Source organism: Lithobates pipiens, unplaced genomic scaffold (genome assembly GCF_037356315.1).
Source record: "Lithobates pipiens isolate NorthernLeopardFrog02 unplaced genomic scaffold, aLitPip1_a1.2 Scaffold_8, whole genome shotgun sequence".
In the NCBI taxonomy this organism is placed as follows: domain Eukaryota; kingdom Metazoa; phylum Chordata; class Amphibia; order Anura; family Ranidae; genus Lithobates; species Lithobates pipiens.
The window spans coordinates 200,360,466-200,648,823 of NW_027507903.1; the positions used below are offsets into that span (position 1 = coordinate 200,360,466).

At 42.9% G+C, this 288,358-nt stretch overlaps 1 protein-coding gene across 3 annotated transcripts; it reads left to right on the forward strand.

Moving 5' to 3' along the window:
* The first annotated feature begins 14,496 nt into the window (after positions 1–14,496).
* SLC13A1 (solute carrier family 13 member 1) lies at positions 14,497–182,707 on the forward strand. Of its 3 annotated transcripts, none has more exons than XM_077473472.1 (17): positions 14,497–14,654; positions 81,270–81,397; positions 108,113–108,241; positions 109,958–110,094; positions 110,905–111,092; positions 122,450–122,501; positions 122,587–122,632; positions 128,662–128,724; positions 159,514–159,668; positions 162,622–162,741; positions 163,843–163,941; positions 164,022–164,123; positions 169,494–169,597; positions 171,037–171,146; positions 172,955–173,116; positions 176,719–176,856; positions 180,099–182,707. In XM_077473472.1, the coding sequence occupies exons 1-17, from the start codon at positions 14,636–14,638 to the stop codon at positions 180,267–180,269; spliced, it is 1,923 nt and encodes a 640-aa protein (XP_077329598.1). In that variant the 5' UTR covers positions 14,497–14,635; the 3' UTR covers positions 180,270–182,707. The 3 variants fall into 3 exon arrangements, with proteins under 3 accessions (XP_077329598.1, XP_077329599.1, XP_077329600.1); XM_077473473.1 differs by lacking the exon at positions 14,497–14,654 and adding an exon at positions 19,404–19,457; XM_077473474.1 differs by lacking the exon at positions 14,497–14,654 and adding an exon at positions 36,687–36,705.
* Positions 182,708–288,358: the final 105,651 nt, after the last annotated feature.

Here is a 288,358-nt window from a genome sequence, read left to right on the forward strand (position 1 = left end):
ATAAGAAAAATATCATGATTTTACATTGTAAACTGCACAGTTAGGCTACTTTCACACTGGGGTGGTGTGTGGGGGGGGTGGTATGGGGGCTTTAGCGGTAAAGCTTTTCAGCCACTAGCAGGGTGTTTTTAACCCCTGCTATCAGCCGAATAAAGGGATAAAACCGCCCCCTGCAAATCACCACTGCCGAATCGCTTTGCAGGCGCTTGGGCAGTGGTGCCCATTGATTTCAATGGCAGGGGTGGTGTATACAACGCTCCCGCACCGCTCGAAAGATGCTGCTTGTAGAACTTTTTCTAATGTTCTGTAATCGCACCACCCCAGTGTGAAAGCACTCAGGCTTTCACACAGGCTGAAGGGGAGGCATTTTTCAGTCGCTATTTTTAGCCCAAAAGCCTGAAAAAATGCCCCAGTTTGAAAGGGCTCTAACACTTTACTAGAATGGAATGCTTTTAAATTCTGAGCACAAAAGTCACTCAAAAGTATATCAATCTTGTTCATAATTTACATTCTTTAGACCATTCTTTTGTCCCTGGCCTGGCATTGCCCAGTGGTCCATGCACAGATACTTGCAAATAGCTATCCAAATCCACAATGTTAAATAAATAAAAAGAACACAATACAATTCTTTTAATCTAACCAAATGTGCTGCCTGTTTTCGGATACATTAACCTTAAATTGTAAAACAATTCTAAATAAATGTTCTAGTGGCTTACCCAGTGAGCACATGTATTATTGCCTTTTTCTTTACATCAGTCTATGGGTTTAATTTGTCTACTTAATGTACACATTAACCACTTCCTGCCTGATCTAATAATACAGCCAGGCAGGTGATCTTTTATTTCTGGTAAACATCAAATGACAGCCTCCTGTTCACATGCCTTGCTGCACTCTGGTGCGTGCAGAAGCGCACACTGCTACTGCTGTCTCCAGTGGACACAGTGGATCATGGTGCTCGGTACTGGACTGTTGTGATTAGCCCAGGTACCGTGTGATCACTGTGACCAATCACAGCGATTACATGATCACATAGAAGCAACTGTCATGAATGGCTTTCATTCATGATAGCATTGCTTACTATTGTGATCTCTGTGATTGGTCACTGTGATTATATGGTATATGTGCCAATCACAGCGGCCATGTACCATGTGATAGCTGTAGCCAATCACAGCACTCACAAGAGTAAACAATGAGTCACAAATAAAAGCCATTCGTACAGTGTCAGTATGGTTACACTGCACTATTCTGCTGACAGTATGCAAAGAAAAATTGTAAATATATATATATATATATATATATATATATATGTATATTTTACATACTGTCATGAGTCAGTGTCCCTAATCACTACCACCCACTCACAGTGTCCCTAATCACTGTAACACCAGTCATATTATCCCTAATCACTGCCACACCAGTTATTACAGTGTCTTTGATCACACCAGTAAAATTGTCTCTAATCGCCAGGGCTGGACTGGGACAAAAATTTGGCCCTGGACTTCATTATGACTGGCCCACTTTCATTTTGAGTGTCCCCAACAGCGTTCCCCTTACATCAGTGTGTTCCCAGCAGCCTCCCCCTTAGATCAGAGAGTGCCAATCAGCAGCCCCTTCACATCAGAGTCCCCAGCAGCAGCCCCTTCACATCAGAGCCCCCACAAGACAGCCCCTTCACATCAGAGCCCCCACCAGAAGCCCCCTTCACATCAGAGTCCCCACCAGTAGCCCATTCACATCAGAGTCCCCACCAGAAGCGCCCTTCACATCAGATTCCCTAACAGCACCCTTCACATCAGAGTGCCCATCAGCAGCCCACTTCACATCAGAGTCCCCATCAGCAGCCCCCTTCACATCAGAGTCCCCATCAGCAGCCCCCTTCACATCAGAGTCCCCCCAACAGCCCACTTCACATCAGAGTCCCCATCAGAAGCCCCCTTCACATCAGATTCCCCATCAGCAGCCCACTTCACATCAGAGTCCCCATCAGCAGCCCCCTTCACATCAGAGTCCCCATCAGCAGCCTCCTTCACATCAGAGTCCCCCCCAACAGCCTACTTCACATCAGAGTCCCCATCAGAAGCCCCCTTAACATCAGATTCCCCACCAACAGCCCCATTCACATCAGATTCCGCACCAGCAGCCCCCTTCACATCAGATTCCCCACCAACAGTCCCCTTCACATGAGAGACCACATCAGCAGCCCCTTCACATCAGAGTCCCCACCAGAAGCCCCCTTCACCTCAGAGTGTCCCCCTCTCCTCCCCCTCCCACATGTACTCACAGTTTTGAAGGCAGCTTTTCGTTCCTATCTCCAGTCATGTGATAACAAGTGATAAGGGGAAAGAGGAAGGAAAGTCTGCTGGCTGTCTATCTCCCCCTGCAGGCTGGAGGGAGCATAATGCCTAATGCTCTCTCCAGCAAGTGACAGAAGCAGCTGCTCCTGACAGGAGTGAAATCGCGATCACTCACTGTCAGAGAGGAGCAGCTCCAGGACTGCACCTGTCTGGCCCATTTAGCCATTCGGCCCACCAGGAAACCTTGTAGTTCCGATGGCCAGACCATGCCTGCTAATCGCTGCTACAGTTACAGTGTCCCTGATCACCATCACAGCAGTTACAGTGTCCCTGAGAACCATAATAGCAGTGATTGTGTCCCCATAGGGACTTGTTCATATGTGTGATGCTCTGTGAAGCACCGCCCAATTCATATCGCTCTCCAGAGAGCATTTGACAGTTATATTGTCTCCTCACCATGTGCTTTAACCCCTTGGACCCCATACAAGAAATTCCATTCACTTGAATGGTTCTTGATCAGTGGGCGTACACGGGGTATAATTCCTTCCACCGCTACAAAGCATTGCAGCCACAGCAGGTGTACAACCCCAGCCACTGCCTCTGCAGCAAAAGAAGGTAGCGGTGGAGGGATGATAAAACAGCAGCTGCACGATTTAACCACCCCCCGAAACTCACATGGGAATGAGCCCTAATAATGCAGCCAGTCAGAGTTTTCTGATCACCAGCACATCAGCCACAGTGTTGCCAGACCAGTGTAATTAGAATCAGTGTTCCTGCTTTGCCTGTTTGTTGATCATGTTCTGGTCTGTTATCTGGACTGATTTTTTGCCTATATGCTGACCATCTCTGCCTGCACCTGAACTGACCCCCCTACACATCCGATTGACTATGTTTCTCCAAGACACCAGTCCCATGTATCCCCTGCAGACAATTGCACTCCTAGGACCACATGAACTGTTTTTGTTCTTTCTTTCTTAGCCTCCTGTACTTCCTGGCCAGTAAATGTGGCATTCCTGGGGGAAGCCATGTACCAGTAGGCTAGGCTTGCTTGATTTATAGGAACATGGACTAAATGACACTACACTGAGCTATATTCCCTGACCAATCATACAGAGGCAACCATTACAATACATTGGCTTTAATACAATTGGTTGATTTAAATGATGCCCAAGATACCTTGTCTGATATAGAATCAGTCTAGACACTGAAAAAGTCACACATGTGGTATTGCCATACTTAAAAAGAGAAGAAAAAATTGTTTTGATTGTAATTGTAAGTATTTTCACTCTGTATGTGAGAAATATGTCATTAAACTGGCAACTTTGTGTAAAAAAAGTTTTCATTTTCATTCCTCATTTTCCAAAAACTTGTGGCAAAAAAATGAAGTCTTCGAAAGACATACCATGCCTCTAAGTTAATACCTTGGGGGGTTTGTTATAGGTAGTCAGGAAATTAGAGGCATCATTTATGCCCCTTGAAAGCCTGAAGGTGCTCCTTGGAATTTGGGCTCCTATGTGTGGCTATGCTGTGAAAAGTCTCCCACATTTGGTATCCCCATACTCAGGAGGAGTAGCAGAATGTGATTTGAGGTTTTATTCTAAGTATGCAAATGATGTGTGTTAGAAATATCCTATTAATTGACAACGTTATGTAAAACCAAATACATTTTTATTTTCTTCCCTGCATTTTCCAAAAACTTGTGGCAAAAAATGACAATTTTAAAAGACTCATTATGCCTCTTGAAAATACCTCAAGGTATTCTCTTTCCAAAATTGGGTGATTTTGTGGGGGTTTCTACTATCCCAGTTCTCCAGGATCTTCAAAAATGTGATAGATATTCAAGAAATTAGATGTGTAATTTACATTTAATTTATGCTCCTTGAAAGCCCAAATGTGCTGCTTGGATTTTGGGCCCCTCTATGCATCTAGGCTGTGCAGCAATATTACACGTGATATCCACATATTCGGGATGCATAGCAGAATGTGTTTTGGGGTGTAATTATAACCTATAGTTGTGTGTGAGACATAACTTGTTAGATAACAACTCTGTGCGAAAAAAATGATTTCATTTTCAAAAATATTGTGACAAAAAATTACAAGTTCAAAAAACTCACCATGCATCTTACTAAATACTTTTATAATAAATAAAGGATGGTGCTAATTTAAAATTATAAACATATGTGAGCCCAACAAACATACAGTATATTAAATGCATAATTCAATAATAAACAATCTTGGAAGAAAAGAGTGCAGAAAATAAAAAATGTGTAATAGATGATCCTAATTGTCCATGCTCCACCAACACTCGTGTGAGAAGAAATGCACTCACCAAATAGCTAGATGGAGAAGGAAACTTGCATAAGATACAGATCCTTGGAAAGATAAGCCAAGTCAAACGGGAATGATCATTGACTTATTTAGCATCAGCTGAAACTTCGTAGCGCAAAAAAGCAGAGTACATGACATAGCGCAATAAAGCTTGTACAAGATAAACCATAAGTGGCTAAATTGTGCACTTACATTCGTTGGTGCTATAGGCTAGCGCTGGAATATATAGCAGAAACAGCTCTAAATATGGAAAGATGCCATTCCACTAACTCTCGGCATGCATTCCAACACTCCAGAGACTGGAACCAGGCGTACCAGAAGTGACGTCAGTGCCGAGGAGCGCGCAGCCTCACTCAGCCTGCATTGAGGCTGCGCGCTCTCCCACACTGACGTCCCTTCCGGGAACACCTAGTTCCAGTCTGTGGAGTGTTGGAACGCATATATACATATTTGTGGACTCCTGCTCCTTTGGGAAGATTTTAGTTCACTTTGTGATGAGACCGAACTGACATGAAATCTCTCCAGCGGGGGCCTCTTGCAAAAATATATATATATATATTTTTTTAGCAAATTGCTAAAGGTGAGAACTTATTATTACTATTACTGTTTCTTTAGCTCTCCTGGTGACAACTGCTTGTGTTTCTTTTATTGCTTTCACAGGCTCAGGAAGTGAGATGAATGTTGTCAAAGACAGCAGAAATATTTACTATTCCCAAAAATCTGTTCTACATATAAAAAAAGTTTTGATTAGAGATGAGCAATAAAGCATTGAAACAGAGCCAAACATTTTCAGAAGCACATTTCAGAAGCACAATTTAAACCTTCTTATGAGAACATAGTCAGATACAAAGGCTTCAGATCATTTCTATTCTTGTTATAATTAGCCATGAGCATACAGCTTGTGTTCTGTATTCCATTCCATACAATCACAGGGCATCAGTAATTTAAATCTTACATTTAACAGTGCCTTGTGAACTGGAATGCTTTCACACTCTTTCTCTTTATAAACTTTTTTAAAGATACTCTGTCACACTCTTTTTCACTATAAGTTTATAACGACAAACTGAAAAGTTTACATGAAAGCAACCAATTTGTTTAAAGGATACTTTCAGTTTGTCCCCTTCCGATGACCTAACCTAACCCACCCAACCCCTTCATAGATGCATATTTACCTCAAATCATTGACTGCACTTTGGCTATTTGTTTTCATCCAGCACTGCAAATCTTCACTGTCCCAGTCAAGCATGTGCAGTGCAACCCCTATGGGACCATCTCCGATCATCTCCAGCCTCAAAAAACAGCCACATAGAAGTCTATAGGGCACTAATGCACAGGCATGGCCAGGTATTGAAGACTTGCATCGCTGGATGTAAACAAACAGCAGAACTGTGGCTGTTAGATCAAAGTAAGTATGTCTTTTTGGAGGGGGGGGAGCAAAAAAGGCTAACAATGCATAAAGACTTAAAGCCCAATTCCAGGAAACTTGAAAACTATCCCATGCAGTAGGGCTGCACCCACACTACAAGGTATACTTGCTCGCTTAGGTCTAGGGGACTTGTTAAAGAAGATTTACTTACCTGATCCTCTGCTCATCCAAATTTCTAGACCCACCCCCACAGATTCTTATGCTCCAGCAGCCTAAGGTCCTGACCGCATCAAGACCATAGCCCTGCATTGAATGCAATGAAACCGAGGGACAGACCACCACTAAAGCATAGGGGAGCATCATCTTCCAAAGGCGTGGGGGATCAGGTAAGTAAAAGCACTTCTCCTCTCTAACAAAACTAAATGAGTAACTAATTCTTTCAGTGTGGGTGCAGCCCCACTGCTTAGAATCATTTTTATGTTTCCTGGATTCAGGATTATAGTTGACACCTTGCACAGTTTGTTGAAAAAATCTCTAGAGCCCAATTCAAATTGGTGACCTACATTTTTTTAGCGGCAAAACAGACTATCGCTAAAGCCTGGAAAAAACAATTTGTTTCCTTTGAGGAACTTTGTCTCTGGATCGACAGGTTCTTTATCAATGAGAAACTGACCAGCATCCTGCTAGACACGCACAAACAAATTCTCAAACAAATATGAACCCCGTGGATACAATATGCCCATCCATCAGTGTTCATGGAGAGCTATAACTCATTATAGTAATTGAGAATTGGGGTCCTGGCTTTGAGCACTCCCAATGCTCACTCCCCCTTACTCAACTCTATTGCCTTGTTGCAGACAATGTTGTTTATTCAGACTTGATTTCTTGATCTGCTTATTGTTTTGTGGCCTGCAGAAAAATTACCTGGCTCATTGATACCTACTCTAACTTACAGGCAACTAGGTTTGTTTATTAATATGCTATTTATACTGTTGGATGTTTCTACGTTCTTGGCAGCTACATTCTAGCTGTCTACTATCTTCTTGGCAATTTCAAAAAGTTCTCGTATATCATGTTTTGTACCTTTAATTTTTGTCAATAAAAAAACAATTGTAAGTGAAATAATCTCTAGATTCAAAAAAATAGTGTTATGCAACAGCCTAAAGAAGAATATGTTTATTTGTTTAATTTGTTCTGACGCTTCAGATGTAGGCTACTTACAAACAAAGGTGATAAAACATAGATTCCTAACCTTTGTACAATTTCAGACCCCCAATGCATTACACTCACTGGCTTCACCAGACTGTCTAAATCATAATCTCCAGTCCTACTGGGTACCAGTATAACTTCAAAAAATGTCATTAGCTTGGTTTTACTTCACATATGCAAATCTAGAAACAGAACAGCTGAAAAAAATCTTAAGGATTTTAGAATTTCTATGTATGCTATATATAAATCTCAAATCACAAATACACAAGTTAACTAGGACTAGTGAGATTTTTGCTGTTTTTGTGCAATCAAAACATGGAATTGAGGTATAGTTACTAACCATATTACAAGCATATCTGACACATGGAGACTGACTTAGTAATGAATTTGGAGATATGCACTGCAATTATCCTATGACATGCAGATTAAATAAGTAAGCAGGGTTTTTTTTCCCATATTATTGGATAATTAAAGTGAATATTCACTAAGTTTATTGTGTGAACATTTCTATTCATTTTCATATAATTTGGGGGGATTTCACACAGGTGGCAAATGAGAGAAAAACACAGGCGGTTGATTTGCCCAACACCCACCAAAATTCTAACACAGCAGCTGGACAGGGTAATACACATGACATGGCTACAATGGTTGGCTTCCTGGCAAATTTAACTTAGCTTGCAGTGATTTACTGACCTGGAGCAAGCTAGTAAGAAAGAAGTTTAGCCACACATACAGGAAGTGTGCTTGTTGGAACACCCTGTATCGAAAATGCAGAGGCACGCGTGGGGAGGCAAAATCAGGCAGGCAGGCCGGCAGAAGAAGATAGGACAGAAACAGGTGAGGTTGGAGTTGTACTTTAAAGTGGAACTAAAGTCTGCAATACTTACCTTTTATTTAACAGTCTAAAGGGCCTCATCAGCACTGGCATCTTCTACCTGGCTTCTTCTGGCTGCTGGGCTGTGGGCATTTTCATTGGCCACGTAGGATGGTGTCACATCTTTGCATCCCCAGGAGTTCAGTTATCTTGGCACACTGGACCTGTGCCTGAATGTAACAGCTTTCCGTACATTCCAAGGAAGACTGCAAGCCAGCAGGTAGATTTATTTATTGCAGAAGAGACATTGCATGACTCTTCTGCAATTAACAGCCTGCCTGCTCCCAGTCTTTAAAATTAAGACTTCAGTTCTGATTTGAAGTATGCATCTGATGGTACCAAAAAAGGTTAGGCCAATGATCACAATAATGCAATATTTCTAAGGATTACTATAAGATGATGTCAATTTGATGAGACTAAATAAACAGTAAACATTCCCATTAGTAATAGTTTCTTGTTTAATAAGTATAGTTTCAAAGCAGATCAATGTCTGTCTACAATGTGTTTTTGTAATTGTAGAGGGTCCAGTTTAGTACCATTATGCATGTCACAGCCTATTAGCTCTATGTAAGACAGGTCCAGGACAAGGACATCGGTTAAGGAAGAAAATAAGACAAATTAATTTCCTCAAAAACCAGTGAAATGCTGAATGGATTCTGACACGGTGCTGAAATAATCACACTACCAGAAACACCCTTGTATCTCTTTTTCCCCTCACATGTTGTCAATTACACTGTCTGGGGGGTTTTCTGTCTAAGCCATCCCAAAGCAATGTCATTAATCACAGTTTTTATATTGACTGTTGAATTGTTTTATAAGTGAGTAATTGCATATTTAATGAATTCACCTCATTCACCACTCAAAATGACATAAACTGGCTGAAGCATTCCTTTAACTACCGGTATATATTTCCAAACGTGCTTGAGACATCACTGATGTATGAAAAGCAATTTGTTCCTGTTGCAGATGATCCAGGAGCTCACGAAAATTGTTAATGTCATATCATACATAAGAGAAGTGTCTGCCAGATACAATTTGTTTTGACAGCGCAGGTAACTAGTACCTTGTCTGTAAAAGTTGGAGAAAGAAAAGTAATTTGTCCTGCATATTATTATATTTGGATGAGACAATTAATCTATTAGGCATGACAAGTTATATGCAGCCCAAGCTATCTACATTTTCATTAAAATGTTTTGTCTATCATAGCTTGCTTAGACACTGAAAGTATTTGACATCATTAAAAAAGGTACAACGTCATTTTACATGTTCTTAACAGCAATGGAAGTATTTAGATCATAGCGTTTCTGTAAGCATTATTCATCTGAATTTTAAAAGTAATGGTGTAAAAACACAGATGTATTATGGATTCTCTAATGTTTGTCCTTGAACAGTGTTGATTGTGTTTTGATTGTACATATTTCTTCTTTTATGTAATCTGTGATTTTCCTCTGTTAAAATAAATACAAAAAGAGATTAGACATAAAACGTACAGTATAAAAACAATTATTGTGTCATTTTGTGTTTTGTAGAGATGGTCGAGGAGTAAGGGCCAAATGGTTTTGGTTATTTTGTTCTAGGGGGTAAACATTACCATGGGTGTTCACTGCCAGGTAGGCAGATGTTATGTAAGTGGTGCCAATGAAGCACCAAACAGGAGATAAAACCATGAGTTAATGAGTGTTTTTTTTTTGGATATTTTATGTGCTCTTTGCACTTCTGACATTCCAAACAAGTTGTTTTGCTTCTATTGGACAAATTACACTTTGACATTTTCTTTGATGGCACTAACTACTGCTGACAATGTAAGTTGCCGTGGAAACTAGTAGCATGTCCTTATCTATTGCCATTACCAAGCAAACTAAGTCCATCATCACAAAGAGATGAGAAAAAAATACATAAAACATACATTATAGGGCTGATTCACTAAAGGAATGTGTGACCATCCTCTCAGCAAAGCGGTTAAGCTCTGTTCATGCACATGATAATCAATCATGTGCAAGGAAAAAACAACATCATTGTGAATTCAATGTGAATACAATATTTACTAAGCTCTGTGAACAGCCACTTTACTAAGTGAAAAGGTTCTACTCCTTTAAAAAAACGATATGTGCAGAGGAAAGAGGCTTTCACAGCTTAGGTGTCATCTTGCTAAAGCCGGGAGAAACAGCTATCACACCTTATCGAACACTTATCGTATATTCAGACATCTCAAGTCCCCCGTGAGGTGCGGGAGACTCCCACATATCTGCCGCGGCTCTCACACACCCGCTAGTGCCTCCTGATCTCCTGGGAATGATCAGGGCGACGGGGAACAGCTGTGATCACCAATCTCCTTTGTATCGATTTTTAGCTTCTCCTTCTCTCCCTCCCATGGCTGACGGCTAAAAAGTTATACAGGGAGATCGGTGATCACAGCTGTACCTCCTGCTGCACATCGATCATTCCCAGCTGCTCTTTCTGCTCCTCCCCCAGGCCCAACCGTGTCTTTCTCCACCCCCCGCTCTCCGCTGGCCCCCTCCATGTCCTTCTCCGTCCCCCCCCATACCCTGCAGCCGGCTCCCCTCCTCTACTCTCCCACCGGCTGCGGGGGGAACTGTCAGTAATTGAACAAAGTGAGCGAGATCGCTCCTGTGTCCTATGATTAGTAAGCAGAGTAAACTTGTTTACTCTGCTCAGTTTATGAATGAACAGGAGTCTCTGTCTCATTTATCTTTAGTGCTGAGAAAGGAACTGGGGAATGTGTCCTCAGTCACTTTGTCTGTCTCAAAGGGGAGATGTCAAGGGTCTAAACTGTTTAGAGCTATGACATCTCACCAAAGCCCCCAAAAATATAAAAAATTCTAAAAAAATCTAAAAAAAGGAAAAAGTGTGAAAAAATAAAAAAACTACTGACACCACTCTCCCATGCCAACACTGTCCACTGCCCCAACCCCCTTCCCCCAAAAAGCATTGTGAAAAAAACAAATTAAATTGTAAAAAAATCAATAAAAATCAAATATTGAAAAAGTGATTTAAAAAATATTTTGCCACGAGGGTGGGGGCGTTTGTGGGCGCATAGCGCCACCTCCATGAAATGAGTTTGCCACCTCCCTGAAATGAGTTTCTGCCGGTTGGGATGTCTGTATATTACACTTTTGTACCTTGTTGGCAAACTGTTGTTTCTTTATGTTCCTCTTTATAATCGACTGTAGAAACTAGTTGTTTTTGGCTATTGCAATGTGCTACATGGTTACTGCCCTGGTGCTGCTATGCTGCAGTGTCTCAAGGGACTTGCTTTAAATAGGAACAATTTTGCCAGATATAAAAAAATAACACCAGCATGACTGACTATAAAACATCATAGTAACAAATGCAAACTCCCCTTTTTGCCCATTCAACTTCCAGAAACCTAAATCTTGAGGATTACTTTCTTTGCACAGCAGCAATGCTAGTTGAAATGTGATCAGTTACTGTAAAGGTGGCACAGAGAGTTGCCATTTCACACACTTTGATGTGGTCTGAACTTTGATAGCTATATATTATGACATTATTTACGTTATAAAATTACTGTATATCTAAACCCAAAAGCAAAAAAAATATATGTTGCAGGGCTGCCTAAGCTCTTGTTTGGGCTTCTTTTTCTTTATTTTCACTTGACCATCCTGCCAATAACAAAGGTTCTTTCCTAGGGTGCCAACGCTCGCTCACAGTACTGTTTCTATAGAGGAACAGCATTGTCACCCTAGACCTAGTTTTGGGTTTGGACCACAGAACACCTACCCTTCTGCTCATCTCCCTTAAATAGGAGAAGTTGTCTGTTAGTCAACAGAGAGAACTAGACAAGACTGAAAACACGGCTTAGGATTTCAGTACAGCACAGGCAGAGACCATACGAAGTTAGGAGCACACTTGGTTTCTGGCTGGATCAACAGATTTATTTTTTATTTTTTGCATCTATTGAATAGATAAAACACTTTCAATGGTTTATATGTAGCGCTCACCACTGGAAGGGCTTGTTGATTTGCCACAGGTTCCTCTTCCACTAGTGCAGCAGCAGCCAGGTACACAACAATCACTCTTCTGGCTTATAGAATAGTCCAGGTATTACCTTTTCCTTGTATTTATTGCTGAACTTGGATAGGGCACAGGGAACTGTAAGATAATCCAGATCACTGAACAGTAATAGGAGGACACTCTTCACCCTGTATCTACTTCTTAGGACAGTCCCTTCAGTAATAGCTCAGGAAATGGAGAGCACTGGGACACCATGAGCAATGTTTCAGGCCAGGCAAGCCTGTGTAAAGTGCACAAGGGTTCACAACAGCAACAGTCACCCAGATCCTGCACTCAGGTCTGTACTCACAAGGCCCCTGAAAATTGGATGCCTTCTTCCAGTATCAGACAGATGGTTCCTCAGTGAACTCTCCAGACTGGGCTCTAGGTGAAATCTTTCTTAGCAAGCAGCCCCCCAGTTTCAGCATAACTAGAGCCTTGATGAACCCAGGTAAATTTTAGCTGGGGTTCAATAAACAGAAGTAAAAAACAAACTTCACTCTGGGAAATTCTCCCCCTGCACAAGACACAGACTGCTCCAGACCTCAGACTATTTATCCACCTTACCGCCACCTATTGGGCTCACCTCCCCAGGGATTGGCTGAGGCCCCATAAATATTAAGAGTGAAGCAATTAAGCCTACAGCCTGTGAGAGCCTGATCAGTCCAAAACAATCAGTCACTGCTCCACTGATTACAGAAGAGCCAAAAAATACAAAAGAAAAATTTTATTTACCTATCAGTCTAGCACCTAACTAGGAGGTTGCTTCATCAATCAACAGATTTAAAAAAAAATATATATATTTTGCATCTGTTGAACAGGTAGAAAACTCTTTCTATGGTGTATATGTAATGAAAAAAAAAAAAAAATAACAGGAGAAGTTTATTGTTAGGGTTTACATACACTTTTTCTCCAAGAAAAACAAAAATCTAGCCTTGTAGCGACGCTACCCCTGCACCGCAAAGGTTACAGGCTTGTCTATATCTAGAGTACCTGAAAAAGCAGTTTTACTTACCTGATCTTCTGCTGCTTAGGCAGTTTAAATTCTCCTCTACTTTCCTATGTTCTGGTTTCTGGACTGTCCCTTTGCATCCTCATGTCCAATGAGGGCTAAAGGCCCGGCATTGTACTTGATAATGCCAGAAGGCATGAGACCATTGGATACAGGAGTTTTATAATGGGGTAAGTTAAAAGTGCTTTTTTAGGTACCCTAGACATAAATGAGCATTCCAATCAAGGGAGGATTTTTGTTTATCCTGGTGTGCATGTATATTTACGTTGGCACGGCTGTGCAAATGGCCATACAGATATGTCCCTTTGAATTTGCCGCCATGTGGTCATGTGTGCTGGCGGCGCGTGCATGACCCTGCCGCAAGCTCTGTGAGCAGGATCGTGGGTCCCTTGGACTCGATTTCCGCTGGGATACCCGCGATCGCCTCATGTAGCTGAAGAAAGGGGAGATGCTAATGTAAACAAGCCTCTCCCCGTTCTGCCTAGTGACACTGTCAATGATCATAGCTACCTGTGATCAGGAGCTATGATAAGTGATGTGTCACACACAGCCCCTCCCCTAACAGTTAGAGTCACTCCCCAGGACACACTTAAACCCTTCCTAACCAGCTAGTGGTTAACCCTTTCACTGCTGGTGTCATTTTTACAGAAATCAGTGCAATTTTATAGCACTGATCGCTGTAAAAATAGCAATCGTCCCAAAAATGTGTCAAAATTGTCCGACATTTGTGCCATAATGTCACAGTCCCGATAAAAATCGCAGATTGCCGCCATTACTAGTAAAAAAATAATAATAAAAATGCCGTAAAACGAACCCCTATTTTGTAGACGCTATAACTTTTGCGCAAATCAAACAATAGACATTTATTGCGATTTTTTTTTTACCAAAAATATGTAGAAGAATACATATCGGCCTAAACGGAGGAAAAAAACGTTTTTTTATATATTTTTGGGGGATATTTATTATAGAAAAAAGTAAAAAATAATGTGTTTTTTTTCAAAATTGTCGCTCTATTTTTGTTTATAGCACAAAAAATAAAAACCGCAGAGGTGATCAAATACCACCAAAAGACAGCTCTATTTGTGGGAAAAAAGGACGTCAATTTTGTCTGGGAGCCACGTTGTCTGGCGACCGCGCAATTGTCAGTTAAAGCGACGCAGTGCCGAATCGCAAAATGTGCTCTGGTCTTTGGGCAGCAAAATGGTCCGGGGCTTGAGTGGTTAAATAAAAGATTTATGGGAAGTATAGATTGCCTATATTTGGTCATAATTACAGAGAAATAATAGTTAAAATTTACATAAGATCATTTTTTTTTTCTGCAGAATTACTCCAGTATAAAATGATTGCATTATATGCTATCTTTCATAATTGGAATATTTAGCAGCATGAAAGCTTTCATTGTTAAAAGATTATAGGGAGGGAACCTGAGGCTTAATTCACATTCAAAGTACTTAAGAATAAACTTATGACATGTTAGTCTTTGCAAAGAAAGAAAGCCGCTGAATTCCCAAATATACTGTATGTGTCTGATGGCTTCAGGTAAGTAACCTTCAGTAAGCAAGATTGCTGCATTATTTCCAGCAAAACAAACTCCATTATGGCATCACGCTGTTCTGCCTCACCAAGGACTAAAATATCTTTTGTTTGATGGTAAAATGTATTTTTTTGCAAAATTACTCCAGTAAAAATATGCTGCATTATATTCGATCGTATATATGCTATCTTCTGCAATCAGTATATTTAGCAGCATGAAAGCTTTCATTGTTGTAAAATTATAGGGATAGAACCAGAGTCTTAATTTGCATCCAAGGTAGTTAAGAATAAACTTATGCCATGTTTATTCTTTGCAAAGAATAATGCCGAATTTCCAAATAGGTGCCTGAAGACTGCAGGTAAGTACACTTCAGTAAGAAAGTTTTTTGCATTGTTTCAAGCAAAACTGACCCCCTATGGCAACAAGCTCTTTTGTTTCATGGGGTCTAAAATGCTGTAATCTTTTATTTGATGGTAAAGTATATTCAGTTTAGAAGTAACTGCTTTGCAAATGACTGCGACTTGCATTTAGCTTACTATACCAGATTGTGTTTATTTAGTAGTTGTCACAGTCATTATTGGATATTTTTTGAATACGGTTGTGCCAAAAGTAGTAACAATGTCCAAAGTGCAGTAACCCATAACCAATCTGATTCCAGTTTTGCTTAAGAAAATATTAATTCTTTTTTTTAATAGATTCTTTATTTAATGTAGACACAAGGAAGTATACAAATCGTAGCATCAAAATGGTGACCTAGTCATGTTACAACAACACAGTCTCAGTAGAAACTCACCATAGAGTGATATCCATTAACAGAATATTCAATGGTATGGGATAAATATCTAAACCATAAATAATGAGCAGGTTTGTTTGTTTGTCTGTATCCCTGATCAGTATCAAGCAAACTTCCATGACAGTGTCATAGTTGATTGTATGAAGTGTAAGAGAAAAAACTATTTAAATATATGCATAAGCAGAAACACTTCTGTAAATCTATAAAAGCTAAGTTTACATGTGGATTTGTATAAAAAGGGAAAACACTGCGCTATAATTTATAAAAAAATGGCCACAACGGCCACAACAGCAGCCAACACCAAAAACAAACAAAGTTCAGCAGATAGAATAAAAAATAGTGTAGCGCTTCAATACTAAGTGTAATCAACACAAATTCTGTGACGATAATAATAGCAAAACAGAGATCACACAGAACCAAATGCCTAGAAATCAAAGTCCAACATAAAACAATCATTCAACTGTGTTGATGGCGTAGAAGTGACCAATCCGTCACCTGGAAGGACAATGATGTACTGGACGAATGAGTTCATGCGGGTAAACTTGATTGTAAGCATCAAAATGAAAAGTGAATAAATACTTCTTACCGGAACGGTTGGACTCACACAGTCATATGACGGTTGAGTCTAGAAGGCTTGGGGTCACACTCTGGGACCAAAGACTGTAAGGAGAGAGGTCAGTTGGGCTGGTGGAGAAACTCCTGACGGCTGTAGGCTCGAAGGTGGATCCTTTCAAATGAAAGCCTCAAGGTTCAGGTGGTCCGGCCCAGACGCAGCTCTTTGTACCAATACTCCTGCCTCCCCCGAATGGGGAGGGGGGTGTTTGTAAAATTTTACACCAAAGCAATGAAAAGGAGAAAAAAGAAAAAAAGGCTCCACATGGTGCGGGTCAAACAATATAAAAAGTTGATTTATTAAAGTCAAAAAGATAATAAATTGACTTAGTGATCACATAAAAAGCAAAATAAACTAAAAGCAATGTGGGGTGCCAACAGCTCGCCCGACGCGTTTCGACAAATGTGTCTTCAACTGGGGCATGATGAACATGCCCCAGTTGAAGACACATTTGTCGAAACGCGTCGGGAGAGCTGTTGGCACCCCACATTGCTTTTAGTTTATTTTGCTTTTTATGTGATCACTAAGTCAATTTATTATCTTTTTGACTTTAATAAATCAACTTTTTATATTGTTTGACCCGCACCATGTGGAGCCTTTTTTTCTTTTTTCTCCTTTTCATTGCTTTGGTGTAAAATTTTACAAACACCCCCCTCCCCATTCGGGGGAGGCAGGAGTATTGGTACAAAGAGCTGCGTCTGGGCCGGACCACCTGAACCTTGAGGCTTTCATTTGAAAGGATCCACCTTCGAGCCTACAGCCGTCAGGAGTTTCTCCACCAGCCCAACTGACCTCTCTCCTTACAGTCTTTGGTCCCAGAGTGTGACCCCAAGCCTTCTAGACTCAACCGTCATATGACTGTGTGAGTCCAACCGTTCCGGTAAGAAGTATTTATTCACTTTTCATTTTGATGCTTACAATCAAGTTTACCCGCATGAACTCATTCGTCCAGTACATCATTGTCCTTCCAGGTGACGGATTGGTCACTTCTACGCCATCAACACAGTTGAATGATTGTTTTATGTTGGACTTTGATTTCTAGGCATTTGGTTCTGTGTGATCTCTGTTTTGCTATTATTATCGTCACAGAATTTGTGTTGATTACACTTAGTATTGAAGCGCTACACTATTTTTTATTCTACATGTGGATTTGAACTAGAAGTGTATAAGAAAGTAAAGGTAATGTTAATCAAGAGGGATCATGGTAGGGAGACTGGGGAGAAATGGAAGTATCAGGGAGGGCATGAGGGAAATGAGAAACCTGAGGAGGGGGAGAACAGACACGATTAACAAAGCATTGGGATATGAAGGGACTTAAAAGAGGAAAATAGGCAACCAGAAGAGTTAAAGCCTGGTCTTATCATGCCCCAATGTGATCCAAGGTCCAATCTTCAGGGGAATAATTCAGGGTTAGTCAAACGTTTCTTATTTACCTGAGGTCAGAACATCACTGTACTCTGCTGTGAATATATAGGCATTCCAATAAAACCACGTCCAATGAAAAACTTCTTCAGTGCCCTTAACAGTGGAAGAGAGGTCCACCATACTTTTAAAGTGGTTCTAAAGGCTATACGTATGTTTACCTTCATGTATTCCCTGCATTAAGGTAAAAAACCTTTTACACACAGCCCCCTAATGCCTGCTCCCTAAATACTTACAGGAGCCTCATATGCAACACCATTACAAGTAAGTATAAAGCAAGTAAGTATAACATATTTGTTATTTTAAAAGGCAAAAAACCTTTACAATCACTTCAACTTTGTGCATAAACTACTCTGACAGACTGGGGGGTTCTTGCCTATGTATAATTAGAACTGAGAATAAAAAACCTGTCTCGGCTCAACCAGCCCAAAAGCATAACAATAGAAATAGCCCACTGCTTGTATCAAAGATAGCAAACCATTTTATTAGATAAACCACAAATGATGAACAGACACAAATAAACACTAATAAAAACAAGCCAAGTCCAACTCTTGCAGACCCATGAATAAGACCAAGATAACAGCTGCATGTGGCAATTGTGCAATAATAAATCTAGTGTTGAGGGTTATACCCTTCAGTCCACAAAACCTCCTAAGAAAGAATAGATTGTGCACCTATGGAGGCCAAGATGTATAAACGGTCAATGCTCATGGAGTAAAATGTGCATATCCCCAATGACAGTCTGCTGCATAGTTGGATCCAATAGTGACAAGGGTTACTGCCCACATATACACAAATTGTGCTGACAATGTCCTGATGGTGTTTGGACAACCCAAGAAGGGGAAAACTTTTCCAATGGTCTAGAGGAGGTATGTCAAACAGGTTGTGTACACACAATGTAGAGCCCCTAAAGACACTCAGTGGCATATCCACTCCTGCATGGCCTCCCTCACATTGTAGCATATGGCTGCAAAAAGCAAACTGATAGTCCCAATCCCCTAGGGACCATTTGTTATCCAATGGTTGTATATAAAATATTGCGTAGTTCCCAAGTTCTTGGGGTGTAAGGTATACTTATCAGATCCAGAAATGTGGCCAACTCCTTGATGGTGCAGCAATCAGTATTCCATTGCAGGGTTCATTCAAAATCACTGACAAGTGGGTGCCATCACAAGGTCAATAGGGTCATGAGGATAAGACTGTGGCAAGGCTTACACGTGTCATGCTTATGTCATCACTTAGTGCCTGAAAAACCTGCGTATAATGGACAATGTGAGTCAATACATGTAATGATACCAAATCTCCACAAGAGGGAGACATAAAGCACCAAAAGCCAACTAGTCCAGAAAAATGACATGTCTTGCCTATGCCAAAGAGATAGGATACATGCTTTGGCGGTATTCACCAAAGTACTTACAATACAGTTCTTGTCTTCTGAAATAGCATGTTGTGGTGGAGAAGGAAGAAGGCAGGCTCATCAGGAATATGGAAAGATGAATTCAGGCAACAGTGATAGATTAGTTATCAATACTTAATTTACTCTGCAGTTCTTATTTAATACGTTTCAGTTATGTTATCTAACTTTACATCCACATATAAGAGGTAAATTACTCTATTAGGCCAGCACATCTGCATTTGCTTCAGTCTGATTAGATGTCTGTTAGAAAAACATAAAATCTTATTGCAGAGCCATTGAGGCATTGCAAAGAGCTTAAATAACTGTCCAACATGTGGTGGGTCTCAACCCACTTTTATCTGTTCTGATAATTCTCCTATATCCATCAATTTATTGGCGTACACCCAAGACTCCATGTGCAGAGGCCACTCTATCACATACACAAACACAACTTTTTAAGAAAACTATTCACTGTCTGACACACCCATTGGGTGGGAGATGCCAGGTTCCTGGTACTTAATTTACAATGTGTTGGTTACAGTAAGTATGTATTACTTTCCTTGAGGCTAGCACACCTTAATCAAGTAAGTAAAAAGCCTTACACAAAGGTTCCTATAAAAAAGCTTTCACTATATGCAGGAATGTAAAATATGTATATGAATTATCTGTTATATTTGTATTTCTTTCACAAAACTTACCTTGTGTAGTCTGCATGTTCAGCGACTATCCTTGCAATTGGAAACCTTGCATTTTTTGCACAGCATTATCTGTAATTATATATGGAAAAAGAGACTTTACAATGAGTGTTCATATATATGTTCTGGATCTTATATGATACTTACTTTTTTTTTAAATTCACAATAACTATTTCCATATGTCTCATATTTGATATGCACAGTAAATACAAGATTATTCCTTAGTGGGGCATTACCTGTAACAAATATGGGCAATTAGGACTAACAATATAATAAAGAAATGAAAAGCAAAGGTTACTTGTGTTAAAAAGTGCACGTCATTACAATTAGTAGATCTAGATATAGAGACAAAAGTTAAGGGCTATTTCTATCTCCAAAATATTCCTTATTGGACTGCGAGGTCCTACACTAAATGAAAAAAGATATATAAAATAAAAGTCAACACTTGCATATAACTGGCATGTGGCTTTCATAATCTATTAAATTGTAAGCTCTCATAAGCAGGACCTAACCCTCTTGTATTTAATCGTATTACAACTGTACTGTCTTTCTTTACTTTTCATTAAAAGTAGCATTTGCTTTATTATATGCTATTTCAATTATCCAGGTTTGTGACAAGTTTTGAATTAAAATAGGGGCAATTGATTTACAAAAATTCTGTACACTTACGTTTACATAAAACTGTTCTTGGTGTAAGAAGACAATTTACATTTTCCTATCATGTTCTTGAAAACCTGTTTAAAGTGAACTTGAATTCTCAGGTCTAAAGATTAACATACATTGCAAGCAGAAATTCAGAATTGTAGAGATCACAGCTATTATGTCCCAAAGTTATTGGCATCACTCACTGTCACTTATAGAGGGTCAGTGTTAAAGTGTAAATATAGCCAAATTAAAATGACATATATATATATATATATATATATATATATATATATATATATATATATATATTTATGGCTGGAGCCCTATGGCCGATACGTATCTGAACAAAACAAGCTTATCATGAGACACCTTTTATGAAATGGACCTGAAAGTGTGCCCTGGTCTAATGGACGGTATACCAAAATAAGGGGGCATACCCAGTAATTAGAATGAATATGATTGAAGAGAAATGTTTTTGATAAATGCCCTAAAAAGGGGATGGGAGGGAGGGTATTGCGCACCGGAAACCGACAACCACCACAGGCGAACGGGCTGGTTAAATACCCCCCGGGCTCCTCCCATAAATTCAGGCCACCATACTGGCCTTCTTACTTATGGCTGGAGCCCTATGGCCGATACGTATCTGAACAAAACAAGCTTATCATGAGACACCTTTTATGAAATGGACCTGAAAGTGTGCCCTGGTCTAATGGACGGTATACCAAAATAAGGGGGCAAAACAGTCAGGTAGGGATAAGAGAGTTTTATTGTTTCCTGGTTAATTTTATTGAGCCAGTTGAGTGAATGCTCGAGACATCTCCACCTGTGGGTTAGGGATGTACCGAGTGAAGCAGGCCGACTTCCACCTGCCCAACCTTTTGATGACGTGGTCCGGGACCCCATGCCGGGATGCGGATGAAGCTGCTCCAATGCGGAAGGAGTGGCCGGAATACTCACTAGGATTGAGGAGCAGGTTGCGGAGGAGAATCCTGATATGCTTAATAAATTGTTGGTTAGTTAGTGGTTTCACCGGGAAGGGCAAAAGTGGGCTAGAGTCCGGGAGCTCGGGCAGCCGAGCGAGAAACTGTGTAAGCATCGTGACCGGGCACCAGGCATTGTTGGTTTTGTAGAGGTGGATGTCTACGCCGGTGCCTGTCTGCTGGGTCTTGGTTACCGGGAGGTGGAGGATGAAATGGTCCTGGTGACGGAGCAGATGACGTCTGCGGAGGACTGGGCCGTGTAGGCTGTTGTGAGTGAACTCACCGGGCCGAAGGAAGCCATAGAAGGCTAGGTAAATGGCTGCCTGTATGACCAGACTGGGGAGAACACCAAAGGGGTAGCTGTTGAGTATGGTGGACATGTCCCTGAAGATGGCACTGGTGATGGGGAGCCGCTTGACTTTTACTGGCGGCTGTTGCTTTTGGATGCCGCGTAATATGGCTCGGACAGCGTGGGACGAGAAAACAGAGGGTTTGGTAGGATCCTGGATTGAAAGGAAGTGCTGAACACCAGCTAAGTATAAGCGAGTGGTGTTAAAAGACAAGGCCAGTTGGTTGTGGCAGTACGAGATGAAGGCTAGAATGTGTCTAGTATCTGTGGGGGTGCCTACTGAGGAGGTGACCAGAAATGCGTTGAAGGTTCTCCAGGCTACCTGGTAGGCTTTGAGAGTATTGTCCGATAACGAACGGTTGATGAGCTGCGTGGCTCCTAGTAAATGCGGCTCTAGTCCAGGGTCAACTGCGACCAATGCGGGATAGGCGCTGATGCGGCATCTGCACTGGGAACCTGTAGAAAGAAGGACCGGAAATTAAAGCGGGAGAGGGCGTCAGCTGCCCGGTTATATTTCCCTGGGATAAACATGCAGATGACGTTAAATTGGTGCTGTAGTGACAGCTGCACCAGCCTGCGTAGGAAGGACATCACGGAGGGGGATTTAGACCTGCCTTTATTGACAATTTCGGCTGTGGCCTGATTGTCGGTGGTGAAGCCTACCGTTTGTCCGGACCAGGTAGGGCCCCAGAGCTGGGCGGCTGCAACCATGGGGTAGAGCTCGAAGAGTGAAGAGGATTGACTAAAGCCCGGGATGCTAAGTATCTGAGAAGGCCAGGGTCCGGCGAACCAATGGTGGCCAAAAATTGCTGCAAACCCTGTAGAGGCCGCGGCGTCTGTGACTACCTGTGGTGAGCGAGGTGAAATGCACGGGATGAAAAGGGAGATGCCATTCCAGTTGGACAGGAACTCGTCCCACATTGCCAGGTCTGCTAAAGCTGCGGTGTCTAGGCAAAGGATATGATCCGGGTCTTGAGCCTGAGACAGGTAGACCAACAGTCGTGAGATAAAGGAACGGCCTTGTGGGATAATGCGCATGGCATAATTGAGCATGCCCAACAGTGACTGCAGCTGTCTCCTAGTACATCCCCTGGTCCGAGTGAACTCGTGAAGTGCCGCCCTGATGCGGGTTAGTTTGTCAAGGGGCAGGCTGGCTTTCATGGAGCCGGCGTCTAAAATAACACCAAGGAAGGTGATTGAATGTGCGGGTCCGTCCACCTTATGTTCAGCGATGGGAACATTGAGGTTCCCGAAAACGGTCCTTAACTTGTCGAGATCTCTGGGAGGTGCGCCTGGCCGTTCTATCAATAAAAAATCATCTAAGTAGTGGATAACTTGCTGACAGCCGACCTTGTGTAAGAGAATCCACTCGAGAGATTGGGCAAATATGTCGAACAGCCACGGGCTGCTTTTGGAGCCGAACGTCAACTTCGTGGCGAAGTAGTATTGATCCTTCCACTTAATCCCGTGCCAGCACCAGAGGGACGGGTGGATAGGTAACAGTTTAAAGGCGTCGGATATGTCCGCTTTCGCCAGCCATGCGCCTGTGCCTACTTTAAGGATGGCCTGGATTGCCATGTCCACTGAGGAATATTTTAAGGAGAATTCTTCAGAAGGGATCAATGAGTTTAAGCTAGGGATGTGAGAAGAATGAGGCGCAGACAGGTCATACACTAAACGACTTTTATTGGAAAACTTGCCCTTGACAAGCCCAATAGGGCTAACTCTCCACATATTGAAGGGGGGCTGAGTGAAGGGGCCTATAACGAAGCCTCGATCCACCTCGTTCTGCAGCAGTAGGTCGATGGCCTGTTCGTCAGAGGCTGCTGAGCGGAGGTTTCTGCACTCGTGGGTTTGGTGAGGTAGGGAGATGAGGCCGGTGTGAAAACCTGCGGTGAAGCCGCCTATGAGGAAGGTGGTTAGTGAAGGAGTGGGGTGCGTGTTGAGGTAGAAGCCCAGGCAAAGTATGTCTATACGGCTCAGTCATGAACCTTTGTGCGCTTTGACCTCGCACAAATTCCTGGGGTGCGCCCTGTGGCATATAACGCAGATATGCAGTAGACGGCACTGGCTGTAATTACAAGAACCGTAGTTGAAGTTATTGCAGATGGCCGCACCCCCAATGGTTTGGACCGTGCGTCCAAATTTGTCCACCTGGTTTTTTGGTGCCGAGCCTGATGAGCCTGGGGCTGCGGCAGAGGTGGAGGGAAATTCTACCGGGCGAGTAGCCGGTATGTTGGCGCACCAGGGAGCGGTATGGGTGGAGGACTGGCAGACGGCACACAGGGGTGAACGAAGGCCGGCAAAATGCCGGCAGAATAGTTCCGTGTCCATCAGGCTCCAGTCTGTGAGAGACTGGAACTGTGCCAGTTTGGCGGCTGCTTTCGCTGAGAAGGAACGATGGTAGTCGTAGAATGCAAAGCCACCATATTTGTACCCCAGGTCCACCACCGTGTGGAGATACAAATCTAGTTCAACCCTCCTGGCAGGAGAGGCTGAGCAAACGACATCTCTGAGCATGCCGAAGGCTAGGGTAAACTCGGGGATGGATAGCTTCCGGTTTAGCCTGGGGTCCTTAGCTTTGAGAACTACGGATACATCCCCCCAGGTGTAAGCCTTGTTCTCTGCCAGGTCATGCACCGAAATGAGCAAGGAGGCAAGGTTAACATCCTTGCCGTCCAAGATGTCCTTCCTAATGCTGGCCGGCACAAGATGTGCTGGACAGACCACGGGACATGTGCCTTCGGTACCTGTTGGTAGAGGAGACGGGACTGCATCCGGAACAGTGGTGGCTGTAGCTGGAGGTGTTTCTAAGAGGGTCACTCTGGTTTGAACATCCGTGACCGAGCTGGCCAGAGACGACACCATGGTATGCAGTTGACCTATGGCCGAAGAGATGGACTGCAGCGTAGCCTGAGGCGGGGTACTAGGCCCGGCGGTAGCTGGGGGGGCAGAGAGGAGCCTAAACAGCTCTGCCTTCCTAGCTGTGGCTGGGAAGGGAATGCCCCTGCGTCTGAGCTCCGCTGACAGCCTAGGGATAGTCCAGCCCCTGAAAGACTGAATGCTGTCGCCCACTGAAGGCGGGCGAGGTGACAGGGGGGCAGTAAGGTCTTCACTGCTGGTCTGGGACATGGTTCCTGATGGATCGAGCCCCGGGAGTGATGTCCTATCTCTTTTGGGGAAGATAGATGGACGACCGGAACCTGGGAGATGACGTCCAAGCTGGTGCAGGGTGGACCTACTAAGCTTTGACTGACCTGGAGAGAGAAACAACAGATGACATTTGTTTGAAGGAGCCTAACAAGGAAAACTGGCATGTGACGTGAGTAGTTGGCTAACACAACTGAAGTGCACCGGTGAGTAGATATTTCTGCGCCATGATTCCTAAACCATCACGCCGTTATCCCCTCATTGTTTCTGTTATCCTTTTGAGATTTCCGTTTTTTTTTTTTTTTTTTTTTTTTTTTTTTTTTGGCCCAGCGCCAGACAACCTGTGGAAAAAATAAATGAAATGTGGCTGTTCCCTCTGGGGCACGCCGAACCGTATCGATGCATCATAGATGCTACTGGATTCGGATCGGAGCGCTATAAGTGACCATGAAATGAAGCACGATTTGCCGTGACAGAGGCACAAACTGGTCGTGTCGTTAGTACAACTGACAGCAGAACGGACTCTGGAGCACGTACTGAAATGAGGGCAACAACCTGGGGGGCGAACCGGAACGAATCGGTGCATCCGATCGTGCGACTGGATTCGAACCGGAGCGTGGAATGTGACAGTGAAATGAATGAAGGACTACTGTCATGACAGAGGCCTGGGATGGCCGGCCCCAAACTGAGGCTGGAACCAACCCGGATTTCTGGAGCATGCACTGAAATGAGGCCGAAAAAGCTACAAAATGTGGGACCGTCCGGGCGAATCGATGCAAACGAAATGCGACCGGATTCGACCCGGGCAAACTAGATGAGGATGAAATGTTTTCCCATGGTAGAGCTGCGACTCGGAGAGGACGCGACTCGCAACCGTCAACGAACGGGCTCTAGCGCATGTACTGAAATGAGGCCAACGACAACTGGGACACGTCGACCAAACCTGTGCGTTTTATTTTTTTTTTTTATTTTTTTTTTTTTTTTTTTTAAAAACGACTGGTATTGATTCGAACGTAGTGGTGACGTGAAATGAATCCCATGACAGGGCCCGGGTTGAAATGGTAACGCACGGGCTCTGGAGCATGTACCGAAATGAGGCCAAGCTATTTGGGACACGTTTAATCGAACCTGTGCGTTTTTTTTTTTTTTTTTGGCAAACGACTGGTATCGATTCGAACGTAGTAGGTGACGTGAAATGAACCCATGACAGAGACCTGGACGGTTGGAACGCGCGGACTCTGGAGCATGTACCGAAATGAGGCCGAATACCTAGGGGCACCCCGGGACGAATCGGCGCATTTAGGTGATGCAACTGGATTCGAATCGGAGCGTAGTAAGTGACAGGTGAAATGAAGAAATGGCCTACGTGAGCCAGTTTGTGGCAGAGGCATGGGTCGTTGTGCCGCAAGATACGACTGACAACGATATGACTGCGGAACATGACGAACAAGATTATGCAACCGGTAGCTAACAAGGTATCACAAACAACCTACCGAACGACGCCCGTGAAATGAAGGGCGTGTGCGGGCAAGTGCGACATGAGTGATAACAACCCGGTATCATCCCGAACGATGTGACATTTTTTAGGGTTTACGACACTTCAAATAAAATAGAAATGAATAGAAATGAAGGTCAATCGAGACCCCTACCTGCGGCAGTCGAGCCGGCGAGATTTGTACAAAGAGATTTGTACAAAACCGGACGGAACACGAAAACTACGAGACTTCCAAGAAGGGAGACGTTTGTCTGAATGGTAATCAAATGGTGATCAACACGAGCTGTCGGCCTAGTGACGTGGTATTGCGCACCGGAAACCGACAACCACCACAGGCGAACGGGCTGGTTAAATACCCCCCGGGCTCCTCCCATAAATTCAGGCCACCATACTGGCCTTCTTACATATATATATATATATACACACACACACACACACACACACACAATCTGTCATTAGCATTATTATAGCAATCTTTGTTTTTCTGAGTCCCCTGTAAAGTTGTATTTTTTACCTGGTAACAGACCAAGTTGTCTGTCAAAAATGGCAACTAGAGTGTTGAGACAAATTATTTACCACGGACATGGTTGCTTACAAAATATTTTTCGTTTTTGTGATGGCAGAAAAAAGAACAAGTGGTCCACTTTGTCTGCCCAATTTTAATTTTAAATATTTTAGGTTTTACATGTTTATACATGTTTTTTATTTTTATTGTGTTAACTTTTTTTGTCTGAGTAGAGATCTATGTTTGTCCCAAGCATGTTTGAATTTATTCACTGTTGACTGACTCACTACCTCTGTTGGAAGCCTAGCATCAACTACTCTTTTGGTTAAATAATTCTTTCTAAGATTAGTTTTTATCTTTCCTGCCAATTTTAGGTCATGTCCCGGAGTTTTTGAGCTTGGCTTCATATTGAAAATACTGCTTTAACCCTAGCCTAGATTCTTTATCTTGTGCACAGTAATGCTGAAGCCCAGGTTCCTCCAGCCTTGTGTACCCAAACAGGAATCCCTAGTGATTCCACCTGTACAAAGCCTTGGCATATATTCAATGAGATTTTATTAAATAAATTAATAAACTGTCCAAACTGAAGTTGAGGCATTTAAGCATTACCAGCGAATAGCAGAACCTGAAACCTTTGATTAGCGGAAGTCAAGGGAATTACTTGAATATCAGCTTTGTACATTAATAGAAACATGCAATAACTTCTCTGTAAGTTATACTGAAAATTGCACAGAAATCCTGTCATTTTTCACTTCTGTGCAACAACAGATTATTATCTTCTTTACTCAGCCAAAAATAAAACCTGCGCTTAGTATGCATACAGGGGTCACAGTTTACCCCAGTTCTTCAATTTTCAATCCAGGTATTAATGCAATGTAGTCAGTTCTGCTATCTTTTGACAATAATCAGGTAATTGTGTAAAAAAAAACTGCCTGCCTGTAATTGCCACCTCTCACATACAGTAAACTCAATGTAAGCAAATAAGTATTAAGATGTTCTTCATAGCCACCAACTAAATTTAACCTGTTTGAAAATTTCAATGCAATTGGTGGGACAGACAGTACAGAAATAGCAACGGCAGCGAAGACACAGAGTCCGGTTGCAATAAACTGCACTTATATTGCAAAGAAAGTTTAATGATACAAACAGCCCAGTGGGAAGGTACCCAGCTGGTAACACTCACAGTATATCTGGCCAAAGTAGATGGAGCAGTTCTTGAGTGTGCCAATAGCATCTGTCCCAGAGGGCAGAATGCAGCCTGGTCAGTCTACACCCAAGCAAGAGGATTCCAAGAAGTATGGTGTATCCCTAGCCTGTCCCTACTCATCAGGAACCTTCCCCACTGCTAGCCACTTTCCCTGACAGACAGGAAATCCGTCCCTAATTTGTCTACTCACAAAAATGCATGCTAAATCCAGGAGCCACGGTCCTAAAAAAGACTCTGCCAGATCTAAGATGGCCACCAGAGTCAAATGGGCAGCCAGCAACCAACCGGGTCATTGCCCCAGTGACCCAGGAACCACAGAGAAACTGTGTTTCTCTTGGTTTCCTCTACCTCTGCGATGCTGCTGCGGTTGAGCACCACCTGGATTGGAGAAAAGAGACTGCACTTGTCTACAGGCCTAAGGAAGTAGACTCTGCCCTTTTACTTCTCATGTGAAATGATATGGGCTGTCTGCAGTGGATTACAGATAACTTGGATTTAGGTAAATCTGCAGTGTTCTGGAATGTGTTAGTACCTTACTAAATTGTTTTACTTGTTGCTGAAATTACTGTTTAAAACTGTATAAAGCTGAACTCTATACAAACAGGTAAAAAGGGGAGGTGAAAAAGGCAACATCTTCCTCACCTAGGCAACGATTGAAGAAGTTGGAGTGGGTACTGCCAAAAAAGGTACTCCCCCCACCCTACCAAAAATAGTGACAATTTACTTACAGGCTGGACGGTGGGAGTGAATGAGTGTTACTTCACTTTTTGGGTGAATTTCCCCTTTAATTGAAATCTTTTATATCAACTTTAAGTTAATCGTTTTTTTTTCAGGTAATGTCAAATACGATGTCTGTAGAGAGAAATGTAGTCTGTGGCAGTCAGAATTTATTTTCACATTATCTTTTTAAAGAGTTTATACCTTAACAGCTAGCCCTTGTACACACAGTCGGACATTCCGACCACAAAATCCGTCGGATAAATTCCGACGGATTTAGTCAGGAAGTGGTGTTGCATACACACGGTCAGACAAAGTTGTCGGAATTTCCGGTCGACAAGAACGCGGTGACGTAAACCGCGTACGACGGACTAGAAAAGCAAAGTTCAGCACCACGTGCGGCACGCTTTGGGCTCCTCCTGCTGATCTCGTGTTTATCGTGTTAGTAGAAGTTTGGTTAGAGGCGATTCGCGCTTTTCAGATTTGTGCTTCAGATCGTTACTGCTCTTCAGTTTGTACTTGTCGGTGCGTATCTGATTATCAGTGCGTGTAGTCAGTTCGCATTTGTTGGTCATTGTGGGCTATATCTTGGTATAGTACACTTTGATTTGCAGTGCTTATTGTCCGCTCGTTTCTGGTTTTCAGTTTGTTCTTTCAGGTCTTGCTGTTTATCGGTGCTTTCTCTTAGTCCGTTCTGACCACGCGACCGTTCTGAAGCCATGTTTCGTGTACGTACTCGTCGTAGAGTTTGTGCTTTACAGGGGCTTGGTGTTGGGCTTTTAGCTCAAGCCCAGTCCATGAACAGGGCGAGGAGTAGTTCGTAGATCAAGAATTGGTTGCTCCAGCATGACCAATTCTTGCACATGACTTTGCTTTGTGAGATCCGGGAGAATTATCCTGATGATTTCAGGAATTATCTCCGGATGACGGACCCCGTTTTTCACTGTCTGCTGGCTTTGTTGTCCCCTTATATCAGCAGGCAGGATACCTGCATGCAGCAAGCCATCACTCTGGAGCACATCGCCATGTTGTGGTACTTGGCGACAGGGAGAAGTCTTCAGGACCTCAATTTCTCGACAGGCACCTCCCCACAGGCTCTGGGAATCATTATTCCAGAGACTTGTTCTGCCATCATACAGGTCCTGTAGAAGGACTATATTAAGGTAAGTTTTCTCCTTTAACATCACATTCTATGTATTTAATGTTTGCTAATGTATTGTATTTCTTTCCTTGTTCCCTAAGTACCATGATTGCAATTTGCTGTAATTGATATGCTGTGCCCCTTTGTCCTCATGAATGCTGGAAGCTTTTAAAGTTCCTTTTTTGTTCTTCATGCATATTTGCCTTCACTAACTTCCCAGCATGCTCTTCTGGGCCCATAAACCTATAGCCTAGTCACTTAGCAATGTATTTTGTCAGCTCCATAGTATTGCTTTCCCCTAAACACCTCCTAAAATGTGTACAAATGTTATGTGTGTGCTTAAATTCATGCAGAGTGCCAGAGTTTTTTTTTTGGTGGGCCAAACTCATTAGGAACCCCCCTCCCCCCAACTGCTAGGTCAGCTGATAGCAATCCTCTATCTGCTGACTTTGCCAAACCCAGTACACACTATACCTACCTATTTTGTGGTCAGATTTATGGATGAATTCACCAAAGCATGTAGTCCAAGGGCCTGCCTTAATACTTTCAAATGCTACAGTTTCAAGGTTTTTTTCTCCTATTATTATCTTGATAGGTAATAGCATAATGTAAAAATGTGCTTCAATTTGTTCCTTTTTTTGTATTATGACACTTGTTACCTGTCCGGTGGGCTGCCAATAGTGTAAGTAAGGAGGGGCTGGCCAAAGTATCACACATTATTTATGTATTCAGCTCTCGATGTAGTGGAGAGGGTTACCTGTCCAAAACATCCCCCCTAATTTTTTACAATGGGCCATCAGATGGGGGGTGAGGAATCTGATAAGGGGACCTTATACTTTTGGCTTTAAATACTAATTTCTAAAAATGTTATACTGATCTTGGCCAAAAATGTTTGTGTCTAATCTGTTTCCTTCAACGCCACAGGAATGGCAGACTGTGGCCTTCCACTTTGCCAGCCGTTGGGACTTTCCCAATTGTGGAGGTGCAATTGATGGGAAACACGTCCGCATCATCCCACCCCCCAACTTGGGGTCCTACTATTATAATTACAAGGGGTATAATAGTATTGTGATTTTTACGGTGGTGTCAGCGACATATGACTTCCTGTATGTGGATGTGGGGACAAATTTGCTCTGGCAAACCATCTGATGTGGCCTTTCCCGATGAGGACCCTCACCCCGGACCAGAGGATCTTTAATTTGCAGCTGGCCAGAGCCATAAGAGTAGTGGAGAACACTTTCGGGATAATGGCCAGCCGGTTACACCTATTTTTCACTCCAATGCACATGGCGGAATATAAACTCAATCATATTGTGCTTTCAGTTGCTTCTGCACAATTTTTAGCCTTACACAAAGGTTCCTATAAAAAAGCTTTCAGTATATGCAGGAATGTAAAATCTGTATATGAATTTCTTTCACAAAACTTACCTGGTGTAGTCTGCATGTTCAGCGAATATCCTTGCAATTGGAAACTGTAACAAATCTGGGCAATTAGGACTAACCATATAATAAAGAAATGAAAAGCAAAGGTTACTTGTGTTAAAAAGTGCACGTCATTACAATTAGTAGATTGAAGCTGGTCATCCTGGCTTGCCCCCCCAAAGCGCCGGCAAGGTCAGAACGAGATATGTGGAGTACTTTGTGGGTAGGGGGGCCATTGATATGCCAGGCAATGCCTGAGAGGCATTTTTTAAATACATTTTTCTTTCAAACTCCAATAATCTTTGTTTTCATTTACTGCTTGGCTTTGCTTTAGGTGTCTCCTAGGTTTTTTTTGTGTTTTTTTGGGCCTTTTTCTACAACAGTGCAAACCCAATTTCAGAGCGAGATGAGGTGACAGACTCTTCTTCAGATAATCTTATTATAATCTTATAATCTTATTATGTTGTGGGTCTGCTACATACACACCTTGTTTTTGTTGTTAATGTATGTAGTGCATTACTGACAAAAATATTGTTCATTTTCAGCACCATAGCAGAAATATGTCGGGTCATGAAAATGGCGTGATTGTGGAAATGTAAAAATCACTGTGGGTGTTATTTACTAAAGGCAAATCCACGATGCACTACAAGTGCACTGCAAAAGTGCACCTGAAACTGCACTTGGAGTACAAAGTGGACTTGCCTTTAACCACTTCCCGACCGCCGCACGACGATGTACGTCGACAGAATGGCACGGCAGGCATAAGGGCTTACATGTACGTCCTTGCCTTCCCGCGGGTCGGGGGCCCGATCGGCCCCCGCCCGGTGCCTGCGGCGGTCGGTATTCGTTCAGGAGCGATCCCGGATGAGGGGACGGCCATTCATTCATGGCCACCCCCTCGCGATCGCTCCCGACGAATGAAAATCCTCCGTCACATCACTTCCTCTCCTGTAATGTAAACACAGGAGAGGAAGTGATGTAATCTCTCCTCCGTGTCGGTATTTTTCGTTCCGACACCGAGGAGAGAGGATCGGTGAGTTGCACCAACACGACAATACACAGTAGAACATGCCAGGCACACTCACACCCCCCCGATCACCCCCCCCCCCCAATTACCCCTGCCCCCCAGTCACAGTGACACCAATGTCATTTTTTTTTTTTTTTGCATTGGTGTCATTTGTGACTGTAATAACTGTTAGGGCAGTTAGGGTTAGCCCCCTTTAGTTCTAATGTACCCCCCTAACCCCCCCAATAAAGGTTTAACCCCGTGATCACCCCCCGTCGCCAGTGTCACTAAGGCTGGGTTCACATTGCAGCGGTTTATGAGAACGAATGTGATTCGCACCGCACTGCAGTGCAAATCACATCCGATCTCTGTGCGATTCGAGTTCAGCCATACAGATAGTATGGCTGAATTCGCATCGCACCCGCCGCACCCGCCGCAAATTCGCACGGGACCCTTTTTTTGGCCCGCAGCAGAATCGGATCGCATGGGTGTTCACACCATGCGATCCGAGTTTGCAGATCGCATTGCGATATGCGAACTGTTCTGGGGGTGTCATTAACATTTCACTGACACTCCCAGCAGTTCGCATAGGGCAGTGTGAACTGCCGCCGGGAGGCATGTGATGCGGGAACCCGCCGCGGATTCGTGGCGTTCCTGCATCGCTCCAGTGTGAACCCAGCCTAATAAGCGATCGTTTTTCTGATCGCTGTATTAGTGTCACAGGTGACGCTAGTTAGGCAGGTAGGTATTTAGGTTCGCCGCAGCTTTTTATAGCGCCAGGGACCCCCATATACTACCGCATAAAGCCCCCTGATTGCCCCCTAGTTAACCCTTTCACCAGTGATCACCATATAACTGTTACAGGTGACGCTGGTTGGTTAGTTATTTTTTTATAGTCTCACTAGTGTACCCCTAAATTTAGGGGTGTCTACTTTCCAAAATGGGGTCATTTGGGGGGGGTTTGTGCCATCTTGGCATTTTATGGCCTTCAAAACTGTAACGCCCTTAGAAAGCCTGAAGGCGGTGCTTGGTTTTCGGGGCCCCGTACGCAGCTAGGCTCCCAAAAAGTCCCACATATGTGGTATCCGCATACTCAGGAAAAGCAGCAGAATTTATTTTGGGGTGTCATTTCACATATGCCCATGGCATGCGTGAGCAATATATCATTTAGTGACAACTTTGTGTAAAAAAAATAAATAAATTTTTTTGGGCATTATTCAATCGCTTGAGGCAAAAAAATAAAATATTCAATGGGCTCAACATGCCACTTATCAATTTCCTTAGGGGGTCTACTTTCCAAAATGGGGTCATTTGGGGGGGTTTTGTACTGCCCTGCCATTTTAGCACCTCAAGAAATGAGATAGGCAGTCGTAAACTAATAGCTGCGTAAATTCCAGAAAACGTACCTTAGTTTGTAGATGTGACAACTTTTGCGCAAACCAATAAATATACAATTATTGACTTTTTTTTTAACCAAAGACATGTGGCTGAATACATTTTGGCCTAAATGTATGACTAAAATTGAGTTTATTGGATTTTTCTAATAACAAAAAGTAGAAAATATCATTTTTTTTCAAAATTTGCGGTCTTTTTACGTTTATATCGCAAAAAATAAAAATCGCAGAGGCAATCAAATACCATCAAAAGAAAGCTCTATTTGTGGGAAGAAAAGGACGCAAATTTTGTTTGGGTACAACATTGCATGACCGCGCAATTACCAGTTAAAGCAGCGCAGTGCCAAATTGTAAAAAGACCTCTGGTCATTTACCAGCAAAATGGTCCGGTCTGAAAGTGGTTAATAAATAACACCCACTGTCACAGAAAACAACAACTTTACTACAAATACTGCTTTTGCGCATTGAAAAAGGAAGCCACACATTGTTGATAATTTAACTTTTTACTCAACGCACATTCACATGTGCGTTTAGAAAAGGGTTTTACAACAAACCAACATATTTGGTGTATATAAAACATTATTTTTGGTAACATTTTTCTAACTTGGTGTTTTTGTGTAAACAGGCATGTACCAAAGCATAACATACAGAACACAGGAACTTACAAAGTTCAACTTTGAAAATTGAAGACATGTACAAACTGTGCTGATATTGCCTTCATCAGATGGGGTGGAAAAGCCAAATTTGGAAGATGCACACAAATTGTGAATCAAAAAGTGGCAATTTTCCTCCTGATCCCATGCCTAATGTCAACATGTGCTATCTCCCATCATGGGGTATCAATGTACGTGTTTTGGGGGTGCAACCCATTCATCTCAGCCACTTTAGTAGCAAGGAAGGGGTTGCACCCACAAAACATTGATCCCCCATGATGGGAGATAGTACATGTTGACACACTGTGTGCATCTTCTAAATTTGGCTTTTCTAAAAATATAAAAGTGTTTTTGAATTATTAAAATGGACGCTAGCTAGTTTTGGGTGTTTCAGACTCTCCATAAAACATCAACGATGTTCTTCATTTTTTGCTGAACATCATTGATGTTTTTCTGGATATTCTCTAAATCGCGATTGCACCTCATTATCTCCCCAATGAGGATCTAGGCACTTTCACTGGTAAAATGCGATTCTTCTTCCACAACATCCACATCACCTAAAAATAAACCAAAAAAAAAACACAGTGTATTATAAATATGCAGGCATACATTGATTAGCTTACCAGAAGCTGTGGTCTCAGACACTCACGTTTTGTGGTGCCAATTTTGCCAATCTCTACAATCTCTCCTTCCTCCTCCTCCTCTGCTTCTGGTGTTGGTATTTCCCCTTCTTTGGGAGGTGTGGAGTCCCTGGTGTCCTCAGACGTCCCGAGTCTTCTCTCCCCTATGAGAATGTAAAAAAGGAATACTTCAGATATTTCAGGGCAGAAATAGGAATATGAAACATTGCTTGGAAGTGTCATACAATTGTGTTTTTTGGCAGAGTTCAAAGGTGAAAACATTATTTTTGACACTTTCTAAAGCTGGAATACTTACCTGTTGTGTGAACGAATGTAGTCAAGTGCAACTTGGCAAAACATCGTCTTTGGAGTTGGCTAAAGAACGATGTTTATTACGAACGATTGAACCCATGAACATGAAAGTGGCCATTTTAAACTGTACAACATTAAATCAAAGCACATGGAGCAGTATGCAAGCAATAATAATAATATGAACACACAACAACTACTTACTTTTTTGAAGAACTCGCTTGATCCTTCTGTACTGATCGTGCTCCCTAAGTTTTAGGTCTGACCAGCGTTTCTCATTTGATCCTTGGATCGTCGTACCCCAAAATTCTTCTGAAGACTCTTCACAACTTTAGTCATGATCTTGGCCTTTCTAATATTTGGGTTTGGGTAAGGTCCATACTTCCCATCATAGTTGTCCTCCTCCTCGTTTGTAGAATTATCATGCCCCTGCTGTGTTTCCGCCATGTGCTCTCCCCACTGCGCTGAAAGAGAAGGGGCGGGGAATAGACTAGAAAGAATGTCAGGGGCGGGCGGAGTTTCACGCATGCATACTGTATATAAAATGCAACACGCGTGTGTCATACGTATGATCTGTGAGCAGAGGGAAAAGCTGACACGCCAATCGTTCAAACGAAGGTACAATTTTAACTTGGTACATCACTAGCCTATACTGCTTCTAGATTGAGGCCTATATTGGGACAAGATTAGGAGAGTTTAGCCTGACATTAGGGTTTGTCTTGTGTTGTGTCTTGCAGATAAAATAATATGGATGGGTTTAACGATCATAGCTTTCTCCCCCTGTTCATCGACAAGTACAGGGAGCTGCCCTGTCTGTGGCAAGCTACCCATCCCCACTACAGCAACAAATTAAAGAGGCAGGCAGAGATGGAGAAACTGCTGGAGTTTGTAAAGCCGGTGGTCCCCAGGGCAGACATCCCCTATTTAAAAAATAAAATTGGTGGCCTGAGGAGTACATATCTGAGGGAGCACAAGAAGGTGCTGAAGTCCATGCAAACTGGAGCAGCAACAGATGAAGTTTATGTCCCCAAGCTGTGGTACTATGAGAGGATACATTTTCTGTCAGGCCAGGCTGAGGTCAGGGAATCCCTCTCTACTCTTCCTTCCACAATTCCTTCTACGCTTCATTCCACCCCTGCTGAGGCTTCCGACGCCTAACCTGGACCTTCCAGACAGGAAGAACTGGAGGACCCCAGCTTGAGCCAGGTATATTATTGTTCTACATATTTTTGGAGTAAAAATGAATGATGTTAACTTGATTTTTGCTCACTAATTGCTGATTTTAGAAAGTGTTTCACATATCAATAGACAGTAGTGGCCAAAACATTTGGGCCAAGAATGAAAAATGCTGGGCACAGAATGATAGTCTTTTCTATTTGTTAACAATTTGCAACAGTCAAGAGCTGAAAATTGTGTGTGTTTGATGAACCAAAAACTAAACGTATGTTCCTTTTTCATACACAGGAAGACCTTAGCCAGGAGGAGGGTGTGGAATGCAGGAGCCAGAAGGTGGCTGTGGAACGTGGCAGCCAGGAAGAGGCGGGGTAAGTGGCAGCCAAGAGGTGGGCAGGCCTTAGAGCCTGACTCAATCACAGGTCCTTCCCCTCCGCCTTCCACCCAAAAGGGCCAGAAAGGGGAGGGGGAATGTGGAGTCGGCTCTCAAGCTAATTGGGGAGGCTTCAGTGGCCCTCAAAGCCACCCCCACATATCAAGGGGCCTTTGCCGCCTTGGCTGCCTGCAAACTCCAGCAAATGGAGGAGGGGCAACACCTCATGTGTGAGGAGCTAATTATACAAACTCTGAATAAGGGGTTGATGGGCCAAGTCACACAAACAACACACTTGTGTGATTTGGACCATGCTCCTCTACCTCCTTCTGCCACACCTCCAGAACCACAACCACAACCTGGAAGGAAGCATGGAAGGAAGACCAGAGAGTGATGACCTGGGTTCAGTCTGGTCTGACAGAAGATGCAGGCTCTTGTATGACCACAAAGAACAGGGAGAAGGTGCACCAGACTAAATGCAGTATAAAAGATAAAGTATTTATTAAAATAAAAAACATGGCCAAATGGCTACTCACAAAGGTCAGAGTGATTTAGGCATGTAAATTAAATAGGGATGTATCCATGTCTCAATCCGGTCCACAGGGTTTGCAGAGCTGATGAAGTATAAAAGCAGACAGGGGGGACGACAATAGGCTTGCCTCTGTGTTCCAAAAGCTGATTTGGAGCAGCACCTCTGTATTTCCAATGGATTTCATCGGTTTCCAGCTTTGTTAAGTGTCCGGATGGTTGGATGGCCGGAACCGGAAGTGCGTTCCAGCGTGAAACGCAAGCTCTGGGATCCGGAAGTGACGCGTGAGCCAATCAGAAGACGCGTTTCACAACTTCAGTTGTTTCCTCAGTTCTCACTGCTCTATGGCTTACTCAGCCCGATTGAGAGTGGAAGTTGGAGGAAAGATTATGTATTTTAGTACATCGGAGCAAGCTCATAAATGGATTCGGACATTTAAACCTGCACCTAAATAATGGATAGGGAGGAGCTGAGAGATATCCTATGATAAGGACGCCGTTGGGAGGATTTATTGGGAACATACTGGGAGAGAACATTTATCTTTTTTTTTTTTCTTTTTTTTTTTAGTTTTGTGGTTTTTTTTGTGTTATTTTAAAGTAATTTTGAAGGCAAAGGGGGTGGAGTGAAGGTAGGGGAAGTAGACATATGTATGAAAAATGATGTTTTCTTTTTCGTACATCATGGGACACAGAGGCACAGTATTTACTGAATGAGTTATATAGGCACCTTTGGACACTGGCACACCCTAGACAGGAAGTTTAGCTCCCTATATATCCCTTCCCCTTCACTTTGTGTACCTCAGTTTTTTCGCTAGTGTCTAAGGTTTGGTGTTTTGCAGTTGATGCAATCAGAGATTCTATCCTTCAGACCTCTCTCCTTATGCTTGGGTTGGTGCGTATGCGTAGAATCTTATGGTTGAAAAATTGGTCAGCCGAAGCACCATGCAAAAAGCTCCTGGCTGGTTTTCCCTTTTGCGGTGTAAGGCTGTTTGGGGAAGATTTGGACAAATATATCCAAAAGATTTCAAGTGGGAAAAGTACCCTTTTGCCAGTTAAGAAAAGAAGTAAACGTCCCTCATTTAATGTCCCTCGTTTCCTCAGATCAAATGTTTCCAAAGACCCAGAGAAAAAGAAGTCTCTCCTTCAAGCATTGGAGTGACTTTTGTCGCAAAAAGTAATCATGGTGGTTCCCATGGAAGAACGGGGGTTGGGGTTTTATTCAAACCCTTTCACGGTGCCAAAACCAAATGGAGATGTCAGACCCATTCTAGATCTCAAACATCTAAACCTGTTCCTAAAAATTTTATCTTTTTTGCATGGAATCATTCCAATCAGTAGTCTCCATCCAACAAGGAGGAGACCTTCTAGCTTCAATTGACATCAAGGATGCATACCTACATGTACCTATTTTCCCCGCTCATCAGAAATATCTGCGTTTCAAAGTGGAAAAACATCATTTTCAGTTTGTAACGGTCTAGCTACTGCACCTCGGGTGTTTACAAAGGTCCTGGTCTCTCCTCTGGACAGATTAAGGGCCCAGGGTATAACGATTATAGCTTACCTGGAAGGCCTACTCTTAATAGACTGGTCGGTAGCCCGCTTAGACCAAAGCTTGGTCACCACAGTGAACTACCTGGAATACCTAGGTTGGATCCTCAACCTAGAGAAGTCTTCTTTAAAACCAGTAAAGCCCCATACACACTATCAGATTTTCTGCTGATTTTTTCCTTCAGATTTACCAAAACCATATAATATGAGGTCAAACCTTAGGAGTTTCAGTTTGTATGCACTGCATGGTTTTGTTAAATCTGAAGGAAAAAATCTGCAGAAGTCTGATAGTGTGTATGGGGCTTAAGAAGACTAGAGTACTTGAGTTTGGTTATAAATACAACCCAGAAGAGGTTGTTTTTACGCGAGGCAAAAATCAGCACCATAAAGGAGCTGGTTCAGGTAGTCAGGGCTAAGAAGGGTCTTTCTATTCAGCTTTGTATGAGGTTGTTGGGAAAGATGGTGGCTTCATTTGAAGCGGTTCCCTATGCTCAGTTTCATTCAAGACTGCTGCAAAACAGTATCCTGTCTACCTGTAACAAGCAAGTCCAGGCTCTAGATTTTCCCATGCGTTTTATCGCCAATAGTGCATCAGAGCCTCAGTTGGTGGTTGATACCTGAGAATCTGCGGAAAGATAAATCCTTCTTACCAGTTACCTGGAAAGTGGTAACAACAGATGGTAGCCTTTTGGGTTGAGGAGCAGTTCTGGAATAGACAACTGTCCAAGGGAAATGGTCCAGAACCAAGAGGACCTTACCCATTAACATTCTAGAGATTTGGGCAGCTTACCTAGCCCTAAAGGCCTGGAAATTCAGGTTGCAGGGTTTTCCTGTCAGAATCCAATCCAACAATGCCACAGCAGTGGCTTATATCAATCACCAAGGGGGCACCAGAAGTCATGCAGCCCAGGGTGAGGTAAACCAGATCCTAACTTGGGCAGAAAAGCATGTGCCATGCATATCAGCAATTTTCATTCCAGGAATAGAGAACTGGCAGGTGGACTACTTAAGTCGCCAGTAGTTGTTCCCAGGGGAATGGTCTCTTCATCCCGACATCTTCTTAGTTATATGCCAAAGATGGGGGATCCCGGACATAGACCTGTTTGCGTCCAGGTTCAACAACATAATGGACAACATTGTGTCAGGAACAAGGGATCCACTTGCCCGCGGGACAGATGCGTTAGTGACCACGTGGGATCAGTTCTCACTGATTTATGCATTCTCTCCTATTCTGCTGCTACCACGACTTCTTTGCAGGATCAAGTAGGAAAAGAAGTCGGTGTTTCTGGTAGCCCCAGTGTGGCCCAGAAGATCTTGGTATGCAGAAATAGTAAAGATGGCGGTAGGGCCCCCATGGACCCTACCACCACGTCCAGACCTGCTATCACAGGGACTTGTGTTCCATCCTACCTTACAAACGCTAAATTTAATGGTTTGACTATTGAAACCCACATTCTGAAGAATCGCTGGCTTTTAGGCTCAGTGATATCTACCTTGATTAATGCAAGGAAACCAGCTTCCAGAGTCATTTATTATAAAGTCTGGAAGTCATATGTTTCCTGGTGTGAATCCAGGGGTTGGAATCCCACAAAGTATGTCATAGATAGAATCCTTGCTTTTCTGCAAATGGGGTTAGAGATGAAGCTGGCCTTGAGTACTATCAAAGGCCAGATATTGGACTTATCAGTATTGTTTCAATGTCCGCTTTGGTCCAAAGATTTATACAGGGAGTAACGCAGCTTAATCCACTGGTTAGAGCACTATCAAGGGCCAGGTATTATGAGTACTATCAAGGGCCAGGTATCGGACTTATCAGTATTGTTTCAATGTTCGCTTTGGTCCGAAGATTTATACAGGGGGTAACTCAGTTTAATCCACTGGTTAGAGCACCCCTGAACCCTTGGGACTTGAATTTAGCACTGTCGGCATTACAGAAACAGCCTTTTTAACCAATACAACATATTCCCTTGGTCCTTTTGACAAGGAAGCTAGTTTTTCTGGTAGCTATTTCCTCTGCAAGAAGGGTATCAGAATTAGAGGCTCTTTCTTATAAAGATACATATTTAATCATGTACAAGGATAGAGTAGTATTGCATCCTCATCCTAGATTTTACTGAAGGTGGTTTCAGGTTTTCATCTAAACCAGGATATTATTCTGCCTTAATTTTTTCCAGAACCCTGCTCTATGGAAGAAAAGTCACTACATTCTCTGGATGTAGTGAGAGCGGTCAAAATCTATTTGGAGGCGACTGCTCGTGTTCGGAAAATGAATGTTTTATTTGTTTTGCCTGAAGGTCCTAGAAAAGGAGAGGCAGCGTTGAAATCTACTATTGCTAAGTGGATTAGGCAAGTAATTATTCAAGCTTATGGTTTGAAGAAGAAAGTTCCACCTTTTCAAATCAAAGTGCACTCCACTAGGGCTGTTAGTGCTTCATGGGTATTGCATCCCCAGGCCTCCATGGCTCAAATCTGCAAGGCCACAACTTGATATTCAGTCCATACATTCACCAGATTCTATCAGGTGGATGTGAGAAGGCATTAGGATATCGCCTTTGGGTGCAGTGTGCTGCAGGCAGCAGTATAGGTCCTCAGGTCTGATTGCACCCTACTTTGGTTTGTGTCTCACTCCCCTCAGATAGCATTGCTCTGGGACATCCCATTCAGTAAATACTGTGGCTATGTATCCCGTGATATACGAAAAAGAAAATACATTTTTTTATAACAGCTTACCTGTAAAACCCTTTTCTTTGTGTACATCACTGGATACAGAGGTCCCTCCCCTCTTCTAATACACGTATATTGCTTTTCTACAAATCTGAGTTACTTCCAGTAAGGGGAGGGGTTATATAGGGAGCTAGATTTCCTGTCTAGGGTGTTCCAGTGTCCATCACCTAAAGGTGCCTACATATATATCCCATTCAGTAAATACTGTGGCTCTGTGTCCCCTAATGTACTCAAAGAAAAGGATGTTACAGGTAAGCTGTTATAAAAATCATATTATTGTTGTTGACCGTATTTTTTTTTTTTTTCAAGTTGGGAAGAGCACAGTGATAGTTAATGGAGAAGAGTTTGAGTTTAAGACGGAGAAGGAACGTTGATGTTGATTATGACGGTGGCACATAGACACAGAGAAATACACATAATATTAAAGATAAAGGCTATTGATAAGGGAGGATTGAAAGGAAAAGTAAATAGAAAGGGAGAGGGAGGGGGGAAGAAAGGGGAAAGGGAATAAGGGAAGGAGGCACATAGCTAGGGAGACACATAGATAGTAAGTCTGGGTTAACACAATAGGTGAAGCGCGGAATTGATACACAGTAAAGTGATACACTGTATAAGTGCAAGAGAGGTGGAACACATAAATACACAGATGGAAGGGAGAGGGGGAGGGGGGAGGAAGAGGAAGGAGTCAGAAAGAAAGGGGGGAGATAGGGAAAAGGAAGGGGTAAGAACACATACATGTGTGGGGTTTTTTTTTATAATTTTTTTTTCCCCAGGATAATAAGATTACCTACTTACTACCTACTTTACATACTTGGTATAGAAGTGGGATGAATGGATGAGTGGGGCAAAGATGAGAGTAGTAGGGGAAAGTAAGCAGGGGGGAGAGAGGTCACTATTAATAGGGGGAATGTCAGGTTTTGTGGAAAGATGGTAGAGATGATTATTCAGTGCACTTTTCTGTCATGAAATGTGAGAGGCATGGGTATAGCATTGAAGCGTACACAGGTTTTTACAGAGATTCGTAAAGCACAAGAAAAAAAAAATAGTTATTCAAGAAACACATATGGTTAAAGACAGACTTGATTATCTTAAAAGATCTGGATTTAGTGGTCTTGCCACTCTTGCCATACAACTTATTCAAGGGAGGTTTCCCTGATGGTGCATAAGACAGTGACATGGGATTGTATTAGGGTAAAGAGGGACCTGAAGGGAGATATGTTTTTGTCATTGCCACAATATACTCAATGCCATTTGTCATCATGGATATATAATCCCTCTCCAGCTACATTAGGAGTATTGAAGGGAGAAATGTTATTCATGAGAGTACCCAGAGGCACATATTATATGTATGGGGGATTTCAATATGTGATTGAACCCAAAGATGGATAGATATGGGAAAAAGCCCCAGAAAGGAATGATGGGATTTAATGTTTTAGAGAAATTTATAAAAGAGGCAGGATGGATCGACATATGGAGAATTTAAAACCGAGATGTTAGATCCTACTCGTGGTGTGCACCAGGAAGAGGAGGAATGTCTCAAATAGATATGGCTCTGGGCAATGAGAAGATACTTCCTCTGGTGCATTCAGTGACATATATGCCCAGGGGGGTGTTTGACATTTAATTTAACAATATGTCCAAGGGGAAGGCGTTTATGATGTAGGATTCAGCCCTATTGGTTAACTCAGATTGGGTTAAATGATCGAATATGGGAACAGATGGAAATATTTCTGGAAGCCTATGGGGATAGAAAAATATATGGTATATTTTGGGACACCTTTCAGGCGTATTTAAGGGGGCATTGAAATCCACAATATCATATATAAAACGTACCAATAGACAGGAAGAAGAGGAATTAGTAGAACTATGTGCGCAGGCAGAAGCAGATTTTATAAAAGATACCTCAAATAAAAAACAAATAAGATGGGAGGGATTAATGCGTCAATAAAAGAATCAATCAATAGTTAATGCTAAGCGTAAGAGGTTCTTTTTAAAACAAAAAAATTTTGAGCAAGGACACTGAAAGGGTTAATCCTGTGTCTAGGGTGGTCCCTTCAACCTCTCAGACCTTAGATCCAATGTATTGTATAAATTCAGAGTACTCTGGAATCAATTCTCAAAGGACAAATAAAACCACACACACACCATGGCATCCTTCGAGAACTAATTGTATTGAGTTATTATAAAGCGGTTGATATAGTATATTTCACGTCATACAGAATAAAACATGCGCAGTAGACATCAAGACGATTACAGCTGGTCAAGACAAAAACGCTATTGTTCTTTGTTCTAAGCTAGCTGAATTAATATAAGAAAAGATACATAATTCCTTCTGTAGCTAAAAGATGCTGAGAAACAGTGTGAAGGTTATAGATAAGTGTGTGAGAACACATGAGTTAGAAGAATCTCATATTGAGACAGTTATCTGAGAAGTTAAAGGGGTGTTCAAACCGTACATATTCTAAAATGGAAGTTTGTGAATATTAAGATGGCTGACAGAAACAAGATGGATGCTTAACATAACCTTTCAACCCCCTCTTAAGTCATGGAATGACTTCTACAGATCCGCAGCCTCCTGAAATCTACGGTTCTTGCTACGTTTGTTATATTCATTTACATAAAGCTGCAGATATTGTGTATATGCGTGAGAAGGTTGGTCTGGTGTAGTACACTTGCTAATACAACGTAGAATAAGCTTGAAAATCAGGTAGCCTATCAATCCTAACAATAGTATTATGATAATCATAATCACTATGTCCTTTAACCATGAAAACATTCCACCTAAACCCAAACTAGAAAAGGGGTTCCATCCATAATTACCTATGTCCCTTGCTTGTTTCATTAATTCATTTACCTGTGTTCGGTGTTGATTGATAACATCATAGTAGTCTGGGATTTCCAGGCTGGTATTGTGAAACCATGTACAACATTCATAATCTTGGGTCATTTCGCATAAACCTGTCAGAGCTGCACTCATGCTTTCAATAGCCAATTTGTGTAACTCTAGTTGTCTTCTAATTGCTTTGAGCTCGACATTGAGTAGTCCTATATCTTGAGAGTTTTTTTCCATAACATCATTTATTAAACTAGTGTAGTTATTTAATTTGTCCATCATGGTTATGCCCCATCCTGTCCAGGATGGAAACCATGTCCATGACTTATCTGAAGTAGAAAACATAGGTGGGGTTTCTCTCTTGTATTTATAAGTTAACCTATGTACTGGACTTGAAGTAACTTTTATGTGATGTTCCTGATTCTGGCCTAGGGCTGACATGACTAGTACCAACTGTGCTAAATAACACGATCCTTTCACTCCTGCGGGGATCCATGGGTAACAAATTTTAGCACAGCATACGTATGTATTGTTTCCCAATGAAAAACTTCTTAGCGAACTACGTTGGGGCTCAGTTCCAGCCTCAAATGCAGCACTAACAAGTTTACTCACAAGTATCCCAGAGGTTGTGTTCCTATATGTAGTAAGTTCACTAATGGTGTTGTTAAGATTTTTGTAACTACACATATGACCTATGATAATGTTACTGGTGTGGAAGGGAATACCCTTTCAAATGTTAAATACAGACTTGGAACACATACCTATTCCGTTGGATGTATTGCCTAACTGAACACAGTTCAGGTTCATGTGTCTTTCCTAAAGTGTAAAACATAATACTCTGATTGCGGTACCCTTCCGAGACATTCTTAATACTTAAGACTAGAGTATTTTCCAATAATGACTTGAGGTTCAGAGGGACAGCTAAGAGTGGGATTTTAGCAGTTTCTGGGTGCAACTTACTACAAATCCAACATTTTTCATATCCTGACTTTCTAGCGTAAGCATATTTAAATTTTAACAGTAACATTTTTCCAGAAAAACTTGTTTCTTTGATCAATTCATTAGAGACATCTCTTTTACTGCGATTTCTGAGGTGAAAGTCAGTATGGTTGGTGTGTATTTCGCTTTTACCACATATGAGTTTCAAGGCACCTAAGTCTTCAGGATGAAAGATACAGTTAGTTATTATCCACACTGGGACAAAGATCAGAAGTAGAAACATCACCAGAAGGCAAAAGGCCTTCCCAGAAGTCTGTGGTGAAATGAGTGACATCACTGTCCTTTATGTCTGTGCTTGTCTTTTGAGGACTTAAAACACCTGCTTCACCTCTTTTCAGCCTTTCTTGAATTCCTGGGCTTAGATCAACCTTCTTTACTCTGCTGGCATGGATCCAAGTAGGACTTTCCTCTGTAAGGATGGCGGTCCTGGTGACGGCTACCACTTTGGTCACTGGTCCGAATGGAACCTCTAGCGGCTTTCGACCTTTCTGAAGCCTCTGGACCACAACTTGATCACCGACCTGGAACGGGTGGGTTGGTACCTGTGAAGAAGAAGGAGAGGTGCGAGCAACTCTTCTTTCAACAATATCAAGAGTTTCAATCAGTTTTTTTACATATTCCTCCTGTATTTGTTCCAAATCACCTTTCTCTACCACCAAGGGATGATTAGCCCACGGTGTGGGGAATGGCCTACCCATGAGTACCTCAAAGGGGGAATAACCCGTCACACTGTGAGGGGTCATTCTGATTTCAGCTAATACAGCTGGAAGAACTTTTTTCCACTTGCCAAAATTCCCACCCGTAGCTTTCCTTATCCTGTCTTTAATTGTTCTATTCATTCTTTCTACAATTCCTGAACTCTGTGGATGGTAGGGGAGGTGAAATTTCCAGTCTATTTTTAGTACTTTTACAAGATCTTGGCAAATTTTAGCTGTGAAAGCTGGGCCATTGTCTGAATTTATTTGCAATGGACATCCCCATCTAGGAATAATTTCCTGTGTGAGGATCTTCACTACAGTTTGTGCGTTTTCATTATTGGTGACAAAAATTTCTGGCCAGCGTGACATCATGATCACTATGACCAAAAGATATTGTTGTTTCTTTCCTTCTTTTGGCATATGTGTAAAGTCTATCTGTAAATGGGTAAACGGTGTTGTTGGGTACTCAAGATGTTCATGCTTTGATTTCTTTGGGTTTGTTGGATTGTTCCTAATGCAAGTGACACATCCCCTTACAAAAGCTTTGACTAGATTAGGTAATCCTGCAATGAAAAAATCTGCATCTAGAAGTTCACATGTGGCCTGCCATCCCTTGTGACCCAGTCCATGGTATTGTGCAATGAACAGGGGGGCGCTAGCAACAGGAATACACGGCTTCCCCTCTTTGCAGATTAATCCTGTTTTAGGATCCTTTTGTACCATCCCATCACAGTTCCACTGCGCAATATCATCAGGGGTGGCAAAAGCCTGTAGTTCCGTGAGCCAATGTGTCTCTTTCAGGGAACATGGTTGAGGTGTTAGCATGGGCATTTGAATGTTTGCCTTTTGTGTAGATGCAGCTTCTTTAGCTATTCTGTCAGCTAGTGCATTACCTTTGGCTATATCAGTCATTTGGCCTGTATGTGCCTTACAGTGCATGATAGCTAGTTTTGAAGGCAACTGAATTGCATCTAGTAATGCTGTGACTAGGTCAGAGTGTGAGATGCTCTTTCCATCCGCTGCCACATATCCTCTGCAAAGCCATATTACACCATGGTCCCAAACCACACCATGAGCATACCTGGAATCAGTGTAAATGTTCACCTCTTTTCCTACGAACAGCTGGCATGCACGGGTTAATGCTATCAATTCAGCAGCTTGTGCAGACTGATAGGGTATTGGATTGGCCTCGAGGACAGTATCCGGCAGTTGGACAACAGCATATCCTGCATGATAGACATTATCACTTGGTCTGCTGCAAGAGCCATCAACAAAAACTGTTTGTGCAGTAGGAATTGGTACTGAAAGCATATCTGCTCTAGGTGAAGTGTCCTGATGTATTGATTGTGTACAGTCATGAGGTGGTGGTAAGTCATCCTGTCCTCCTTTAAGACCTAATAAGGCATTCAAAATTGGAGCTGGGCCAGAGTTTGTTTGAACTTTTTATTTTCAGGTTTGGATTGGACAGGAGGATGACTTCATACCCACTCAATCTTTGTGCTGACATATGCTGAGTATGTAAAGTTTTGAGGAGTGTGGTAACATTGTGTGAGGTGTGTAAAGTAGTGTTATGGCCCAAGGTAAATGGTGCTGCCAACTCTACAACCATAGAAGAAGAAGCCAACGTTCTGAGACAAGCAGGCATGCCTTGCACCTGTACTGGAACCACCTTTGAGAAAAAAGCTACAGGGCGCAGTCTCCCACCATGTTCCTGGGCCAGTACTCCTGCCATGGTTCTGCAATTTTCCCTAGCAAACAAGTGAAACATTTTGCCAAAATCAGGGAGGCCGAGGCTCGGGCTGGTAACCATTGCACTTTTCAACATGGTAAAAGCATTTAACATTTCATCAGACCATTTTACAATGTCAGACATTTCAGAGAGGGTTGCTTGTCTCAATACATTGTCATAGAAAGAACAGTCAGGTATCCATTGGCGGCAGTAACCAATCATTCCAAGAAAGGTTAGCAGGTCTTTCTTGGTAAGTGGGCGGGGCAGACCCACTATAGCAACAGTTCTTTTGTGACTGACTTTCCTAACTACCGGAGACAGCAACAACCCTAGGTACTCAACCTCCTGTTTACACCATTGTAATTTTTTCTTAGACACTTTGTGACCACACATATGTAACCATTTCAATAAGGATAGGCTATCAGCTCGGCAGTCCTCCTCTGAAGAACTACAAATCAAAAGATCATCAACATATTGCAGCAGTACAGAACCATGAGGGGCAGTCCAAGGCCTGAGGGTGGCTTGGAGTACTATAGAATAGACCACAGGTGAGTCTATATATCCCTGGGGCATTCTACACCAGGTAAACTGGCGATTGTGTTGGTCAATCGACACAGTAAAAGCAAAGAGTGGCCTTGTCTCCTTGTCTACAAGGACAGAGAAAAAAACATTCTTTAAATCAATCACAGTAAAACATTTGGCTGTTGCTGGAATGGAGGACAGTAGTGATGGAACATCAGGTACAATGGGTGCTATTGGGACTATGAGGACATTTATGGCCCTCAAGTCCTGTACAAATCTGAAGGAGCCATCCGGCTTCTTTACAGGGTTAACAGGTGTGTTGTATGGAGAAATAATTTCTTCCAGGATTCCATCCTGCAGAAACTTTTTCACCATTGGCACTATGCCATCCATCTTTTCTTTAGAGAGTGGATACTGTTTGTGATAGATAGGAAATGCACCTTCTTTAAGAGTGGCCTTGTATGGTGTGCATGAAACAAGTCCTACATCCAGATCTGATGTAGACCAGACCTGGGGGTCTATATCCTCAAAATCTTCTTCACTATTTTGTTGTGACAGCATCAATAAACCTGGTTTGCATGCTACTATAGTGATTTTATCTGAGGAAATGTCTAGACCTCCTTCTGAGTTGGTTCTAATTGTGATTCCTAGTGGCCCAAACAAGTCTCTTCCCAACAAATTTACAGGACACCTTGGTATTATCCTGAAAGAATGTGTGCATATAGTGTACCCTTCATCATCTTCTATTGGTAGGGGTGGAGTCCTATATGTTTTTGTCAGTATCCCATTAATTCCCAAAGAGGGTTCCGCTGGTTCCCATTTGCCTCTGAAATGATCTTCACAAATAGTACTCCTAGTGGCCCCGCTATCAACGAAATAGGGGAGGGGTCTCCCATTTATTGAAATAGCAACCATTGGACTATCAGTGAAATCATCTGAGACAAAAGGAAAAGCTGAGACATTACCCTCCGGGCCCCATCATTGTTGTTGATTTCCCCATTTGATTGGAAACGTTGGACCTTGTTGGATGGATGCCTGTGGTTGTTGTGTCTGGTTAGGGACAGAGCTGGAATCGGGAGTCTGAGAAGGGGTGGGGTGAGGACACTGACTCACCCAGTGATCCTCAGCACCGCAATTGAAACATCCATTGTTTCTAGAGCGACTCATCCCTCTTCCATTTCTGCCTTTAAATCTGCCTCTAAAATTTCCTCTGCCTCTAAAGTTCCCCTTCGTATTCCCTTGGAAATTTTGTGTGGAGACAGGAGACGGCTTTGGTATATCAAAACAGCCCGCTGCATCTTTCTGTGAAAGAGCTTTACCAAAGTCAGTTCTAGAAAGTGTTGACCATTCAGTAATCATTTGTTTGACTGGGACCACTAAATGGGGTTTGAGATTACCCAGGAAGGTCTGGATCAATAATGGATCCATAGTTGGCACAACACCCAAACTGGCTTTCTGTCCATCCTGCCATATGATCCACCCAAGGGTTAACTAGGTATTGCTCCATTTAATTTTCCTATGGAAACAAAACAATGTATCATGCTTGACTGCCCCCTAGCGGTGCAGACAATCAGACAACGGTGTGAATCAGACAATTAGACAATACCTCAACCTAGATTCCTTTACCAAAAAGAAATCAGTACTGTCCGTGATACTTTTTTTATACTAATACAGCTACAATCACTTTAAGTCTGTAACAGAATAAATTTGGAACAAGTTCAAGAGTATTTCAGATACAATAAACGCACAATCTTGCTCATGGAGCTGCTGTTTTGTTTCAGACAAATTTAAATCACAGATGAATTTCACTTTGCAATGTACATTAATCTGTTTACCTTTCACAAAATAGCTTTACCCAAATTGTAACTTTATAATCTCCAGGAATACTACTCACCAAGTATGCCTTTTGGTTCTGGAAACAAAATAGCAGTCCACATATACACACACTCAGCGCAATTCATTCAGCGTGATACATTTAAAGCAAAAGCAGTTATACAATCATACACAAAGTTTACACAATACATTGATCATCAGTCACCAGTTCTGTCCCGAACAGAACTAAAACTCTAGAGTACTCTGTAAATTTTTCTAGGTCCCCAAAACCTATTCTTCTAAGGTTACCAAAACCTTTTCTAGTGTCCCCAAAACACTATATGACCCCTAAGGTCATGACCGGTCAACTTATCTATACTTATGAGAGGTTCTATAACCCAACAGCAATCTCTGTGGGAATGAAGCCAAGTCACACACCTGACACCCAGACCCCGGCAAGTCAATTTCACTCAATAAGAATAGAATTCACTTACCGAGCCGTTAAACCGTTAAGGGTAAATAAACATCCATCCCAGGACAAGCCCCCAGTGCTGAAAGGGTTAATCCTGTGTCTAGGGTGGTCCCTTCAACCTCTCAGACCTTAGATCCAATGTATTGTATAAATTCAGAGTACTCTGGAATCAATTCTCAAAGGACAAATAAAACCACACACACACCATGGCGTCCTTCGAGAACTAATTGTATTGAGTTATTACAAAGCGGTTGATATAGTATATTTCACGTCATACAGAATAAAAAATGCGCAGTAGACATCAAGACGATTACAGCTGGTCAAGACAAAAACGCTATTGTTCTTTGTTCTAAGCTAGCTGAATTAATATAAGAAAAGATACATAATTCCTTCTGTAGCTAAAAGATGCTGAGAAACAGTGTGAAGGTTATAGATAAGTGTGTGAGAACACATGAGTTAGAAGAATCTCATATTGAGACAGTTATCTGAGAAGTTAAAGGGGTGTTCAAACCGTACATATTCTAAAATGGAAATTTGTGAATATTAAGATGGCTGACAGAAACAAGATGGATGCTTAACATGAGAGTAGTAGGGGAAAGTAAGCAGGGGGGAGAGAGGTCACTATTAATAGGGGGAATGTCAGGTTTTGTGGAAAGATGGTAGAGATGATTATTCAGTGCACTTTTCTGTCATGAAATGTGAGAGGCATGGGTATAGCATTGAAGCGTACACAGGTTTTTACAGAGATTCGTAAAGCACAAGAAAAAAAAAATAGTTATTCAAGAAACACATATGGTTAAAGACAGACTTGATTATCTTAAAAGATCTGGATTTAGTGGTCTTGCCACTCTTGCCATACAACTTATTCAAGGGAGGTTTCCCTGATGGTGCATAAGACAGTGACATGGGATTGTATTAGGGTAAAGAGGGACCTGAAGGGAGATATGTTTTTGTCATTGCCACAATATACTCAATGCCATTTGTCATCATGGATATATAATCCCTCTCCAGCTACATTAGGAGTATTGAAGGGAGAAATGTTATTCATGAGAGTACCCAGAGGCACATATTATATGTATGGGGGATTTCAATATGTGATTGAACCCAAAGATGGATAGATATGGGAAAAAGCCCCAGAAAGGAATGATGGGATTTAATGTTTTAGAGAAATTTATAAAAGAGGCAGGATGGATCGACATATGGAGAATTTAAAACCGAGATGTTAGATCCTACTCGTGGTGTGCACCAGGAAGAGGAGGAATGTCTCAAATAGATATGGCTCTGGGCAATGAGAAGATACTTCCTCTGGTGCATTCAGTGACATATATGCCCAGGGGGGTGTTTGACATTTAATTTAACAATATGTCCAAGGGGAAGGCGTTTATGATGTAGGATTCAGCCCTATTGGTTAACTCAGATTGGGTTAAATGATCGAATATGGGAACAGATGGAAATATTTCTGGAAGCCTATGGGGATAGAAAAATATATGGTATATTTTGGGACACCTTTCAGGCGTATTTAAGGGGGCATTGAAATCCACAATATCATATATAAAACGTACCAATAGACAGGAAGAAGAGGAATTAGTAGAACTATGTGCGCAGGCAGAAGCAGATTTTATAAAAGATACCTCAAATAAAAAACAAATAAGATGGGAGGGATTAATGCGTCAATAAAAGAATCAATCAATAGTTAATGCTAAGCGTAAGAGGTTCTTTTTAAAACAAAAAAATTTTGAGCAAGGACACCAGGCTAATAAGATGGTTAATTTCTTGATAAAACAACACTCATCATCACTAGCGATATCAAAGGTGAGAAACGAGAAAGGGGAGGTTGTTGTGCAATAGACGACATACTCACAAGTTTTCATAAATATTATGTTACTATGTACACATCAACACTGATATGCACAGTAGAAGAGATAGAGAAATGTCTGGAGGATTTAGAATTTCTTAAATTAACGTAGAAACAAAAGGAGATGATGGAGAAAGAGATGTTTCGCCCAGCCGTACCATTCTGTCACAGTACAACTGCGGCAGCTGATCGACATGTGGTTAACCATTTCCGGACCTCTGCACGCCGATATACATCCTAACTTTGAAGAGGAATATCGTTGTGGCAGCAGCTAGCTGCCATAATCCCATTATCCTCTTTTTCAGCCAGTGATCCGTTTTTCGATAATAGTGGTGCCTGCAGCGGATTTGCCGCAAGATCACTTTTATCGGCGGGAGCAGTTACACAGTGGCGGAGGCGATCAGATCCTCTCACATCAGTGGCATGGAGATGGCCTCTACCCGTCTCCATACCATATTAGGGTGGAAGCGACATCAAAACGTCACTTCCGCCCATAGCTCTTAAAGGGCCATTTTTTTTTAAAAGGCAATTTTTTTATTTTTTTATTGCATTTTAGTGTAAATATGAATTCTGATGTTTTTTTTACCCCAGATCTCATATTTAAGAGGTCCTGTCATGCTTTTTTTTCTATTACAAGGGATGTTTACATTCCTTGTAATAGGAATAAAAGTGACACAATTTTTTTTCAAAAGAAGTTTTATATGCGCCCCGTCCCGCCGAGCTCACGTGCAGAAGCGAATGCATCCCGCATATGAAAACAGTGTTCAAATCACACATGTGAGGTATTGCAGTGATTGGTAGAGTGAACAAAATAATTCTAGCCCTAGACCTCCTCTGTAACTCAAAACATGCAACCTGTAGAATTTTTTAAATGTCGCCTATGGAAATTTTTAAGGGTAAAAGTTTGTCGCCATTCCACGAGCGGGTGCAATTTTGAAGCGTGACATGTTGGGTATCAATTTACTTGACGTAACATTATCTTTTACAATATAAAAACAAATGGGATAACTTTACCGTTGTCTTACTTTTTAATTCAAAAAAGTGTATTTTTTCCAAAAAAAGCTTGTAAGACAGCCTGTAAGACGGCTGCGCAAATACGGTGTGACAGAAAGTATTGCAACAACCACCATTTTATTCTCTAGGGTGTTAGAAAAAAAATGTATAATGTTTGGGGTTCTAACTAAGCAACAAATCTCAAAAAGCGGCTCAGTCCCTAAGTGGTTAACTGGTAATTGCTTGGTCACGTAACACTGTACACAAATGAAATATATTTTTTTCATACAAATAGAGCTTTCTTTGGAATTGGTGGTAGTTAATTACCACTGTTATAAACTGTGCCAAGAAGCCAGGAAAAACAATGGGTTGTGTCCAGGATGGGAAATATATTTGTCCCCAGGTTTGTGCAGTATACATACAAGTAAAAGGCACAACACACTAGTACTTCAACAGTGACCATATAATAAAATCCATAAAAGTCCAGAAATGGGTATATGATTATGATGGATAATGGGTATGAGAGTCAGGGCTGCCACCAAGATAGCCCAGAAGCCAAAAATCCAGTAGAGCTGAGAAAAACAAGGAGAAGGGTGCCTCTGAATAGATAGTAAACACTTTAATTAAAAAAAGCAATATCAACTCACATGAGAGAAAGCAATGTTGCACATAGGTGAGCTGGATACCATCCAGGAGCAGGGTCAGAGTGGATGATCAGGTCACGGTGAGGTCCACTTTCACTAGTATAGTGGAGTCCTGCTGGGACATCAGATATCCAGGGGAGGGTGTGGAGGTGGTGAACTGTCAAAGCCAGGGCGTTCAGCGCTGCTGTTCCTTGCTTGTCCTCAGTAATCACCACTTGCAAGATGGAAGATGGCCATGCGATGTCAGATCTCATACAGAGCGAGGCTTGGAAGGCACATGGCGATGCAGCATGGGACTGTGACGTCACTAACATGCGACGTGCTTCCGAGCTTTCGTGCAGCGAGTGGTGTGGCGGCCACAATCCTTTTTCAAGCATAAAGGATGGAATAAGGGATCAGTCTTAAATAGTGGGACAAGGGACGGAGTCAGTGGGTACATACAATGATTGATGAAGACATACAGTGCATCACATACGATATGGGGAACACATAAAAATGTATTTAAAAATCTCACAATATTACTGAACACAGAAAAAAGGAAGGGGAGAGGCTCATGATAAAAATACAGTGCAATACTAACAAATCAATAAATAGATTCATAAAAAAAAAAAATAATAATAATTAATAATTAAGTTAATCAGTAGATTAAAGAATTATTACATGATTAATTATATTCTTAAATATATTATAGAAAGCTAATTGGAAGGTGACTATTCTTAATATAATGACATACAGTATACACATGTATATATAATCATGTACACACATATATCCAAGCAGGATTACATGTACACACATGTATGCATAACATACACAAGCATGTATGTATACAAAAGCAGACCAGTCCAATTAACAAAGTAAACAGTGTATTGTCCAGAGGATGGGTTTTCAAGTTGTTATCATAGAGTTCTATACTGCATGAGGCCGCGTACACACGGGCGGACTGTTCGCCCAACTGTGTCCGCTGAACAGTGTTTGGGCGGACAGTCCGCTCGTGTGTGGGCTTTCAGCGGACAGTTTCAGCGGACAGTTGGACGGACAAGGTTTTTCGGAATTTCCGAAAAACTGTCCGCTGAAACCTTGTTTCAGCGAACAGCCCGCTCGTGTGTAGGCTTGTTCGTCAAACAAAGTTGCGCGCATGCTCAGAAAGGATTTTCACGCCGAAAGCTATAATGCAGTGTATAGGACGTCGTATTTTTCGTCCCGTCGTACGTGCCGTTCACGTCATCGCGCACGGTTTCAGCAAACTGTTCGTTCGTCGTGTGTGGCCATGTCCGTCCATGCTAATTTTGAGCGGACTGTTTGCCGAAACTGTTGGACGGACAAAGTTGGGCGAACAGTCCGCCCGTGTGTACGCGGCCTGAGAGATATTTTTAACTGTGGGATGAATCCATAAGTGAGATGTCAGATCTAATGACTAGAAAGAGTACTCAATTATTTGTTTAATTGAATATATATGGAGGGAGGGGGGACAGAAAGGGAGAAAGGGTGACAAGAAAGGGGGGCAGGGAAGAAGGGGAAAAAAATATAATAATAAACAAAACAATAAAAACCATAAGGAAAAATGAGGGAGGGGGAAGAAAAAATAAAAAGTGAGAGAAAGAGTGGGGAAGTGGGGGAGAGGGAAGAGAGGGAAAAGCAGTATACAAACTGTTTTCCCTTTTGTGCTGTGTTGTGAGCTTGCTTGGCTCACTGAGGGGTTAATGGGCTCAGCTGAAGCAGGTTGAGTATCCTGGGCTCTAAAAAACTCCCATGCTGCTTAGGGAGGTAGCTGCTGCTCCTGGTTCCACCCTTGAACCAAATTTCTGTGTAGGACAGACTGGGGAGCAGCAACTTCTGTGTGTGGTGAGACTCAAGCCTCGTACACACGATTGGATCGAATTGTGTGATGACAGACTGGTGTGACAGAGGCCCTTTCTACCTCCATCAGAGCCATACAATCATGAGAAAAACTCTCAGGTTCTACATCAGTATCATTTGTTGCATCCTGCTCATAAATTATAGGAAGAAGAGTAGCCAGATTTAAAGTAACACATCGTTTGATTGTTAAACTCGATGGAGCAAAAAGAGCAGACTGGTACTTATCAAATCTACTGGCAGACACATGTCTGGTATTTACTTGATTCATGATTTCCTGTACTGCATGTGGCACATACAGGATCAGAGTAGAATCTAGTACAAACTCCGTTACTTTGTCTAGCAGCAAAATGCAGGCTGCTATGCCTCACATACAACTGGGGGAGCCTTTGATGACAGGGTCTAATGAGGCTGATACATCCATGACAGGCCTCTGTTTGTCTTCATGTAGCTGGGTGAGTACACCTGCAGCAAATCCATTGACTTCATAACAGAACGATGAGAAAGCCTTAGTATAGTCAGGAAGTCCAATGGCGGGAGCTTCAGACAAAATTTTAGTAAGCTCCTTCATTTGCAATTCATTGTCTCATGTGAGTTTGAAAGGGTTTCTAGTGGTAGCCTCATATAGAGGAGCCATAATTTCTGATGAATTTGGAATCCAGTCCCAAACTCACTAACCCCAGGAAGGCATGTAGTTGCTACACCTTTCTTGGCTTTTCAATGTTTTGTAGAGTTTCAACGCAAACTGGGGTTAGATGACAGACTCCATGTGAAATGTAGTGACCCAGGAAGATCACTTTCTCTTGGCAGTATTGTAGCTTATCTTTGCTAACTTTGTTGTTACTGTTATAGAGAAACATGAGAAGGCTTACTGTTTCTCCGCTACAAATGTCCTTTGTATAAGAACAAAATAAGCAAATCACCTATGTACTGAAGCAAAACTGTGTTTGGGTGTGAGGGGGACCATTGGTCCAATACGTGCTTTAAGCCCTTGTACACACGGTTGGACATTCCGACGGAAAATATCCGATCGGACCGTGTTGTCGGATAATCCAACTGTGTGTGGGCTTCATCTGACTTTTTCCGTCGGAATGTCCGACCAACAAAGTTTGAGAGCTGGATATAAAAATTTTCCGACAACATGATCCGATCGGACTTTGATTGTTTTTTAAGATAATTCCGTTCGGACAAAGTGCCACGCATGCTCAGATCAAATTCCTAGACCAAAGCTATTGGCCACTAGCCTGAACGTAGTCCTGTCATAACTAAATAACATCATCACGTTACGAACCATCAGATTTTCTGACAACTTTGTCCGACCGTGTGTATGCAACACCAGTTTCAGACAAAATCAGTCAAAAAAAATAAGACGGAATTTGTGGTCGGAATTTCCGGCCATGTGTACAAGGGCTAACGCAGTATTATATTCAGAGGGGCTGCTCACACAGCCTTGGGGCAATCTTGTCCATGCTAACTTTTGAGCATCATGGGCAAATGAAAAAAGGTACCAGCAATCTGGGTGCAGGGGCACCGAAAATAATGCGTTTGCAAGATCAATCACTGTAAAGCAGGTGCTGGAGGCAGGTATTCCACTTAGTAAAGTGTGGGAGTTGGGCAAGAGCGGGGTATCTGTCTCAATTATATTGTTAATGGCTCTCAAATCATGCACCATGTGGTATGTCACGTGCTCACCCTTCTTGTCTGGCTTCTTTGCAATTAAGAACAGGGGTGTATTGACTTGGGATTTAATCGGTACAACAACTCGTGCTGCTTTCAGTTGAGTGATTTGATCCTTTATCCCCTCAGTCTGAGCAATACTCAGTGGGTGCTGTTTAATCTGTGGGAGATGAGCTCCTGGTTTAATTCCTATCATGACATGCAATCCAGCAGACCTACATCTTATTTGCTGGTGGCCTATAATTCAGCGGGAATCACTTTCAATTCTGGTAGAAATGCCGGAGTGGAGTCTTGGATTAAAAATACTCCAGAGGCAGAATTTAAAACTTCTCCTGACAGACCACTGGACTCCTGTAGGAGTGTAGCCTATGTTTGCTAAAATTTGGTTCAAAATGGTTCAAAATGTCAGCTCCCAAATGATTGGTAGGAACGGTGTCTGAAACTAACACTTTAGTGACAATTTCTGTTTGCTGTCCTAGCCTGAGTTTAAGTGGCTTGGACTCCTGAAGGTAAGTTCTCTATATTAAAAACACTGTGGCTTGCACCAGTATCAATTAAACAGGTCTGTTTCTCCTCCAGTATAGGGGAGTTCTTGTAAAAATACTTTGGCCTCTGGACCATTGTCTCCCCTATTTAACATGATTGATACTGGCATTCCATTTTCCTTTACCTGATCCACTGCTTTTGGCAGAGAACTGGGATCAGCATGAGCTCTTTTTCAGTCTACGGTCAGGAAGATGGCAGAATTTGGCTATGTGTCCTTCCCCATTACAATTGTAGCATATAATTGGGCCCTGATTGCCATAATTTCTGTAATTGCCTTTGCCTCTTCCTCTTCCTCTCTGCTTCCCCATGTACATAACCTTGGGTTTACTGTCTTTTTGATTAATCCTGTTTTCTATGGATAACAGGATAGGCAGGACATCTCAAAAAGACATATTGCCTGCCTCACAGCAACTTTTCTTTCAACTGGGGTATTATACCATCAAGAAACCTTTGTTTCACCAGTTGTGTAGATGGACTTGCAGTTTCTCCCACCTTCTCGTCTTCTATTTTAATGCCTGCTTCCTCAGCCATATCACTTAACCACCTCCAATAAGCCCCTGCTGCTTCCTCTTTCCCTTGCTTAGCATTCATAAATTCAGCATGTCTGGTTTGTCCATATATTTGGGGCAATGTTTCCTTCAATTTCTCACAAACCTCCCATCCACTAACCATCATACCTAGATTTTTGACGTCTACACCACATTCTTTAAGTATGTAGACAGACATGTTGCTTCCCACTGCTTTAATAATAAGCTAATGAATGCCAGTAGCAGAAGTATCATATGCTTCCTGTGCAGCACTAAGTTTGTTTGCAAACCCAATTGGAATCTTTCTAGGACCTCCCAATCCCTCTAAAAGGTACATGCCATTTAATTTGAAACTTACTGTAAACAGCATTACCGTCAAAAACAAATTCTGACAGGATAAACTGCAACAGATTACTCTGTGCCAAGGGCAGAAAGGGTGGCGTCTCCCTTCCTTCTCTCTTCATCTTTCCGCCACAATTTGGAAATTATGTTTTTCTCCGGAAGTTCAGACTCTATCTCTCTTTCTCTGGCCAAAGCCTTAAGTTCAGAGAGATCTAGTTTTGCATATATATGCCTTTTGATTTATGTCAATCGTCTGTTTCTAGGATACAAGCCAAAACACTCTTTGTAGGTTGATATGGGGCTGTTAAACCTCTGCTCTCTACAATATGCATAGCTCATCTTTTGTGTATTCCATATAATCTAATTCTTTTGCTTTTGTGCGTGCACCCCTTAAAGCCAAACTGGCAGCCACCTAAGGTGGGGGGTCCTCCTTTACAGAGTCTTCAGACCAAACGTAGTAAATTTGGGCAATACTTTTATTAAACATCTCTGTCAAGCCAGTTTGATTTGCTACTTTAGCTTCTGTCTCCCATGTGCAAGCTATTATCCACATTCCTTCACTGCAAAGTAGTGGGCCATAATTGTGCATAAAAGTTTACCATACTTGTAAATCAAAAGTCCCTTCAGATTTTAAAGGTTTAGCTTTTCCTTTGTCCATTCTACCCATTTATCTAGGGGCTCAGTATAGGCGGAACAGTACCTTTGGTTCACATATTCTCTAGCGCTCATCTTGCGCTTGGCAGTTTCTGAAGGCCTCTCACCCTTCATTGCCTTCATTAATTTAATGCCCATAATGACTGGCCACTCTTCTCTACTTGTGCCTATACCCTCTTGCCTCTAAAACAAATAGTACAACAAATCTGCAGATTTACAAGAATAGTCTCCACTTATCTACGTGAATAGTAGGTGGTTTATGAGAATAGGCAAAACACTCATTAAGAGACCCCGGTCGTCTCTTCTCTGTGAGTTTTATCTGACCCTACCATGAGGCTCTGACCCAGGTAACCTACAAGGAGTCAACGCAGGGAACTACAGAGGATTCTCCTTATCCACACACAGTCCAACCCGTGAAAGGGGACACAAACACATTCACACACACGCGTTACCCAACCAGAAAGGTCCGAGAGTGGTCTGGTTTCCTTGAGAACCGACAGAAAGGATACATAGGAAAGGCAGAAATATAGAAAGCTTAAGGACAGCTTACCTAGCCAGCATTTAGAGGTCTGCATTCCCGATGATCCTGATCAAAGTGCGGTTCCTTCTGGAAACTATGCCAAACTCCTGGCTGGCTCGCCAAAACTGTTATGACTAATTTCTGTTTGGGACTCTAAAACAAAAGTTAATACTGCAGCTGAAGGAACAGATTCACAGGACTCAATCAGCGTGTTTAAAATTTCAGTTCCATGTCAAAATGTATTATTACATTTTATTTATACATAGATAAGAAAGGGGTGGTGTGAGATGTTATTAAAAACTAACAAATAGAAATATGTTATTAAAAGCTAACAAATAGAAATATATTATTAAAAGCTAGCGAATAGAACAATTGTAAAAGTAAAACCTTGAGAGGGGAGGGGGGAGTTGAGAGCTTTTAGCAGAAGATGTGTCTGTGTGTTAGGTGAAGGTTACAGAACACATTTCAACAGCGAGAACAAAACTTGTGCATAAATGAGCAGTACAGTGAATGATCATATATATATATATATATATATATATATATATATATATATATATATATATATATATATAGTATCTCACAAAAGTGAGTACACACCTCACATTTTTGTAAATAATGTATTATATCTTTTCATGTGATAACACTGAAGAAATGACACTTTGCTACAATGTAAAGTAGTGAGTCTAAAGCTTGTATAACAGTGTAAATTTGCTCTCCCCTCAAAATAACTGAACACACAGCCATTAATGTCTAAACTGCTGGCAACAAAAGTACAGCCCTAAGTGAAAATGATCAAATTGGGTCCAATTAGCCATTTTCCCTCCCAGGTGTCATGCGACTCATTAGTGTTACAAGGTCTCAGGTGTGAATGGGGAACAGGTGTGTTAAATTTGGTGTTATCGCTCTCACTTTCTCATACTGGTCACTGGAAGTTCAACATGGCACCTCATGGTAAAGAACTCTCTGAGGATCTAAAAAAAAGAATTGTTGCTCTACATAAAGATGGCCTAGGCCATTGATGTCGTACCTATGGCACGTGTGCCACAGCTGGCACACCAAGGCCTCTCTGTCTGCACGCCAGGGGAAAGTAGGTCAGTGTATGTTGCACAGTGTATCCTGAGCACAATACATTCCTGAACCCCCCATTCTGAGCAAATCTGTCAGAATCTGACATTTGTGGACCCTTAGAGCTCATTCAGAGGGATGATCAGTCCCATCCTCTGTACAGAGCTGCTGGTAGGCTTAATTCTGTGTTGGTGCTTTGAAAAAAATAAGTTGGTTTTGAATCGCAGTTTGGGTACTCTGGCTCAAAAGGGTTTGCCATCACTGGCCTAGGCTATAAGAAGATTGCCAAGACCCTGAAACTGAGCTGCAGCATGGTGGTCAAGACCGTACAGTGGTTTAACAAGTCATGTTGCACTCAAAACAAAGAAGTTGAGTGCACGTGCTCAGTGCCATATCCAGAGGTCATCTTTGGGAAATAGACATATAAGTGCTGCCAGCATTGCTGCAGAGGTTGAAGGGGTGTCGGTGTCAGCCTGTCAGTGTTTAGAACATATGCTGCATGCTGCATCAACTTGATCTGCATGGCTGTCGTCCCAGAAGGAAGCCTCTTCTAAAGATGAAGACAAGCAGACTACAAACATGGATTACTGGAACCATGTCAGGTGGTCTCATGAGACCAAGATAAACTTATTTGGTTCAGATAGTGTCAAACGTGTATGGTGGCAACCAGGTGAGGAGTACAAAGACAAGTGTGTCTTGCCTACAGTCAAGCATGGTGGTGGGAGTGTCATGGTCTGGGGCTGCATGAGTGATGCCAACACTGGGGAGCTACAGTTCATTGAGGGAACCATAAATGTCAGCATGTACTGTGACATACTGAAGCAGAGCATGATCCACTCTTCGGAGACTGAGCTGAAGGGCAGTATTTCAACATAACTACCCCAAGTACACCTCCAAGACGACCACTGCCTTGCTAAAGAAGCTGAGGGTAAAGGACTGGCCAAGCATGTCTCCAGACCTAAACCCTATTGAGCATCTGTGGGGCATCCTCAAATGGAAGGTGGAGGAGCACAATGTCTCTAACATCTACCAGCTCCGTGATGCCGTCATAGAGGAGTGGAAGAGGACTCCAGTGGCAACCTGTGAAACTCAAGAGGGTTAAGACAGTGCTGGAAAATAATGGTGGCCACACAAAATATTGACACTTTTGGCCAATTTGGACATTTTCACTTAGGGGTTTACTCACTTTTGTTGCCAGTGGTTTAGACATTAATGGCTGTGTGTTGAGTTATTTTGAGGAGACAGCAAATGTACCCTGTTATACAAGCTTTACACTCACTACTTTACATTGTAGCAAAGTGTAATTTCTTCAGTGTTGTCACATGAAAAGTTATAAAAAAAATTTACAAAAATGTGAGGGGTGTACTCACTTTTGTGAGCTACTGTATATTGTATATATACTTGAGTTTACGCAGCTTTTACTTTCTGACTGCCTATAATAAAATGCCAAGACAGTACAAACACCACCCTAAATGACTCCTTTTTTGGAAAGTAGACATCCCAAGATATTTGCCGAGAGATATGTTGAGTCAACACATGCACTGAATTACACCCCAAAATACATTCTACTGCTTATTAGGAGTATGGGGATACCGCACGTGAAATACTTTTTGATGTGGATGAAGAATGAAGCCAGAAAAAAGTGAAAAAGTATATTCCAAAGCATAGCTGCTACTGCATGCTGACCACTCCACACTCCTAATACTGGGCAGTGGGCATAGATGTGTGAAAAAAAACAGAGTCCTCTATTCACATCAATCAATGTTAATGAAGAAATCTTTGCCAGAAAATAGTATATTTCGAGGGAACATATAAGCTACTGCTTGCTGACCACTCCATGCTTCTAAAGCTGGGCATGTGAAAAAACTAAAAGATAACTCCATTGAAATCAATTAATGCGGATGAAAAAAATGTCAGTCAGAACAATTTGAAAAAAGTGTATGTCAAGCATAGGAGCTACCGCTCACTGACCACCCCATGCCCCTAATGATGGCCATACACGTGCTTTTTTTTTTAAACTATGGGTGGAGAAATTTCCTCATGCACTGCTGCAGGCCAACATTGGTGTTCTTGCAAAGCAAACCACAATGATTAACAATATTACCCAGGTACAATATAACATTAACTCCATAGGGTATTAATGAGCCCAGTTTTTTAAAATATATATTTTTTTTCTTATCCCCTGAGAAATCCTGAGCGCCTCTCACTGATAAGCTTGGGCATAATGCTAGCTGTTGCTGAGGCATGTTCCAAAGCCCATTGGGAAGTTTACAGTGCGCCACGCCAATAACAGACACCAAGTAATTTCCACTGCTGCAGAGCTCTCAGTAACTCAGTGCCTGTGATTGGCGGTTGTGATTGGCGGCAATGATTGGCTGCGGCACTGCACACTGTCAGCATCCTAGTGGGCTCGGGCACATCGACTTGTGAACACGCCGAGGTCATCCTTGTGAGTGTCAGTGAGAGGCGCTCAGGTATTTCTCAGGGGATAAGATAAGTGCCGTTATAATGAGAATATATAAATATATATAATATTTAAAAAAAATCTAGCTCATCCTTGTGGGGGCCAGAGAGAAATATAAAAAAACAGCTCATCACAACCTACCCTACCCCCCCTTCTCTATTCTTCTCTCTCTCTTTCTTCCCCCCTATTAGGAGTACTCATACTACATAACTAACTTTACGAGTTAAACGGTTTGGTTACTAACTACTTGAGTAATTTTATAAATAGCCTGACACAAGCAGTTAAGAACTTGGTTTCCAGATAGAGAGTAACTCAGCACTCAGGGCATATTACAACCGTGTAGGTTAAGAAAATAAGCTTTTAATGTATAAATTGAACAAGCATTCCACTTGAAATGTATCTGGAATAATACTAAATAAAAATTGTTATTGATAAAAAAAAACAGCTCATCTTTGTGGGGGCCAGAGAAAAATAAAATTCACAGCTCTTCTTCGTGGGGGCCAGAGAGAAATATAAAAAAACACAGTTCATTCTTGCCCTGATCGGAGTCTGGGGGCCACAGAAGTGACAAAGGGCAGAATTCTCAGGGAATAAAGAAGAGGAAATACATACCGTATTTTCCGGCGTATAAGACAACCTTTTACAGTAAAAAAAAGGGCAAAAAGCGTGGGGTCGTCTTATACACCGGGTATAAAGCTGGGGTTATCATATGCCAGCCACCCGCTGGATGTTAAGCCCCCCGGATACTCGCAAGTGTGCGGTGATACTGTATACATATAGTATACACCACTGAGCCAATCCCGGCTAGCGATGTATTCTATTAATGAATACAGCGCCTGCTCGGATTGGAGTAACAACCTCTGCCAATCCGAGCAGGCTACATTTAGTAACCTACTCAGATTGGCTGTGAGAGTCAGAGGCGCGGGCTGATGATGTTACAGCCTCTGCCAAGCCGAGCAGGCATTGTATTCAATAATAGAATGCATAGCTCGCCGTGATTGGCTCAGGGCGGTATACTATATGTATACTGTGAGACAGCATGTTACCCGGCGCCAACTTAGTTTCTGAACATACCTATTACCGCACAAGGGGGTCGTCTTATACAGTGAGTACAGCACGTTTTAAATCGAAAAGTAGGGGATCGTCTTATATGCCCAGCCGCCTTATACGCCGGCAAATATAGTATTTAGCAAAAACCGAGCTCATCCTTACCCTGAGCGGAGCACATTTTTCAGCGTTGCAGGAAATAATGAACATTTTTCCACAGGACAATATCAGTGCGCAAATGAGAAGGTATACAGCAGACATCACATCTCTGGCTGCAGAGTTTAAACTGTGCTTTCAGGATTTTGCAGCTATTGAAAAGGAGATCAGCCTCTTCTCCTCTCCATTTTCTGTTGACAGCGAGTTACACAGTCGTCACCAACAGCTCTCTCTTGTGAACTTTTACCACCAACTGGATAAGAGCCAGTTTCAAGAGATTCGAACATTAGCTTGTTTGGCTCAACAAATAAGTGTGAGAAGACATTCTCTGCTATGAACTTTAAGAACCGTGTGAGGACAAGACTAAGTGACTCTCACCTGCGTGACATTTTGCACATCAAAACCATTGCCTTTGACCCAGACCTAGCCTATATACTGCAGTCCAGATCTCAGTTTCACCCTTCACATTAGTGCAGGCAAGTTTTTTTTTCAATTGAGATGACTATATTATAAAATCTCAGTTAATGTCAGTTGGTCTAAATCAGTTATGAATATATTTGGACACAAGATGTATACTTAGTGTTATGTTCCTGTTCATTTTTTTTTAACTTAAAAGTTGACAACCTTTATTATAATATGTAATGTACTTTACGATGTTCCTGACATATATTTCAGCTTCCTGGATTTTTCTTCATCTGGCTTTCAGATATGAAAGGCAGAGTGATTTAACACCTGTTTAGATTCGTCATCCACGGAATGAAAAGTACGCCATTTGCAATAAACTTTGCATAAAATATTTAATTTGCATTTCATTGTAATGGTTCAAAAAAAGTCAGGCAAAATGGTCGGTCCTCACGCATGTTCACTTGAAATCTGACCCTCTTTGAAAAAAGTTTGGCATAGAACAACAATCTTTTTTTTTACTTTTTACATTTTTTTAAATATTTTTAAACTTTTTTGTCAGTTTAACATTTCTGAACAATAACCTTTCCAGCCTTTGATTTTCTGTGATAGACAGTTTCCTGACTGTGGTACCGATGGAAGCAGTCCTAGAGAGTGACACATCTCAGGAAGTTTGATTCCTGAAATTTTGGGCAGGATCCAGTTAATTGCAAGCCTGCCAGTAAAATATAAAAGGGGCTCGTCTATGCAGATGTTTTGGTGGGACATATACACATCTGCAAATGTTTGGGAAAGGTGATTTACGAGGGGCCAAAGTTTGTGGAGTTGATCATGGTAAGGGTCTTCCCAAAGACAACAGAGGGTATTGTTATTAAAATGCATAAAATTAATTATTGTTTCATATCTTCTTCTTGTCTGTGGATGAGTATGACTACAATTAATTTATTTAGTAATGTCCATGTTAAGGGTTAGGCACTTAAACATTTTTAAAAGTTTTAAATTCAGAAACCGTGATTGGTTTTCACTTGAATGGCCTGGCAAGGTATGCATTTTGGTTGTATTGTTGGGCATTGAGATTACTTTGGCCACCCATCAGTTTACAGAAATCTTTGGAAAAACATTAAAAAAAAATCAAGGGGTGTTGTTAAGTTCTCTCTTTCCTCTTGAACCTCAGACTGGGCTGTGAATGGGGGACAACGGTGCTGCTAAATCTGGGGGCAGCCAATTCGGTTTTCTAAGCACTTTGTGGAAGGCAACTGTGGGCTCTGTGCATTGCTTCTCGGTTCTTTTAAACTAATGGTGTGCTGCTGTTCACATATGTACACAGAGCGGCTAGTTGTAGATAGGGACAGCTGTATCCAGGCTTGGACACCTGTCCCAAACTGCAGTTAACCAATCTGTATGTGGCTACATGTGAACAACAGCGAACCCCTGTCAGCCCCACATTTGTTTAAATGGACTAAGTGGCCGGTCACATAACCCGGTCATTCAGCAACAAGAATACACAGACTCTTGCAGCAGGAATCTGGCAATCACACCAACCCAGCAATGTGAAAGGGGCCCTACATTGTCCCTGATCACTTAGACACCAGTTACACTGTCCCTGATCATAGTCACATCAGTTACACTGTCCCTGATCACTGCCACAGCAGTCAGAGTGTCACCATAAGGGCTCGTATACATGTGCAATGCTCTCTGAAGAGCCATCCACATTGAGATCGCTCTTCAGAGAGCATTTGTCAAGCAGTGAGGAGTCATTGTATTGCCTCCTATCCACCTGCATTAAAGTGATTGTAAATTATTTTTTTCTGCAAAAATAACAAACATGTTTTACTTATCTGCCCTGTTTAGTGGCTTTGCACAGAGCAGTCCAGATCCTCCTCTTCTTGGGTTCCTTGTTGGCTCTTCTGGCCCCTCCCTCCTGTCAAATGCCCCCACAGCAAGCGGCTCCTTGTATCCATTCAGACACAAAGCCCTGATTCAGCCCGCCCACTCTCTCCTGATTGGCTGACTTTGATTGTCTCAGCCAATCAGGAGGAATGTCCTGGACAGCCGAGGAACACGTGGATATCCCTGGAGAGAGATGGGACTTAGGTAAGTATTAGGGGGTGCTGGGGTGGCTGCTGCACACAGAAGATTTTTTATCTTAATGCATAGAATACATTAAGATAAAAAAAAAACTTCTGACTTTACAAACACTTAACCCCTTGCAACCCAAGCAACCCCATTCACTTGAATGTGCCACGATCAGTGGGAGTTCAGGGGGTATGATTCCTGCCACAGCTGCAAAGCAGAGTATTGCAGCCACGGCAACTACTAACCCTGGTCCGTTTATTGAGCATTTTTCTGTCTGTTGCTTGGACTGATCCTTTGCCTATTTTCTGACCATGTCTCTGCCTGTTCCTAAACTGCCCCAATGATCTGCACATTCCACTGGCTACATTTCTTCGTGACACCAGTCCCAGTGATTCCCTGTGGACAACTGCACTTCTGGGACCTCAGGAATTCTTTTTCTTTCTTTAGCCCCTTGTACTTCCTGGCCAGTGAATATGGAATTTCTGGGGGCTGTCATGTACCAGTAGGCTAGGCTTGCTTAGCTTATAGGAACAAGGATTGCTATAGGTGATGCTACAATAAGCTACATTCCCTGACAACTTGTATGGAGGTGGCCATTCAAGTACATTGGTTTTGATACAATTGGTTGATTTTCATGAAACACAAGATACAATGCCCTTTATATAATTAGCCCAAACACTGAAAAAGTCTCACACATGTGGTATCGCCATACTCAGAAGGAGTAGCAGATGTGTTTTGGGGTGTAATTCTATGTGTGTCCATACTGCATGTGAGAAATATCTAATTAAATTGACAACTTTAGAATTGACAACTTTGTGTCAATTCGATTGACAACTATCTGCAAAACAAAATAATTTTCATTTTCATCCTGCATTTTCAAAAAACTTGTGTATATAAAAAGTAGCTCTGCAAAAGACACACTATGCCGCATAGAAATTCCTTGTGGTATTTGCTTTCCAAAATGTGGTCATTTTATGGGTGTTTCCAATGTCTTGGTGCTCCAGGGCCTCCAAAAATGCGATAGCTAGTTAAGAAATCAGATGCATAATTTATGCCTGTAGAAACCCTGAAGATGCTCCTTGGATTTTGGACCCCTCTGTGAGTCTCACACATGCAGCATCTTCATAATTGGGAGGAGTAGTGTTTTGTGGTATAATTCTAATGCCCCGTACACACGAGCGGACTTTTCGACATCCAAACTCCGACGGACTGAGTCCGGCGGACTATCCGCTCGTGTGTGGGCTGCAACGGACTTTAGCTTCGCAAAAGTCTGACGGACTTTAGAAATGAAGCATGCTTCAAATTTTCCCGACGGAACTCCGCCGGACCCAGGTCCGATGTAGAAGTCCGCTCGTCTGTATGCTGTTCCGACAGTCCTAAAACGACGCATGCTCTGAAGCAAGTACGAGACGGAAGTGCTCGGTCTTGTAAAACTCCAGTTCGTATTGGAAGTAGCACATTCGTCATGCTGCAAATTCTGTGCTCGTTTAAATGTATAGCGCATCTTCTTTATAATGCTAGAAGAACGAAGCCTTTTTATTTATAATGCTAGAAGAACGAAGTTGCTTTGCTGCTCATATTCACTCACAGAGTTCTCACCAAACACATTTCTGTTTTATTTCTCCTCATCTCATGAATGATCTTGTTTTTATTTTAAAGCCCCATCTCAATATTTTTTATTTTTATTTTTTTTTTAATAATTTTTTTTACTCCATATTCTTGGTACAATTCTTTACCATGTTTTTCTTGTGATCTCCATATTTAATTATTCTGTCAATTAAAACCAAAAAAAAAAAAAAAAAGTTGTTAACTTGACCGAATAATTAAATATGGAGATCACAAGAATAAAAATGTTCATGATTTCACCCAAAAATATTGATGAAAAAATTACTCCAAAAAAATAAAAAAAAACAAGAAAAAATGTTGGTGACTAATTTTTGGCCTACATATTTTTGGTACAATTCTTTACCATTTTTTTTTTATTGTGATCTCCATATTTAATTGTTCCGTCAAGTTAAAACCAAAAACTTTATTTTATTTTATTTTTTTTTCATTACCACAATAACCTTTTTATTTTTATTCTGCTGACAAGTTACCACAATAACATTTTTATTTTGTTTATAACCTCAAGGAGGTTAGTGTCCCTTGTTAATTTCACATTGTCTTTTCTAGAAAGGTATTTGACCAAAAAACACATAGGCAATTATATTTTCAAACAAAAATATCCATTTATTCTGGTTCTACAAACATAAAAATGAAGGCAACACTGGAGAAAATTGTGACATTTGTGTAGCCTTTTGGCCCCAGGGCAAACGTGAAACTATGTGGACAAGAAAATTCAAATATTACAAAATCCAATATGGTCCCAGAATCCCAGACATCAAGAGCAGCATCAGATGGTATATATGTCCCCAGGCTGTGGTTGGTCGGACCAGAGTGAAGCCAGGTCATCACCTTCTTCTCTTCGCTCCACCCTTCACTGCACCCTTCCCTGCAGACTTCCCTGTAGCCTTCCTGGGAGGCTGTGTCTCCGGTGGTGGACTCGTGGCAGGAGGAGGAGGAGGAGGAGGAACAGGAGGAACTTGCTCCACAATATTACTGTTGGCAGATAATTCTCCACTGAACCCCTTCTGTAACGCCAGGAAAATGAGCCTTTCACAGTGTAGACGTTGGCCCATCTCTAGTTGCTGGAGCCGGCTGGCGATGTAGCAGCCATAGGCCTCTTCTGCGTCAGGGGGGCTGTTTAAAACATTAGTAGCCTCTCTAATTAGTCGCAGGGATTCCTCTTGGGCCTGCGTATTTTTTTTGGCCCTTTTGGATGGAAGACGGAGGGGAGGCACTTGAGATGTTGTCATGCTTCTACTAGGCCCGGCCACCTCCTGCCTGACAGAGGGCATGGACTCCTCCTGGCTGAGAGTGGGCATAGCCTCCTCCTGCCTGCCACTTTCCCCACCTTCCTCCTGGCTGAGCTCCTCCTGTGTATAAAAAAGGGACATTGTTTTAGTTTTTTGTTCATCAATCCTAAACATTTTTCAGCTCCTGACTTCAAAATTCTGTTAATACATATAAAAGAGTATCATTATGACACCACTATTTCTTGTTTCTGCTGGTGACAAACATTTGTGGCCACTACTGTAAATTGATATGTCCAAATTTTAACTATTTTTTAACATCAATAATAGCGTACAAATTCGAATAACATCTAGTTAACATCATTAATATTCTGAATATCACTATTTTTAGTAAAAAAATACCTGGCTCCAGCTGGGTGCATCCGCTTCTTCCAGGATGGAAGGCTCATCAGCCTCTGCTGAGGTGGAGGGAATGCTGCAGGGAAGGGTGGAGGGAAGGGTGGAGGGAAGAGTAGAAAGCGACTCCCTGGGTCTACACCGGTCGTCCAGGAACCGTAGCTTTTCAAAGTACCACAGCCTGGGTACATATACATCACCTGGTGCTGCTCCTGATGTTTGGGATTGAGCGATTTTCCTCTTTTCCTTTCGGAACATATTTTGCAATATTTGAATTTTCTTATCCACAAAGTCCACGTCTGCCTCTGGGATCCAAGTCTGCACAAATGTCACAAATCTCTCCAGTGTTGCCCTCCTTACTTGTTTATTAAAATAATCCTTGTGCTTGGTATGCCACAGATTTGACATCTCTTTATACTTGTCGATAAACAGACTTAAAAATTCTGGATCCCTGAATTTTTTATTCATTTTTCTGCAAGACAATACACAAGCCAAAAAACATAATGTTAGCTCAGACTCTCCTAATCTTAGCCCAAGATAGACTCCAGGATCTGCCACTTATTTGGGGAAATGGTTTAAACTTACCTTCGTTTTTCTTGCTCCCAACTTCTGTTCCTATTTTCGCAAACGAACATACGACATGTGATTTTTGTCGTTATATACAGTGCGTACGCGTAGAACTACGCCTGCGTTGCCCGCCCCTGACGTTCTTTTAGTCAAGTTCATGTTTTCCCGCCCCTTTCTGCGCACTTAACGTACGTACGACATGTGCATTTTGGCTTAAGATCCAGTGCGTACGCGTAGAACTACGCCTGCGTTGCCCGCCCCTGACGTTCTTTTAGTCAAGTTCATGTTTTCCCGCCCCTTTCTGCGCACTTAACGTACGTACGACATGTGCATTTTGGCTTAAGATCCAGTGCGTACGCGTAGAACTACGCCTGCGTTGCCCGCCCCTGACGTTCTTTTAGTCAAGTTCATGGTTTCCCGCCCTTTCTGCGCACTTAACGTACGTACGACGTGTGATTTTGTCGTAAGATCCAGTGCGTACGCGTAGAACTACGCCTGCGTTGCCCGCCCCTGACGTTCTTTTAGTCAAGTTCATGGTTTCCCGCCCTTTCTGCGCACTTAACGTACGTACGACGTGTGATTTTGGCGTAAGATCCAGTGCGTACGCGTAGAACTACGCCTGCTTTGCCCGCCCCTGACGTTCTTTTAGTCAAGTTCATGGTTTCCCGCCCTTTCTGCGCACTTAACGTACGTACGACGTGTGATTTTGTCGTAAGATCCAGTGCGTACGCGTAGAACTACGCCTGCGTTGCCCGCCCCTGACGTTCTTTTAGTCAAGTTCATGGTTTCCCGCCCTTTCTGCGCACTTAACGTACGTACGACGTGTGATTTTGGCGTAAGATCCAGTGCGTACGCGTAGAACTACGCCTGCTTTGCCCGCCCATGACGTTCTTTTACAAGAATATTTCCCGCCCCCTTTTCTCTATGGTGCGCAGTAGGAGAAACATGGCGGAAACACAACAGGTGCTTGATATGAACGACTCCAGTAGTCAGGAATCCCCGGAGCCACAAACGTCCCGATCCGGAAAGAGGAGATTTAAGGCCTCAAATATGGCATTTCAAGAGATGGTGGAGATGGTGGGAATCTTGCGAAGTAAGGATTATGATGGCAAGCATGGACCATACACCCATCCGAACTTGCGCAAGGCCAGAATCATGGCCAAAGTAGTTAAGACCCTGCATAATCGTTTTGGGGTACGACGGTCAAAAGACCAATTGAGGAAACGGTGGTCCGACCTGAAATTGAGGGAGCCGGATCAATACAGAAGGATCAAGAAAGTTCTGAAAAAAAGTAAGTACTTGTCGTGTGTTCCTATTTTATGATTATTGCATACAGATCCATATGCTTTACCTTTGTACAATGTAAAAAATTGCTGCTTTCATGTTGTATACAGTAAAAGAATCGTATCGTTTTTTTTTAAACCCTCGTAAATTGTTCGTGGCAAACCTCGTTTATGATACAGGGTTTGAACAGCATTTTTTGGGTGTGTAATTTTTAGGACACAACAAATGATTAGGACATTGTGGTTTAGATGTGTTTCAAAATACAATGACTAGAAAAGAACATTCAGTGTAATTGAAGGAGAGGACACTTGGCAGCTGGGTAAAAACACATCTGCACTCATGAGCAAAGGTGTGGGACACCAGAGAACATTTATTAGGGTAAACCACACGCCACACGGGGTTCCCTGGTATACTTGGGGGGGGGGGGTTGGGCATGTGTGAACCTTCGCACAAAAAGCAAATTATTTGCTTTTTTGTCAAAGTGAATTGATTTCTCATGTCTTCACATTTTGCATCTCTTCATAAACCGACAATTGTACAACACTTCTAATCAAGGTTTCATCTTCCTAGTTCTGGCCTTAAATATCTGTGTGCTAAAGTATACCTTTTTGTTTGTTAATTTCTCATAGGGGAGAAAAGCCTCACAAAGCAGGATCCCAGGGACCGCCACCCTTGCCAGCAGGAATGTGAGGTTAGCCCCATCCCCCCCGTGGATGTGCATGTGGAGGAAGGAGAGGTGGAAGAAGGAGAGGAGATGGGCACCCCACCAGGTGAGTGTCTGACACCACAGCTTCAGGTAATCGATGTATACCTGCATATTTCCAAACACATTTTTTTACATCTATTTTAGGTGATGTTGTGGTTGTGGAAAGCGACACATTTCCAAGCACCAGTGCCCCCCCCGAGGATGTCGAGGAAGGAGAGGTTGAGGAAGGAGAGGTGGAGGAAGTAGGGGAGCTGGGCACCCCACCAGGTGAGTGTCTGACACCCCAGCTTGTTGAAATCCATGTATGACTGCATAATTTTTGACCCAATTTTTCCCATCTATTGTAGGTGATGTTCTGTTTGTGGAAAGGGCCCCATTTTCCAGTGACAGCGCACAAAGGCTGATTGGCCAGATAATGGGCTGGAATGGGGAACTAGATGACATGCGAACTAGCCTGGATCTCATGAAGACTCAGATTGACAATATGCAGCTGGAAATGAAGAACATGATTGATATTTTGGGGAGAATATAATCCGTTTCTCCATAATATCGATCATGTTCTTCATTTCCCTTGTTTTTATTTCAAAGATTGTTACTTCACCAATTTTTACGATTGTGGCTGATTGTTGTTTTATACATTTTTCATATTTTTTATAGAAAAATAAAAAGCACAAAAAAAAAAAAAAAAGTTTTTAAAAAATTGAAAAAAAAGCAAACCAAAAAATGTTTGGCAAAGAAAGTTAAATAAACCCAAAAAAAAAATTTAGATCACTAAATATTCAATGGCACATGTGAATGTGGCCAAATTAAAATTTTGAATAATCAACAATGTGTGGCGTATTCTTTCAATGCTTAATACCAGTTTGGGAAAAGGGATTTTGTGTATCCAGTGACAATGGGCCTTATTGAATTTAATGAAAATACACTTGGCACTACAAGTGCACTAGGATAACATAGGAGACAGCACAAACCAAAAGCAAGCAAGAAAACACATTTCAGATTTGAGGTTATTTTATTATTTTCCTCTTTTTAAAAATTAAATATTGGGTGGCATTGCAATGGCCCCCCTACCGTTAAAATAAGTCACATATCTTTCGCGCACTTCACGTGCACTTTGGGGGGCCAAGCCAGTACGGCCAGTATCCAGGCCTGTCATGGATTCTGGACCAACTCCAGCCTCCGGCATTATTCCTGATAAGTAAGTATTGGAGTATTTGTGCAAAAAGTTGTGCAAAATGCAGCACGTAAGGATGACATAGTTCAGTTTGTATTCCGCTAGGTTTAGAGCCGTCAGAAATACACGGAACCGGCTGGCCATTATTCCAAAAGCATTTTCCACCACTCTTCTCGCTCTGGCCAGCCGGTAGTTGAAAACCCTCCTCTCCGGGGTGAGGGCTCTTTGGGGGAATGGCCGCATTATGTGGTTGTCAAGAGCAAAAGCCTCATCCGCGATGAATACGAAGGGTAGTTCCTCCACATTCTCCGAATCAGGTGGCAAGCCCAGGCCACCTGTCTGTAGACGGCGGTAGAACTCCGTCTGGGCGAAGACTCCTCCATCCGACATGCGGCCATTCTTCCCCACGTCCACATAGAGAAATTCATACTGTGCCGACACCACCGCCATTAACACAATACTGTGAAACCCCTTGTAATTAAAAAAGTATGACCCCGAATGGGGTGGTGGCACAATGTGGACGTGCTTTCCATCTATGGCACCACCGCAGTTAGGAAAGTCCCACCGGGTGGCAAAATGGGATGCCACAGTCTGCCATTCCTGTGGCGATGAAGGAAACTGGGGAGGCAAAAAGAAGAAAAAAAACAAAATAAGTACTTTTGCACATTAAACATTGTACATTACAACACAAACTTTATTTCACGCTTCTGCCTAGTCACATGACACCGATCGTCTGCTCCCTGTCATTGGGAGCAGTGATCAGGGTCATGTCACTGCTAGCCCATCCCCCAGACAGTTAAGAAAAACACTCACCCAGAACACACTTTAAACCATTCCTTGGCCCCCTTGTGCTTAATAAAACACCTTCACTGCATGTGACATTTTTACAGTAATCAAGACAATTTTTGACAGCATTGATCACTGTATTAATGACAATGGTCACAAAAATGTTTGGAAATTGGCCAATGTGTCCGCCATAATGTGGCAGTCACCAGAAAAACAAAAAACAAAAAAAAAAAAAAAAACGGTTAGCAACGCCATTACTATTTTCAAAAATGGCAAGATTTTACAAATGCCAGCAAAATAGACCATATTTACGAAACGATTGAACTTTTAACCAAAACAATCAAGAAACGCTTAAATTGTGATTCATTTTAACACATTTTTGTTTACTAAAAGACTACGTATCAGCATCAAATGATGTCCCAAAAAATCATGGTGATATATTTTTGTGCCTATCTTTCTTTAGAGCGAAAAGAGAGAAAAAAATGCATATTTAGAAAAATGCATTTTGGGTTTGTTGGTGGTTAATCACCAAAACTAAAAAAGCAGAGGTGATCAAAGACAACCAAATACAAAATCGCTTTGTGCTAATAAAATGAAGATAATTTACTAGGAGGAGCCATGTTACAAGGACGCACAATTGTCAATTCAAACAACGCACTGCCAAATCACCCAAAAAAGTGATGAAGGTCAGGAATGGGGGAAAATCATTCCAGGGTTGAAGTGTGTTAAAAATACAATATATAATTCAACATTAATTTAAGGACACACAGACTCGTTGGAATTATATTAAGTGTGTGTGGGGGGGGGGGGGGGGATCCAGTTAAAGGACACACAGACCATTTGGGATACTATTAAGGGGGGGGGGGGATTCAGTTAAGGGGACACAGACCATTTGGAATAAGCTTTAAAATGTTTGGTTTTAGGATAAAGCAATAGAATGGAGCTGACAAAAGACATTTTAAGTGACTAGACTAGGTGGATATGGGCCTACCATAGCATGTTGGTGAGGTTTAATGAAGGCAAATATGCATGAAAAACAAAAAAGGAGCATTAAAAGATTGCAGCATGCATGAGGACAAAGGGGACATTCACAGCATATTGCAATCATGGTAATTAGAGATTGAGGAAAGAAATACAAGGCATTAGCAAACATTAAAGACAATAAAATGTGATGTTAAATGCTAAATCTTACCTTAATATAGTCCTCCTGCAGGACCTGTATAATGGCAGAACAGGTCTCTGGGATAATGATCCCCAGAGCCTGGGGGGAGATGCCTGTCGAGAACTTCAAGTCCTGAAGGCTTCTCCCTGTCGCCAAGTAGCGCAACGTGGCGACGAGCCTCTGCTCCGGAGTGATGGCTTGCCGCATGCAGGTATCCTGCCTGCTGATATAAGGGGTCAGCAAAGCCAGCAGACGGTGAAAAACGGGGTCCGTCATCCGGAGATAATTCCTGAAATCATCAGGATTATTCTCCCGGATCTCACGAAGCAAAGGCATGTGCGAGAACTGGTCACGCTGGAGCAACCAATTCTTCGTCCATGAACTCCTCAACACCCCGTCCAAGGACTGTTCTTGGGTTGCAGAATGAACTACAACACCAAGCGCAAGCAAAGCACGAACTCGACGACGAGTACGTACACGCAACATGGCTTCAAAACGGTCGGATTGTCAGAGCGGACTTAACAGATGTCACTGAAGAACAGCAAGGCCTGTGAAGAGCGAGCTGAAAGTCAGCGAGCGCAGTTAGATCGCACTGCAAAATACAGACACGAACTGACTACACGCACTAAAAAACAGATACAAACCTCACAAGCACAAACTGAAAAGCAGTGAAAAACGGTCTGAAAAATACGAGTCTGAAAAACGCGAATCGTCTCTCACCAAACTTCTACTAACACGAGATAAACACGAAATTAGCAGAAGGAGCCCAAAGGGTGGCGCACTTGGTATTGAACTTCCGTTTTATAGTCTCGTCGGACCTGGTGTACGTCACAGCGGACCAGACGGGCGGACTTTAGTGGGATCGTGTGTAGGCAAGTCCGTTGCGTCGGAACTCTGTCGGAACTCCGGCGGAACTCCGGCGGAACTCCGGCGGAACTCCGGCGGAAACTCCTTCGGATTTAAGTCCGCTCGTGTGTACGGGGCATAAGCATGCCTATGATGTGTGTTGGAAATATATTATTAATTGAGAACTTTGTGTTAAAAAAAACACTTTGTGTTTCTTTCCTTCGTTTTCCAAAAACTTGTGGCAAAAAAATTTAATTTTCAAAAAATGTATTATGCCTCTTAGAAAATACATTGGGGGGTTTATTTTCAAAATGCGGTCATTTTGTGGGTGTTTCCACTTCCCTGGTGCTCCAGGGCCTCCACAAAGGTGATAGATAGTCAGATAATTAGATGCATAATTTATATTCCTTGGATTTTGCTCCTTTCTATGCATCTAGGCTGTGCAAAAGTCTATAGCAACCGCTATATGTGCTGTCCATGGCAGGTGAATATCCAGCTCTCTTGTGTGGCTTTGGCACAATCAGGTAGTCCCAAATAGCCTCACCATACCATTCCTCTCATTTGGCTTCTATTTCCTACATATTTCCATTGAGGGACATATGGGTATTGCAGTCCATACTACTGGGCTTCTTTCTTGTTAAGAATTCTCTGCAAACTGTGAAACTTTGAAAGCATCTTTTAGTCCACTACCAGACAGGACACAGTGGTTAAGAGACTTCTGTACAAGAGTTTATTTTGACTTAGCACTATTAGTCTTTGGCAAGGACTCCCTTGTATCCCCAATCTCTCGGCACTAACAGGTGTCTTTGGATCCCGGTCTGTCAGTCAGTATGTTGTTGGACAATGACTGGCTAGTTATTAAACCCAGAGTAGGCATTTTGCTACTGACAACAGCTGAAACCAGTAGACATCTAGCCATTCTTTAAGCTCTCTCTCTAGCGCAGACACCGTGTATACCCTTTCCCTCAGCGACAGACACGCAGTGTGGCTTCCTCTTGTGGCAATAACTGAGTAGTTCACCCCACTTCTCTCTGGAGCACATAGAACAGATTCTCCATCTTTCCCTGAAGTCAGTAGTTCCCAGATGCAGTGACAAACTCTGGGAAGCTCTCGCTTGGCACAAACTTTGGGTACATCACTACAGTCACTACAGTCTCTGAGGCTTTACATGATGTCCCATTGCACAATCCCTGAAGTGCCATGATGAAATACTGAAATACTGAGTTGCAGTTGGTTGCTAGGGGCAACACCATCACATATTTCCTCACAATACATATGGCCCCATGTTGGGTGCCAAAATGTTTCACCCTGTTGACCCCCGGAGGTGGTTGAGGAATCCTCAATGGTGGGTTGGTCCATAGTTAAAAATGGAGAACTAAGAAAACATTGGGCAGCATTAATTTTAATGTTTTTAAAAGGTTTTATTACTCATCAAACAAGAAGAAAGGGATAAGACTGCAGATACCCCAAGCAATGCTTACAGACTTGCCTCCAGCTTGTACAGTGTAAAGAGCCCTTAGGCTGACACTAGCAACATGGCTAGTAGCAACTTTGACTGGTTAGCAGACTCCTCTTGGTACTCGTTTCTATGCCACTTTGTATCATTTTAGAACTCTATACATCCTCCCAAGAAGGTAATCAGGCCCTGGAGAGAAAACCAGCCTCTTCCAGGTTCCTTCCCCAAGCAAGGTCCTCCTTCTGGGTCTCAATCATGGTTTCACTTTCTCCTTAACCAGGCAGGACCACTTCTGGCCTCACTCTTAGCACAGAACACATGCAAGGCCTCACACAGCCTACAGGCATAGCAATTCAGATCAATTTGCAGCTCGAGGAAAGAGAGAACTCACAAGGTCCACCTGACATAATCATGCTCTCCCTCAGCATGCACCAGTGGCAATGCAACTCCTACTGGTTGGCTAGAGGAAACATAAATATTCATAACTCAGCATCACTGTAGCATCTCAAGTTAACGCCAGAGGTAGCAGTGATGCCTACTGGCAGCAGAGAGAAACAACAGCAACATTGAAACAATGAGCTTGGGCTGACTACTGCCCAACATGCTTAATGCAGGGTGGTTTTATATAATATGTATATATATATATATATATATATATATATATATATATATATATATATATATATATATATATACATATACAATATCTCATAAAAGTGAGTACACCCCTCACATTTTTGTAAATATTTTATTATACCTTTTCATGTGACAACACTGAAGAAATTATGCTTTGCTACAATGTAAAGTAGTGAGTGTACAGCTTGTATAACAGTGAAAATTTGCTGCACCCTCAAAATAGCTCAACTCACAGCGATTAATGTCTAAACCGCTGAAAACAAAAGTGAGTACGCTCCTAAGTGAAAATGTCCAAATTGGGTCCAAAGTGTCAATATTTTGTGTAGCCACCATTATTTTCCAGCACTGCCTAAACCCTCTTGGGCATGGAGTTCACCAGAGCTTCGTAGGTTGCCATTGGAGTCCTCTTCCACTCCTCTATGACAACATCACGGAGCTGGTGAATGTTAAAGACCTTGCGCTCCTCCACCCTCCGTTTGAGGAAGGTGGAGGTCTGGAAACATATTTGGCCAGTTCATCACCTTTACCCTCAGCTTCTTTAGCAAGGCAGTGGTCCTCTTGGAGGTGTGTTTGGGGTTGTTATCATGTTGGAATATTGCCCTGCGTCCCAGTCTCCGAAGGGAGGGGATCATGCTTTGCTTCAGTATGTCACAGTACATGTTGGCATTCATGGTTCCCTCAATGAACTGTAGCTCCCCAGTTCCTACGGCACTCATGCAGCCCCAGACCATGACACTCCCACCACCAAGCTTGACTGTAGGCAAGACACACTTGTATTTGTATTCCTCACCTGGTTGCCACCACACACGCTTGACATCATCGGAACCAAATAAGTTTATCTTGGTCTCATCAGACCACGGGACATGGTTCCAGTAATCCATGTACTTAGTCTGCTTGTCTTCAGCAAACTGTTTGCGGACTTTCTGTGCATCATCTTCAGAAGAGGCTACCTGTGATGACAGCCATGCAGACAAATTTGATGTAGTGTACGGCATATGGTCTGAGCACTGACAGGCTGACCCCCCACCCCTTTAACATTTTCATCAATTCTGGCAGCACTCATATGTCTATTTACCAAAGACAACCTCTGGATATGACTCTGAGCACGTGCACCCAACCTCTTTGGTCGATGATGGAGAGGACTGTTCTGAGTGGAACCTGTAATGTTAAACCGCTGTATGGTCTTGACCACCATGCTGCAAGTCAGTTTCAGGGTCTTGGCAACCTTCTTATAGTCTAATCCATCTTTATGTAGAGCAACAATTATTTTTTTCAGATCCTCAGAGAGTTCTTTGCCATGAGGTGCCATGTTGAACTTTCACTGACCAGTATGAGAGAGTGAGAGCGATAACATCAAAGTTAACACACCTGCTACCCATTCACACCTGAGACCTTGTAACACTAACAAGTCACATGACACCAGGGAGGGAATAGGGCTAATTGGGCACAATTTGCACATTTTCACTTAGGGGTGTACTCACTTTTGTTGCCAGTGGTTTAGACGTTAATAGCTGTGAGTTAAGCTATTTTGAGGGGGCAGCCAATTTACACTGTTATATAAGCTGTACACTCACTACTTTACATTGTAGCAAAGATTAATTTCTTCAGTGTTGTCACATGAAAAGGTATAATAAAATATTTAAATATTGAGGGGTGTACTCACTTTTGTGAGATACTATATATATGTGCAGCTTTTTTTATCCCACTCCTGAACAATAAGCCAATGACTACATTTTCAACGAGGAAGTTGTTGGGCACTAAGTGTGAAATTAACTTTCTCTGCAGATAATCTCCATGTTTTTGCCTACGTTTAGTTTTGTTATTTACAGTTTTTTTTTTTTTTTTAATCAATACTAAAGTTCCTATTGTAAAACTATAAAACTTTATTGTTAACTAGGTCTGGAAAGGAGCTAATGAGCGGTTAAAGGTGATTGTGTAGAGAAACATTAATCAAGGTTGTCTATTTAAGGGTTGTCTTATTTTTTTTTTTTTGATCTCTTACAGGTGAGAGGAACTTGCTCTCTGTGAGAATGCGGGTTTTTCTCAGTTACATATGGATGTACCGTAGACTTCTATTGATTGTACTAACTCCACTGCTTCTACTACCAGTTCCACTAATCATCAAAACCAAGGTAAGTAATGTATTTCAACTCTGAATTTTTTTTACATCGGAGCCAAAATTAATTTTAATTACATAACTAGTTTAGCATGAAGTGTTCTTTTAATATATTGTGCATCTAGTAAACCAAAAAAAAAAAAAAAAACATGACATCTGCTTGGTTCTGTAATACACACATCGCAGTACACTTAACACTATGGTGGAAATCTACTTTGCACTGCAAGTGCACTTGAAAGTGCACTGAAAGTGTACTTGAAAGTGCAATCGCTCTAAATCTAAGGGGTAAATCTGAAATTAGTGGAAGCTCTGCTGATTTTATCATCCAATCATGTGCAAGCTAAAATGCTGTTTTTTTTATTTTCCTTGCATGTCCCCCTCGCATCTACAGTGACTCTACTTTCAAGTGCACTTGCAGTGCAAAGTGGATTTTCCTTTAGTAAATAACCCCCCATGGAACCTACACTATAATGTCAAAACATGCACATGGACTTTAATGGCATCCCAGTCTTAGTCCGTAGGATTTAATATTGAGTTAGCCCACCCTTTGCCGCTATAATAGCTTCAACTCTTCTGGGAAGGCTGTCCGCAAGGTTTAGAAGTGCGTCTAAGGGAATGTTTGACCATCGTTCCAGAAGCACTTTTGTGAGGTCAGGCACTGATGTTGGACAAGAAGGCCTGGCTCGCAGTCCCTGCTCTAATTCATCCCAAAGGTGTTCTATCGGGTTGAGGCCAGGACTCTGTGCAGGCCAGTCCTATTCCTCCACTCCAAACTCACCCAGCCATGTCTTTATGGACCTTGCTTTGTGCAATGATCCAAATCATTTATGGGGGGGTTATGGTGTGTTGTTTTTTTCAGGGGTTGGGTTTTTCACCTTTGTTCCAGTAAAGGGAACTCTAAAGGCATCAGCATACAAAGACATTTTGGACAATTTCATGCTCCCAACTTTGTAGGAACAGTTTGGGGATGGCCCCTTCCTGTTCCAACATAAGCTGTTATAGCTGGAAAGGGTGGGCATATTCAATATTGAACCCTACGGACTAAGACTGGGATGCCATTAAAGTTCATGTGCGTGTAGAGGCAGGCATCCAATTACTTTTGACAATATAGTTAATATGAAACGGAACATCATAGTTGGTTTTCTTTCAGACACTTTCATACATGAGGGCAAATGCATATCTGTTAGAAATTTATTTTATTTACCTATGGGGTCTAATATAACAGTAAGAGTGTAAGTCTTCCTTATAAATAACAAAACCATCAGTCATAGTTAGTAATCTCGTGATATGGTGCTCAAACAATGCCTTTTTGGTTCTGGTCATCTGACCTATAATATGGCCTGTGATCCACATTTTTTTTCTAAATGGTAATGTGGTCCTTTGAATAAGGATGATGATGGTCCATGAATACCGGGCTGCTTGCCCCAAAGTAGCCCCTACTACATAGCCCCTACTACATAGGATTATTTCATCATTTTAAATCCAATTATCTGTTGTCTGTCTCTCTATCTAGCTATACATTCATATTTATTTTCTTTTTGCAACACATTAGGCAACAGTGATACTGGGTAATTGACATTATCCCTATGATGTTGATTTACTAAATGCGTAGAGGCTATTAACCAAGTAAAGTGAATGTTCATTTTACAAACTGTTTACTTTGTGAAGTGAATTAAAAGCAAATAGGGTGAAGTTGTGTTCACTTTGGATATGCAATCATGGGCTAGAAAAAACTTTTTTTTTGTATTTCTTGCACATGATTGGGTGTTCAAAGTGAACACAGTTTCATATCATTCACAAGCAATCATATTACAAAGTGCACATATGCTTTAGAAAGCGAATAATCATGTTACTAAGGGGCTCAACCTCCTGGTGTTGAATGGTGTAATTAAGGCCCCTTACACACATGCGGACATTATGTCCGTATTTCATCCATCCGTTTGCGGATGAAATACGGACATACATGCATTCTAATGGGATAGCAGGTGTCTGCGGATAAACATCCGCAGACACCCGCTATCGTCTGCCTCCGCTATTGTCCGATTCTGCAGACGGAGGAAAATCCTATTTTTCTATCTGTCTGAAGAGCGGATTGGATGATCACAGACAGACGGTCCGTGCTCTTCCGATCCCCCATAGAGGAGAGCGGAGAGCTGACAGGGTGGTCCCTGCACAGTGTGCAGAGACCGCCCTGTCCGCCACCGGCTCAGCGGGGGCAACGGAGTGATCCCCGCTGAGCAAGCGGATCGTCACGGGGCAGATCATTACTGATCCGTCCCGTGTGAGAGTCTTATAGTTAAGAAATGTTTTGTCTTTATACCCATATGTTTATTACTTTATGTAAGAAAGTCTTGCATTTATACTCATTTCAAGCAAACCTTAAGCAGCATAAAAATAATAATAAATATATATAACGTGGTTATTTTTCCATAATTAGTAAACAATGTCAGAAAGTAAAAATGTAATAATACAAAAAATGTAAACTGCCCCAAAAGTATTGTAAAGTTACAATTGACTAATCCCAAACCCTTTATTTTAAATGTTCCCCCCTTCCCTGAACCGAGTCAGGCAACTTCAGTGTGGCGGGGGGGGGGGGGGGGTTAATTTTCCAGGGAGGACTCTGCTGCCAAAGTACCCTGCCCCCGTGTTGATGAGGTCAAGGACCATTTCCCCACAACCCTGGCCCAATGGTTGTGAGCTACTTCAACTAGGGGCTTTTAACAATAAGGGTGCACCCATATACCTCACCTCCTTATTCACAAAAAAGTAACTAGTAACAAAAAAAAAAAAAGCACAGTTCCTGATTTTTATTAAGAAAAAAACAAAAAACAAATCTCATGTCATACACAGTACATCCATCATCAATCTGGTAGTCCATTGATGCAGATTCACATCAATCACAATGAATGATGCCCATCAACCCACTGAAAAAAAATCCACAAACATAATCCAATCCTGACGACTGCTTGCCCATGAATGATAGGTCTCCCTGGTGACCAATCATTAACCAAAAACGGTCATGTCCATTTTTGGTCAATGACGTCATGGGAGACCCTTATCTCTTCTTTTTTTAAATACATAACTGTCATCCTCCAGAGTTTATGCATTCATAGGCAAGCAGTCATTAGTATCAGAGCATGCAGTTTTTTTTTTTTTTTCAGTGAGTTGGCAGGTGTTGTTCATCATGATTGACCTGTATTGCTGGATGATGCAATTGATGACAGATGTACATTATGGGACTTTTTTTTTTTTTCAATAAATGACTTGTCAGAAAAAGTGTTTACTTTTTTGAATGAGTAGGGATACTTATTAGTAAAGAGGGCTTCCAGATTCTGATAAGCCTCCTGCCCGCAGACCCTCACAACCATCAAGCCAGAGTTGTGGAAGGATGACATTGTCCTCATTAACATGGAGACAAGGTGCTTTGCCAAAGAGGTCTCCCTGGAAAGGTACCTCCCATTGCTGAGGGTATGTAGTCTAGTACAGGTGAGGGGTCGACACTTTCCTGGCTTTCCAGAATTCATACTTGGATAAGGCTCTAGTATGGGGTAGGGGTCTGGCATAGATGCAGGAAATTCCCAGCCTCTTTGTTTACAAACAAAAGTAAAGCAGTTAAAATTGGCAATTGAAATGGCATTTTTTGTAAATACCAGTTTTGCTATAGTAGTTTGTATACATGTTATAGATGTGGCACTTCACATACAGGGCACCTCCAAGTATGTTATATAAAACATGTTCCATCAGCTTAGAAGGAGCATATAGCTATCTGCACCACTGTATTAAGTAAGCATTACTGTAATAATATCTTAAGAAATGACATGCACCAAGAGCAAACAGCAGACTGAAAACATAGTGCAAAGGTTATGTTTTATTTATTTTAGCTTGGGGTTTATAGACTTAAAAAGTATATGTCCATTGATTTAATTAATGGTCAAAGGTTTATTTTCAGATCTTGGCAAACACTAGTGACATTAACATAAGTGAAAAAGTATAACATGGAACATTCTTTGTTATAAAGCAAGTAGGAGCAAGTGTTAAAGCCAAACTTTGGAAACAAATAAATAAATCCACAAATGTAGTAAATTGCTCAAATTTGGTTAACATCCTACTGTTTTTGATGGCTCCTTCTCCATTCTTCAGCAATCCTTATGAAAAAGTATATCCAAAGCTGGGTAAAGCCTGTACTTCCTGTTCAGAGAACCTCTGTACGGTCCATTTTCGGATCTACGGGGGATCTAGGGTAGGCTGCACCTCCCAGCTTTCAGTTGGTCCTTTCCAAATCCCACCACCCCCTCCCCCCTCCACCTAGGATGCTCTGCTCACAGAGAGAATGATGGGGGCAGTAGGAGGCAATTACAGAAACACCCCCTTGTATGGCTCTCTGTGGAGTATCTGAAAGCCAGTAGGAGGTAGAGGAGGAGAAGCTCACTTTTAGCTGCTGCAGAGAGAGACAGCCATGCAGGGGATCAGTTCTGTAATTGGCCCCTGCTGCCCCCATCATCCTCCCTGTCCATCATCCTCTTCTCCCTGCCTCCCCCCAAAGCACTTACGGCTTGTCTCCTCTCCCGCCGGCTGCAGTGGGGGATGTTTCAAGGTGGTGAGCGGGAAAAGGGGGTGGTAAATATGTCATTTTCTAGGTCCTTCCTTTTCTTAATGAACACAGTGAGTAATCATACATGACAGAAGCATAGTAAATGCTTCAGTTCATGAATAAACAGGAAGCCGCTCAGCACAGAGCACTTCCCATTCATTCACTAACCAGTGCAGTTGAGGCTGCAGAGAAAAGGACTGAGGAATCTCGGTCCTCAGTCCCTTTCTCTGTCTCAAAAGTCAGACATCAGGGGTCTGTTTATATCCCTGATATTTCACCAATGCCCCACCTTCCTCCAACAGAATAATGTAAAAAAAATTGTAAAAAAAATAATATTAAAATTGTAAAAAAAATATAAAAATTAAAAAATGTATTTTAAAAAATCTCTGGCCCATACAATGTGAATAAGCAGGTTATCTATGTGGTGGCAGCCACGTTATTCTATGAGGATACAGCAACTATACGAACACGGCCACATGTTCTAATTTGACAGTTGTGCAGGTATTGGTGAGCGGCCCTGAATGCACACTGTCTATGTTTGTGGCAGTACACAGGAACCCACACACCTGTCAAATCAGAACCTTCAGCTGTGTTCCTATGCATCCCCATAGCATACCATAGGCTGCCTGCACACAGCTCCAGCCACAATAAAAAAAACATGGATTCACACTGTACAGACCATAACACTCATGTGAATGAGCGCCAAAACCTCAGTTACATATGGAGCTTTGTTGGTTAACGCAATACACGCATTTTGTTATGTTATATTTGTGTCCTATAATAGCAAAAATATATTATTTTGATACATTGGGGGGCCACTGTCCTCTGCCCTACTGACCCCTATTGTCACTTCTGCTGACCCCCTTTACACTGCCCCGCTGACCTCCCATCCTCTGCCCATCTGCCATTTTTTTACCCCCACATCAGACAGGCTTATTTTCAGCAAACAAAGAACACAAATTAATCCATATTTTGTAGTTTTGGAGTTTCCCACTGGCTTCAGGGGTCCCAAAGAGGAGGTTTTTACAGCTTAGCCACTGTGGCTCAATCCTAAACTCAGTTTAACCAGTTCACACAGGTTACCAGCTCACTCTCTTCCTGCCAGCAGCTGACTGTTTCCTCTTACTTTTCAAGACTCTAAGGCACTTGGGTTAACCCCTACAAAACCTTATTTCCACCCAAAATTCTGGGTCTCTAAAGAGAACGTAGCAATCCAGAGTACTTAAAAACAATTCTCTCCTCTTTAGCCAGACTACCCCAAAACTCCTTAACCAGCATAGGGGGGGAATATACCTGCTGCCCACGACACATTTCCGGTGTCCTGTACACAACACACAGGGCTTATTTAAACTCTTGGCTGCTTTCATTAGCTGCAAATAGTTCCTTTTAGACATAACTGTAAATCTACAAAGTTTAAAGTTTAACTTCTATACACAGTACAGGGAAGGTGCCAGCGGATGGAGTAGGAGCTGCAGGAGGAAACTGCAATGAAGAAAGTCACAGATTTTAAACTTTAAACTTTGAAGATCAGGTACTGTTTAAAAATGATTTAAATCCTAATGAAGAATGGAGGAGTTCTGAAGTAAATGGGTCCTGCTAACTGCGTGTGTAAATGTTGCTGGTCTCCATCATCTAGACAGTCACCCAGGCTGGTCAGTAGTATCTGAACTGGAAGAGAGCTAACTGCATTGACAGGGGAGTTCTCTTTTCTCTTGTCACCAACCACACAGCTTTGCAATGTCTATTTCTGTCCCCCTTAGTTTGCTCTCTAAACAAACCAGCTTCTGATTGCCAAGGATCTGAGGACGCTAACACAGTTGTGCCCACCCCTACACTGATGTCTGATCTGCGAGGCATGCCTTTGTCACATTTTATAGGGAGTCCCTGCAAATCTTTTAGTCTCTGGGGATATTGGCAAGCTTCAAAAAAATTATAGTGAAATCTTCTGTATGGTGAGGGGGAGGGGTAGGTTTGGATGTAAAAATGTGTCTAGAGATAAGCAACAAAACGTATTTACATTATGACATTACATAAAATATATGGAAAGGTAAAACTTTTTTTGTTTTGTTTTGGATAGAGTAGGGAATGATTAAGGACCCTTGTCGGGTGTTTATTACTGACTGTGTCCTATTGGGGACATTTCCTTTTATGTCTTTTACCAGGAGGAAATAAGAGGAAGCTCTGCCCAAAGTGAAAGGATACCCCTTTTTACTTTAGCTGTCACCAGAAGAAGTGCATTCATTGGATGATTTCCCTTCACCTTCTCTTCCTGTCACAACTATAACCACTTGCCGACCACAATATGTATATTTACAGTATGTTGCGATTTGCAAGTCGTTAACCGGGATTATGGTTGAAGATATCAACCATAACCCTGGTATCGTTTTTTTGCAGCCAGCGGCCAGCTTTCTAATGAAACTGGTCAGAGTGGCTCATGAGCCAGTGAAAGGGTTTCCAAAGCGTAGGACATCCCGTTTTTCGGGCTTACCATTTCCACCGGTTCGCCCAAGAGATGATCCGATGGTGTGGCTGGCTGCTCTCATGGGCAATCAAAGTGTTAATAGACTTTGTTCGACTCTATGGCCTGGATGGACCAGAACTACACTTACGGTCCAGACTAGGAGTAAATTATTTTTTATTTTATTTTAAAGCGAAATATCAAAAAAACAATTTTTTTATCTTTTGCTTTTAAAAGGTAAAGAAGAGAGTTGGGGTCTATTTGACTCCATAGCTTTCAATAAAGAGGACCTGTCATCCTTACTTCTATTACAAGGGATGTTTACATTCCTTGTAATAGGAATAAAAGTGACAAAAAATAAAAAAAAATAAAGGGACAGTGTAAAAATAAAAAGTAAAAAGTAAAATATATATATATATTTTTTAAAGCGCTTCTGTGCTTGCGTGCAGAAACGAACACATACGTAAGTTACACATGCATATGTAAATGTTATTCACACCACACATGTGAGGTATCGCCATGAGCGAGAGTGAGAGCAATAATACTAGTGCTAGACCTTCTCTGTAACTCTAAACAGGTGACATGTTAGGTATCTATTTACTCAGCGTAACATCATATTCCACATTATACAAAACTTTTGGGGTAAATATTGTGTTTTGTTGTTTTTTTAATTAATTAAAGTGTATTTTTTTAAAAATGATTGCATTTGCTAAACCACTGCGCCAATGTCGTGTGACCCAAAAAATTGCAACAATCATATTTTATTCCCTATGGTCTGGGGGTTATAAGTCATTTTCTAGCAAAAAATACTGATTTAAACAAAAAGTGCCAGAAAAAGCCTGGTTGGCAAGTGGAAAAAATATTTCCCATCACTTTTGGTATTAGAGACCATGGTCACCAGGGCCAATAGTGAAGTTTAATCGCCATAGCAGGGACAGGGACAGCAATAAAAATCTGACAGAGGTTATTTTACTTCTACATTCTACCTAAAAGTAAAAGAAAAAGTTTAGGCTTTACAAACATTTTTAAGAAAATCTATACTGATCAGCATATGGAAGGTGCGATTACTAATGCCGCGTACACACGATCAAACAAGCAGGTGGAAAAGTCCGGCAAACTGAAGTCCACCAGACAATCCCCCCGTGTGTAGCCTCCGGCATACTTTTTTGACCCGAAAGTACGGCGGACTTAGAAAGTAGTTTTGCACTGCAATCTTCCCGCCGGACTCGCATTTCGGAGGACAATCCGGTCGTGTGTGTGCCAGTCCGCCGTACTTTTGAAATTAATGGACTTTTCCCGCCTGGAGAAAAGTTCGCTCATTTCTAACGGGTCTCCAGGTAGGCGGGGCCCGCGAAGGAGACGCCGCTGGCCCCGCCACCTGGTATGGACTTAAAGGGGAACCCCAACACCGAAAAAAATCGGCGTGTGGGTTCCCCCCAAGTCCACAACAGACCCTTGTCCGAGCACGCTACCTGGCCGGCCAGGAAAGGAGGGGCGAGCGAGCGCCCCCCCCTTCTGAGCCGTACCAGGCCGCGTGCCCTCAACATGGGGGGTGCCTTGGGGAAGGGGGGGCTGCGTGGCCCCCCCACCCCAAAGCACCTTGTCCCCATGTTGATGAGGACAAGGGCCTCTTCCTGACAACCCTGGCCGTTGGTTGTCGGGGTCTGCGGGCGGGGGGCTTATCGGAATCCGGGAGCCCCCTTTAATAAGGGGGCCCCCGGATACCGGCCCCCCCACCCTATGTGAATGAGTATGGGGTACAATGTACCCCTACCCATTCACCTGTAAAATAAAGTACAAAAAAAAACACAACACACAAGATAAAATAGTTTATTGCACAAGGTCTTCCGTCTTCGGGGGTCTTCTCGCCGGACTCCTCCGCTATCTTCTTCTAGCTCTTTTGCTAGCGGAGGAGCCCGGCATTGTTCTCCGTCGCCGCGGCCTCTTCTTCCGACTTCGGGGGTCTTGTCCCCCTCTTCGGTCTTCTGTTGCCGCCGCCGCCTTCCGTTCTTCTTCTTCTTCTCCTTCTCCTGGAGGTGTTGACTTGAAGCTCTCTCCGGACGCAATGCCAGGGACGCGCTGCGCGGTGACTTATATAGGGACAAGGGGCGGGGTCATCAGTTGATGTCACAGGGGTTGATGTCACATGGGTTGATGTCACATGGTGACAGTCCCAGGATCCTCCGGGACTGTGACATCGTAAGGGGGACGGGGTCACCATGTGACATCAACCCATGTGACATCAACCGCGTCCCTGGCATTGCGGCCGGAGAGAGCTTTGAGTCAACATCTCCAGGAGAAGGAGAAGAAGAAGAAGAACGGAAGGCGGCGGCGGCGGTGGTGGCGGCAGCGACAGAAGACCGGGCCACCGCCTGTAAAAGAGCTATAAGAAGGCGCAGTGGCCCGGCAGAAGAACCGAAGAGGGGGACAAGACCCCTGAAGTCAGAAGGAGAGGCCGCGGCGACTAAGAAGAATGCCGGGCTCCTCTGCTAGCAAAAGAGCTAAAAGAAGATAGCGGAGGAGTCCGGCGAGAAGACCCCCGAAGACGGAAGACCCCCGGAGCTGTGCAATAAACTATTTTATCTTGTGTGTTGTGTTTTTTTTGTACTTTATTTTACAGGTGAATGGGTAGGGGTACATTGTACCCCATACTCATTCACATAGGGTGGGGGGCCGGTATCCGGGGGCCCCTTTATTAAAGGGGCTCCCGGATTCCGATAAGCCCCCCGCCCGCAGACCCTGACAACCAACGGCCAGGGTTGTCGGGAAGTGGCCCTTGTCCTCATCAACATGGGGACAAGGTGCTTTGGGGTGGGGGGGCCACGTGGCCCCCCTTCCCCAAGGCACCCCCCATGTTGAGTGCACGTGGCCTGGTACGACTCAGGAGGGGGGCGCTCGCTCGCCCCTCCTTTCCTGGCCGGCCGGGTAGCGTGCTCGGACAAGGGTCTGTTGTGGACTTGGGGGGGCCCCCACGCCGATTTTTTTCAGCGTTGGGGTTCCCCTTTAAGTCCATACCAGGTGGCGGGGCCAGCGGTGTCTCCTTTGCGGGCCCCGCCTACCTGGAGACGCGCTCGAAATGAGCAGACTTTCCTCCGCGTGTGTGGGCGAGTCCGTTCATTTCAAAAGTAGGGCGGTATTAGTCCACTGAAAAAGTGCCGTGTGTGGGCAAGTAGCCCGTTCGGAAAGTCCGACAGACAGTCTGGCGGGAAGTCCGCCAGTCTCAGTCCGTCAGAGAGTCGGCTACGTGTGTACGCGGCATAACTTTTACTAACCTCTCCTCCTGAAATGCTAGTTATTTGGCTGCCACACAGCACCAATAGCTTTAAAACTTTCTAAGTTACCAACTTGGAAAGATTCAGAAGTTCTGACTTCTCTCTGACTTTCTATTATCCATGCCTGTTTAGAATATTAAGCTGTCATCAAGACAGAAATAGAATAAAAATCATACATTAAGGCTTCGTTCACACAGGCATACTAAAGCATACTGCACGTGAGGGCTGTGTTTGCCCACATGGGATAGTACTAGACTTGTGCACAACGGAAAATTTAGTTTAGTTTAAGTTCGTTGTCATTTCTAAAATACATAATATCGTTCTGTTATATTCGTTATGTTACGCTAATATGTTTTCGGATCATTTGTTATTTCTGTAGAGTGTCGATATTCGTTATACTGAATCTCGAATCATGTTGAATTCATTCATTATACGTGCTATAATTTCGTTCATATTTTGTTGAAATTCGATATTTATGTATGTATATATATTCGTCATAATGATTCATAGTTGGGAAAGTCGTTTGTTGAATCTTTTAACACACACAATGACAATATCTCTTCTGCTCTGCTGAAATACAATACAACACCCTTCTCGCTCAGTTCTCAGGAATGCCAGTAATCCAACCTCCAGCACAAAATGAATAAGCTGATTGGACTGTAAGATTTACTTTGAGTTGACCTTTGTTTCATTAGATCTTTATCGGATTACCGAATCATGTTGAATTCGAATGTCCAAAAGATGCAAAATTCGGCCGAAATTTGATTCGTAACAAAATGAATTGCGCAAGCCTAGATAACACTAAGGAGTTAAAAAGCAAATAACACACAGAACACAGTAGTAAATTAAACGTACACACTTCATTGGAATTATTTTGGCCACAGTGCTTTTTATGGGGTAACCTTAATTAAAACAATCAATAAACAGATTCATGTATCCATTATATAGCCATCTTTGGCTAAATTTCAGGGATCTCCAAACTACGACCCTCCAGCTGTTGCGAAACTACTCGCCCCATGAGTCGTTGTAAAACTCTGACATTCACAGACATGGCATGACGGGAATTGTAGTCCCTGAACAACTGGAGGGCCATAGTTTGGAGATCCGTGGGTTAAGCCATCAACAACAAACAAAACTAGTTGCAAAGTCCGTCCAGATAAAGTGGACGACTAATCCCTCAATAAATAGGCTCCATGACGAAATTCAAATAATAAGATGAGAGGGAGGCTGGGAGCCACGGTCCAGTCCTTCTGAGGTGGCGGCTTTTAAGAGAGCAGGAAGCACGGGCTGCAACTGCCCGTCAAATTCAGCCAATCTACCTCCTGTTGCCATGCAGACCCTCCGCTGGGATTGTCAATAGTAACCTGCAAAAGAGGTGGGAAGGAGAAAATGATACCCAGCACTTTGTGCCATCCCATGGGGGTCCCACTGAGGGCTAGGGACTCAGTCAGGGGATGCTCAGGTGTTCCATGCTTTCACTTGCTGGCTGTCCTATTCTTTTCAATTGGATGCGGCAGCTGCACAGACATACAGTGGTTGCTGCTCCCACTTTGATATCCATGTTGGCGTGAGTGCGTGTCGACGACCTTACACTGTTTGCCTTCAGGGACACACACCAGTACCCACACAGATATCAAATTAGCCCTGTCACCTATTTAATACTAGTTTATTTGCAGTGGATATTCTGTAAACATTTCCTACATTTTGGAGGTGACTTAAGGATAGGCAATTTAGATAATAATGACTTGAAGCACTTTTCTAGCACTAACAATTTGCTGTCATTTTATAAGACACCTAAGTTCTGATCCCACACATTTATATTTTAGGTCACAAGAAAAGTTAACCTATTATTTAAACAGAAATATAAAAAAAATGTATTCTCTTCAGCTGTACTCGCTGTACAAGTGGTGGCTTTAATAAGAGTTTTTTTGTTGCCTAGCAACCAGATGCACTATAATACTAGTGCAACTTCCATCAGAGTCAACCCTGGTGTCTCACAGGAAGTTATTTACAAAGCAGGACATTGAAATATCTGTAATACTTCAGCCTTTCCTAACATCATAAATACTTAAGAAAGATTAGCCAGCTAATGAAAAGAGTCAAGCTCTTAATCCTCAAATAAATATCTTATTTAATACAAAGTTGACCTTAATAGCCAGATGATCATAACTTGTTCCAAACATTTAGTATACTACACAATCCATAATGTAACACATGTTTAAGCAAATTAAATATTGAGGCTTATTTATTAAAATATTGAGGCCATGGAGCTTCACATGATTTTTATCTATTTCACCTGCACGTGACTGGATACTTGCAGTGAATACCAACACAATTTATTATGTGAAGACTCTCTACTCTTTTAGTAAAACAGTCCATTTATATTAGATTCATATTATTAGTTATATTGGCCAACAGCAACACAACTAAAGACGTACTCCATGCAAATATAAAAACACAGTGATAAAGCAGATCCTCCTACACAAGTTGTACCTGTTTACCTGCTGTCATTTTTTCTCAACAGCCTTCTAAAACACACAGATCAAAGGATATATCTCCACTCAAGCAGACATGGAGGGAGAATCTAATGTCATACACAGCAAAGCATAGTGAGAAAAGCTGAGTGTAATCGTAGATCTGAGTTGAGGAAATGAACACGCCCCCCTACACAGTTTTATAGTTAAACATGCACAACTGAGGCTGTCAATCACCTTCGATATGCTGGGAGGGTGGGGTCATCTCCTGAGATTATGTTGGTATTACCTGTCAGAAGTGAGTCATGCAGATATCGGAATGACAGAGGAGATAGAAACACTAGGTGCTTTGGATTAAGGCAAGTACATGCTATAGAGGGATATACTCTATTCATTTTTAATTTCAGAGACTTGCAACCACTTTAAGGGCTTTCAAAGGTAATACGTTTATTTAGTCACAGTGATGGCTAAAAAAAAAATTTGAATGAGTTTTCATTCTTTTTGTACAAACGTTCAAACAAAAACCTAACCATGTATGGCCGGCTCAAAAGTTCTGCTAAAAGCATCTATCACAGTAAGCTTGCAATTATTAATGTTAGCAACAAGCATATTGTATGTCTCTCTTTTATGTTTTCAATCTGTTATTAAAGTGGATATAAACCTGATTCATGAAACTGAACTTAAGCACATATATCTGTAGTGTTTTCTTATCTCTCTCCAAAGGCCTAAGTCCCGTGTCTTTCTGCTATTTCGTTCCCCTGTTATCAGCATGATAACTTCTGACAAAAGCAGCCTGAAATTTGTGCTGACGTGGGTACTTTAAATAGATTAGCAGAGAGCTAAAAGTATGTGGAGGGGGGTTGTGGGCCTTTCCTCCAATCAGCTGTCTCCCAGTGTAAGCCAAAAATCCACCCCTACTGCTGAATGAGGAAGTGAAAATTCTAGCACGATGTTAGAATTCTAAAGAATATAGCAAGCTGAAGACAGAAGATATACAGTACATGTAAAACATATGTAGGGAGATTTGTTTCATCTGTTTGTATCATCTGAGGCTGTTCACTTCACTGGATGTAGAAGAAGGTTTACATCCACTTTAAGGCCTTGTTTACACTTGTAGCCCGGGGGCATTAAAAACAAGCAGTTCATATGCATTTTTACTGCCCCCTCAGCTATCCTGCCTAACCTAACATGGGGGCCAGAGGGAGTGGTGCATATGCCAGGGTAAAAATTATACCAAAGGCCATGTTCGGAGGGTAACATATGCTGGTGGCAAAAATTATACAAAAAGTCATGTTCGGAGGGTAGCACCAATTCTTTTTCAAATGCAATCATTTTGGTGGTTAGAGCAGCGCTGCAACTACCCTGCAACTAAGGGTAATTCTTGCAGTTGAAGCATGCTGCTGAAGCCTTTCAAGGGTTTAAACAGACATCCCAGAGGCAACATTAGCCTTCCAAGACAACTGTCAAATGTCTCTGAAAAGCGATTCAATGTTGATCGTTTTTAGAGGTGCAGCAATGACAGCTGCAAGTGTAAACCTACCCACCATCCCACTATCCAACAGAAACACAGGGGTTCTTATTACTGGAAAAGAGTCTGTTGCTGTTTTAAGACTTTTAATCATGTCTTTTAAAGTGCTATAAAAAGGAAATTATATTAATTAGGACACTGCTTGTCTAAATGTCTCAGCTAGTGCATTACATGAGAAAATTTAATAATACATTTTTTTATAAAAGTGGGTACTCACAAAATGCAACTGACAAAAAGCCATAAACACAGTGCATGTACATGCACAGAACATAGGGTACCGCTAACACTTTTCGGGGGTGCACCGTCTTCCTCAGAGCTAGATAGCATGCACACCCTGCGCAGACATATATGTTGAAATTAATGAATTTTTAAAACACAAAGAGTATCTTAAATTTTTCACATATTTTTCCATTGTTAGAAATTTGACTAGAGTGTTCAGTATTTTTGTCAAGTATGGTTATTATTACATACCACTTTCATATTATATTGTTTATTGATGTATTTATTTAGTTTATTGAATGCTGATATTTTAGTCTCTGTGTGGAATGTAAGTAGTAAGTTTTGGAAGCTATGAGGTATATTTTAAAAAGTTGCCTATCACCACAATGTTGGGTTGTACAGTGTAACTGGCTGTAGTTCTAAAACACAGATGCCACCCTGTTTGCCACAGTCTCACCATATCAAAGTAACATTCGCCATATTTTTAATATGGGAAATTATACAATCTCCCAGCCCAAGTTGTGTAGCAGCCCAAGCAGTGTAACGGCATAATATTACAGAAACTGGCCTAAATAAGGTGTAATGTTCTAATGATTTATTTAAAGGGAAAAAAAATGTTGTCTGCATAACACTGTTTGAAGTGACCACATCAGCTCCTGCACTTTTATACCCGTAATGTCCCATACACAAGGTCGGAAATTCCGACGGAAAAGGTCCGATCGGATTATATTGTCAGAAAATCCTAATGGTGTGTGGGCTCTATCGGATTTTTTCCGTCGGAAACTCAGATAGAAAAAATTTGAGAGCAGGATCTCAAATTTTCGACAACAAAATCCGATCAGACTTTTTCCAATCGTTTGTAGAGAATTTCAATCGGACAAAGTGCCACGCATGCTCAGATCAAATTACGAGACCAAAGTTATTGGCTACTAGCCTGAACGTAATCCCGTCATAACAAACAAACGTTTCCACATTAAATTTTGTCCAACAGTGTGTATGCAACACCAGTTTCAGACAAAATCCGTCTGAAAAAATCCAACGGATTTTGTGGTCGGAATGTCCGACCGTGTGTACGGGGCATTAGAGACTAAGCAGTTTTAGTTGCTATATTGTTTTTTGTTTTGTTTTTTGGGACAAATTAGCATTTTTTTTAGGAAACATTGCCTTGAGAGAATTATTTTATTATCTATGCAGGTTTAGATCTGCAGCCTCCAAACTGCGGCCCAGGGACCAGATACGGCCCTTTGTTTGCCTTTATCTGGCCTTTAGGGACACTATTCCTCCCACTGGCACCAGTGGTGGGACACTATTCCTCCCACTGACATCAATGATGGGACATCATTCCTCCTACTGACACCAATGATGTGGCACTATTCTTCCCACTGACACCAACGATGGGACACTATTCCTCCCACTGACACCAATGATGGGACACTATTCCTCCCACTGACACCAACAATGGGACGCTATTCCTCCCACTGACATCAATGATGGGACACCATTACTCCTACTGACACCAATGATGTGGCACTATTCCTTCCACTGACACCAATGATGGGACACTATTCCTCCCACTGACACCAACGATGGGACACTATTCCTCCCACTGACATCAATGATGGGACACTGTTCCTCCCACTGACACCAATGATGGGGCACCTTTCCTCCTACTGACACCAATGATGTTGCACTATTAATCCCACTGACACCAATGATGGGAGAATATTCATCCCACTGACACCAATGATTGGACACTATTCCTCCCACTGACACCAATGATGGGACACTATTCCTCCCACTGACACCAACAATGAGACACTATTCCTCCTACTGACACCAATGATGGGGATTGTTACCAATACCAGAAAACTTTCTACTCTCACTGACCACAGTCTGGCCCCTCTGGAGTCTGGAGGATATTAAACTGGCCCTTTGTTTAGAATGTTTGGAGATCCTTGTTAAATGAAAAGATGTAATAAAACAAAGCTGCACTTCTTTCTATTTCTATTTTGACAAGTATTACTATTAAAACAGATAGTGTTAATGTAGACAAAAATAGTATGTTATTCTATAATTGGTCTCATTTACAATTACCCATTGACTACTTACCGACCACCTGCCGCAGATGTACTGCAGCAAGGTGGCTCAGCTGCGCAAATCGCTGTACCGGTACAGTGATTCGTGCACTAGCGCTTGTAGGTGCGTGCCCTGATTGAGCAGTGGGGGAGCCAATCAGCGGCTCCGGTGGATTTGATGTCCGCCGGCCGCCCATGAATGTTCCCCGTAGAGACAGAAGGAGGACCTGCCGAAGTAAACAAGGCAGATCTCCATTCTATCAGGGGATGAAACTGAGATCTGCCTACCTGTTAAGCAAGAAGATTGATCTGTGTGTTTCCCTAGTCACACAGTCCCCCATACAGTTAGTAATCACAAACAGGGATTACTATAGCTGCTCCATGTGCATTTATTTCCATGTGCATATGTTTCCATAATTATACACACAAATAAGGTTTTTAGACCATCGCAACTTATAGAAAAAAGTATTTGTATTAATCAGTTCACATTCACACAGGTGTTAGCATTGGTAATCACAGCTGTACTCTCCTGGTGTAGCTTGGAATGTGCGATCAGTTAACAAATGAATATGTGAAGAATTACCATATTCATTATGAATAATTTCCAGGTCAACACATTTTCTAAAATTGTAAATTAGCAATATTTTGTAAACTGTACAAACATGGCATTTGTCCCAGAGTGCCTTCTCTTTAAAAAAAAGTGTTATTTCAATACTATATTGGGTAAAATGTATTGATTAAAATGGTACTAAACTTTCTCAAAAGAAAGCTTAGTTCTGAAGAGCTCTGTAATGAAAGAAGGTTTGCCTTATTTTTTGCTGCAAAAATTGTTTACTCCTTACTACCTTTATTTAACCTTGCATTGCAACGCTGACTTTGCCACGCCACACCGATTCCCAAAAGTAGTTCCTATACTACTTTTGGTGACTTCGGGGACAATTTAAAAACACCTGTGCAGCAAATGGCACAGATGTCTGTCAAATTGCCACTGAAGTTGGACTGCATTGCTGGGTTGAAATTGTGCGAGTTCAACTGAACTCGCGTGATTTCTAACCCGCAGTGAGTGTGATCCTAGGCTAAAACTTAGAAGCTGATTGGTTACTCTGCACAACTGCACCAGATTCTGTGTGCACCGGTTTTAGTAAATCTCCCCTTGAGTGTTTTGATTTGTCAGGGCTGCTTGTAGTCAAATTCAGAAGTGCGCAGGAAAGAGTGATAAAAACTGAAGATTGTAACCTTAGGAAATAAAATGTATGTGGATATACCTTGTCCATATGTTTTGAACAAAAGCAGAACAGATTGGAAAAAAAAAAAAAATGTTCTGACTTTACAAAAAGTTGCGCAACAATATGTTTGGTTCACCTGTTTGAGTTTAGGTACTATTTAAGATAAGATAATTACTTTATTGTCATTGCAACAAAGCACAATAAAATTTCTTCATATAAAACACTCACATTATAAAAAGTAAAACACAAACAGCAATTGCCAAGCACACCTTATTAGTCCCCATACCGCTGTTGTCACAGCAGATAGCTAGTCATCACTACCGTCTATATATTTATGTTAAAGAACCTCATCCATTGACCTAATGGCTCTTGGGAAAAAAACCTTCCCTGAAACGGTTTGTCCTCACCCTAATATTGCTAGGTGCCAGATGGCAGCAGTTCAAAAAGATGATGTGCAGTGTGGGACAAATCGCACATTATCCTTTCTGCCCTGCCAACACAGCGGGACTGACAAATTTGGTCAATAGAGACAAACTTACAGCCCACAACTCTTTGTGCAATGTTTATGGCAAGCGGCCTTTTGTACTAACATACAGTTAGCCCTTGTACACACGGTCGGCCAATCCAATGGACAATGTCCGATAGGACCGTGTTGTCGGATAATCTGACAGTGTGTGGGCTCCATCGGACTGTTTCCGTCGGAGTATCTGACGGACCAAGTTTTCCAGATGGGCTATAAAATTTTCCGACAACATGATCCGATCGGACTTTGTCCGATCATGTGTAGAGAATTCCAATCGGACAAAATGCCACGCATGCTCAAATCAAATTCCTAGACCAAATCTATTGGCTACTAGCCTGAACGTAGTCCCGTCCTAATGAAATAACGTCATCACATTAAGTACGCCTTAAGTACACCTTTATCCGACTGTGTGTATGCAACAGTTTCGGACAAAATCCGTCGGACAAAATCCGTCGGACAAAATCCAACGGATTTGGTTGTCGGAATGTCCAACCGTGTGTACAAGGGCTAAGAGTACCAGGCCAAATTACAATACGTCAGCACACTTTCAATAGATGACCGGTAAAAGGACTCTAGTATATTTTTACCTAAACCATGTTTCCTAAGGAGTCACAGAAAATATAACCATCGCTGACACTTTTTAATAACTGCTCTCACATTCGCTGACCAAGTTAAATTCTCTGTGATCTGAACACCTAAAAACTTAAAAGCAGGGACTCGCTCCACTAATTCCCCTTTAATATAGAGTGGTGACAAGTCAGATTTTTTCCTCCTAAAATCTAATATCACTTCCTTTGTTTTCCCTGTGTTTAGAAACAGGTTGTTGTCCTCACACCATTCTACAATTCTTTCAACCTCTTTCCTGTAATACTCTTCGTCCCCACTCTGAATTCGACCAACTATAGTAATGTCATCTGCAAATTTGATGACACTATTTGTTGGAAAGTAGGGAGCACAGTCATGAGTCTATAACGAGTAGAGAAGAGGACTCAGTACATAACCCTGTGGCACTCCTGTCCTGGTAATGCACTCAGAGGAGACATATTTACCTAGTCAGACCACTTGTGGGCTTTTCACCAGAAAGTCCCTTGTCCACAACCAAAGGGACCCTGGTAACTTCAACTTCAGCATTTTAGCAACTAGTAAATCCAAAATAACGGTATTAAATGCCAAACTGTGATCAATAAACAGCATTCTTACATAGTTTTCAGGGGACTCACGATGACTTACAGCCCCATGCAATGCAAGGGCAATGGCATCCTCTATGCATCTGTTTGCCCTGTAAGCAAACTGATGAGGATCGAGGTTGTCTGGTAAGGCTATTTTAATACGCCCTAGCACCACTCTCTCAAAGCATTTGATATCTACCGAGGTTAACGCAGTCTTTTAAAACTATCTACATTCATAGTTTTGGGGATTGGAGTAATAATAGTTGATTTTAAGCAGGTTGGAAATACAGCTAATGATAATGATTGATTTAGTATCTTAGTAAAGACATCTGCTAGTTGATCTGCATATGTTTTAATGACCCTCCCTGGGATACCATTAGGCCCTCTGCTTTCCTATTATTTACAGACTTGAATGCCTGTCGCACCTCATGTTCTTGCACAAGAGACGCAATGTCATCCAAAATCGACTCTGAATAATATGTTTCCTGAGAATCTATGACCTCAAAATGTGCAAAGAAACTGTTTATATAAGAGATGAACCATAAAGGAAAGCATCAAACTTTCCAATATCATTGCTGCCAACATCCCAAAACGTGTAAATAGAAAGATCCCCTGACAAGGAGATCACAGTAATGCCACGTACACACGTAGCCGACTAATCAACGGACTTAGTCTGGCGGACTTCCTACCAGACTGTCCGTCGGACTTTCCGAACGAGCTACTTGCCCACACACGGCACTTTTTCAGCGGACTAATACGGCGTACTAAGTCCACCGTACTATCCGCCGTACTTTTGAAATGAACGGACTCGCCCACACACGCGGAGGAAAGTCCGCTCATTTCGAGCGCGTCTCCAGGTAGACGGGGCCCGCGAAGGAGACATCGCTGGCCCCGCCACCTGGTATGGACTTAAAGGGGAACCCCAACGCCGAAAAAAAACGGCGTGGGGGTCCCCCCAGGTCCACATCAGACCCTTGTCCGAGCACACTACCCGGCCGGCCAGGAAAGGTGGGGACGAGCGAGCGCCCCCCCTCCTGAGCCATACCAGGCCATGTGCCCTCAACATGGGGGGTGCCTTGGGGAAGGGGGCCGCGTGGCCCCCCCACCCCAAAGCACATTGTCCCCATGTTGATGAGGACAAAGGCCTCTCCCCGACAACCCTGGCCGTTGGTTGTCGGGTTCTGCGGGCGAGGGGCTTATCGGAATCCGGGAGCCCCCTTTAATAAGGGGGCCCCGGATACTGGCCCCCCACCCTATGTGAATAAGTATGGGGTACAATGTACCCCTACCCATTCACCTGTAAAATAAAGTACAAAAAACACAACACACAAGATAAAATATTTTATTGCACAGCTCTGGGGGTCTTCCGTCTTCGGGGGTTTTCTCGCCGGACTCCTCCGCTATCTTCTTGTAGCTCTTTTACTAGCGGAGGAGCCCGGCTTTCTTCCTCGCCGCCGCCCTCTTCTTCCGACTTCGGGGGTCTTGTCCCCCTCTTCGGTTCTTCTGTCGGGCCACCGCACCTTCTTATAGCTCTTTTACAGGCGGTGGCCCGGTCTTCTGTCGCCGCTGTCACCGCCGCCGCCGCCGCCGCCTTCTGTTCTTCTCTTCTTCTTCTTCTTCAGATGTTGCCTCCTCGAGTTCTCCGCTCACAATAACGGGGACCGGGCACGCGGCGACTTACATAGGGACATCGCCGGATGATGTCCCCGCCCATTATGGTGTCACAGACCCAGAGGATGCTGGGACTGCGACATCATAATAGGCGGGGACATCATCCAGTGATGTCCCTATATAAGTCACCGCGTGCCCGTTCCCCGTCATTGTGAGCGGAGAACTCGACGAGGCAACATACCCCCTTCCCCAAGGCACCCCCCCATGTTGAGGGCACGCAGCCTTGTACGGCTCAGGGGGGGCGCTCGCTCGTCCCCCCTTTCCTGGCCGGCCGGGTAGCGTGCTCGGACAAGGGTCTGATGTGGACCTGGGGGGACCTCCACGCCGATTTTTTTCGGCGTTGGGGGTTCCCCTTTAAGTCCATACCAGGTGGCGGGGCTAGCGACGTCTCCTTCGCGGACCCCGCCTACCTGGAGACCCGCTCGAAATGAGCGGACTTTTCTCCGGGCGGGAAAAGTCTGCTCATTTCAAAAGTACAGCGGACTGGCACACACACGGCCGGATTGTCCGCCGAAATGCGAGTCCGGCGGGAAGATTGGAGTGCAAAACTACTTTCTAAGTCCGCCGTGCTTTCGGGTCAAAAAAGTATGCCAGAGGCTACACACGGGGGGATTGTCCGGCGGACTTCAGTTTGCCGAACTTTTCCACCCGATTGTTTGATCGTGTGTACGCGGCATAAGGCAGACCAAAATATGAGTAAAAAATATATTACAAATTTATTCACAAAAATAATACACAAAATCGTTTTACAGGACAGTATAAAAATCCATACATATATCAATGCGTGGAATCATACATGTAAATATATAGTCTGCACAACATCAAAGGTTTCATATATGATTTTATAATGTGAACTCCAAAACGCCAGACACGTTTCAGGAAAACATTCCCTTCTTCAGAGGCATATCTAAGGAGAACAAATAGCTGTAATCCTTTATTTGTAAATGAGCAAAACTACTGAGAATATATCTCATATCAAGAGTAAATAGTTGTGTGTGAATATATATATAAATGCATATCAAAAATGTTATCTGCCAGAATTATTGATAGATCACCCCACGGAGATGCACAGCCAGAAAGTGCTAGGGCCCCATAGGTGGCCCGCATCAAACCAGCACATAGGTCTTATATTGTGCTGCTGGGGGAACAGACTATCTCCATGTGTGGTGTCTAGGCAGTTGAACAGCTGTGGCACCTTCACAATATTATGAGCTATGTCAATAGGAATATCTTGTCCATTAAACAAACCAGCTTTTTAATGTAAATAAATTCAATATCTCAATATGTAACGAAAGGTTTTCTTTAATAATAACCTAAAAGATTGCTATGAAAAGACATGCTTACTAAAATAAAATACATTTATTTTAAGCTGCTCGATTCTGCTCTTTTGATTTCAGCAAAGCTAGGCATGTCAAACTACGTAATTACACCCTGTCAATAAGCATGATGTCAGCAAGTTTTTCTGCAGATTTCAGAAGAATGCCAGCAAAGGTCAAAAAGCAACTCTTGGGAGCAAGAGTACTACAGGGAAAGAATAGGTGCACACATTTCCTTTGGCTGGGAAATTGTCAGAAAACATTTTAAATGTAATGGAAGGAAAGGTTCTTCTATGCAAGCTATGAATATTACAATGTTTGCACATATTAAATAAATAGTAAATGAGTTTTAAAACTCTCACTAATTTATATAGATGCTGTGGAACAATTCATTCTCAAGTTCACATCTGAAGTACTGCAGTAATTCTTTTCCTTCCCAGACCTCCTGTTCTGGGTTTATATTACAGATACTGACAGAATGACTTTAATAATTTCTGCTCTTCTCAAGCTCTCTCGTCTCCTCTTCCCATGCTTGTGTCCAGGATTTCTCCAGAGCCTCTCCCATCCTCTGGAACTCACTACCTCCACCTGTCCGGCTATCCCTTACTCTTGCTACCTTCAGGCGATCCCTGAAAACTCATCTCTTCAAGAAAGCCTATCATGTCTCCAACTAATCTTCTACCACTTCCATCAGCTCATTCCCCACAGTTGCCCTTTTGTACCACCTGCCCCTTCTGAGCAGGGCTCTCTTAATCCTCCTGTATTTTATTGTATTATAACTGTATTGTCTCCTTTTTATATTGTAAAGTGCTGCGTATACTGTCAGCACTATATAAATCATGTATAATAATAATATAATAATAATAATAATAATAATTTCAGTGCTATTGTTGTGAACTTCAAGGATAAATTGTTCCACATTAGCTGTAAATGCATAGGTCAGTAAGGGCTTAATTTAAAGCTCACTTACTGCTCGTGAAGAATGTGTAAATATTTTAATATATATAGCCTAACGATATGTTCAGTTTCAATTTTGGTTTTGCTTTTGAACACAAATATGGATTACATGATACATTTATTGTATTACTTTACGGGGTATATTTATAAAGTTGTGAAAGTTGATCCAGAGAATATCCGATTGTCTCTTGAGGGATCAGGAAGGAATTTTTTACCCCACTGGAGAAAATTGGTTTATGCTTTGCTGGGTTTTTTTCCTTCCTCTGGATCAACTGCAGGTATGAGATTGTGTGTATATAGGATTGTAAAAAACAGGGGGGTGTTCGGCTCATCCCTAGAGTAGAACATTTTCACTTTGCCTAGTGAATTAAATGAAGCTGCATTCACTTTAATCACTTTATCATATTAAGCAAAAACTATCTATCTATCTATCTATCTATCTATCTATCTATCTATCTATCTATCTATCTATCTATCTATCTATCTATCTATCTATCTATCTATCTATCTATTTATCTATCTATCTATTTAATATATATATTGTGTACTGTATATATACTGTATATGTATACATACTGTAGCTCCCAACTGTCTTTGGGACTGTCCCTGATTTGGAAAATTGTCCCTCTTGCCCTTTTTCCTCCTCATTTGTCCCTCATTTTGGTCTGATCTATATAGTTGTATACAAAATGCACTATTTATCTTTCAAAACGTGTTTTACGGTGCTAAACCATTCACCTTATTTTTAAATTGCTACATTTGTAAAATTCCAAAGCTAGTATAAAGGAATAGTAGTGGTAAAAAAGCACTTGTGGGTTTAACTAATAATTTGAATTCTCCTTTAATCCTTTAATTCTCCTTTAATCCTCCTACGCCCACATACTTTTGCTAATCGGTGTCCCTCGTTCCCATCTCAAAAAGTTGGGAGGAATGTGTATATATACACTGTATATGTATACATATAGGCGTTGATTTACTACAACTGGAGAGTGCAAAATCTGGTGCAGCTGTGTGGGGTAGCCAATTAAAGTCTAACTTCAGCTTGTTCAAGTAAGCTTGGCAATAAAACCTGGAAGCTAATTGGTTTCTATGCAAAGCTACACCAGATTTTGCATGCTCCAGTAAGTCAACCCACAGAGTATATGTATATATATATATGTGTATATATATATATATATATATATATATATATATATATATATATATATATATATATATATATATACAGGTATATATAAAACCTGGCCTAATATTTACTGGGGATGCCCAAGCAATGATAGAGAAAACAGAGGAAGCCATTGGTTCCCACTGCTGTCGATCAAATTAAATGACGTGGGCGCCGGGGGGCAGGGCAGAGTCTGGCTTTCTGTGTCTATGGATGCAAAAGCTGGACTCGGGAGCCCGCCCGCATGGTAATCCCCAGGGAGAGCGCGTCTCCTAGGTGGTTTCCGGGGGACCCCAGAAAAGGAAGATCATGGCCACTCTGTGCAAAACAAACTACACAGTGGAGGTAAGTATGACTTGTTTTTTATTTAAAAACAAAACACAGGTTTAGTAACCCTTTAACCCTTTAATTGTATTCATAAACATATTCATTTTCTTCAAATTGTTTTGTTTTTTTCCTTATATAGATGGCTTTATTGAGATCCACAGGAGTTAATATTGCCACTTTTTCTTCAAGCCAAACCTGAACACTTTAGCAGCTTACAGTACATTTTTTTTGTTGAGGTATACACTATAGGATTTAACAGACCTGGGACACCTTTGGGCACTCCAAAGAGAATAATAATGCCTGTGCACATAGTGCCACCTCACCCTCCTCTCAAGGCCTTTTCCGAGCCATATTCCTGTCTGAACAATGTGTCTGGGTTTCAGGTGGACTGAAACCCAGACACATGATTCATAACCCAGACTGTCCAGGTGAATCCCGGACAGGTGGCAACCCTAACATGAGCTCCTTCATACTTTCTCTAAAGGCTATTATAAGAGTATCTTATATACAATTAGCTACAACTGCTGTACACTCTACCTTTCCTGTAAACTTTATGTAGAAACTATATATTCATTCCATATAACTGTCTTCTGACTTAACTAGTATTTATTTTTCATTACTATCTTGCTGGTATGATCAGAAACATGATGCATATTCTATTTCCCTTCTACTCTTCCAAATTGCTCTGCTACTTTTATCTCTTCATTTTACCTTATAAACTAAATTTCACAGTCACCAAAAAACACCCAAATAACCAATTTGTTTCACTGCTGGTTTGGGACTTGGTTGGTTACTGTCAGTGGTAATATTTGTGCCAACAATGTGTCAAAAATGGCAGTACCTTAGTATAAACACAAAATAAAGATATACGTGATTTATGCAAGTAGGAAGATAATTTATGCAAATGGCCAGTCAGGTGTTTCTATCACACTTTAATAAACTAGTTGTTTGCATTGCATTCACTGGCTGTTTCTCATTGTACTGTGATGGGAAGTGGAGAACAGCATCTCCACTCCTCATCACAGTTGCATAAACCTCTGCACAGTAGAGATAAGCCATGATAGTCACTATTGTGGCTTATCCCGTTTTTATGAAAAGACTCCAGAGTTGCTACTGTGGAGTTAGAATACTATACCTGCGTCTGGGTTTTTTTCCACCAGAGCCTAATCATTCAGGTGTTTTAAAGGAGAAGTATTGTCAAAGCTTTTTTGGCTATACTTCTTCTGTGGGTCACAGGAGTGCAGTTCATTCTTCACTCCTGTGACTCATTTTCAGGCGACATCGTGTTAGAGCCAGCTGTTGGGTGATGTCACACAGCGGGCCCAGGCTCTGATAAGGTCCCCATGATATGGCCAGGATCCACCCAGAAGCTTGAGACAGGAGCTGGCTCAGCCTCTCAGCATGCTGCTGAGAGGCTGAGCCAGCCGCTCCGGCCCCCTCCACAGCCCAGCTCTCCAGTAAGTGCTGGAGGGGCAGAGCAGAGAAACGGTGAGTGACAATCAGCAGCTTTCTGCAGGCTGAAGACTGAGAGCTGAGTGATCAGCTGTGTTTGATCGCTAAGTTCTCTGTCTTAGAGGAGACAGAGAACAGATGTAGATTGGATCAGTGCTGCAACCAACTAGGTGAGTATGATTTCTTTGTTTTTCTGATTTCCATACGTCTCTTTTAATTTGTGTCTGAATCCCTTTATAAGAAAAGAGAAAAAAACACCTTCACGGAGGATTCCATGTAACCCTGATCTTGTGCTTCTCTTGTTACAGGAGGCAGAATGTGCATATGTACTGTTCGTAGTGGCTATCTTCTGGCTGTCGGAAGCTTTGCCTCTGTCTGTGACAGCTTTTATCCCAGCCCTAATGTTTCCATTGTTTGGGATTCTACCATCTAAATCTGTAAGTGCAGTGCTCCTCCTTTTTATAGTGGTATTAAACAGTTAACATTAACAGTATTAAAGCAAACATTTGTTATATTGCAGCTTCTTAGATGTGATGGTTGCATTCATTTTCTTTTTTTAGGGCTTTCTTTCTTATATTTTCATCTTGTGATCAAGCCAGTAAGTCTGTTGTTTTTTTTAAAAAGACAAACCATTTAACACTAATAGATATGCTAAAAAAATCTTCAGCTTTTTAATTTTATTTATGTAGAACCTTTATCCCTAAAGGAAAAAAAAAATGTTTGTTGCGACAGCTTATAAGGTATGAGCTGGAATTTGGTTTCAATTTGTTAGTATATCTAAATCTGCTAGTACCTCTAACACTCCACTTCCCCCAGACTGACAATGCTGCTATCCAAAGGGAGGGTTCTCCTTCATCCAGAGTGTAAGCACTCTAGTACAGGAGGTGTGTTACTGGCCAGATCACCAAGTGTTAACAGAGGAAATGGCCTAAAAAAAACTGATGCAGCCACCACATCTAATGGTTTTTAACCACATCAATAGAGGGCATTTTCACTTTCTTCCTGCCCAGGCTAATTTTCAGTTTTCAGCGCTGTAACATTTTGAATAACAATTGTGCGATCATGCAAAATTGTACCCAAATGAATAGAGCTTTCTTTTGGTGGTATTTGATCACCTCTGAGTTTTTTATTTTTTGCACTATAACCAAAAAAAGAGTGACAAGTTTAAGAAAAACAGAATGGGGTTGATTTACTAAAGGCAAATCCACTCTGCACTACAAGTGCACTGGAAGTGCACTTGGAAGTGCAGTCGCTGTAGATCTAAAGGGAAGATCTGCTGATTTTATCATCCAGTCACATGAAAGCTAAAATGCTGTTTTTTATTTTCCTTGCATGTCCCCCTTGGATCTACAGCGATTGCACGTTCAGTGCACTTTCAAGTGCACTTGTAGTGCAAAGTGGATTTCCCTTTCGTAAATATCCCCCAATGTTTTTTACTTTTGGCTATAATAAATATCCCAAATTTAAAAATAAATAAATAAATGTTTTCCTCAGTTTAGACCAATAGGTATTCTTCTACATATATTTGGTTAAAAAAAAAATCACAATAAGTGTATATTGATTGATTTGCGCAAAAGTTATAGCACCTACAAAATAGGGGATATATTTATGGCATTTTTATTATTATTTTTTTTTTACTAGTAATGGCGGTGATCTGCGATTTTTATCACGACTGTGACATTGCGGCAGACAAATCGGACACTTTTCACACTATTTTGGGACCATTGACATTTATACAGTGATCAGTGCTATAAATAAGCACTTATTACTGTAGAAATGTCACTGGCAGGGAAGGAGTTAATACTAGAGAGCTGGGGACACTTGGGAAACAAGTGTCAAATGGGGGAAGGTGTGTTTAACCACCCAATAGTACTATAGCGCTGGGGACACTTTGGAGCTAGGGGGCAATCAAGGGGTTAAACGTGTTACCTAGGGAGTGATTCTAACTGTGGGTGGTGGAACTGACTAGGGGAGGAGACTGATCGGTGTTCCTATGTACTAGGAACACACAATCTGTCTCCTCTCCCCTGACAGGATGTGGATCTGTGTGTTTAAAAATGTTTGATGTGTTTTCATTTTAAGTACAAATAACTGTAGGAAAAGTTGTTTTTGATGGAAATTCTAGCACTCTAAAATATTACATTGTTTCTCAGATTGCATCCACGTATTTCAAAGACTTCCATTTGTTGCTGACGGGGGTCATTTGTTTAGCAACCTCAATAGAAAAATGGAACTTGCACAAAAGAATAGCCTTAAGAATGGTGATGTTGGTGGGCGTCAATCCTGGCTGGTAAGTTTTTACATGTCACAAGCAGACATATTCATATCATCTGAACAATGTAAATTACCAAGTCTATCACAAAATCAAAAGTAAGTAGACATCAGGGTATGAATACAAATTGCCATGTGTTTCCATAGGTTCTAATGTGTGTAGGGGTCTTCCTAAGGTATGTAACATTAGGGGCATTTTAAGAGAGTTCAAGAGCACTAACCTGTAGCAACTTATCAGAAATCAGCTTTAATTAGCCTGGATGCACTTAATTGCTGAAATATTAGTTCATATAAGTTCAGAACTGTATGCACACTTTATTGCTGTATGTTTAAAAGTTAATGAACCTCAGTCTCACACAACACACTGGAGGCTGTCAAATCTATTAAATCCCCTCCTCACGTCCCCTTGTCAAGGCCTTTAAAGCTGTACGTGATTGTTCTGTAAACTTGTTGAAAAAAATAATATTTCTATGTGAGATGTTTGTAGGAAAGGATGCAAGGTAGCCCATTTCATCTTTTCTAATCTTTACTTCCTACGCTCCATTGGGTGTTGGGTCAGATAGGTCACAAAGGAGACATGTACTTCTTCAAGGCCATTTTGAAGTAGGTCATGAAGTCAAGGGCAGAAAGCACTAGTTGTAAGGTGTAAAACATTGATACCCGATAAACCTGGTAAAACACTAATTAGGTGTCTTTAATTTGTAGAGACTTTTGTCCACAACCATAGTCCTGGAAATATAATACTTTGTTTAAAGCATATATATCTTTTCAGAGAACACATGTATGCATTGGTTGTTAGCTTGCTAATTCTAGTGTGCACACTTTGCAGGCTTATGCTGGGATTTATGTTCAGCACTGGCTTTCTGTCCATGTGGCTCAGCAACACTTCTACTGCTGCCATGGTGATGCCAATCGTAGAAGCAGTAGCACAGCAAATCATTAATGCTGAGGCAGAAGTTGATGCCATGCAAATTAATTCCTCAGACGGCATTTACAATGAGGTGTTTGAACTTGAAGGTACATATGATTTCCCATTTAACTAAAACCAGCGTGCATTGCTAGCCATCAAACTGTATGTTAATCAGTCTATGTCTATGCCTATATCTTCATCTTTGCTAAAGGAATCTTCACATCTTCTCCATCTTGCACATTTCAATATAGAGACAATGATACTCATGTACGAAAAGTGAAATAACCACAACCTTTTTATTGCCAATAGCAAGCCATTTTGATATAAATTAAAGCTGGAAACTGACTGACTGCTATGGAAAAACAAGGGATTTTTCCTAAAGCTTTCTTTTTATATAGCAACACCAAATGAGGCAAAGCTGTAACAGCTTAGTTGACAATTTAGTTGCAATTTATTATTGAACTTTTTATTTAGAATTTAGTTACAATTGATTATTGAACTTTAGAACACACATGGGTCTGATCTTCCCACATAAGCAGTACAGCCATAAAGAATTGTTGCTGTACACTTGTAATGTGTTTCAACAAAAAATATTCATCATTTACCCACCATACAAAACACCAGGAAACATAGAAAATGGAAAGCAAGTCTGAAATTACCCTGGTATGTTCCTTACAGCATAGAATTGAAGGGCTTACATTTCTGCCTTGTGGCGATTGATACAGCTGAAGCTCCTAGAGCTGGGGGAAATTAGTAAAATTATGAAACTAAAACACGTGGCAGGCAGAAGATCTAGAGTCAGAAGAAAGAGTCAACTGAACCAGGGTTTAGAGTTAGAGGAATAAAAATAATTTGAATATGACAGAAACATACAAGGGATTTTAAGAGTTAGCATCTATTTGTAGGTAAAAGAAGGGGTTCCAAAGTCTCAGTGCCCTCTTGCTTCCAGCATTTGCTGAAATTTAGTATGTACGTAATTGCCTCAGGTCTTATGGCACAGTGAATCCCCTCCTACATCCTGCCATGAAGTGCCAATATCCAAACAGAAAAGGATAATTGGAACTGGAGTACAGGACACATAAGAGATGACAGAACTCCGATACTCTACAGGAAACAATGGGTAAAGACAACCAGGGTATAAAGGTGAAAGTGCATGGTATAGCATTGGAATGGCTACAATTGTGAAAAAAATGTGAAGACAGTGTACAGCATGAAATAAAATCTACAGACAAAGGTATTAAGGATAGAGACATGAAATAACTACACAAGATCAGAATGCAAAGGATACTGAACATACGACACAAAACGTAAGAACATACCAACTTGAAGTCCAGATGTAGGACAGACCGGACAGGATTTAGGATGTTGAAAAGAGATCAGACTTATTAAGACATAGGAATGTAAAGGCAAGGTGCAGGGACAACAGGCAGACATACAGGAAAGACAAATTCTATGGTGCAAGTACATTATCGCAGCAACCTTCTGTAGCAAGTGGTTGCAGAGATGAATTCCGCCAACACAAGTAATTTAACAGACTAGTGGTTAACACGCAAGCATAAAGATAGCCATACATATAAAATAATATCTCGTGTCTATGCTAGCAGTAGAAAACCCTGCATAAGACAGGTTCAAAAGCCATGTTCATATTTTGTCTACTTGAGCATGTAGGTAAGGGGCTAATAACATGTCTACAGATATTACACTCATGGTACCTGGAGCTGACTTTTAAAGTGGAAATAAGCCCTCCTATCGTTTTCAGCCAAGGAAGCTGCCATCTTGGCCTCTGTTTAACCACTTCAGCCCTGGAGGATTTGGCTGCTCAATGACCATAGCATTTTTTACAATTTGGCACTGCGCTGTTTTAACTGGTAATTGTGCGGTCATATAATGTTGTACCCAAAAGAAATATACGTCCTTTTTTTCCCACAAATAGAGCTTTCTTTTGATGGTATTTGATTGTCTCTGCAATTTTTATTTTTTGCAATATAGACAGAAAAATACTTTTTGTTAAATTTTAACTCAATTTTAGTCATACATTTAGGCCAAAATGTATTCAGCCACATGTCTTTGGTAAACAAAATGGCAATAAGCGTATATTTATTGGTTTGCACAAAGGTTATAGTGTCTACAAACATTGGGAGGAAACCAGAGTACCCAGAGGAAACCCACGCAGGCACAGGGAGAACATGCAAACTCCAGACAGGTAGTCCTCATGGTTGGGATTCGAACCAGTGACCCTTCTTGCTGTTAGGTGAGAGGGTTAACCACTACACCACTATGACTGCCTATCTCATTTCTTGAGGTGCTAAAATGGCAGGGCAGTACAACCCCCCCCCCCAAATTGGAAAGTAGACACCCCAAGAAAATTGCATGTTGAACTCATTGAATTTTTTTTTTATTACAAGTGATTGAAAAATGACAAAAAAAAATTACACAAAGTTGTCACTAAATGATATATTACTCACACATGCCATGGTTATACCCCAAAATACATTCTGCTGCTTCTCCTGAGTACGGGGATACCTCATGTGTGAGACTTTTTAGGAGCCTAGCCATGTACAGGCCCCCTAAAACCAAGCACCGCCTTCAGGATTTCTAAGGGCGTAAATATTTGACTTCACTCCTCACTACCTATCACAGTTTCGAAGGCCATGAAATGGCAAGATAGCACAAACTCCCCCCCCCCAAATGACCCCATTTTGGAAAGTAGACACCCCAAGCTATTTGCTGATAGGAATGTTAAGTCCATGGAATATCTTATATTTTGCCACAAGTTGTGGGAAAATGACTATTTATTTTTTTTGCACAAAGTTGTCAAGTGAAATTACACCCAAAATACATTCTGCTGCTTCTCCTGAGTACAGGGATACCACATGTGTGAGATTTTTTGGGAGCCTAGTCGTGTGCAGGACCCCGAAACTAATTATCACTTTCAGGCTTTCTAAGGGGCGTAAAATGGTGATTTCACTTCCTTGCTACCTATCACAGTTTCGGAGGCCATGAAATAACAAGATAGCACAACCCCCCCCCCCCAAATGACCTCATTTTGGAAAGAAGACACTTAAAGCTATTTGCTAAGAGGCATGTTGAGTCCATGGAATATTTTATATTTTGCACAAGTTTCGGGAATATTACCCCAAAATACATTGTGCTGCTTCTCCTCAGTACAGGGATACCACATGTGTGGAACTTTTTGGCAGTCTAACCGCGTACAGAACCCCAAAAACCAATCACCGCCTTCAGGCTTTCTAAGGGCATACATTTTTTTTTAACTCCTCACTGCCTATCACAGTTTTGGAGGGCATGAAATGCCCAAATAGAACAACACCCCCCCCCCCTAAATTACCCCATTTTGGAAAATAGACACCCAAAGCTATCTGCTGAGAGGCATGTTGAGTATTTTGCAGATCTCACTTTTTGTCACAAAGTTTTGAAAATTGAAAAAAGAAAAAATATATATTTTTCTTTACTTTCTTCATTTTCCAAAATAAATGAGATCTGCAAAATACTCACCATGCCTCTTAGAAAATACCTTGGGGTGTCTGCTTTCCAAAATGGGGTCATTTGGGGGGGTTGTGTTATCGTGCCATGCCATGTTTGAACAATATATCATTTAGTGACAGCATTGCGCAAAAAAAAAAGGGATCATGGGGGGGGGGGGGGGTTGAACTGTCCTAGCATTTTATGCACAACATTTAGAAGCTTATGTCACACATCACCCACTTGAAGAATAAGCCCTTTCTGGCACTTTTTGTTTACATGAAAAAATATTTTTTTTTTCAAGAAAATTACTTTGAACCCCCTAACATTATATATTTATTTAAAGCAAAGGTCCTATTGATTAAAATGGCGGGTGTTGCAATTTTTTTTTCACACAGTATTTGCGCAGAGATTTTTCAAACGCTTTTTTTTTTTTTTTAATGGAATGTACTTAAACACACTATATTGCCCAAATGTTTGATGAAATAAAAAAGATGATCTAATGCCGAGTATATGGATACCAAACATGACATGCTTTAAAATTGTGCACAAATGTGCAGCAGCAGCACACTAGTCATGAAATGCGCGTAGCTTTCAGTTTTTTAGACCATAGAGAGCAAACGCTGTTGCTGTCAAGATAAACAAAACCATGCTGCAGCTGAATGGTGTACCTGATAAGCAAATTATGGTTAACAATAAAACAAAGTAACATTAAAGTATACCAGTAAGACTTACCATACCTGCAAAGCAAATACAATAAAATAAAACATTGCAATTTGTGCCTAAAAAAATATATGCCTAAGCACAGGGGCAATCTGTCCCTAATGTTAGGAGCAAATCGCTCCTCCACCCCTGCCCCATGCTTTGGCATAAATGCTCTTTTTTTTAACTGTGGTGGTGAAATCACCTCCGACAGCGCCGGAGTCACGGCTTTATGTATCATGGGAGCAAATGCTGTTGCTGTCAAGATAAATAAATCCGTGCTGCAGCTGAATGGTGTACCTGCTGAGCAAATTATGGTTAACAATAAAACAAATATTACAGTATAACATGGCATATCTGCAAAGCAAATAGTGAGCGAACAGTAGAGTAGACAGTAGAGAGTCAACATACGAGAGAGAACAATAGAGAGAGAGAGAAGAAAAATACAACCACAACTATTTTTGGATTTTTTATTTTATATATTTTTTGTGTGTTTTTTTGTTAGTTTTTTTCACTTTTATAAAAACTGTAAAAAAAAAACTGTAAACTGAACTTTGCAGATTAGGGTCTCTTAAAATGTGATGGCCATCACATCTTTCGAGATCCTGTGTACATGTGCCTAGGACTGTGTGGTGCTGTACCCTACGCTAATACTCAAATAGTGTGGTAGCATTTGAAACAGTCACTGATGCAGAGACCAGGTTGGTCAGGACAGGAGGGACAATAAAAGCGAGTGTCATGCCTAAATCCGCATTTACTGCAGACACAACATCTTCTTTGGGGAGGACAAAAGGAAAATGCCTCTCATGCAGCCGGCTCACTGCATTTGGATTGGGAAGTTGGGCCAAAGCACTGTCTGGAAACAGAAGGGCTGTGATGATCTCTTCCTAGAATTTAAGGAAGGATCCAGTCCACCCTGAAGCTTTGTATAGCACAAAAGCGTTCAGCAGAGCCAATTGAAATAAATATACAGACACTTTTTTTGTACTAGCATCTGGCCTTACGGGCAATTAGGTATGGCGCCAAAAACTGGTCGTTGAGGTCCACCCCTCCCATATTAAGGTTGTATTCGTGGACAGAGAGGGGTTTCTCCACAACACCAGTCGCCGTAGGAATTTGGACAGTCGTATCTGCGTGAAGCAAGGACAGAACGAAAACATTCTGTGAATCTCTCCACTTCACTGCTAACAAATTATTACACTTCAAGCAGGCTCTCTCCCTGTCTAAGTCAGGATTCTACAAGCTGTTGGGGGAAGCCCCGGCGATTAGATCACACGCTGCCACATTAATTCCATAATCAAAAAGGTGACTAAAAAGTGTCACGTTCATGTAATGATTGTTCGCATACAAGTGGTACCCCTTTCCCAATAAGGGTGATACCAAGTCCCACACAAGCTTACCAGCGCTCCCTATGTAGTCTGGGCAGTTCTCCACCTCTATGTGACTATTTTTTCCCTTGCAAACCATAAAACTATATGTATAGACTGTTGCCCTGTCACAGAGCTTATACATCTTGACTCCGTATCTGGCACGCTTGGTGGGAAGATACTGTTTGATAGACAAGCGGCCAGAAAACTTAATCAGAGACTCAAATTTGGGCAATATAGTGTGTTTTAGTGCATTCAAATTTTTTTAAAAAATGCGTTTGATAGACAAGCGGCTAGAAAACTTAATCAGGTACTCATCAATGCAGACAACTTGATCGAGAGTAAACAAGACTGCAAACGGTTGGTTGAAGTGCTTTACAAGGGGCCGAATTTTGTAGAGCCGATCAAATCCAGGGTCACCCCGAAGACGACAGAGTTCACTGTCGCTGAAGTGCATGAACCACAATGGGCTCAACGGGCCTGTCTTTGTCTTCTTCTTGGTGGCACTGGCACACTACTCTTGCCACCTCACCAGCTTGAACTGCACTTATGGGACTCACCACGTCACCAAGTGTTACTGCAGTTCTGGATGTATGACCAGGATGTACTAGGCCGCTGGTGCTTGCCATTTCACCAGAAGGATGAGCGGCACTAGTACTGGCTCTCTGCTCCATACGAGAGACCTGCAGTTCTTGCACCTCAACGTCAGCAAAAAAACGGGTCTGGTATGCCTGACCTTGGCAGGGACCACAACTCCATTGTCAGAGCTATCTGTCAGGGTGCCGCTGCTGTCTACAGGTTCATATTCTGAGCCTGAATCTGACAGATGAGTGAATTCCTCTTCACTATCTGTCATGCTTAGAAACATGTAGGCCTCTTCACTGTGTATATATAATTTGACATTTTGGTCTCTAAATTTACTGGTACACTAGTGAGACTCACAAGAAAAAAAGAACCTGACTGTCAGTGACTGCTTCAAATGCTGCAACAAAAAAACTGTTAGCATTCACAGAGATCAGGCCTGACTCTGCAAACTTTGCAGTTATGTGTTTTGTGTTTTCGTAAGTGACAGTGATCGATTGATATTGCACTTGGGTGGGCTGGGCTGGGCTGGGCTAGGCGGAGGGGCTAAACACTGGTGCTAGCAGGTATCTGGGCTGATCCAGCTAACGCTGCATTTTTGGGAACCCTAAACTGCTGGGGACGCTAGTATAGATCTGATCAGATCAGATATCGATCCGTTCAGACACTATAATACTAAAGGGAGGTGTATGGTGCATGCATGGGTGTTAGCGCTACTGGCACTAATCTGACGCTGCCTGGGGTGACGCAGACCCTATCTGATGCTAAAACCTAACTTTCAGGGGGTTAAACCTATATTGGGTAATATATGACGGGTGCCCTGACGCTATAAAAAAATAAACAAGCTAAACTGTGTCACCCATTACACTTATACTGTGATCACTGGTGACGGGGTGATCAAGGGGTTAAACCATTATTAGGGGGGTTAGGGGGGTCCTTGACCTATCTGGGCCTACGACTTATTACCGGAACACAGCTCCTAAGGAAGAAACAGCTCCTATGGAACAGTTCATAACGGTCTTAACATGTTGTACTTCCCAAAATGTGCCACTTTGCCACTAAGTGACATACCACCATCATTCTTCAGTGACAGCTTTCATGTCACCATTCTGTGTCTTCTCCTTTCCGGTATCTTCATGACGGGGTGCAGTACAGGCAAGGGGTGTCCATTCACTCACCATTCACCAGCACACACTCAGAACAACGTATTAACCAGCTTCCAGATACAGAGTCTCGAGGAGGTCCTTACTCACCCATATTACTAACCTAAAATACAAATATGTCACACTATACCATGACATAAATCAACCCATTACCATAATATATGCATATATATGTGACCCATCAAATTACGCATCCTGCTCCCAACCTCCTATAACTCTTTACTATAAATACGGGTCGGGTTTAGGCAGGCTTACTCATAATGGCCTTTCCTACCACAATTTTGGCACGTCAGTGGTATTTCAGGTCTCTGAATTGGCAGCAAAGCCTCTAACTTGTACGAAGAGACCATACTGTCAATTCGGCCCTCAACTTGCATAGATAAATGGGAGACCCCTCTATATAAATGCCCCTGAAACCCTGAAACAATGACAAACCACAAAATTTCATCCCTATGCCTGGATTTCAGAGGCCATGAGCAGGGTATACCATGCACCTCTATCTACTGTTAGGTTCAAGGAACACCCTAGTTCCATGACTAACGTTACATCATTATCCTTTATAACATGAAACAAACTTCTCTATGTCCCAAATAATACCCAATTGCTTCCTTCCCAGCAATGAACTCTGCATCCAGAACCCAGAGTGAAATATCCCAATTTCTCGTTCACCACAGTGTATTGACCTGGCGCACAAACGACATCATGGTCATGCCTCCGACAGAAGGAAATATCAACCTGCCTCCAGATTCCATCCTCTCTGATCACATGTGGGCAATTTAGACTCAGATGCAACAAGGTAGAATCCCCAGTCATCAAGCCCATCAATACCACCGAAAACACAGACTGAGTCTGCACTTCTGTATATGGGATCAATGAGGAAGCATTACATCTATCATAATCCAAACTAGCATAGCCCATCCAGGCATTCGGCCACCACCTTGGATTAGTGTAAGAGATGTGTCTTGGCAAAATCTTACTGAGCTGTGATGCTAACACATAAGGCCACTGCCCATCATACAGAGACTGTACAATCAGTTTGAAGTTGGTTGATACCTCCACCTGCCCCTGTGTGCACATCAGAGCCCATGACATATTTCTGTCCTATACCATCACACTCTCTACCAACCTTCAACATGGTGGACAGTAACAAAGCCACGCTTACTGTCTGAAGCTATGGCTAAGAGTTTGTTCCTCAAAAGACCGATGTCCACTCCACTAACAACACCCATCCCAGCTCCTATTCCCCCCAATATAGTGCTGAATACATCTCTCCTCTTTCGGATACTCCTCAGAAATAAGCATCCTGAATGAATCTCATTCTGTATCTGCACATCTCTGGGAGTAAGCCACTGGTACAATGACTGCACTCGATTTAGTGTATATTCAGCACATATAGGGTAATAGGTCTTTATCAATCATTGCGAGATGTTGAAGCGCCATACTGTATCCTGGTAGCCAGTGTTTCTTCCCTTTATCTAATGGAGCATGCTCCTGTGTGTAGTCACTGGTATTACCTGTGCAAGGTTCCAGGTGAGACATCAACCAGGCGTATCTCCCCTATATCCAGCTCTGGTGTCCCACATGTCCAGTACCCGAGAACCTCTCTGTTGGACTGCTAAGATTGAGACACCACCCCTACAAGGAAATTTTCATACCACATTGATGTGTTGATGTGTCACCTGGCCAACAGACATCCTACTTATGCGTAAGTGCCAGTCTCCAGGGTACCTGCACCATATTAATTCAGTTAAGTCAATATATGTCACATATTAAAACCCTTTCCTTCTTTCAATTTCTCCCTCCATAAAAAAAACAAAAACATGTTTTACATTTCTTGTTCTGACGGATTGGATAGGTTATATTCCTTCCCCAACCTCCAACCCATTGCGATTGTATTCACAGCACGTTTGCATTACTAAATGACAGGAGAGACTCCGGCAAAATGTTTCACAAGTCCCGTTGCTGGGCACAGTTTTTCAGATTCAGCATTAGTGCTAAATCCTCCATAAGAAAAATAAACATTGTATTGCAAGTAATCTGAATCTTTCGTTTATCCCTTCTCTCCTGAATGTTTATCAGAACAAATTTGCAGTGTGGTGTGGCACAGACGAACTGCCAACCAGATGAACATCTTTCATTTATGTTCCAGAAACCTCTCCAGTCTCGCTCCGCCAGGACTCTGGAAGTGAAAAACAGGAGCAAATTAAAATTCTTATCCACAATATTTACTCGCTTGCTATGTTTACTTATAGTTCCCTCTTTGGAACCCAGGAACTTAGTATTCCTGGCTTCTGTACCTCTGAACAAATTATCAATACAACCATGATTTCTTTAGGATGAACCCACTCTAAATTGGATCCCCATGGTATGAGCAAACACAAAAAAGCTAAAAAAATAAAACAATGCATTTATCTATACCTTAAGACCTATGCACTAACTCCCCTTTCAGGTGGACGAAGACTAATACTTGTGGAACTTTTTCCACCGGAATGAAAATAGAAACAAAGAAAAAAAAAACTCCAGTGGCTGGAATGGCTTCCTACCAACTCTTGTCTTAGGGTCCTTTCACAAGGGGCGGATCAGTTCTGATCCGCCCCGTGGATATCCGTTTGCTCAGCGGGGATCACTCCGTCGATCCCCGCTGAGCAGGGAGATGACAGTTCCGTCTCTGCACACTGCGCAGGGACGGACCTGTCACAGCGCCGCTCTCCCCTATGGGAGATCGGATGACGACGGACCGCAGTGCCCGTCGTCACCCGATCCGATCCGCAGACGGATGGAAAAATAGCTTTTTCCTCCGTTACACTTTTTCCGATCGGAGCGGGTCGGATGTCAGCGGACATGTCACCGCTGACATCCGACGCTCCATAGAGCTCTATGGAGCACCCGTTCAGGTCCGCCTGAAAAACTGACAGGTGGGCCTGAACGGGACGTCAGTGTGAAAGAGGCCTTAAACAAAATGTATTCAGCTGCTAATTGAGGGGAAAGCCAATGACCCCTCTTTCAGCTGCCAATTGAAATAAAATTGCTAATTGAAATAAATTCTGAAATTGTTTCAAATTTCTCTTTATTTATATTATAAAACATACATTCAAAATTTTCCATTCAAATTTCACATCATTATAAAACATTTCCCATACATAAAATAAATTCTGAAATTGAACTTCTAAACTATATTATATTTAATATATTTATATAATATTATCAGAGAGTGGTTACAAATTCCCTCTATTTATTCCATATATGTATTCATTTGTCTATTCCTATTGTTAGCTAGTATATTAAAACTCTGATAGTTACTGTAGCGCAATAATATAAGGTTAGCTATGAAAACAAACACACTACTTAATAAAACATCTTCTTATTTATTTCCCAAGAAAATAGGAAAATGCTAACATGAAAATACTAAAGAAAGATATTACAAAGCATATAACAACAAGAAACATCAAATATACTTATCGCAAAGCTGTCCTATAGATACAGTATCATCAGCTGGGCTCGAGATGGTAACAGAGAGAGCCATGCGGCTCAGAGAGCCATCAAGAGCGAAAAGGGACAACTTTCCTCCTGTATGCACTTTTTAAACTCTATCCATACACCGTCCAGACCCAACCCCATTGCCAGCCCACTTTTCTAACGTTTCTAACGAATGAAAGTAGTTACGGGGCAGTCCTTCTCAATATATTATATTTCTGTTCATCGTGCTGTATTGGTCTCTAGGGGCAGCATTGTCCATGTCCTGGGTCAATCTTTAATGCCTTTGCTCCTTTGATCATTGTAACCACCTTCATCAATTATCCTCACCGCCATTGCCCGGTACATGAAGTTTGCTTGCATAGCATTATCACATCAGACAGTCCGGAGCCAAGCTTTTGTTCAGCCTTGCTTCTTCAGGTGAATGATCTGATATGATACAAAGCTTTGATGTGCAACTTGTTGCATTCCATGGGCCACCTGTCTGCCTCAACCAGGAAGTGAAACTCCAGAAATATGATATTAAACCATGTTGCCGTCTAACAGTATTTCTTCGAAAATTGCAGTTTTGTAAAGGTGGACAGAGACAAAATGTATTTTCCACACAGCTTGAATTTCAACTGCCATTCTTTGGTATGACAGGCAGCACATCATAGAATCATTCACAATGCCATGCTTTGTGCTAATACCTTACAGAAAACACAGATGAAATAACTACAAAAAGTGATCCAGAAAAACATGAGAATTGGTAAGGGCAGAATTTTACAAACTTTAGTATACTTTTTCACAGCCACCTAAAATAATTTAAATTCATTGCTGTGTTTGTTTTGCAGGTATACTAATGGAACAGTAACAACATGGAATGATGAAAAAGGCAGAGTATGTTTATATTTTATGATATTTTATGTTTGAATACCTTGAAATCAGTCAGTAGCAAGCTTGTTTGAAATATAGAAAGCAGATCATCACCTATTCTAGCTCTGCTACTGGGAGATTTAACTGTTTGTTGACTCATAGCATCACAATGATTTCCGTGCTGTAAAAATTTCAAATTGGATTACTGCCAATAAGTGGTAAAATCTCATTCTAGCAAAAAGATTGTATCAATCATGTAGCCCCAGCTTAAGTCATGTGATATCATGTCAATGGTTATGTTAACAGTTCCTCAAGTGAGCAATTTTGTGTCCACTTCAAAAAAACCTTAGTTCGTGGAAAGACATTTTCTTTGTATCTTTTTCATGCTCCTATTATGTTAAATTTTCTGCAAAATTGTAAGTAAATATAGGTTCACTGAAACTATATAATGGAATCAGTTTCCTAAACTGGATTTTTTCCTTTATATATGCCCATGAATCCTGTAAATATTTGGTTAATTTATGAATTGCAGGCATCAACAGCACCTGTCTGACACAGACCATGCATACTATGCGCTTATGGTTGTAAAGGTGTAAGAGCTTTGCCACATAGGAGATTTATTTTTATTACCTTGGTAAATTGGTAATGAGAATAACACTTTACTGTTATATCTGCTTTATTTGCAAAATATTAAATTCAAATAAAAAAATTAAAGATTGACAATATCACATTACAAAGACATTTTAATTCCCTTATTTAGACGAGTTGTAATAAGTTTTGTAAAATAATGGCTCAATTATTGATAAGGAATATGGTTTGCATCGGTTTCAGGAATGCAAACTAACAGGTGGTTGCACATTTAATTATGCCTGGAATTTGTACAACTCTAGCTACAGCAATATGTGCCTAACAACGGGAGACTATAGTATTCTGTGTATCCTTATCTCTTCACATTATATGTCACTATTCAACTTGTATTGCAGTTAAAGCGGGAGTCCACCGGGACTCCGTGTTTTTTTTTTTTTTTAAAAGCCAGCAGCTACAAATACTGCAGCTGCTGACTTTTAAAATAGTGACACTTACCTGTCCAGTGCGCCCGCGATGTCGGCACCCGAAGCCGATCTCTAGATCGACACTCGAGTGCTGCCGCCGCCATCTTGGGTATGGGAATCAGGAAATGGAGCCTTTCGGCTTCATTTCCCGGTTCCCTACTGCGCATGCGCGAGCCGCGCTGCGCAATGAGGACGGTCCCCGCTGCCTCTGGGATCTGTGTGTTTCCCAGCAGGCAGCGGGGCACTTGCGGGAAGGGGCGGGCACTTGCGGAAAGGGGCGCAAGTTACGCCCCTTTCCGCAGAGAGCTATCCCGGAAGTGGGTGCAGTTACCTGGATTATCCAGGTAACTGCACCCCCCTCCCCCCTGAAAGGTGCCGATTGTGGCACCGGAGGGGGGGAGGGTTCCGATGAGCGGAAGGTCCACTTTAGGGTGGACCTCCGCTTTAAGTCAATAGAAATAATGTTGTTGAATGGTTACTTTGCTGTGTGTGTAGGTATGCAAAATATGTTAGGGATTAAAGTGTCTTGGGAAAACGAAAATAAACAAATTAAAATCTAACCTGTCAATTTTTGGAAAGGATAGATTCATGTATAGTCTGTAAAGGGTACTTAGGGTACTGCAATGAGGGAAATATTAAGCTTGCAAACAATGGGTGCAATCTGAAGGGCCTGGCGGTCACTTGGACAGCTCAGTCTGTTTTGTGTTGACAGAGTGGTGCTGTATGAATGAAGAGGTGTAATGACACAGTCTCCTGTATGAATAAAGCTGTAAACAGGGGTTATATTATTGATTACATTATTGTTACCATGTATTTTGGTTTAGTACGTCACAGAGTTCCTTAGACTTTCAGTGTTATCGGAGCAGTAGACAATAATAGGCAAGACAAATGCTAGAGAGATGTAAATTCTTAAAAAGGAATTTCACTTCAATTGCCCATTTCATTTTTTAAACCTCCCATTTACCTGCTGGGTTGTCTTTCATTCAGATATTCACCAACCCAATGGATCCAGTGTTTTCCTGCTGTAATCTGCTGCACTGCCACCTCTCCAGTCCCACAATGCCATCTTCCTCCATGATTTCATCAGGAAGAGGCTGTTTCTCATGGGTTTAGGTAGCTGCCTCCTGCTAATGCACCTTCAGGCCCACCCTTCTGTTTCCTTTATGAATAGGAGTCAATGCTTTCTGGAATATGTGATGTGCATATCACAGATGGCTCTGGGTGGGGTGCCAGCATGTCACTTTTGGCATAAACCGGCTCATCTAAGTCAGAGTATGGACAATAGAAAAAACAGGGAACAGCAAAAAAGAAAAAGGGGGAGGGAGGGTCATTTTGTATAGCTGAAGGGGGAGGAGGATTCTCTTTAAAGAGAGTTTCTCTTTAAACAAATATTTGGATCAAACAGCAGGCAGTAGCAGAGTCAGCAGATTGACAACCATGGCATGCACATACAAATAGAGTCCAGATTCCAGACTGATAGACAGAGTACATAGTACCAAGAACAGAAGGAAAGCAGCCCATAGATGATTCATTCATGATTCAAAAGACTTGATTCCCCTATTGACAAATTTGAGGTGAATGGGGGAATCCTCCCACTGTGCCTTTGTATTCTGATAGCGGGGAGACTATCCTGCTGTCATAATACAGTGACCAGCTATGCTAAATATAGCCGGCAGTGCTGATAAACAGAAAAGTTCTCTGATGAGAAAAGTTTTTAGGGATCGTCTAAAAGTGGAAAGAGTTGGAAATAGTTGGACAGATTGGGGTAGGGTATTCCAAAGAATGGGAGAGGGTCAGGAGAAGTCCTGGAGGTTAGCATGGGAGCAGATGATGGGGAAGCTAGAGAGCAGTAGGTCTTGGGAGGAACGAAGAGGGTGATTAGTATTTTGAGACTAGGTTAGTGATGTAGCTGGGTGCCAAGTTGTGAATACTAACAAGTTATTGTTAGTATTTAAATTCCATTAATTGGGTGAGTGTCAGCCAATGGAGGGATTGGCACAGTGGGGTTGCAGACACTGAGCAGTTTGTAAGGTGGATGAGTCTGGCAGCAACATTCATGATGGACTGAGTAGGGGATAAACTATTTGAAAATAATCCAATGAGGAGGGAGTTGCAGTAGTCAAGGTGAGAAATAACCAGGGAGTGAACTAGGAGCTTTGTGGTTTCATTGGTTAGGAAGGGGCTTATTTTGTAGATGTTGCAGAGGTTAAGGTGGCAGGCTTTGGGAACTGATTGGATCTGGGGCTCAAAGGTGTGCTCAGAGTTCAGGATAACACAAAGCACCCAGGCATGCAGGGATGAGTTGATGTTTGTGCCATTTCTCTTGAGAGAGAGGTCAGGGGAAGGGGCACGTGGGGGAGGAAATATTGAGATCAGTTTTGGGCAGGTTGAGTTTGAGGAAGTGGTGTGACATCCAGACAGATATGTCTGTTAGTAAATTAGTGATACGTGAGGAGACTGATGGAGTGAGCTGGGGGGTGGAGAGCTATATTTCGGTGTAGGCTATCAGCTAACCCAGGGAGGATATGAAGACTAAGAATAGGAGAGGTCCAAGAGGTCTATTTTGTTTAGCTTGTCTTTGTTGCGCTAATGTATCAAAGTCCATATTTTGTTTTAAATAACTTCACCGTGCTCGGAAGGATAATTTCGGTGCCTTCGATAATTTCGGTGCCTTCCTAAAACTGATCAAACTGCATAAAGCTTTATTATTCAGTTAGTTGTTTTTAGTGAGTGCAAATCTTTTTTTTCTTCTTTTCTTTTTCTTGTAAGTACAAATCTAGTCTAAAATCACTTCAGTTCACTTCTCTTCACTGCCCTTCACACTTAAGGCTGCATTCACACCTGAGCATATAGTTTTCAGATGTTTTTTAGGGCCTTTTTACTGGTGTTTTTAGGGCAATTTGTCTGGTGTTTTTTCAAGCGTTGTCCCGTTTTTGTACAGGTTGAAAGGTCACCAATGTAAAAAGCAGAAAAACGCCTGTAATCTGCCTAAAAAGAAGCTCATGTATTTTTTTAAGCTTCAGGCATTTTGGTTCAGGCAACAGAACGCTCAGATGTGAATTTAAATGAATGGGATTTTGCTTGTTGGGCTTTTTGGAACCTACGAGATGAGCGTTTTACGAGGTGTGCATGGGCCCTTAATAAGTCTGACCCTCATCTCTTCCAATTTGGTAATCAGGTTTCAAACTACATAAAAACCTGAGTTTATTTTAACTACTTGCTTTGGAACTATAGCCTTTTTACTTTCTAGATTATTGCCGTTTTTAGGGTTATTTGTATTCCTAAAACAAAGCAAATTAGTTTACAGAAAACGGAAACGTGCATCTAGGGAATTTCAATGAAGAGGCAATGTCATTTGTCACGTCAACAGTGCAAGATTCTATTATAAAGACATTGACTGGGGTGATTTAGGTCAAGCGCATATTGTGGGATCATTACCTATATTTCTTACGTGGATTTTTTTATACCCCCTTGAGTCATAAACATGTGACAAAGCATATGATAAATGCTTACTTATTTGAATGCAAAAGAGAGTGAAGCTTTGTATTATGCACAAGCAATGCATTCAAAAACATGATCCATTTAGAAAGCCTTCCTGAAAGACTATAGCAGAAACCATTGTGATGCATTTACTATTTGAAGATTAACTCAGAATTCCACCTGTAATGAGGCTTATACCTCCATTATTGGCAGACCTGCCTTGTGCTATATAATATATTTTAAACATGTGGCAGCACAGCGGCTTAGTGGTTAGCAATACTGTCTTGCAGCATTAGGGCCCATGGCATGAATTTCAATCAGGACACTACCTTCATGGAGAGTGCGTGTTCTCCTTGTGCTCGTGTGAGTTTCCTCCAATACGCCAAAGACATGCTGGTAGGTTAATTGGCCCTAATATGTGTATGTGTTCATATGGGATAGGTTAGATTGTAAACTGCTTGTATGAAGGGACTGATGTGAATGCACAATATGTGAAGCACTGTGCTAAATTGTTGGTGCTATATAAATGCCTATAATAAAAAATAACTAGATTGTATTTGTGTAACAATAACAAATTTTAGCTGCTTGTTAACAGTCTTATTAAATGCATATACATGGATCACCAATTTGGATAGGATCAATTTATGACAGTAATATAATGAGGAGGATTTACTAAGGGAGTTAAAGCCTAGTACACACTGCTAATTTTTTTATTTATTTAACCCAGTGCGCTGAACGAAAAAAAAACTGACAGCTCAGTTTGAAGCCATTGTACTAACAATCCGATCTTACTACAGTGATCTCCCCTCCTGTTCTATTGTGTTCTGACAGGGGACAGCCCCCCCGCCAGAACACTCTGGTCAGCAGACCGAGTGCCAGGTCATGGTCATGGTCATGCCTCTTCGACAGAAGCCAGCCGAATGGTTGAAGTACATATGCCCCCCAAAATTCAGCCTATGTGTATAAGGCTTTAGGCATTTAATTAAGGAATGTGTAAATATTCACTTCAGTTATCCAATCATGTAAAAACAAATACCTGTTGCCTTTGTATATCTTATCATGTTCAGATGTTTTTCACATCCTTGGATAATTAAAGTGAATATTTACACAATTTTTCAGTTAGAAATTCTCAGCTTCTTTGGTAAATCAGCCGTTATGTATGGGTAGCATAAGCTTCCACTTATTGATCTAGAGTGAAAAATGCTACAGGCTGAGTTGGATGTTTGTGGCCAAGTGTTGCTGTTCTTGTGATAAGGCAACTGTTAAGAGTGTCTTCTAAGTGCTTAGATATATGAACATGCAAATATATGCATTTATCCTATCTGGATTGTGGAGTTACATGCAAACAACCTCTACTATGCAAGGTCAGGTTAGGAGTGTCATAGGAAATAAATGCACTTATTTTGTCATTTACTGTACATTTTACTGGGCAATAAGGTAGAGATGACAAATAAAACAAGTATTTGTGTTAAATCATATGTAAAATAAATGTTTACTTGCATACTTTTCATCTCCAATCAGACTGATGAAGACCATAAGAAAGAAGCCGATGATCAACATAAAAAACAGGAAAAATCTAAAGCGGTAAGATCAAGTACTGTTATAGAAGACTTTGTACATCCTGCTTAGACAGTACTTAGAGCACATAGTTAACTAATAGTAATTCTATAGTTCAAATTATTGCACGTGTCTATAAATATTTTAAAAAGCATTGATATACTGTATCATGCTATGGAATTTTGCATTAATGCTATGCATTTAAAGAAATACATTTATTGTATTAACTTTATCTCACTGATTATATACATTTTATGATTTGCATTGAGAACATTAATCTTAGCTTTTTGGCAGAAGACCTACTCATAATAATAATCATTGCCTTATGGATACATCTCTAAATGCACACATCCAACTTTTTCTGCAGTATTTTGTACTTTTTTCTTAAAGTTCCTGACAGTTGAATAGCAACTTATTAAAATGTTTCTCACTGCACGGGGATCTAACATCAAACAAAACTCCCAGATGTTTCTTCCCCCTACCTCTGTCAGCAGAAATTGTCATTATTAAAGAGGAAGTAAACCCTGATGAGTTTACTTCCTCTTTCATTCCCTGCAAAGGTAAAGCATAATGGACTACTATGCATTGCATAGTAGTCCATTATGTGTCACTTACCTGACACAGGAGCCAGCGATGTCACCGCTGCCCCCTGTAGTCCGGCACATCCATCTTCTCGGTGGGTCTCACTGCTCAGCCGCTGTCATTCGGCGAAGCCGCGATGGTGTCACTCTTGCGCATGCGCACGGGAGCCGCCACGCGCGGCATATCGCCGTTGACGGGTGCTGCGCTCAACGTGCCTAAGCTCCCTGTCTTTCGGCAAATATCTCCTAAACCATGTAGGTTTAGGAGATATTTCTTGGACCTACAGGTAAGCCTTAATCTAGGCTTACCTGTAGGTCAAAGTGTGTTGTAAGGGTTTACAACCACTTTAAGGAGCATAGTTATGTAGTTGTTTTGGTTCGTTGTTTCACATGCTTACATAGGTAAATGGTATTCACCAACAATGAATGTAGCAGACATAAGTTACAATATCAGTGACTTTGGTCACTTGAGTATAAAAAGGGACTTTTGTATTAGGGTTATTCGGCAATGATGAATTTTATATAGAAAATTAAAAAGTGACTTAAAGTGTTACTAAACCCAGAACAGTAAAATCAGTCTGTATATGCAGCATAACATGCTTGTTATACTCACTGTGGAACTTAAGGGGATTAATCTGCTGCATTGTGTAAAAAGGCTGTTTTATCCCGTATGCATAGATAATCCCCCTCCAGCACTGTCTGGGGAAGGCCAGCTAACATAGGCAGGGTAGCCGACCTGCATATGCTCTGTTGTGTCTTTTATGCTGCAGAGAACATTTACTTGTTCTCAGAGCTAGCCAGGTCATATATTGACATCACACATGTGGGCGTGTATACAGGCTGTAGTGGAAATCTCCTCCTACCTGAACTCTCAGCACTGGAGAAATTGTGCAGTTTATCGTGTAACCATATACAGATGATCCAAAAGGGTATATAGTAGCAGTATTTTAATGTACAATGAAGATTTATAAGCTGTGGGCACTGGGGGGGGGGGGGGTGTCTAAAGCTTATCTTTTTCCCCTCATTGACTTACCATGCATTGTCCTATGCTGTGTCTTTGTGTGGTCAAAGTAATTTTGGTAAAAGCAAGGCTTTACTTCTTCATGTTGAAGTTGGGCCCTGATGACCATCAGAAGAGGGCATAAATCATAGAACTGCTGAGGGAAAGAATCAGACGCAGGGAGATCCTTGTATTGCAGGTCCTTAGTTACAGCTTTCTCTGTAGGGGAACTTTAAGCAGCACAGTAGTGACATAACCTAATAATAAGACAAGCAGTCAGAGGCACAGTGTCTTAGATCAGTAGACATCAACCCTGTCCTCAGGGCCCACTAACAGGCCAGGTTTGCAAGATAACTGAAATTAATCACAGGTGATATCAGTGATTGCAGTATTTTAGTGTGCATCTTTCCAAGGTAATACATAAAACCTGGCCTGTTAGTGGGCCCTGAGGACAGGGTTGATGACCACTGTCTTAGATTATATTACACTGTAGATACACAGCTAAGAAGCTGTAGCCATATGGGTGCCTAGGCACAGTCACATATCAGGAGACGATGATAAATGCATATGACAGGACATATGAGGTTGTTAATAATATTACAGTTTTATCAACAGATAAAAAACAATATGCAGTCATATTCAGTATATGTTAAAAGGTGAAAAAAGTTGTCTCCATAGCTCCAGGATTAGACAAGAACCAGTCCCAGTACAGGTATTCAGATGATGATTTGTTAAATCCACAGCTATTACTGGCACTCTGGATCCTGCACTGTCAATGGGGATAATGTGTGCAGACATGGAATGCACATGTGAAGAACGTGGGCTAGTAAGGTGATGCGTTTCAGAGCTAACTGCTCCTTCTCTAGATTGTTAGCAAGTTTGAAAGTACTGGGCCAGGAGGACTACAAGGGCCAGGGTGGTGCAACGTAAAACTTAAAGAAAACACACAAAAGAGAACCCTATCCTTAGATAAAGAGAAATGTTCATACATACAAACTGGTTAAAATAGTATTAAAAAAAACGCTATACAGAAGATAAAAATTATTGAAAAACAGATCTGTGGTAGAGGTGCTGACAATGAAAAATACCACAATAAACATTACGGTCCATTATGTTAGAGACCTTGCGCTCCTCCACCTTCTGTATGAGGATGACCCACAGATGCTCAATAGGTTTTAGGCCTGGAGATATGCTTGGCCAGTCCATCCCCTTTACCCTCAGCTTCTATAGCAAGGCAGTGGTTGTCTTGGAGGCGTGTTTGGGCTCGTTCTCATTTTGGAATACTGCTCTGCGGACCAGTCTCCGAAGGGAGGGGATCATGCTCTGCTTCAGTATGTCACAGTACATGTTGGCATTCATGGTTCCCTCAATGAACTGTAGCTCCCCATTGTTGGCAGCATTTATGCAGCCCCAGACAATGACACTTCCACCACCATGCTTGACTGTAGGCAAGACACACTTGTCTTTGTACTCCTCAACTGGTTGCCACCACACACACACTTGACACCATCTGAACCAAATAAGTTTATCTTGGTCTCATCAGACCACAGGACATGGTTCCAGTAATCCATGTCCTTAATCTGCTTGTCTACAACTAGCGGTTTGCGGGCTTCCTTGTACATCATCTTTAGAAGAAGCTTCCTTCTGGGATGACAGCCATGCAGACCAATTTAATGCAGTGTGCGGTGTATGGTCTGAGCACTGACAGGCTGACCCCCCCCACCCCTTCAACCTCTGCAGCAATGCTGGCAGCACTCAGACAACCTCTGGATATGACGCTGAGCATGTGCACTCAACTTCTTTGGTGGACTATGGCGAGGCCTGTTTTTAGTGGAACCTGTCCTGTTAAACCACTGTATGGTCGTGGCCACCATGCTGCAGCTCAGTTTCAGGGTCTTGGCAATCTTCTTATAGTCTAGGCCATCTTTATGTAGAGCAACAATTCTTTTTTTCAGATCCTCAGAGAGTTCTTTGCCATGAGATGCCATGCTGAACTTCCATTGACCAGTATGAGAGAGTGAGAGCGATAACACCAAATTTAACACATCTGCTCCTCATTCACACCTGAGACCTTGTAACACTCATGAGTCACATGACACCGGGGAGGGAAAATGGCTAATTGGGCCCAATTTGGATATTTTCACTTAGAGGTGTACTCACTTTTGTTGCCAGCGGTTTATACATTAATGGCTGTGTGTTGAGTTATTTTGAGGGGGACAGCAAATTTACACTGTTTTACAAGCTGTACACTCACTACTTCACATTGTAACAAAGTGTCATTTCTTCAGTGTTGCCACATGAAAAGATAGAATAAAATATTTACAAAAATGTGAGGGGTGTACTCACTTTTGTGAGATACTGTAAGTCATAATGAAAAAATTCTGCATCTGGCAAGGAGTTTACGTAAAAATAGGATATCCATCAAAAAAAGAATACAACCAAAATGTGCTGTTCAATGCACATCCGATGTTGCCAATAAAAGGCATGGGTGTGACACAACTTACCGTAGGACAGTGAGCCACAAAAAAAAAATAAGTGAATACTGTAATGTGCTGAAATGTGCATCACCTTGCTCTTTTATAGCGGCACTGACAGCTACCTGCACTCCAAAAAGGAGCATTAAGCACACGGGCCGCGTGAACGAGTCCTCTTTTACCATAAACTAGCCTTGCTATCAGTCATGTGCTGTGTGGGAGAAGCCAGTTCCTAAGCAGTTTGGAAAAAACATAAAAGCAACTGAAGTAAATAAGGTTAGGAAACATGCAAGTCCATAAACACGGTAAACACATACATAGTCTATATCCACCATTTAGTGTGTATGACCTTTTAATGGTCCATGAAAGTAAAGTGACTGATATTAAAACAGAGCAATAATTATAAAGAATGATTAACACGCAGCTCCAATCATTTAGTATGTTGCAATTGCAATTCAGAATTTATGACAGCTATGGCAAAGTTGGAAAGTACACTAGTTTTAGCTTGATTAGGCTCTTATATTATTTTCCAATTGCCAGATTAGATCAGGAAGCCCTGTGACTGCAGCCAATCCTTCTATTCTTCATAAACTCTTCCCCGAAAAGCACTTTTTTTTAGATGTCATTCTATCTGCACACTGGCATTGGGTGAAGCAGTGACATGAGTAATACCTTCCTGAATGGTTAAGGATGTACACAATTAGATTGCAATGAGGGTTTGATAACCGGAGCTGAGAATGCTTTGGCTTCAGAATCAATGGTTAGGAAAAAGGTTTTCTGAAGGCTATTAACACTATAAAGATTCCATTGTGATCAATTTTCTACTAACATAGGGGAGAGAATAAAAGAAACCTACATACTGTAATCATCAGCTGAATATTTAAGCTTCCTGGCGGTATTACCTAGTGTGGCTCGGGGGTTAAATTTCAGTACCATTAGCGGCAACCCCAAGCCACACTCGGGATTGCATTGCAGAATCCTGGTGCAGCATACTTACCTTGTCACCAGGATCCTGCAATGTCGTCCCCCCCCCCCCATTTTGTCCTCCACCTGTGTTCGGGGCTCTGTCCTCTGCCCGGTTGTAAATTCAAAAAGTACAAAAACATATTACATACAGTACATTGTAATCTTACAGATTACATTACTGTATCAAATCATTTCGCACCCATTTTGTCTCTAGTGCTTTGTCCAGTGCCATGCCTGCACTTTTATATTATATATACTGTTCTTTTTGCCTGGAAACTTGAGATTGTCCATGGCAACCAAAAAGTGTCCATTTACGTCAAATGTGGTTTTAGACAAGCTAGAAAACAGTCATAGTAAATAAGAACACTTGCAGAATTGAGCGATAATGATTCCTGGGGAAATTAATTTTATTATTATTATTATATTATTTTTTATAATTATTTACAATTATTTATTATATTAAAAATGTATGATTTTGTGTTTCAAACTTTATCATACCCGGGATGTCTACTAGACTTTTGTTTGGACAGATTTAAGTGAGTTATTGATAAGAATTGCAGCCCTACAATATAAAATGCCAAATTTCTATGCAAAACAATGTACTGCTTTGAGATTAAAAAATCTGGCATAATCATACCGCCAGGGAGGCTACAGAAAAGAACTCAAGAATGACCATATTAATAATCAGCATCTCCACTTTTATTCTGTATATATCAGAACTATCTTTACAAATAACTCCTGTTATGGCCAATACGAACTTTTGGAAAATGTAATGTATTGGAACTTACCAACACCACAGATTTCTTTTGATGGTAATGTTTAGGGGTTAGCATAAATTGTGATTTCGTTTCTAGATATGTTTTTATTTTTTTGTTGTTGCTTCTTTTCTGCCTAGTGACAGCAAAATGTTTTTTTTAAGTAAACCAGTTTTGCTGACAAGATCATACTCTATCATAGGTTGTTATTGATCATTTATATTTTCTATTGTAATTTGTGTTTGCAAGTTATCTAAAAAGGAGGAAGGAAAATATGTTTTAGTACTGTGCTATTTTTCTTTCTATAAAAATAACAAACATGTTATACTTACCTGCTCTGTGCAGTGCTTTTGTACAGAGCAGGCCAGATCCTCCTATTCTCGGGTCCCTCTTCGGTGCTCCTGGCCCCTCCCTCCTGTTGAGTGCCCTCACAGCAAGCAGCTTGCTATGGGGGCACCTGAGCTGAGCCACAGCTCTGTGTGTCCATTCAGACATGCAGCCATGGTTAAGACCAGCTTCCTCTCTCTCCTCATTGGCTAACTAACATTGATTGACAGCTTTGGGAGCCAATGATTCCGCTGCTGTGTCACAGCCAATCAGGAGGGAGAGTCCCAGAAGGCCGAAGCACTCATGGACATCGCTGGATCCAGATGGGGCTCGGGTAAATATTAGGGGGGGCTGCTGCACAGAGAAGGCTTTTCATCTTAATGCATAGACGGCATTAAGATAAAAAATCTTCTTCCTTAACAACCACTTTAATCTGTCTGAAATTTGTTTAAAGTTGTTGTAAACCTAGTTACACCACTTGTACCCACAGGAAAGCCTATAATAAGGCTTTCCTGTAGGTTTAGGAGATATTTATCATACACGCTTTTGCCAATGTCATTGGCGCATGCATTGTGAAGAAATGGCCCTCCATGACGTTTTTTTCACTAGCAAGTGCCGTAACTGAAAAAAGAGGAAGTAAAACCCATCAGGGTTTTACTTCCTCTTTAATTGCAGTACATTGGCATGTCATTTAGTTGAGCATAATGCATACTTGATAGGATTGGTTTAATCACATGGCACAACATTTAAAAGAGAAGTATGCCCAAAAGCTCTTTTGGCTATAATTCTCCTGTATAGTTCTCACAGAAGCGCACTAAGTTCTGCACTCCTGTGATGCAGATTCAGCCGACAGTGTCCGCTGTTGGCTGATGTCACAGAGCCGGTCCAGGCTCTGCAGGGATCCCGACTACAATGTCAAGATCCACCCAGATGCCTGTCTGGCAGCTGGTTCAGCCTCTCAATGAGCCAATAAGAGCCTGAGCCAGAAGCTCCCGCCCTCTCCACAGTCTGGTGTGCCAGTGAGTGCTGAGTGATGAGCAGTGTTTGAGCCGGCGGTGGATAGCTGCAGCATCAGGATGATGCTGCAGTCATCTAGGTGAGTATGTGTGTTTATTTTTTTACAATACCATACTTCTCTTTTAATAGTGATTGCATCTTGGTTGATAAATTCTGTATATACTGTACATGAATAACATTTATGCTAGGTTTGCATCAATACCAATACTAGTATTGGTATCGTTGCCGATACCGAGCATTTGCACGAGTACTTGTACTGCTCCAATGCCAAATCTGTTAATTGGGCAGCCTCAGGGATGATCGGTATGGCGGTGGGGGGAGTTACAAGCACTATATCCCTCCCTATATAGCTTTTCTGACAGCCGCTTCTCCTCCTCTCCCTCCAGTGGCTGTCAGGGAGATTGGTGCTGGTAACTGTCCCCCACCGCTGTACCAATCACCCCCAGCTGTCCCCCTCTGTGCTCCCTGTGTTCTACTCTGGGTCCAGATCCGTTTTGTCCTCCGGGTCCCCCTCTGTGTCCTCCTCCGGGTCCCCCTGCTTCCCCCAAGGCTCTCTGTGTCTTCCTCTGGGTCCCCCTGTGTCCTCCCCGGCTCTCGGTGTCCTCCTCTGGGTCCTGATCCATTTTGTCCTCTGGGTCCCCCTCTGTGTCATTCTCGGGGTCCCCCTCCATCTGCCTCCCCAGCTCTTCATGCCTGTCATTTACCAGCTCCTTCCTTTTCCGAATACACAGTCAGTGACAGTGATCACTGGCTCTGTCTATTCATAACTGAGCATCATAAACTGTGTTTACAATGCTTCATTTTCTTAATGTAGAGGAGCCTCTGTCTCCTGTCCATTCACCTTCAGTGCAGCTAAGGCTGCAGAGAAAGGGACTGGGGCATCTGTGTCCCTTTTCCTATCTCAAAGGGGATACCTATGATATCTCACAAAAGCCCCCCCACCCCAAAAGGGCTGATAAAATAAATTAATAATAATAATAAAGAACAAATTGTATTAAATATTTCAAAGTTAAATTGTAAAAAACAAAACAAAAACACTGACATCGTCCACTCCAAAATGCCCCCCCCCCCAAAAAGGAAGCATTGTAAAAAAAATAATCAAAAAAATTGTGAAATTGTAAAAAATAATTAAAAAAAAAAAAAAAAAAAAATCAAATGTAATAAAAATAAAATTAAAATAAAAAAATACTGACACAGTCCACGCCTCATCAATGCCCATCAGTGCCACCTATCAGTGACATCAGTGCTGCATATTAATGCCACTGTCACATGACATTAAAAAAGTATTGGTTTTTAGTACTTGAGTACTTGAAAAAAGTATTAGTACTTGTCCTCGGTCCTAAAAAAGTGGTATCGGTGCAATCCTAGTTTATGTTCTCAGACAAGTTACTCTGCTAGCATTGCATTTCTTTTACTTATTGAATGTAATATAGCACTCATATACCAGGTTAAGGTAAATGTGCTTTCTTAAAAAAAAATTACTGTTGGCTAGTGAAATATTGGTTGAAATATTATGTATTTAAAATATTACTTCTGTGAAGCTTTTTTATGTAATTAGAATGCAGTCTCATCCACCAGCATTTAGAATCATCATCTTTAGGCTCTAAATAGCTTAAGAATGCCAGGTACAAAGGGTGAATGTTTGTGTATGCATATCAGGATTTTAAGATAAAATACTCATTTGCAGGATGTCAAATGAGTAAGCAGGATTGAGTTGATTGTGGTGGGTGTCCCATAAGAAGTGATAAATTATTGAAAAAAACAATAATTAACTTATACTGCATACTAAATTTTCCATTGATGGGTTAGATATCCATTGTTAGATATCCATTTGTACAGTGAGTGGGGGCAAAAACCTTGATCTGGTGAGTAAATGGGTCAATAAAATGGCCAGCTAACTGAATAACTAGAGTAAAAGGTCAAAAGGGCTGTTGGTGAACTTTTTTATTCTTTGCTTCACAAATATATTCTAAATTAAATTATAAATAGTTTTTTTTTTTTAAAGATTTTATAGTTATGGACAATCACCTTAAAAGTATGTATTCCTAACTCAAAAAGTTCCTTCTATTGCTCTCAGTCTCCTCCAAATTTCCAAATTCCTAATTTTAGCTGCTGCAATCTGACTTTCTGTTAGAGGGTGGCTACATTAGTTCTCCATGGTCCCACTGTATTTAGGGTTGTAGCCACCCTCTCTTGTTCACTCCTGAGATGGACTAAGTAGTACTATGAACTACAGGATTTGTAGTGTGCATAGAAAGGTGCACATGGCTGAAAAATAGATTACAGGGCCATTAAGTAGTACATGTACCTGTACAAGGATTATTTTTGGAGAATAAGGATATTGTTTAGTGTCACTTTAAACGTCATGATCCACAGGTCATTAACCTCAACTAAACTAAGCTTCCTTGAACCCAAGGAAGTTCAATGGCAATGTCTTTGACACTTAGGACTAGTGATGGCCGAACGGTTCGCCCGGCGGTCGTTTCGCGGCGAATTTCCGACTTTCGCCGTCCGCGGGTTCGAACGCCTTTTTCCGTCGTTCGCCCCGGCGGACTTACGTGTTTAATGTATACAAGAACTTTAACCTTTCGTGACACGTTTATCATGTGTTACAGGACAACCAATTGAGACATGACAGCTCATGGACACTTGGACATTCCCCCTAACCTATAAATACACCCGATCCGGTGGCCATTTTACATTCTTTCTTCTGTCACTGTAGGGAAAGGATCCTGTGTGGAGTAGGGACAGAGAAAACGCTAGCTATTTGGTACACAAAAGTTCTTTTCAGGACTGGTATAGGTGTTAGGTCAGCAGCCTGAGTTTCTTTTGTCAGTTTAGATAAAGGGACAGAGCGCTGTATGCTGCTATTTTAGGGACAGCTCAGCCAGATTAGTCTTTCTTCATCATCATCATCATCATCATCATTAGCTGTTACTATCAGGTCCACAAAAGAGCTGTTCCAGCTAATCGTTCCAGCCTACTCTTTTTTGCCAATTTGTATAGGGACAGGCAGGAAGCAGTGTGTCAGGCAGTGAGGATAATTTTAAAGACTTGCTGTTACTATTAGTTCCACAAAGGTTCTTTTCAGGACTGGTATCAGTGGTACGGTAATAGGCTTGTACACGTATAATATTCTTTCTTCCAAATATAGAAAGAATATTATACTTGACTGCTGCCCTTCTGCTGCAGTCTGCTAATCATTCACAACTCACTTGTTCCACAAAGCTCTTTATCAGGACTGGTAACTTGGTCTGTCTAGGGTGCTACGGTACATAGGCTTGGGTGCGGTACAGTCTGCTGTTCTGTAAGGACCGCTATCGGTCCACAATACATAGGGTTGCCGTGCACTACTGCTGACCGCTGCCCTATACTGCAGCAGTCCTTCAGCGGTATAGGGACTGACGCACAGTCTGCTAAACACTAATACACAACCTGCTTGGTCCACAAAAGTTCTTATAAGGACTGGTAACTTGGTATAGGGTGCTACGGTACATAGGCCTGAGTGCAGTACAGTCTGCTGTTCTGTAAGGACCGCTATCGGTCCACAATACATAGGGTTGCCGTGCACTACTGCTGACCGCTGCCCTATACTGCAGCAGTCCTTCATTGGTATAGGGACTGACGTACAGTCTGCTAATCACTAACACACAACCTGCTTGGTCCACAAAAGTTCTTATAAGGACTGGTAACTTGGTATAGGGTGCTACGGTACATAGGCCTGAGTGCAGTACAGTCTGCTGTTCTGTAAGGACCGCTATCGGTCCACAATACATAGGGTTGCCGTGCACTACTGCTGACCGCTGCCCTATACTGCAGCAGTCCTTCATTGGTATAGGGACTGACGTACAGTCTGCTAATCACTAACACACAACCTGCTTGGTCCACAAAAGTTCTTATAAGGACTGGTAACTTGGTATAGGGTGCTACGGTACATAGGCCTGAGTGCGTTACAGTCTGCTGTTCTGTAAGGACCGCTATCGGTCCACAATACATAGGGTTGACGTGCACCACTGCTGACCGCTCACCTATACTGCAGCAGTCCTTCAGCGGTATAGGGACTGACGTACAGTCTGCTAATCACTAACACACAACCTGCTTGTTCCACAAAAGTTCTTATAAGGACTGGTAACTTGGTATAGGGTGCTACGGTACATAGGCCTGAGTGCGTTACAGTCTGCTGTTCTGTAAGGACCGCTATCGGTCCACAATACATAGGGTTGCCGTGCACTACTGCTGACCGCTGCCCTATACTGCAGCAGTCCTTCAGCGGTATAGGGACTGACGCACAGTCTGCTAAACACTAACACACAACCTGCTTGGTCCACAAAAGTTTTTATAAGGACTGGTAACTTGGTATAGGGTGCTACGGTACATAGGCCTGAGTGCAGTACAGTCTGCTGTTCTGTAAGGACCGCTATCGGTCCACAATACATAGGGTTGCCGTGCACTACTGCTGACCGCTGCCCTATACTGCAGCAGTCCTTCAGCGGTATAGGGACTGACGTACAGTCTGCTAAACACTAATACACAACCTGCTTGGTCCACAAAAGTTCTTATAAGGACTGGTAACTTGGTATAGGGTGCTACGGTACATAGGCTTGAGTGCGGTACAGTCTGCTGTTCTGTAAGGACCGCTATCGGTCCACAATAGATAGGGTTGACGTGCACCACTGCTGACCGCTCACCTATACTGCAGCAGTCCTTCAGCGGTATAGGGACTGACGTACAGTCTGCTAATCACTAACACACAACCTGCTTGTTCCACAAAAGTTCTTATAAGGACTGGTAACTTGGTATAGGGTGCTACGGTACATAGGCCTGAGTGCGTTACAGTCTGCTGTTCTGTAAGGACCGCTATCGGTCCACAATACATAGGGTTGCCGTGCACTACTGCTGACCGCTGCCCTATACTGCAGCAGTCTTTCAGCGGTATAGGGACTGACGCACAGTCTGCTAAACACTAACACACAACCTGCTTGGTCCACAAAAGTTTTTATAAGGACTGGTAACTTGGTATAGGGTGCTACGGTACATAGGCCTGAGTGCAGTACAGTCTGCTGTTCTGTAAGGACCGCTATCGGTCCACAATACATAGGGTTGCCGTGCACTACTGCTGACCGCTGCCCTATACTGCAGCAGTCCTTCAGCGGTATAGGGACTGACGTACAGTCTGCTAAACACTAATACACAACCTGCTTGGTCCACAAAAGTTCTTATAAGGACTGGTAACTTGGTATAGGGTGCTACGGTACATAGGCTTGAGTGCGGTACAGTCTGCTGTTCTGTAAGGACCGCTATCGGTCCACAATAGATAGGGTTGACGTGCACCACTGCTGACCGCTCACCTATACTGCAGCAGTCCTTCAGCGGTATAGGGACTGACGTACAGTCTGCTAATCACTAACACACAACCTGCTTGTTCCACAAAAGTTCTTATAAGGACTGGTAACTTGGTATAGGGTGCTACGGTACATAGGCCTGAGTGCGTTACAGTCTGCTGTTCTGTAAGGACCGCTATCGGTCCACAATACATAGGGTTGCCGTGCACTACTGCTGACCGCTGCCCTATACTGCAGCAGTCCTTCATTGGTATAGGGACTGACGTACAGTCTGCTAATCACTAACACACAACCTGCTTGGTCCACAAAAGTTCTTATAAGGACTGGTAACTTGGTATAGGGTGCTACGGTACATAGGCCTGAGTGCGTTACAGTCTGCTGTTCTGTAAGGACCGCTATCGGTCCACAATACATAGGGTTGCCGTGCACTACTGCTGACCGCTGCCCTATACTGCAGCAGTCCTTCAGCGGTATAGGGACTGACGTACAGTCTGCTAAACACTAATACACAACCTGCTTGGTCCACAAAAGTTCTTATAAGGACTGGTAACTTGGTATAGGGTGCTACGGTACATAGGCTTGAGTGCGGTACAGTCTGCTGTTCTGTAAGGACCGCTATCGGTCCACAATAGATAGGGTTGACGTGCACCACTGCTGACCGCTCACCTATACTGCAGCAGTCCTTCAGCGGTATAGGGACTGACGTACAGTCTGCTAATCACTAACACACAACCTGCTTGTTCCACAAAAGTTCTTATAAGGACTGGTAACTTGGTATAGGGTGCTACGGTACATAGGCCTGAGTGCGTTACAGTCTGCTGTTCTGTAAGGACCGCTATCGGTCCACAATACATAGGGTTGCCGTGCACTACTGCTGACCGCTGCCCTATACTGCAGCAGTCCTTCAGCGGTATAGGGACTGACGCACAGTCTGCTAAACACTAACACACAACCTGCTTGGTCCACAAAAGTTTTTATAAGGACTGGTAACTTGGTATAGGGTGCTACGGTACATAGGCCTGAGTGCAGTACAGTCTGCTGTTCTGTAAGGACCGCTATCGGTCCACAATACATAGGGTTGCCGTGCACTACTGCTGACCGCTGCCCTATACTGCAGCAGTCCTTCATTGGTATAGGGACTGACGTACAGTCTGCTAATCACTAACACACAACCTGCTTGGTCCACAAAAGTTCTTATAAGGACTGGTAACTTGGTATAGGGTGCTACGGTACATAGGCCTGAGTGCGTTACAGTCTGCTGTTCTGTAAGGACCGCTATCGGTCCACAATACATAGGGTTGCCGTGCACTACTGCTGACCGCTGCCCTATACTGCAGCAGTCCTTCATTGGTATAGGGACTGACGTACAGTCTGCTAATCACTAACACACAACCTGCTTGGTCCACAAAAGTTCTTATAAGGACTGGTAACTTGGTATAGGGTGCTACGGTACATAGGCCTGAGTGCGTTACAGTCTGCTGTTCTGTAAGGACCGCTATCGGTCCACAATACATAGGGTTGCCGTGCACTACTGCTGACCGCTGCCCTATACTGCAGCAGTCCTTCAGCGGTATAGGGACTGACGTACAGTCTGCTAAACACTAATACACAACCTGCTTGGTCCACAAAAGTTCTTATAAGGACTGGTAACTTGGTATAGGGTGCTACGGTACATAGGCTTGAGTGCGGTACAGTCTGCTGTTCTGTAAGGACCGCTATCGGTCCACAATAGATAGGGTTGACGTGCACCACTGCTGACCGCTCACCTATACTGCAGCAGTCCTTCAGCGGTATAGGGACTGACGTACAGTCTGCTAATCACTAACACACAACCTGCTTGTTCCACAAAAGTTCTTATAAGGACTGGTAACTTGGTATAGGGTGCTACGGTACATAGGCCTGAGTGCGTTACAGTCTGCTGTTCTGTAAGGACCGCTATCGGTCCACAATACATAGGGTTGCCGTGCACTACTGCTGACCGCTGCCCTATACTGCAGCAGTCCTTCAGCGGTATAGGGACTGACGCACAGTCTGCTAAACACTAACACACAACCTGCTTGGTCCACAAAAGTTTTTATAAGGACTGGTAACTTGGTATAGGGTGCTACAGTACATAGGCCTGAGTGCAGTACAGTCTGCTGTTCTGTAAGGACCGCTATCGGTCCACAATACATAGGGTTGCCGTGCACTACTGCTGACCGCTGCCCTATACTGCAGCAGTCCTTCAGCGGTATAGGGACTGACGTACAGTCTGCTAAACACTAATACACAACCTGCTTGGTCCACAAAAGTTCTTATAAGGACTGGTAACTTGGTATAGGGTGCTACGGTACATAGGCTTGAGTGCGGTACAGTCTGCTGTTCTGTAAGGACCGCTATCGGTCCACAATAGATAGGGTTGACGTGCACCACTGCTGACCGCTCACCTATACTGCAGCAGTCCTTCAGCGGTATAGGGACTGACGTACAGTCTGCTAATCACTAACACACAACCTGCTTGTTCCACAAAAGTTCTTATAAGGACTGGTAACTTGGTATAGGGTGCTACGGTACATAGGCCTGAGTGCGTTACAGTCTGCTGTTCTGTAAGGACCGCTATCGGTCCACAATACATAGGGTTGCCGTGCACTACTGCTGACCGCTGCCCTATACTGCAGCAGTCCTTCATTGGTATAGGGACTGACGTACAGTCTGCTAATCACTAACACACAACCTGCTTGGTCCACAAAAGTTCTTATAAGGACTGGTAACTTGGTATAGGGTGCTACGGTACATAGGCTTGAGTGCGGTACAGTCTGCTGTTCTGTAAGGACCGCTATCGGTCCACAATAGATAGGGTTGACGTGCACCACTGCTGACCGCTCACCTATACTGCAGCAGTCCTTCAGCGGTATAGGGACTAAGAGTTTTGTCACAGGGTCATTTAAAAAATGACATGCAGAGGAAGAGGCAGGCCCTTCCGCAGGGGTGGTAGGGGTAGGGCAGGAGCAACAGGCTTGAGCCAAAGTGGGAAGTTGCAGAAGGTGCGTTCAATTACTTTAAAGGATGCACCAGACTTGGTTGAGTGGCTCGCTCAGCCTTACTCTTCTGCACCCTCCTCATCCTCTCGATCTGCACCCTCTTCTTCACTCTCTGCTATGTGCACCCCCAAAGACACTACCACCAACAACACGACCACCACCACCACCACCACCACATACCTTCCGCTTGAGTCACTGGAATTATTTTCCGATCCATATCAAGAGGACATTTCTGATGCGCAGCCACTCTTGGTATTGGATCAGGAAGAGGAGGTAGCAACAAGCGCTACTCAGCAGTCTGACGCCAGTACCCAGATCAGCCCAAGGAGGAGGTTGGTCCCCGGTGTTGCTGCCTACTCTACTTATAGCGGTGGGGAAGGTGACGTTGATGATGACGTGTCTAGTGATGTCACGTGGGTGCCCACAAGAGAGGAAGAGGAGGGGAGTTCAGAGGGAGATATGGACCAGCAGATAGGGAGGAGAAGCAGCAATGACTTACATTGCACAGCAGGGACAAAGCAGACTGCAAATGTATCAGGAGCGAGTCATCGACCATGTACGGTCACATCTGGCGCTCCCAGGACACCGGCACATGGCTCCGCAGTGTGGGCTTTTTTTAACGTGTCCGCTGCTGACAATAGCGTTGCCATCTGCAATCTTTGCAGTCAACGCGTTAGTCGCGGTAAGCCCAATACTCACCTAGGGACGACCGCCTTAAGAAGGCACATGAGCAGCCATCACCGAGCCCAGTGGGAGCAACGGAACACACAAAGCCACACTGCAGGCTCTCACCGTCCAGCCTCGTCTTCTACTTCTCCTTCTCCTCTCTCCTCACAATTGTCCTCCACTCCACCTTCCATCACGCCAAGCTCACATTTTTCTGCAAAAAGGCAGGCTTCCGTGGGCCTAATGTTTGAGCGTAAAAAAATGATGACGCCGGATAACCCTCTTGCCCAACGGTTGGCGGCTGGCTTGTCAGAACTCATAGCCCGCCAACTACTGCCATATAAACTGGTGGACTCGGAGGCCTTTCGCAAATTTGTGGCCATTGGAACACCACAATGGAAGGTCCCAGGAAGGAAGTATTTCTCAGAGAAGGGCATCCCAGAGCTATATGGCCATGTTCAGCGGCAAGTGAATGTATCTCTGGCACACAGTGTCGGTGCCAAGATACATCTGACCACAGACACGTGGTCTAGCAAACACGGGCAGGGAAGGTATATCAGTTTTACTGCCCACTGGGTGAACCTTCTGACGGCCGTCAAGCATGTAACCCGTGGCACCCGTGTAGATTTGGTTTTACCGCCACGGATTGCATGCAGGCCTGACTCTTCTTCTCCTCCTCCTACTCCATCCTCCTCCCTCTCCTCCTCAGCTGCCTCCTCCTTTTCCGCTGCTAGCGTCTCTTCCACTGCACCGCCCAAGCTCCCCAGAACCTATTCCACATGCCAGGTGAGACGTTGCCATGCCGTGCTGCGTCTGTTGTGCCTGGAAGCAAAGAGCCACACTGGCCCGGCACTCCTTTCAGCTTTGCGTTCACAGGCAGATGAGTGGCTAACACCGCTCAATTTGACAGTTGGTAAAGTGGTGTGTGACAACGGTGCCAATCTGCTTAGCGCATTGAAACAGGGCAAAATCACGCACGTGCCGTGCATGGCACACGTCTTAAACTTGGTCGTGCAGCGATTCCTTGTCAAATACCCTGGGGTCCAGGACATCTTGCGGCAGGCAAGGAAAATCTCGGCCCATTTCAGAAGATCTTACACGGCCATGGCTCGCCTTGCTGACATTCAGCGGCGACACCATCTGCCGGTCAGACGTCTTATTTGCGATTGCCCGACGCGATGGAACTCAACCTTCTATATGCTTGATAGGCTGCTCCAGCAGAAACGTGCAGTTAACGTCTACCTGTATGAACTCTGCGAAAGAAACGGTTCTGGGGAGCTGGGTTTTTTTTCACCGCGCCAGTGGCTGCTCATGCGCGACACATGCAGACTTCTGCGGCCATTTGAGGAGATCACCAAACTGGTCAGTCGCAGCCATGGCGCCATCAGTGACATGGTACCTTATGCCTTCTTTCTGGAGCGTGCATTGCGTCGTGTCATTGATCAGGCTGTGGAGGAGCAGGAGCGGGAAGATGAGGAAGTCGCAATGCTGGATGAATTCCCAGGGGGGGCTACTCTATCTGAGACAAGTCAACAACAGGAGTCTGATGAGGAGTCAGAGGAGGATGGTGCCGGGGCGGATGAGCAGGAGCAAGAAGAGCATGCTTTAAACCTTTCTGGGATCCCTGTTGTGCGAGGATGGGGAGAGGAGAATGAAGAGGACGACATTATCCTGGATGATGAGCAGGAGCCAGGCCACCACACCGCTTCCACTTTAGTGCAAATGGGGGCCTTCATGCTCCAGTGTTTTAATAGGGACCCCCGTATAAAAAGCATGAGGGTCAAGGACCAGTACTGGGTGGCAACGTACTTAGACCCCCGGTACAAACACAAAATGGCGGAAATGTTACCGCCGTCGCAGAGGGCTGTCAGAATGCAGCACTTCCAGGCCTTGCTTCGAGAAATGCTGCATTCTGCTTTTGCGTGCGCTGGCAGAGGAGCAATTCCCACTCCCAGAGAAGGATTTGCGGGTACCAATCCAACAGCGCCTGCAAGAAGAGGCCGGTTTGAAGATGTGTTGGTGACTTCGGATATGAGGTCATTCTTTCAGCCGACCCATCGACAGGTGTCATCCGGATCCAGCATCAGGGAACGCCTAGACCGTCAGGTGTCCGACTACATTGGGTTAACGGCCGATGTGGACGCTCTGAGGAGTGATGAACCCCTAGACTACTGGGTGGGCAGGCTTGACCTCTGGCCAGAGCTTGCCCAATTTGCAATCGAACTGTTGGCTTGCCCCTCATCCAGTGTCCTGTCCGAAAGGACGTTCAGCGCAGCAGGGGGGATTGTGACCGATAAGCGTACTCGCCTAGCTCACCACAGTGTTAACTACCTCACATTTCTAAAAATGAATGAGGCATGGATCTCGGAGGAATTCAACACATGTGATCAGTAGACCATGTATATGTCTATAAACAATTTTTGGAATCAAGCACACAGACCTTCTTAATTCATTTGGCTCACTTCCCTGACCCAAAAAAGCACACCGTACTATATGCCCCTACCCTCCTCTTTGAAGAGGTTGAGCGGTGTCATATTTCTACTGGGGCTGCTTATTATGAGGGGTTCCCACCATCCCTGTGCTGTGCTGACTTCCTCCTGGGTGTTCTTATTATGAGGGGCTCCCACCATCCCTGTGCTGTGCTGACTTCCTCCTGGGGGTTCTTATTATGAGGGGATCACACCATCCCTGTGCTGTGCTGACTTCCTCCTGGGGCTGCTTACGGTGCTGCTGTCAGCGCTGTATGTCACGGAGCTGCTGTCAGCGCTGTATGTCACGGAGCTGCTGTCAGCGCTGTATGTCACGGAGCTGCTGTCAGCGCTGTATGTCACGGAGCTGCTGTCAGCGCTGTATGTCACGGAGCTGCTGTCAGCGCTGTATGTCACGGAGCTGCTGTCAGCGCTGTATGTCACGGAGCTGCTGTCAGCGCTGTATGTCACGGAGCTGCTGTCAGCGCTGTATGTCACGGAGCTGCTGTCAGCGCTGTATGTCACGGAGCTGCTGTCAGCGCTGTATGTCACGGAGCTGCTGTCAGCGCTGTATGTCACGGAGCTGCTGTCAGCGCTGTATGTCACGGAGCTGCTGTCAGCGCTGTATGTCACGGTGCTGCTGTCAGCGCTGTATGTCACGGAGCTGCTGTCAGCGCTGTATGTCACGGAGCTGCTGTCAGCGCTGTATGTCACGGAGCTGCTGTCAGCGCTGTATGTCACGGAGCTGCTGTCAGCGCTGTATGTCACGGAGCTGCTGTCAGCGCTGTATGTCACGGTGCTGCTGTCAGCGCTGTATGTCACGGAGCTGCTGTCAGCACTGTATGTCACGGAGCTGCTGTCAGCGCTGTATGTCACGGAGCTGCTGTCAGCGCTGTATGTCACGGAGCTGCTGTCAGCGCTGTATGTCACGGAGCTGCTGTCAGCGCTGTATGTCACGGTGCTGATGTCAGTGCTCTGTATTACGGTGCTGCTGTCAGTGCTCTGTATCTCCTGCACCCTCTTGTTTGCCTACCCTGGTCCCTGACCTTCCCTCTCCTCCATTGCCTTCATTAGCTCCATAGTCCTGAATTGTCAGAACAATTTCCCAAATAAAAAAAAAATGCTTGTAGTTATCGATCCCAAATTCACCTCATACATGTATTATGCTATTGTCCAGGTGGTGGGACTACGTGCTACCCCCTAATAATTACCCCGTGGCCGCAAATTCGACCTAAAGGTTTGCGAAATTCGCCTCCCATTGAAGTCAATGGAGCCCGCGGCGAACGGTCGTTTTCGCGAACGTTTGTGTCCGTTCGCGTTTCGCGTTCGCGAAACGTCCCGTCGGAAGTTCGTCCATCACTACTTAGGACAAAACAATACAGAAACCAGAAACATGATAGAACTAAACAAGCTGATTTCATCCAGAGGAACTGCCCTCATTTACAGCTGTTACATGATTTTTATATTGCACTTATCTACTGATAAACTAGATCTAACAACTATTTGAGTTCCCTCTTAGATGTGATCTGGAGCAAGGTACTCTGGAAAAAAATTAATTGTCCTAATTTTTCTGTGCTACATAAGATAATATTTTCTAGCTGGTGTCTATTAATGTATTTAGTTAAACAGCATATAATCTGATTAAAAGGAGTCTGTAGGTTATTTTAACAGTTTATCATAAATTGTTTCATTAATGTGTGCTAATGTTTTAAGCATTTTGCTCCATATCCTTTTGTAATGAAATATGTATATGGGAAGGAAACAGTTTTGCATATTAAACAGGCAGGCTGACTCCTTGCTTGTTGGTTTTGCACAGTGTCTGTGGACCAATGCAATACTATATAATCTAAAAGTAGTTTATTGTATCATCTAATCAGTCTCTCCTTGAGTTGTTTTTTTTTTTTATTGTTTATTTCTTTATTTGACATATTTCAATATAGCAGATCAAGTTATAACAGACCAAGCTACAGCATCAGTATATATTTTACAATTTTGTTCCCTTATACCGCTAGTACGTCCTATCCTCATTTTCCTATTTATTTTGATTGATCCGTGCAAAACATCTTTTTATATTTTTCTCTTTTTCTTACTTTCCACTATCATATATACTTCCTAACCATCCTTTAGACACAAGTAGTTACAAACATATACACACAGACATACACAAAAAAAAACACGCACTCTCCTTGAGTTTGGTAAATGCAAGGTGTAATATATAATCAGCAGCTAGAGCGAGAATCCACCGACCTTTAAGATAAAACATGGGTTAGGAATAAAAAGTGTGTGTTGTATGCTATTTTTTTTGCTCATACAATAGAATTTATGAAACCAAAAAAATAAAAAAGCGTGACGCAAGTCATAAAAAAAGCAAGTCATAAAAAATGATTTCAGGTAAACTATACATTCCGAATGTGTACTCAAATAGGGGTATAAGGTATAAGGTATTCTTGTCACATCTACCCCAACGCAGGTAGTCAGACACTATAGCTGGCTACTGTGTTTCTTCACCTATAGCAGCCTCCTTTTCCATAAGGCAAGCACGCCTAACGTTACTCAGTTGCCCCCAGGACTTATACACATTGCTATAGTGCCTGGCCACCATGCCAGGGCAGAGGCAAACTGAACAAAGCAAATAGATACTTAGCAGATAGGTTCTATGACATTCCAGGTAAAAGGCAAGCTGAGTTCAAGGAATAGTCCAATAATCCGGTCAAAAGTCATACAAAGGGAAATCCAAACTAGCAAAGCAGGGCAGACAGACAGGGAGTTTAATCAGGAACAACACCCATATCACTATTTATCACTAGCACCCAAATAATAGGCTTGGTTTTCACCCAGAGAGGAACAGGAGTACTAAGTGCCGTTGAGATCCTGAGCTAGCTACTCTCACATCCTCACCCCCTACACAGCCCACTTCTACAGTGAGCACTGGAGGGGCAGAGCAGAGAGCCGTTGGCTCACAGCCACCAGCTCTCTGCAGCCTAAAGATTGACAACTGAGCAATCGGTAGTGTTTGGTCACTCAATTCTTGGTCTGGAGCCATCGGGGGGCTTAACAAATCCCATACTACTCTTTTACAGACTGTGGATTTAAACCACTATAGAACATATATAATCAGAGCCTACTATTCACACTCTGGAAAATAATGCAGATTTGTCACTTCCTTACCTCCCTACCTACACCCCCAACCAAAAGGCAACCAATACACCCTTTGAAGCCATGTGCCTAGAAACCAACCCCCACAAACATACCCCATCCTTTTCAAAAGTCAAGTAAAATTGTCCCCCCCCCCCCACAGAATATTAATCCCCATCCTACTTGCAAAGATAAGAAAGAGACCCAGGATCACAGTTCACCCCAGAACAAAGAGAATGTGTTCTCCTTTTTGCACACAAAGCTTCCTTCTTTTCCAGTTAAATTTCAGGAGTTAGGTTTCATAATTCCTATCAGGATTATGCGGAGTTCTGAAATCCTAGACAAAATCTTATTTGCAGAGTGTAAATGTTCAGCAAATGTATGCAGAAAGCAAGATTGACTGTGTTTGGTCTTTAATTGTAAGCAGTTGTGAATCATCCATAACATTAATAATTCACTTTGACAGTGACAAATGTTTAAAACCGAGCAGGACCAGTGTGACAGTTATTTTGGGTCCTGCTGAGGCTTAAAAAAAATTAAGCCTCATCAGGATTGTCCAAATTTACAGCTCACACTGCAATCTGCAAACCGATCTGGGGGTGTCATTAACATTGTATTGATAACTGTAACGGTTTTGCATAGGGCAGTATGAACCGCTAGCAATTTAGGTGCGATAGGGGTACCTGCACTGGATTTGCAGGGTTTCCCGCATTGCACCAGTGTGAACCGAGCCTAAATGTCACTGTTACTGTTTGGAACATGATCCACGGTTCATTAACCCCAACTAACCTTAGCTACCTTGAACCCAAGCAAGTTCATTAAAACAATGTCACTAGGAATATACTAGACACTTAACTATACAGAGATAAGGAACATTGTAAAGCCAAACAAGCTGATATCATTCATCGGCATAACTATCAAATAAAGTTATTATGTATTTTTACATTATGCTTATTTGCTGAAAACCTAGGTGCTACAACAAGTTATATACAGTATATATTAAACCTCTGCTGGGTCCCTTCCACAGCTCTGCTCTATGTACAGCACAGTGATGATGTCACTCCTACTTTTACAAGATATAATCTCTCTTTCTCTCTCTCTTTCTCTCTCTCCCTCTCTCATACCATACCATAAAATACCATTGAGGAGAGTTCAGGAGCTAAAAAAAAATGCCCAACTGCTCCTAAACATCCATTTACCAGCTGCAATGTACATAAGGCCTAACTGAAAGTACTGGCATTTCTGTACAGCCTCTGAAGGACATCAACTCCCAGCATTGTTATTGACAGTTTATAGAACTACAAGCCCCAGCATTGCTGTCCTCTGATATCCTAGACCAGTGGCACTATTCCACCAACTGACACCAATGATAGGGCACTATTCCTCCCATTAAAAACAATGATGGGACACTGATGCCATGGCATATTCTACTTCTACTTGGCCACAGCTCGACCCCTCCTAAGGTCTGAAGGACAGCAAACTGGCCCCTTGTTCAGAAAGTTTGGAGCCTCCGGTCCTATACTGACAACTGCTCAGACCCCAATATCTGACAGGTGCCTAGAGTCCCCAAATTGTTTCTTCCAGAAATCACATAAAATTATTATATTTTCTTGTGTTAGAATGTAGCACACTTATAAAGTGTGATTGTTTCGTATGTTATTATGTTACTAGAGTCCCAAATGACTTCAGTGTCAACATATAGATTCTTATGGTCACTCTTGAATAAAATAAAGTATCTGACTTATCAGCAGTGGCAGGTAAATCAATGTCTGCTTATTCATGAGGAACATCAGACCTCATTTGCAGGGTAACATATTTGAAAACTGCAGGAATAAAATGGAAGAGGCTTGCAGAACTATTTTTATTTCTTGCAAATAAATTCAAACAATAGAAGGCATATTTCTATATTTCTTGAGAAATGTCACTTGATGAATGGGTTCATCTCTAAGTTGTATATTATATATACTCCATGGCCAGCAACATGCATTACTGCTGATTATTGTGTTTGTCAGAAGCTCTGTTTGTCTGCAATGAGAATTTTTGTATTCCAGCCATAGTAACCAGCAAAGGACATTTCTGACATTTTAGATTTTAGAATTAAACCATATTCTTTAGCCTTTCTGTTTAGTAATAGTAGTTCCCGGAAGAAAGCATTACAAGTTAACCAAGGCCAATTTTGTTTACTGATGTTGTGCTTATTTTGTACATTACCAGCTTTTCTTTCTTTGAAATTTGCAACAGATTTGCCACTAGGAAACCTAGTTTTATTTAGTATCAGGTATGTGCTCCACAAGTAGTGTTCATTGTTGGCAAGCACTGCTGTCTTTTTTATTATTAATAATTTACAAATATAAGCTACCATGCTCCAATTCTGATTTTTGCTGCCAACTACAGCTACACTGCACCCTACCAGAGAATTCATAAACACCAACCAACTGGCCAACAAAAATGAACTGAATAGTCACAAGCCTGACTAGTAGCAAACTGTATCTAAGGGAGCGGTAAAATATATCCCTGCCACATTTGTGACGCTAACCTTAAAAACCTGCCAGATTCCTGCTACCATTTAAAATCTGGGGAACAACTATCGGATTTTTTATGGGACATCCCTAAATGTTTCTGGTTTCTCTATTTTATAAAATACAACTAATTACACAAATAGTCACGTACATGTCAGAAGTTAAAAAAATAACTCAATAAGTCTTTTTTATGGTTTAAACTACCTATAATTGATCTATAAACATGCTTGTGTGCTGTAGCTTATCAATGAATAATACACAGAAATTATTCTACACTGAAAATCCATTTCCTTTCTTTCTGGTTGCTAGTGTTCAAAACTGTTTTATTACATCATGTGAAAAGATGTGGGTTCCCTGGTAATTTCCACTTGACAGTCTTGACAGAAAGAGAGTTGGACATATCACTAATTCAGTAATCATAATGTGATGTCAAATCTGTCCACGAAGGCATCAAGTGCATAGTATAAAGGGTTTTGTTATAATGTATAGACACTGAAAGAATTTTAAGCAGACAGAATTTCTTTTCTCTGATATTTAGTGTGTGCCTTAAACAAAGGTAGATTCTAGTAACGATCTTTTGGTTGTTGTCTTTGCAGGATATGTCATACATTTACAAATAAGACTTTATTTTATGTCATACATAAAAAAATTTTATGTTATTTTTGTTAACTATATGGCCTGTGACAACCAGCCTGTGGAAGAACATGGAACACCAAGTTCTCCATAGCAAAGATTGGTATCTGATTTTAGCTACTTTAAAGCGGTGGTCCAGCCCCCCAACTACCCCCCCCCCACCCCCCCACAAATACTGTAGCTGCTGACTTTTAATATTAGGACACTTACCTGTCCTGGAATACAGTGATATTGGCATCCCAGGCAATTTTTCCATTGGCTCTTGGGTGCTCCCTCCACCATAGCGTGTAAGGGATCCCAGCAGTGAAGCCTTGCCTACCGCACATGTGCGAAACATGCTGCGCTTTCTGAATGGCCTGGCGGGGAAGGAGGGGGCTGAACTTCTGATGTTCCTCACTGCGGCAAGGCCTGACGAAAGTGGGGTCAGGTATCTGTCAAAAACAGGTACCTGCTCCCCCCCCCCAAAAGGTGTCAAATGTGGCACTGGAGGGAGGAGACAGATAAGCGGAGCTTGCACTTTTGGGTGGAACTCCGCTTTAAATTAACTGGCCCATGGAAGAACATGGAACACTGTTCTCCATAGCATAGAATAGTATCTGCCTTTTACTACTTAAAGTGCTTGTAAATGATCACCTTGTAACATGACCTATTCCATTTGAAATAGAGATGAAAGGCAAAACATTTGTGTATTGATATAAAAAAATTATAAATAAGTTTTTTTAGAAGTGATCACATTCCCTCTGTTCTCAGCTGCATAGCGAGCTGGGGGAGGAAAAACAGCAGGATACTGAGCTTTCCAGTGAATGGTTGTGCATGGGGGGCGTGTCAGGACAAGTCTGATCATTGGAGCAGAGCAGACTGCATTCTTAGCACAGCTAGAGAACTGACCATGGTAGGGTCTTCTGTTTAGTGTAGTCAGTTTTTAATTGGAAAGCAGAGGGACTGGCAGGATCATCAGAGATTTCACACAAAGGAAGCAATATAAAGAGAACAGGATGCAGCAGGCACATATCAGGAATAGGGAATATTGGGGTAACAAACGCTTTAAAGTTAATTGAAAACTCATTGGTCTTATTACTGCTTTCGTTTCAGCCACAGGTGGCAAGACAGAATTTTATTACCACCAACTCTTTCTCTTTTTTCTGTCTCTACCCACTGCTCTACCACCTCCCCTTCTTCCAGTAGAAAGAGCTCTAATGTTTTGCTTACCAGAGTGCATGCTATCTGATTTTGGTTATGAGATTGTATTACTAATTTCTGAGTTCAACTGCCATATAACTAAAAGAAAGGCACTGTATGGTATTCCATATTGTTGGAGTATTTTATTTTGGGAAATATGCTTATGTTGTATTTGATGACTTTGCCCATGCTGTACTGTGATAACAGTGGACCATTCTGAGGTATTTTTAGATGAAATGGCCACTTGTAGCGCAAAACAATGAAAGTAGTACCACTCAATTGCCCCACAAACCTGTATCAGTTGGATCAGCAAGTGTGTGGACTTGTGCAAGACAGACAGGACCAGCTAGTTAGGCTCCAGTATAACAAAATGGCAGTCATCTGGACACAGACACGACCTGTTGCATGAGTGTGAGATGCGTTTTTCCCTTTTAGGGGCTTAGACATAGAGGCCATGACTGAACAATGATATTAAAGGCATAATAACCAGGTATTATTTATTTAAAAATGCAGATTTAAAAATATTAAACATTACTTTTGAAAGTACATAAACATGTTTTATCGCATAAGACATTTAAGTGATTGTATTTACAAAAGTCAAACAGAATACCAGCTTAAAGTGATTTGTAGACCTGTAGAGCAAGCTTAGCCAACTGAGTAACTTTATGGCATCAAACGGTAAATGCCATAGGGGTTGATTTACTAAAGGCAAATAGGCTTTTAATTTTGCAAGTAAATTTTACACAGAATAATTTAAGTGAAACTTCTTTTTGCATAGAATACTCAATCTCATGCAAGGTGAATACAAAAAAAGCCTTTTTGTCTGCACATGATTGGATGATGGAAGTCAGCAGAGTTTTACCTCATTCACTAAGCTCTGGGAATAATCCCTCTGCCATAGGAAATTGAACAGCCTATATGCCTATAGTATTTAACTCCATGGTCAAGTATTATAGTTTCTTTAAAGTCAAGCTGACCTGGCCTAAAAATATTTAAGTGCCAAGGGAAGCCACAGTAACACAAGTGTGAGCATTTGTTTACCATAGGTGCTTTTTATGCCAGCTTTGGTCCAGCATATAGCCTAGATTTTAATACTACATGACCATACAGTAAGTCTTGCAAGTAAAACTTATTCATAGAGCACAGGGGTCAGGAGTGCGTAACACAGAGAGTGTATTAGTGAGAAGTGCACAAGACACAGAGAGCAGGGGTCAAATGTGCAGAATGCACAGAGCACCTAGGGTCAAAATCACATAATGCACAGAGTGCCAGGATGAGAAGTACAGAACCAGTACAGATCTTTCCCACAAAACAGCTCCCCCCAGTACATCTCCATCCACATACATATGTCCCCCCAGATCCCCCTGGTGCAGATCTCCGCCCTACTAAGTACAGCCCCCCAGCACAGTTCCCTCACCTTAGTACAGATTCCCAAAAGTACAACTTCCCTTAGTACAGATTTCCTCCACCCATATTACAGATCTTCCTCCTATATGAAACACACTCACCAGGAAATTTAGAATGAGGGGACATCCTCCTTCGTTTGTGTCATGTGACTGAACAGAGAAGGAGTTAAGTGGCTGTTGTCAGTGCTAAAATATAGCAGCAGCTGCACCAGGAAAGCTCTGGTGGGGATTTTGAACCCCCTTATTTATGCCTCTGTCCCAAAGCCCCACATCCATTCGTATCTCTCTAAGCTCTTGTACACACGGTTGGACATTCTGACAACCAAATCCATTGGATTTTGTCCAACGGATTTTGTCCGACAGATTTTGTCCGAAACTGTTGCACACACACGGTCAGACAAAGTTGTCGGAAAATCTGATTGTACATAATGTGAAGACATTATTTCGTTACGATGGGACTACGTTCAGGCTAGTAGCCAATAGCTTTGGTCTAGGAATTTGATCTGAGCATGCGTGGCACTTTGTCCGTCGGAGTAGGCTACACATGATCGGAGTATGTCCGATTGGAGAATTTTGTCAGAAAATTTTACCGGCAAGTTGGAAAAGTTGGTCCGTCGGATATTCCCACGGAAACAGTCCGAGGGAGACCACACACAGTCAGAATATCCGACAAAACGGTCCGATAGGACACATTCTATCTGAATCTCTGACTGTGTGTACAAGGGCTAAGGCCGCGTACACACGGGCGGACTGTTCGCCCAACTTAGTTTGTCAAACAATCCGACAAACAGTCCGCTCAAAATTTGCATGAGCGGACTTGACCACACACGATGAACGAACAGTCCGCTGAAAGCGTGCGCGATGACGTGAACGCCACGTACGACGGGACGAGAAATTCGACGTCCAATACACTGCAATGCAACCTTCGCCGTGTAAATCCTTTCTGAGCATGCGCGAAACTTTCCAGTGAATGGTTGTGCATGGGGGGCGTGTCAGGACAAGTCTGATCATTGGAGCAGAGCAGACTGCATTCTTAGCACAGCTAGAGAACTGACCATGGTAGGGTCTTCTGTTTAGTGTAGTCAGTTTTTAATTGGAAAGCAGAGGGACTGGCAGGATCATCAGAGATTTCACACAAAGGAAGCAATATAAAGAGAACAGGATGCAGCAGGCACATATCAGGAATAGGGAATATTGGGGTAACAAACGCTTTAAAGTTAATTGAGAACTCATTGGTCTTATTACTGCTTTCGTTTCAGCCACAGGTGGCAAGACAGAATTTTATTACCACCAACTCTTTCTCTTTTTTCTGTCTCTACCCACTGCTCTACCACCTCCCCTTCTTCCAGTAGAAAGAGCTCTAATGTTTTGCTTACCAGAGTGCATGCTATCTGATTTTGGTTATGAGATTGTATTACTAATTTCTGAGTTCAACTGCCATATAACTAAAAGAAAGGCACTGTATGGTATTCCATATTGTTGGAGTATTTTATTTTGGGAAATATGCTTATGTTGTATTTGATGACTTTGCCCATGCTGTACTGTGATAACAGTGGACCATTCTGAGGTATTTTTAGATGAAATGGCCACTTGTAGCGCAAAACAATGAAAGTAGTACCACTCAATTGCCCCACAAACCTGTATCAGTTGGATCAGCAAGTGTGTGGACTTGTGCAAGACAGACAGGACCAGCTAGTTAGGCTCCAGTATAACAAAATGGCAGTCATCTGGACACAGACACGACCTGTTGCATGAGTGTGAGATGCGTTTTTCCCTTTTAGGGGCTTAGACATAGAGGCCATGACTGAACAATGATATTAAAGGCATAATAACCAGGTATTATTTATTTAAAAATGCAGATTTAAAAATATTAAACATTACTTTTGAAAGTACATAAACATGTTTTATCGCATAAGACATTTAAGTGATTGTATTTACAAAAGTCAAACAGAATACCAGCCTAAAGTGATTTGTAGACCTGTAGAGCAAGCTTAGCCAACTGAGTAACTTTATGGCATCAAACGGTAAATGCCATAGGGGTTGATTTACTAAAGGCAAATAGGCTTTTAATTTTGCAAGTAAATTTTACACAGAATAATTGAAGTGAAACTTCTTTTTGCATAGAATACTCAATCTCATGCAAGGTGAATACAAAAAAAGCCTTTTTGTCTGCACATGATTGGATGATGGAAGTCAGCAGAGTTTTACCTCATTCACTAAGCTCTGGGAATAATCCCTCTGCCATAGGAAATTGAACAGCCTATATGCCTATAGTATTTAACTCCATGGTCAAGTATTATAGTTTCTTTAAAGTCAAGCTGACCTGGCCTAAAAATATTTAAGTGCCAAGGGAAGCCACAGTAACACAAGTGTGAGCATTTGTTTACCATAGGTGCTTTTTATGCCAGCTTTGGTCCAGCATATAGCCTAGATTTTAATACTAGATTTTAATACAAGGGCTAAGGCCGCGTACACACGGGCGGACTGTTCGCCCAACTTAGTTTGTCAAACAATCCGACAAACAGTCCGCTCAAAATTTGCATGAGCGGACTTGACCACACACGATGAACGAACAGTCCGCTGAAAGCGTGCGCGATGACGTGAACGCCACGTACGACGGGACGAGAAAACCTTCGCCGTGTAAATCCTTTCTGAGCATGCGCGAAACTTAGTTTGTCGAACAAGCCTACACACGAGCGGACTGTCCGCTGAAACCAAGTTTCAGCGGACTGTCTTACGGAAATTCCGAAAAACTTTGTTCGTCAGACTGTCCGCTGAAACTGTCCGCTGAAGCCCACACATGAGCGGACTGTCCGCTGAAACACTGTTCAGCGGACAAAGTTGGGCGAACAGTCCGCCCGTGTGTACGCGGCCTTAGAGTAATGGGAGTAATGCTGCAATGTTGTCAGGGCATATAGTTTATTTGCAGTTTCTCTTTGTGTGTGATCAGCCTGCAGGAGAAAGAAAAGGAAAGAAAAGGAGAGGTGAGTGGTACATAAACAAGAAGGTATAAAGTCAGTTGTGTGAAGGAACCCAGCTGGACTGCTGGCAGGAGACAGAAGGCTTTCTTCTGCAAAGGAGAGCTTTGAAGGGGATAGAAGATACAGGGGCAACACATGCTCACTGAGGATGTAAAGCTCAAAAGGTGCAAGCAATCGCCAGAAGCCAACTGAAAACAAGGAGTGCTCTTTTCTTTTTATATTATACAGAACATGTAAAGGAGTACACTTTTTCATGGAAGAGTTTAAGACTTATTGCATTAACGAGAAGTGTACTTTTTAATAGAGAAGTAATTTACAGATAGTCTTTGTCTTTGTTTTCAATGCAGACTCAATCAGTTTCAGAAGACAGATACAGAAACAAAAAGAATCATATGATGTGCAAAGCAATGTGCTTGTGTATTGCTTATTCATCCACAGTTGGTGGCCTGACCACAATTACTGGTACATCTACTAACTTGATATTTGCTGAACAGTTCCAAACGTAAGTATACATTTTAGCATTCACCCATACACCCATAATTTCAACAAATAATAAAATATATGATGCTAATTAATTGATGCAATGTAAATTAATGAGATGAAAAAATAGAGGTATTGTATGGTGTAAATTTAAACTAAACTTTGGTCAGCCTTTAAAAATATGTTTTGGGTGCCCCATCATTTGCTGTCCTGCATATTTAGACCAAGGGGGGTGTAAATCAGAGGATTGCTTACCTTATTCCTTGCTCCTCCAAGAATGTACACTGCTTCTCAAAATGTACTTTTATTGTCATGTTTCCTGGGGCCAACATCATGTCCAATGCAGAACCAGTGCTAAAAATGTAAAAAACAAAAAAAAAACATTTTGCAGAAGTTGGGCACTTTGCCCAGAAGTGCCCAACTAAACCTAATGCCCTGTACACAAGACCAGTTTTCCCATCGGAATAAACTCTGAAGGTTTTTCCGACAGAGTTCCGACGGAATTCTGCTGAAACTGTCCCGTGTACACATGATCACACCAAAGTCCGATCGCCAAGAATGCAGTGACGTACAGCACGTATGACGGGGCTCGAAAAAGGAAGTTCAATAGCCAGAAGCCAATAGCTTCTGTGTCGTACTTGCTTCAGAGCATGTGTCGTTTTTGGTCTGTCGGAGAAGTGCTGTTTTCCCAATAGGAATTGGTTCAGTCGAAAATATCTAGAACATGTTCTATTTCCAGGTCCATTAGAATTTTCGAAAAAAAAAACCACATGATCAGAATATATGATGAAAAGCATCCGTTGGGCTTTTTCTGTCAGACATTCCGCTCACGTGTACGTGACATAACTCCCCATGCATGCACAGACACCAACTATTTTCTGACACCTATGAATTGTGATTTTTATTTTGAATCATTAATTTCTGCAAGGATATTGTGGACTTGCAGCTTCTTCAAAATTAAATTTGCAGTGCACAGCTCTTAAAAGGAATTAGACAATGCATATGAACATCCAAAAGTCTAAAAGACTTCTTTAACCACTTGCTTACTGGGCACTTAAACCCCCCTCAGTCCCAGACCAATTTTCAGCTTTCAGCGCTGATGCACTTTGAATGACAATTGCGCGGGCATACAACACTGTACCCAAATGAAATTTCTATCATTTTTTTCCCACAAATAGAGCTTTCTTTTGGTGGTATTTAGTTACAGCTCGGAGTTTTATTTTTTGCTAAACAAACAAAAAAAGATGCAAAAAAAAAAAAAAAAAAAATCATGTTTTAATAGTTTGTTATAAAATTTTGCAAACGGGTCATTTTTCTCCTTCATTGAAGTGCGCTGATAAGGCGGCACTGATAGGCTGCATTGGTGGGCACTGATGGGCTGCATTGGTGGGCACTGATAGGCTGCATTGGTGGGCACTGATAGGCTGCACTTGTGGGCACTGATAGGCATAGTTAAGGCGGCACTAATAGGCACAGATAAGGCGGCACCGATGGGCACAGATAAGGCAGCACTGATGGGCAAAGATGGGCACAGATAAGATGGCACGGATGGGTGGCACGGATAAGTGGCATGGATGGGTGGCACGGATGGGCACTGATAGGTACCACAGATAGATGGGACTGATGGGCACTGATAGGTGGCACTGATAGGTGGCTCTGATAGGTGGCACTGCTGGGCACTGATGGGCGGCACTGCTGGGCACTGATGGGCGGCACTGCTGGGCACTGATGGGCGGCACTGGGGTGCAGCACCTTTGAGGCAGATTGGGTGGCACTGTGGGTGGCACTGTGGGTGGCACTGTGGGGTGGCACTGTGGGTGGCACTGTGGGGTGGCACTGTGGGCATTATGGGCACAGACGGGGGGCACTTACTTTTACTTTGTTATTTTTCAGGATGGCACTGCGGGAGGCAGGTGGGCACTGGCAGGTGGCATGTGCTGCCTTTCATTGCTGGCCGTGATCGGGACTGATGTCCCGATCACGGCCGCCGGTGATCGGCTTTTTTTTTTTCTCCTCGCGCTGTCAGCGCGAGGAGGAATAATAGCCGATTACCGGCTCCGTTCTATCACATGATCAGCTGTCATTGGCTGACAGCTGATCACGTGATAAGGGGTCGGGATCGACCCCTTACACGGATCGGTGATCAGGCGAGTCTCACGGACTCGCCGATCACAGAGCGCGCCGCGCGCGCCCCTCAGGGGGCGCGCAGGCCGCTCGTAACCAGGACGACGTCAATAGACGTAGTCCTGGAAATCTAGGTCCGCGCTAATGCCGTCATTCGGCAATAGCGCGGTACCCAAGTGGTTAAATTAGCATGTTTAGGCTAAGTTGAACATTTGCAGAAGAATGGTTGGAAATTAACTTAAGAGAGTGAATCATCTAAGAAAATGTGATTTCTGCTGTCTAGTGCTCTATGTCCTTTGCACACCACAACTCACAATACTAATTAATACATCACATTGTATACTTAAAGCTGAACTCCAGGCAAAAACTAACATTGCATTAATGCAAATGCATTTGTACAGTTAGTTCAATTTTGGTGTTCTATGTGTATTATCCTCACATATGTTCAGCAACTCAGCATGAAACGTCTGCATTTTTGCTTCTATGCAGCAGCTTTCTGTAGGTAAGACTGGTCAGCTCTGCACTTTCTTTTTATTTAGACAATCTGTTATCAATGGACCTGGTGGGCCAAACAGAGAGCTCTGTGATGATGTCACTGTTGTTTTACAAGGTAACATTTGGGTTTGCACACAAATCGAACGTCTATCCTTTTGTAGCTATTGGGGGATATATTTGAATGAAAATGTTGTGCCTGGAGTTCACCTTTAATATCACTTCTGCTACTTTAGTAAATGGTGTTTCCTTAAAATGATTATGCAGCCTGATGGTGGCTGCGTTGATCAAGTTGTCATTTTGTTTAAGTGTATTAAACAAAAGGTGGCATTATCTTTTGTCTGCTGGTTTATTTTTAGGCGCTATCCTATGAGTAGAGAAATTAATTTTGGAACGTGGTTCGTGCTTTGCCTTCCCATCAGTATCATTCTGCTCCTGCTTTCATGGCTTTGGCTGCAATGGCTCTTCCTAGGATTCAAGTAAGGAAATTTCAATTGTGTTGAGAGCTATTTATTAAATAAACAGGACTAAAACAATGTTAATTACAGTAGAGTTTGCACACAGTATGAATATTAAAGAATAAAGCCAAACTCCTGACAATATATGTAGGACACATACTATTTCTCTTTAAACAAAAAAGCTTTTTTGTATTGTTGAATATAGCTAGTATGAGTATATCAAATCTCTCATTGATTTACTGTCTTGTAATCACCTGCACAGCAAAGCCCAGTTTAGAAGTGGGAGGCGATTGTCTTTCATTTTACCTTTCATTTTAAATGATTTATAATTTACCAGTTGACTTAAATAGTAATCATTCTTGCATACATTTGAAATTAGGATAATTGCATATTTGTATATATATTAGGGCGGCACAGTGGTGTAGTGGTTAGCACTCTCGCCTAGCAGTAAAAAAGGTCACTGGTTCAAATCCCAACCATGACACTACCTGCCTGGAGTTTGCATGTTCTCCCTGTGCCTGCATGGGTTTCCTCCGGGTACTCTGGTTTCCTCCCACACTCCAAAGACATGCAGGTAGGTTAATTGGCTTCTGTCTAAAATTGGCCCTAGTATACAACTGGGGATCTTGGATTGTGGCTCCTTGAGGGTAGGGACCAATGTGAGTGTGCAATGTAAAGGGATAGGGACAATTGTAGACACTCACTCAGGTTGAACTGGATGGACTGATGTCTTTATTCAACCTTACTAACTATGTAACTATGTAACTATGTAACTATGTAAAAGGTATAAAGGGGACAGGTATGAGCTGTAAACCATGCATGAGACACCCAAGAAGTAGGCTTTTCTACACTTTTATTTAGTAAGGCATTAAAAAAAAAAACATAACAACAACACGGGTGTGATTTGTACGTAACATAAAAAAAACCTTAAATATCTTCTTGTCCAAGTCACCACCTAAACTCATGTTCATTTGTGACTAATAGTGTGCCCCATAATGGATTCCCCAAACAAATAGCACATACATCCTTTTAGCATTCTGTCAGTGTTCAGCCTTTCACCCTACAGCAAAATCCAAAATGTATAGTGAAAACTATTAGTAATCAGAATATGTATCTTTTAAGCTTTAAAGAGTTGTTTAGATGTGGCAAAGAAAAATCACAACGAGAAAAGGCTTCTGCAAAAGTCATCCTGGACGAATACAAAAAACTTGGCCCTATCAGGTAAGCTAAATACAAATATGTAGGAATTATAGTTGAAATCATATAAAGGATACTAAAGTGCTGTAAACATTATTTTGTAGCTATCAAGAAATCATGACATTCATTCTTTTTCTGCTGATGGCTCTGCTGTGGTTTACAAGAGATCCTGGATTTTTTCCTGGGTGGTCCACTCTGTTTCCAAAGTAAGGATTGTTTCCAACATTTTTATTTAATCAGTATTTGTAGCTCTGTTACTGAAAGAGACTTGGTCACAAGACCATTCATTTCAACAAATATGTTCTCATAGGATTATGTGCGCATTTAACATATTTTATGCATGTTATTTAGCTGTGAAAGGCTCCCCTGTGTAGACATTCAAAAGGCCTGAGACTGCTGCTGGGTGCTGCCATCTTGGAAATGAATCAGCAACCGACTTAGAGCTGTCATTCATAGTTACATATATACAGTATTTATCGGCGTATAACATGCACCCCAATTTTAAGAGGGAAGTTTAAGGATTTTTTTTCACAGCCCCCTTTACAGTACACGGCCCTCTCCCCCTGCACAGTACACAGCCCCCCATCCAGTATACAGCCCCTCATCCAGTACACAGCCCCCATCCAGTATACAGCCCCCCTCCCCAGTATACAGCTTCCCATCCAGTATACAGCTCCCCTCCCTAGTATACAGCCCCCCATCCAGTACACAGCCCCTCTCCCCAGTATACAGCCCCATCCAGTACACAGCCCCTTATCCAGTATACAGCCCCCCTGCACTCCCAGGAGATCCCCAGTCTCCTGGGACAGTGCTGCCAGCATTCTCTACAGTTAAGAAAAAAGAAATCTCTGCCAGCCCCTTTCAGACTGCTCCTCCTGTGTCACTCATATTGTAAAATGAAGCTTCCATATACCTCCATAGCTCAGTTTTTTCCACTGTCCTCGTTACATGACTGCTCTCTCCATTACACAGATGGTCATGTGACCGCTCTCCTCCAATCTAAAGATAAAGCTAGGAGGAGAAGGAGCGAGAGGAGGAGAGCAGCCATGAAAAAACTGAGCTATTGAGATATTTACAAGCTTTGTTTTATAATTACACTGACACAGGAGGAGTGGTGAAGGAGAAGGGTCTGGAAAGTGTTTTTTTATCAACTTTAGACTATGCAGGCACCGCTGTCCCAGGGCCGGGAGAAGCGGGGCAGCTGGCCTGACACCCCCCCTCAATGGGTGGGTCCCGGGGCAGACCGTCCAATCCCCGCCTCCTGTTGGTAAAACATAGTATTAGCGTATACCATGCAGGCACTGTTTGTCCTCTGTTTTCAGGGAAATAAAGTGTATGTTATACGCAGATAAATAGGGTAGGTAAATAGAAGGTAAGGTTGAATAAAGACAATAGTCCATCCAGTCCAACCTTTGTAGGTGTATGTGTGTCAGTGTTGATAATCATTTCCCATATCCCTGTATATTGTGTTCACTAAGATGCACATCAATACTCCCTGCTGACACCACCAATTGTGGAAGAGCGTTCCACCTCTTTATTGCCCTGACAGTGAAAAATCCCCTGAGCAGCTTTAGGTTAAACTGCTTCTCCTCCAATATCACTGTGTCCTCTTACACTCCCTGAGGCTGAATAGTTTTTTTCCTATGCTGGGATCACCATTAAGGTATTTGTAAATCGCTATCATATCCTCTCTCAAGTGTCTCTTCGCCAGCGAGAATACATTTAGTGCTGGTTCCTCATAATTGAGGTCCTTCAATTCCCGTATTAATTTTGTTGCCCTTCTTTGGACTCTCTCCGGCTCAAGTACATCCCTTCTGAGGACTGGTTACCAGAACTGGACAGAATACTCCAGATGTGGCCTTACCAGGGTTTTATAAAGTGGCAGGATTAAAGATTTATGTCTGGAGTATATCCCCTTTTTAACAATAACAATATTTTGTAATTTTTGTAAATATCCCCCAAAAATGTTTTAAAAACAAATCTCTTCATTAGTTTAGGCCAATTCTTCGACATACTTCTGGTAAAAAAAAAAATCACAATAAGCATATATTGATTGGTGTGCACAAAAGTTATAGCGTCTACAAAATAGGGAATATATTTATGGCATTTCTAGGGCATTTTTATTTTATATATTATTTTATTATTAAAAAATTGCAATAAGTGTATATTGATTGGTTTGCAGGAATGTTATAGCATCTACAAAATAGGGAATACATTTATGGCATTTTTATTATTTATTTATTTTGTACTAGTAATGGTGGTGATCTGAAATTTTTGTGGCAGACAGATCGGATACTTTTGACACTTTTGTGGGACCATTGATACTTATACAGCAATCAGTGCTATAAAAAAGCACTGATTACTATATAAATGTCACTGGAAGGGAAGGGGTTAACACTAGGTGGCGATCAAGGGGTTAAATGTGTTCTCTCATGAGTGTTTCTAACTAGGGGGGGATGGTACTATCTAAAGGAGGAGACAGATGGCTGTTCCTAATTACTAGGAGAAGACGATCTGTCTCGATCTGTCTCTCTTCTCCTGTCAGAACAGGGATTTGTGTGTTTACACACACAAATCCCCGTTCTGGCTCTTGTGCCCACAATCACGCGTGGCCAGAGAACATTGTGGCTGCTGGCCACATGCAACCGGTCCCTCGTCGGCAGCGTGTGTGCACCTGCTATGGCTCTTAAAAGAGCCACCGTACGGCTACAGCGATTAGCGATTTGCGGGAAGGAGCCACTTTGCCGACGTAAATGTGAGTGAGCTGGTCGACAAGTGATTGAACCGCATTTGCCATGTAGTTGCTCACTCCAATATTTTTGTTCAGGTCTTTCTGTAAAATTCCTATATCCTGATGTGAAGTTATTGCCAGGCTTATTTTTGTGTTGTCCGCAAAACCTGAGATTGAGCTATGTATACCATCCTTTATGTCATTTATGAGTAAATTAAACAGAACTGGTCCCAAGACAGAGCTTTGGGCTAACCTGCTTACCACTCCAGACCAGTCTGAATACACACTATTTATCACCACCCTTTGGACGCGCTCCTGTAACCTTCCAGGAACACACCTTATGGTCCATGCCAACAGACCTCAGTTGACACTATATAGCATTCCTCTTTGCACCTTTCTTGGCAGCCACAAAAAGAGTAATGTAGGTGGGTGAAGGAAGGTGATGGGAGGGGTGAAAGATTTGCATCAGCAGAGTGGGAAAATGTAAATAAATGTACCCAGAGCATGACAAAGCTCTTTATTTTTTTTATTTTTTAAAGTCACATAGTGTGAATTCTTAGTCAAGTACTTCCAGTGATGTAGATTCTTTAAGAACCATAAGAAATGACACCCCAGCAATCCATCAATACAAGATAACCTGATCCACTGAACTCTCATAGCAAATGATAACTTCCTGGCTGCTTGACGAAAATCAGCAAACCTGTGATGCCTGCTAATATCATTGATCACATCAGCCTGTAGTCCCTGGCTGCTTTGTTTTACAAACAGAAGCCAGCAGGGAAGGTTATGTCAATTAGCAGCAATAGTTGTTTTTTTATTTGTCTGTAATTTCATGTGACGGTTAAGGGCATCCCCAAGCTTGTTATTTAAAGGTGTTGTATGGTATGAAAGCTGCCCTGTAAGAAATACTAAAAACACCTGATCTCTACTATATATTTACAACAGTTTTTGCATTGATATATGTTTTATATGGCAGTGCCCAACTTCATAAGCTTCTTACTGTCCAGAAAGAAAAAATCTTGCTTTTACTGGTATGTTGATGACGGTATCTCTGTAAAAGGTAAGTGTAGGATTTTAAACAAACAAACAATCATACTCACCTATGTGGCTGCAGGATCAATCTGATGCTGCAGCTGTCCCCCACTGGCTCTATGGATGAGAACCAAGTGATCACATGACTGTTGATTGCTACTTTCTCAGGCCACTCTGAGCAGAGAGTAATGATTCCACCCCTCCAGTGGACACTGGCGTGCTGGGCTGTGGATGGGGTGGAAGTGGCTGGCTCAGGCTCTCAGGGGTGCACTAAAAGGCTGAGCTAGCTGCTGGTCAAACATCTGCGTGGGCCTCAAAAATTTGGTCAGGATCCTTCCAGAGCCTGGGGCAGCTCTTTGACGTCAACCATCAGCTATCAGAAATAATTGCACTACTGTGACCCATATGAGAAGCATGGGCAAAAAAGCTTTCTCCTTTAAAGAAAATATTGCACCTCCATCATTAATCTTATTCTAATGTACTTTACAATACTACCTAGTAACTTGTGACCATTAAAAATACTCCCTATGCACTTTATTCCCTTTTCGCCCCCTAGTCTAGTAGTCTTACTACTCTTCTAACACACGCCTACCTTTTTATTTTTCCACATGATTGAGAGTTGGCTGTCTTTTGCTGGATCCTTTAAGCCGGATACACACTAACTGACAGCTCCAGTCAGAGACACTTTACTAACCATGCAAGGTTAATATGGTGATCTCCTCAGCTGAGCTATTGTGCTCTGACAGGGGGACAACCCCCTGCCAGAACTCTCTGATCAGCACTCTCTGGCATTGGCTGAGAGTGCTGATCGGGAGTCGGCTGGCTGCCCTGTTTCCAGCATGCATTTCCGACAGAAGTCAGCTGAATGGCCGGCTTCTGTCGAACATACCAACATACACATGGGCAGAATTTCGGCCATTTTTTTTTGAACCAGCAAATGTCTCCTGTCATTCGGCCTGTGTGTGTAGAAGGTTTTAGCTTGCCCACCAATGACGCCAATAGCAGATCTCGCTGAAGTGGAAAAAGAGATCTGTGCCATTGTCTAAAATGTTTGCACTTTTAATTTGCTGGCAGCACTGTCTCCTTGGTGTATTGACAGTGATTCCCTAGGTGGTTTTAGACAGGCTTTGCTTAAATCTCCAAAGGCTAGGTAAATGGGTAGAATGTCAGAGTCTACTGAATACTGAACTATTTAAAGCTATTTGGCTATCAATCTTGTATTGAGGGAGGAAGGGGTGCTAGTAACTGAGAATTTCAATTAAACAAAAAAGCCCCTTTAAGATTTTAAAAAATGATCGTACTCTATTAATAGCATTTATTTTTACATTTTCTGAAGAGTTTGTGCCAAACTGAAATTTTAAGAAATATGCCAACTTTGTAAAGACAAAACTAACAATTAATAGGAAGTAATGCTATTAAAACAGTGCTCTATGTACCTGCGTGGGTTTCCTCTGGGTACTCTGGTTTCCTCCCACACTTCAAAAGACACACAGGTAGGTTTAATGGTTCCTGTCTAAATTGTCCCTAGTTCATGTATGTATGCATGTGGTTTAGGGACCTTAGACTGTAAGATCCCTGAGGGCAGGGGCTGATATGAATGTACAATATATTTAAAGCACTACATAAATTGTTTACACTGTATAAATACCTGTAATAAATAAATAAAATATAAATTATTTCACCATTAAGGGAAATGGCTTTCTGTATAACACATACAGTCATTATGTTAAAATATTTTTTTTCTCTATCTTTGCATTCTATGAGACGTTTCAATAAAGGGTAATTTTAACATATTAATCAACTTTACTTCTAGTTACCGTGGGTATGCTACTGACTCTACTTCAGCTTTACTGCTGGGTCTCCTTTTCTTTATCGTCCCTGCATATCCTTGGAAAAGAAAAAACGCTGGCAATAACAGTTGAGTATTCTCCTAAAAAGGAACAGATTTCACAGAAGTTAATTTTGTCAAATGCATAAACAGTCTTTACATAAAGCACGTGCCTCTTTTTTCAAACGATTTGTAAAACTATTTCAAATACAAATTTGAAAGTGTAAAGATTATATTAGTCAGTAAATTTTCACTTTCCTAAAATTCATATCCAAATACATTGATAGGTCTCTTTTAGGTGATCATATTTTTTTATCCAGTTCTCATTTTTAATGTAATCTTTACATCCTTGATATTCAGATTTTATAATTGAAACATGGTGTATTGCTTGCAGAAAAGTCAATTTCAATAAAATGGTTTAAAAGGTCTATCTTGGATGGAAATCATAGCATAGTTCATAATCCCTACGACTGGGTTATTTCTGTAGCTATTTTACCAAAATCCTTTTGACAGTACAGGCGGTCCCCGTGTTACAAACAAGATATAGTCTGTAGGTTTGTTCTTAAGTTGAATCTGTTTGTAAGTCGGAACATGTAAATTTTTTAAGTGTAGCTTCAGCCCAAAGGTTAAAATAGTTTTTTTAACCTTTATGGATGGCATAGGGAAGGCTTAACACCCCAGTAACGTTTGTTTTGCTTTCTGCCCATGTTCAGAACACCTCACTTTCTGTCCCAATGACAATTGGATTTTGAAAATTTTTGGTTGTTGTGGAAACAAGGACTGGTGATAAAGCATCAGTGGAGACACCTTTTTCCCATAATTACAGGAGAGAATTTTCCTTCATAGGGGTAGATTTCCTCTCACTTCCTGTTGTCTCCCTCCGCTTGTAAGTAGGAGTCGTAAGTTGGATATTTGTAACTAGGGGACATGCCAATATACATTTTGGTTTAATGTTGTCAATCATACAAGTAAATTGACTTAAATATAAAAATGTCTATCATTGGGCCATACATCTGCTGGGGGGCAGTGGGTGGGACATGTTTACCATATGCCACTTGTGGACCTATACCCTGTGCAACATTTTGGGAGGATCACAATTACCAAACAACATACTATATACAACAAATGTAAACATGTTATTTTTCTTGCAACATCACACTGTTTGTGGGTCAAAGCAGAAGAATTGAAGGAGAGATTTTCTGAAAAGAGTTTTAAAATGCTTTGTAGCGCACGTAAATATGTAACCCTTTCTCATTTTGCAGACTCTTGATAGGTGGAGTGTACAGTTCAACTGTAGATGTGCATATAATGCAAGCACCCATGTCCCCTTAGAATACATATAAATAGACTTTATACTTTAGACTAAGAGATGCTGCTTGGCCCTCCCAGAGCTTGGTAACGATTGCATCCTGAAGTTCAAGCTCTTGTGCCTGTAAAACAGTGGTTCTTAAACGTATTTCACTTGCGTTGACCATGGCAGTTTATTCCCGTTATTTGTAATAGAGATTATTCTTATATATCTCAACAGATTCTTTTGATTATGCCCCACTCATCACGTGGAAAGAATTTCAGGCCTGTATGCCTTGGGATATTGGTATTCTTGTTGGTGGTGGATTTGCATTGGCAGAAGGATGTGAGGTAATATGTTTTTGTCTTTTAGTCATTCTCATAATAATGATGAAAAGCAGTTTACTACCGGTAATATGTTTTCCGTTTCCCCAATTGTTTTTCTTTTCATTTATGAGATTATTTCTGTGGTATGTTATTCCTTCAGCAAGAAGTTAACATGATGAGTAACGTTCAATTATATTTAAGCTACAAAATGAACACTATCTACACTGAAACAGCAAAGTTTGATATTCAGAACATTAATGAGTTATGTAAGTTTAGATGTGATTTTTTTATAATAAGAGCCTATACACCCAATCATTAAAAGGGAAAAATTGGCATGTGTTCCTTAAAGTGCTCATTAGATGACTGGTATTTGTAAAACATGGAGAGCTTTTGTTTGCTAAGCTTGTACTAATATTGTATCCTGCCAAATGGAACATATGTTGCAGCCCTTGCTCCATAACACCTTCCCCAGGTGGAAGGTAACGTGTACAGAATGCATATTTCCCACCCCACATTCTAGTGCTCCATAACACCTTCCCCAGGTGGACTTACTTTGGCACATTTTACACAATCAATATATTCCTAGTAGAACCATAGCAATTTTTACAATAGAGTATGAAGCTATTTTTTGTTTGTTTTATATGTGTTGTTTAAGGATTAGAGCCTCCGTCTGCATTTTATTGCATCTTGCGTTTTTTGCTGGGTAGATTCTCTTTTCTCTGTTTGTACTGATGACCACTGTCAGTGAGATGGAAAGTGGTGGGAAATCCAAAATTCTAAAGTTGTCACCAGTACAAGTGGAGGCAAGAAAGTTTTCCAATATGGACACCTGCTGTGATCACACGTTTTTAATGGGGAATTCTCCTCACTTTGTAGACATTTTCTCTTACATCATGTTGCGTCTACACAGCAGCAAAGACTAAACAAAACATGGGGTTTTGGCTGTACAAACGCTATACAGAAGTCAAAAGTAAAGAACAGCCATCTGAACTTGTAAGCCAAGCCCAATCTCACACTATGAATTGCACAGGAACACACTGCGCATTTCTGTGTGATTCACATGCAATTCAGTACACTGCAGTTTGAGTCCATTCATTTTGCATGCACAACTTTTGGAAACGCACTGCAACTGGATTGCATGTGATACGGTGCAAGCAAAGCACTGATTAGCAACCTACATTTGGGGTGTCATTAAAAGAGAAATACGGGATTCATTTTTGGAATCATACCTAGGTAGATGCAGCATCAATCCAATGCTGCATCTGTCCCCAGCCAGCTCTAACTCTGACAACCCGAGCAATCAAACATGGCCGATCGCTCAGTTCTCGAAGCTCCCTGAGCAGAGAGCTGACTATCAGTCACCAGCTGGGCTATGGAGGGGGCTGAAGGAGGAATTGCTGACTCAGGCTCTCAGCGGTTCACTGAGAGGCTGAGCTGGGTGCTGTTCCAGGCTCCTGGGTGGATCCTGACCATATGGTTGCGATCTTTCCTGAGCCTGGACCAGCTCTCTGACTTTAACTTCAGCCCACTGTCTGCTGAAAATGGGTCACAGGAGGGCAAAACAAACTGCACTCCTGTAATGCCCAGAAGTACAGCCAAAGGAGATTTGGCTGTACTTCTCCTTTAACTGACACCTGCTGCAGATCGCAATTGCAGTGCATTTTTAACACAGTGCAAGTAACGTGTACAGAATGCATGTTTCCCACCCCACATTCTAGTGTGAACCTAACCTAAAAGAAGAAGAAAATATTTTATGTGTCATTAATCTGTGGCAATTTGCTGTACTTTCATTAGAAGTTCTTACAGCTATAATTTTCATTATCCCATTGCAGGTTTCTGGACTGTCACAGTGGATAGGGAACAAGATGACTCCACTTGGCTCATTACCTATTTGGAGTGTGGTTCTCATTGCATGTGTAATTGTAACATCGGTGACTGAAGTTGCCAGCAATCCTGCAACGATTACCATATTCTTACCTATATTGGCTCCATTGGTGAGTTGAAAAAAGTCATATTTCTGGTCATTGCAAGAATTGCAACATCATTTTGATTTGTTAGAGGGTATAATATAGCATATATATTATTACTAATGTTCACAATATAATTGTAAACATTAACATACATTGTATAGCTTTAGATATACTGTATTGAGTTCATTTTTATCTTATGTATGGTCCTATCTGAAACCCTATGTATTTTTGACAAAAATAGCAACAATATTGATTGTAAAGGTTAAAGGTGAACGTTAGACACTATAGAAATGAGACATATTGTATTTGACCCTTAGCATTGGCATTAAGTTAAAATAATAAAAAAAAAAAATGAAGAGGCCGACTTTGTGACACGATATTTATTGTCATTATCTTGAACTTTTCATTTTTTTAACTATAATACCAAATAGTGACCTAACTGACAGCTCCAGAACTACGTTAGTTATTGTTAGCAGTGCAGTAAAGAATATACTGTCACTGCTTAATAATATCATTTTGAATTAGACAGAACACTGTCGCTAGAAAAAGAAAAGCACTTTAGCAGGGGATAACATGGTACAGTTGCTGGATGCAAGTGATAATAGCAGGTAACAAACAACACCAGTTGAAAAGAAGGGAGGACTTTATTTGTTCAGGGTATATTAATAAACAGACATCATATTGTAAAGTTCTGCATAAATTGGTGCTATATAAAACCTGTATAATAATCATTGTTTTTGCTTCAGTCACTAAGATCCTTGAGGAGCAGATTTACTAACACTGGTGCACACAGAATCTGGTGCAGCTGTGCATAGTGACCAATCAGCTTATAACTTCAGCTTGTTCAATTAAGCTTTAACAATTAAACCTAGAAACTGATTGGTTACTATGCACAGCTGCACCAGATTCTGTGTGTACCAGTTCTAGTAACTCTCCCCATCGGTGTCTTGCTGTGCCACACCCAAACCCCTCAGAGCTGCTTGTCTTGGCTACTCTGCAGTTCATCTTTACCTAAATCACTTTGTTTTTGTAAATGGTTGACTATCACTGCCACCCACATTGGTCAAATTTTCAACAGGGTCAAAAGCTGCATAGGCTACTAACTCCCTAAACCTGCAGCTCCAGTGCTGCAAGTCTCACCGTTCTACTAGTAAATTCAAATAAAAGGTGTTTAAAGAAACAGCACCACTGTACCACTCTGTTAAAGTTACAAAATAATAAAAAGACTCAAGGTAAAAACACCTGCAGGTATAAAGTGCTGGTATATGGTAGGGCACAGGTGTGAAACTGGCGGCCCTCCAGCTGTTGTAGGACTACAATTCTCATGAGGCATTGCAATGCTGACAGTTACAACCATGAATCCCACAGGCAGAGGCATGATGGGACTTGTAGTCCTGCAACAGCTGGAGGGCTGCCAGTTTCACACCAGTGTTGCAAAGTATTCATGAGCCAAACATATCTGGGTTTGGTTTGTGGAACGTACCCTGAATTGTGTGCCAAACGTCTTGAGTTCGAGTTAAATGCCTTTTTGGGCCAAACTCAAATCTCATCCCTACTGTAGAGGTGCTTGCAACCTACCTGCAGCAGTCGTCAATTGGCTGGAGTTATAGCTAAATATATATGGGTATGTTGATAGTCTCTTTAAGCATATATATCAGTTGTGGTCAACTTTCTTGATATGGAGGGCTTCAACTGCAGCCCCTGGCCCCGACATCACCAAAGAGCCGCACTTAAAATTCTGTGAAATTCAGTGTCAGAGACAGAAGATATATAACAGCATTATGTCTTTATATTTTGTCAAAGACTAGTGGCATAATACAATAGATGGTCAGAGATTGCCGACATGGTACAGTAGATTTTCAGAGGCTGAAAGCATTATACAAAAGATGGTTAGAGACAGTGGACATGATACATGAGGCTTTTAGAGACTGTGAACATGCTATAGAAGTCATTGGAGACTGGAGACATATTACATGAGACTGATAGAAATCATTGCTATAACAGGACAATAGGGAAATACAGATTAGTGTCTGCAGAGGCCTCTAGGGCTGCGCAAAACGTGATAAATGGCCACAGGTTGAACACCAGGGATCTATGCATATACACAGCAGACAATAAAATGGTATATATTATAGACAATAAAATATACAGGCATACCCCACTTTTAAGTACACTTTGGGGTTAATTTACTAAAGCTGGAAAGTGTAAAATCAGACTCACTTCTGCATAGAAACCAATGAGCTTCTAACCCCAGCTTGTTCAATTAAGCTTTGGTAATAAAACCTGGAAGCTCATTGTTTTCTGTGCAGAAGTGAGCCTGATTTTGCACTTTCTAGTTTTAGTAAATAAACCGCATTGTGTACTTAAAAGTGGGGTATGCCTGTAAACGCAATAAATATAAGTATTAAGGAAACAGCAGCAGTGTTTATTATCCTTACAAGTATATTTTTGCAGTATTCTGATAGAGGTAGGTATATATGAAAATTAAGGCAGAAGATGACACTCTCTGCTACACAGTGCAATCTTGTGTGAACCTGCCCAAAATTACCTCTTAAGCCCCGTACACACTATCAGATTGTCTGCTGAGTTTTTCCTTCAGATTTACCAAAACCATATAATATGAGGTCAAACCTTAGGAGTTTCAATGTGTATGCAATCAGGCAGGCCCTTCTACTACATGGTTTTGGTAAATCTGAAGGAAAAACTCAGCAGACAATCTGATAGTGTGTACGGGGCTTTAGAAAAACCACAGGCTATTACCTGGATATATTCAATTTTGCATATATCTTGCAATTCTGCTTATATCTTTTAGTGCCAGCTGCAGACACTGACACTGTTTTTCTTTCAGACAACTCTGTCTCTCTTTTATTAAGGTGTAGTGCAGGGTTAATCAGTGGCCTCTCACCAACTCTGTGTCAGACGGGATCCTCTGCTACTTACCGGGCAAAGTATAACCCAGTCAGTGTCTTCAGCATCTGGTTCCTCAATTAGACAACAAGCTCAACCAGCATCCAGGGCACCCCCCCCCCCAATTTTCACAATGGCTGCCACTGTGTCTCTCTTTCTCACTGGTGCAGTGGTCCACTTGCAGCCTCAGTTCCTCTTCTCAGTCTCAGGCTGTAGAAACTATAGAGTCTTTAGGAGTATGCATCCTCTGTGCGCCCTCTAGTGACTGGAGGGTGGGCTTAACGCTTGCTGTTCTTTGTTATGTAATAGCATCCCCTCCTGCTATCATGCCTGTAAACTGTCTCTTTCATTGGTCAGACACAAATATCCTCTCCCCAAATGTAAACAAGAGCAGCATTGTAAAAAGTAAAGTGACAGCCAGGTCCACGATGTTACTCCTCTGGAACCAGTTCTGAAGACCAGGCTACAGACCTAAACTTGAGCCGCATAAAGCTCTAAGCTTCTTTACATAATATTAGTTGTTGGCACGTGTCAAGCTTTCCAAACCCATGTCCCCTTGCAGTATTATGTGGGTTTCTCTATCAAATAACACAAATAACACAAAATATTATTATTTTCTTAATTATATTTGATTTGGATCATATTTCCTTGTGTGAAATACTTACAAACCATTAGTATAATATGGCTTTAATTTAAATATTTTATTTTTTCCTACACAGGCTGAAGCAATAAATGTGAACCCACTCTACATACTCATCCCTACAACTCTTTGTACATCATTTGCCTTCTTGCTTCCTGTAGCAAACCCTCCAAATGCCATTGTCTTTTCTTACGGTCATCTACAAGTTATAGACATGGTAAGTTGCACTGCCTATACACCCCCCATTCAGTGTCCTTTTCTTCCAGTGACCTCCCTGGTGGCACCAGACACTTTATGCCCCTAATACATCCAATTAATAGCGATGGCCATGAACCTCTGCTGCACCCCTATTCATACTACTACTATAACCCACTGGTGTAGATAGAAGTCTTTTCTGTCTTTAATGTTTCATTCATAGTAAGAAGAAAGGCCCCCATAGCAATACATATTTTAATTAATAGTCTGTCAAAAAGCCCTACTATTAAACTCCCTCTTTAAACAATTGACCTTTGGAAGGTTTTACACCCTTCATGACCAGAGCATGGGTGGGTCAGTTACTAAAACTAAAGAGGGCAAAATCTGGTGCAGCTCTGCATGGAAACCAATCGGCTTCCAAGTACTACTGTCAAAGCTTTTTTGAACAAGCTGAAGTTAGAAGCTGATTGGCTACCATACACAGTACACGCAGATTCTGAGTGCTCCAGTTTTAGTAAATCAACCCAAGTGCTACTTTAACTGGCTGGGTCATGCAACGCTGTACCCAAATGACATTTATATAATTTTTTCAGGCAAATAGAGTTTTCTTTTGATGGTATTTAATTACCACTGTGTTTTTTTTTTTTTTATATATAAACCAAAATATACCAAAAAAAAAAATCAGTGTATATCATTTAGTTTGTGTGAAAGTTATAGTGTCTACAAACTATGGTATTTATATTTGAAAATTGATCAATCATGATGTACTGATTGCCTATCCCATTTCTTGAAACCCTAACATGTCAGGACAGTACAAATACCCCCTACATAACCCCTTTTTGAAAAGTAGACAGTCAAAGGTATTTAGTAAGAGGCATGATAAGTTTCTGGAAGTTGTAATGTTATGTCACAATTTTTTGGAAAATTAAGAAATTAAATAAAATTTGATTTTTTTTACCCACAATTTTGCAGTACATCATATGACACTGCACTACTCGTGGGGCGGATCAGGGATTATTTTATTTTACACTGTACACTGTGATTGCTTGTTACAGTGATGATCATTGTAACAGCAATCATTTGAATTGTCATTAATTGCTTTCATTCATGGCTTATTGTTTACTAATGTGATGCTGAGATTGGCCACAGCTATCACATGGTAGAGGGTACTGTGATTGGCCCAGTTACCATGTGTCCCCTGGTGACTAATCACAGATCACACACAGTAGTAAATTGCGGTCAACACAGAGGACAAGGGGGCACTCTTTATGCCTATAGGAAAAGAGAGGAAAAGAGATTTCATCTCCAAATATAGAAAGGTTTCTTCACAGTAAGAGCTGTGAAAATGGGGAATAGACTCCCTCCAGAGGTGGTTATGGCCAGCACAATAGATTGATTTAAGAAAGGCCTGGATTATTTCCTAAATTCACACAATATAACTGGATACTAACATTTATAGGTAAAGTTGATCCAGGGAAAGTCTGATTGGCTCTCGGGGGTCAGGAAGGATTTTTTTTCCTGCTATAGCAAATTGGATCCTGCTTTGCTGGGGTTTTTCTCCTTCCTCTGGATCAACTGTGGGTATAGGATTGGGTATATGGGATTGTTTGATATTATTTTTATTTATTTATTTATTTTTATGGTTTAACTAGATGGACTTGTGTATTTTTCAACCTAACTATGTAACTATGTATCTATGATGTCATGAACGAATTCCATTCATATAGTTTACTACGTGACATGTGATCGCACATTGTTCATGTGTTATCTGGGCCAGCTACGGCGGTCCACTACTGAACACCGCAATCCACTGTGTCCAGTGGACACAGTAGTTGCCCAAGGTGTGCACAGTGTGCATGAGTGTGGTGAGGTGCTGGTACATTGTGGTGCCTATTCAAGCAACAGTAAAATTACTTTTTTCATATTGGTAAACAGTCTAAACATTGTTAAAATTCACCATATTTAATGTACCACCTAAAAAACAGTAATGTATTTATAAGCTGATTAACCCTCCTGGCGATATTCCTCAGTGTGGCTCATGGGTTAAATTTCAGTACCATTAGCATTAACCCTGAGCCACACTCGGGATTGCTTTGCAGAATCCAGGTACGCATGGGGGCGGAGCACGGTGGCAAATTCAAAAAGTGCAAAAAACATGACACATACAGTACACTGTAATCTTACAGATTACATTACTGTTTCAAATAATTTCACATCCCTTTTGTCCCTAGTGTTTTGTCCAGTGCCCTGCATGCAGTTTTATATTTTATATATACTGTTCTTTCTGCCTGGAAACTTGAGAATGTCCATGGCATCCAAAAAGTGTCCCTTTACGTCAAAAACATTTTTAGACCAGCTAGAAAACAGTGATAGTAAACTAGAACGATTGCAGAATTTAGCTATAGTGATTTGTGGGGAAATTAAATTTATTATTACTTTTTTTTTAATTATTTATAGTTATTTATTATATTAGAATTTATGATTTTGTGTTTCAAACATTATCACACCTGGGATGTCTACTAGACTCTTGTTTGGACAGATTTAAGTGAGTTATTCCCGAGAATTACAGGCCTACAATATAAAATGCCAAATTTCTATGCAAAACAATGTACTGCTTTCAGTGCTTTGAGATTCAAAAATCTGACATAATCATACTGCCAGGGAGGTTAAGCAAGCATGGTTTACCAAAAAACAAATACTGTGTTACCCAGATAGTTTTCTGTCCATTACAATTAGAATACACCACAACACATGATGCCCAAAATAAGACTGAATAGTATACAAAATCAATAAATTTGTTTTAAAAAAATCTCTTGACTGTGTCTAGCAAGATGCCCCAACATTTCCCCAGGTGTCACGTTGAATAGCTGAATGCCAGGTTGGCGTTTTCTTCTGTCTTGTGCATCCTGACATAGAAAAAAAGTTTAGATGTTATATATCTTTCTCTTTTATCATAAAAAGGATATATTCTTTCTTGATAAATGTATTTTCTCCAGAATAACAAATGTTTATAAAATGTGTTTTAGATACATGCTGTACAGTATACAGTATGTCATTGTACATGTAGCACCTTCTACATCTACCTGGTTAGGTGTATGTTAATGTAAAAAAAATCAGTAAAAGCTGCAGGGAAAACTGTGTCCCTGGAACTTTTTAAGTGTTATAGTTTCTGGCAACAATTTTAACATGTTTGTTATATTTGTTTTGTATTTTTATCTTCATGGCTGCTTATATATTGGTTTTCTGCTTCTTCTTTGCTTATAGGTAAAGGCTGGACTGGGTATTAATATATTAGGAGTTCTAGTTGTGATGCTTTGTATATCGACCTGGGCAATACCAATGTTCAATCTCAACACATATCCATCGTGGGCTCCAACTATTATTCCTACAAACAGCACAATCCCGATTACATCACTCTTAACTACTGCTGTATGAAAGAACAGATTAGTACATGTAGACTATTAATCATCTCCTTAATACAAGTTAGTGTACTACTGGTCATACATACATGTCCACCTCCTTTTCTATGCCTTTTCTAAGCCTTGGACTGAGGTCCACAGTATGGATGGTGCAAAGTATTACAAGACCTGATTAACTTTTGAAGATAGTTATATTTCTGGCCAAAGAAAACTGGATGTACCATTTATTTCTAGATAACCTCTTCTACCACGTTTCTCACCTTTTTTTATACATATATTTTTATTTTTCATTAATATCATAAATGCATTGTTATTTCATGGAATCCAACTTGTTAGTATATATGCAAATATATTGATGTAATGTACATATGTATATGTATTTTATTTTACTATTGTAGCTTGCCATATTTAGACAAACTTGTTAGGGCTGCATAAGTACAGGCATACCCCACTTTTAAGTACACAAAGGTGTTTATTTGCTAAAGCTGGAAAGCGCAAAATCAAGCTCATTTCTGCATAGAAACCAATAAACTTCTAACCCCAGCTCGTTCAATTAAGCTTTGGTAATAAAACCTGGAAGCTCATTGGTTTCTATGCAGAAGTGAGCCTGATTTTGCACTTTCCGGCTTTAGTAAATAAACCCTATTGTTTACTTAACTGGGGTATGCCTGTATGATATAAGTAAGAATCAAATGCATGTATAATTTCCAAGATGTCTACCTCAAGAACTATTTTTATAATTTATCATCATTGAGTGCAAAATGAATGGGATGAGTTTGAAACAGCTACATTGTAAAGACTAGCAAGTGAGAAAATGGATCAGTTGCCCTGTCAAGATCACACAGCTTTGAGAGATGCTTTCTTTAGGTTAAAAATTATTATTCTATACATTATGTTTGGTTTATGAACACACACATCTATAACTACATAAGAGTCATCACCAGGGCTTTTTTTCAGGGGGAACTTGGTGGAACTCAGTTCCACCACCTCTGGCTCAGACCCTTTGGTGCCTGCTCACCATAATCACTTGTAAACACAGAGGTCCGGTTTCTGTGTTTACAAGTGACAGCTCTGCACTCTGTGTGTAACCTCCCTGAACTCTGCACTCTGTATGTAATGCAATCCTGATATTTAATGCCCCTTTAAAACCCTTCTAATGTTTGTGGAATATGACCACACCCACTATTTGATGTGATTTGGAGGGTGTGTGTGGGAGACGGGTTTTTAAGGGGTGGTGGTTGAGTTCCAGCACTTATTGTTGCCCTGGTCATCACTGATCCATGTAAAAAAATATGCAATGCAATAAAATTCAATATTTCACTTACAGTGTGTCAAGAAAGTTAAATAATCACAACTTTTCTACCAGAGTATAAAGCTGATACATTTTCATGGACAGCCCTATAGTAAGCACAGAACCAATGCTTCAGTAACACCAGACTCGTTCCTTTCCACTGCTGGCCCAATAGTAGAAAGCTTTTCAAGGATTATTTCTAGAGCTACTACTTAAAAGGTCTGAATTAGCTTGTCATCTGTTATATTTTAGTTTGGAGGAATAAAAACAGTGTTAGGATTTTTTTGTTTATCATTCTGTCTGCCACATTAAATTTTCTAATATTTCGGCCCATTATATATAACTCCTAATAAACGCTGAATAATGAACGCCCTATGTAACTAAAGGATAAAGTGAGGTTAAGTGAGCATCCCTTGCCCTTTATGTGGGAGGAAGGGATTTGATTGGGAGATTGGTTTGTCATTAGAGTTAGATTTGGATTCGGATAGAGTTAGAAAATAGCAACAACACAAATGAAGATTCCTATTGACTTACTCTAATGGTCCTCTTTACAGAAGTTGTTTAGGGATCACATCACCAGCCAGTACAGAACCACTAAATATTAAATCAACTTAGGCATTAGGGAAGAGTGATGGAAAGTGTTCCCTCCCTCTATACCCACTAATATAAGATTGAACATTTTTTTTTTCTTTTTATGGGAAAGTCACCGAAGCACAGAAGGGAAGGGGAAACGATAAGAACAGAAGAAGCTATAGGAGAAGAGAGAATTTTATTATCTTAGCACTTAGGTTTTTTTTTTTTTTTAGCTTGGCTTATTACAAGAACATTGGAGGAAGTGAGGATGGAGATAATTAGAATGTGCGGATGGAAGGGCAGGGGTTGGGGATAGCATCTAGAGCACTGATTAAACAATTGAGGGGACTAACAAACCCAGAGAAGAATGAAGGGGGGAGGTAAAATGTATTCCATACATTTTGTTTAAGAAAGAAGGTATTGGGTTATTTGGAGTTGTACCCTGTTAGTCTGTTTATTTTTATTTTTTCCTTTTTTATCATGTATATATGCACATTTTATTGAGGTAAGGCATGTAAAGTATTTTTGTACTGTATGCAGAATGTAATAAAAATGAATTAAATAAACACTGAAAAACATTGCATAATAAAGACCCTATGTAACTAAAGAATAAAGTGAGGTTAAGTGAGACTGATCACTTTGAACATCAAATCACATAAAGGGGAAGTACTTATATATTTAATTTACTTTGTACATGATTGAACGTTTGGTGTGAACACAGGGTCACCTAATTTTTCTTAACGTCACTTCACCTCAGTATATGGTACATCAGGCCCAATACGGAGAATTTGGCATTCCACATTTCATGTGCAAAATATTTTTATAGTCAATAAAGTATTACATACATTTTATATGACCCTCTTCTGATATACATCCATGTGGGTTTACAGACATGTAAATTTGATGTTTGTGCTTGTGTTTTTGAATTTGAGAAAAAAAGGATTAATCTTTGCAATGCAGTAGCTTAGAAAACATTTGCAATAACAGTGATTTGCAGGATTGATATTCAAAGTAAACACGCTTTAGTTAATTGCCCGTGCAATAAATTAATTTACATATTTTTCCAAGTCAAATACTAAATCGTTATTCCAGAACAGTGTCACACAGCACAATGAACAGTCTACAAATGCTTAGGAACTACTGCTCTTTTATTGTTTAGATCAGTGTAAACAGTAAAAATTATTGTGAATAATAGCCAAAACCAGCTCAGACAGTATATGTTTGTTTTTTAAATGTTTTCGGTTTAAAATATTATAAATGTTATTTTAATATTTTAAAAAGCAACACCAGTCTTATAGTTTTTTTTTTTTTTGCACCTTAATTATTTTTTATATTTTAATTTAGCAGAAAAGCACATACCAGTAGTATTTTTTGTTTTGTTTTGGAGAGCATACATATGATGTATGTTTGGGAATAAATAAATCCATATAAAGAAAATAGCTGCAGTAATAGAAAAGAAGAACTCATATAATTTGCTTAAAATTGACAGGTTTTCAACTTTAATTTTTAAAGGGGCAGAAGGAACTCTGCTTTAAGTGTATTCCCTAATTGTGCTTTCTTACTGTGGGGTGGATGGGCTCACTGCATGGACACTGTAAACCATGTTCCTGATAACCAGAAACACTAGATCAGTGTCCATGTCTGACAGCACAGCGGTCTGCTTGTTTACACCCAGTGGCTATTGACAAAATCACATACAGGTACGTACAGGTGCGCAATAGAGCTGCAGTATATGTACCCACATGTGATCAGTTATGACACCAGCCATTTGATGGTTGGACAGTTTGGTTGAGAGCACAAGCAAATGTGACCATTAGCATTACAAGCATGCCAGGAATAAAACTATTTTTTTAAACCCTTCCCTCCAATCATTTCACAGAGCTCTCCTCACTGAGCTCTGCAGTGTGTAATTTCATAATTTCAGCTCTCCTCCCCCTTTTTTTCAAGCAAGCTTTATAAATTCTGGAATTTCAACAGATGTAAAGAAAAGAAGACCGCAGATAAATAGGAACAACTTATGTAGGGGGATTTGTTTCATCCCTGTGTATCACCTTAGGTCAGTCACTTCACTGGATATATGTATAGGTTTACAACTAATTTAACTATTTAGACTATTACAAGATGGTAGACAGGACACATGGTACACCAGAGGCAGCGCAATGAAAATGCCAACCAGTTACTAATGGTGAGGTTAGACTATTCTAAAAATCTAAGTCTAAAACAAAAATCGAAATTTGATGATTGTGCATTGAAATGGGTATCCCTGACTTTCAAGGCTGACAGTTATGTGTTAGGATATCAAATCACAAAAACAGAAAAATATGGTTGTTTGATGGGGACATACACTTTTTGGAGAACTGCTTCTTTTGCCCATTATGTGAACCAAACATTTGAATACAAATACCAAACATCCAAGAGAATAAGAATTAATGATAATGATAGTTGATGTCTAGGTCCTGCAACATGGACATAACAAGATAATCATATTTAAGATTCTTACTATGGTTCCAGAGATATGGGGCTCCTTCTTTTCAGAGGCACTGAGCTCAATGGACAGCTTGGAGTCTTGGACCAATGGTAAAGCACCATTGAAACAAGCTGTCTAATAAAAATTCTGCAGTGGAGGCACGCCTCTCACTGCAGTGTCATAGAAGGGGGCATGTGTCTAAAAGACATATGCTCCCTTCCAGCCTAGCCCTCTTAACTACAAGGAAAAAACATGTATTTGTGGGTATAAGATTTACCCATAATCCTATGTTTTTCTCACACAGTTAAGAGGGAGGATCTGCTGCTGTTGAAAAGGTACTGTTTTAATCAAGCTAAATAACATATTATTATGCTATATTTTATAAGATAGTAATTTATTATGTATCTATTTACTGTTAAATTACTAGTTTGAAGTTATAACTTCGAACATCAGTAATTTGTCCGTTATGCCACCAGCTTGAGTACAGTTTTTTAAAATATAGTAAATTACCTTACAAAATAATATATAACAATTATTTGTATATTACTTACTTATGTTAATTAACCCCTTGCCACCCAGGCCAATTTTGAGACTTCTCTCCTACATGTAAAAAAAATAATATTTTTGCTAGAAATTTTTTTAGAACCCCCAAACATTATATATATTGTTTTAGCAGACACCCTAGGGAAAAAAATGGCTGTTGTTGCAACTTTTTATGTCACAGGGTATTTGTGCAGAAATTTTTCAAATGCTTTTTTTTTTCAAAAAGATTCATGAATAAAAATAAAAATAAAAATAAAGTTAGTAATTTTTTTTGTATAATGTGAAAGATGATGTTATGCCGAGAAAATAGATACCTAACATGTCACACTTTAAAATTGCACCCACTTGTGGAATGGTGCCAAGCTTCAGTACTATAGGCGACGCTTTCAAAATGTTTACAGGTTACATGTTTAGAGTTAGAGAGGAGAGCTAGTGCACAAATTATTGCTCTCACTCTAACATTTGCGGCGTATGTAACCTGTGTGTATCTGGCTATGATACTAGCCTGTGCCTCACCAGCCACTGACCTCACCGCAAGGGGGGTCTGAAATACACGAACAAATTTAAGCCAAACTCCAGCATTCACTTTTTGAGCATTTACAGCAACATTTTTTTGGGGGACGTGATAAAGGTTTTACATAAGTATCATTGTAAGCTTCCCTGTGAATGTTAAATGGTTTGTCTCATCCTACTAACTGCTACATCTGTAGGTCAGCTTGTTCTTTTGAAAAACAACAGAGAGCCAAATCAGCAGGTGAATATAAGGGAAAGTAAGCTTAAAAAAAGAAGACTAATGCACATCTAAAAATTACTAAGCTGCAATATAATAAATGTTTGCTTTTAAGTTTCATACCACTTAAACCTTTGTAAAAATAATGATTCTTGTACGGCATTTTTAATTTTTTTTGTTATTGTTCATTTAAAAAACACTTTTAATAAAGAAATAAAAAAAATAGAATTGATTTTTTTCTTATTCTTGAATCAACATTTTCATTATGTTGGCAAAGTGCAGTTTTCATGATTACAATAAAAAAACAAAGCTTAGCTTTGGTGTGCGCAGCCTATTACATCAGGGTGTGCACCCCAGAGCACAAATACACGTGTTTATATCAGCAGTAGTAGTAGGTGTCAGTAGAGGAGAGATTGGTGTCAGTAGGGCAGTGGACGGTGTCAGTAGAGCAGAGATTGGTGTCAGTAGGGCAGTGGACGGTGTCAGTAGAGCAGAGATTGGTGTCAGTAGGGCAGTGGACGGTGTCAGTAGAGCAAAGACTGGTGTCAGTAGGGCAGTAGCATTGGTTGGCTTGGGTGAAATATCAAGGGTCTAAACAGAGAGAAAAGGACTGAGGACAGAGCTTGCCCAGTCCCTTTCTCTGCAGCCCCAGTTGCACTGGACAGTGAACAAATGGGTAGTGATGAGCGGCTTCCTGTTCATTCACAAACTGAAGCATAGTAAACATAGTTTATGAACTATGAACACAGGAGAGATTGGTACAGATCACACACTGTGTTCATTCATCCCTCCTGAAACATCCCCCGCAGCAACGGGCGGAAGAGGAGAGGAAGGGGTGCATTACAGGGGTGAGACGGGGACGCCAGGAAGTAGGGGGAATCAGCACTGCACACGGTGATACCCCAGCACACCCTATGCACACTCCTATGAAGCTTAGTATTTATTTGCATACAGCTGTCCCAACTCTGATCTCTCATACATCTATAAATTTGCAAACATTTTCAAAAAGTTGTTTAAAGCCCAACCCTTGGCTTAATTCAACAACCCCCCCCCCCCCCCCTGTTGCATACACACACTTGTACCCCCACCCCCTAAATTCATTGTGGCATCTCTTGCACACCATACTGGAATTGGCCATCACACTGTACGATGAGTAATATCAATGTAATACATGCTTGTTTCAAAGTGCAAAGCTCTTTACTGTTGTGTGATCACATGGAAAAGCCACTGGGAAGTACCCCCGAAACTATGCAAGAAAATACCCATACATACCTATTTTCCTGCCTGCTGAGTGTCACCACATGACCTCTTCACACTCTTCTCCATCTGGTGGTGGGCAGATCTTAAATGCTATAGGTAGCTGTGCCATGTAATGACAGGCCATATGTAAAGAGAAGCGTGTAAAAGTGGGCACAAAAGGGCAGAGGAGAGAGTGTATCCCTGGAGAAGCCAGCAGGCACAGACAGGTGCTGCATGAGCCATGAAAGTGTATAGTATCTGTGTGTAGGAAACCTTTAGAACTTCGGATGGTAAAAAAGAAAATAGGGAGTTTTTTTTTTTCTTGCAAAGAGGAGCTGGGGGTGGCTGAGCATTGAGGAATAGAGCAGTCAGGGAGATAGGAGTATAGTCACTGAGAATATAAAACAAAATGAATGCAAGATGCTTCCGATGCCCTTCTGTTTTATATAAGAATGATAGTTCTATGTGAGGGGTCATCTCACTGCTTCATGTGTACTGGAAAGTGATGTTTTAGTGCTGGTGGGCAAGGTATAGGGGAAAAAGTCCAATGGATGACATGGGGGTTGGATTGAATACAGAATCCCCCAAGTGAAAGTGGCGCTTAGCTTTAATATTTTATAGGCTAGAAAGGAATACACTAGAATGTCTACATAAAATGTATAACACTAGCACAAGCACATATTTAAAGTGGTATTATGTTTATTGTATTTTCATTTCACATTAACTACATGCATACATCACATCCTGGAAACACAATTTAAGCATCACCTCCAGGGATTTTTTTTTTCAGTTGATACTTGTCAGTATACAGTACCAGCACCTCTGGCAGCCACGGGTCTTGGCAGGGTGGCACAAGGCCACTCAGGGTCAATGGCTGTGTTTGCCATCTTAGTTAAGCTGTGCCTCTTTCAGCCCACGTACACACGGTCGGAGATTTTGCCAACCAAATCCGTCGGATTTTGCCTGTCGGATTTAGTCCGACGGATTGTGTCCGAAACTGTTGCATACACACGGTCGGGCCAAATGTCGAAAAATCCGATCTTTCAGAACGTGATGACGTAATTTCGTTACGATGGGACTACATTCAAGATAGTAGCCAATAGCTTTGATGTAGGAATTTGATCTGAGCATGCGTGGCACTTGGTCCGATCAAAATGCTCTACACATGATCGGATTAGGTCCGTCCGGCCCAGTTGGTCGGGAAATATTTCCAACATGTTGGAAAATTGGGTCGAACGGAGATTCGGACAAAACCAGTCCGATGCATACCACACACAGTCGGATTATCTGACGACACGGTCCGATAAGACTCATTCCGACAGATTCTCCGACCGTGTGTACAAGGGCTCAGACTTCCAGTCAGTGGGATCCACAGTGACAAACTGTGTCACTGTGACTGCTGTTACATGTATAAACAAAGACCCAGGACAGACAAAGTCCTTACCAGGCTCTGACTGATGGTACCATGTAATGCAGAGCCCTGCAGAGGAAGTGAGTGGTGTAAGTTTTCCTCTGCCCTGGCTGCTTGTTTACATGTGACAGCAGAGATGTCTGTAACTGCAATAACTGTGGGTTTGCACTAATGGAAGGCCAGGATGGAGTACAGTTTAACTAATAAGGAAACTAACTCTCATCTGGGAGACCGATTGGCTAAGCTGTCAATGCAATCAAGGGCGGGTCTGCACCAATAGAGGTTTAAATGAGCCAGGATCATTCTATTAAGGTACAAAAATTATCTCTGCTAGGTGCTAGTACACATATTCTACAACATCTCATTCCATATACTACTCCTTACATTCCCTATTCTGCACTGCCTCATTCTGTATACAATGCTGTATGTTCCCATTCTGAACCGCTTCATTCCATATGTCATGCAATATGCTCCCATTCTGCACCACTTCATTCCATATGCCCTGCTGTACATTCCCTATTCTACACTGATTTATCCCATATACAGTACCATGATATTTGTTCCCTATTGTGCATCACTTTGTTCCATTCGCCATGCTGTACATTGTGTCTCCACAGATCCTCACTCCATATAACATGCTGTACATTTCCTATTCTGCACTGCCTCATTCCTTATACCTTGCGTACATTCCCTATTATGCACCATCTCATTCCATATGCCATTCTGTATGTTCCCTCTCTACACAGTCTCATGCCATATGTAATGCTGAACTTTCCCTATTCCACACCGCCCCATTCCATATGCCATGATGTACATTCCATCTCCACACATCATTTTATATGCCATTCAGCAAGTTCCCTATACTGCACTGCCTCATTACAAATGACATGCTATACAATCTGCGACAGTCCCACCGGAACAGAGGCTTTTGGAGGGACCTGCAGGGTGGCCTCTTTCCTACTGACTATGGGCCCTGGCTTTGGTAGGTGTGTGCCCAGGGGGCCCTTGGAGTGGTCTTGCTTCGAATTAGATTCCGTGTCTCCCCGAAGCACACAGACTCTGGGAATCTAGGACCTGGTTGGGTGCCTCTGTTAAGATACAGCTTCCTAAAGTCTAGAACCAGAAACCAGGTATTATAGCTGAGCACCCAAGAACTAGACAACTCTAGCTTAGGTGCAAACTGGAACTCACTTTATTGTAAACTCAGAAACACAGAATATATATACCACACAAAATCATATAACAGATCACATTATACAAATGGTAAGATAATTAACATAATTAACAAGCAAAGGAACAGCCAAAATAAACAGTAATCTAATTAAACAGTAAGCTAACTAGTCACCTAGACAAGCCTAGGTGAATCAGTCCCCACCCAGACCATTCGGCACCAGTTCCCAGTAAGAAGACTTAGGGCTGTCCAAATCTCTAAAGATTAGCGGGCAGACAGAAACAATAGCGCGGCTCAGTTAACAAGTAGAATTCTGTCAGAAACCATGAAATCAGACCGAGACAGAAGTACAGTTAAATCACACTTTAATAATAAAAGTAAAAAGAACAAACTTAGTCAAAACATAGCCAAAGTTCAGTAACCGGAACGGATAATCAGCCAAGCCAGAAGTCAGGGATCAAAGTAGTGGAACAGCAAGCAGGATCGGGAGCCAGAAGGGATGTCAACAAAGCCAGTCTATAAACAGGAGGACAGGGGATGTTTCTTGTGATATTGACCAAGGCGAAGGCAGAGACTCTCTGGACTGGACGGCTTAAGTAGGCAGGACTGACAAGCAGGATATGGACAACAGCTGAGTAACTGTGTAATGAGTAACCTCATTTCATAGCCTTGCTGTTTGTTCCCTTTTCCAGACCACCTCATTCCATATTCCATACTGTATGTCTCGTCTGCGCACCTCATTTCATATTCCTTGCCTTACGTTCCTTACCCCACACAACCTCATTTAGTATGCCATGCTGCATGTTCCCTATTCTACACCACCTCATTGTGTATTGTTGCTGCTGGGGGATTTACTGATGCTGCTGTGGGAATTTGTATTGCTATTGGTGGATTTATTGATGCTTCTAGGGGGATTTGATGTTGCTGTTAGGGTATTTTTGATGCTGCTGGAATATTTGTTTCTATTATGAGATTTATTGGTGCTGCTGGGGGATTTTATTTGTTGCTGCTGGGAGAAATTATTATTCTGGTGGGGTCTGTTGTGGCTGGGAAATGTATTGTTGCTGCTGGGGGATTTTTTCTTTAAAAATGGGTGATCTTGGGAGGTGGATAAAGGGCAGAAAAAAGAGTGAACCAGAGTTGGTGGTGTGGGTGTGGATACCTGCACCTATTCTCTTAGAAAAAAAGCCTTGATCCCTCAATGCACCAAAACATTCAGTAAATGTGCTCATTATAGATAAAACAAAAACAATAACCATACATTCAATAAAAACACCCAAACAAAATAGAAAAAATTACGTAGGAAATTCAACGTTTGGCAAAAATGATTAATGAAAATTATTTTATGAATTTTTATCTTGATTTTTATTGTCGTTACTCTTATGCATTACATCTGGAACATAACAGCATTTACAGATACATGACATTGCATATAAATTTACATGTAAAGGGGCTATTTAACAGAGTAAAGCTGGCAATATAATTTAAGTTTACCTTCTATCCAATCAGTAAATCAGCAACTGAATTATGAACTAGCTTCTGTTATTTGCATATTGGTCATATGTCAATGACCATAAAATATATTAAAATGCACACAGAGCCTACATTTGTTATAACATTAATGTATTCCTCTTTGCAAATAAACTTTTTTATGAGATCCTTTTGAAATATATAACAATAAAATTGTCCTCTTAAATGGCTGGTCAGTATTGTTTATTGGGCTGTCACTATAAATGCAACTGTGAGTTTTGCATTCTGTCATGTTTAAACTGATACTGTTGTATAGTGCACTGCAACTTTAAATACACTATGAAAGCAATACATACACCTGTGATTTCCCTATTTTCATATTTTAAGCCTTAAGTAAGAAATGTTATCATGTTGATTTAAAGTTTTTCACGTTAAAAAAAAAAAATAGAATGACTGATGGGATTAGCTTGATGGTGATGCAGCTTAACCAATTCCATACCAGGCACTTTCCCCACTTCCTGCCCTGGACAATTTTTAACTTTCAGCACTGTTGCACGGTCATGCAACACTGTACCTAAACAAAATTTTTTGCATTTTCTTTCCACAAATAGAGCATTCTTTTGGTGGTATTTGATCACCTCTGCGGTTTTTCATTTTTGCGCTATAAACGAAAAGAGACTGTCAATTAAAAAAAAAATGTATGGGCACTGATAGGCGGCACTGATGCGCACTGATGGGCATTGATGGGCACTGATAGGTGCCACTGGATAGGCAGCACTGATGAGGAGCTACTGACAGGCATTACTAAGCGGCACTTATTGGCACTTCGATTGGGCACTGACAGGCAGTACTAATGGGGCACCAATTGGCACTGTTATGGGTACTGATAGGCACTGTTATTGGCATTGACAGGCGTTTATTATGGGGACAGGCAGGCAGGTGTTGGGCACTGATTGGCAGCTGATGGGCACCTTTTGATGGGGGCTGTGTTGATAATCAATGTGCGGATTATTAGGACAGACCCCCCTCTGACAGGGAGAACCACAGATCTGCTCTCCCTGTCAACATGAAATGAGAAAAAACGTTTACCAGCACTTCCTAGTTCACGTGATGATCAGCTGTGACTGGTCACAGCTGATCATGGGGTAAAAAGCCTCTGTCAGAGGCTTCATACCATGAACAGAGTTGTGGTGTATCAGACTGACACACAGCACCTCCAACTGGGCATGCGCTGGCTGTGTTATCCTGGGCACGTCGTATGACATCTGGATAGGATATCACAACCACTTTGCCGCTGTCATTCTGCTATATGGTGGGCGGCAAATGGTTAAAGAGGAACTACAGTCCACTCACATAATTTGTAATAAAAACATATTTGCCACTCTGAAGCTTCCTGCCAACCACTTTACATATTATTTTATATATACTGTGATTCTATATGTAGCGCCGGCTCATGAAGAGCATGCGCTATGTGTTTTTGTTATTTAATGTTCCTGGAACCGCAGTTTGGTTTTGGGTTCAATTATACAAAATTTTGATCTCAGTACCAGTCTAGCTGGATTGCAGTGTGTTCTACTTGACCATAGGTGGCGATGCCATCTCTGGCAGGTGTTAGAATGCAGTCCAATTAGGTACATTGAGTGCCAATTCTTTCTCGGAACCAGCCCAGTGGGAGTGTCATCCTGCTATGCATTCTGGGAGAGGGTACTTAAGGTGCTGACGTCACGTGCTTCGGGGTTCCGGTCCAGAAGTGCTTTCTGTCTGTTTGGTCCTGGTCCTCCTGACCAGCCCCTAGGGCTCTCATGGCCTGGGGTGCGGATCCACCCAATTCCGAGTCTCAGACTGGCTGGCCCGAGGCAAAGTAACTGGAAGGAGGATTCGGAGTTGGTCCGGTGCCATCTCGGTTTGTGGAGAGGCCTAGCAACTGGTGAAGCATCCAGGGGAGGACTCTTCGGGAGAAGGCCACGCAAAAGGCTGGCTTCTCAGAAGGAGCCTGGAGGCTTAGTTGAAAGACCCCAAGTGAATCTGGTCCCGTATGGTATCGCCGGACGGGCTGCAAGATACTGGTACCGTACAAGGGTTTTCTAAGTTTGACTGCATCCTTCAGTTATTCAAATATTCTACAAGTCTGTGGCAGAGACTTTACTCAAGTGTCCTATAGCAAGTCTGTGGCAGAGGCTTTGCTTTGTTTGAGCACTCTATCAGCTGCTAGGCCTGGTGAGAGAAGGACTATCCGATAAGGGTGAGGATCCAGTTGTGAATGGCTATTCTCTGTATTTCCTAATGTGAGAGACTCTTTTCTATTTGCTTAACTTCCAAGAGTACCTGGACTTTCTACCTAAACCCTCTAACCTATTTTGAGAGACTGTGTTTTGTTTATTCTTTCTTGCAAATAAAAATCCCTCAAGTGGATCTGGTGTCAGTCTCTACAGTTCTTAGGCCATCTACCTTGGGAAACCCCTAGACATACACGAGGTCAAGAAGGTAACGGTAAGCCCAATTAAATCAGCCACTCCTTCGGGGGTCAGTGCTACATATACTTGCCAAATATGCTGCAGAAATCTCCCTTCACTAAGTCTGGCTACAACCATTTTAACTGTGGGCATCTGAAGCTGCTGCCTCTTCATTTCCTGGATTTACACAGACACACAGAGGCACACCTCCAGCTCTGCAGCTCTAATTGGCCCTCTTATGACTCACCACCCCTCCCTTCCTGGTAAACTCTCACAAGAGTGAAAAAAAAAATGTTTTACTATCCAAAGTTAAAACAACAAGGGCAGAAAATTGAATAGATGGAAAGCTGAAAAAATTAAGGTCTGCTTTAAAGTATGATGTTTCTTAACCAGTTGCTGACCGCCGGCCGTCAAAAAACGGCCAGGCGGCGCAGCTATTGCGGCGGGAGGCCGTCATATGACGGCCTCCCGTTTAAACAGGGATGCGCGCGATCGTGCGCGCGCATCCCTGTTTCTTCGGTGGCGGCGTGTCACGGAGACACCGCTCGCCACCGAAGGGGGTGAACAGCCATTCGTTATGGCTGTTTACCACGTGATCGGCCGTGATGAAGTCACGGCCGATCACAGATGGTCACACCCCCTACGTGCACGGCGCATGCGCGCGATCGCGAGCGCGCTGCACGTGCACGTCGGTGGCGGCGTGTTCCCCGGGAACACTGCTCGTCACCGACACTGGTAAACAGCCATTGGCTGGCTGTTTACCCACGTGATCGGCTGTGATCCTTTCACAGCCGATCACTAAAAATGTAAACAAACCGCGGTAACGGGATGTTACCGGGTTCTCCTCCTCACACACTGATCGTGTGTGAGGAGGAGATTGCGGTAACATCTCGTTACCGCCTACAGTACACATCAAGCACACTGATTCCCCCCCCCCCCAATAAAGAGGACCTGTCACCACCCCTCATAATACCTGTCAATCACAGTCCATCAGAGTACCTGTCACAGTCCATCAGAGTACCCGAGTACCTGTCCCAGCCCATCAGAGTACCCGAGTACCTGTCCCGGCCCATCAGGGTACCCGAGTACCTGTCCCGGCCCATCAGAGTACCCGAGTACCTGTCCCAGCCCATCAGAGTACCCGAGTACCTGTCCCAGCCCATCTGAGTACCCGAGTACCTGTCCCAGCCCATCTGAGTACCCGAGTACCTGTCCCAGCCCATCTGAGTACCCGAGTACCTGTCCCAGCCCATCTGAGTACCCGAGTACCTGTCCCAGCCCATCTGAGTACCCGAGTACCTGTCACAGTTCATCTGAGTACCCGAGTACCTGTCCCGGCCCATCAGAGTACCCGAGTACCTGTCCCAGCCCATCAGAGTACCCGAGTACCTGTCCCAGCCCATCAGAGTACCCGAGTACCTGTCCCAGCCCATCAGAGTACCCGAGTACCTGTCCCAGCCCATCTGAGTACCCGAGTACCTGTCCCAGCCCATCTGAGTACCCGAGTACCTGTCCCGGCCCATCAGAGTACCCGAGTACCTGTCCCGGCCCATCAGAGTACCCGAGTACCTGTCCCGGCCCATCAGAGTACCCGAGTACCTGTCCCGGCCCATCAGAGTACCCGAGTACCTGTCACGGCACATCAGAGTACCCGAGTACCTGTCACGGCACACCAGAGTATCCGAGTACTTGTCACGGCACATCAGAGTACCCGAGTACCTGTCACGGCCCATCAGTGTACCCGAGTATCTGTCACGGCCCATCAGGGTACCCGAGTACCTGTCACGGCCCATCAGGGTACCCGAGTACCTGTCACGGCCCATCAGGGTACCCGAGTACCTGTCACAGTCCATTAGAGTACCGAGTACCTGTCACAGTCCATTAGAGTACCGAGTACCTGTCACAGTCCATTAGAGTACCGAGTACCTGTCACAGTCCATTAGAGTACCGAGTACCTGTCACAGTCCATTAGAGTACCGAGTACCTGTCACAGTCCATTAGAGCACCGAGTACCTGTCACAGTCCATTAGAGCACCGAGTACCTGTCACAGTCCATTAGAGTACCGAGTACCTGTCACAGTCCATTAGAGTACCGAGTACCTGTCACAGTCCATTAGAGTACCGAGTACCTGTCACAGCCCATCTGAGTACCCGAGTACCTGTTCCAGTCCATCTGTGTACCAGAGTACCTGTCACCGCCCTTCAGAGTACCCAAATACCAGTCACCAAACCATCAGAGTACCTGTCACCAGGCCATCAGAGTACCCGAGTACCTGTCACCAGGCCATCAGAGTACCCGAGTACCTGTCACCAGGCCATCAGAGTACCCGAGTACCTGTCACCAGGCCATCAGAGTACCCGAGTACCTGTCACTAGGCCATCAGAGTACCCGAGTACCTGTCACCAGGCCATCAGAGTACCCGAGTACCTGTCACCAGGCCATCAGAGTACCCGAGTACCTGTCACCAGGCCATCAGAGTACCCGAGTACCTGTCACCAGGCCATCAGAGTACCCGAGTACCTGTCACCAGGCCATCAGAGTACCCGAGTACCTGTCACCAGGCCATCAGAGTACCCGGGTACCTATTTGCAGCCCATGTCTCATAGAATATACGTTGGGGTGTTTACTTTCCAAAATGGGGTCATTTTGTGGGTAATTTCACTGTCCTGGTGGTCCAGGACCTTCAGAAGTGTGATGGGTAGGAATGAAATAAGATGTGTCATTTATGCTCCTAGAACGCCTGAACGTACTACTTCAATGTTCGGCCTCTCTATGTGGCCAGGCTGTGTAAAAGTCCTACACATGTGGTATCGCCATACTCGGGAGGAGTAGCAGAATGTATTTTGGGGTGTAATTTTTGCTATATACATGTTATGTGTTAGAAATATCTTATAAATTGACAATTTTGTGTAAAAAAAAAATGCGTTTTAATTTTTTTCCACATATTCCAAAAACCTCTGGAAAAAAATGAACCGCTCAAAAGACTCATTCTGCTTCCCAGATTATACGTTGGGGTGTTTGCTTTCCAAAATGGGGTCATTTTATGGGAAATTCCATTGTGCTGGTACTCCAGGGCCTTCAAAAGTGTAATAGGTGGTTGAGAAATGAGATGCGTAATTTTTGCTCATAGAACGTCTGAAGGTACTACATCAATGTTAGTGCTCTGTATGTGGCCAGGCTTTGTAAAAGTCTCACACACGTGGTATCGCTGTACTCGGGAAGAGTAGCAGAATGTATTTTGGGGTGTCATTTTTGCTATATACATGCTATGTGTTAGAAATATCTTATAAATTGACAATTTTGTGTAAAAAAAAATGCGTTTTAATTTTTTTCCACATATTCCAAAAACTTCTGGAAAAAAATTAACCATTCAAAAGACTCATTATGCCTCACAGATTATACGTTGGGGTGTTAGCTTTCCAAAATGGGGTGATTTTATGGGAAATTCCATTGTGCTGGTACTCCAGGGACTTCAAAAGTGTAATAGGTGGTTGAGAAATGAGATGCGTCATTTTTGCTCGTAGAACGTCTGAAGGTACTACATCAATGTTGGTGCTCTGTATGTGGCCAGGCTGTGTAAAAGTCTCACACATGTGGTATCGGCGTACTCGGGAAGAGTAGCAGAATGTATTTTGGGGGGTAATTTGTTGTATGCATATGCTGTGTGTGAGAAATAACCTGATAATATGACAATTTAGTAAAAAAAAAAAAAAAAAAAAAAAAATCTTCATTTTGCAAAGAATTGTGGGAAAAAATGACAACTTAAAAAAACTCACCATGCTACTTACTTAATACCTTGGGATGTCTACTTTGTAAAAAGGGGTCATTTGGGGGGTATTTGTACTTTCCTGACTAGTTAGAGTCTCAAGAAATTAGGTACACCTGATGTACTGAAGGCCTGATCAGAAGTGATGAATTTTCAGTGATTGGCACCATAGATTGTAGACTCTATAACTTTCACAAAGACCAAATAATATATACTAATGTGGGTTATTTTTACCAAAGATATGTAGCAGTATACATTTTGGCCAAAATTTATGAAGAAAAATTACTAATTAGCAAAAATTTATGACAGAAACGAAGAAAAAGGCATTTTTTTCACAAAATTTACGTTTTATTTTATTTATAGCACAAAAAATAAAAAACCCACTAGTGATTAAATACCACTAAAAGAAAGCTCTATTTGTGTGGAAAAAAGGACGCAAGTTTCATATGGATACTGTGTTGGATGACTGAGTAATTGTCATTCAAAGTGTGAGAGCGCTGAAAGCTGAAAATTGGTCTGGTCAGGAAGGGGGTGTAACTGCACTGTACTGAGGTGGTTAATATCTTGGGAAATGTTGGGGAATACTGCTTCTGCTGCTGCTAAAAATGTATCTTAACCACTTGGTTCCCACACTACGTCTATTGACGTCATGGGCTTTCAGTGGTTATATCTAAATGATGCCTGAGGCCACAGACATCATTCAGATATTGCCATTTTCAGCCGGCGATTCTCTGCACCATAAGAACGATCATAGCGGCTGTTCCCGCCGCTTGATCGTTCTTATGGTGCAGAGAATCGCCGGCTGAAAATGGCAATATCTGAATGATCTCTGTGGCCTCAGGCATCATTTAGATATAACCACTGAAAGCCCATGATGTCAATAGACGTAGTGTGGGAACCAAGTGGTTAAGATACATTTTTAGCAGCAGCAGAAGCAGTATAGGGAGCCCGCCGCCCTCCGGTGCTTCTACCGACTCACCGTTTCCATCGGTGAGTCGGTCACAGGATTCGCCGGCCCCAGCAAGTAATAATAGAGATTTCCGGCGGACTAGATTGTCCCCGGAGTCTCTATGATCGTTCGGAGGCCGGGTGCGATGTTATGACGTCACGCCCAGCCTCGGTATTCAAATTAACGGCGCCGATCTGGATAGGAAGCCAGGATCAGGTTTTTTTTTTTTTTATTCCTCCCAGCCTAGAGGTGAGATATGGGGTCTTATTGACCCCATATTTCACTGTAAATAGGTCAGATCGTGCCATATTCCTATTACAAGGGATGTTTACATTCCTTGTAATAGGAATAAAAGTCATCAATTTTATTTATTTATTGTTTTTAAGTGTAAAACTAAAAAACTAAAACTAAAATTAACAATAATTTAAAAAAAAATTAAAGCGCCCCTGTCCCCGTGAGCTCGCACACAGAAGTGAACGCATACGTAAGTCCCGCCCACATATGAAAACGGTGTTCAAACCACACATGTGAGGTATCGCCGTGAACGTTAGAGTGAGAGCAATAATTCTAGCCCTAGACCTCCTCTGTAACCCAAAATATGTAACCAGTAAAAAAATTTAAAGCGTCGCCTATGGGGATTTTTAAATACCAAAGTTTGGCGCCATTCCACGAGCGCATGCAATTTTGAAGCGTGACATGTTGGGTATCTATTTACTCTGCGTATCCTCCTCTTTTACATTATGCAAAAAAATTGGGCTACGTTTTTTTTTTTTTTAAGCATGAAACAGTTTTTTTTCTGAAAAAAACGTGTTCGGAAAATTGCTGCGCAAATACCGTGCACGATAAAAAGTTGCAACGAGCGCCATTGTATTCTCTAGGGTCTTTTCTAAAAAAACATATATAATGTTTGGGGGTTCTATGTAATTTTCTAGCAAAAAAATAGGAATTTTACATGTAGGAGAGAAATGTCAGAATTGGCCTGATTGCGAAGTGGTTAATCTCCTGTATGTCCCATAATCCTTATATGAAAAATATGAAAATGTGCAAATAATTTAAGAACAACATTTAATTTAATTTAATTTAAGAACAACATTTGGGTCCTGCAGTACTAATTACCAGATTATTTGAAATCCTAGAGTTTGTATAAAGAGTCTTCTAATCAGTAAAGAGAACATACAGTGCCTTGGGTATGTATCACAAGATTACAAAGTGAGCACAAATACAATAAATAGTAAACATTGTGCATTACAGAAAAAATGCATGCAAGAATAAAACACTAGGAAAGAAAACTGATTTATTATAGTTATAGTGAGAACACTATTAGCAGTTTACTAATACCAGTTGAACTGTAGTCATTTCTACATCTGCGGCTATTGTGTCATTCAGATGGTTAGAAGCAACCTGTAGTGAGCATATACAATTTTTTTCAAAAGTTGTATATGCGATTTATTTTTACTTTATTTTTTTTGCAAAACAGTGTGTAAGTTCCAAGTTGCATCGATGAGCTTGCAGATGGGTAAAGAGACTCTTCACAGCCCCACGTGACCATGCTAAAGCCTGGCAATTGACATTGATGCAGGAGGGGGAAAGAATCACATGCTCCCTTTCCCAGAGGTACTGGGTATTTATTTTTACTCCAAGTCGCCAAAGGTGGGAAGGTAAAAATACAGTATATGGTTGGGGGAGGGGGATATTTATGGAAACTTGCTGCTATGTCCTGCATGGCAAAGCACAGGTTAACTTTAAAGCGGTTGTATAGTCCTATTTTTTACTTTAACCTATAGGTAAGCCTATAATAAGGCTTACCTGTAGGTAAAAAGAATATCTCCTAAACCTGTACAGTTTAGGGGGTATTCCCTTCGCAATGAGCCGCTGACATCGGAGGCGCATGAGCACAGGGAATTCTTAGCTGAAAGTCCGGCAGGCACCAGACCTTGCCGGGAAGAAAACTCCCATGCACATGCATGGGAGTGACGACATTGCGGCTCCGGCCATTCACAGCGACGGAGCCGCGATACCCAGAAGACACGCCGAGGGAACATGTCAGCTCCTTTGGCGAGGACCGAGTGAGATGCTGGCGTCTCGATCTAAGATAAGTATTTCATAATGAGCTAGTATGCGGTGCATACTAGCTCATTATGCCTTTTCCCTTGCAGGTGTAAAAAAAAAAAAAAAGTCAGCGGGTTTACTCCCGCTTTAAGGAGCTGCAGAGAGCTACATGAAGAATGATCAATCACATCATGCTGCATTTTGACTAATTAATTAAGAGACATTGAAGATGACATTGATCTCATAGATATTCAATCTTCTCACATACACTATAAAGAAATAAAATTAATATACATGAAGCCATAATGTATATTGTGGCTTAGGTCTCTTTAAGTGTCTGCAATTAGTCATCTCTGTCAAATACCATTACGCTTTCTATTAAATACTCAGACACACCAAAACACCTTGTATTTCCTTGAGATGCAGTTACACAATTTTAGAGAACAATTCCATCTTGTGGTTACAGGGAGCTTAATCCTGTACTTGTCACCATTAAGATCCCAGCAGTGGTTGACACAAGTACCATTAATTATCTGGAAGTGACAGCCTCCAGGGAGTTTAATAGCATCACTGCTGGTATCTGTATTAAGCCAAACTAGTGTAATTATATGAACCAACTACACAACGTGTCTTCTATTCTTATATTTTTTAAGGCAAGCAAAATAGTTTTTTTGCCTTTTCTAAATACATGTTTATACAATTTTATATTTGTTGTGATAGACCGTGTCATTAAAACATGTATTTCACTCCATTTACTTACAAAAAAAAGCGCAGATTTTTTTCCCTTAACCTTGACCTGTTTAATGCAATGGCAAAAATATAGAGAAAGGGCTAATATTAAAATCGAGTAAAGAAAAACAAAAAAATGTAACACTGCTAATAGAGAGGTAGAGAATCCATTGAGACTCATCTGTGTGGTGTGGTTGTGCTTTTAATGGTTGGCATAAATTAAATTGAGATAGTGAAACCACACTGTCAAAAAAAAAAAGCACCATATACCAAGCAGTTTGATTGGAATAATTTATAAATTGAAATCTGTATCAATGACTGACTTCCTAAATAAGACACACTTATACTAGAAGACATATAACATGTACAAAACATTGTTAAAAAGACAATCCGGATCATCGATCTACATGCTGGAAATGCTATGATAAATATAATTATTTAATCAAATATCAAAAAATTTATGAGATTTCCCATTTGTAATAAAGTGCACACTGAGCAGAAGTAGCAATTGCCAAAATTGTATTGAAAACAAAAGGATATCTTTAATCACCAAGATTAAGCTCATAAATTGCCAAAAAGTGAAGTCCAAACTAAACACTGATAATAACAGTTCTTGATGGAGGTAACTTTCCGTGTATAACAGAGTAATTTCTCCTTACAGTAATGTGTATTGTAATTGGTCATTGATTTAAAGCAACAAATGTTTCCTAAATATAGATAAAGAATGGTTGTAGCAAACTGCAATGAATGTCGATCAAAGAATGTTGCAGTTATGTAGCAAAAAACGTTCATTAAGGATTTCACAGTGAAGGTAGCAGTAAATGCCAGATCCTGATTCTGTAGTCACATGATCAGAAGCCATTATTGCCAGCTACCAAGCTGTAGCATGGACTGCCTATGACAGCTTGGTCTGTTTTGAGAGCACGCAGTGAGCGCACTTTCAACACATAAACAACAGCCACCCAGCAACACATATAGGCAGCATGTGGGTGTTAAACTCCACACTTTGCTGCTGCACATATGTGTCGGGTGGTTGTAAAGGAGTTAAATATGTTTTGCTTGTGAACATAACTTTATTATTATATTTAATTTTTAGAACTGAACTTTCTAAATACCCATGTATTTTTCTCATATGGGTGACAATATACATTACACACTGCATCCGAGTCTAAATACCAAAATAATGTAAACCATAATAACACTAATAAAAAGAATAGTATCTGCACTGATTTCATAAAAAATGATTTAGCATTGTAAAATAAAGATTGTTTATATGTCAAAAATAATTATATTTAGTTGTAATTTTTACCCGTAAAAAACATTTCTCTTAATTTCCTTTCTTGGAGCTACAGCCAAAAGAAAAAGTATAGGCCAGTAGCAGAAGCACAGCAGTAGGCGGAGGGGCTACATGATAGGGGTTTGTCCTAGAAAGGCTACAGTAAGGTGGGGGGTTAAAATAATTAAGTACAGTAATAGGAGGATTTTAATAAAGGAGGGATTAGATGAACTGTACACCATTGGATGATAGTGGGGTGTGGTAAGGTGTGGCTGGGTGGTCCTAAGGGGTTGCTAGGAGGGGTGGTAGGATTCTGGAATCATTCGACTTGGGGGACAGCAACAGATAGCATTCTCTCTGTGTCCTGCTGGCCAATGTCGGGAATGGAGGATCTGGAGGCTATGCTGGCCAATATTCGGGCTGCTGCGGTAGCCAACGGGCCGCAATGGCTGTGTGCCCAGCTTGCGGGTATATTGCCGGGGTCGGGGCAGGTGAATGCTGCACCTGCCCCTGAATGTCTTCGTGCTAGGAGGTCACTGCCTTCTGTGTGCTTGAGCCCCCAATTGACGCAGAGGGGTTGTCGCTGCGTTGGGAGACCAGTTCTGGACCCTTCAGCTTCTGCGGCCAAGAGAACGCCTTCTTGTTTGGCTGGGGGAGCTGGGAGGAATCCCCTTCAGAGGCGCGCCCCAGGGGAGAAGAGCGGGTCCTCTGCCCACTCCCAATTCCCCTCTTCAGACTTACGGGACCATGCGGCCTCGGCGGGTACCTGCCTGCCGCCAGAGAGGCTCTGCGGGGAAGAGTGCATTCGCCCAGTGCCGACCTGATGCCTGGGGCGGCCGGGACTGTCTGTAGGAGAAGCAGAGGTGACACAGGAGGATCTGCCAGCAAAGTGACAGCTGTACGGGACGAGTGTACCGCTCCTGTGAGGGGATCGAGGCAGGGAGCGCAGCGGGGGAGGAGGAACAAGCGGAGAGAAGGAGCGGCGGCCGGGAGTGATGTCATCAGCCAGAACCAGTCGTCGGGAGACAGAGAGAGAAGCTGCGGCCTGCGGGAGGAAGTAGAGCGGCCTGAGGGGGAGCTCACATAACCAGATGACAGAGAGGAGAACACAGCAGTCAGCTTGGCATGGTGCCCAGAGGAGCAGCGTCCAGGATCCGGAGCAACGGCTGCGCTGGCGGTACTGTGTACTGAGTACTGTGATCTTTTGTCTAATTTGTTGTCTTGTGTCCCCTGTGATATGTCCATGGGCAGTAGGGGAGCAGGGGTGCAGGGGCAGTCTCTGGTGGGTGGACCTGTAGAGGCTTTGGGTCAGGTTTCTGGGCAAGTAGGGGTATCTGGGATTGCTCAGGCTGCTGGGGTAGGGCAGAGCCAGGTGTCAGAGGGAGGCTCGGGGACTGAGGTACCTCAGCAGGTCGTGCCAGTGCCAGCAGCTGCGGGGTGTAGCATCACCAGTGTCTTGCAGGCATTTTCAGTCAGGTTTAGTGAGGTGCTGGCCCGGTGCGAAGCTGGTACCGGTACTGTGGCAGGTTTCCCCAGCATTGGCATGGACGGCTGCACTGGCCCCTGTTTCCCAACGTGCGGGACAGGTGGGTGGGGCTATGGTGTCCCCGTCTACTCCATCTGGGGGAGAATGCTTCCACAGTGACTTTGTCGCAGGCCCTTGACAAGACGGCGGACGGGAGCAAGAAGGCGATGGGGGACACGAATGGTGTGCGTTTTTGGCGGATGTGGCCAAATGCGAAGTTTACATGTGCTTTGAGGGCCCGCTGGGGGCTCATTTGAAACCAGAAGTGCGAGAGCGGATTTGGAAGGGTGAGTAGGTCGAGATATTTTCCCTTCTGCCCCTGGAAAAATTCAACCTGGATAAGGTCAAGCCAGATGAGAGGAGGAAAAACTGCATTATCGGCTTATTCCCAGGACGTTTGGTAATTGGCTCCAAGCGTTTAATATTCTGGACAGTGTGATTGGCGAGAAGGCTCCCGAGCAATGCTCCACGCTTTTTTGCTATGCGGACGTAATTGGTAAAGCCCAGCGAGTGTATGGTAGCGTGTCCTGGTTGCGTTACGACAAGCAATTCAGGCAACGGAAAGCGGTCAGGCCATCGATTAGGTGGGACCACAAGGATATAAGCTTATGGATGAAATTGATGACCCAGGCGCAGGCCTCTAACAACCCCTTTCCAGGGGGACTGGTGGTGGTGCAGGAACCTCGTCGTCATCGACCAGAAAGTGGAAGGGTTTCTGCTGGCAGATCAATGAAGAGAACCGCAAATTTGGGGGATCTTGTCGTTTCCGACACTAGTGCTCCAGCTGTGGGGGATTGCATCCGCTCACAAAATGCTTCAAGCAGAACAAAGGTAAGTCCGGTGAGGCTGGAAAGAGGGAGGACATCGGTGAAGGTGGAAAGACTGGCTCCCTTTCTAAGTAGGTATCCTGACCGGACAGCGGCGAGTCTTCTTTAACGGGTTTTTCAGTGGGTTTCGTGAACCCTTGCACATTGGCCAGTGTTCCTCCGGTCCTTAATAATCTGATATCAAACTACCAAAGGACCCCCTCCTCCTCATCTTTGGATATTGGGACCCTCTTTTGCTACCGTGGTCTCACATCACAGGCCACGCGCCCACTAACTACATGAACACTAGACCCTCCCAAACGAACTGGTCTCTGCTATGCTTACTAATCACCAGGAGATCCATTCTAAAGAACTGGACTTCATCTCTTCTCCCCACCGTCGCCCAAATCCAAAGAGAACTCCTCTCTCTCCTGTACAAGGACCGATGTAACGCCAACTTACATGACGAAAAATCGAAATCTCCCTTCTACGCGATGTGGCTTCCCTTCATGTCCTCCACTCTTCCTCCGGAAGACATAACCACTATGGACCACTTCACCTTCTTCTACTACGGTGCGCACCAATCAGACTCGGGGGCTTCAAACCCCCCATCTATAGACTAAACTGCCTACAGCGACCTTTTGGCTACAAGGACCGCTTCCTGGATCTTCCTCTCTCAGGGACTGTTTTCAAGGAACTCACACCTCCCCCCTCCCTCCCCCCTCTTTCTTTTTCTTTTTCACCTTTTAGCTGTCCGAGATCTTATACTATGTTACTTAACAAAACTCGGGAAATGTCAATATCCATGTAAATATTGCTATTGCAACTAACCCTTACAACAGGATCCATCCAGTTAGTAACATGTCAAAGCATTACTCCGTTGTGCTAGTTGCACTGCTCTCTGTCTGGTTTAATTAATTCCTGCTTATGGTATGAGTACGATCTATTTATCTATGTACCTCATCTGCGATGATGGTCCTACGATATCGTATATGTATCTGTTGCATTTGTATTTTTCTTTTTCTATTTCTCAATAAATACTTAAAAAAAAAAAAAAAATCTGATATCTATGCGGCAAAACTGGCTAAGGAAGTGGCTTTGGGTAGGATGGCAGGCCCTTTCGATGCGCCCTCACTGGACAACTTGGTTATATCTCCGTTGGGGGTGGTTCCTAAGAATTCCTTCAGGTTAATCCAACATCTTTCATACCCAAAAGACTTTTCAGTCAATGATGCCATTGACTGGGAGTTCTGTGCTGTCTCCTACGCTTCTCTTGATAACACGGTTGCATGGGTTCGCAGATACGGCCAGGGGGCCCTCTTAGCAAAAACCGAGTGGGTGCTGGGAGTCGAGACGTTTCCATTTGTACGTGCAACCTCATCTGTTGCAGGTACTGTTTGGGGTTTTTATGGGCAGGAATAGTGTCAGAGAGAGGTGAGGCTGTGTCGTGGTGTTTTTTGTTTTGTTCATGCTTCGTTTTTTGGTTTGTGTCAGGTGCGTTTTGGTGTTCATTTTGCCGTGTTTTAACAGTGCTGCGTATTGTTTTATATTTTGTCTTGTTTTACAGGTCCTGAATGTTTGGTCTGGATCCTGGGCCATTCTTATGTTTTCTGGGGAGCTAAGAGGGCTGAAGTTAGGCCAGAGGGGCAGCAGTTTGGCTTCCCAGGTCAGGATCAGGTGAATTGGGATCCCCGGGATGTTGTGGTCCAGGGTTCTCCTGGAAGTATACCATTATGCCAGGCTGGATATGCCCCCCGATGTCCTTCTACTGCACGTTGGGGGAAACAATTTGGGGCTCAGGGCCTCCAGGGAGTTATGCAGGGACATATAATACAATTTGCTGCGTTTGTGGACCCTGTTCCCAGATATCATTTTCATATGGTTGGACATGGTGGCTAGGACCTCATGGCGGTTAGCGGTCTCAGTGGAACCGGTGAACAGTAAAAGTTAACAAATCAGTAGCAAAATTCTTTGTTCGCTATGGTGGTTTGGCGATCTGTCAACGGAAGTTGGAAAAGGAACTGTGGCTGTTCTTGAGAGGGGACTGCGTTCATTTAAATGCGGTAGGGATAGACATTTGGTTTTTGGGCCTCCAGGATGGTATTCAGCAAGCCCCAAGGGTGTGGCGGGCCGCCCAGGCGTAAGGTGTCACGCTGGGCATCTATGGCAGTGGTCGTAGGGTTTTTGAAGGCAGGGATGGTGAAGTTCTTTGGAGAATGATGGGCTGGGCCCATCTCTGAGATGGGTGTACCTGCCCTAATGAGGGCGGAATTAAGAGTTGGCTGTATCGCCTGGTGAATTTACCAAACAATTGTCCCTGTGCAGTGTAAGTTACGGCTGGGGGCCGGGAAAAAGGCAAGGTGGTGCCAGATACAGATAGTGATGTGAATGGTGCCTTTAAAAATCTTATGCAGTTTGCATTCCAGTCAGTTAGGTTATGATAGGTTGTTGCAGTGTATTAGCATATTCTTACTGATGTTGAAAATGTTTTCTGTTATGCTTTTGGTGTAATAAAAGGCTGCTATGGCCATTTAAACCCAAAAACAAGATGTCTGGTCTAATTATTGGTCAAGTAGGGGGGGAGTTGGGTAAATGGCATTCAGCCTAAAATTGGGCAATGCCCCAGGCAAGTATAGGCCAGTAGCAGAAGCGCAGCAGTAGGCGGAGGGTCTACATGATGGGGTTTGTCCTAGAAAGGCTACAGTAAGGTACAGTAAAAATGGCCAAGAAATCATAAATTCTGCCAGGGTATGTAAACTTATGCGCACATCTGTATATACTTAATAATAAAGTCCTCTACTTAGTAAGAGTACATTGCTAAGAACCATTAAGTAAAAACTGAGTTTAAGAAACTCACTGGACTATATTAAATTGTGTGTGTGGTACCAATTTTATTATTATTATACAGGATTTATATAGCGTCAACAGTTTGCGAAGTGCTTTACAACATGAGGCTAGACAGTACACTTACAATACAAATCAATACAGGAGGGATCAGAGGGCCCTGCTCATTAGAGCTTACAATATAGAAGGGAGGGTCAAGTGGAAACAAAAGGTAATAACTTTGGCGTGTGAGCTGATGGAGAAAATTAAAATACAGTTGTTAGGTGTGTGTAGGGTAGGCTTCTCTGAAGAGAAGGGTTTTCAGGGATCGTCTAAAAGCTAATAGAGTAGGAGATAAGCGGACAGATTGGGGTAAGGCATTCCATAGGATTGGAGAGGCTTTGGAAAAGTCCTGGAGGCGAGCATGGGAGGAGGTGATGAGGGAGCAAGAGAGCAGGAGGTCTTGAGAAGAACGACGAGAATGAGCAGGTTGGTATTTAGAGACTAGGCTAGTGATGTAGCTGGGGGCTAAATTGCGGATGGCTTTGTAGTATTTTGAATTTAATTCTTTGGACAAATGGAAGCCAGTGGAGGGATTGACAGAGAGGGGTAGCAGACACAAAGCAATTGGTAAGGTGGATGAGTTTGGCAGCATCATTCATGATGGATTGAAGAGGTGATAGGTGATAGGTAGAGGCAAGCCAATGAGAAGGGAGTTGCAGTAGTTGGGGTGAGAGATGACCAGCAAATGAAATAAGGGCTTTGTTGTGTCACTGGTTAGAAAGGGGCATATTTTGGACATGTTGTGGAGGTTGAGGCGGCAGGATTTAAACAGTGATTGGACATGGTGCTTAAAGGAGAGCTCAGAGTCCAGGACTACACCTAGGACCTTGGCATGTGGGGATGGGCTTATAGTTGTGCCATTGATTTTGACAGAGAAATCAGGGGAAGGGGGATATGGGGGAGGAAAAATGATAAGTTCGGTTTTAGATAGATTGAGTTTGAGGAAGTGGTGTGACATCCAAACTGATATATCTGATAGTAAATTAGTGATACGTGAGAAGACAGAGGGATTGAGTTGAGGGGTAGAGAAATATATTTGGGAGTTGTCAGTGTAGAGGTGGTATCAGCTGACCCAGGGAGGAGGTGTAGATTGAAAATAGGAGAGGTCGAAGAATAGAACCTTGGGGGACCCCAACTGAGAAAGGAAGAGGAGAGGAGGAAGTAGAGTTGTAAGAAACGCTAAAGGTGTGGTTGGATAAGTAGGAAGAGAACCAGCGAAGAGTACAGTCACGGAGACCAAAGGCGTGGAGTTTTTTGAGGAGGAAGGGGTGGTCAACCATATCGAAGGCAGCAGAGAGGTCCAGGAGTAGGAGTACAGAATAGTGTCGATTGGTCTTGCCCATTAGTAAATAATTTGTTAGTTTTAGGAGAGCAGTTTCTGTGGAGTGTTGAGGACGAAATCCAGACTGAAGGGGATCAAGAATGCTATTATCAGCGAGGTTGACGCTCAGTCAGTTTTAAACCAGGTGTTCAAGGAGTTTGGATAAGAAGGGGAGCAAGGAGATGGGCCGTAGGTTTTTAAGATTGGATGGGTCCAGTGAGGGCTTTTTAAGTATGGGTCTGACAAGTGCATGTTTTAGAGAGTTGGGGAAGATGCCAGAAGAGAGGGAGAGATTGAGGATGTGAGCCAGAGGGTGAACGTAGCATTTGCGGGGGAACAGGATCCAGAGGGCAGGTGGCAAGTAGTTTAGCAAGCTCGTCTATAGTGGTGGGGTTGAAAGAGGGAAGAAATTATTGTACCTATGGGCATATGTAAAGCGTGGAGGGTATCGGAACAGTAGAGATCTCCTCGCAAATTGTATCAATCTTCTGTTTGAAGTGTTTGGAGATCTCCTTGGCAGTGAGTGAGTTGGCGAGTGGAGGCGGTGGAGTACGAAGTAGAGAGTTGTGGGTAGAGAAGAGTTGATGGAGACGGGATGATAAGTTGCTATGAGAGTGATAAAATAGGTCTGCTTGGCAGTGAGGAGGCTGGAATTGTATTTTTGAAGGGCACATTTATATTGGTTGAAATCTCTCTGAGACTTATTCTTACGCCACAGGTGCTCATGAGCACGACTATGTTTTTTCAGGCTTCTAGTATCATCTGTTTGCTAAGGTTGAAGGGGTTGGCCCTGATTCTGTGTGTAGTGAGGGGAGCCAGTGAGTCCAGTGAGGCTAGAAGTGAAGCGTTATAGACAGAAGTGGCTAGGTTGGTGCAGGATAGGGGGGAAATTTTGGCACACAGGTTGTCAATAGCAGAGTAAAGAAGAGAAGGGTTGAGATGACATAGGTTTCTGCGGGTAACTTTTAGGCGGTTGGAGGGAGAGGAGGTGGAGGACAGTGAGAGAGTGAAACTAATAAGGTGATGATAAGAGTAAGGAAATGAATAGTTAGAGAGGTTACATGGAGTGCAAAGGTGAGTTAAAACAAGGTCAAGGGTATTGCCTTCAGAGTGAGTAGGGGCGTGAATCCACTGCTTCAGGTCAAAGGAGAAGGTTAGGCTGAGAAGTTTGGAAGTGGCAGGAACGTTAGTATTAATAGAGATGTTGAAGTCCCCGAGAATGATTGTGGGGAATTCAGAAGAAAGAAAGTAGAGTAGCCAGGCAGAGAAGTCATCAAGAAAAGTTGATACTGGTCCAGGGTGCCTGTAGATCACAGCTATCCTTAGAGAAACTGGAGTGAAAAGACAAATGCAGTGTGCTTTGAAAGAGGAGAGTGACAGAGAGGGAGGTGGTTGAAGTACCTGAAAGGTGCTATGTGGGGCTAGAAGGATTCCAACACCTCCTCCCTTACGTCCACTAGATCTGGGGGAGTGAGTCCAGAGAATACCACCATGGGATAAGGCAGGAGAAGATGCAGTTTCGGATTCGTGAAGCCAGGTTTCGGTAATGGCGAGTAGGTTAAATGAGTTGGCAATAAAGAGGTCATGGAGAGAGGGGAGTTTGTTACAGACAGGGCGGTAGTTCCAAAGCGCACAAGACAAAGGTAGTCTGGTCTAGGGAAGAATAGAAATGGGAACTAAATTGTGTTTTTTTTGTTTAACCACCTCGCGCCCGCCCTATAGCCGATTTACGGCCTTGGAGCAGGCGCTTTCGTGCAATTGGCCGTCCCTGGACATCCTATTGTTTACTTCCGCAATGCGCGCCGCCGCGGGCGTGCATCGCGGAAGTTCTGTGTTCGCCGTGTCCCCCGGGGATAGGCAAACACAGATCGCTGTAAACAGCCAATCACAGCGGCCGTTTACAGCGTGATCGGTGTGTCCAATGGGAGATGATCTCATATGTAAACATATGAGATCATCTCTCAGCGCCGCTCTCCCTCCTCACACAGACAGCGTGTGAGAGGGGAGAGATGAACGGCTGCAGCAGCCGTCAGTGCACAGAGAAAAAAAAAAAAGTGCCATCCTCCCCCAGTGCCATCCTCCCCCAGTGCAATCCTCCCCCAGTGCAATCCTCCCCCAGTGCCATCCTGCCCCAGTGCCATCCTGCCCCAGTGCCATCCGCCCCAGTGCCATCCTGCCCCAGTGCCATCCTGCCCCAGTGCCATCCTGCCCCACTGCCATCCTGCCCCACTGCCATCCTGCCCCAGTGCCATCCGCCCCAGTGCAATCCACCCCAGTGCAATCCACCCCACCCCAGTGCCACCTGCCCCCAGTGCTATCTGTCCCCAGTGCCACCTGTTGTCAGTGCCATTTGTCCCCAGTGCCATCTGTCATCAGTGCCACGTATAAGTGGCATCTATCATCAGTGCCACGTGTCATTAGTGCCACATAGTGCCATCTGTCATCAGTGCCACGTATTAGTGCCATCTGTCATCAGTGCCACGTATCAGTGCCATTTGTCATCAGTGCCACCTGTCAGTGTCACGTGCCATCTGTTGTCAGTGTCACGTGTCATCAATGCCACTTATCAGTGCCATCTGTCATCAGTGTCACGCGTCATCGGTGCCACGTATTAGTGCCATCTGTCATCGGTGGCACGTATTAGTGCCACGTGTCATAAGTGCCACGTATTAGTGCCACGTGTCATCAGTGCCACATATTAGTGCCACGTGTCATCAGTGCCACGTATTAGTGCCACGTGTCATCAGTGCCACATATTAGTGTCATCTGTCATCAGTGCCACATATTAGTGCCATCTGTCATCAGTGCCACGTATAAGTGTCATCATTGCCACGTATCAGTGCCATCTGTCATCAGTGTCATGTGTCATTGTCCTGGTATTTCAAAAGTGTAATAAGTAGTCAACAAGTTAGATGTGTAATTTATGCTCCTAGAACACGTGATGGCGCTCCCTGCATGTTGGGCCTCTCTATGTGACCAGGCTGGGAAAAAGTCACACACATGTGGTATTGTAATACTCAGGAGGAGTAGCAGAATTTTTTTGGGGGTGTCATTTGTGGTATACATGTGCCATGTGAGAGAAATAACCTATTACAATGACAATTTTGTGGAGAAAAATAAAAAAAAATGAAAAATCTTAATTTTGCAAAGAATTGTGGGAAAAAAATGACAACATCAAAAAGCTCACCATGCCTCTTACTAAATACCTTGGAATGTCTACTTTCCAAAAAGGGGTCATTTGGGGGGTATTTGTACTTTCCTGACTTGTTCGGGTCACAAGAAGTGAGATAGGCCACCAGTACATCAGATGTGATCAATTTTGTGCGATTCGCACCACAGCTTGTAGACTCTATAACTTTCACAAAGACCAAATAATATCCACTAATTTGGGTTATTTTTACCAAAGATATGTAGCAGTATAAATTGTGGCCAAAATTTATGAAGAAAAATTAATAATTTGCATAATTCTGTCACAGAAACAAAGAAATATGCGTTTTTTTTCAACATGTTCGGTCTTTTTTCATTTATAGCGCAAAAAATAAAAACCCCAGAGGTGATCAAATACCACCAAAAGAAAGCTCTATTTGTGGGAAAAAAAGGACACAAAATTAATTTGGGTACAGTGTTGCATGACTGAGTAATTGTCATTCAAAGTGTGAGAGCACCAAAAGCTGAAAATTGGTCTGGTCAGGAAGGGTATTTAAGTGCCCAGTAAGCAAGTGGTTAATATATTTTTATTGAACAAAAGGCATATAAAGACAGCACAGTAACACAGTAATTCATTATTCCAACAATAATAAGGAATGTATATCATGGCACCTATGTGCCCATAGGGTAAACAATGGAATGTGTACAAACAAGGCCAACAGTGGTATGAAGACTTTAGGAAGAATGGGTTGATAAAATGTGGCCCTTAAGTTGGTATGGGGGCAGGTGAGTCCATGAGGCCGCATATATCTGAAAGATGAATATCTTGGAAGCATTTGCAAAGAGATGATAATCGTGATACTGACATATACAAGGAGAAGAGTAAAAGATGAAAGGGGAAAGAGATAAAGGAGGATAAGGAGAGAAGGAGTGGAGGGAGGGAGGAGAGGGAGGATTGGAGGGCTGGCAAACATGCTAGCATACATATAATACAATCAGCTCAGAGACCGGTATAATGAAGCTATTGGAAATTCAAGGAGGTAAACCTTAGGTTGGACAAACCCAGGTAGATTGGTTAGGAGCTCTGGGGTGTCGAAGAGATGATATCTTTGTAACAAGAGGAGGTGAGGAAAGAAGACCAAGTTGCCCAGGTTAGAGTATGACAATCAGTGGTTCTCCTTGCTATATGGGTGAGTTCTTCCATGAGGTTTACTTCGGATATCTTATGCAACCAGGTTTTCAAGGAAGGTATTACAGGTTGACTCCAAAGGGTAGGAATGAAACTAAATTGTATTGATTGCAGCTGCTGCCAGAGGGGGCAGGGTGATGGGTGCATGGGGCACAGTTAAATGATGGAGGCCCGGGGTTTGGTAGGGAGGTAATATGGGAGTGGGATTTATATGAAGGGGCATGGCCTAGGGTCTTGGAGATTTTTAGTGTGTGTGGATTTAGAATTATCAGGAGTTGGTGGGTGCAGTAACAGGAGAGGACAGAAGTGATGGTGATATATATATATATATATATATATATATATATATATATATGGAGAGATAGTTTAATAATAGAGGACAGAGCTGTCATAAAGAGAAAGAGCTGAAGGGGTAAACAAGGTCATCTGAAGTCTGTGCGGTGTTTTTCAAAGTATTTCTTGTGTTCATTTGCTGAAATGCAGAGTTAGAAGTGCTCCCACTTATAGAAATAGCCCCACTTTGAGAAAGAGCCCCAGTTGCAAATGTGCCCTCTGCAAATGCTTCCCCCAAAAGTAGCATACATAATATATGAATTTGTATTTTTTAATTAACCACCTCAATACAGTGCACTTACACCCCCTTCCTGACCAGACCAATTTTCAGCTTTCAGCGCTCTCACAGTTTGAATGACAATTACTCAGTCATACAACACTGTACCCATATGAAACTTGCGTCCTTTTTTCCACAGAAATAGAACTTTCTTTTAGTGGTATTTTATCACTAGTGGGTTTTTTATTTTTTGTGCTATAAATAAAATAAAACATACATTTTGTGAAAAAAAGGCCTTTTTCTTTGTTTCTGTCATAAATTTTTACTAATTAGTAATTTTTCTTCATACATTTTGGCCAAAATTTATACTGCTACATATCTTTGATAAAAATAACCCACATTAGTGTATATTATTTGGTGTTTGTGAAAGTTATAGAGTCTACAAACTATGGTGCCAATCACTGAAAATTGATCACATCTGATCAGGCCTTCAGTACATCAGGTGTATCTCATTTCTTGAGATACTAACAAGTCAGGAAAGTACAAATACCCCCCAAATGACCCCTTTTTACAAAGTAGACATTCCAAGGCATTAAGTAAGTAGCATGGTGAGTTTTTCTAAGTTGTCATTTTTTCCCACAATTCTTTGCAATATGAAGATTTCTTTTTTTATTATTATTATTTTTTTTACAAAACTGTCATATTATCAGGTTATTTCTCATACACAGCATATGCATACAACAAATTAAACCCCATAATACATTCTGCTACTCTTCCCGAGTATGGCGATACCCCATGTGTGAGACTTTTACACAGCCTGGCCACATACAAAACACCAACATTGAAGTAATACCTTCAGACGTTCTACGAGCAAAAATGACGCATCTCATTTCTCAACCACCTATTACACTTTTGAAGACCCTGGAGTACCAGGACAATGGAATTTCCCATAAAATGACCCAATTTTGGAAAGCAAACACCCCAACGTATAATCTGTGAGGGATAATGAGTCTTTTGAACGGTTCATTTTTTTCCAGAAGTTTTTGGAATATGTGGAAAAAAATGAAACCGCATTTTTTTTTTTACACAAAGTTGTCAATTTATAAGATATTTCTAACACATAGCATGTATATAGCAAAAATTACACCCCAAAACACATTCTGCTACTCCTCCCAAGTATGGCGATACCACATGTATAGGACTTTTACACAGCCTGGTCACATAGAGAGGCCGAACATTGAAGTAGTACGTTCAGACATTCTAGGAGCATGAATGACACATCTCATTTCATTCCTACCTATCACACTTTTGAAGGTCCTGGAGCACCAGGACAGTGAAATTACCCACAAAATGACCCCATTTTGGAAAGCAAACACCCCAACATATATTCTATGAGGCATGGGCTGCAAATAGGTACCCGGGTACTCTGATGGGCTGCAGATAGGTACTCTGGTACTCTGATGGCCTGGTGACAGGTACTTGAGTACTCTGATGGCCTGGTGACAGGTACTCTGATGGCCTGGTGACAGGTACTCGGGTACTCTGATGGCCTGGTGACAGGTACTCGTGTACTCTGATGGCCTGGTGACAGGTTCTCTGATGGCCTGTTGACTGGTATTTGGGTACTCTGAAGGGCGGTGATAGGTACTCAGGTACTCATATGGACTGTGACAGGTACTCGGGTACTCAAATGAACTGTGACAAGTACTCTGGTACTCAGGTGAACTGTGACAGGTACTCAGATGAACTGTGACAGGTACTCAGATGAACTGTAACAGGTACTCGGGTACTCAGATGGACTGGGACAGGTACTCAGATGAACTGTGACAGGTACTCGGGGTACTAAGATGGACTGGGACAGGTACTCGGGTACTCAGATGGGCTGTGACAGGTACTCGGGTACTCTGGTGGGCTGTGACAGGTACTCGGGTACTTTGATGGGCTGTGATGGGTACTTGGGTACTCGGATGAACCGTGACAGGTACTCGGGTACTCGGATGAACCGTGACAGGTACTCGGGTACTCGGATGAACCGTGACAGGTACTCGGGTACTCGGATGGACGTGACAGGTACTCGGGTGCTCTGATGGACCGTGACAGGTACTTGGGTACTCTGATGTGCCGTGACAGGTACTCGGGTACTCTGATGGACCGTGACAGGTACTCGGGTACTCTGATGAACCGTGACAGGTACTCGGGTACTCTGATGGACTGTGACAGGTACTCGGGTACTCTGATGGGCTGTAACAGGTACTCGGGTACTCTGATGGACTGTGACAGGTACTCGGGTACCCTGATGGACTGTGACAGGTACTCAAGTACTCTGATGGACTGTGACAGGTACTCAAGTACTCTGATGGACTGTGACAGGTACTCTGATGGACTGTGAGTGACAGGTACTATGAGGGGTGGTGACAGGTCCTCTTTATTGGGGGGGCAATCAGTGTGATTGGTGTACACTGTAAGCGGTAATGAGATGTTACCGCAATCTACTCCTCACACACGATAGGTGTGTGAGGAGGAGAACCCGGTAACATCTCGTTACCACGATTTGTTTACATTTTAGTGATCGGCTGCAAAAGGATCACAGCCGATCACGTGGGTAAACAGCCAGCCAATGGCTGTTTACCAGTGTCGGTGACGAGCAGTGTTCCCGCGGAACACGCCGCCACCGACGTGCATGCGCAGCGCGCTCGCTATCGCGAGCATTCGCTGTGCACAGTGGGGGTGTGACCATCTGTGATCGGCCGTGTCTTCATCACGGCCGATCACGTGGTAAACAGCCATAACCAATGGCTGTTCACCCCCTTTGTGACACGCCGCCACCGAAGAAACAGGGATGCGCTCGCACGGTCGCACGCATTCCCTGTTTAAACGGGAGGCTGTCATATGATGGCTTCCCGCCATAATAGGTGCGCCAGCGGTCGGGAAGCAGTTAATCGTTTTTGCTAATAAGTTTACTGTACAACCCCAATTCCAAAAAGTTAGGCTGCTCTGTTAAATCGACATATCTACAAGCTCATAAACTCATATTTTATTTACAATAGAAAACATATCAAATGTTTAAATTGTGAAAATTTTATGATTTAAAAAAAAAAGTAATTTTGAAATTGATGCTGCAACACATCTCAAATAAGTTGGGACAGGGCCATGTTTACCACTGTGTAGCATCCCCTGCTCTAGAAACTGAGGAGACCAGGTTCTGCAGTTTTTGGAGAGGAATGTTGTCCCATTATTGCCTGGTATAGGATTCTAACTGGTGAACAGTCCTAGGTCTTCTTTGTCATATTTTTGTTTTAAGATGTGCCAAATATTTTCAGTTGTGGAAAGGTCTGGACTTAAGGCAAGCCAGTTAAGCACCTGGACAGGGCTATACTATTGTCATAGATACAGTATGCAGTTTAGCGTTGTCCTGCTGAAATATACAAGGCCTTCCCTGAAAAAGACATCATTGATGGGAGCATATGCTGCTCTAAAACCACCATTGATGGTGACTTTTCAGATGTGCAAGCTTCCCATTTGATACGCACTAATGCACTCCCATACCATCAGAGATGCAGGCTTTTGAAATGAGTGCCGATTCCTCTCTTCTTTAGTCCAGAGGATGTGGCACCCATGGTTTCCAAAAAGAATGTCAAATTTTGATTTGTCTACAGTTTTCCACTTTGCAACAGACCCTTTTAAATGAGCTTTGGCCCAGAAAAGATGGTCGAGTTTCTGGATCATGTTCAGATATGGTTTCTTCCTTGCATAATAGAGATTTACCATGCATTTTTGGATGGTACGGTAAGCTGTGTTTACAGACATACATTTTTGAGAAGTATTCCTAAGCCCAGCTAGTAATGTCCATTACAGAATGATGCCTGTTTTTAATGCAGTGCCCTCTGAGCACCTGAAGGTCACGGGCATCCAATATTGCATTTCGGCCTTGTCCCTTACGCTCCAGATTCTCTGAATCTTTTGATTATTTTATGTACTGTGGATGATGATATATTTAAAGTATTCATAATTTTATATTGAGGAACATTATTCAAAATTTCAACAAAGTTTCGACAATTTTTAGACACAGCATTTCACAGATTGGTAACCCTCTGCCCATCTTTACTTCTAAGACACTCCGACTCTCTAAAGATTAAGATGCTTTATTCATACCCAGTCATGTTACTGTCCTGTTACCAATGAACCTAATTAGTTGCAAAATGTTCTTCCTGCTCCTCTTTAGTAGTACCAATTACATTTTGCCCTCTCCTAATTTTTTTAAAATATGTTACTGTCATCAATTTTAAAATGTCTTAATTATTTTCTTAAAATTGTACATTTTCTCTGTTTAAACATTTGATATGTTTTCTATTTTCTATTGTGAAAAAAACTATGGCTTTAAGAGATTTGCAAATTATTGCATTCTGTTTTTCCGTAGATTTTCCACAGCATCCCAACTTTTTTTGGAATTGGGGTTGTGAGTATGAGGGAATTGGTGGAGGAACCACTGAATTAAAGTGGGAACCAAGAGAATGACACGCTCCGAAAGTGTTGATTGCTGAACCCACTTCAATAGATGATTCCCATAGTTTGGCAACACAGAGGTAAATATTTACTCTTTTGTTTTGCAGACGCAACTTTCTGGGCAATTTAATTATCATGAAAGGATTGAAGCAATGGGTTAAAGCAAACTTGAAGATCAATCTAAAACAACAATGTGCTCATTACAGGGCAGCTTTTATGATTGTTCTAATGGCTGCAGGGGAATTTATAGGCCTGACGTTACTATTCATTCGTGACTTTTGCACCTTCTGAATATATTTGTCTCTCAAGGTACTGCTCCTTTTGTTATAGCGTTTCAAAGAAATAATCCCTGCTGCCTTAATTTTCTGTTTACTTTATGCCCATTGTTTGTTCTGAATGTCACCTCAGTTGTACACCTCGTAAAAGGCACTGCTGGAATCACATAGAGCTATGCCTTTTTAGAACAGAAGTAATTTCCACCTATTTAACATATCACCAGGTATGCTATAATTAGACTGGTAAAAGTAAATGTTCAACAAAACACTGAAAACAACTCTATGCATTAAAAGAGTGGGCAGATTTTTCAGGGTTTTGTAGCTATAACAATTTAACTGATTAATGTTATTCAAATATATTTTCTAAATATATTTGAATTTAATTTCTAATGAGATTCAGGATAAAATACATATTTGAGTCAGGATAAAATCTTGATATGAATGTACCAATCATCTGTACGTCAGTGGACCATAAATAAGACCAGATACATTCCATCACACCTAGTGCTAAGTTGTACTAGGATGTTACATAGATTTAATGAATGTTTTGAAATTTCCTTGGTGTGTCTTATATAATTTATTTTGATTTTAGGCATTGTGTTCTTCCACTATCATCTTCTGGCACATTAACAAGATAAGGGACCACATATATTGAGATTTAAATTTATCAAGAGAAAAAGATGTGCAAAGATGAAGTGATTAATGCGCATACATTTATGGAAGTAGTAGGAAGGTTTTCAATGCTGGATCTATAATTGCATTGGGTGTTTACAGTCAAATCTTGCACTGTATAAGCATAGTAGAGGGAATGATAACTCCTAGGCATGCCTTCCAGTAATGATGGCTGAAGGTCGGCTCTTAACTTTAGCAGGGACTAGGTGTGCTAATAGAAAAGCGCCAAATGCAAAATGAGTAAAGTTCAAATAATTTTTTTCCAGAATCTTGTCTCATGAAGCCAATGCTTTGGCTCCTTAACCAGCATCTGGGCTGGTTATGAATTACCGTTCTGGATCCAATTTTTTATATTCTAGTACAAGCTTCCTTTAAAAGTGCCAAGCCCTGATGAAGATGGACCCCTTGAGCTCCCAAAACACGTTGGCTTTTTATTATGCAGGATTCTATATAAAATTAAATCTAGACTTCATACATTCTGCTTTTACAGCTTTCCTTCTTGCACACCTAATCCTTGAATCAATATAAGGAAACCTATGTATCATTTGTTGAGCTATGGACCAATAAACCTAAAACAAAAAATCAATAACGTTGAGATCTAAAAAAGATTTAAAGGAATACTGTGCCAGTTTTCAAACAATTTTGTTTTAAATGCCTTTTCTAGGTGTATACAATTTCATCTACACAGTTTCTTTCCTACAAATAAACATTTCATCCTTTATAAAGGACTCTTAGAGCACTACAGGTTACCTAAACAGAAAAGCACCATAGACAGTGCCACTTTTTCTGTCTTCCTCTTTCCAGCTGAAACTTTAGAGTGAGCATCCATCCATTAAGGCCTGGATTAATTTCAAGAAGTTGCAGAGATGAATTATTCAGTTCTATGCCTACTTTTTAACTTGGGTACCTGAGAAAAACTTTTTTTTGTAAATAGAGATAGACATGTGAGAAAGAGTAGAGAGCTCCACCTGCTGGTTAAAATAAATGTAAAATATTATTGTACAAGTTTCCATATTTACCTTTGGCTAAAGAAATATATTTGTCCTTTCTCTAAAAATTTAAGAAAGGAAATACAAACCAGTATAAGTGTTACCTTTACCTGTACAACTTCTGCTTTCCACTGCAGGTTTGAAAGTAATTACTTACTGATACACATTACAGGTAGTTATTAACAAAGACACTCTGAAAATGATTTGCAGAGCATTCAATAACAAATAGCCTGTATTCAGAGAAAAGTTCTATTTTCTGTATGCCCCTATTTCAAGTGGTTGAGAAAAACTCTATTCGCAAAATAAAGATTCAGTTTTAAATATACTAAAGGGGATAGGTACTTAATTTTGTCTTTGCTTTGTACGTTGAAAATATTGCTTGCTATTGTCAACTTTTTCATTCACAGTGTTATTTTTAAAATTGGTTCTAAAGGCAAAAGCAAAAAGACAACATTTTTTTTTTTTTTTTTTACATTAATGCATTCTCTGCATTAAAGTATTAAAAAAAAACTTTCAATAGCAGCACCCCTTCAGTGCTGTGCCCATCTGCTGTAGCTCTTCTTCATTTTCCTGTATGCACAGGAGGCTATGATGGCTGCAGGAGCTGTGAGAAGGGGGGCGGTCTATGGATGCACACAGTTCGGCTCAGGAGCAAGCCCGCATGAGTGCCCCCATAGCAGTCTGGTTGTTATGGGGACTCTCAGAGAAGAGGAGCAGAGGAGAGCTCCAGTAGCAAGACCCCAAAAGAGAGAGACTGCTCTGTGCAGTATCTCTGCGATAAAGTTTAGTTTATTTATATTTATTAATTTCAGTTGTTAACGTGTTTGTTGGGGAAAGGGGAGGATGTGCAGCCTGCAATCCCATGAGTGAGACATGGTGTCACTAGGCTGCTTTACAGATTTGGACTTAAATGAATATCCTAAACAAAAGGCAAGATCAGAGCACATTGCCCACATAAAAGATGAGGATGGTTACAGATGACACAAAGGCAACCATACTAAATGCCTTTCTTCTCCTCAATTTTTATGCAGAAAAAGGAGGGGTGTACCAACCACGACAGGACTGTTAGTGACACATCACAGGGCGTAGCCCTTGTGGCTAACAGAGGCCAGAGTCAAGGAAAGACTAGATAAGCTTAACCACTTGCCGCCCTATTACAAATAGACGGCGGCAAAGTGGTTTTGTTATCCTGACATCACGTCATATGACGTCCTGTAGGATACAATGCAATTGCGCGCCCCCGGGGGCGCGCACCACGGCGATCGGGGATGACGCTTGTCCCTCCGACACAGCGCTTCCCCGATCAGGGTAAACAGCCAATGAAATTGGCTGTTTACCATGTGATCGGCTGTATCCAATAACAGCCGGTCACATGTCAAAACAAATCGGGCTCGCGCGCAATGCGCGCCGCCGGGAGCGAACAGCACGCCGATCGGAGATGGTATATGTCCCTTGGACATATCCCCATCCCGATCCGGGTAAACAGCCAATGAAATGGCTGTTTACCCACGTGATCAGCTGTGTCCAATCACAGCCGGTCACAAGTGTAAACACTGCAGCGGTATCCAGGGATCTCTCCTTCTCTCTCCTCACACCGATCGTGAGGAGAGAGAAGGAGAGATCTGATCTGTGAGTTTAACACTTTATTGCATTATATACTGTGCTCAACACAAATCCCCCCTTGCCAATAAAGAGAACCCGTCACAGCCCATCAGGACCTGTCACAGCCCACCTGTCACAGCACATCAGGACCTGTCACAGCCCACCTGTCACAGCCCACCTGTCACAGCCCATCAGGACCTGTCGCAGCCCATCAGAACCTGTCGCAGCCCATCAGAACCTGTCGCAGCCCAGCAGGACCTGTCGCAGGCCAGCAGGACCTGTCACAGCCCAGCAGGACCTGTCACAGCCCGCCATCAGCACCCCCATCGGTACCGCCATCAGCACAGCCACCGCCATCAGCACCACCACCGTTACCGCCATCAGCACATCCACCGCCATCAGCACAGCCACCGCCATCAGCACAGCCACCGCCATCAGCACAGCCACCGCCATTAGCACCGGCATCAGTATCATCTGAATCTGACACCCCACCTGTCACAGCCCACCTGTCACAGCCCACCTGTCACAGCCCATCAGGACCTGTCGCAGCACATCAGAACCTGTCGCAGCCCATCAGAACCTGTCGCAGCCCATCAGAACCTGTCTCAGCCCATCAGAACCTGTCGCAGGCCAGCAGGACCTGTCACAGCCCAGCAGGACCTGTCACAGCCCGCCTTCAGCACCCCCATCGGTACCGCCATCAGCACAGCCTCCGCCATCAGCACCACCACCGTTACCGCCATCAGCACATCCACCGCCATCAGCACAGCCACTGCCATCAGCACAGCCACTGCCATCAGCACAGCCACCGCCATCAGCACAGCCACCGCCATTAGCACCGGCATCAGTATCATCTGAATCTGACAGCCCATCTGTCACAAAGCCCGCCATCGGTACCACCATCAGTACCATCTGGATCTGACAGCCCATCTGTCATACAGGCCACCATCAGTACCACTAACAGTACCGCTATCAGTGCCGCTATTAGTACCGCCATCAGAACCATCTGGATCTGACAGCCCATCTGTCACACAGGCCCGACATCACTACCGCTTCACAGTCCCGCTATAAAGTACCATCACACAGGCCATCAGTAACCTGTCAGTACCATCACACAGGCCCGCCATCAGTGAGCTGTCAGTACCACCACCAGTTTTGTCACAGAAGCCCGTCAAAAGTACCACCATGTCCCAAAGAGTTTACACAGCTGAGGAGGCATATAACATCCTCACCATGTCGGATGATGAGAGCAGCGGGGAGCTCTCATTATCCAATTCTGGTTCGGAAAACGAACCAGTGGAGGGTAGTGGATCGGAGTCCGAGTCAGCGGAAGAAACCGCCCCTCCTACAAGAGTAAGGCAATCAGGACCTAGATCAGGACCAAGATCAGAACACCTGCCTACCACCAGCAGCGCCAGACCCCAAGAAGAGGAACCCAGTACAAGTACTGGAATTGCACATCGAGCCCAAAGAATCCAGGCCCAGTCCTACCTTCCCGATGCCCTGGCAAACCCCTTATGGTTGCCTGCCAACTCAGGATCTGCTACAATCCCCCCTTTCACTGCACAGCCAGGTGTGCAACCCAACATTTCAAATTTTGCACATTTGGACTATTTCTATTTGTTTTTCCCCGAAGATTTGTTGCAGTACATGGTTGACCAAACAAATCTCTATGCAGAGCAATTTATTGCTGCCAACCCCAGTACATCCTACGCCCGTATGTTCCAATGGCGACGTCTAACACTAGACAAATTAAAATTGTTTTTGGGCCTTACTTTTAATATGGGGCTTACAAAGAAAAACGAAATGCATGCCTACTGGTCCACCCACCCCATCCACCACATGCCCATATATTCTTCTGTTATGTCCAGGTCACGGTACGATATGATTATGCGCTTCCTACATTTCAATGACAATTCGCAGTGCTCTCCCCAAGATCATCCCAACCACGACAAATTATATAAGATTCGCCCCCTAATAAATTATTTTACCAAACGATTTTCTGAAGTCTTTATCCCCGACCAAAATATTTGTGTAGACGAATCCCTTATCCACTTTACTGGCCGCCTACATATGAAGCAGTATATCCCAAGTAAGAGAGCCAGGTACGGTGTGAAATTGAATAAATTATGTGACCGAGCCACTGGATACGTGTACACATTTCGTATTTATGAGGGAAAAGACTCCCAGCTCCAGCCCCGTGAGTGCCCCACATATATAGGAACCAGTGGTAAAATTGTGTGGGACCTTGCATACCCCCTGTTCAAAAAAGGTTACCATTTATATGTAGATAATTACTACAGCAGCTTGCCCCTTTTCCGTCACCTGTATCATGAAAAAACCCTGGCCTGCGGTACCTTCCGAAAAAATAGGAAGGGCTTCCCACAGAATTTATTATCAAAACGGCTACAAAAGGGGGAAGCCGCATTCATGAGGAATGAGGAGGTGTTGGCCATGAAGTGGCGGGACAAGAAGGATGTTCATATGATGAGTACCATTCACAATGACACCTTGGTGGAGATTCAGAGAAGACGTGGCCCCATAGTAAAGCCTGAATGTGTCAATGACTACAATCTTTATATGGGGGGGGGGGGTGGATTTAAATGATCAGATGCTGTAACCGTATTTATCAACCCGCAAGTCCAGATATTGGTATAAAAAAGTCGCATTTCATCTGTTTCATATGGCCATGTTCAATTCATTTGTCTGCTATCAAAAGTCACCCCAAAACCAACCCATCAGCTACCTCAAATATATTGAAAACATTATCACTGCCCTTATTTACCAGCAAGGACCCACCCCAGGAAGCATTCGCTCTGACTGTGTGAGTCGACTACATGAGCAACATTTTCCCTATAGCATTCCCCCCACAGAATCTGGAAGAAGACGCCAAAAGAGATGTCGTGTATGCTCAAATAGAGGAGTTAGAAGAGATACAATTTATTATTGTCCTGATTGTCCCTCCCAACCTGGCCTGTGTATCGGTGATTGTTTCAAAAAGTATCACACATCCATCCGATATTAGTTCCCCTTATTAGTAACAGACTGCCATTTCCCCATTTCAATTACCTCTGTGCATCATTTTCCTGCCACCATGTTTCTACCTTCCATGTTAACTGACCCTGGCCTGTTTACCGACAATGTCTTTGCCTGTCGTTTTGAAACCACGTTTCTGGACTTCCACGTGCACCAACCTCAGCCTGTTTACCAACGATGCCTTTGCCTGCTGTTTTAACCATGTTTCTGACTGCCACGTGCACCAACCTCAGCCTGTTTACCGACGATGCCTTTGACTGCCGTTTTAACCATGCTTCTGACTGCCACGTGCACCGACCTCGGCCTGTTTACCGACCATGCCTTTGCCTGAAGTTTTAACCACGTTTCTGATTTCCACGTGCACCGACCTCGGCCTGTTAAATCGACCATGTTTTTGCCTGCCACTTGGACTGATCTTTTGCCCTTCTTTTTTTTTTTTTTTTATAATTAATGTTTATTAAAGAAGAGAGGCGTGTACAAAGCATAACGATCAATGCATAAACCAATATCAAGAGCAGCAACATTATATCGTTAGTTACAATGGCACAGACAAATACACCCACCTCTTCCATTATAAAAGAGGGAATATAGTGGACAGAAATAGAGGGAGAGTAAAGGAAAGGGAAAATAAACAGAAAGAGAGAGAAAAAGAGAAAGAAAAGGGGGGGGGGGATGTGGGGGGCGGGGGGGGGAGGGGGAAAGGGGGGGCAGACCACCCTCAGACATACAATTGCAAAATTACAGTTGATATAGTAAGAACAAGAGTTATGATCACATCACACTGGTTGAGACATTATGGCTGCATAACTAGATGAATATTTAAAGGCAACCCAACATGCCCAGATCTTCGTTGCCAACTCAGATTTACCCCGGAGGGAGAGAGTCATGTCCTCCATGTAATATGTGGTATCCACGTTGAGTAACCAACGCCGGAGCGTGGGGATCGTCTTCAGCTTCCAAAACGGAGGAATGAGGGTTTTGGCAGCGTTTAAGAGGTGTGGTGTAATTGACCTCTTATATGGGCCCGTCGGCCTCCCCGTGCAATGGAACAGAACATACCACGGGTCATTAGGTACCTCCCACCCCTGGATTTCTTTAATCGTGTAGAAAATCGCCAGCCAGAATGGGCGGATCCTCGGGCAGTACCACCAAATATGAGCATGAGTGGCTACCTCCCCGCACTCCCTCCAACAAAGTGGGGAGGACTGAGGAGAGAACCTATGTAAAACAACCGGTGTGTAGTGCCATCTGGTCAAAAGTTTATACGCCATTTCTGATGTCTTAGAGGATCCAGAGGAGGTATGAGCCAGGGTTAGGATTTGTGACTGCTGGGACGGAGACAGTGCCGTATGTAGTTCCCTTTCCCAGTACCGTAGGAAGGAGGGAGTACCCGTAGAAGTGAGGGACAGCAATGCCTGATAAAAGTACGAAACCGGCCGCTCAATCGGGTCAGGTTCGGCAAATGCGGTTTCCACAGGTGTAAGCTCCGCCAAGGTGCGCAGGGGCTTTGGGAGCATGCGAACAAAGTTCAATAGTTGGTGATGTTTCCATCGATCCATGTAGGATATGGAGGAGTCACCCATGATGGAAGAAAGAGGCAACACCCCGGATGGGCCGGTGAACTGATGTAGACATGTGTTAGTGCCCAGCCGCCACGGGTGAATCTGAGGGTCCATGTTACCCGGTGGGAAAAAGTCATGACCCACCAGGGGCATCAGGGGGGAGTTATACAACCAACCATGCATCTTACAGATAGAGTCCCACACCATCAAGGAGGAGTGTGTAAGCGGTGACGTGGTAGACAAAAGGGTCCGGAACTTCCTCGGGATCCACATCAGTGTGGAAGGTTCAGCGCCACAGAGGTCCGTTTCTAAGTTTACCCAGAGTTTCGTGTCCTTGCAATACTTCAGGTCAGAGAGCCTAGTCAGCACAACGGCCCTGTAGTAAAGCTTAAAGTCTGGTACAGCTAAACCCCCACTACACTTAGGGCGGATGAGGAGAGATCTATTCAGCCTGGGTCTTCTCCTATTCCATATGTACCGGTATACCAAAGATGTCAAGATTGTAAAAAACCCCACCGGTATCCCAAACGGGACCATCTGAAGCATGAAGAGCACCCTAGGCAGCAAGTTCATCTTAACCAGACCAATTCTACCCAGCCAAGAATGTCGTAGCTGGGACCACCTTTGGATATCTGACCTAAGTGTGTTGAGCAAAGGCATAAAGTTAGCGTGGAAAAGGGACGATAGTGAGGGCGTAAGTTGAATGCCCAAATATTTCATGGAGCTCAACTGCCAGGTAAAGGGATAGTTCTTTTTCAGGTGAGATACCTGTTTGACGGGGACAGAGATGTTTAACATTTCCGATTTGGACATATTGATTTTAAAATTTGACACCGCACCGTAGGCCGAAAACTCGGACATCAGATTTGGAAGGGTGATCAGAGGCTGTTGCACATAAAACAAAATATCGTCCGCGTAAGCCGCGTATTTGTGTTCCGTCGTACCTATTGTTACGCCACGTATATTCAGGTTTCGCCTAATAAGGGATAAAAATGGTTCCAGGGAGATCGCAAATAAAATCGGCGAGAGCGGGCAACCCTGGCGAGTGTCGTTGTATAGGGTGAAGGGGTCACTAAGGGTACCGTTAATCCGTATCTGAGCTGTGGGGCAGTGGTACAACGCCGCTATTTTGGAGCGCAAAGTGGGTCCCATACCCAAGTGTGCCAGCGTAGCCATAAGGAAGTCCCAGTCCACCCTGTCAAACGCCTTCTCAGCATCCGTGGAAAGTAACAGGGTGGGCTGGGAAGTCCGCCGCACATAGGCCATCAAGGAAAGTGTGCGGAGAGAATTATCCCGTGCCTCCCTCCCGGGGATGAATCCTGTCTGATCCCGTGAAATCCACTGTGGCACCAAGGGGAGCAGCCTATTCGCTATGGCTTTAGCATAAATCTTCGCATCAATATTCAAGAGCGAAATAGGGCGGTAGCTCGCGCAGTCACTAGGGTCCTTGCCCTCCTTGGGTAATACCGTGATGTGAGCATGAGTGGTCTCCGGGCGAAGGTCCCCGCCGTCCGAGGTCACGTTAGCATATCTGGTCAGATACGGCAACAGTATGTCAGCGTACGCTCTATAATAAGATACCGTGAGGCCGTCTGGTCCCGGTGCCTTACCGCGCGCCATAGCTTTCATGGCGCCCAGGAGCTCCGCAGCCGTAAACTCCCCCTCCAAGGAAGCCAAAACCTCCTCGGAGAGTTTCGGGAGGGCGGCACGGGCCAGATATTCCCCAATAAGGCGTCCCCGAGCTTCTCTGTCATGGACACCCTGGTGTACCTGATACAGGCGCTGATAAAAGTCCCTGAATGTCTTGGCTATACGGGGGGTCTCGAACACCAGGTCTCCCGAGGGGGTCTAAACTTTGGCAATGAACGCCGCGTTTTTACGCTGTCGCACCGAGTTGGCCAACAGCCTACTGGGCTTATCTCCCCACTCGTAAAAACGGTGAGCTACTATCCGTGCGCGTCGCTTGTGATCTAAATGAAGGAGGGACTTCAGGGTCTCCCATTTTTCCGTTAATGCGTGGAAAAGGGCCGGAGTCTGGTTCAGCTTATGCCGGCGTTCTAAGTCTGTGATGTCACGCAACAAGTCGGACTGTTGAGTTAAGCGCTCTCTCTTTTTCCTAGAACCCAATTCCATGAACTTTCCCCTAATATACACCTTGTGGGCCTCCCATAGCACTCCCGGTGAAACTTCAGGACTGACATTAGTCTTAAAATAAAACTCCAAACTGTCACCCATCACCTTTTTATCCGCCCCTTCGGCTATGAGTTCCTCGTTCAACTTCCAGTTAGTGGATTTCAGGGGTACGGACGCCACGCTAATGGTTAAGGAAATCGGAGCATGGTCCGAAATGGGGGATGAGTCAATGCTTGACTTCACTATGAGCGGGAGGTGCTGGTGATCAATGAAGCATAAATCTATTCTAGAGTAGGTTTGGTGTACCGGAGAAAAGTAGGTAAAGTCCCTTTCCCGCGGGTGATTAATTCTCCAGACATCCATCAACTGTAGATCATGGAGTCGAGAACGTATATACCTCACTCCCCTGCCGGAAAGCGAGGAACCACCTCTAGAGGTGTCCACAGTAGGTTCCAAGGGAACATTAAAATCGCCCGCTAGAAGAATGCATCCACGTGCAAAATTCCGCAGGGAGTTGAGTGTGGAAGCCAGAAAACGCACCTGGTTTTTGTTAGGGGAGTATAAGGTGGCCAAAGTACACTGCATGCTGCCCAGGGTGCCCCGCAGAAACAGAAAACGTCCCGCAGGATCACACAACATTTCCTCAAACGTGAACGCGGTTCCCCTACGAATCCCAATGGCCACACCTTTTGCTTTAGAAATGTCGGAGAGGCTGTAGTACCACGTGGGGTACTTTGGTGAGTGCAGTCTAACTCGAGTCGTCTGCGTGAGGTGGGTCTCCTGGAGGAAGACCACGTCCCCCCGCAAACGGTCCAGCTCCCTATATAAGTTGTGTCTCTTCCCCGGGGCGTGAAGGCCCCTTACATTAAAAGATACAAGGTTCACAGTAGCCATGGGGTCTCAGGAGGAGGAACCGCGATCACCACAACATTACCAATGCAATACAGAGGCGGTCTGCCGCCAAATAGGGGGGAGGGGATCAGAGGAGGTGGAGGCAATAGACAAGAAAGGTGAGAGAGAAAAGGAAAGGAGAAGGAAAGGCAACAAGAAAATGAAAGACCCCACCTTAGTGGGAAAAACCAAATGAGCCAAAAAAGGTGCTGTCGGAGAATAGCTAGTAGTGCACGCATTTCCATGCCGTGCGAGAGCGGGCCGCGTGACCGCCACAGGGCCCCCACGCCCGCCACCCCAACAGGGGAACGGACGTCAGGGCCCCGCGCCGGGCAGCCCCCGCTCAAAAAGGGGGAGACGGGACTCAGGCAGCCGGGCGCAGACCACACCATAAAGGTCCAAAGTAGCGCCCCGCGGTCCGGTGCCGACACCAAGGCATAAAAATCTAGAGATAACATCATCCAAAACATAAAACGGTAAAACGCCTGGAAAGAACAATATGGGTATGAAGCTAAGGCGGTAAGATACACAATGGGGGGGGGGGTACCGCGAGTCAGTCACGCTCCAAAAGCACAGAGAGGGAGATGGAAAAATAACACGCCATTAAATAAGGCAAAAGAACAGCAATGTTCGCATCCAGACTGAGGCCCCCAAGGAGGAACCGGGGTATGGGCCACATGGCCAAGGGTGACACAGCCGTGGCCATTGCAAAAACTCGTTGTCGCCAGAGGCGGTCAGCTTCCTCGCACAAACTTGGTAAGGGAGCCCCCCCAATTGCGCTCAGGCGGTATGTCCCACAAATGCAAGTAGACATCCTGAACAGGTAAACTAGTTGAAGGGCAGGTTGCCAGTTCAAGGGCGGTAATCAGGTGCAGAAGTGCGGCGGGCACGGCTCACTCTCTGCCAGCCCTGGTCGGCCCCAGCGGGCAGGGGCGGGATGCTGTCCTGCCATCCAGGCAGCTCCGGGATAGGAACGGACATATCCGTGCAGAATTTGGGCAGCTCCCCCGGGAATCGAAGTATTGCGGTTCTGCCATCTCTAGAGGCGATCAAGGCCGCAGGGAAGCCCCACTTATATTTAATGGACGCCGCCCGAAGCAGTTCCGTGAGGGGTCGTAGGGCCCTGCATCTATCCAAGGTTTCCTTAGCTAGGTCCGGGAAAAAGGATAACATCGCTCCATGAAAATCAAACGGATTAGCTCCCCTAGCTTTCTGCATAATCAGTTCCTTTTCAGGATAATGGTGGATCCGGCAGATGATGTCCCGTGGGACGTCTGTAGCAAGATTGCGTGGTCGGAGTGCCCTGTGCACCCGGTCAATCTTCAAGGGGGCGTCCGGTGCTCGGCCCAGAAGACTGTTAAAAATGCCCCGAACGGACGGTAACAGGTCGTCGTCCCCAGTCGCTTCGGGAAGTCCCCTAATCTGAACGTTATTACGTCTGTTACGATTCTCTTGATCTTCGATCTTATAAACGGTCGTACGATGCGAAATGGCAAGTTGTCGTGTAGTCGCCTGTAAGGATCGGATAGCGTTCGCGTGGTGATCTAGGCGTTGCTCCGACTCTTCGACACGAACCAATACTTGCGAGAGATCCGAACGAACTGCGGAGACCTCCTTCTTAATGACCCGCTCGAGGTTCAGAAGCATGGAGGCGAGATCGGAGGTGGTAGGGAGACCGCTCACTCTCGGCGCCGCTCCGGCGGAAGGATGTTGCTCCCCTTCATCGCCCGAGCCCGCCGAGGACTCGGGCGAGCGCGACCTCCGGTCCGGCCCATCGCGGGAGGCAAGATCTACTCCATCCCGCGGCTTGCGGCCTAGGTCGTCCTGCTCCTCCACCTCGTCCGGTTCCATGGAAAGGAATCGTTTAATTGACCCCGTCGAGGCTCCTTTCTTGGGCAGAGACTTGACCGTCCGCCGGCCCATCGCTCAGGTAGCAAAAATATGGATTTTTGGATGATTTTAGGTATTTTTCTCGGTGTCGGTCTCGGAGCTCACAGAGCACACGTCTGCTCTAGCACATCACCAGGCCACACCCCATCTTTTGCCCTTCTACTTCAGTATGCAGGGGTCTCACATATGTGAGGGGCTTCAGAATAGCGTTCTGAGTAGAGAAAATCAGTTTTTGGTTTTCTGTGCCCCTAGAACAGGGTCTGGTTGCCCAGAGGCTTCAAAGAGAATTGGGTGGGAGAAGCCTCTACCCCTGTCCCCCTGGCCCTAAGCTTGATGGCCCTTCCTGCTGCCTGGACCAAAACTTTGGCTGTGCTGACCATTAGTGATGGACGAACTTCCGACGGGACGTTTCGCGAAAGCGAAATGCGAACGGACCCAAACGTTCGCGAAACCGAACGTTCGCCGCGGGCCCCATTGACTTCAATGGGAGGCGAACTTTGCAAACCTTCATGTCGAATTTGCGGCCACGTGGTAATTATTAGGGGGTAAAACGTAGTCCCACCATCTGGACAATGACATAATACATGTATGAGGTGAATTTGGGATCGATAACTACAAGCATTTTTATTTTATTTGGGAAATTGTTCTAACAATTCAGGACTATGGAGCTAATGAAGGCAATGGAGGAGAGGGAAGGTCAGGGACCAGGGTAGGCAAAGAAGAGGGTGCAGGAGATGATCACCAGCAGCGTGACATACCGGAATGACACATGCACCGTGATAGAGGCATCTGACAGCAGCACCGTAATACAGAGCACTGACAGCAGCACCGTGACATACAGCGCTGACAGCAGCACCGTGACATACAGCGCTGACAGCAGCACCGTGACATACAGCGCTGACAGCAGCACCGTGACATACAGCGCTGACAGCAGCACCGTGACATACAGCGCTGACAGCAGCACCGTGACATACAGCGCTGACAGCAGCACCGTGACATACAGCGCTGACAGCAGCACCGTGACATACAGCGCTGACAGCAGCACCGTGACATACAGCGCTGACAGCAGCACCGTGACATACAGCGCTGACAGCAGCACCGTGACATACAGCACTGACAGCAGCACCGTAAGCAGCCCCAGGAGGAAGTCAGCACAGCACAGGGATGGTGTGATCCCCTCATAATAAGAACCCCCAGGAGGAAGTCAGCACAGCACAGGGATATCATAAGCAGCCCCAGTAGAAATATGACACCGCTCAACCTCTTCAAAGAGGAGGGTAGGGGCATATAGTACGGTGTGCTTTTTTGGGTCAAGGAAGTGAGCCAAATGAATTAAGAAGGTCTGTGTGCTTGATTAAAAAAATAGTTTATAGACATATACATGGTCTACTGGTCACATGTGTTGAATTCCTCCGAGATCCATGCCTCATTCATTTTTAGAAATGTGAGGTAGTTAACACTGTGGTGAGCTAGGCGAGTACGCTTATCGGTCACAATCCCCCCTGCTGCGCTGAACGTCCTTTCGGACAGGACACTGGATGAGGGGCAAGCCAACAGTTCGATTGCAAATTGGGCAAGCTCTGGCCAGAGGTCAAGCCTGCCCACCCAGTAGTCTAGGGGTTCATCACTCCTCAGAGCGTCCACATCGGCCGTTAACCCAATGTAGTCGGACACCTGACGGTCTAGGCGTTCCCTGATGCTGGATCCGGATGACACCTGTCGATGGGTCGGCTGAAAGAATGACCTCATATCCGAAGTCACCAACACATCTTCAAACCGGCCTCTTCTTGCAGGCGCTGTTGGATTGGTACCCGCAAATCCTTCTCTGGGAGTGGGAATTGCTCCTCTGCCAGCGCACGTAAAAGCAGAATGCAGCATTTCTCGAAGCAAGGCCTGGAAGTGCTGCATTCTGACAGCCCTCTGCGACGGCGGTAACATTTCCGCCATTTTGTGTTTGTACCGGGGGTCTAAGTACGTTGCCACCCAGTACTGGTCCTTGACCCTCATGCTTTTTATACGGGGGTCCCTATTAAAACACTGGAGCATGAAGGCCCCCATTTGCACTAAAGTGGAAGCGGTGTGGTGGCCTGGCTCCTGCTCATCATCCAGGATAATGTCGTCCTCTTCATTCTCCTCTCCCCATCCTCGCACAACAGGGATCCCAGAAAGGTTTAAAGCATGCTCTTCTTGCTCCTGCTCATCCGCCCCGGCACCATCCTCCTCTGACTCCTCATCAGACTCCTGTTGTTGACTTGTCTCAGATAGAGTAGCCCCCCCTGGGAATTCATCCAGCATTGCGACTTCCTCATCTTCCCGCTCCTGCTCCTCCACAGCCTGATCAATGACACGACGCAATGCACGCTCCAGAAAGAAGGCATAAGGTACCATGTCACTGATGGCGCCATGGCTGCGACTGACCAGTTTGGTGATCTCCTCAAATGGCCGCAGAAGTCTGCATGTGTCGCGCATGAGCAGCCACTGGCGCGGTGAAAAAAAACCCAGCTCCCCAGAACCGTTTCTTTCGCAGAGTTCATACAGGTAGACGTTAACTGCACGTTTCTGCTGGAGCAGCCTATCAAGCATATAGAAGGTTGAGTTCCATCGCGTCGGGCAATCGCAAATAAGACGTCTGACCGGCAGATGGTGTCGCCGCTGAATGTCAGCAAGGCGAGCCATGGCCGTGTAAGATCTTCTGAAATGGGCCGAGATTTTCCTTGCCTGCCGCAAGATGTCCTGGACCCCAGGGTATTTGACAAGGAATCGCTGCACGACCAAGTTTAAGACGTGTGCCATGCACGGCACGTGCGTGATTTTGCCCTGTTTCAATGCGCTAAGCAGATTGGCACCGTTGTCACACACCACTTTACCAACTGTCAAATTGAGCGGTGTTAGCCACTCATCTGCCTGTGAACGCAAAGCTGAAAGGAGTGCCGGGCCAGTGTGGCTCTTTGCTTCCAGGCACAACAGACGCAGCACGGCATGGCAACGTCTCACCTGGCATGTGGAATAGGTTCTGGGGAGCTTGGGCGGTGCAGTGGAAGAGACGCTAGCAGCGGAAAAGGAGGAGGCAGCTGAGGAGGAGAGGGAGGAGGATGGAGTAGGAGGAGGAGAAGAAGAGTCAGGCCTGCATGCAATCCGTGGCGGTAAAACCAAATCTACACGGGTGCCACGGGTTACATGCTTGACGGCCGTCAGAAGGTTCACCCAGTGGGCAGTAAAACTGATATACCTTCCCTGCCCGTGTTTGCTAGACCACGTGTCTGTGGTCAGATGTATCTTGGCACCGACACTGTGTGCCAGAGATACATTCACTTGCCGCTGAACATGGCCATATAGCTCTGGGATGCCCTTCTCTGAGAAATACTTCCTTCCTGGGACCTTCCATTGTGGTGTTCCAATGGCCACAAATTTGCGAAAGGCCTCCGAGTCCACCAGTTTATATGGCAGTAGTTGGCGGGCTATGAGTTCTGACAAGCCAGCCGCCAACCGTTGGGCAAGAGGGTTATCCGGCGTCATCATTTTTTTACGCTCAAACATTAGGCCCACGGAAGCCTGCCTTTTTGCAGAAAAATGTGAGCTTGGCGTGATGGAAGGTGGAGTGGAGGACAATTGTGAGGAGAGAGGAGAAGGAGAAGTAGAAGACGAGGCTGGACGGTGAGAGCCTGCAGTGTGGCTTTGTGTGTTCCGTTGCTCCCACTGGGCTCGGTGATGGCTGCTCATGTGCCTTCTTAAGGCGGTCGTCCCTAGGTGAGTATTGGGCTTACCGCGACTAACGCGTTGACTGCAAAGATTGCAGATGGCAACGCTATTGTCAGCAGCGGACACGTTAAAAAAAGCCCACACTGCGGAGCCATGTGCCGGTGTCCTGGGAGCGCCAGATGTGACCGTACATGGTCGATGACTCGCTCCTGATACATTTGCAGTCTGCTTTGTCCCTGCTGTGCAATGTAAGTCATTGCTGCTTCTCCTCCCTATCTGCTGGTCCATATCTCCCTCTGAACTCCCCTCCTCTTCCTCTCTTGTGGGCACCCACGTGACATCACTAGACACGTCATCATCAACGTCACCTTCCCCACCGCTATAAGTAGAGATCTCGGAGTAGGCAGCAACACCGGGGACCAACCTCCTCCTTGGGCTGATCTGGGTACTGGCGTCAGACTGCTGAGTAGCGCTTGTTGCTACCTCCTCTTCCTGATCCAATACCAAGAGTGGCTGCGCATCAGAAATGTCCTCTTGATATGGATCGGAAAATAATTCCAGTGACTCAAGCGGAAGGTATGTGGTGGTGGTGGTGGTGGTCGTGTTGTTGGTGGTAGTGTCTTTGGGGGTGCACATAGCAGAGAGTGAAGAAGAGGGTGCAGATCGAGAGGATGAGGAGGGTGCAGAAGAGTAAGGCTGAGCGAGCCACTCAACCAAGTCTGGTGCATCCTTTAAAGTAATTGAACGCACCTTCTGCAACTTCCCACTTTGGCTCAAGCCTGTTGCTCCTGCCCTACCCCTACCACCCCTGCGGAAGGGCCTGCCTCTTCCTCTGCCTGTCATTTTTTAAATGACCCTGTGACAAAACTCTTAGTCCCTATACCGATGAAGGACTGCTGCAGTATAGGGCAGCGGTCAGCAGTGGTGCACGTCAACCCTATCTATTGTGGACCGATAGCGGTCCTTACAGAACAGCAGACTGTACCGCACTCAAGCCTATGTACCGTAGCACCCTATACCAAGTTACCAGTCCTTATAAGAACTTTTGTGGACCAAGCAGGTTGTGTATTAGTGTTTAGCAGACTGTACGTCAGTCCCTATACCGCTGAAGGACTGCTGCAGTATAGGGCAGCGGTCAGCAGTGGTGCACGTCAACCCTATCTATTGTGGACCGATAGCGGTCCTTACAGAACAGCAGACTGTACCGCACTCAAGCCTATGTACCGTAGCACCCTATACCAAGTTACCAGTCCTTATAAGAACTTTTGTGGAACAAGCAGGTTGTGTGTTAGTGATTAGCAGACTGTACGTCAGTCCCTATACCGCTGAAGGACTGCTGCAGTATAGGTGAGCGGTCAGCAGTGGTGCACGTCAACCCTATCTATTGTGGACCGATAGCGGTCCTTACAGAACAGCAGACTGTACCGCACTCAAGCCTATGTACCGTAGCACCCTATACCAAGTTACCAGTCCTTATAAGAACTTTTGTGGACCAAGCAGGTTGTGTATTAGTGTTTAGCAGACTGTACGTCAGTCCCTATACCGCTGAAGGACTGCTGCAGTATAGGGCAGCGGTCAGCAGTGGTGCACGTCAACCCTATCTATTGTGGACCGATAGCGGTCCTTACAGAACAGCAGACTGTACCGCACTCAAGCCTATGTACCGTAGCACCCTATACCAAGTTACCAGTCCTTATAAGAACTTTTGTGGAACAAGCAGGTTGTGTGTTAGTGATTAGCAGACTGTACGTCAGTCCCTATACCGCTGAAGGACTGCTGCAGTATAGGTGAGCGGTCAGCAGTGGTGCACGTCAACCCTATCTATTGTGGACCTATAGCGGTCCTTACAGAACAGCAGACTGTACCGCACTCAAGCCTATGTACCGTAGCACCCTATACCAAGTTACCAGTCCTTATAAGAACTTTTGTGGACCAAGCAGGTTGTGTATTAGTGTTTAGCAGACTGTACGTCAGTCCCTATACCGCTGAAGGACTGCTGCAGTATAGGGCAGCGGTCAGCAGTGGTGCACGTCAACCCTATCTATTGTGGACCGATAGCGGTCCTTACAGAACAGCAGACTGTACCGCACTCAAGCCTATGTACCGTAGCACCCTATACCAAGTTACCAGTCCTTATAAGAACTTTTGTGGACCAAGCAGGTTGTGTATTAGTGTTTAGCAGACTGTACGTCAGTCCCTATACCGCTGAAGGACTGCTGCAGTATAGGGCAGCGGTCAGCAGTGGTGCACGTCAACCCTATCTATTGTGGACCGATAGCGGTCCTTACAGAACAGCAGACTGTACCGCACTCAAGCCTATGTACCGTAGCACCCTATACCAAGTTACCAGTCCTTATAAGAACTTTTGTGGAACAAGCAGGTTGTGTGTTAGTGATTAGCAGACTGTACGTCAGTCCCTATACCGCTGAAGGACTGCTGCAGTATAGGTGAGCGGTCAGCAGTGGTGCACGTCAACCCTATCTATTGTGGACCTATAGCGGTCCTTACAGAACAGCAGACTGTACCGCACTCAAGCCTATGTACCGTAGCACCCTATACCAAGTTACCAGTCCTTATAAGAACTTTTGTGGACCAAGCAGGTTGTGTATTAGTGTTTAGCAGACTGTACGTCAGTCCCTATACCGCTGAAGGACTGCTGCAGTATAGGGCAGCGGTCAGCAGTGGTGCACGTCAACCCTATCTATTGTGGACCGATAGCGGTCCTTACAGAACAGCAGACTGTACCGCACTCAAGCCTATGTACCGTAGCACCCTATACCAAGTTACCAGTCCTTATAAGAACTTTTGTGGAACAAGCAGGTTGTGTGTTAGTGATTAGCAGACTGTACGTCAGTCCCTATACCGCTGAAGGACTGCTGCAGTATAGGTGAGCGGTCAGCAGTGGTGCACGTCAACCCTATCTATTGTGGACCGATAGCGGTCCTTACAGAACAGCAGACTGTACCGCACTCAAGCCTATGTACCGTAGCACCCTATACCAAGTTACCAGTCCTTATAAGAACTTTTGTGGACCAAGCAGGTTGTGTATTAGTGTTTAGCAGACTGTACGTCAGTCCCTATACCGCTGAAGGACTGCTGCAGTATAGGGCAGCGGTCAGCAGTGGTGCACGTCAACCCTATCTATTGTGGACCGATAGCGGTCCTTACAGAACAGCAGACTGTACCGCACTCAAGCCTATGTACCGTAGCACCCTATACCAAGTTACCAGTCCTTATAAGAACTTTTGTGGACCAAGCAGGTTGTGTATTAGTGTTTAGCAGACTGTACGTCAGTCCCTATACCGCTGAAGGACTGCTGCAGTATAGGGCAGCGGTCAGCAGTGGTGCACGTCAACCCTATCTATTGTGGACCGATAGCGGTCCTTACAGAACAGCAGACTGTACCGCACTCAAGCCTATGTACCGTAGCACCCTATACCAAGTTACCAGTCCTTATAAGAACTTTTGTGGAACAAGCAGGTTGTGTGTTAGTGATTAGCAGACTGTACGTCAGTCCCTATACCGCTGAAGGACTGCTGCAGTATAGGGCAGCGGTCAGCAGTGGTGCACGTCAACCCTATCTATTGTGGACCGATAGCGGTCCTTACAGAACAGCAGACTGTACCGCACTCAAGCCTATGTACCGTAGCACCCTATACCAAGTTACCAGTCCTTATAAGAACTTTTGTGGAACAAGTGAGTTGTGAATGTTTAGCAGACTGCAGCAGAAGGGCAGCAGTCAAGTATAATATCCTTTCTATATTTGGAAGAAAGAATATTATACATGTACAAGCCTATTACTGTACCACTGATACCAGTCCTGAAAAGAACCTTTGTGGAACTAATAATAACAGCAAGTCTTTAAAATTACCCTCACTGCCTGACAACACTGCTTCCTTCCTGTCCCTATACAAATTGGCAAAAAAAGAGAACGATTAGTGGTTACTGGAACAGCTCTTTTGTGGACCTTGATAGTAACAGCTAATGATGATGATGATGATGATGATGATGAAAGACTAATCTGGCTGTCCCTGTAGCATACACCGTCCTTTCCCTTTCTCTAAACTAACAAAAGACACTCAGGCTGCTGCAAGAATCAGCAGCACAGCAAACCTATCAACACCTAACACCTATACCAGTCCTGAAAAGAACTTTTGTGTACCAAATAGCTAGTGGTTTATCTCTCCCTACTCCACACAGGAACCTGTCCCTATCGTAACAGAAGAAAGAATGTAAAATGGCCACCGGATCGGGTGTATTTATAGGTTAGGGGGAATGTCCAAGTGTCCATGTGCTGTCATGTCTCAATTGGCTGTCCTGTATCACATGATAAACGTGTCACCAAAGGTTAAAGTTCTTGTATACATTAAACACGTAAGTCCGCCGCGGCGAACGACGGAAAAAGGCGTTCGAACGTGCGGACCGCGAATGTCGGAAATTCGCCGCGAAACGACCGCCGGGCGAAACGTTCGTCCATCACTACTGACCATATTGCTGCCTGTAATGACCCAGGACTTTATGGACTGTGTTTCTTTCTGCTGCCTGGACCAATAATTTGGCTGTGTTGACCATATCTCGGCCTGCTGCCTCTACTAACAATAGACAGTATTTCTGCCTGGACATCTCTGCCTGCTACCTGGACCAATGCTTTGACTGTGCTGACAGTATCCCTGCCTGAACTAACTATGGACAGTATTCCTGCCTGCTGCCTGGATGATTGCTTTTGCTGTCGCTGACCACATCCCTGCCTGGTGCCTGGACCGATGCTCTCTTCTGTGGACCACTACACTACTAAAACCACAGGTAATCTTTTGTTATTTAGTATGTACAGGTTATGTGTTAGAAATATGAAGAGCCTTCAAAAATGTGATTGGTAGTCAGGAAATTATATGTGTAATTTATGCTCCTAGGACGACTGGAGGTGCTATTTGGATGTTAGGCCTCTGTATGTGGCCAGGCTGTGTAAAAGTCTCACACATGTGGTATCGCCATACTCAGGAGGAGTAGCAGAATGTATTTGGTGTCATTTTTGCTATGTACATGATATGTGTTGGAAATATCTTATAAATGGACAACTTTGTGTAAAAAAAATGCATTTTCATTTTTTTCCCACGTTTTCCGAAAACTTCTGGAAAAAAATGAACCGTTAAAAAGACTCATTATGCCTCATAGATTATACATTGGGGTGTTTGCTTTCCAAAATGGGGTCATTTTGTTGGCGTTTCCATTGTCCTGGTGCTCCAGGGCCTTCAAAACTGAGCTAGGTCATCATGAAATTATATGTGTAATTTTGCTCCTAGAATGCCTGGAGGTGCTACTTGGATGTTAGGCCTCTGTATATGGCCAGGCTGTGTAAAAGTCTCACACATGTGGTATCGCCATACTCAGGAGGAGTAGCAGAATGTATTTTGGGGTGTCATTTTTGCTATGTACATGCTATGTGTTGGAAATATCTTATAAATGGACAACTTTGTGTAAAAAAAATGCATTTTCATTTTTTTCCCACGTTTTCTGAAAACTTCTGGAAAAAAATTAACCGTTAAAAAGACTCATTATGCCTCATAGATTATACGTTGGGGTGTTTGCTTTCCAAAATGGGGTCATTTTGTGGGCGTTTCCATTGTCCTGGTGCTCCAGGGCCTTCAAAACTGAGCTAGGTCATCATGAAATTATATGTGTAATTTTGCTCTTAGAATGCCTGGAGGTGCTACTTGGATGTTAGGCCTCTGTATATGGCCAGGCTGTGTAAAAGTCTCACACATGTGGTATCGCCATACTCAGAAGGAGTAGCAGAATGTATTTTGGGGTGTCATTTTTGCTATGTACATGCTATGTGTTGGAAATATCTTATAAATGAACAACTTTGTGTAAAAAAAATGCATTTTCATTTTTTTCCCATGTTTTCTGAAAACTTCTGGAAAAAAATGAACCGTTAAAAAGACTCATTATGCCTCGTAGATTATACGTTGGGGTGTTTGCTTTCCAAAATGGGGTCATTTTGTGGGCGTTTCCATTGTCCTGGTGCTCCAGGGCCTTCAAAACTGAGCTAGGTCATCATGAAATTATATGTGTAATTTTGCTCCTAGAATGCCTGGAGGTGCTACTTGGATATTAGGCCTCTGTATGTGGCCAGGCTGTGTAAAAGTCTCATACATGTGGTATCGCCATACTCAGGAGCAGATTGTATTTTTGGCTGTTGTTGCAAGTATGCGCATGCTGTGTTCAAGAAATAACCTGTCAATACAATAAGTTTGTGTAAAAAAAAAAAAGTCTTAATTTTGCAAAGAATTGTGGGAAAAATGACAACTTCAAAAAACTCACCATGCCTCTTACTAAATACCTTGGACTGTCTACTTTCCAAAAAGGGGTCATTTGGGGGGTATTTGTACTTTCCTTGATTGTTAGTGTCTCAAGAAATGAGATAGGCCTTCAGTACATCAGGTGTGATCAGATGTGATCAATTTTCAGTGATTTGCACCCTAAATTGTAGACTCTATAACTTTCACACAGACAAAATAATATCCACTCATTTGGGTTATTTTTTACCAAAGATATGTAGCAGTATAAATTTTGACCCAAATTTATGAATAAAAATTACTTATTTGCAAAATGTTACAATAAAAACAAAAAAAAAGTGTTTTTTTTCAAAATTTTTGCTTTTTTTCCGCTTATATCGCAAAAAATAAAAAAATCAGCGGTGATTAAATAGTACCAAAAGAAAGCTATAATTGTAAGAAAAAAATGATACAAATTTTGTTTGGATACAGTGTAGCTTGAAAGAGTAATTGTCATTCAAAGTGTGAGAGTACTGAAAGCTGAAAATTGGTCTGGGCGGGAAGGTGTTTAAGTGCCCTGTATTGAAGTGGTTAATACAAATAAATCACCAGGACTTGATGGCTCACACCCAAGAGTCCTCAGGGGACTCAGGTTATAGCCAGACCATTGTTCCTGATCTTTGCGAACAGGATACTGAAAGGATTGGTACCGGCTGATTGGATAAAAGCCAATGTGGTATCAGTATTCAAAAAAGGTCAGAGACAAATCCCTGGAAATGACAGGCCAGTCAGCCTATTCATCAATCGTAAATTATGTGATAAGGGACTATATCCAATAATTTACTGGAAAAAATATCATTAGTAGTTGGTTATCAGCATGGGTTTACGAAGGGTCGTTCCTGCCAGACCAATCTGCTAACATTCTACGAGGAAGTGAGCGGCCATCCAGACAGGGGGAGGCCTGTGGATGTATTGTATCTGGATTTTGTAAAAGCATTTGAAACAGTTCCCCATGAACACATAATTTACAAGGTGAGGTCTGCAGGCATGGACCATAGGGTTTGTTCTTGGTTAGAAAACTCATTACAGGGGTGTGTCCAAAGGGTGGTGATAAATAATGTGTACTCAGACTGGTCTGGAGTGGTAAATAGGGTACCCCAAGTTTCTGTCGTGGGACCAATTCTATTCAATTTATTCATAAATTATATCGAGGGTGGGATAAATAGCTCACACAAAAATAAGCAGCACAATAACTTCACATCAGAATATAGAAATTTTACCAAAAGGCCTGAACAAAATAATTGAGTGGGCAATGGGGGTTTAATGTGGAGAAATGTAAAGTAATACATTTGGGGGCAAAAAACATATAAATGCAAACTGCTCACTAGGGGAATAACCGCTGGGGGAATCAAGGATGGAGAAAAATCTGGGGGTCCTAGTGGATGACAGACTGTGCAATAGCATGCAATGTCAAGCTGCAGCTACCAGAGTCAGCGGAAATTTAGCATGCATAAAAAAGGGGATATACTCCAGGGATAAAATGATAATCCTGCCACTTTATGAAAACTCTGGTTAGGTCACATCTAGAGTACTCTGCCCACTTCTGGTCACCAGTCCTCAGAAGGCATGTGCTGGAGCTGGAGAGATTCCGAAGAAGGACAACAAAATTAATATGGGGATTGGAGGACCTCAGTTACGAGGAACAACTACAAGCACTAAATTTATTCTCGCTGGAGAAGCAACGCTTGAGAGGGGACATGATAGCGATTTACAAATACCTCAATGGTGATCCTAGCATAGAAAAAAAACGATTCAGTCTCAGGAAGTGTAAGAAGACACAGGGCCACACAATGAGATTGGAGGTGAAGCGTTTTAACCTTAAAATGTGCAGGGGGGGTTTCACGCTCGGGTAATAAGGATGTGGAACTCTCTTTTAAAATTGGCGGTGGCAGCAGGGAGTAAGGATATTTTTAAAAGACTCTTGGATGTGCATCTGAAAAAAAAACAACATACAGGGATATGGTAAATAATTATAGACACTGACACACGTACACCTACACAGGTTGAACTGGATGGACTATTGTCTTTATTCAACCTTACCTACTATGTAACTATACTCTATGTAAAGTGTTGTTGTTTTTTTTCATTTGGCAGCTAAATACCTTTTTTCATATTGCCGATGTGTGGTCTCTCTCCCTGATGTACGGACTACAGTGGGAGGGGCTGAGTTTCCCCTCTGGCGTCAGCCGGCCGGTCACTTCACCACACAGAGACCATGTGAACAAAGGCATTTAGCTGCAGAATTTAAAAAAAAAAAAACATTTTGTAGTACACTTTCTTTTTGCAGAGGGGCTGGCAGGAATTAACAGTAACTTTTTACAGAAGAAATGGCGTCAGGAGGGGCGGGGGGAGAGACGGCTTACTACACAGACTCCCGAGCTGGCAGGGAGAGAGGTAAGGGGAGAGGGGAGAGCAGCAGGGTGAGAAAGGCATGTAACCTGACCACAGTAACCAGGGATCAGCATGATTACCATGGTCAGCACAGACAGGAAGACACAGGAACTTGGAGGATTAACCAGGTATATTAGCACAAGGCTGGTATCTCTGGAGGAGCCTGGAATCTCAGTTGGAGGACGCAACCTGCATCAACACCCATAAAGTATCGCCGGGTCGGCTGAAAGAAAACTGGCACTGTATGGTAGTTCTTTAAAACTCTCAAGATTTCTCAAGAATGCTTTAGTTTATTTGACAAGTCTATGTTGAGCATCTCATTGGCTGCTAGGTCAAGTGAGAGGGGCCTATCTGATGGTTGCTGGATCCAGTCTGTGGAGCTGTTTGTCCTCTGGATCTGACCTCTAACCCGCAATTACCAGGTGCCTGAACTCCCCTTTATCCTTTGACCCTCTACTGAAGGACTTTGTGCTTATCCTGAATAAATGTTAAAAAAAAGGACTAAGTGTCGGATTCAACATCATTTGGGCTACTTTCCAACAGGACCCCGTGACGGAGAAGAGAGCAGGTGAGGTAACGGTAAGCCCAAATAAAACCAGCAGCTCCTTCGGGGTCAGTGCTACACAACATACAAAGGGACAAATGACACCGCATAAGCACCATGTGGTTTAACATGCTTTACCCATTTGACCTCCGCAAGATTTACACTGCATTAGTTTAACTGACAATTGCATGGTCGTGCGACTCTGTACCCAAATAAAATGTCCTTTTTTCCCGCAAATAGAGCTTTCTTTTGGTGGTATTTGATCACCTCTGCATTTTTTATTTTTTTGCACTATAAACAAAAAAATACCGACAATTTTGAAAAATAAAAACACATCTTTTACTTTCTGCAATAAAACATATTCAATAAAAAAAATCGAATTTCTTTGTAAATTTAGGCCAATATGTATTCTGCTACATATTTTTGGTTAAAAACATCCCAATACGCTTATATTGATTGGTTTTGCGCAAAAGTTATAGTGTCGACAAACTATGAGATATATTTATGGAATTTTTGTTGATTTATTTTTTACAAGTAATGACAGCGATCAGCAGCTTATAGCGGGATTGTGATATTGCGGTGGACATATTGGACACTAACTGACACCTGTTTTGTGGACCAATGACACTAATACAGTGATCAGTGCTAAAAATTTGCACTATCACTGTACTAATGATAAAGGTGTAAAAAAATACTGCGCTGTGAAAAGATGTGCTCTACCCAGCTGCCAACACTACTGAAGACTACATGCAAAAATTTAAACAAAAAAGTGTGGCGCTTAGGTGGCAACAAACCACATGAACCAGTAAGGCACTAATTCAAGCAAAGAAAATTACATACACTTCAAAAAAAGAAAATATGTGTAAATTCCGTTATATATCAAGAGATCTTACTCCCAGGAGGAAGAGTGCATGGACCTCATGCACACAAAAGGTTAAAGTAAATAATATGAATTTAACATATACAGTCCATCAAGTGAACGCCTAACAGTCCTTGAAATGTGTAATATCCATCACAATTCCAAACTTGAGGTGACGTAAAAAAGGTGAAATTCAACTTCTGATGTGTAGAATAATACCACCACCACCGTGATAAAGAAGGGGAGAGGAAGCTTACCAGATGACGTGGACTCAGAGGAAGGCTTACGCCTCTCGAGTCATATGGGCCTGTAGGTTAGCAAACCAGTTAATCATACATCTAGTGCGTAATCTCCCGCAAGTCTTCAGGTCATGAAATCATCCGTAGCGATCCTCTTATAGTGCTCATCCCACGAAAATAGGGGGCTCAGGTATCAAAGACCATGGAAGTAGAAAACTAGCATAGCGTGATACCGTTTTAACATCCAATTTATTAAAAAATAATAAGAAAATGACACACACATTTGGTTCAATCGTAATAACATAGTCAGAAAATAGCTATGTCTATAAGGGGGTCCACACGACGCGTTTCAACTAAACAGTCGTCCTCTGGGGTGGTTTACGTCACCTCAAGTTTGGAATTGTGATGGATATTACACATTTCAAGGACTGTACTAATGATGCTGGATGGGAAGGGCTTAACATTAGGGGTGATCAAAGGGTTAACTGTGTGCCTAGCAAGTGCTTGTGTACTGTGTGGAAGGTGCTTTGATTTGGGGGGAGGCACTGATCCATGTTTCTGCTTTGCAGGAATACAGGATCAATGACTTCCCTACAGACTGAACAGCAATCTGCCTTGTTTACATTGCCATTCTGGCTCTCTGCCTAATGCCCGGTGGGTGCCAGCAGACATTGGGTCTGCTGTACCTGCATATCAGCTCCTGCTATGTATAATCACAGCATGCATGCCCCATACCTGGAAGTGCATTATCACATACTAGGTATGTGATCCTGCGTAGGAGAGCCATCTTGCTGTCATATATGTAAGTTATACAATTGGTAAGCAGTTAAAGGAACGGGTTGTATATGATATTTAATTCAAATAATGTTACTAACTCCATCAGTGGTCTGTGGCCACCAAGATCTCCAAAGCTGTTACAATTACATGCTAAAGCTGCCAGGAACTTATATTAATGTTACATATTGAGTTTACATTTTTAAACAAGTCAAACAACCTGAAACTGAAGGATTTAGAAAAAAAAATATCTTAGCTGCCATGGCTCACTGGTTTTCAAAGGCGTAACTAGAATCTTCAGGGCCCCAGTGCAAGAAACCATGAAGGGCCCCCACCAGGGATGTTGCTAGGTCTACAAAAGATCTGGGGCTAGAGCCCATATCAATGATGTAAATAAAGTCATATGCTTGGGCGGACATATACATGTATATAATATACATGTGCGTGTGCATTATATATATATATATATATATATATATATATATATATATATATATATATATATATACATATATACATATATACATATATATATATATATATATATATATATATATATATATACATATATATATATATATATATATATATATGTTATCATTACATATGTGAGTGCAGATCCCCTACTTACATCAGGGTCCCCAGAGAGCCTTCCCTTCCCTTACATCAGGGTCCCCAGAGAGTCTCCCCTTAAAACAGATTACCCAGAGAGCCTCCCTACTTACATTAGGGTCCCCAGAGCCCCTCTCATTACATCAGAGTCCCCAGAGAGCCCTGTCCTTACATCAGGGTCCCCAAAGCGCCTTCCCATTTACATCAGGGTCCCCAGAGAGCCTCCCTACTTACATCAGGCTCCCCAGAGAGCCTCTTCCTTACATCAGGGTCCCAGAAAGCCTCATCTTACATCAGGGTCCCCAGAGAGCCCCCTCCCTTACATTAGGGTCCCGAAAGAGCCCCCCCTTACATCAGAGTCCCCAGAGAGCCCTCCCCTTACATCAGGGTCCCCTTAGCCCCCCCTTACATCAGAGTCCCCAGAGAGAACTACTAGCCGCAGGGAGAACCTGCTGCCCTCGGGCACCATAGAGCTGTCGATCACCGCCTCTCACCTCCCCACACTTTATACTAAACTGACAACCAGAGGTGCAGGGGGAGATGCTGGGTCTTGGGGTCTCCCCACAGCTGCAGAACGCCAGGGCCCAGTCATAGGTGCGACTGCTGCGACCCTGGTAGCTCCGCCAGTGCTAGTTTTAAAAGATATCTCTGAGACCTTTTTGTCAGCAGTATCTGTTTATCTGGTGCTCCAGATGGAGTATTTCTTAGGGGTATAGTCTGTGGCTGTAATAGTTGGATGGTGATGTATCCATAGAAAGGGGTATTAAGGATATTACGGGTTAAGAATGAAGACACAGAGTGTGTCCAGAACGCTACAAGACATGTAAGGAAAAAACAGGGGGGTGGGGGCACCAACCTGGGTGTAGTAATGTGTAATACTAAACTCAGGTCGGCGCCTCCCCTCCCTGTTATTTCCTTACATGTCCTTTTTATCATTCCTTCATTACTAGATGAGCCATTGACCTAGCACTAACATGGGTACACCAAGCACCAGGACTCAAATGCCTAATACCAAAGTCCTTGTTTTGAGTCAGGCTCTCACTAAGTCAAATCAGCAGTTACTAACATTTTCTTTTCTTGGGAGGTTCACTTTAAAGACTGCAGAAAGTATACTCTTTTCAATAAGACAGACAATTGTCTGAAAAATGTGGCGTGAGTAAAGAAGGTCAGCATGGCAACCATAGTGTAGCACTAACACGCACAAAGAAGAACCTGCATATGTACAAGGTACATGTAACTGACAAAGGTAGAAAATATAAATGCAAACACTAAGTAGAAACAACATTTTATGGGTTAACATACATAAGATAAGATAGGATGATTCACATTCAGCTGGTCTCTTCCAAATGGATTACTACAACATTTCAGTACATATCATGTAAAGGTAACTATCATACAGAACTACATTTTACCGCAAAAATACATTGGGATAATTAAATGTAGTGTTTATTGGTCTTATATGGTGTTGTGAGATTTCTGTTTTTGCACTTTTTTTTTTTAAACAACCCCATTATAAAATAACCTATATGGTCTTAAGCTGTAAATACAACACTAGTATGTTATGCTTCCACTAATGTGATGGGTTAACTCCATGCTATTGGTAGGATTTTGTGAGCTGAATCGCAGTGACATTATAATGATACATAATAATGATATATATATATATATATATATATATATATATATAATAAATATCATGATAAATCTACAGACTGTTAAGGGAAAGTTGAAGGTTTCAACCAAATCTACATTTGGCAAAGTTTCCCTACTAAACAGCCAGATAAAAATAAAAATGTATTACATGATCTACGGTACTTGTTTTAGCTATGCGGTGTCATAGTTCTGGAAATAAAGCTACATTGTCCCGGAAATCTATTATGTGAAAGTATTTCTCAGCTGTGTATTGGCTTTTATGAAAATCCACCATAGGAGGTTATTCTTGAAAGAGAATAAAACAGTGGCATGCACCAAGGGGACATAGTTACTCTACTCACACTATACTAGTCTAAAAAAGGCAGTGTTTGCTGTAATCAGCAGATCTTCAGTTCTTACCTCAATAGGAAACCCACTGACTTTTTAATTAGAATATGATGCCAAGAACCTACAGACAGATGGTTCATACTTTTTTCCCACTGTTTCTTGGCTGAATGTAAATGTTTAGGAAATGCTACAGTGATATAATCTATTGTGTATTCGCCTCTACACTATATTTCTTGTGCTATATTAACTTTAATAGTATGATTCAGATAAAAAGAGAGAAAATCTAGTGCAGACATATAATAACAAAAATCGAATATATTTTTCTGATTTTTCTTTAAATAAATATGCACAATACAATGAGCCAAAAGCCATTTAGGTTACATTGAAAACCTAGAAACTTAAAAAAAAAAAAAAAAAAAAAAAAAAAAAAGACAAAAAGAAGGTCATAGGAGTGGTTAAAAACATGCATTTATTATGACACATAAAAAGTCATTTCCACTTACACGTTGACTCAGATGCATCCACAGGATGACACAGCACAGCATAGCACAATGCACACTCAGATTCCTGTGTCATTCTGTGTATGCATCTGAGAGTTAAAGTATAAGCGAATATTGTTTTTTTATTGTTTTGTTTATTGGTTAGATGCACTTTTAGTAAATGAGTTCCCAAGGTGTAAACACTAAATGCTAGCTGCTAATCTGTTATATGCAAGCCTAAAGCTGAACAAACAGTTATAATCACTGTTAGGAGAATATGTATGAAATGTCATGCACTTGTAAGATTTTAAATTCCCTTTAAGCCAGTCTTTCTTGTAATGCAGGAGGGGGTTTACCAAAGTAACAAAGAACTGGTGCTCTTTATGTAATAGAGCTTGGCCACTGCTCAGGTTTGTTTCTTGGGGAGATCGTCAAATCCTGCTTGAAGTATTGTCGAAAAGGGCACTGGCATGGTGAACATTTACAAAACAAAATTAAAAAAAACTGTACAACAGATAGAGGGTACTTTTAATGCAACTTTGAGGGCAACATTTGAAAAACAACAATACTTTATATTACACATTTGGGAGATGCTGTTAAGCATATGTGGTGTTATGCAACAGTGCAATATTCACACACATATTCAGTGACATTGTATTCTGGCATTACATATTTTGGGTGTGTAATTGATTCTTCATTTCTTACATTTAGCTTGGCTTAAATTTAGCAACATGCCCCCAATCTGATCCAATTTAACACAAAAAGGCTTAGGCAGTTGTGACTGTGGTTCCTGATTTTTTTATTTGGCTGTTATGCCCTGTACACACAGTCAGACATTCCAACAACAAATTCCGTCTGATTTTTTTCTGCTGGATTTTGGGCCAAACTTGACTTACATACACACGGTCGCACAAAGTTGTCGGAAAATCCAATTGTTCAGAACAAGGTGGCGTAAACCACGTATGACGGGACTATAAAGAGGGCCATAGCCAATAGCTTCCATCTCATAATTTATTCTGAGCATGCGTGGCACTTTGTCTGTCGGAATTGTCTACACACGATCAGAATTTAAATGATCGGATTTTGTTGTCGGAAAATTTTAGATCCAGCTCTCAAACTTTGTGTGTCGGAAATTCTGATGGAAAAAGTCAAATAGAGCCCCCACATGATTGGATTTTCCAACAACACAATTCAATCGCACATTTTCCGTCGGAAAGTCCAACCGTATGTACAGGGCATAAGAGTCCTGAATTAAACAGCGGAGGTACAGGCACAACAGATCTAAATGCTATAGGACAGTTTACTAAATGTTAAAAATAAATAAAACAAAGCTAAAGCCCTACATTTTTAAGAAATTGGTTAGTGGCACAACAGTTTAATAGTAGTTTGTGAGCTTCTTTTATCACAGTACCACATTGTATTTTCTAAAAAGTTTAACAAAATGTCAGTGCAGAGTGTTTCAAAACTATAACCTACATTCCCTGATCTCCCCATTGCTGTATCTCTAATTATTCCTCAAAAATAATATAAACTTCAGGTATGTATTTGGTAGACATTGGCTAACGGTAGCACAGCACATGAGCAACATATAGAAAGAGATAAGGCAGGCTTTTTCTTGCATTAAAAATATTGACAAAAGTCAGAAAAAATGTTCAGTAGCTGAATAGTATGTACTCAGCTTGGTTAGGCTTCAATATAAGAGGCAGAGATGAGGCAGGTTTCATCTTGAAACAAAAATTTTTGAGAGACAATAGCCACACATATTGTACAGTGGCTGGACAGTATGTAAGCAGCTTGGTAAGGTTGCAATGTAAGAGAGATGAGACAGGTTTTATCTTGAGATAAACATTAGAATTTACATATCTGGTCAATGACCTCACCTCGGGATACCCCACCACTTTGTTTACAGAGATAGCTGTCATTCATGTCCAGTAAGTGATAGTATCAGATGCACTGGCGGGCATCATTCACTGTGATTGATGATATGCAATTGAGAGTTTGGGCTTGCACACCAGAGTCCGCACACAGATGGTTTTTACATGTGGTAAAGGTACCAGCTATTTGGGTACCATATGCATGAGAAGGCACATGACTCTGCAACACCTTGCTGAATGGTATGACACTTTGCTAGATAACGTGATTGAAGATGTCCTACTGAGCTTTGTGTTGCAGAGTCATGTGTCTTCTCATGCATTTGGTACCAAAATAGCTGGTACATTTACCATATGTAAAACAATGTATGTGTGGACTCTGGAGTGCACACCCAAACTCCCAAATACGCAATTTATGCCTAATCTCCAAAGTGATGTCAACTGCTATGTGAAAATGTGCATAGGAAATGCTTTAAAATATTCATAAAAATCTCATGAGAGGTCAAAGCAAATATTCCTGCAGCATAAAGAGTTAACACTGTCAGTGTCAGCAAATTCTGCTCTTAAAACAGGATTGGGGTATCCTTTGCAGTAAAACCATGTAGGAACACAAAAAAAGGAAGGGACAAAAGTGTCACGACTTAGTGCAGCAAATTTATTGAGAATTAAAAATAAAAAGTAAATATGTATTCACAATAGTGTACTACAGAAAGCACATATAATCAAATACAAGAGATGGAAGCATCTACACAGTCAAGCCAAGTATCTCCTACAGACAGCTTCTTGTCCTGGATTAGCAACAAGGTACACACTACAAAGACTCTCAGGATGGAATCCGGGCATCCGAAGGGTTTGATGATGTTGCAGGGGGTCATTGCGACATCATCAAACCCTCGGCTTGGAATATATGCTGGCTTGGAATATATGTGCTTACTGTAGCACATAATTGTGAGATGATATTTACGTTTTACTTTTTATTCTCAACAAATTTGCTACACATTGGAGTTTATTTACTAAAGGCAAATCCACTTTGCACTACAAGTGCACTGCAAGTGCACTTGGAAGTGCAGTCGCTGTAAATCTGTGGGGGACATACAAGGAAAAGAAAAAATAGCATTTTTGCTTGTACATGATTAGATGATAAAATCAGCAGAGTTTCATTTAATTTCAAATCTTCCCCTCAGATCTAAAGCAACTGCACTTCCAAGTAGTGCAAAGTGGATTTGCCTTTAGTAAATCAAGCCTGTTGTCTTCCTTTGTCTGTGCCTTTACCATGGCTATACTGCAAACAATGGCTGAAAATTACAACAGTGCTGTTGTCAGCAGATATATTTAAAAAAATAGCCTGCACTACAGAGCTCTGTGAACCTTTAGTAAATCCACCCCCTTCTCATCCTTGGAGCCCACTTGGCAGTAACTTCCACTAGCTGCAACATCCCTTCCTGATATATCTACTTGCCTAATGTCTCAATTCAGTAACCAAATGTGACTAATTAAATAATTCTACCAACTTCTCATTGTTAATTAATGGGGCTCTAGTGGGTTTAGCAAAAAAGGAGAAGAAGAAGACGGTTCATTAGCAGCAGCTGCAGACAACTATCTGCTTTGCGTCTGAGGGAAGAAACCTAGCATTACGTCACAGTCTCCTCCCCCTTTTTACACCAGTGCTCTCAGTCCCCCCATACTTACACCACAGTCCCCTTCACATTATAGCCCCCCCATCCTTACATCACAGACCTCACTTCACATTACCATCCCCCTCCCCCCCGCCCCCCCATTTCCATCACAGTCCCCTGACTGTTCCTTTCCTCACAGTACTCTCTTCATATTTAGGTCCCCTTCACATCACAGCAACCACTTGGCTCCCTTTACTGCCCTACCTTACAGAATGGGTTGGTGTCACGGTAGGTCTAAATAATGGCCGGGACTTTTCATGGTAAAGGTGGGTGAATGATTGCTTGGAACGCCCTGTGGCTTAGCGACCAATCACCCGTTTCTTAATTTGAAAAGTCCTGCCCTCTATTCAGACAGACTATGCCTACAATCTTTTGCCCTTCGTTGGGGATGGCAACAGTGGGCAGGCAGGCAAGTGGGCAGGGGAGGACACTTAGGCATCTATTTGGCAAGGCTGTGGTCTGGATAGGGCTGTTACTTGATCTTCATCCGGTCTGTGGTCCGCCATTTAGTGATGCTTGCTCAAAATGGTCCAACCCAACCACCTCTTGCTCTGCATAACCCGCTTTCTTCCTACTACCTCTGCATGCAGAATCTCTGCCTCTCCTTTTAGGCTTGTCTGACATTTTTTAATTAAATTTTTTTGTAGTAATGCACTGCAAGCAAAATGCAACTTTCCCTTTAAAAGTGTATGCTGCGGACCCCAAAGTAAAAAATAAATAAATAAATAAATAAGGCCCTAGCATAAATAAAACTTTTAACCTAGCAGAGAACCAAAAAACAGTTGTTGCTGACATGCACAAAAATGTGGTCCTAAATAAGACTGTTGGATCTGTTGCATTTCAAAACTGTGAACACAGAGGGGTACAGAAGAATGTGTAGCCCACCACACTACAATCCACAGTAACATAGCTCAATAGAACACATATGGAAACTAACTAAACCTACACTTACTCTTAGTTCTTATTAAACTAATCCAACATTGATAAATGGTTGCTGGAAACCCACTCTGTTATAGTGAAGGGATTTGCATATAGCAAAGCTCCTAGTATTGCCCTTTCTAAACCAGCTGACCTAAGTTTAAAGGCTATTCAGTGCATTATGAGTACAAATAATTTGGTCTACCGAATTCCAACATTAGTTCACTGGGACCGCAATTCTTGAACATGCAGTTTTGACTTTAGTATGCATGGTAGCACTCACCGCAAAACCTTATACCTACTGATTGATACATGGTGCAGCTCTTCCTTCTGCCGATCAGAGGATCAAAAGAGAATAACATTGGGATAAATATAGGGGATTTTTCTAGCTGTAATGGAAAACAAATTGAATATATAAGCGGATTCAATTTTGATAAATTTTTACCACCTGTGTGGAGTTTTGATTTTGCATGCAGAAGCCAATTAAATCTTCTATAACACATTGCTGATTTTTACGAAATACAACTGAAATTATATCATGTGATCAGAGATCTAATATTTGGTGACCTTTTCTCAATTTTCACACATATACAATAAAATAATATGATAGTTGTTTTCACATCACCGACAACTGCATGGTTAATATTTCATGACAAATATTTTTCACCTACATTCTAACTGCTGGGACTACTGGGATATGCAGTAGTTTAGTATCTGGATAGTAGAAAATGTTTTTGTACAATCTGTTAGTTTTGGGATTAATGTTAAAATGTTTGTTGTACTCTTGGCACAACCATATTGGATAGTCATCTCCAGTGAACAGATACAGGGCAGTGATTAGGGTATCTGTGCTTTGTCTCCATGCAGATTTCTGCTATAGAGCGAAAAAGGTAAAAAGAAGGCACAAAAATAATTTATTTTGGTCAGCTTATTATTCAGCAGCAGCAGTGCACATTTAAAAATAAAAGTACGGTTTCCATCCCTTCTCTATCATTGTTTTCCTGTCTAAAATTTAATCAAAATCTAATTGTAAAACATTTGTACTATGTAGATTATTATAAATGTAGCACCCTTCTAGTGTAGGAAATTATGCAAATTTCGCTTTTGGCTTCTTCTGCAGTCAAGGGAGCAGTATTTTTTGTTCTGGTCTGTTCAGGTTTCACAAACTGGGAATTTTTGTTTACCCCGGCCTCTGGAAGAAGCTTCCATAAAATAGGGTGGGAGATTCAGATGACCAGCCTGAATAGTTATCATGGCCAATTCCTGGAGAGGATTGTCCAGGAAGTGACTGGAAAGGTAATAAACAGTCTAAATCCCTGGAGAGATTGTTCCTCCCTTCCCAGAAGGGTTCCAAAGCCTCCTGAATTAGCCCATGGACTGTGTAGCTGTTCTCAAGGCCTCAGCAGTGTCACTGCTGAGGCCTGGATTGATCTCCCGAGGAGCTGGCTGTAGGACTTCACCATAAAGGAATTGGGTCTGAAGAAGAATTGTCTCCCTTACTAGACCATTTCCAGAGGAAGCTGGAAGGTGGCAGCTGTCCTGGGGACTTGTTAGTAAAGACTGAGTTGATTCCTGATGACTGTGTGCTCTTGGGATATAGGTACCAGAAGTAGCTTGGACTGAGACAGCTTTCATAGGGTCTCAGAGAACTGGCCATTCTCCTGTCCTTGGCAGAATCCTGGAGTGAGAGTCTCCAGGAAAGTGTCCCTCTGCTACTGTGATGCCTCCTAAAACCCACACTGGGTATCAATAGTTGTGCAGTGATGCAATATAACCAGATGCTAAAGAAAATTACCTTATGGTCTACAGTTATGAGTCCTTAGACTGTTTTATTGTCCCCACTTACTTTCAGAGACATACTAGGGAGAAGACTGTCCTCTCATGGCTGTTTCTGATCGTTCTTTGGAGTAACCCTTCTCCTGTTTAATGTTTTTCAAGCAGTAAATGTCAGAAAGACATTCCCTCTACCAGGTATCACCAAATGGTGGACCACGGTCCAGATGCAGACCGAGTAATAATGCTATCTGGACTGTAACCTTGCCAAATACATGCCTGAGTGTCCCCTAAGTCCATCTAGCTCATCGCTGTCATCCTTGAGGAAGGGCAAAATATTGCAGGTGCAGCAAGTCTGAATAGAGGGCAGGACTCTTCAAATTAAGAAGCAGTGATTGGTTGCTAAGCTGCAGGTGCAGTTCAAGCAGCCATTCACTTGCCTTTACCATGAAAAGTCCCACCCATTATTCAGACCTGCTGCGCCCACAATCTTTTGCCCTTCTTCAGTGGCAAATTGGTGGCGGGCAGCTGGTCTTAGAAGACTTTTAGGAATCCTACGCACTATTCAGACCTGCGCCTCCCACCCTGTGTGTAAGGACAGTAAAAGATAGACGGGTGGTTTCTGTGAAGCGATGAGGACTTTGTTATGAAGGGAGTATTGTGAGGAATGGGACAGGAATCAGCAATATGAAGAAAGGACTACAGTGTGGGGGGGGGGGGGGGGGGGGGCTACGATGGAATGGAGGTGTCTGTAGTGTAATGCCAGAATCCGTCGGACAATTTGATCATGTGTGGGCTCCAGCTGGCTTTTTTTTCCCAAAAGTCCGGCGGACCTAGAAATAAAACATGTTTCAAATCTATCCGACTGACTCATGTCCGGCGGACTAAAAATATGCTAGTCCAACGGACCAAATACGACACAAGGGCAGCTATTGGCTACTGGCTATTGAACTTCCTTGTTAGGCCCGTTTACGTCATTACGTTCAAAACTAACAAACTTTCGAATGGACTTGCTGCGGCTCATGTTTGCACAGGCACAGCAGCCCATTCATTTGAATGCAGGAAATGCAGGAAAAATTTCCTGCACCTTTTTAAAAAACGCAGCCACTGGGAAATTGCATGGTGCTTTTGCCCCATGTGATTTCCCGCACCTGAAAATGCACTGTGAGTGTGGCTGCAGGAGGTTGTGGGTGTTGGAATATTTGCAATTTGCGATTTAAACACTGTCCCACACTCTCTAACACCTACAACAGTGTGAACCTAGCCTAGGGGACTGTGATGTAAAAGAGGGGGGTCTAGGAAGGAAAATCCAAACACCAAAGAGCTGTCAAGATATAGTTTTCTGCAGTACTGACCTAAAGGCCCCTTTGCAGGGCTGAAGTTCTGGCTGAGGTGGAACAGCATTTGTGAGTAGCAGTGGAAGCCTAGGAAAACTTTTGTCATCTGGGAGCAAAACTATAGAAGAGTAATTTGAAAGAGATTGCTATATTACAGAATGCACCTTGATCTCCCTAAACCTCATCTGCGCCTACTGTGGCATGGTGAAAGAAGCCTAATGTTGTGGACTTTGTATACATAACAAAACCAAAGACCAGCTCAACTCGCCAGCCAGTCTGCAACCAACCAAATTATCCTGTCGAACAGTTTGCATTAAAAATATTACTATTACTATTGTTAGTATTTACAATTATGTGCTAATGAAATCCCTTTTTTTTACCCAAACTATTATAAAGGACTGACTGGCGAGTTGAGCTGGGAATTTTCTTTGGTTTTGTTTTGCATGTGTTGCCCTTCCATGTGCTCCTTGCTGTGAGGGTCAGTTATAGGTGGGGGTAGTGCTCAGTTGTTTGTGACTTAGTATTCTTGGGGAAGTGGTCTCCGTGGTGCTCCCTAGGAAGAATGGAGGTGTAAACAGAAGATGGCTTAAAACATGTGTCTTGTGTTCTGTGAAGAAATTACAACTACAGAATATTTACCCCTGTGTGTGGTGTCCCACCGCAAAGGATTTTGTATGTAAAATGTGATGTCAGATGTAATGAAAAGCTTTGTGAAGCTGTGAAGTTACAGTAAAGTGCAGAAAATGTATTTTATCTGTGGACATTCATTTATTTATAAATATGAAGGCCTAGGGCCCAGAATGTCTGGAGCGGGCCTATGGCCAGCCAGGGGTATGGAAAAAAATTGGGGAAGAGTTCCATCAACAACAGGTGGGTAGTTGTCCTATAAGAAGAAGCCAGGCGAGGACTTGTACAGTTTGGTACCAACACCTGCCCAATTAAAGTCCCCTTTACATGTATGGATGGGTATTTATAGTTGGAAACTGGTTTGGAGGCTGTGGTTATAAAATTGTGTATAAGCATGTGCCATGGTCACTGTAGACATACCTTAGCATGCACACTATGGTAGTCCTCATACACGGTGCACTATAGCTTTCACTGGGGTTTTTTACAGCTCTCTTTATTGATATCAGTACACTTCGCACTGTATTATTTCTACATGTTTCACACTGTACCATTTCTATATAAGATGCATATGCATGTATTAACTAACAGCTAGAGAGATCCCAAAATACTGTATTAAAGAGGAAGTAAACCCTGATGGGTTTACTTCCTTTTTGATTCCCTGCAAAGGTAAAGCATAATGGACTTCTATGCATCGCATAGTAGCCCATTATGTGTCCCTTACCTGACACAGGAGCCAGCGATGTCACCGCTGTCCCCTGTAGTCTGGAGCATCCATCTTGTCAGTGGGTCTCGCTGCTCCGCTGCTGTCATTCGACGAAGCGCATGCGCACGGGAGCCGCCACTCGCGGCATATCGCCGTTGACAGCGGCGCACTCAGCATGCGCCGTAGACAGCAGTGCCTGTCTTTTGGAAAATATCTCCTAAACCGTGTAGGTTTAGGAGATATTTCTTGGACCTACAGGTAAGCCTTAATCTAGGCTTACCTGTAGGTCAAAGTGGTTTGTAAGGGTTTACAACCACTTTAACTAACTAGAGAAAAAACACATTTTTATTTTTATTTCATCACCGCATAGCTGGTGTAGATGGAGGAGTGTACAAAACACTCCTTTTATTGTAATTGTACCACATCGACCATGTTGCCTCTACCAACGTATTCACATGCATCGCCTTGCGAAAGTATTCGGCCCCCTTGAACTTTTCAACCTTTTGCCACATTTCAGGCTTCAAGCATGATATAAAATTTTATTTTTTTGTGAAGAATCACCAACAAGTGGGACACAATTGTGAAGTGGAACGAAATCTATTGGATTTTTGAAACTTTTTTAACTAATAAAAAAATGAAAAGTGGGGCGTGCAAAATTATTCGGCCCCCTTGCGTTAATACTTTGTAGAGCCACCTTTTGCTGCGATTACAGCTGCAAGTCGCTTGGGGTATGTCTCTATCAGTTTTGCACATCGAGAGACTGAAATTCTTGCCTATTCTTCCTTGCAAAACAGCTCGAGCTCAGTGAGGTTGGATGGAGAGCGTTTGTGAACAGCAGTTTTCAGCTCTTTCCACAGATTCTCGATTGGATTTAGGTCTGAACTTTGACTTGGCCATTCTAACACCTGGATACGTTTATTTGTGAACCATTCCTTTGTAGATTTTGCTGTATGTTTGGGATCATTGTCTTGTTGGAAGATAAATCTCCGTCCCAGTTTCAGGTCTCCAACAGGTTTTCATCCAGAATGGTCCTGTATTTGGCTGCATCCATCTTCCCCTCAATTTTAACCATCTTCCCTGTCCCTGCTGAAGAAAAGCAGGCCCAAACCATGATGCTGCCACCACCATGTTTGACAGTGGGGATGGTGTGTTGAGGGTGATGAGCTGTGTTGCTTTTACGCCAAACATATCGTTTTGCATTGTGGGCAAAAAGTTTGATTTTGGTTTCATCTGACCAGAGCACCTTCTTCCACATGTTTGGTGTGTCTCCCAGGTGGCTTGTGGCAAACTTTAGACGAGACTTTTTATAGATATCTTTGAGAAATGGCTTTCTTCTTGCCATTCTTCCATAAAGGCCAGATTTGTGCAGTGTACGACTGATTGTTGTCCTATGGACAGACTCTCCCACCTCAGCTGTAGTTCTCTGCAGTTCATCCAGAGTGATCATGGGCCTCTTGGCTGCATCTCTGATCAGTCTTCTCCTTGTCTGAGCTGAAAGTTTAGAGGGACGGCTAGGTCTTGGTAGATTTGCAGTGGTCTGATACTCCTTCCATTTCAAAATGATCGCTTGCACAGTGCTCATTGGGATGTTTAAAGCTTGGGAAATCTTTTTGTATCCAAATCCGGGTTTAAACTTCTCCACAACAGTATTACGGATCTGCCTGGTGTGTTCCTTGGTCTTCATGATGCTCTCTGCGCTTTCAACAGAACCCTGAGACTATCACAGAGCAGGTGCATTTATACAGAGACTTGATTACACACAGGTGGATTCTATTTATCACCATCAGTCATTTAGGACAACATTGGATCATTCAGAGATCCTCGCTGAACTTCTGGAGTGAGTTTGCTGCACTGAAAGTAAAGGGGCCGAATAAACTTGCACGCACCACTTTTCAGTTTTTTATTTGCTAAAAGAGTTTAAAATATCCAATAGATTTCGTTCCATTTCACAATTGTGTCCCACTTGTTGGTGATTCTTCACAAAAAATTAAAATTGTATATCTTTATGTTTGAAGCCTGAAATGTGGCAAAAGGTTGAAAAGTTCAAGGGGGCCGAATACTTTCGCAAGGCACTGTATATACAGTTTGTTGTTCGTGTGTTAGATTTGCCTTTGTACATGCATTCTCGTTAATAAATGAGGTCCAGTGTCTTGAGAGCTGCATACAATTTTCTGTTTTCACTGAAAAATCTCCTAGCTTCTCACAAATGTATAATTATACTATTATACCTTAATAAGTATAAGATAGATGAATAAGATATAAAGTACATTGTAAGATAAGTTACTGTCTTTCACTTCAATATTTAGAAATAAAGGAGTGTGCTTGGCTGGCTATAAGGGACGGTTGGAAGCTGGCTTTTAAAAAATTGAATAAAAGGGTGTTCTTGGCCGGCTATAAGGGAAGGTTGGAGGCCAGATTTTTTTTTTACCATCTAGAAATATAGGAGTGTGCTTGGCCGGCAATAAGCGGAGGTTGGAGGCTTAAACCCCCAACAGGCAATCGGATATTCCCCAAATCAAATGTATCTATAAATATTATTATTCAGTTATATTATGTACATATAGGATACAATCCAGGCCATTTTAAAACAATGTACTGAGCTGGCCAGAACCATCTCTTGGGGAAGTCTATTCTATATTTTCACAGCTCTTACTGTGAAGAAGCCTTTCTGTATTTGGAGATAAAAACTTTTCCTCCAGACGTAAAGAGCGCCCCCTTGTCCAATTAGATGCCCTTAAAGTGAATACCTCTACGCCGAGTTCACTATATGGACCACTTATGTATTTATAAAAGTTGATCATATCCCCCTTAATCTCCTCTTCTCAAGAGAGAATACATTCAGTTCAGCTCATCTTTCCTCATAGCTGAGCTCCTCCATGCCTCTAATCAGGTTAGTTGCTCTTCTCTGCACTTACTCCAGTTCTTCAATATTTTTTTTGTGAACTGGTGCCCAAAACAGAACTGCATATTCCAGATGAGGTCTTACTTTGGAGAAAGGACTTTGCTTGCTTTGGAAACTGCTGCTTGGCCTTGCATGCTATTATTAAAGTGGAAGTAAACCCATCGATTTAAACAGTTAAAAAAAAGGCATGCCGGGAATGCTAACTGCACATTGGCTGTGCTCTCAGCCAAACTATCAAACAATCCAATGGCTGGTGTCATAACGAATCACATGTGCAGCACCATAGCAGTTGAAGATTAAACAGAGGCAAAGATGGCAGCTTCCTTGGCTGAAAACGATAGGGGAGTTTACTTCCACTTTAAGCTTATGATCTACCACAGTGTTTCTCAACCTTTTTTCAATCTAGGCACACCCTTTAAAATTGTGCACAATCTCGAGGCCCCCATTCCAAATTATGGTAAACTAAACATAACCCAGCAAGATCCACACTCGTAGGACACCTAATGTTTGAAGCAATTTATTCTTCTAAAGCAAAAACACCTTTGCACACTTATGCCGCGTACACACGACCAGACTTATGTCCGTCAGACTTCCGAAGGAGTTCTGCCGGAGTTCTGACAGAGTTCTGGCAGAGTTCTGATGGACTTTCCGAATGAGCGGACTTGGCCACACACAATCACACCAAACTCCGACGGATTCGAACGTGATGACGTGCGACTGGACTCGAATAAGGAAGTTCATAGCCAGTAGCCAATAGCTGCCCTAGCGTCGGTTTTAGTCCGTCGGAATAGCATACACACGAGCAAATTTTTCGGTAGGAACTGGGTCCGGCGGAGTTCCGGCGGAAAAATTTGAAGCATGTTCCATTTTCTAAAGTCTGTCAGACTTTTGCGAATCAAAAGTCCGTTGCAGCCCACACACGATCGAATAGTCTGCCCGAATCATTCCGTCAGACTTTGGATGTTGAAAAGTCCGCTCGTGTGTACGGGGCTTTATACTGACTAGTATTTCAACATATATCTTCTCCCTCAGTGTCTTGCCCTCACTCAGTTAATGTGACCTCATTGCTGATGGAGAGGGGCAAACAAGGATGCTGTACAGGCGCCTGATGTCCTATCGACCAGTGACATCATTGGTTGTTAGGGTGTGGGCACCTAGAAGGTTGTAATGATTGACAATGAAAACCTGTGGTTTTGTGTAACTAAAAAGCAGGTATCATCCACCTGCTGGCTTGTATACAATTGTTGGGCAATTCTTAAACATTTTACCAAGGCAACCCTGAAGAAAACTAAAGATACCCCTGAGTGCCTTTGCACCCTGGTTGAAAAAGGCTGAGATCAGAACACCCAGATCCTTCTCCACCATGTTTTTTTGCTGTTTTGATCCTACAGTTAGCAGGATATAAAAAATAAATAAATAAATAAATACAATAAAAATAAGTTAAACAAACAACAAAATCATCAAATAGATTTATAGGGGTTGTAAAGGTTAGTTTTTTATTTTCTAAATTGTTTCTTTTAAGCTAGTGCATTGTTGTTTCACTTACCTTTTCCTTCGATTTCCCTTCTAAATGTTTTTTTTCTTTGTTTTCTTTGTCTGAATTTCTCACTTCCTTTTCCTCCCTAGTAAGCTGTTCAATAAGCTGTTGTGGCTGACTAAACACCGCTCGGATGATGGTGTGAAGTTTACTGAGGAGAAACAGGAAGTGAGAAATTCAGACAAATAAAAAAAACATTTAGAAGGGAAACCGAAGGAAAAGGTAAGTGAACCAACAATGCACTAGCTTTAAGAAACCTATTCAGAAAATAAAAAACAACCCCTTACAACCCCTTTAAAGATAAGATGAACAAATACATTATATAAGACAGATGGATAAGACACAAGTTCTAACATAAGATAAAATATTATGTAGCACTAACCCCCGAAGGAGCTGCTGGTTATTTTTGGGCTTACCTTTACCCTCCGTTCTCCTTGTTGCACATCTAGGGGATATCCTGTTGTAGATGGCCCAGTACCTTGAGACTGACAATAGATCCACTTGAATGGATTTTATTTGCAAAGCTCAGACAATTGAACAGTCTTTCAACTTGGGATCAGAGGGTTGGAAAGGAAGTTTAGGTACTGCCGCGTACACATGTAGCCGACTATCCGGTGGACTTAGTCCGGCGGACTTCCCGCCGGACTGTCTGACGGACTTTCCGAACGGGCTACTTGCCCACACACGGCACTTTTTCAGCGGACTAATACGGCGTACTAAGTCCGCCGGACTATCTGCCGTACTTTTGAAATGAACAGACTCGCCCACACACGCAGAGGAAAGTCCGCTCATTTTGAGCACGTCTCCAGGTAGCCGGGGCCAGCGAAGGAGGCGTTGCTGGCTCCGTCATCTGGTATGGACTTAAAGGGGAATCCCTACACCGAAAAATCGGCGTGGGGTCCCCCCCAGGTCCACATCAGACCCTTATCCGAGCACGCTACCCGGCCGGCCAGGAAAGGGGGGGACGAGCGAGCGCCCCCCCTCCTGAGCCGTGCCAGGCCACGTGCCCTCAACATGGGGGGGTGCCTTGGGGAAGGGGGGCCACGCGGCCCCCCACCACAAAGCACCTTGTCCCCATGTTGATGAGGACAAGGGTCTCTTCCCAACAACCCTGGCCGTTGGTTGTCGGGGTCTGCGGGCGGGAGGCTTATCGGAATCCGGGAGCCCCCTTTAATAAGGGGGCCCCGGATACCGGCCTCCCATCCTATGTGAATGAGTATGGGGTACAATGTACCCCTACCCATTCACCTGTGAAAAAAAGTAAAAAAAAAACACAACACACAAGGGTTAAAATAGTTTATTGCACAGCTCGGGGGTCTTCTGTCCGTCTTCGGGGGTCTTCTCGCCAGACTCCTCCGCTATATTCTGCTATCTCTTTTACTAGAGGAGGAGCCTGGCTTTCTTCTTCGCCGCCGCCCTCTTCTTCCAACTTCGGGGGTCTTGTCCCCCTCCTTGATTCTTCTTGCCGGGCCACTGCGCCTTCTTCTAGCTCTTTTGCAGGCGGTGGCCCGGTCTTCTGTCGCCGCTGTCGCCATCTTCTGCTCTTCTGTTCTTCTCTTCTTCTCTTCAGATGTTGCCTCGTCGCTGCCTCCGCTCACAATGGCAGGGACGCGGTGCGCGGCGACTTATATAGGGACATCACCGGATGATGTCCCCGCCCATTATGATGTCACAGTCCCAGAGGATGGAAGGAAGCGTCGCTGGCCCCGGCTACCTGGAGACGCGCTCAAAATGAGCGGACTTTTCTCCGGGTGGGAAAAGTCCGTTCACTTCAAAAGTACAGCGGACTGGCACACACACGGCCGGATTGTCCACCGAAATGCGAGTCCGACGGACAGATTGGAGTGCAAAACTACTTTCTAAGTCCGCTGGACTTTTGGGTAAAAAACTTGAGTCCGCCGGACTTTTCCACCAGATTGTTTGATCGTGTGTATGAGGCATTAGTGTCAAAGTCAAAAACATTGAATAACTTGCTTACTTTGCATCCAGAGAATAGCCATTCGCAGCTGGATGATCAGTCAGGTTGGACAGTCCCTCTCTCACAAGGCCTAGCAGCCAACTTGGTGCTTACTCAGGAACAAGTCTTTGCCACAGACGTTGTTGTAGAAATGTACAAGATAATGTCTCTGCCACAGACGTTGTAAAACCCGTAGGAAAACTAAGCTTTAGAACACTTGTAGGATACCTGGATCTTTCAGCCAGCGTGGCAATATCCACAAGACCGGATTCTCTTGGTTACTTCAGCCCTTCCAGGCTCTTGCTAAGAAAACCAACCCGTATGTGGTGTTCTTTTGAAGAGTCCTCCCCTGGAATGCTTGAAGTACACTGGGTCTCTCCCGAATGGGAGACGGCATCCAACCACCTCAGAATCCTCCTTTCGTTTCCCTGCCTCGGGTTAGCCGGCCCAAGACATTAAAGTCGGGTGGATCTGCACCCCAGCCTTCCTGGGGGCTGGTCAGGAGGACCAGGAACATGTAGTCAGCACATCATACTAGACCGGAACCACGAACCACGTGACCTCCGCATCTTAAGTACCCTCTCCCAGAAAGCACAGCGAGAGGGCCCCTCCCACTGGGCGGGCTTCCGAGAGGGAGTAACTTAAGCACCTGACCAGACCATAGTTTCATGCCTGCCAGAAGAGACAGTGCTCCCTGTGGCCAGGCTGAACATTTCACAGTCCAGTCAGACTGATGCTGAGGCCCAATTTAGATAATTATACCCAAACAAAACTGCAGTTTAGGCAACTTTAAAGGGATTGTAAAGTAAATTTTTTTTCTTAAAATAACAAACATGTTATACTTACCTCCACTGTGCAGCTCGTTTTGCACAGAGTGGCCCCGAACCTGCTCTTCTAGGGTCCCTTGGTGGCTGTCTCTGCTTCTTCCCGCAGGTACTTCTCACGTTCATGCGAGCTCCCGTGATACAGCTGGCGGCTATAGCTGCTCGCTGTATCACATGGCCCCGCCCCCCGGTGCGCCGCGTCATTGGATGTGATTGACAGCAGCGCGAGCCAATGGCTGTGCTGCCTTCAATTCATCCACTCCAGCCAATCAGCGGCCAGGCTGAGCGGTGAAGAGGACGGCGGGGGCGAGAACGGGACTTTCGAGGGGTGAGGTAAGTAAAACGGGGGGACTGGGGGCGCCGCCACTGTGAGATGTTTTTTCACCTTAATGCATAGAATGTATTAAGGTGAAAAAACATTTACCTTTACAACCCCTTTAACTTTAGAAAAACCGCATAGCGCGTGCTCTTCAGGAGCCGCCGCTACAATTATAAGATAAGATAGAGATAAGATAAGAACTGTATTGTATCTACTGAATTGTAGTACGCTACCAAACAAGTAGAACATAAGGTATGAAAAAAGAGGGGGGGGGGTTGGTCTTATTGATAAGATCATATGTGTGTGGACATGATAACTGTAGACTGAAATGGAGCTGTCTAGATTGATCACCTCTGATCTCATAATCAGTCATAAGTCTGAGTCTTTTGTTGTTATGACTGACTATGCGATCGGAGGTGATCAATAACCTGTCCCGCGCATCTAGACAGCTCCATTTCAGTCTATAGTTATCATGTCCACACACATAAGATCCTATCAATAAGACCCCCTCCCCCCTTTTTTCATACTTTATCTTCTAGTGCCTACTTGTTTGGTAGCGTACTACAATTGCCTCCGGGGGGCGGAGACAGGGAAGGGATTCTGGTGGTCGGTGAGTGGCCGGGCTCCAGAGGAGGGGCAGTGCTTGCCATGCACTGCTCTCCCGGAGGGGATGTTCCCGAAACTATGGCCAGACACTGGACTCTCCGCTCTGTCTGCTCCCCACTGTCTCAGTCCTGTTCTCAGGTAAGGGGGAGGAGTGTGTGTGTGCAGGGACCGATCACATGTCATTGATTTACTAAGAGGATATTGGACTGCTCAGGAGAGCATCGAGTACCCAGACCGCTCTGCTGAAAGTTTATGGACAGTGATCGGTGCTCTGCATTATGTAGAAGTGGCGTGTTCTGCAATGTGTAACTGATCAGTGTTCTGCAATGTATAGATAATCTGTGTTCTGCAACATGCAGAGGTGCAGTGTTCTGCAGGGTGAGATGATCTTTGTTCTCTAACAAGTAGAGGGTGAACACCACACTAGCCTTTCTATTTACTACCCTAGCCTGTCCATATACTACCCTATCCTGTCTATATACTACCCTAGCCTGTCTTTTTACTACCCTAGCCTATCCATATACTACCCTACCCTGTCTATATACTACCCTAGCCTGTCTATATACCAACCTAGCCTGTCCACATACTGCCCTAGGCTGTCCATATACTGTACTACCCTACCCTGTCCATATACCTGCAGACCATGGCTGGCGTGAGGAAATGAGTCAGTGCCACCACTATTTCTCTTTAGGCCGGGTCCAGAGGCCCAGGTGTGGGCCTGCGGACCATGACTGAAGAAATAGGTGGAGATGCACTGCAAAAATATCTACCCCAGCCACCTCAATCGTGTACATGGGCAGGGCAAAGGGGTGGGGTCAGGGGTGGAGCCAATGGGGGGCAGCAAAATTAAGTTTCGCCTAGGGTGTCAAAAATCCTTGCACCAGCACTGGCCAGGGCTGATGCTACCACTAGGTGAACTAGGCAGCCGCCTAGGGCACACTGCCCCCTAGGGCGCAGCCACTGCCGCTTGATTCCCTATCTCAATGTGTGACAGTATTAGTCCTTAATAGTCATTGCTGCCACGCAGCCCTGTAGAGGAAGAGGAGGAGGTGCTGGGAGCTCACAACCTCGATAATCCAACAATTGTTGGGTCAGTGGGATCTCCTACCATGTGCAGAGCGTGGATAATGGCCACTGCCACTGCTAAGGAGCTCCTAGACCTCCTCTTCAGGATGGACGGCCGTAGTGTGGAAGACCTGCCAGAGCAGCAACAGCATACATTTTATCCCCCCTCCTTTCAACTTCATCCTCTCTGCCATCTTCACCCCCCTATCAGCTTCCTACCACCCCCTGTCATCTTCACCCTCCCCATTAGCTTCCTACCACCCCTGTCATCTTCACCCCCCCCCCCTCCGTCAGCTTCCTACCACTCCTGTTATCTTCTTCCTCCCTGTCAGCTTCTTACCACCCCAGTCATCTTCATTCTCCCTGTCAGCTTCCTACCACCCACTCCTGTCATCTTCATCCCCCTGCCAGTTTTCTACCGCCCCCGGTCATCTTCACCCCCCTGTCAGCTTCCTACCACCCCATGTCATCTTCACCCCCCGTCAGCTTCTTACCACTCCTGTCATCTTCATCCTCCCTGTCAGCTTGCTACCACCCCCTGTAATCTTCATTCCCCCATTCCATACTGTCAACTTCCTACCAACATACCCCCTGTCATCTTCACCCCCCACTGCCAGCTTCCTACCACCCCACCCCCTTAAATTTACTGGTGCACATAAAAAAAATTCTTGACAACACGGACAGAGAAACATTCGTCCTTCCAGTGAAACCATCACTGAAGGGACTTTTTTCTTTCAGTGACACCAAGGATGCAGGAGGGACATTCTTTTTTTTTGGGGGGGGGTGCACATAGCTGGTCTTGCCTAGGACGTGAAATTGCCTAGCACCAGCCTTGGCTACCTCCATTCAACCCATCTATTACCTTTTCCAGAACTTTCGTACTATCCATCTGCCCCCACCCATTGCCTTTGAGCCATGAATCTCTCCCCCTGGTTGCAGCACCTACCTTCCAGTTCATACACCACCCCTGTGTGTATATAAAGAAACCTGTCAGATTAAAAATATGGAAGCTGCCATTGCTAAACTGTTTTTGAGGGTGCATGCTCTCTGGCTGTCATCCTCATTACTTTTAGTAATTTTTTTTTTTTTTAACTACTTCCTACGTAGGTCAATTTTGATATTCCTCTCCTACATGTAAAACCATCATTTTGTTTCTAGAAAATTACTTAGAACCCCCAAACATTATATATATTTTTTTAAGCAGAGGCCCTAGAGAATACAATGGTGGGTTTTGCAATTTTTCTGAATACACTTTCATGAACAATATAATATTCATGTTGTGGTGAAATATATAAGATCAAGTTATGCCGAGTAAATAGATACCTAACATGTCACACTGTAAGATTGTGTACGCTCATGGAACGGTGCAAAACTATGGTACTTAAAAATCTCCATAGGCAATGCTTTATAAGCCTTTACAGGTTATCAAGTTAGAATTACACAGGATGTCTGGTGCTAGAACTAATTTGCTTGTTATAACATTCGCAACGATAACCCACTGTTTAAATATTCACGCAAGACCTACATATGCGTTCGCCTTTGCGTTCAAACACGGGCGGACAGGGATGCTTAAAATTTTAAAGTTTTTATTTTAAAAAATTATTTTTACACCCTCTTTTTTATTTTTTTTCCTTTGATCAACTTTAGGTGATAAACAACATCTCTTTTGATAGCATGGACAGTGACAGGTACTCTATACAGTGAAATCTGTGGTCAATTAGACCTCAGATCTCTCCTGTGCTATTAAAAGCATCTGATCAAACTGAAATCCTGGGAATGGTTTGATTAAATTATTTTACAAGCCAGTAATGGCTTGTTTACATCCTGGCAAACCCAGAAGTGACAACATACTTGTCGCTTCCAGTTTCTTAGATCATATAGATCAGGGGTCTCCAAACTTTCTAAACAAAGGGCCAGTTTACTGTCCTTCAGACTTAAGGGGGGGGGGGGGCGAACTGTGGGCATTGGCAGCATAAAAGATCCCAACGTCAGTGGAAATAATCAATGCCGCATCTTTGGTGTCCATGGGAGGAATAGTGTCCTTTTATTGGTGTCAGTGGGAGGAATTGTGCCCCGTTGTTGGTGTGATTGGGCCCATTGTCGATGTCATTGGGAGAAATTGTGCCCTGTTTTTGGTGTCATTGGGAGGAATTCTGTTCCTTCATTGGTGTCAGTTGAGGGGGGGTATGCCCCATTGTAGGAATTAATGGATGAAAATAGTGCCCCAAGGGCCAGATGAGAGCAAGCAAAGGGCCGCATTTGGCCCCCAGGCCGCAGTTTGGAGACCCCTGATATAGATGATCGAGGTTGTTTTGGTCCTTGGTCACCTGTATGGTAAGCCAGTGAAACTGCTAGCTTCAGTCCCGGGCTTCCAGGTGAAGGGAAAGACTTTGGGGTTGATTTACTAAAGAAGTAGGGTTTGTTAACTTTGCAGAGTTCAAGTTCTCTGAACTTAGCTAATAAGGGTAAACAGGGTAAACTGTAATCAATCAAAATGGTGCCAGCAAAAATTGTGTGTTTTAAATTTCACCGAACAAATGAGTGAGTATTCAATTTGAATAAAGCTATCGCTTACCAACATTCACTTTGCTAGGTAATTGGCTTCTATAACCCCTTTGTTTTTGTGCCCACTGTCACCATAACACAGGTGGTCAGACACCATGGCTAGCTTCTGCGTTCTTCACCTATAGCCTCCACTTTTCCCATAAGGCAAACAGGCCTACCAGTACTCAGTTCCCCCCAGGGCTTATACATTATGCTATAGTGCCTGGCTACCACGTCAGGGCATGCAAGAACTGAGCAAAGCAGACTGAAAGAGTGGTTTAATGACAGTCCAGGTACAAGGCAGGCAAGGTTCAGAATAGTTGGATGAATCCAAAATCAAAAGGCAGGCAAAGTTCAGAGAATAGTCAATATCCGATCCAAAGTTGTCAACAAGGGAATCCATTCTAGCAGAGCAGGGAAGACAAACCGGGAGCCTATAACACGTATTACATGCGATATCACAAGCATGAGACTGAAGGCTTGGCTGGCTTAAATCAGGTTTGGTCTCCACCCAGAGACTGGACACGTTAATCACCTTGCAGCTGGACAGACTGATAAAGAGAATCCTACAGCCAAAACCAGGATGCTGGAATAAGGAGCAGGAGCCCTAGTTTATCCTGACACCCAGACTCTCCATTACATCATAATAAATTCAAAACTTTGTATGTATCCGGTTGTCACCAGCTATGGCCCCCGCTTGCAGTCTCAGAGCAGCTCAGTGGTGAGAGCTACCAGCTATGTGGTACTTTGGACACCTGGTGTTGTGAGAGACCAGACCTTTGTCTAAGTGCTCCTCATCCACTGGAAGCCCAGATAGGAGGGACTTGATCCAGACGCTACTGCAACTCAATATGGGCCACAATCAACAGCACCTGTCTTGTTTCCACAGGAGGACTGGAGCATCCATCCACCATCCGCTCACACCGCTGTTGCCCAGAAATGTGCCCTTCCGTTAAGGACACCTGCAGATGTAACCTGGGATTGGTAAGAAGGCTGTCGGCCCATTACTGACACTGTTAGCAGAGACTGAGTTGGCTAGGGTAGGATACTAACTACATCTCATACACACTGCATCCATACCTTATTTACATGGTACTCCAGTTGAAACTATATTGGATCTATACTCAAACTGTACCACTGGTGTGCTGAACTATCCCAGCATTTGACCCATCTTTATCTGGTACCTCTCCCTCATCTACATTGCATCAGTACAAAGATTTTACTACCCATACCGTAACTGAATGGAGGTTCATCAGAACTATCTGTAACTGCACCAACGCTTCCTAAAGTGCACCAGTGATTGCTGGCAGAAGAAGCATCTTAGGGACTGCCCCTGTCATATAACCTGTCCACTAATCCTGTCCCACCACCGCCCACCTATTCCTCACCATTTGAGCTCTGACACTACTTTCTAGGCAGACTTACGCCTAGCATAGCTACCAATAGTGCACTCTGACAGTATAGCTCCTATGGTTTTTAGCCCAAATCTTAGTACTGATCACTGCTGCCCTGCAGCTGGCTTTGTTACTGTTTATGATGGTTTGGACGGCAAGCTTCATCTTACTCCTTGTCCTTATTGCTAATTATACTGTATACTAAGTATAGTAATAGCCTTATTATTCATTTTACCTCTTATCTCTGCCTGCCTATTACTAACTTTTTAGACAACAATATATTACGTTTGTTTTTACTAGGTGATTTGGTGCTTGTTTTCTTTAAAATAGCAATACTGCTGGATACTTAGTGTTACTGTCAGTGATTTCCTGTGATACTGTGCGGTTGTGTACTCGGTCTGGTGTGTTAGAGGGACCTTCTTTTAGAAGGTAGAGGCCAGAAGCAGAGGGCTCATCTTAACCAGCGGCTCCTTGGGGGTAGCACTATATGGAGATCATTTGTATTGTGGCCATTTTAGATATAAATAGGGTTTAATGAAGTCCCCCTTTAACATTCTCAGAGACCCCAAAAGAGAGTTCAACTAGAGACTCAGTAGAGACCTTATCTGCAGCGGTAAAAAATTACTCAGTTTTATATTGTATTCCATAATATACAAAGGACTAGTGTTGTTGGAAATTCCAAAGAGAAGTTAACTGTGATGACATTTAGTAGCCTAGTTACTGTAAGACTATGTACCAGCTTTAACTACATGTTTTTCAATATTAGTAATGCTTGCTCGCTGCATCAGAATACATTTCTTAGTAATAGTTTATGCATCTTTTTTCTTAGACAAAAATAACTAATCTTAAACTTTGTAAAATGTGAAAAAATACATCTATATGAGCACAACTCATTAATTCTAGAAAGCTTATATTGGAAGACTCCCTGGAGAGATGCATATTTTTTTATAAGATAGCTGAAAATTTACAGTAAATAGTTCAAGGCACCCATAAATATTATGTTGTAATGATGGAAACTGCAATAATTTGGGTACACTTAAAACAAGAGAAGGATTCCCTGCAAAGCAAGTAGTTATTACTGTTATGTAGCTGAAAAAAGGAGTGGCAACTCTTTTAGTACATGGTTCAGGTTACCATTGAGGCAATCTGGAATTTTTTTGTATGGGCTACCCCTAGTCTCTGTAGGAAACAAGGCAGCAAAACTCAGGCTTCACCCATGACAGCCCTGGAAAAAGTTCAGCCTGGTCTAAACAGAAATTGGCTCCACCTTCCTGCAGTCTATGTCCTGCTCAATCCCCAGACACATGAAAGAATAAGAGGTCCACAAGGATTCTTACTAACTTAAGTTTATGTAGTAAGGCTTAAATACTAATGGCCCGTACATACCAACCTGAAAATCAGAGGACAGATCATGTTAGTCACAATCAAAAATGGAGTTACTAAAGTTACAAAAATTCTCATACAACACAATAAAAAATCAGAAGTGATGTCATGTGTTGTAGTGTATTTCTATTGTATTTTCGGAAGACAACTGTGCTGATTAAACAGAAATTGTATGATCTGGTATTATGCGAGAAAATCTTTTGTATTTGTCCGATTGGATAATAAATGGATGAATTATCGTGATCGGCTCTCGAAAGCTCTGTACTAACAATCAGATTATCGTACGATCGTTTCAAAAGCTGTATTTTTCGTCTGATTTTTGGATCGTGTGTACGGGATTTAGTTCACCTTTTCCAGAAATTCACCTATGCAGTTAAGGGGCCAGTTTATGTAGTTAAGCTTAAATACTAAGTTCACCTTTTCCAGAAAATCACCTATGCAGTCAAGGAGCCCCAGTGAAAATTAAAAAAACGGTGCAGCTTAGTAAAATGTTCAATATAATTGTCATACCTGTAGGCCTTTTGGGTCCCCTCAGAAGCTTGGCCTGAAAACTCCCAGTTAACAACTTCCATGTTCTAACTTGTTGCTAGGACATCAAAACTGTTGATTTTCACTCATGCAATGCCGGGAGTAAGCATTCAACAGTTTAGACATCCAAGCAATAAGGCCAGACATGGGGGTTCCTAACTGGGAGTTTCCAAGCCAGACTTCTGAGGGGACCCAAATGGCCTACAGGTATGACAAAGATATTATTAAACTGCATTGTTTTTATTATCCACTGGGGCCCCTTGAATGTGTAGGGATCTGCTGTCTGTGATTTTATAAATGCTTGTAAATATAATATGTATGAACTTCCTGTCCCTGGGTTGTTGGCCTTGAAACCCAGGAAGTGGGGAGAGAGCGAGCGCCTGAGCCACATGCCCTGTCCTTGCTGCCAAACACCAAGCCAGAAGGGACTATTAAGCAAGTATTCCTATTATGTAATAGTATAACTGCAGCTGTTTGGTGTATATCTAAATTACTTTGACAGACAAAGTATCTCTACCCTGTTCTTGTTATTATTTCACATCCACAGTGCTAGATAGCTAGATCTGTGCTACGGTATGTGTAGTGGTCACCTTCCAGTATATTGGTAGGTGAACCTGTTTATTGCAATATAGTTTATATGCATTTCCTTTTTTTCTAGTTAACCCTGTCCCTTCTGGTCTGGGATTCTATAGATAGTTTTAGTCACGGGCTCAATAACCAGAATAGGTTAAGCATCTGGTGGCCACTTTGTGATCATTAGCTTAGAGGTACAGTTGCATGTCAGTTTAAAACAATTAGGGAGGGCCTAAAGCGCTAAGAATAGATAGGCTGACTCTGAGTTCCAGTGCCACAGTTTCAGTGCCACACCAAAGTTCCTGATAGTAAGAAGCTTAATTCCAGGCTGGGTGGACAACAATTTGAGGATCTGCCCATAACAGCAGATCTTGTCTTCATATTTCCAACACAAAGACAGACGCCACATCATCCTCAGGGGCCCCATGCAACTGGACGTGCTGCAACATTTATCTGGAGGTATCTCTATTAATAACGATATATACCTAGATATATCTACACAATTCCACCAGGACTTCTATCTGGCCCTTTGCTGATAATACCCGTTTGTACATTGAATGCATGCACTGTTATTATCTCTTCTTATATAAAGCTTGTATTATTTCTATACTGGTTTATGTCTATATGCTTATAGTTAATATTTTATGCTGGTTGCAGTACTTTTTCAGCTCCCAATTACTTTTTTTATACTACTAATTCATTTGTCAGGTAGGCAATCCCATCTGTTCACAGAGGCCCTGTCCTGGGGGGAGTCACTGCCAAAATTATTATCAAACCCATTCTTCCACTAGGTAAAGGTTTTGGTTTCTTACTTATCTACAGCTTTAGTGCAATATCCTGTTTGGGGAAGGCCATTTCTCATAACCCCCCAAAATAGAGCTACAACTGCATGGGCTATTTTCTGGAAAAGGTGAACTTAGCCTTTAACATAACAACAGTCATTCCAAGTAATGGCAGCACGTGCTTAATGGAACTGTTACAAACAGTTTTTAGATGGAAAGAGACATGCACTCATACTGCATAGTAGAAAGTGTTCCAATCTTCCTCTCAAAGGAGATGATACATAGAGAAAATTCTGATGGACCTAGAAATGGTCCGTCATGTTCTAAATATTTCCACCGGAAACAATTCCTATCTGGAAAACCGCTCGTCTGTATGCTGTTCCAAAAACTACGCATGCTCTAAAGCAAGTTTGAGACAGAAGTTATTGGCTACTGGCTATTAAATTTCCTTTTCCTAGTTCCGTCGTACGTGCGTCACCACGTTCTTGCCGGTCGGACTTTGGTGTGATCGTGTGTGCGCATGACAGTTTCAGTGGAATTTTGTCGGAACTCCGTCGGAAAAACCTTTAGGCCGCGTACACACGCACGGACTGTTTGCCCAACCTTGTTCGTCAAACAGTTTCGGCAAACAGTCCGCTCAAAATTTGCATGAGCGGACTTGCCCACACACGAGCGGACTGTTTGACGAACAAGGTTGGGCAAACAGTTCGCTCAACTTTTGAAATGAACGGACTCGCCCACGTAAGGAGGAGGCAAATCCGCCCATTTCGAGCGCGTGTACAGGTAGGCGGGGCCCGCGAAGGAGACGTCGCGGGCTCCGCCGCCTGGAATGGGCTTAAAGGGGAACCCCAACGCCGAAAAAAATCGGCGTGGGGGTTCCCCCAAAGTCCACACCAGACCCTTGTCCGAGCACGCTACCCGGCCGGCCAGGAAAGGGGGGCGAGCGAGCGCGCCCCCCCTCCTGAGCCGTACCAGGCCGCGTGCCCTCAACATGGGGGGGTGCCTTGGGGAAGGGGGGGCCGCGCGGCCCCCCCACCCCAAAGCACCTTGTCCCCATGTTGATGAGGACAAGGGCCTCTTCCCGACAACCCTGGCCGTTGGTTGTCGGGGTCTGCGGGCGGGGGGCTTATCGGAATCCGGGAGCCCCCTTTAAGAAGGGGGCCCCCGGATACCGGCCCCCCACCCTATGTGAATGAGTATGGGGTACAATGTACCCCTACCCATTCACCTGTGAAATAAAGTACAAAAAAAAACACAACACAGGGAAAAAATATTTTATTGCACAGCTCCGGGGGGTCTTCCGTCTTCAGGGGTCTTCTCGCCGGACTCCTCCGCTATGTGTGTGTAGCTCTTTTACTAGCGGAGGAGTCCGGCTTTCTTCCTCCCCGCCGCCGGCCTCTTCTCCCGACTTCGGGGGTCTTGTCCCCCTCTTCGGTTCTTCTGCCGGGCCACCGCGCCTTCTTGTAGCTCTTTTACAGGCGGTGGCCCGGTCTTCTGTCGCCGCTGCCTTCCGTTCTTCTGTCGCCGCCTTCGGTTCTTCTGCCGGGCCACCGCGCCTTCTTGTAGCTCTTTTACAGGCGGTGGCCCGGTCTTCTGTCGCCGCTGTCGTCGCCGCCGCCGCCTTCCGTTCTTGTTCTTCTTCTTGTTCTTCTTCTTCTTCTCCTGGAGATGTTGACTCGACGAGCTCTCCGGCCGGAATGCCAGGGACACGCTCCGCTGCCACTTATATAGTGACAATGGGGCGGTGTCACATGGTATATGTCACATGGGTTGGTCACATGGTGACCCCGCCCCCTTACGATGTCATAGTCCCCATGTGACATCAACCCATGTGACCAACCCATGTGACATATACCATGTGACACCGCCCCATTGTCACTATATAAGTGACCGCACAGCGCGGCTCTGGCATTCCGGCCGGAGAGCTCGTCGAGTCAACATCTCCAGGAGAAGAAGAAGAAGAACAAGAAGAAGAACAAGAACGGAAGGCGGCGGCGGCGACGACAGCGGCGACAGAAGACCGGGCCACCGCCTGTAAAAGAGCTACAAGAAGGCGCGGTGGCCCGGCAGAAGAACCGAAGGCGGCGACAGAAGAACGGAAGGCAGCGGCGACAGAAGACCGGGCCACCGCCTGTAAAAGAGCTACAAGAAGGCGCGGTGGCCCGGCAGAAGAACCGAAGAGGGGGACAAGACCCCCGAAGTCGGGAGAAGAGGCCGGCGGCGGGGAGGAAGAAAGCCGGACTCCTCCGCTAGTAAAAGAGCTACACACACATAGCGGAGGAGTCCGGCGAGAAGACCCCTGAAGACGGAAGACCCCCCGGAGCTGTGCAATAAAATATTTTTTCCCTGTGTTGTGTTTTTTTTTGTACTTTATTTCACAGGTGAATGGGTAGGGGTACATTGTACCCCATACTCATTCACATAGGGTGGGGGGCCGGTATCCGGGGGCCCCCTTCTTAAAGGGGGCTCCCGGATTCCGATAAGCCCCCCGCCCGCAGACCCCGACAACCAACGGCCAGGGTTGTCGGGAAGAGGCCCTTGTCCTCATCAACATGGGGACAAGGTGCTTTGGGGTGGGGGGGCCGCGCGGCCCCCCCTTCCCCAAGGCACCCCCCCATGTTGAGGGCACGCGGCCTGGTACGGCTCAGGAGGGGGGGCGCGCTCGCTCGCCCCCCTTTCCTGGCCGGCCGGGTAGCGTGCTCGGACAAGGGTCTGGTGTGGACTTTGGGGGAACCCCCACGCCGATTTTTTTCGGCGTTGGGGTTCCCCTTTAAGCCCATTCCAGGCGGCGGAGCCCGCGACGTCTCCCTCGCGGGCCCCGCCTACCTGTACACGCGCTCGAAATGGGCGGACTTTCCGAGCGGGAACAGTCCGCTCATTTCGAAAGTACAGCGGACAGGCCCACACACGGGCGGACTGTTCGCTCAAACACAGTTTCAGCGGACAGTTTTTCGGAATTTCCAAAAGACTTTGTCCGTCCAACTGTCCGCTGAAACTGTCCGCTGAAAGCCCACACACGGGCGGACTGTCCGCCCAAACACTGTTCAGCGGACAAGGTTGGGCGAACAGTCCGCCCGTGTGTACGCGGCCTCAGAGTTTATTCTGACAAGAAAAACGATTGCGTGTACAAGGCATTAGAAACACATACTGTACATGTAAACTGGTCTGTACAAACAAAATATTGAAATATAAATAAATAAATCAAATGAATTATAAGACATCAACATCCATGTAAAGCATGGCAGCAGCACAACACCACCAAACAGCTTGGCAACCACTCAGAAATCATAATAACCCAGTGGCTGTCTAGGGTCACCTGAGGCCATTGGTCACAATATTTTTTAAATACAGTCATCATATTTACCTGAATCTTTCTTTAAATTAGCTTCCCGAAATCTTATTGGTGACAGGAGGAAAAAACAGCATCAGAAGACTAATACATTTATCAATATGCTGCTGCCCCTTAATTTTAAAATGCACAGGGTAGGAGCTGGTTGGTAACCAAATCATATTTTATTCCTAGTGAAACTAAAAATATCCATAGATGCTAGGAAATACTACCCTGGTTAGTAAGACAATGATGGTTGGGTGTATAGATGTGTAAAACACACCTATATGTTCGTGCACTAATGGATGAATACTTTATACAAAATTGAGATATGAATTAATAAATTAATAATTAATAGTAATTCATTTATTGATTCATATATCAGATTTGTATAAATTATTCACCCATTAGCACAGGAACATATATATACCCATCAACCCATCAACCAAATCATATTACTTAACTGAGAAATGTATCGTCACTAGGGTATGTTGTCTAGCAGGGTCATCCAAGTCGCAATTCTTACAGGTAAGATAGCTCACATATATGCATTCTGCATAACTGTGTACTTTGTGTCCTGGATTCCAGAATAACATTTCTGAGTCAAATACATATCAATCTTAAACTGTATGTATTATAAACACGGTCTTCAAATGTTATTGTAGGTGTCCTTCTTCCTACCTTTTCTTCCATTCTGGGATTCAGAAGAAGCAAAAGTTGTGACCGGGCCCCAATCTAAAGAAAATGTTATATAAATGCACAGAAAATTAATACTTTATTATATCGCCCACAAATGTTACTCTGATTATACAATATTACTGAAACTCTTAGTAATCACACTGTAAAGCAAAACTAATGTATTGCATTTCAATCCAGTACAAAAGTGATTTATTGTTTCTCCACTTCAGCTACATACAATATTATTCACTAACTGCTTTGCAATTAGAACTTTTGAATTCATTTTTTTTATTCTAAATGTTTTTCTATTTTGCAATTACTTACCCTATTTATATCTCTCAAAACCAAAGAGAAACGATTTTAAAGCAATTTATGTTTGCAAAAAATGTTCTGAAATGATGAGTTGAAAAACATTCTATTTTTCCAGTTTGAATCCCAGAATAATAAACACAAAATTATCTTGTCTGTCACGTTTCTGTGGTTACAAATGTCTGATTAAGTGCTTAAAACTATATAACTATTCTATTTTCTTTTTGTAATTCTTCAGTTTCTTTGACCCATAGCTATGGCTCTAATTAATATATTGAATTTTGAATGCACTTTTAATCATGAATTTATTGCATAAGATATGATGATAGTCATAAGATATTCATGGCCATGAACTATTGCATAATGTGAATGATTCTGAAACATATAAATGTATAACCATTTGTGAATGCAAAATGATCACTTTAAATGAGCACTGATCTCAGATTATAAAAGCAGATTTTGGGAAATTCCTATCAAGTATTGAGCATTGATAAGCTGGTGTTAGGTACATTGCTCTATAGGAGTTCTGGATTAATGTTACCTTTTCTTTTTTAAACATTTATAAAAAGAATAAATCTATGCAATCTTTGTTTTTCAAAAAGAAAAAGAAAGTCTTAAGCCTTGTACACACGATCGAATTTTCCACAGACAAAACCTCAGACTTTTGTCCGAAGGGTGTTGGCCCCAAACTCGTCTTGCATACAAACGGCACACAATTGTCGGGACCAAAAAACACGAACATAGTGATGTACTGCATATTTTTTAGCTCTTTAGCGCCACCCTTTGGGCTTCTTCTGCTAATTTCGCTTTAGTAGAAGTTTGGTGAGTGTTGATTCATGCTTTTCATTTTGAGCTTTTTATTTTGCATTTTTCATTTTGCAATTTTCATTTAGCGCTTTTCAGTTTGCGCTTTTTATTTCACGCTTTTGAGTTTGTTTCTGAACGCCCGTTCATCAACCAGCCACGTTGTGGAATTGGAGGAGATAACGTGTTATTTATTATTGGCCTTGGTGTTATTGCTTTGACCCAAGTCCAGTCTAGGAACAGGAGGAGGAGGATTTCTTGGACCAAAAATTGGTTGATTTATTAATTGTGACCAATTATGTCATATGCCTTTGCTGCGGGAGCTCCAGGAGAATAATACAGATGATTTTTGGAATTGTCTCCGGATGACAGATCCCTGCTTTCCCCAACTCTTGACATTGCTGTCCCCCTATATTAAGAAGCAGGACACATGCATGAGGCTTTTATTTTATTTTTTGGTTGAATAATAATTTGATTTGGTATATTTTCTAAATTGTTTGACACATAGAATGCACTTTTTGGTTAAGTTCTATTGGCAGATAATTTGTCTAATTTTTATTTTTTTTATTTTTTAATGCACAATATAAAAATTGTGGAGAATAATACTTGGCTATGTGTTTTACTTTAAATTACAGTTTGAGAGTAGGCTGTTACATTTTAAAAAATACAATGTAAAATTAACAAGGGACAACAACATAGTTGTTTCTTTGATCTTAAAAACTACGGGATAATGGTATTGTGGTAGCTTCTCAAATTTTCCGACAACAAAACCCGTTTGCGCAAATTACAGTCGCGTATACACAATTCCGTTGCCACACATGCTCGGAATCAAGCAGAAGAGCAGCACTGGCTATTGAACTTCATCTTTCTCGGCTCGTCATGCGTGTTGTACGTCATTGCGTTCTTGACATTCTGAATTTTTCGACCAACTTTGTGTGATTGTGTGTATGCAAGACAAGTTTGAGCCAATATCCGTTGGGAAAAAAAAACATGGGATTTTGTTGTCGGAATGTCCGATCGTGTTTACAGGGCATTAGAGTTATCTAAATTACAAAACTGCAGTGGCTGGCAGCTTCTTATTAAAACCTAAGGCAGCTCATAACAAAAAAAAATGATTTACGTCCCTCACACATTTGAAGTGGATGGGGGAATATTCCCCACTGAGCTAAAAGCGGCTATAGCCAGCAGCACTGATTGAGTAGAGAAAATCTGACAGGGTGGTCGGGACTCCCTGCCCATACATGGATCAAAATTTGGCCAATGCCAATGTATGGGCAGCTTTAGTCTTAGAGGCCCAATGAGGAATGAGTCACTGTGATAATTTGTGCAGCGTGAGCTATTGATGATTGGAGATACAGGAAATAAGATCTCAACATATAAAAAAAGCTGAGAACTTCACCTGCTGGCTAGAAAACATATGCAAAATATTAACTGATAATATTTCATGTTGTCATATAACAAATGTATTATCACATATAACAATTCATATTAAAGATAAACAACTTCCTACAAATTGGCCACTGGCACAACAGTTTAATAATATAGGTTGTGAGCTTCCTTTTTCACAATAACACAATGCATTATCATAACGTTTAAAAAAATGTCAATACAGAGTGTACAAAGACACTTCAAAATCAGAATCCCATGTTCCCAGAACCACCTCCCATCTCTGTATCCCCAATTATTCCATCCCATTATTCTTGCAATAAAAATAAGAGTGTATTATCTGAGAGACAATAGTCACAAATAGGGATGAGCCGAACACCTCCCGGTTCGGTTCGCACCAGAACTTTCAAATGGAACCCAAATTCGTACGAACTTTAGAACCCCATTGAAGTCTATGGGACTCGAACGTTCGAAATTAAAAGTGATAATTTTAACGGCTAATATGCAAGATACTGTCCTAAAAAGGGTTTGGGGACCTGGCTCCTGCCCCAGGGGACATGGGTCAATGCCTAAAATGTTTTTAAAAATGGCCGTTTTGGCGGGAGCACTGATTTTAATGACGATTAAAGTGAAAAAAAAAGTGAAATATTCCTTTAAATATGGTGCCTGGGGGGTGTCTGTAGTATGCCTGTGAAGTGCCACGTGTTTCCTGTGTTTAGAACAGTCCCTGCACAAAATGACATTAAACGGAAATAACATCATTTAAAACTGCTTGCGGTTTTAATGTTATATCTGGTTCCTGCAATATGGTTGAAAATCATTGAGAAAAATGGCATGGGTAGCCCTCCCTGCCCATTACCAGCCCCTTTGGGTCTTGTACGCATATTAAGGGGAACCCCGTACCCATATTAAAAAAAGGAAATGCGTGTGGCCCCCAGGCCCTATATACTCAGAACAGCAGTATACAGGCGGTGCAAATAAGACAGGGACTGTGTAGGTTTGTTGTGTTAAGTTGAATCTGTTTGTAATTTTCAACTGGTACATTTTTAAAGTGTAGCCCCAGTCAAAAAAACTATTTTTAAGCTTTTTGGAAAACATAGGGAAGGGTTATCACCCCTGTATAATTTGTTTTGTCGTCCATCTTTTTTCATCTCACTTGCTGTTGTCTCCTTCCGTTTGCAAGTAGGAGATGTTTGTAAGTTGGATGTTTGAAAGTAGGGGTCTGCCCTATATGCTCTGCAGAAATGGCAGAACAAGGTGTTGGTTTTGCCACAACATTGTAAGCCCTCAAAGTGACTCTTGGTGGGCGCTGGAGCGCCCTGCTGTGAACGATTATATCAAGAATTGTAATTACATGCCATTGTTGAACAGTGGTAGAAAAATTGACCTTTGGTGGTTGTGGTGCTGGTGCCACAACACTAAGTCCTCACAGTTACTCTGGGTGGGCACAGGAACGGGCCCTCCTGTGAAATATTATATCAAGAATTGTAATTACATGTCCCTGTTAAAAAGGGGCAGAAAAATTGGGCCTTAGGCACTGGTGCTGGTGCCACGACACTGCAACCTCTCCCATATACTCTAGTTTTATTGCAGGAATTAGCCCTGCTGCAAAGCATTGCATCAAAAATTGTACTTAAACGCTCCTGTTAAACAGGGGCAGAAAAATTGGGCCTTAGGCACTGGTGCTGGTGCCACCACACTGCAACCTCTCCCATATACTCTAGTTTTATTGCAGAAATTAGCCCTGCTGCAAAGCATTGCATCAAAAATTGTAATTAAACGCCCCTGTTAAACAGGGGCAGAAAAATTGGGCTGATGGCATCACTCAGAACCAGAAATATTCTTCCAACATATCAGCTGAGGAGGAAGAGGATAGACAATCAACATAACAGGACAGTCACTCAGCATCAGCATAGGCAGTCTTGAAGGGATGTGATATTTCAAAAAAAATTATTCGGTTACATCAGCTTCAGGTGCTTGGTAGCTGTGGGTGATCCAAGACTGATTCATCTTGATGAAGGTCAGTCGATCAACTGATTCGGTGGACAGGCACACCCTGTGATCGGTAACAAAGCCACCAGCAGCACTGAAGGTGCGTTCCGAAAGAGCGCTGGATGCAGGACAGGCCAGTAGCTCAATTGCATACTGTGCAAGCTCTGGCCAGTGATCCATCCTCAAGACCCAGTAAGCCAGAAGATTTTCGGTGGGAAAGGTGTCCAAGTCTGACCCTGCCCCTAGGTATTCCTGCACCATGTAAATCAGACGCTGGCGATGGTTGCTGGAACCGATCATACCTTGGGGCTGCGGACTAAAAAATTGTCTGAAAGCATCAGTCAGACGGCCACCTTCTCCACCGCTCCTTCTGACCGATGCCTCAGCAACATGTTGTCCAGGACCAGGAGTTTGTAACCTCCAAGTCTCTGGGAACGCGTTGCACAGACCTTTCTGCAAGGCCTCCCGGAGAAGTCTCATCCTCTGCTCCCTCTGCGATGGCAAGATAAGGTCGGCAACCTTACCCTTGTACCGTGGATCAAGGAGAGTAGCCAGCCAGTTATGGTCCCTCTCCTTGATCCGAAGAATACGAGGATCCTTCCACAGGCTTTGCATGATCAGGGAGGCCATGCAGCGTAGGTAAGCTGAGGCATTCGGTCCGGAGTCCTCTAGGTCACTAAGGGCAACATGATCCGCAGCTACCTCCTCCCAGCCACATACAAGTCCACATGTTTCTTGGGACTGTAAATCATCCCTACAAGACTGCTGCTGCTGATGCTGAGTGCCAGCCTCCACCTCCATGCTGACACAATCATCCTCCTCCTCCTCTTCCTCCTCCTCATCCTCTTCCTGTGTGATGGGTGGCACAGCAGGAACACTGTCTGGATAAAGGGGGCCTTGAGAGGCAAGGAAGTCCTCCTCTTCCTGCCTCTGTTCTGCCTCAAGTGCCCTGTCCATTATTCCACGCAGCGTATGCTCCAAGAGGTGGACAAGAGGTACAGTGCCACTGATGCATGCACTGTCACTGCTCACCATCCTTGTGGCCTCCTCAAACAGTGACAGGACAGTGCATGCATCCCTGATCATGCCCCACTGGCGTGGTGATAAAAAACCGAGCTCCCCTGACCCTGTCCTGGTGCCGTAGTCGCACAGGTACTCATTGATGGCCCTCTGCTGCGTGTGCAGCCGCTGCAGCATGGCCAACGTTGAGTTCCACCTGGTGGGCATGTCACATATAAGGCGGTTCTTGGGCATGTTCAACTCCTTTTGGAGCTCAGCCAGCCGAGCACAGGCATTAAATGATCGGCGGAAATAAGCAAACAGACTTTCCTGGCCTGCTTCAGGACATCCTGTAAGCCAGGGTACCTGCCCAAGAACCGCTGCACCACCAGGTTAAGGACGTGAGCTACACAGGGCACATGGGTCAGTTGTCCCTGTCGGAGGGCGGAGAGGAGGTTGGTGTCATTGTCGCAAACCACCATTCCTGGCTTAAGCTGGCGTGGCGTCAACCACCTCTCGGCCTGCCCCCTGCAGAGCTGACAAAACATCCGCCCCAGTGTGGCTCCTGTCCCCCAAACAAACCAGCGCAAGCACGGCATGGCATCGTTTTGCCTGCGTACTTGCGTAGCCCCTGGAACGCCTACAGAGCACCGCTGGTTCTGAGGACAGAGCACTGGAAGAGGCCATGGAGGAAGAAGAAGAGGAGGGGGTGGAGGAGAGAGGTGTGTCACAACCAATATTAGCATTTTGGAGGCGTGGTGGCGGAACAACCTCCAACACTACTGCACCTTGTCCTGCATCCTTCCCAGCTGCCAGAAGAGTGACCCAATGGGCCGTGAAAGACAGGTAACGTCCCTGTCCATGCCTGCTGGACCATGAGTCAGCGGTAATATGCACCTTACCGCTGACCGCCCTGTCCAGCGAGGCAAGGACATTGCCTTCCACATGCCGGTAGAGAGCCGGAATCGCCTTCCGTGAGAAAAAGCATTTGGGGACCTGCCACTGAGGAACCGCACATTGTACAAACTCACGGAAGGGGGCCGAGTCTACCAACTGAAAAGGCAGCAGTTGAAGTGCTAGCAATTTAGCCAAGCTAGCATTCAACCGCTGGGCATGTGGATGGCTGGGAGTGAACTTCTTTCCAGGTCCAGCAGCTGGGGCAGGGACATTTGCCTGCTATAATCGGACATGGGTGTACTGCTAGCAGAGTGCCCGGAAGCACTTGGCTGTGACACACCTAATTCTACACCTTCATTCCTCTCAGAGCAGGTTTCAGAGAGGACTGAAGGTCTAGTGGGGTTGGAGATGCCAGCTGATGAGGAGCAAGGAGAGGTCCGCTTTGTTCTTTGGTGTGGGTCTTTGAGGTACGCTTGCCAAGGAGCTGCATGGCAGGTCAACATATGTCTGGTCAAGCATGTGGTGCCCAAGCGGCTGATGTTTTGGCCACGCGAGATACACTTGAGACATATGTTGCAAATAGCAGCGGTGCGATCTGATGCACTCGTCTCAAAAAAGGCCCACACCAAAGAACTTTTAGAATAACGCGCAGAGGCAGCGCCCTGCACAGGCGGAGCTCTGCGGTGTGATTCAGTCGGTGTGCTGCCCCTAAGCTGGCCCCTGGAGGGCATCTTGCCTCGTTGGACATGTGCCTCCTCCTCCTCCTCCTCCTCCTCTCTCCTACCAGGCACGAACGTGGAGTCAGTGCCCTCATCATCCCCTCCCTCTTCATCGCTGTAGCAAACCTGGCAATATGCTGCAGCTTGTGGAACATGACTGCCAGATTGCTGTCCTTCTTGAGCATCCCCTCTCTCTACATTCACGCTACTGCCTTCCTCTAGCTTAGTGTCATCATCAGAGCCTACAAAACACTGAGCATCCTCCTGGAGCATGTACCCAACACTGAGCTCAAAGAGTTCAGGAGACTCCTCAGGGGGACGTGGTGGGTCTAGGGAAGGAGTCACCGATGATGACATTGAGACGAGGGAAGACGATGCGCTGGCAGCTGCTTTGCTAGTACCCTGAGACTGGGTGAGAGAGGATGAGGAGGATGAAGAGGGCTTGGTCATCCACTCTACCAAGTCATTGGCATGTTGCGGTTCAACATGTCCAGCTGCCGAAAAGAAGGACAAGCGTGTCCCATGGCCACGTGCTGATGACAATGCACCGCATCCACGACCAGCACTGTTGTCTCTAGACACAGAGCCTGCTTGCCCTCTTTTATCGGCTCGCGCCTGTCTGCCTCTCCTTGCTGGCCTTCCAGACATGGTAATGGCCTGAAGGGAGTTGGGTAAAACAGCAGTTGGGTAGTGTATATTGTGCTGGAGGCACACAACACCCACTAACTCCTGTAGATGCCTTTATTATAGAACACCAGAGGTAAAGGGGTATACTGTAATGGAGTCACACAACACTCACTAAGCCCTGCAGATGACTCTATTAGAGAACAGCAATAAAGGGTAGATACAGGTGTATATTGTGCTGGAGGCACACAACACCCACTAACTCCTGCAGATGCCTTTATTATAGAACATCAGAGGTAAAGGGGTATACTGTAATGGAGTCACACAACACTCACTAAGCCCTGCAGATGGCTCTATTAGAGAACAGCAATAAAGGGTAGATACAGGTGTATATTGTGCTGGAGGCACAAAACACCCACTAACTCCTGCAGATGCCTTTATTATAGAACACCAGAGATAAAGGGGTATATACAGATGTATACTGTGCTGTGCTGGAGGCACACACAACTTCCAATAACTCCTGCAGATGGCAAGTGGGCTCAAATAGAGACGAGCTATGTAGGTGGATATAGCGGTGTGTACTGGGTACAGAGCATGCAGACAGCACGCACAAGCTCCTACAAGCTCCTACAAGCACACTACTGACTGCAAGCTCTATTATAAAAGATAGATCACTAGCTATATAGATGAGGTGAATATAGCGGTGTATACTGCGGTCAGGGCACACAGACAACAACCACTACAGAAGAGCAAGATCGAAAATCGGCCGATAACGATCGGTGTATACTGTGTTGAAGGTACACAGAACACCCACTAACTGCTTCAAACGCCAACACACTACACAAGGCCGCCGCGCTGGCAGCCTTATATAGTGTGGGGCGTGTACTACACAGCCTGAGCTATGATTGGCCACAGGCATCCTGCCTGTGGCCAATCATGGCTCTCCTCGCTGCTGGCGCTTTGATTGGCCAAGCATGCGGGGTCACAGTGCATGCTTGGTCAATCATGAGCCAGCAATGCACTGCGAGGACGCAGTGCATTGTGGGCTGTGAGCGCCACACGAATTTGGCTCGAACGGCCCATAACATTCCTAATTCGCCGAACGGGCAAACAGCCGATGTTCGAGTCTAACGTATGTTCGACTCGAACACGAAGCTCATCCCTAGTCACAAATATTGTACAGTGCCTGGACGTTATGTAAGCAGGCTAGTTAGACCACAATAGTAGGAATTAGGGGGTATTCGTTGGAAGACAATAGCCACATATAATTAGTGAAATGATGTCCACCTGTGTGCAATCTAAGTGTCACACGATCTGTCATTACATATACACACCTTTTTGAAAGGCCCCACAGGCTGAAACACCTAAGCAAGAGGCACCACTAACCAAACACTGCCATGAAGACCAAAGAAGACCAAGGAACTCTCCAAACAAGTAAGGGACAATGTTGTTGAGAAGTACTAGTCTGGGTTAGGTTATACAAAAATATCCAAATCTTTGATGATCCCTAGGAGCACACTCTGTTAGGAGGCTTTGTTTTCTTACAAATTTTCTTACTAATGGTGGATGGTGTCAAAACTCTACACAGAAGGTTGTTTTCTAGGCACTATGGGCATGTTTAAAATTCTGAACTTTTTACTGTATTTGGGACTTTTAGAGGATTCAGCAATGTCATTTATATAAGCACTATTAATATGAATTTTAGGGGTGCACTTTATAGATATAATTGAAAAAATAAACTAATGTATTGACAGTTAAAAAGATAGCTATCAATCAATGATTAAGATTAAAGAAAGAACAAAACCGCGCTGTGGTAATAAATGTAGTAGACTAGATTAGGTAAAAGGTGCTGCCGTCCCTATACCTCACACCTCCCCAAAAGGAAGCAGTGAGCTGCTAGTGTAATAGAGATATATGATATTAGAGGTAGCGCCTGGGTCCCTTACTATACATCTCTCTATCAATCAATTATTGGTCCTTAAAACATTTTCAGGATGTACAAATCTGTGCATGTAGAAAAATGTACCCAAGCACTGCAATGAA

What these genes read in the sequence shown, in the direction of transcription:
- SLC13A1 (XM_077473472.1), top strand. An exon ending in CACTAATCATCAAAACCAAG is followed by an intron (nt 81,398 to 108,112) that starts GTAAGTAATGTA and finishes CTCTTGTTACAG; the next exon opens with GAGGCAGAATGTGCATATGT. An exon ending in AAAAAACTTGGCCCTATCAG is followed by an intron (nt 163,942 to 164,021) that starts GTAAGCTAAATA and finishes ATTATTTTGTAG; the next exon opens with CTATCAAGAAATCATGACAT.